This window comes from Poecilia latipinna, unplaced genomic scaffold (assembly GCF_001443285.1).
Source record: "Poecilia latipinna isolate Pla-1442-1.1 unplaced genomic scaffold, P_latipinna-1.0 Scaffold194, whole genome shotgun sequence".
NCBI classification, from domain to species: domain Eukaryota; kingdom Metazoa; phylum Chordata; class Actinopteri; order Cyprinodontiformes; family Poeciliidae; genus Poecilia; species Poecilia latipinna.
Genome location: NW_015112810.1, coordinates 129,942 through 351,526, shown reverse-complemented (window position 1 = coordinate 351,526; position 221,585 = coordinate 129,942). Strand labels below are relative to the sequence as shown.

At 39.5% G+C, this 221,585-nt stretch overlaps 5 protein-coding genes across 12 annotated transcripts in view; 2 read left to right on the top strand and 3 right to left on the bottom strand.

Annotated features, from left to right (window-relative positions):
* Positions 1-15,710: 15,710 nt before the first annotated feature.
* Positions 15,711-23,048, bottom strand: ndfip2 (Nedd4 family interacting protein 2). Of its 2 annotated transcripts, none has more exons than XM_015030873.1 (8): positions 22,818-23,048; positions 19,180-19,381; positions 18,834-18,964; positions 18,258-18,345; positions 18,028-18,152; positions 17,885-17,951; positions 17,693-17,798; positions 15,711-17,596 (listed from the first exon to the last, which is right to left on the bottom strand). In XM_015030873.1, exons 1-7 carry the CDS (start codon positions 22,842-22,844, stop codon positions 17,695-17,697), a joined length of 744 nt encoding a protein of 247 aa, XP_014886359.1. In that variant the 5' UTR covers positions 22,845-23,048; the 3' UTR covers positions 15,711-17,596; positions 17,693-17,694. The 2 variants fall into 2 exon arrangements, with proteins under 2 accessions (XP_014886359.1, XP_014886358.1); XM_015030872.1 differs by having other exon boundaries at positions 15,711-17,577; positions 22,818-23,045.
* Positions 23,049-38,017: 14,969 nt separating this feature from the next.
* On the bottom strand, positions 38,018-92,836 carry LOC106946502 (gamma-aminobutyric acid receptor subunit beta-3-like). 4 transcript variants are annotated; one of them, XM_015030864.1, is made up of 11 exons: positions 92,296-92,438; positions 75,797-75,844; positions 73,320-73,411; positions 73,158-73,225; positions 59,828-60,048; positions 56,967-57,049; positions 55,638-55,775; positions 49,991-50,143; positions 45,938-46,185; positions 45,525-45,593; positions 38,018-42,181 (listed from the first exon to the last, which is right to left on the bottom strand). In XM_015030864.1, the coding sequence occupies exons 1-11, from the start codon at positions 92,436-92,438 to the stop codon at positions 41,810-41,812; spliced, it is 1,635 nt and encodes a 544-aa protein (XP_014886350.1). In that variant the 3' UTR covers positions 38,018-41,809. The 4 variants fall into 4 exon arrangements, with proteins under 4 accessions (XP_014886350.1, XP_014886352.1, XP_014886351.1 ...); XM_015030866.1 differs by lacking the exons at positions 75,797-75,844; positions 92,296-92,438 and adding an exon at positions 73,540-74,066; XM_015030865.1 differs by lacking the exon at positions 45,525-45,593 and having other exon boundaries at positions 41,810-42,181; positions 92,296-92,836.
* LOC106946503 (gamma-aminobutyric acid receptor subunit alpha-5-like) lies at positions 75,473-99,398 on the top strand. 4 transcript variants are annotated; one of them, XM_015030868.1, is made up of 10 exons: positions 75,473-75,856; positions 78,409-78,469; positions 79,060-79,184; positions 80,026-80,093; positions 81,255-81,475; positions 85,667-85,749; positions 89,275-89,418; positions 94,288-94,440; positions 94,526-94,737; positions 94,849-99,398. In XM_015030868.1, exons 1-10 carry the CDS (start codon positions 75,766-75,768, stop codon positions 95,146-95,148), a joined length of 1,458 nt encoding a protein of 485 aa, XP_014886354.1. In that variant the 5' UTR covers positions 75,473-75,765; the 3' UTR covers positions 95,149-99,398. The 4 variants fall into 4 exon arrangements, with proteins under 4 accessions (XP_014886354.1, XP_014886357.1, XP_014886356.1 ...); XM_015030871.1 differs by lacking the exon at positions 75,473-75,856 and adding an exon at positions 77,603-77,817; XM_015030870.1 differs by lacking the exon at positions 75,473-75,856 and adding an exon at positions 77,603-77,847 and having other exon boundaries at positions 78,407-78,469.
* Positions 99,399-100,628: 1,230 nt separating this feature from the next.
* On the top strand, positions 100,629-185,413 carry LOC106946501 (gamma-aminobutyric acid receptor subunit gamma-3-like). Its single transcript, XM_015030863.1, has 10 exons — positions 100,629-101,139; positions 101,443-101,597; positions 128,768-128,835; positions 148,954-149,045; positions 149,383-149,514; positions 153,459-153,541; positions 159,721-159,858; positions 165,951-166,103; positions 177,307-177,503; positions 180,691-185,413. The coding sequence occupies exons 1-10, from the start codon at positions 100,961-100,963 to the stop codon at positions 180,970-180,972; spliced, it is 1,479 nt and encodes a 492-aa protein (XP_014886349.1). The 5' UTR covers positions 100,629-100,960; the 3' UTR covers positions 180,973-185,413.
* A 28,967-nt stretch (positions 185,414-214,380) lies between these two features.
* The window catches only part of cfap221 (cilia and flagella associated protein 221), a 35,615-nt gene continuing 28,410 nt past the window's right edge, over positions 214,381-221,585 (bottom strand). Inside the window, exon 26 of the mRNA XM_015030853.1 lies at positions 214,381-214,409. The gene's annotated coding sequence lies outside the window, so the exon portion shown is untranslated. The remainder of the gene's footprint in view (positions 214,410-221,585) is intronic.

The window sequence follows — 221,585 nt, the reverse complement described above, 5'->3', positions numbered from 1 at the left end:
TTTTTTTTTTTTTTTTTGGGGGGGGGGGGGGGGGTTGTTTTACATAATTATCAACTTTCACCCATTTTACAGAAGATGTTGGAGGAGATGGATGTGGGGGGGGAGCAGAAAAATAAATAAATAAATAACGGGCTGAATCCCATTAGAGGCAGAAAAGGCAGAGTTGATCTGGTGTTTAGTCTTCACGGCCCTCCTCTCCCTCTGCATTGTCTCAGCTGTGAATGAAGAAAGGAAGCGCGAGTGAGATGGAGGGGGCTAAGGTCGTTTGGAAGAGGGTCCGCTAAGGGTTAAAAGCGTCGCTTTGAATGACAAAGACCAAACAGTTTACCCTCGTATTCAGCCCGGCATGCATTCATCCTGTTCTCAATAGTTAGGGGGTTATTTTGGCTCCTCTCTGGTACCTGCTCCCACTTGGTATTCCCCATAGGGAGACGGTGGGGTTGTTGGGGAAAGAGGGGTGGAGGAGGGGATCACTGGATGCACAGTGTTGGTTGTTTTTTTCTGCTTAAAAAAATTATTTTTCTTCAAGTCCTTTTTTATTTTTAGCTCCACGTAGATTATCCAAGAGAATTATTCAACTGATAAACCAAAAAAAACCAAAAAAAAACTACAAACTGGTTCAGTGAAAATATTTGTTTATCCATCGAGCAGTTGCAGCAATTTGGCAGGAGGAGGAGGATGGGATATGAACTGGAAAGAGAGAAACCAGGGAGGGGGGGAGGCAGAGCCGCTCTCTTTGTTGGTTTTAGCCACCGTGGCCCCTGCGGTTCATGGTGTTGTGGGGCAAGGGCGGCCCATTCACCCTGCTCACCAAGGCAGAACGCAGCACAGGAAGACAGGAAGGAAGCGGGGCTATTCTTTATAGAAGCATTGTCTGTCCGTCTGATGGGGCCAGGCTGAAGCAATCAAACGGCCCTGTGAGAGACGGGAGGCTGAGGGGGGCTGAGGGGGTGAGGGCCCACCGTTTGCCTGGTGATGACGGAGATGTGCTCCTCTGTCAAAATATACAACAAAAAAAAATAAAAGAAAGCAAAACGCGTCTCTTTCTACTTCCTTTTGCTGGTCAAATTTGGGAGAAAATCAGAAGGTCAACCCACAGTTTGAGTTGACTTTAACCTCTAGGTTTAAAATTGTAACAGGAAAACCAAACTGCAGGAAAAACTATTTTTCTATTTTGAAAGAAAAATAAAATTATTTTCTTTGTTTTTTATGCTCTAAGGAAGGGGTGCAAAACTCATTTAACGTGTAGATAAAACCAATTAACAAAAAATGAACAAATAGCTGCAGGCGGTATTAATCAAAATTAAATAATATTTCACTTATTGTAGTTTTGCAGGATAGAAAAAAAGTGCTAGTATTTAAGCACACAGCTGTTATTTGAAAAGGCTTTATTTATATAGTTTAGATGACCAAAAACAACAACAAAAAATAAAACTTCTGGATTTGGCCCACAGCCCTCGAGTTTGACACGCACTCCATTTAATTTACACAGCAGGTTTAAATTTCTCTTTTTCTCCACCCAGGTGTTCTTCTAAGTAAATAAAAAAACTTACAAGTGCAAAATAAATTAAAAATACTCTAAAATTTGAGGCATTGTGCATTTTAATGTCAATAGAAACTATTTTTCACCTCCAACAGCAACTTGAATTTCTGTAAAAACAAAATAAAGAGGTAATTAATTCATTTTTCACACACTTTCTAAAAGCAGCTTGAAGAAATGATGGACGAAATGAGACTGGAGAACGACTGTCACTTAAAAACAAATCAGCTCTCGACTGCTTTAGCTCCATCGGTCCAAACTTTGTGCTACGAAGTCGGGTCATTAAATCCATCAGAGGTGCTTAAAACCAAAGAGGAAGGGAGGGAAAAAAAAAAAAAGATAAAACCTCACACCTATCTCGTCTCTACCAGTAAAAACGTTTTCTCAGAAGCTGAACTTTTCTTTTTCTTTTTCTTTTTTTTTTTTTGTTTTCCGATGTGGGCGGCTGAGAGATGCATGCGTGTTGAGCTCAAAGCCAGAGCGCAACCCCCTCCACCACCTGAGTGTGGTTTAACTTTCCACTGAGCTTTGTCCTCTGCTACTGTCGCACTTTTACGCTTTCAGGCCAAGTCGAGAGTCTTGGGACTGAAACTGGATGAAGTTTGCCCCACTCGCAATTAAGCTCAACGCTCCCTTTTGGTGGAGCAAAGACAATCGTTTCTGCAACGTTAGTTTCTGAGATGAAGGATGTGCTGCTTTTTAATTCGAAACCTAAACCTGTAGCAGCTCAATCAGTCTCCGTGACAGCTGAACTACTGTTATGCCTTGAGAAAGAAGATTACAGCAGCCATGAAAGCAAACAGACACCGACTAGAGAGCGCATCTGCCATAAAGGTTTGGTGGGTGTGTAGAAGACAGAGGGTGTGCAAAAGAGGACGCCATGCTAGCAGCAGGCAAATCTTTTGCTCATTGTGGAAAATGGGGAAAAAAAAAAAAAAAAACCCAGAAATGTGGCATGCGTTCGTCCTGATAAACTCGACCGCTGGCGTGTTCTTGCATCTTGCACACGTGTGCAAGTCTCCCCCTCGCACAATGAAATCTCCCACTGGAGGCCTGAGTCTAATGGCAGCACTTAACTTCAATCCACCACAGGAAGTCGGTTCATCTGCATGCCTTTACACACACAAACACACAGCGTCAGTCCGCTGCTGACAGCCAGTGGATATTTGTTGGCGACGCGGAGGCTGCAAGGCTCTTTTACAGCTTAGCGGCCAATTGTTGTTCACCCAGACACACACACACACACTAAGAGCTTAGAGCTTCAGTTGTTATCCTGAAAGGCAATCCTGATCCCCCTGCAACACAGTAGGACAGACGCACATTAAAAAGAGGAATTAGTGTGGTCTGACAGCTCACTATGACACATGGCACTTAGCTTGTGGATGTGAGCGTTTGTGGCAATTATGTGTGTTTTGGGAAGGTCCGTTCGCATGTGGATGCATGTGTGTGTGTAATCAGGAACAGACTGCGAATTATATAGTAAAGGTTTGCATACAGAGAGGAGAATAGTAGCCATTTAGCATGTGTGGCGTTAGCCGAGCAGTTTGCACACATGCAAATGGAGAAATGGGCAACTTGGAGACTAAATGGTGACTGTTGATCAATTTGAAACTTAATATGATAGTAAATGAAATTTTCAGTTTATATTTAAGCGTATCTGTTCTTACCTTTTTTTAGGCAATGCACATTTTTAAAAGAAAACTGTCACTTTATATAGTTTGAATCTATTAAAAAAAAATTTATTCTCAACTGAGGAGTTTCTAAATTAGTTCCTTGAGTTTTAAAGCAACGTTCAGGAATCGTGATGCTTAAAGTATCTGCAACCAACGATGCCTGAGAAAACTCAGAAATATATGCTTTACTTCCAACAAAAAATATGCACAGGAATCTCAGAGAGCCTTCTGCAGAGGGTTTACTATGTAAACTAAATCTTGTTTCATTCCATAAACAAGTTTGTTTTAAAAGAAAATGACAATTAAAAAACAAGTATCATTAGATATGCATCTGTTTTATATACATTTTAATTAAAGCATATTGAAAATGATTTCTACCTCTCAATAATGGAAATATCTATACTGCCAGCACAACAACTGCTTTCTATTGATATTATGGTGATTTTTTTTTTTTCTAAATGTGGTTCTGTTGAGAGGTAGTAAATTGTCAATATATTACCAACAAGTTATTACTACCAGGCATTTTCTTATTAAAATGCATCTTAAGTCCTTCTGAAAACAACACTAAACAGTCTGGATTTTAAAAAATGAAATAAAAACAAGTTAACCATTACATGATGTTGATGTTAAGACCACGTCTTTATGGCTTCAGGTGTTTGACTATTAACACCACACACTAGATTGGCTCTAGCCCACAAGTTTTTACATATCCATTTTTTTCTCCTCAATCCAATTTGCAAACCAGCTTCCTTATTCTGCAGGTGTCTCATTTGTCGCCAATGACATCATGCAAACGCCTACCTGAATAGAGCCATTGAGACCCAGGTAGAATTATTCAAATTTGAGCATAAGCAGAAGAGGGTGAGAACATTTCCAAGTCAGATCTTACTAGATAACTCAGCTAAAAAAAAAAAAAATCCAGTTATGCATTTTAATAATGCCAGGAAATAGAATCCAGAACATGGAGGCTTTGCTTCCTTTCCCCTAAAATTAGCATGTTTATTAGAGAAACGTACAGCGAGTATGAATAACCCTTTAAACTGAAAGCACTAGGTACTGAGAGATATGCCAGCAAATAAAAAGGACAATTACATGCGTTTTTGTTCCAAAGCAACACTAAAGTGTACAGAGTTTAGTTCACACTTGAGCAACGGCTGTGCTGAGATCATAAGGTATCACGACCCTTTCCTCTTGTTTTAGACAACACTTTATTTAGAAGTGTCAACCACAAAAATGTGTGTGTTTCAAAAGAAATGGAGCAATGGTTTTTCAGCAAGAACCTCAACTGGGACATGACTGAAGATGTTTGTAGGTACATGAACACCTTTTTTTTATTTAAGACGATATCTTTTTGGTTTAAAGCTGAGGCAAACCATTTTTATGTTCTCTCTCTTTCTCTCTCGCCTGGAGGAAGTGGAGATCTTGGGTCTGTCATGCAGCTATGAGAGCACTGCAAGCCACGGGATCTTGTTACCGTTCACAGGTGCGGCGCGCTGACAAGCTCACGATGACAGCAAAGCCAAGGTGCGCTCGAGTGTGCGCGCGCTCGCACATATGGAAGTGTTTTCCCAGCCTGAGGACAGAAATTTGTCAATGGCTGCAGAGATTGTCAACATGCCTGAAATTCCTCTAGACTCCAAACAACTGGTGACAAGTTTGGAGTTCTCCAAAGAAAGAGGGAGAGGCTCTCTCGCCAAAGTTTTCCACTCCGCAAGAGCAGGTGAAACTTTTCAGAAAATAAAGGGCCTACTGTTCTTCTGTACAGCCGTGATGTATGGAGAAGCTCAGCAGTACAAGTTTTAAAAGGCTTGATTGTGAGAAGTATCAAATTATCCAGAGGTACAGATGTGGTACAGAGTCTTGTGATGAGAAATGGGTCATATGACAAACTAGTTAAGAGAAACTACAAAGTGAGGATTTCAAAGTGCTAACAGTCAAATTTAGTGGCAGCACCATTTTACTGCAGAGTTATGCTCCTAGTGACATTGTTGTACTGCATAAAATCAATAGAAAACTCAAAATGAGGCACTGACTTTAACTTCCTCACCTTAAGTCGACAGCGACACAGTTTAAATTTGGGCACAGTTTGGCCAAATGTAAGAAGCTGAATTGTACCTGGTCGGGTCAATAGGATTTTTCAAAGAGAAGATGAACCTGCCCTTGTACTACACATGGTGTCGAAAAAAAGTTTCTAATCAAAATTTTCCATTATATTAATTAACCAAAACGCAGGAGTAATGGGTGGGAAAATGGCCAGATCAACTTGTCCTCAGGAACCAGACCATCTGAGCCAAAAAGGAAATACTCAGTTGGATACTGAAGTGCCTACATGCACATATGGGATGTTGTTTCAACTTTATAGGTTCAGTAAAAATGTTCATAAAATTGTCCACAAGAAGTTCGGATACTGCTTCAAATAAATGTATTTAGGTCTTAAGGCCAACACTTGTAAGGCCACTTGAAAAGTCGTTTGCGAATTTAATGTTTATGGAACTTAGTCGAAGCAATCCAGCTCCACAGACCACGATTGCCTCATTGCCGGGACTCCGAAGTAAGAAGAGAAAACAAGACACACACTTCATATGTCATTTCTTGAGGAGCAGCTCTGCAGCTGGGCTTGGGCCAAAAGCAACAGAATGCCATCAGCTCGGTATGCCTGCCCGATTAATATAGAAAACAGAGTGCTTTACTGGGCTAATTTAGTGTAGAAGTGTGGCACTTTCCTGGTCGTTATGCTGTCCGTCAAAATAACGAGAGGGTTGGACAGAGCAGGGTAGAGGGAGCACTACTAGGATTCTGCTCAATTCCTTAAACTTTCATCACCAATCCGGTTTAATGGTGTCTCTGCAGAGTTTGGCCGCTTTGCTTCACTTAAAGATATCGCCTTTCTGCGCAAGTCAAACTGTATCCATACCATCTGCTGAATGTTAAAGCCCATGATGCACTGCAGACCAATGCATACCTGCAGCAATGGTGAAATAGTTCTTCAGAGGTTCTAGGGTGTTGTGCCAAGAGTCGGTCAAGGAGTTGTCATGTTTGCCAACATTAGATCTTGTAATGTCCAACTCAGAAACTTACAGTGGATAACATGCAGGAGGCATGAGCAAAGGTAAGTGGGCATGTTACAAACCCACTAGTTAGCCTGTGCTAACTAGCTAGCTAGTTAGCACAGGCAGTCTTGTTCACTTCGTTTGTTAGCATAAACTTTGATTAGGAAACTACACACTGTACGGTACTTGACAAAGTTTTGTGAACAGGTCATAATTTTGAAATGTACTTAAAACGTTCATCGTTTGAGCTACCACAAATACACAAAATACAAATACACAAAAGTCAGGAAGCGCCATCATGGGTGGCAGGGACTAGATTTCAGAGCGAATAGAAATCTAGCCACATCGCTACAGCTACTGTTCCACTTCCTGTTTCCCTTGTCTGAAGTGGCCAGGATCGACTAAAAATAGCAAGTTTCATCCATAGAAAGCCTAACTAGCAACATCTTCTTTGGTCTAGTGTGGTTGATATAGCAATAAGCCTGACTATTGTGGGGCAAACGCAAAACGATGGAACGAAAGGCAGCTATTTTACCCATTTTTTATTTCAAAGAATTATTCAGAATAATCCAAGATCAGACTTTGCCATTTGTAGTATAAATATAAAGCAATTCACCTTAGTACTTCACTTTTAACTGATCTGTGTGTATAGGCTTTCAGCCAAAGACTTGCATAAGGATATTTTTTTAAGAAGTTGTACAAAAACTGAGAGGAAGTTACTTATTAAGTATCTCGTCTACCTGTGCCAAGATAAGCTTTGTGTCTCTGCCACTTTAACCCCACCAATATCCTGTCTGTGTGTGCTCAGGAGTGGGCACGTGTGTTTTCCATGTTTCTCGGAAGGCCGCAGAGCAACATTTCCTTTATGCTTCGACTCGCACACAGTCGAGAACACACATTCGCCCGGTCCCTCTGCCTTTTTGGAGCCTGCGCAGGGGGAGCCGCAAGCCATCGCCATAAAGTTTGCTGTTGACATCGACAAAGCAGCCTCTGTTCTTCCTTTAACGCCCCCCGTCCTTCTCTCCCTCGCTCCCTCCCTCCCCCCTCCCACCACAGCTCCCCTGTCCTCCCTGCAAGCATTTCATTGCTTCTCCCTTCGATATGCCACTCTCGCCTCACTGTTCCTCACTGCCTCTCTCCTTTCTGTCTTTATGTCAACCCCCCCGCGGCCACTCTCCCTCAGCCCTCCGCCCTCCATCCTCTCTTTGGCTCTCTTCCCTCCTCACATTTCGGATGTGGGGCAAGAGAAAAGGAAACAGCGCCAAGCTCTGTTTGACAGGGAGAGAGCAGGGGCAGGGACTGAAGCAAAAGGAGCCTTTTCAGGGGATCCATGTGAATGTTCGAGTGCTTTCCGAGTGGTGACAACGGCAGCCACACCTCTAAGTCAGGAAGACTCTGTTTACACTTCACGACTGCTATAGGTGTTCGATTGCGTAGATTTTTATGTGCTACGACATTATTGATTTTGCTACATTGGCAACGTGTTCATCGCAGAACTCTGTTCAAAGGGTGCAACAGTGAAGCACCTCTGTGCCTCGTTTCTACTGAGCGGTGCAGCACGGGTCAGCACCGTTTTATGACAAAATAGCATACCGCACCAAGCCGACCCGTTGTCGTAACTTTCAGTGGAATCGAGGCAATAAACGATCGTTGAAGCTTTTACGGCTGCAATTAAAAAGAGAAGAACAATGCATAATTGTGAGAGGCTTAGCATTAAAAATAATTTACTTCTGTTTCACAGAGAACCAAAGACAATAATTATGAACTTTTTTTTTTGCATGAGGCTCTAATGATAGGCCATCCTCAATCATCACTTCCAGATTTAACATTTTTATGAGCCAATTATTGCTCAGCAATGATTTAATAGATTGCACGTACAACTGGAAGTGCCAACAAGACTATTTCTAGAAGATGAGAGACAACCAGACGTAAACCTGGGCCAGAAATACCTGCCTATGGGGTGTATGGAGGGGAAAGGAGTCTGTTTTATGTGTTTGTAATCAATGCTGACCTTTTGTCCTACTTGAATGTCCTTCAAGTAGGACAAAAAACCCAAATATACATCCAGACTTAAAATTAAATGGAGACAACACAAATGGAATCCCTGAATCAAGAGGAAAATGTTTTTCAGGGTTCCGACATCTCTCAAATCAAGATTCAAATCTATGCTTCATAGCACATCTTTCAAAAATAAATATAAAAGTTCACACTGAATTTTCATCAATGGTCTTTAAATAGGGAACCTGCACTAGTTCCCCATTTCCCTGTAAAGGAAGAAAGAGAGTAGAAAAGGAAGTATGGGTTAAGGAACTGAACAGAATTAGGCCAGAGGGAAGAATTAATTGGTTTTACTGATTGTTAGAATTTGTTTACTTTTAGTCGAGGGAGGTAGAGAAGATTTTAGCAAGCCATTTTGATGCCAGTATTGTCAGAACGCGCATGTGATGACCTGTGGTAATCCTAGTGATGCGCTGGAAAAAGAATTTTGATTTGCAAAACAAGCTGAACTCAAAATAATACGGCTCCTCGCTCAGCCCAGAGTGAAGTCATCCGGCTGCATGGATTAATTGATTGATGTGACGGGAAGCGGGGATGAGCGAGGGGAGATTGTAGGTCAGAATGTAAAGTTGGAATTAATTAGGGCCCATCGCAGGGCAAGTGAAAGGCTCATTGTTATCGGGAACAGACTGCAAGGAGGAACAATCTGGGCTTTGTGCTACAAGTTTACCTCTCTGTCCTCTTCTTTCTCCCTCACTTTCCCTCCTCATACACCAGATAGATGGTATGGAACGCCGGTGGGATTTTTTATTTGTGTAGAAATAGTTGGCTATTTCTATGCAGAACATTCAACTTGTGTAGAATTCGCCAGACCTGTCACGATAAATTTTGTTGGACAATAAATTGTTCCAAAAGTTATTGCGATAAACAATAACATTTGTGTTTTGCATCAATAATGCAAGAGCACATTCTTGAAGATCAATACATTTTACATTCTAATGAACATTTAACACTGGAAGACATTTCAAATATCCAAAATAAATAAACAAAAACAATAAATGAATCTCTGTAAACAGTACTGACAACCTTTAAAGGAGTCTGACTCTTTATCTCTTTGCTTCATGTAGGTCTATAAATTAGAAAGGCTGAGGAACCTCTCCTCCCCACTGACATCTTGATAAGTGGAAAATTGAGCAGGAAATGGAACTGCCAAAGGTCTACCAAGTCTCCTCACCCTGCATAATTGCAGCCTCGAAGCTTGCAGTAATTAATCTTTGAGAAAACGTGTCAAATTATTAATAGGGCCCTTAAGTGATGGCCCTGAAAGGAGGCCACTGTTCTGAAACGAGCGCGAGAGAGGGAGAGCGCGCAGGCCTTTTGGAGGGGCTGTTTACTGTGAAAATACGAAGAGGTCGCTCTCCAGGAGTTCCACGACTCCACGTGTCAAGGCTCTCCACACGCGGACGACTTGAAGGGAGTGCGAGTCTCTCCGGAAACCAGGGAGAAAGTGAACTCCTCAGTAGACGCTACAAGGATGATTGATTTTTGTCAACACACCGAGTGCTGTGTGGTTTAAGGATGTTCTGCTTCACATATGACCACCCTAGCAACTGTAGTCTCCCACTCCCTACCCTACTGTGCCTCTTGATCCGCCCTCTGTTGCCACCGAACACAACGGACATTGTTCTCACTAGCCGATCAGATCTTGCCGTCCCATTCTCAATTTTCAATGCTTTAAGTCCTCAGAATGTACAGTGCCACAGTCTTCAGGGATTTCTTTTTATTATGAGTTGATGTGACTGACCAACACGCCTGGTTTTTCAGTTTCTGATTCGGATTATTCCATAGCTGGAGGAAGAAGGGACGCCTTCCTGCGAACAAGCTGGCACAATTTCCGTCGGGTAACTAACGTACAAAACTAATTTACACTTATCTAGTGTAGTAAGATAATTTCAGTAGAAATAAGATTGAGTTTTTGAAGTGCAGTCACTGCAAAACCAATCGCAAAAAAAAAAAAAAAAAAATGAGTACTAGCCTTTTGTTGGTTGGAAAAGAGATAGCGTGGATCCATTTTTAGTCACCTCTAAATTTACCGTGCCTTTGATTTGACAAACAATGCACAAAAGGTTCAGTCAATTCCAGGAAAAAATGAAAGTAAACTCCCTTTTCCTTTTGAGAAATATCACTACAGAAGAATTCACCCTCAAAGATCAGTTCCACGGTCAGATTAAACAGTCCGTCTTCAAAGACGTCTCATTGAGAAACCCTGTCTTCCAAATAGATTCCCTTATAGTCACAACACACGTCCTGTTAACCATCTCCTGCTAAGTTTCACATATTTTTGCATGTAAACAACATGTACATAGGTTGTGTGTACTTCCCATACTTCTGAAATGTCAAGACAAGCATCCTAAAAAGTTGCTCCAAACCCTTTTCTTTCTGTCTGAACCAAAGACGCCTCAAGACCCGGTTGTTTTGTTGCGACTCCTGAATGGAGGCGTGTACGTGCATGTGAACGCCGAAAGCGGAACAACAGAGCTATTCTGTTCTTCCGCAACACAGTGTTTCTTGCCCACTTGAAAGCAGCGCTGCCTTGTGCCAAAGAGATTACATATTTCCTCTCTTACTGCCACGGGGTTAAGAAGCTTTGCTCTCGTGTGGGTGACTGCTGTTACGAGTCAGCGAAGGGCTCCATGCTGCAGATCTAAGAGCTACAGTTTTCAGTCCTTGTTGCAAAATTCACCTTTTAGCTCTCTGGGTTATAAAAACAAACCGAAAATGACTAAATTACTAACTCTGCCTAATATAAAAAAACAACAATAAAAAAAACATTGCCCTGCTGTCATGGAAACATTAAAGTTGAGATATAGCAAATTGATAAGTAAACTGAAACTTGATCAGATCGCTCATTTATCACTTATAAATATGTGGTTACTTTCCAGTGGGTTATTTTGAGCTTCAACAGAAAACCATCAAACCACAAGTCTTTGATAAACATGGTCACCATTAAAGTTTTCCACCCAGTGACTTTCTATTCGAGTAGAAACAGAAAGTCAGTAGATTTATTTACGTTAAATAGGCCAACTCCTCCAGCTAGGTAAGCAAGCCTAGTCTTACATAAACCATTAAAAAAAAATAAAATAAAATAATGAACAATCATTGCAAATTTAAAAAGCGAGTAGATTGTGTATATTGCTCAGATTTAAACGTACACTATAGTTAACAAAAACCTCTCGAGGTGGAGGATGCAAGAACATTTAAGGTTTACTTGTCATATTATTATTTTGTAATTTTCTTTTTCTTTTAGCGTGGCCCTAATACTCTGTTGTAGCTGCTAAAGTTTCATGTCTAAAATAGAATCTACAGAAGAAAATTATGTCCGTCAGAAACTGTGTGGCATTTACATCACCACCTATTGGCATGGCATAGGTACTGCAGTGTTATGGTTCGTGTTTGGTCTCCCTGAGTGGATCAAGATGTACGCAGCGTCGTTTCCATTAGCCATATAATTGCACAAATTGCAATTCCGAAAATAAATTTACCAAATGGAAACACGGCAATTTACGTTTTTCTCTCTTTTTTAGGCTAGGATGACGTGGTTCTTCAGCTGTATCGACATTAGTGTATTTTTCCAAAACCACAATGGAGACATTTTTTTCCACATCACAAGAGTCGTGATCAGCTGGAAAAGACGAAGAAGATGACAGGAAGTGGTAGGAATTGATGGCGCAGCATATTTTCTTTTATGACGTTATTTTTTAAATAACATTGAATCACGTTTCTTCTCCAATGGCTCAAGCAGCCTCAAATTTGGCTTCCGCAGCACTTCTGCTAACAAGATCAATCTAAGCATATGCTTTACAATAACAAATATGGGCATGTCGCATATCTATGCATAAGCTCATGTAAATGATAAAAATATTTTCTACCTCAACAACACCCAGCTCAAACACTAAACGGCTTTATAAAAAAAAACATAATTAGACTCTAATTAGTTGCTAATTAGTGTCACACCTGGTAAACACTACAATCAGATTAAAACCCAACCTCGCCATACAATGTGCAAAACTCACTGAACTAGCAGCCAGAAAAGACAAAAAAACAAAACATAGCTTATTCCACAAAGCTAAAAACATAAATTTAGTCCTACCTGGAGATGGGACATCCGAAGCGAGGCTTCGAGGCGTGTACCGAGTAAAAAGGGGACGTGGCAGATGAAGCACCGCGGTTTTCAAAACAAAAGCGCGCTGAGCCGTGCTGGTTCATGGCTTGTTGTAGGTCATTTGGTCGCATCAGAGGAGAATATTTGTCTTCAGTGGCCAAAAATAAAAGAAACATTGACCAACATATTTGATGTGTACTTCACTCTTGTATTGTTTCAAAACGTTCACCTGGAATTTTATCAAGCAATACCTTTCCAAAAACGTCTATGCTGAATGTTTTATGAAATGAGATTTGGTAGAGTAAGTGGTCAGAACCTGTACTGTGAATTGCTAGAGGTTCTGGATTTCAACTGCATGGTTTCAATAAAAATCCACATTACGCAAAGTATTCTATTTTATTTATTTTTTCACTGTGTGCCATTTGTATTTGCTCTTACTCAGTAATACAATTGTTGATTTTTAGAGTATTCTCTGGAATTTTACCTGTTTTGATACCTGAACCAGTCAAATGCACCTTGTAGTTCCTCAGATGTATGGAATTCATTGTGGGGGTGTCATTTTCGAGAACTATCAAAAACAAAAATCTCCAAAAAAGATTTTCTGGACTTTTGTTTAGTGGATTATCAAAGTCAATATAGGAAACAGAGCTACTGAGGAACTTCTCAGAAACACTAAACAGATAGATTGTATTTTAAAACCCCCGACGAACAAGCTAGTCTTACAACATGACCAAGTTACCATGTGGTTTCTTGTATTGGTGCCACACCTAGCAATAAAATCAACACTTTATGCAAAAATGTACGAAAATAGAACAGAAAAACATCTGACAATAAAACATGACCCCTGTCTGCCTTTGACGACTAGCAGAATTCCACAAACATTGGAAAGCTCCCACATGGACAGGCTGAGCAGTGGCTACGCAGCTGAGGGCTGCAGATATGCTGCTGACAGAGACTGTCGGCGCAGTTCCCTGCATTTTTAATTTTTTTTTCTCTGCGCATGTCAGGGTTTGCTCTGGGCCCTCCTCAAAGGATCCCACCTTGTCAGAACGAAGACGAGATGAACTCAGATAGAGCGAGGGGAAAGCTTGGAAGCGTGAAGAGGAATGAGGTCAGTAGGAGGAGAGAACTTCGTTGGGGAATGTCTGCAAACTGGAAGAGTTATGTAAATGGGCCCGCCATTAAGGCCCTCAAAAAGAAAGAGGCTAGAATGGGGCCGGGGGGCAGGAGAGCTACGTGAATGGACTTTTCTGTCCTTTTTCTTCAAGGTGCAAACATTTTCTAATGCTTAACATACTTTTGTCCCTCCTAGCTTTGACGTCTGCTGTCAGGAGTATTAAAGTATTTACTTTTATTTTTTTAAAAAGTGAAAAGTGCTGACAGGTATCAAATAGAGCTTTGTAGTTCAAACCGGAAAAGAAGAGCAACATCGGCATTTTGCTGAAAATCAGTAGCTTTCATCCAGTCATTGCAGGAATGAAAGTATGATCTATTACCTCTGTTTTCCTCAAGTCCAGATGTCAACAGGGGCAAGACAAACATGTCCTGGTCAAAAGTCTTATATTCTTTGGAATGAAACACAAGTGAAAGGCTGAGGACTTCAAGTCTAGTCATCCTCTACTACCGCCATCTTGCTTCGTCATGATCTGACCCATATTCTTGATAGATTATGAAGACTACAAAATCATGCAGGTTGTTCAGCCTTAAATGACTTAACACCCTTATTCATCCTCGATTGAAATATTCCTGTTAGCAAGTCATGATAGATTTAAGATTAGTCTACAGCAGAAGTCTGTGGTCAGAGGCCTCTTCAATTTCATTGCAGCACCAACTGCTGTCAGATATCCTTCCACCCCACAGCAACTCTGTAAAGATACTTGGATACGAGTTACATTTAGTTTGGCTGTTAAAGTATGTTTGAATTTATCTGGTTATGGGAAATGAAAGTGTGTGAATATTGCCCTCTTGTGGCGAAAGGTAAATACTGCTTAAAACAGCAGCGTTAATTTTAACTTTAGTTTGTCTAAACTAAAATAGTTTTAGTTGGAATTTAGTCATCACAATTGCTTTCATTTTCATAGATTAATCATAAAATTTGTCAAATAAAAAATATCCATTTGTCTGACCTTGCTTTGAAGGTCAGAGAAATGAATAGGATTCAGCAGCATGTTGCATTTTAGCCGCTTACCGACAGATTACATTAATAGGCAGAAATGTCATACACCCACTAACATCTGCATCTAGTTTTGTCTCGTCATGTCTTAAGTCACAAGCTTAGTCAAAGAGCCATGTTATTTTTGTCATCATCTCATTGTCATGAAAGAAGCGGCGTCAACTAAATAGTCTATACTCATTAACAAAATCAACACCACAAAGCAGCCACTTGTAGAAATGCAATCAATAATCGCATTGCTGCTCAAAATGTCACTGCTATACCCGTTTCTTCACTTCGCTGACACTTAAAGCGTTCACTAAGCTTTTGTTTTATTTTAGGCTTTTACAGGGCAGGCAGCAGCGATAATAGGTGTCCTTAAATGCTGGTGCTTGAGCACACAATGACCTAACCGCAGAAGGAACCAAGGAGTGGCTCTAAATGGAGACCTTGTGCCACTTAAAGCACCATTATATCCAGTTCAGGAGTCCTGGCATCTTTCACTGGGACTCCTAAACTGTTGGGACGCACTAAAAGTTAAACAAAAAAAAAAAAAAAATTGAGAGCCAAAACTGCTCATATATATATATTGGCAATACTGTCAACCAAGTTGGTCTCTGAAGTGTTTTCAAAGACGTGCATAAAAGGCGGATGTTTGTACCAGAATAAAGCTTTCAGGAGGAACAAATTTGTCAGAAGTGAATAAGTGATCTCTGACTCCATATAGTGGTGAAGACAAGTCATTTTGCAACAATAACAATAAAGAGACAAAACACGAACTTTAAAACCATTTGATTACTGAAGGCATTCCTTATTGCTCTCTCAAAAAAAAAAAAAAAAAAAAAGGGTTTCTACAGGATGACAAGACAAGGAAACCAAACATTTCTTTATAGTTTTGTTTAGTTGAGGATAAAACAAAAGTGAGTCCTGATCCTGGGCACTTCAGTTTAACTTAGACACTATGTAGCAAATACTTGGGTTAGACACCAACTAAACTCAAGATTGGACACATTTTTTCAGGAAGAGTGGTTGGCCATTGTGGAACCATGAGTTTGACCACAAAAACATAATATACAAAGGTGCAATGATTTTCAGAAACATAACATCAGTGGCAGGCTTTTGAACTTTATTGGCATGTTTTTTTGTTTTTCTTTTTTGCAAGATCTGTCATTTTATTTCCAGTTATAATAAATGCATACCAACTGCTTGAGATGATTTTCTGAGTCTTGTCTCAGAGAAATAACACCCCTTACTTACCATATTTACAAAGACAAACATGGATTTGTAGAATAATCCTAACGTTACCCAGCCAAACTAGTTCAGGTAGGTAAATCATGCAGTACAGCTCTAATTCACTGAAAGTCCTTGATATTGCTGAAGGAGGCTGGATTAAGTTATGACCAGTCAATTTTTGAAAACAAAACAAAAAAAAAGGTTTGGCAATTCTCAAGCTGTCACAGTTCAGGTTAAAAGCAATCAAACAAGACACATAAATATTATTTTTGACAAATAAAAAGTGCAAAAGGCAGATTATCCTTTTGGGATGATTAAGAATTCCAGTTTAAAAAAAAAATCTTGGATGGCTAAGAGACAATGTTTTTTTTTTTTTTTTCTACCCCCACATCAAGTTTAGCAGATTCACAAATCTTCTTGTACATCAGACCTTCAAAGTGCAAATATTATAAAATGGCATAAGCTTGTATATATACATTTCATTTAATGAAAAGGAAAAATAAAAATCAAAACTGTATCCTCTTCTAATGAGGTTCCATTTCATCTTCTCAGGCTCCAGTCAAACATGACCGTACACCAACCCTCGACTTCATCGCCGTCACACTCGTGGATCACCTCAACACCTGCTGCTGTTCTTTTATTAAACAAAGCTGCGCCTCGTCTCCACTCAGAAAAGGTGGAGTTATTAACACCCAAACCGAGATCCGTCCGCGTCGCGCAGATCAAGTCAGCTCGGCGTTTCTTCGCGACGTTCTCGTTCTTCCAAACGGTCCTCAGCCTGCGGTGGTTAAACGACTCGACTAAATCTACTTCAGTAACGCACGACCTTACAGCCACGATAACTAAAATTCATTACAGCTAAATTGCATAAGACTCTTGCGCTCCAAAGAGCGTTTTCGAAACAAAACCAAGAGGGGGAAAAAAAGAACAAAAAAAACAAAAAAAAGTACTGTTTGTGAACATGCTTCTCCATCCACAGCACCAGAAAGCTGACCTGATGAGACCTTGTGCAGCTTAAAACACTGTTTTATCCAAAAATATACTTCATTGATTAGCTCTTTTTAACTTGCATCTTCTCAAGAACAAAAGCATGGATGACAAAAAGTGTGTCTTGAAGCGTAAGAGTCGAGATTAACTTGGCGTACGCTGTGAAATTATCAAGTCCGAAAGCTTTAGAAGCTGAATCTACTTTAAAGTGAAGAAGTCTTAAAAGGATTGAAAACTGCGGCCCTGTTTATCCAAATGGAGGTTTGTTCTCGTTGCATTCTGGTCTCTGCATCTCTGGATTGGTTTTACCGTAAAACAATGTTACATCACCGTTAAAGTAAGACTAGTTCAGTCTGTTTGACACCTACTTTTTCTGTGGACGACAGAGACATGCTTCAGAGGGCAAAAGGAACTCGTTAACACTGAATATGCAAAACTAAATTAAATTTGACAGATTAAATTCGTTTGAATAAATTCCTTCATTTTTGTGAGACTGTTTTTCCCCGTTGTGCTTCGTGAAACACGACGAGTAAGCCCGACGAAAGCAAATAAAGGCGGATTTGGAGGAGAGAATGAAAATTCATCTTTTTTTTTTGGGCTCAGTTCAGAATCGCAGACTTCCTTTAGAGTGGGTCAAATTGTTCTAGAAAAGATGGGTTAAACCGGTATCACTTTCTCCATTCCTTCCCCGCTTCTTCTCGTCACTGTCGGGCTCCTCTGTCAGGTCATGCGAGGGCGAGGGAAGGAACTGCGCTGGAAAGGAATGCTGGCAGCGTGGAAACCTGGAGGAAAAGAGCACCACTAACACATCAGTGCTGTAGTTTGTCTTTTAATCCAGCAGAGTGCGCACTTTAGTCAAACAAAAGTGGCAAGATTTGCGTTTCCTTCTAGGCTTACTTTCAGTATAGGAAGAAGAGGCGTGTTCTGTGCGACGTGGCCATGTTTTCTGACATGTTGCGTACTTTCAGGTAGTTCACAAATCCTCTGAAGAACAGCAGGAGGCCTGAGCAGAGAGAATGAGTTAGGTTTTTAATTTTTTCCACCTGGTTTTTCATCGTTACCCTCGACTGAGACGATGGAAATACTGACCTAGCAACAGGAAGATCCACCAGAGCCAGTATTGGCCGTTAAAGTAGCCGGTGAAGTAGTCTGAGAACTGAACAAACCAGGAAAAGTTCAAAACACATTCAACAATTAAAAAAAAAAAAAAAAAAAACTCATTTTGAATTTACCCTGACAATGAGGATCCACTTAATGAGCGAGAGGCCGAAGCCGCAGATGGCGCCGTAGCGACCGGCGATGGTATTGGTCAGACAGAACGACAGACAGAAGCCAATCCAGTTGAAGAGAAAAGCCACTGGAGGAATAAACACACCACTGGTGCTCTGTTGTAGCAAACAGTTTGCGTTTTTCTTTTTTTTTGTTTTTTTTGTTTGTTAGTTCGTTTCCGTGGAAAACTCACTGAAAAAGGCCAACATGAAGATCCCGTCATTCCCGACTCGGAGCTGATCAGCGTCGCTGAAGTCATCTCTCGGGGGGAAGTCATCGTCCTTTAGGACACAAACAAAATAATAAAAAAAAAAACTTCAGGGACACGGGAGAGAATATTTGACAGAAAGTGGCCCCACAAAAAAAAAAAAAGATCAATAGATGCATTAGAAAACATGTTTGCCCTTCTTCGCTCTCTGCCCCCATTTCACTCCACAAAGTCCGTCTGTCTGTCAGGGATATGGTGTTTAATTTGATATATTTTAGTTCTTAAAATAATATCCTGTATGACAAAGTGTTAGGGCCATGCTAAAATCACAAGAATAGTGTCATAAAATGACACGAATAAAGTCATAGTTGTTTGAAAGTCATAAAATTCTGAGAATAAAAAGTCATAATATTACAAAACTTAGTAAACAGTGTGGCCCTAATACTATGTCATAATCCTGAACTTGACAAAGTCTTGTTTGTAGTTCGTCTTAGTTAAAGGAATGTTTCCCTCAAAATTGAAAGCAAACAGTGACTAGAAAGTCTGGGTGTGGCTCGTTACCCGGGGCAACACCTCCACGGCGGAGGCAGCCAGGGCGGCTGCTTTAGCCTTTTCTGCTTCATCGTAGGTTGGTAGTGACGTGGCGACACTGTAGGGCGGAGGAACGGGGAAGTCACCCTGGAAGCTGGATTCTGTAAAAACAGCAGATGACGAGATGCCTCAGTTAAACAGAGAGAACCACGTGCAGAGCCTGAAACCACAATAAAGAGGTGAGGCGGTGTAAGAAATTGGCATGACTCGACGGTCTGAACGCTGCAAAAAAAAAATTAAATCCTCTGTAAGCTGAAAACACGTAACCCTGGGAAGACATTTAGAGGAGCTCTAAGGTAGAACGGAAAAGCAGTACCAGGCGCCGCAGCGGTTGCCCCCAGGTCGATGGAGGCGTAAGGAGGCGGTGGTGCGTCAGCCTCGCCCGCTGAGGGGGCCGGGGCTGCGCCGGCCTGAGCCTCCCTCTGGTCCGGACCGGACGCGTCGGCTCTGGCTGACGCAGAAGTGCAGGGCTGCTGCTCTACGCTGGAAGTCTCTGAAGAATCTTCCTCATTGTGCAACTGCAAAAGAAGACGAGGTTTTAGAGTTGTAGACGCGAGTCCATCACATGATCATCTGCGGCTGCTCCAGGGGGCGACCCTCGCTCGTCGCCGGGACGCTTGGTGGACTTAGCAACGCAGCACCAGATAGTATTTTAGCAACAACACGGGACTGTTTTTAACTCGTCAGCAGCTGCCTGGAGGCAACAATTTGGTTTTGACATTACAGAGCTGAATCAGGTTATTGTTCTGGACTTTGGTTCTTATAAACTTGTTATAGACTTGCGGCTACGGTTGGGATCGTCGCCCTGCTGAACGACCCGTTTCTGAACACTCAATACCACAAACAAAATGTTTTTACTTTCTTTTTATTATTCATTTTAAAATTATATCGTGATTACTATAACTCTGTATATCCATGAGTTCTAATAGGCTGCAACTGGCCGTGTCTGCAGTGGTTTTTTTCAGTTCTACCTGCTCAACAATAAACTATTTTTTAAAATAAAATCAGTAGATCATAACTGCCAGATCCAATACATAGAAAGTGTGTCACACTGCTCAGTTATTTAAAGATATTATTAAAAAATTTGGGGGTAATCAATTGTATTCTGTTTTGTTGGAAAACTGACTTATTCAGGGACCGAAAAAAATTATGTCAAGGGCTGCAAATGGCCCACGGGCCACACTTTGAACACCCCTGGTCTAGATATTCTGCTTTCAGCCACTTAAATTTATTTTTTCTTTTCATGGATGACATTACAGTGGAATACATTGTACTTTCTTTTAACACAATCAAGTCTAACGGTCTTTGTAACTTAAAAACTCATTTTAAAATTTGAAATAAAAGCCTTGTTTACATTTCTAACATGACTTTGGACATGGTTAGGCAACTATTTTTTTTTTCCAAAAAAAAAAAAAAAAAAAAAAAAAAAAAAAAAATCAATCAGTTACAGAAAAATGCTTCTTCACATTATCATTTGTCCAGAACAGAATGTTCGTCCCGAGAAATGCAGGTGCGACGAAAACTTAACCGCATGCAGCTAATCAGTGAATGAAGCTTGCTTGTGCATCCAAGAGTCGTCTGCTGACTTGAGTCTATTAATTTTTTTTGTCAGAGGCGAGAGCCAAACACCTTCTGAAATTACAGAGAGGCGACCGGGATGATATGGGAATCTGGAAAGTCAACAACCAGGAGGGAGATTACCAAACTACTCAAGTGGGGGGGAGGGTTTCTGCGTCCAACAGTCGGCAAACTTTTGACGAATCACCTCGTTCTGCTTTCAAACTGATCCACAAAAGAGGCTAAAGATTATCATTGCCGTTGGTCGGCTCGCATCTGGCTTTGAGGACGGCGCCGACGTCATTTGGAGCCGCAGATAATCGCAACATAAACTGCTGATATAAACCAAAGATTAACTAGAAGGGCGTTCAGGGAGCACAGTCCTGAGCCAAGGCCGGTGCCCTCTGCGCCGCCCGCCTCCTCCGCCGCCAGTGAATCACACTGACACACATCTCCACCTCTCGCCGTCGCCACGCTGGGAAAACGAAAGCGACCGAACCGGTCCGGCCTGTCAAGTCTTCTAATTCCTACGTCGAGAAAAACCTCAAGGAGTTCTGGAAACTCTTTAAGTTGTCACTGTAAGTTGCTGAAGTTTCAAACAGAATCTTGATGGTGTGACAGGAAAAACGATTAAAGAAGTGAATTCTCCAGTTTGAAGTTTTTTTTCCACAAAGTAAAGCAACGGCAAGCTTGTGGTTTACCACCTCTGCATATTGGGGAAGCACCGTTTTTATCGTTGCTGTGACTAATATCTGAGAAGCTTTTAAAAGAAAGGCTGTCATGTTGAAAACAAAAAAAAAAATCAAGAACTCGTGTTTTATCTCTTCAGTGAGTAAATACATGGAAATATTTATTTTCAGACATAGTTCCATTAATCGGCGAGTGAATGATCGGCCAACGTCTGGCTGGGAATCAAGGACAAAGCCTTATTTTGGGGGGAGGGGACTGCGGGGGGTTACATAAGATATTAAACAGCATAGCCACAAGCCTCCTCGTGTGTCTAAATCCGACTGAAACCGAACAAATACTTAACAGGAGGGACGGGATGTGGTGAGGAGAACAACTGAACCCCAACAAAACCCAATCCGACGAGCGTTTTTGTTGCGTTATTCCTGGAATATGAGAGGCTGTTGCAACCCCATGGCTTTGTTTGGTCATGAAACGTTAGAGCGCACACTCGCTACAGGGGTCACACTGGAATCTGTGAGGATTGTCAGTCCAAACACCCACATGCACGACTGCAGGTATCCGGACACGAAAACAAAACGTCTCGTTTGACATTTGAAAGTGGCTCTGAGGGATTATTTCACAGCTTTAAGAGAGTGTGGGCATTAGATCCAGCTCCAAGTGCATAATTATTATCAATACACTTCCACAGCAGAAGTGTGGAAGTGTATAGATATAGATGATATTAACTATAAATATAGTTGATAAATTGCATTTTGTGCATATTAGCTTTTGTAGCTTTGTTTCCATTCTTATTTGCAAACTCCAAAAGAGATTCAATTAAGTTGCTACATCTTATGAATATATTAAGCAACAACTTGAACTTGTTGCAATTCACTTCTACTAAAAAGCTCTTTTTAAGCATGTGAGCTTAGCTTCTGTTGGGTGAGTAACAGCTTTGTCAGCTTCAGACTTCACAGAAAAACAGAAAAAAAAAAAAAACACCCGGTCAAAACACTGATTGGTGCATTTCTATATGCATTTTGACATCTGCACCGTGAAATTTCAAAGCTAGACAATGCGGTTTACAAGGTAGACCTAATTTAAAGTGATACTAGGGCACCTAAGCAAAGGTTTTGAAATAACTTGGTTACCCCGACCTCACTTTTTATTTTTTATGAAAGTAGAAGAGCACTGAAAAATAACCCTGTACCTTATCAACTAGTTTTCTGTGGTTCACAGTAAAAAACGCGTTAACCATTTTAAGACCTTATCGCCTCTTCTCGGAAGCTTCAGAAATTACATTTTAGCTAGCATGCTAATTAATTAGCATCCTAAACCGCAAAGCCAACTTTGAGATAGCTATATGGTTCCGTGTTTTAACAATAAATAAAAATAACAAAACATCAGGTTAAATTTTTGAGAAATGTATCAGAGCTCAAAAGATTTATCCAATTAATTTTAGCTGGCTAAGTGGGTAACGTTAGCCTAGAAAATGCGGAAGTGGTTTGTTAAAGACTAGCTAAAACTGTTTTTTTCGACAGTTTGAAACAAATTATGTCAAAAGTAAAATATTTATGAGGATATATGACGTTGAGGTGCTGTTAGAAACGTTAAGAAAAGGACAACATAATGTTATCAATTTCATGCTGTATTTTCCGCAAGGCCTTGTTTGTTGTTAGGCCGATTTGTTCAAACTGTTTTGATCTGATGTCGCTGCGAACAACTCACCACTTGGTAACGGCTTGCTGGGTCCATCCCGACGTGGTACAGCTGGCGAGGAAACCAGCTCAGTAAACAAAGAGAGGAATCTGACCTGCCTTTCCTCAGGCGGTTTCTGTCACGGAGAGAGACTTGGGTCTGAACAAATGCGAGAAGAGCTGAAAGCAGTGCGAGAAATGGCTGCACCCTCGACGCACTCGCTTGGAAAAATACTCCTATCAGTAGTGCGCCAAGCTGCCAGAGGCAGTCACTATTCAATTAAACAACATCCGGTTTGATGTTTCAAAATAAAACACGGTCGCCATACAAAATATCTAAATTGCAACAGAAAGTTAACTTATTTTAACGATTCAGTTAAAAAACTATGTTTTTTTTTTAATTTAGAAATGCTGTTTCGTGTGCCTGCAGGGACATATGGTGGACATAAGACAGATCATAATTGCTTTCAATGCTTTATAAAATGTTATTGATTTTATAAAGCATAAACATTTTACTAGAAGTTAGATTTTGATGTTTTATCACTAAAATTAACAGAATTTTAGAAATAAAGTCTTTGAGTATGTTACTATGTTTGTAATAAAACAAGATGAGATTTCCTTTCTATATTTAATTACATAGCTGCAGGAACACACAACATAGCAGTTTATTATATTATGCTGTTAAAACAACATAGCAGTTTTAACAGCTTGAAGCAGGCGGTTGTTTAGTGTGGGGTTTCTCTTTTGGCAGGACCTGAGCCTGACCTGTTTTATGCATGTAGTGTAAACATTTCAAAAATACATCAATAAAATCATTGTGCGCGGATAGGCTATTAAAACAAACTAGCAGGCGTCATGCGACATGAGTGGGGGATCTATAATAATGCGCGCGACTCTTTCATGCAGTAGTTTACGGCTGTGCTCATTAATTAGCATAATGAAACCGAAAAAAAAAACCACGGATTTTTTTTTTTTTTTTTTTTTTTTTTTTTTTTACGGAACACTTTCAATTAATGATGGTAAGTGGGCTGAGGACCCTCCAGCCAAAAATAATATATTTGCGGAGTCGCCATGATGAAGCTCATTAGCTACAGGTGCGATACCAGAGGAATATGACCGGTTACTGAAAGGGCGCAGGTTTCTACTGTAGCCATGGGGACGGTTACTACAGTGCTTTATCAGCATATAAACAGCAATGGTGAGTGTGTGTGCTTTTTAATAATGTATAGACTATTTTATCAGTATTATGCGTGAGTTCTGAGATATAAGGACTTTGGGCTGGTTTCCATGGCAAATGTGTCCCCACCACCAAATGTGCTCAAAAACAATAACCTATTTATGTATGCTTTAGCCACTTGATAAAAAGTCACTGTGTCACTATTAACTATTGAATAATGGTTAATAACCCATATGCTTGTACTATTTTCCTGAGACATCTTTGAAAAATTATGTTTTCAATTAATACCAATGACAAGCTGTTCAGTTCAGGTATTATAATTTCATTGTAGAAAGAGTGCGTTTTAAATACAGCAAAAACCTTTTTGAAGGAAAAATCATTAATATTCTAGTCATTATTATTATTATTATTATTATTATTATTTTATTTTGAAGGAAATTCACCGGAGTGCTTGTTCGACTCTAGTTAACTTACCTCTTGAGGTTTTGATGACGGATTTCCGCAGAGCAATGACGTCAACGCTCGCAAAATATTTAACAAAACTGAAACCATTAGGTGGAGCCAGAGTTCTGTCTCGCCTCTCAGCTGCTGTAATCACTTTTCCATAATGCCTGCTGTAATGAAAAATATATACACAGTTTTTTTTTTCAACCACTGAATACTTATTTGCATAGAAAAATGTAGATGCATTCATACCTAATTTAAAGCATTATGATGGCTCTATTTTCTTTGCATGGTGAAAACATGCAGAAAGGCTGAAACTTTTACGATTAAGAAAGCTTTTAATCGTGACTCTGTCAGCCGGTGGGGCACATGTTTTGTATTTAAATTAATTATTTGAAAAGCTGTTCACTGAGATCAATAGTTATTTGAATTTTTCACTAAATTCAACACCCACACAGAAGGAAAAGCCGGTGCAGGACTCCTTATAATGTAAATCACTGCATTCCTGCAGAGAAAGACCAAAGATTTTAAACTGTTTGCTCAAACGCGTCTTTAAGAACAATGTGAACAGTTTAGAAAAATGCAACATGCTCATATGTTGATACCCTTAACATCCCAGGTTTGTTTCTTTACCTCATCTCAAATGTTATTCCGTCATGTGTTGCTGCTTCTGGGATAATCCTGGATCAGCATTGCAGTGGATCAGCGCATAATGGAACCTTTATAAATTGAAATGCTCGAGTTTAAAGGGTGAACACTGAAAAGCTGGAGAAACAATCTAAGGCATGTGTTTTTACCACACTGTCCGTCCTGAAAGTACTTTGAGAACATCTAAATAGCAACTGAAGGACAGGTTGGAGGAAAACACAAGTCGGTCCCACCACTAATGCATTTCTTAGATGTCGTCTTTATTATCTTTAACCTCGGTGACTCACTCACTTTGCTGCATTGCTGATAAATTCACCCTTTTAAGATCTAAAATACAGCCAGCTCTTTCCACTCCTATCTTCTGTCTATCGCATTAATGCTCTCACTCCTCCTCCTTCAGTCTGAGAAAATGCTGGCTGAAGTCGCCCTATGCACAGTGAGGTATCGATAAAAGGCTCTTCTTGAATTAAACATTAATCCCATTCACTAAGAAAGGGATTACTGTAGTACATGTTTCAGTTAAGCGGGTCACGCTGAGTCGAGAAAGAGGCAAGAAAAAAAAAATATAAAAATGAAAAAGTATCTCCCATCTTGTGGTGTTTTACCCTTTTGGGAGCAATTAGGATTCCATGATCTGGCCCGAACTGCTGGACAGCAGCAGGGAAGCACACTAGTTAAAAGAAGTTGAAGTCATTTGGCCAGCTGCTTGTAAAAGACCTCTTCTACAGCCAATAATGGCACCTCAAGACATCCATCACTGACACCACATGCACACCCTCTTCCCACGCGCACACAGCACACAATTGGGAGGCTGTTACTTGGCAACATCGTTTCAAGGTAAATAGGTGCTATAAAAAGGTGTTATATAAAGAAACAGTGGGTGTCTCTCTTGGATGGTGGAGCTTTTTAGCGAGGCAGACTCATTCTTCTACTATTAAAGCTCAACTCGGTTTGACTGGAAGGCGAGGGTTTGGCTTGAGGAGACATTCGTTTTGCAAGGTTCACTAGGTAGCAAATGTGTATTTTAGGCAAATGTACACCGTATTGTTTGGGACTATGGAGTGAAATTAAGGCAGTACAGAAGTTGGATTTTGATTTACGAATTAACAGAACTTTGACATCAAACCTGTGAGATTTCAGCATAACCAGAAAGTTTGAATATATAATCCAACATGGCAGCCACATACCTTATCTTAATCGACACTCCAGCCAATCATCACACATGTCCCACACCTGGTCTTTGTCCAATAAACACATCAGTTCTTAATTTTTATGAATTATAATGTCTAGACACCTGGTCTTTCTGTATTAATCAACACACCTAACAACACAAATGGTCCTTGTTTAATAATTAACACAGAAGTTGCTTTATCAGTCAACGCATATGTCGTGTGCGTTGACTCAACTGTGTCAGTTGTTCTTTAACAAGTGACACACCTGTTACATAACTGATCTTATTTATTACTGCACCTTTGCATCATGTTAGAAAACATCAAGGATTTCAACTCTGCTTGGGATTTGTTTGGGTTCCCATTTTATTGTTCTTTCATTACTTGGTTTTTGCATTTCAAACCTCAACTAAGGTAAGTTGAAGTGGAGAAACAGTGCTGATTAGCTGATGAGCTAATCTTAACCATTCTATGACAACAAAGCAAAAAATAAGCTGCTATCAATTTTATTTAATTTCTTAAACTCCAAAGTTTTGTGTTTGGGAATGCTATGACTAACGTAGGAGACCTTTTTGAAAAAAACAAAAAACAAACTCGCGTTAAAGTTGTTAAATCATCTGCAGAAAGCTGAAAAACAATAATGGCAGTAGCAAAGTATGTGACCTATTAAATCAGTCCAGTTTAATTGAGTGGTGCTTATTTTTCCAGCAATCAAGCAGTCATTTTCAGATTAACTGCTGTGCAGCACAATCAAATCCAGTTGATCACAAACTGGCATTTGGTTAAAATATATCCATAAGAAAACCCATACAACAGTAGTTAATCCTTAGCTCAATAAGTCAGCTTGTGAGCTGTTTTAAAGAAAGAATAGAAGATTTAGAAGATACAGCATATACCAACAACTTAGTCCTGCAAGATAAAAATCCATTAAAGTATTTAGGCGGATTTCCTGATTGCAAAATACTTCTTCCAAGAAAGCTGTTTTCTTGAAATAAAGACTCCACTTAAATTCATCTTAGGATGGGAATGCCTATAAAACCACCAAGACGACTGTTGGGCAAATAATAATAGTTGAATTTAATGTCACAAACTGATACCGAGGAAGGGAACAGGAATGTGCAATTAATACGAACCCTGGTTAAAATCATCCCATTTATGGGACAAAATGTGAACTTTCTCTGACTAAACATGTAATTATAGCAGCGACGGCTCCCTCTTTTAAATAAGCAACACCATGAGAAACTGGCAGCCGCTAATTAGCAGGAAATGTAAAAACAGACAATTAGTCACGGCACACGCCTCCCTTTGTGTCTGCAGATGATTGTGTGGGTGTGTGAATGTGGATTTGGGAAGACAGTGCAGTTTCTGCAAGCTGCAAGTGCTTGAGTTGTCCAGCAGGGAGCAGAATAGACAAAGTTATTTAATTTTTCAGGATTTTTGTCAGCTGAAAATGCATCACCAGCCTGTCTTTAATTCATTTCAGCCTAAATATGGATTACTGAGATGGTCTATATATGGTGTAAACTCCTCAAGAAATCCAACTGAAACTGTGAAGAAGTAAGGATAGCTTTTTATTCAAGGACTTGAACCATGATGGCAAAACAGAGTTGTTAACCTTTTCGCTGACATTTAAAGTAAAAATACTTTGCCGTCAGTCTCTCCTGGAACTGATCGAAGTGCTCTTGTCATTTGCAAAAGAGGGGTTGGGGGTAAAGCTCACCATTGGTTGAACTGGATTATCACCACAGTACAGAATAATGAGTTATGTGCTCTAAGATATATTTTTAAAAGACTAATACGAAATGTTCTATTTACTATAAAATCTACTCGTTCAGCATACCTTGCGATTTTCAGGCGTTTTTGTCCGTGGACTGATGGACTGAGAGGCAGTGCTGCAGCAAGGTTTAAATTATTCCACTGCATCTGGCAGAGCTGGTCATTTTTGGCAGAGCGAAAAGTTTGTGTAACAACTGAAACCGGAGTGTTAGAGTGCTCTAATCAAATACTGTTTGAGAGGACTTCAGTGAGACTTGATTCTTTGCAATAAATTAAGCAAAGTTATTAACGTCTAGTGTTTTCTTTCCTAATTATAGAGTTTTCAGACGGAGAGTTTTCTTCATATATGTAGAATATGAACAGCATTAAGTCCTTAAGAGTCTGAATTCCCACTTATTTCCTGCTACCCATTCACAAATTTCTCCAGATTTTGCTGAAAAGACAAAGATTTTGTGTTTTATATTCCACTGTGTCTGTATCTGCATCTTTGTAAACAGATACTCTTGTACGTAGAACTTAGTTGTACATACATAAACTTGTGACAATACTTTTCCCAGTTCATCATATCTGTGTTAATCTTTCCTAATAAACAGCTGCTGCAAAGCTTGCATGTGTTACTTTGCAATTCATGTTTAATTCAATTAGCTGAACAAACGCTAATGCAGCGACGCAGTCATGTTCAATTAAACCCAGCATTAATCAGGCTTATATTGCCTCCGCTAATGTGGAGCGAGACTGTTCCAAAACTTTCGCAGCATTGTGACAAAACAAAACTGCATTATAATCACCACATTGAGAACAAGTCAGTATTCTCTTTAATCTGTCTCCAAAAGAGNGGGTTGTCTATTTATTTAAAAAAAAAAACCCAAAAAAAAAACCCCGGGTTTTTTTTTTTTTTTTTTTTTTTTTACGGAACACTTTCAATTAATGATGGTAAGTGGGCTGAGGACCCTCCAGCCAAAAATAATATATTTGCGGAGTCGCCATGATGAAGCTCATTAGCTACAGGTGCGATACCAGAGGAATATGACCGGTTACTGAAAGTGCGCAGGTTTCTACTGTAGCCATGTGGACGGTTACTACAGTGCTTTATCAGCATATAAACAGCAATGGTGAGTGTGTGTGCTTTTTAATAATGTATAGACTATTTTATCAGTATTATGCGTGAGTTCTGAGATATAAGGACTTTGGGCTGGTTTCCATGGCAAATGTGTCCCCACCACCAAATGTGCTCAAAAACAATAACCTATTTATGTATGCTTTAGCCACTTGATAAAAAGTCACTGTGTCACTATTAACTATTGAATAATGGTTAATAACCCATATGCTTGTACTATTTTCCTGAGACATCTTTGAAAAATTATGTTTTCAATTAATACCAATGACAAGCTGTTCAGTTCAGGTATTATAATTTCATTGTAGAAAGAGTGCGTTTTAAATACAGCAAAAACCTTTTTGAAGGAAAAATCATTAATATTCTAGTCATTATTATTATTATTATTATTATTATTTTATTTTGAAGGAAATTCACCGGAGTGCTTGTTCGACTCTAGTTAACTTACCTCTTGAGGTTTTGATGACGGATTTCCGCAGAGCAATGACGTCAACGCTCGCAAAATATTTAACAAAACTGAAACCATTAGGTGGAGCCAGAGTTCTGTCTCGCCTCTCAGCTGCTGTAATCACTTTTCCATAATGCCTGCTGTAATGAAAAATATATACACAGTTTTTTTTTTCAACCACTGAATACTTATTTGCATAGAAAAATGTAGATGCATTCATACCTAATTTAAAGCATTATGATGGCTCTATTTTCTTTGCATGGTGAAAACATGCAGAAAGGCTGAAACTTTTACGATTAAGAAAGCTTTTAATCGTGACTCTGTCAGCCGGTGGGGCACATGTTTTGTATTTAAATTAATTATTTGAAAAGCTGTTCACTGAGATCAATAGTTATTTGAATTTTTCACTAAATTCAACACCCACACAGAAGGAAAAGCCGGTGCAGGACTCCTTATAATGTAAATCACTGCATTCCTGCAGAGAAAGACCAAAGATTTTAAACTGTTTGCTCAAACGCGTCTTTAAGAACAATGTGAACAGTTTAGAAAAATGCAACATGCTCATATGTTGATACCCTTAACATCCCAGGTTTGTTTCTTTACCTCATCTCAAATGTTATTCCGTCATGTGTTGCTGCTTCTGGGATAATCCTGGATCAGCATTGCAGTGGATCAGCGCATAATGGAACCTTTATAAATTGAAATGCTCGAGTTTAAAGGGTGAACACTGAAAAGCTGGAGAAACAATCTAAGGCATGTGTTTTTACCACACTGTCCGTCCTGAAAGTACTTTGAGAACATCTAAATAGCAACTGAAGGACAGGTTGGAGGAAAACACAAGTCGGTCCCACCACTAATGCATTTCTTAGATGTCGTCTTTATTATCTTTAACCTCGGTGACTCACTCACTTTGCTGCATTGCTGATAAATTCACCCTTTTAAGATCTAAAATACAGCCAGCTCTTTCCACTCCTATCTTCTGTCTATCGCATTAATGCTCTCACTCCTCCTCCTTCAGTCTGAGAAAATGCTGGCTGAAGTCGCCCTATGCACAGTGAGGTATCGATAAAAGGCTCTTCTTGAATTAAACATTAATCCCATTCACTAAGAAAGGGATTACTGTAGTACATGTTTCAGTTAAGCGGGTCACGCTGAGTCGAGAAAGAGGCAAGAAAAAAAAAATATAAAAATGAAAAAGTATCTCCCATCTTGTGGTGTTTTACCCTTTTGGGAGCAATTAGGATTCCATGATCTGGCCCGAACTGCTGGACAGCAGCAGGGAAGCACACTAGTTAAAAGAAGTTGAAGTCATTTGGCCAGCTGCTTGTAAAAGACCTCTTCTACAGCCAATAATGGCACCTCAAGACATCCATCACTGACACCACATGCACACCCTCTTCCCACGCGCACACAGCACACAATTGGGAGGCTGTTACTTGGCAACATCGTTTCAAGGTAAATAGGTGCTATAAAAAGGTGTTATATAAAGAAACAGTGGGTGTCTCTCTTGGATGGTGGAGCTTTTTAGCGAGGCAGACTCATTCTTCTACTATTAAAGCTCAACTCGGTTTGACTGGAAGGCGAGGGTTTGGCTTGAGGAGACATTCGTTTTGCAAGGTTCACTAGGTAGCAAATGTGTATTTTAGGCAAATGTACACCGTATTGTTTGGGACTATGGAGTGAAATTAAGGCAGTACAGAAGTTGGATTTTGATTTACGAATTAACAGAACTTTGACATCAAACCTGTGAGATTTCAGCATAACCAGAAAGTTTGAATATATAATCCAACATGGCAGCCACATACCTTATCTTAATCGACACTCCAGCCAATCATCACACATGTCCCACACCTGGTCTTTGTCCAATAAACACATCAGTTCTTAATTTTTATGAATTATAATGTCTAGACACCTGGTCTTTCTGTATTAATCAACACACCTAACAACACAAATGGTCCTTGTTTAATAATTAACACAGAAGTTGCTTTATCAGTCAACGCATATGTCGTGTGCGTTGACTCAACTGTGTCAGTTGTTCTTTAACAAGTGACACACCTGTTACATAACTGATCTTATTTATTACTGCACCTTTGCATCATGTTAGAAAACATCAAGGATTTCAACTCTGCTTGGGATTTGTTTGGGTTCCCATTTTATTGTTCTTTCATTACTTGGTTTTTGCATTTCAAACCTCAACTAAGGTAAGTTGAAGTGGAGAAACAGTGCTGATTAGCTGATGAGCTAATCTTAACCATTCTATGACAACAAAGCAAAAAATAAGCTGCTATCAATTTTATTTAATTTCTTAAACTCCAAAGTTTTGTGTTTGGGAATGCTATGACTAACGTAGGAGACCTTTTTGAAAAAAACAAAAAACAAACTCGCGTTAAAGTTGTTAAATCATCTGCAGAAAGCTGAAAAACAATAATGGCAGTAGCAAAGTATGTGACCTATTAAATCAGTCCAGTTTAATTGAGTGGTGCTTATTTTTCCAGCAATCAAGCAGTCATTTTCAGATTAACTGCTGTGCAGCACAATCAAATCCAGTTGATCACAAACTGGCATTTGGTTAAAATATATCCATAAGAAAACCCATACAACAGTAGTTAATCCTTAGCTCAATAAGTCAGCTTGTGAGCTGTTTTAAAGAAAGAATAGAAGATTTAGAAGATACAGCATATACCAACAACTTAGTCCTGCAAGATAAAAATCCATTAAAGTATTTAGGCGGATTTCCTGATTGCAAAATACTTCTTCCAAGAAAGCTGTTTTCTTGAAATAAAGACTCCACTTAAATTCATCTTAGGATGGGAATGCCTATAAAACCACCAAGACGACTGTTGGGCAAATAATAATAGTTGAATTTAATGTCACAAACTGATACCGAGGAAGGGAACAGGAATGTGCAATTAATACGAACCCTGGTTAAAATCATCCCATTTATGGGACAAAATGTGAACTTTCTCTGACTAAACATGTAATTATAGCAGCGACGGCTCCCTCTTTTAAATAAGCAACACCATGAGAAACTGGCAGCCGCTAATTAGCAGGAAATGTAAAAACAGACAATTAGTCACGGCACACGCCTCCCTTTGTGTCTGCAGATGATTGTGTGGGTGTGTGAATGTGGATTTGGGAAGACAGTGCAGTTTCTGCAAGCTGCAAGTGCTTGAGTTGTCCAGCAGGGAGCAGAATAGACAAAGTTATTTAATTTTTCAGGATTTTTGTCAGCTGAAAATGCATCACCAGCCTGTCTTTAATTCATTTCAGCCTAAATATGGATTACTGAGATGGTCTATATATGGTGTAAACTCCTCAAGAAATCCAACTGAAACTGTGAAGAAGTAAGGATAGCTTTTTATTCAAGGACTTGAACCATGATGGCAAAACAGAGTTGTTAACCTTTTCGCTGACATTTAAAGTAAAAATACTTTGCCGTCAGTCTCTCCTGGAACTGATCGAAGTGCTCTTGTCATTTGCAAAAGAGGGGTTGGGGGTAAAGCTCACCATTGGTTGAACTGGATTATCACCACAGTACAGAATAATGAGTTATGTGCTCTAAGATATATTTTTAAAAGACTAATACGAAATGTTCTATTTACTATAAAATCTACTCGTTCAGCATACCTTGCGATTTTCAGGCGTTTTTGTCCGTGGACTGATGGACTGAGAGGCAGTGCTGCAGCAAGGTTTAAATTATTCCACTGCATCTGGCAGAGCTGGTCATTTTTGGCAGAGCGAAAAGTTTGTGTAACAACTGAAACCGGAGTGTTAGAGTGCTCTAATCAAATACTGTTTGAGAGGACTTCAGTGAGACTTGATTCTTTGCAATAAATTAAGCAAAGTTATTAACGTCTAGTGTTTTCTTTCCTAATTATAGAGTTTTCAGACGGAGAGTTTTCTTCATATATGTAGAATATGAACAGCATTAAGTCCTTAAGAGTCTGAATTCCCACTTATTTCCTGCTACCCATTCACAAATTTCTCCAGATTTTGCTGAAAAGACAAAGATTTTGTGTTTTATATTCCACTGTGTCTGTATCTGCATCTTTGTAAACAGATACTCTTGTACGTAGAACTTAGTTGTACATACATAAACTTGTGACAATACTTTTCCCAGTTCATCATATCTGTGTTAATCTTTCCTAATAAACAGCTGCTGCAAAGCTTGCATGTGTTACTTTGCAATTCATGTTTAATTCAATTAGCTGAACAAACGCTAATGCAGCGACGCAGTCATGTTCAATTAAACCCAGCATTAATCAGGCTTATATTGCCTCCGCTAATGTGGAGCGAGACTGTTCCAAAACTTTCGCAGCATTGTGACAAAACAAAACTGCATTATAATCACCACATTGAGAACAAGTCAGTATTCTCTTTAATCTGTCTCCAAAAGAGCTTGTTTTTTTTTCTTCTTCTTCTTCTTAACAATTATTGCAGTAAGAAGATGCAAGTCGAGACATGAGTGAGTTGTTTCTGGGTCATATATAATAAGGTGTCTTATTCTCTGCAGAATTGAACATTCGGGGAATAGCCCTTTAAATTTTTAATGACTTGGCCCTCTTCAAAAAAAAAAAAAACTGCAGGACAGTTGATCTGTAGAAATACTGGGTTTTACAGTGTCTGCCTGGAAGTTAGTCTTACGAAGTAAAATGCAGGTTATAATGCATGCAAGAAATGAAATAATAAGCAGCAGGGTGCATTAGGATGAGTGAAATAGATAATACATTTCTGTTGCTGTTGCTGCTGTATATTGAGCTCATAAAACAGAAATGTTTAATCAAAAACTGCATGGAAGAGTCAATGTATTCCCCCTAGTCTCAGAGACAGTCTTTTGATGCTGAAACAGACTTTCTTTCTTTCTTTCTCCATTAATCCCTCTTCACTCCTACTCTCTCCTACGCTCCCTCCATCCCTCACCATGCTGCCGTCGAATTAGAAGAAAGTGTGTCAGTTTGAAGGCGGGAGGGAGAAGTGAAGTAAAGAAGACATCAGAAAGAATTCATTCAGCAAGCGAGTTTCTCAGCTAGAAACACGGGGCTGAGTCGGCACCGCCTCGTGAGTCTTCAGTGCTCTGGAGCGGTCTTTTCGGGTCAGCCCCTGTGGTTAAAAGTTACCTGGGTCTGTCCAGTTAATACACCCAGAAAAATGCACTGATTAGGGGCCTGCCACTCACTTCCGAACAACTTGCCCATGTCATCTAACCGTGTTTAGTTTTTAAACTAAATATGTGTATGATGAGATGGCCAACTCAAAGCTGCTGTTGCTATGCGACTGGCCAGAGTGCAGCACAGATACTTTAAATATTAAAATGTTGTTGTGGGAAACCAGATGACTTTGACATGCATGCTAAAAATTCATAACATCTGAACGTTGTGCTGTGGGGAAATTTCCTGAATAAATGGTGCTGTGAAAAAAGTTTTTCCAGTTATCCTGAGTTCGGCCAGACATTCTCATGGAAGAGAACAGAATTTATGGTTACATTGTTTTCAAATTTAGACAGAATTTTGTTGGTTGGTAGCAAAATATAACTCTGATTTGTTGTGGGCGTAAGTTTAGGGTCAAGGCTCAGCTTGCCTGGTAGTCTGTCAGCTGAATTACAGTGTCATGTCTTGGTAGGTTTGGAAATGTGCCATACTCTTTGCATTTCCAGACAAATAAATACATTCGGTTGTTTTAGCATACAGCGGAAATGTCACGCATGTTTCAGAGTCCAAATCTTTCCTGACCAAACAGTACCACAAAGGCCAATGTATTTAACATTTCTCTATCCTTTGTTCGGTGTTATTTGCCGCATTACCAGCTGCTGCTGTGACCTCATTTTTTTTCCTCTCTGGTGCTGAAAATTTGATAGAATCTGTCTAATTCCTGGCAAGCAATATAAAGTAACAAACCAATAACCACAGAGCTTCAGAGCACCTCGTGCGCCTGGCTTCTCTCTCCCTCAGGTCATGCCGGCTCTCCTGAAAAATCAGCAAACGTTTTGAGACTTAATCCCAAAATGAAGTCCGCCGTTTCTGTAATTTTTCAGCAACACATCCCTGTGCTTTCATAGCTTTTGAAGCAATTGTAGAACTATCAGAGGGTGTCTAATGATGTCTCAAGTGCTTCACCTCATCTGTAGAGTTTTTTTTTAAAGCATCAAGATCAATAAAATCAGAGTGAATGATGGGAGACAAAGAGCTTATAAAACAAACAATTTCTTTTGTCTGGATGACCTTTGGTTGACTTAGTTTACTGCCCCTCCCGAGTGTTTTTTTTATTAGTGCCATGGCATCTCGCTCGCCAGGGGTCATCAATCACAACATCCAAGGCAGCCTCTCCACCACCACCATGCCCTGGAGGAATAGCCTCTGTAAACTGCTTGGATGAACCGACTTCCTTCATTTATCTGTGGGCAGGTTTTCACAACCTCTTGAGGGTATCAATCCTTACCAACACAGCAAAAGCAACTGACAAAGAAGAAGAGTAGGAGTGTTTTTCCTCTCAGTGCGCCAGATGATCTGGGGACGTCATGTAGTGTACTAGAGACAATTTGATAGTATTGTAAATCTCGTTTTGGTTTATTTCCAGCAAGAACAGTTTGTACTGGAAGAAGTTTGAAAAGAGAAAAAAAAAAATATTGACTGAATTTGCTTTGATAAATCTTTCAAATCCTTCTGCAAAATCTAAAGTGGCTTACAAACGTGTCAATAGTCCTAAAACTGTTAATAATTTTGTCATTACATAGCAACAAAAAAATTGCTTTTTAGGTAGTGAAGTAGAAGGATGTAAAAAATGTAGCGTGCATTAATATCCAGTCCATGTTTTTAACCTCCCCAAATAAAATCCAGAGCAATCAATGGTGTTCAGAAGCCAGCTAATTAGTATGAATGAATGAAATTCTGTGGCAAGACTTTCATGACACTCACTGCAGCTTTAACTGCAGTGAAGGGCCGTTCCACAGTAAATTACCCTTTCTATAAATCATACTCCCATTGAATCCAACCAGACTGATTTTTCTGTCTGACCTCTTGTTCTCCTTTGAATTACTTCAATACTCTACTGGTTATTTGCCTGAACAGCAGCCACACTCGCATGCTCCCACACAACTGCTGAGCAAAGCATTTGCTCATCTTTAGTTTCATGACAAACGGTGTTGTACATCATCAGGCCGGAAACTTGAATATACATTACACACTCCTGAGATTTAGAAATCTATCAAGAAATACCTGCAGGGAACTCATGCTGTAGCAAGCCACGGTGGGGTTGAAGTGCCAGGGTCAGCATTTTCCAATATCGCTTTTTATGGTAAAAAAAAAAAAAAAAAAAAAAAAAAAAAAAAGATACATCTTCCACACTGGCTGTGGGGCTGTGGCCACAAGTCACTCCAGAGGAACACATTTACATAACCAAAGTTCAAATTTCTATCTACTTTATGCATGCTTAATATTTTAAATGGTTGTGTTTTGACTATTTAATGATTTTGTGAAATGCCATGTAAATTTCTGGAATGACTGAAGTTTTCACTTGGTTAGCTGGATTAGGGTAATGAAACACTGTCTCTTGAACACCTGTGTCTGCGCGCTGAAAGAAGATCTTAATCTGAACAAATGAGATGCACTGAGGCAAACTAAGATTTGTCAAGTCAGCAGCCAGAAATGTTCATTTAATTCTGGTTTTGCAGTTCCAGCTTGACAATATAACGGACAGTTTTGACAATTTGTTAGAAAACAGAACTGTTTTGTGAAAGTTATCTGCTATTTTTCATTTCACCTGGCCTAGCCATGTAACTAGATGCATACATATATGCCGTAAGATATTTTTGTTGTGGTTTTATTTTATAGTCTGTACATGTGTGCAGTTGTCAGTAGATAGAATCAAAAATAACTTGGTGTTAGTCCCCTTAGTGGCCCTGACCTCCTTTGAATGGCCTAATTATAACCATTAGCTTTAAAACTGAGTATTTTCTTTTGTAAACAGACCTTACTCTCTGTTGTGGCAGGATGGTGTCTGTGCTACTTCCTTCCTTCTTCACTTTGCACCAGCAAGCTTTGTTTTCTCAGCAGGTTCCCTAAAATATACTGAGTTATATATACCTTACTGAGTTACTTCCCCTTGGACAGTTTAATTATTTCTTGTTCATTGGCATGTCTGGTGCAACTCTGCATTGATTTGCCTTGTATCTATCATTTGCAGCAAGTGAAACAGAAACGTTCATATTCTAACAGTCAATAATAATCTCCATATGTTTTTTTTTTTTTACTTTTCCAGAATTTATTTCACCATGGAACTACTGTCGCCTTACACCCGGTCCCTCCGGTTTACATTCATGAACCTTTTCTTATTCACATCAAATATCTTTCAAAAGGGATTTGCCAAGTTCACCAAAGTGTCTTGAACTGTCACCGAGATGTTTTGTTACCGTTCTTTAGTTGTGTTGATTCCAGATTCTGTAAACATATATATATATATATTTTTGCAAGGATTCCTTTAACTTACACAGTCTGGTATTGTATTGTCATTTTATACAGTATAGGCAGATAGTTAATGGCGTCTCATGCATGCTCGCAATACCAAATGCACAGGTACAATGTATATCATTTATTTCATGGTATAACATGGTACTCTATTGAAAAAGGAGAAACATACAGATATACAGTATAAATCTAAGCCTACATACAGTTTGTGGCAGCACAGAACATTTCACATTCCATTATGGGACCAAGGCCATACAACAACTTGAAGTGTTTGATGGCTGTTTTTTTTGTCTTTTTCTTTTTTTTGGTCTTTTTTATTGTTTTTTTTTTTTAATTATTATTATTGTAGGCTCACGTGGCATAGTGTAATCTCTAGAATGAGCAGTTGGCAGCTGTTGTCAGCGAGATTGCTAAAAAGATCTTCTGGAAGTCGCTCCAAGTTAAGAGATGCTGCATGCATAATAAACAAGTTTCCAGAGTAGAGCTTATAAAGTCACATTTTCACTTTGTATTTTGATCAATTTAGAACTCGTACAATGACTCGTTTTTAAATCTCAACACACAACCCAAAAGCAGTATCGAAGAAGCTTTTCTGCCTGGAAGATAATTTTTTTCTACATGGACAGCAAAATTGTTTAGCTTTGTTTTTCTAGAATGAAGACTGAAATGTCTTTGGAGTCATTTATTCTAGGAATTTCACAACCTTGGACATAAAAAGGGATTGTGCAATAAAACATAGTCAAGAATCTTCTTTTGTAGTATCAAATTTAAGAGGTAGCCGGATCTCACATAAAGTCAACGGAAGTTTTTCCGATTCCCAAATAAATGGGAGTCTATTGGAACGGAATCTGGTAACTAGAGAAGCAGAAGTTTTGTGTGACTCCTTGAGATCTTAAAATGTTTTGTCTGGTCAAATTGATGCAAAAAATGAAAAACTCCTTATGACACACTTTTAACTAATTACTTCATTGATATGTGTTCTTCCTACACCCCCTCTACACAGTAGAAAATGCAACTCTTACACAGTCATTTAGGGCCCAGAAATCAAATTGCATTTGTGCTGTGACAATCCAAGTACTATACATTCAGTTGTTTGTCATATTCTAGACTGTACATGTTACAATTATTTTTCTTTGTGCCCAAACTCTCTGTTCTCAAGTATTTTTGCGTTTTTTTTTCTTTTCATGAACACGTATTCTCGTACATGCACAAAGCGAATGTATGAACAGGAATGCCATAAACGTGCACAACCAGGTTGTAGCTGATTGCTTTGCGACCCTCTGTGGAATCGTACACAGTTGGTCAGAAAGAATCAAGACAGGGGAGCCATTTTTAGCCACAAAACTATTACAAGTTGACATTTTGTCCAGAGCTCAGCAAGCAGCGCAGAAAACAAATGCCGTACAGAAACTTTTCAATCTTGACATTTCTGTGCCTATTTTTCTCATCCAACACATGCAAAACTAGTTCCTGGCCTCATTTTTACTAATCACTTGCAAAGTCAGAAGGGGTGGGTTACATTCTAATGGAGAAATGATGACCATGGCTCATTATCCTCTCCCTGAAGAATGGATCTGATACATTCAATGCTAGTATGTGCTTAAAATTACCCGACAGACTGGTTATCATGGGCGATCTTCACGTTCTGTGAAATCCATTGGTGTCACCTAGCATCAGAAATGCAAAGCTCGGTTTTCAGTACATACAGTAACCGGAGTGGAACTTCGGCATGGTCGGCTGATACAGTGGCATGCCACGCCTTCTGGTACCCACGGTAAAGATGTGTGCAATCTTTTTTTTGCAGTTTCCTAATCTTATAGTAATAACTTTACAAAAATCCAACCTTTAACTGGAGTACATTTACAGAGTGTGCAAATCCGGTCGTTTCGCCTCTGCCATTTCTTACAGACCATGTGTTGATATGTACTTGCAAAGTCGATGTCTTGTACCAGCTTGGAATAAGTAGACGGTAATGAAATGGTTTGTTTACGGGTCCTAAAAAGTAAAAAAATAGGACAGAATAGAGGTTTCAAAAAAATGGGTATGTGAGCTATGGTCCAGTTAAATCATAATTCTGCAATAAACACACAAATATGAGCCTTGTATTATGAATAACTGCGTCTTTCATTCCAAGTCAATCCGCCAAGATCACAGGAAGTGTGTGCTTTCAGAGCGTTCAGCTGGGCTGGTGGAACTAAAGAGGCGTGGCTTAATATGGCACCCGCAGCATTCATTTAAATATGTTAAGATTTTCATGGAGGTTGCTTTAATAAGTGCAACACTTACTCCATAGTGTTTGTCCATAACACAAACACTATGAAACCTTGTGGTTCCTCTGCTCCATATGCACTGACAGACAGGAAACTGGCCAAAGGTGCTTGTAGAGTGTTAAAATTAGCAATATCAAGAAGTGTAGCAGCTGATTTTGGTAAAAAGGAAAAAAAAAACTATTACGAACTCCACAGATGTATTCAAATGTACTCATTTTAAAGGCTGCATTTTTTTTTCTCCAAGTTTTACTGTGAAACAACAAAATGTGCATTTATTTTAAAGTGTTTTTAAAGATGCTTATAGAGCTTTCGGTATTTGTGAAGGATGCTCTAAGTTAGGAATGTATTCATAGTGCTCAGACATGCTCCAAAATGGATAAGATGCTTGACTTGTGACATTAATCCCCATCTCTCCCCATGAAATAATCTGACTATTGGGAGTCAGTGACAATCACAAAATTATTATTTTCATTTTTGGGTTGAACACATAGTGTATGTATAGACATATATACACACCTATGTACAAAAAAATTAAGTTATTCCACCATACTGTCACAATAAAAGAACTGTTCTTCCATAAAACAACGCAGGTCAGGAAATCAAATAAATATCTGAAGACAAGGAGTACAAAAATATCATAATATTTTATGGGTTAAACAGTAACTATTTTGCCCAAAAGGGCCATTGGCAGTTGTTTCAAATAGAAAATAAAAAGCGCTTTGCGAAGAAGTATTGAAAATCTGAGTGCAATTTTGTCATGCAGTCACATAAAGTTTTGCTGTGAAATCAGAAAAAAACGGCAGTTTTATTCATAAATTGTGCTTATTTTCTTTTTTTTTTTTTTTTGTCCCCAACAAACTCAAAAATTGAGAACCTGAGACAAAATCATCCTGAAGAAAGGACTAAAATTATTTTGCTTACCAGATCAACATATAATAAATTGTAGACAAGAGTATTATAAACACTATAAATACACATTATTCTGTTTCTGTAAGAGTTTTGCCAGTTCAACAATGCCTAAGTACATTAAAAATGCATAGCATACCACTTTTAATGGATTTATTGTAGATTTTGCCTGCACCCGATCAACTTTTAGTTAAAAAATCTTGACCTAACTGCTTCTGCATTGATTTTTTTAAATAATATTATTTTTTAAAACTTGCTGGCTTTGCATTTTGCTATTTACACGTAATCAATAAGGGTGAAGATTGGGGGAAAAAACTGTCACAAATCCAAATTACAGTACATACTCTCAAAAATAAAAAGACCTCAGCGTTCGGGATTCAAAGACTCCAAATATATATATATATATATAAAAAAAACTATTTCAATGAGAACTTGGTCCAAAACATAGTAGTCTTTGTTAGATCAGTTTTTCTCTTTTTTCTTGCTGTGTTGCAGTCTTTGACTCGACAGATTCTCCATCACGTATAAAAGCAAGAGAGAAAAAAACAAAATGAACGAATGAAATGAAAGTCAAAGTCAAACAACGACAAACACCAAAAAAGACAGATCTGATCAGACATAGTAGAGCCAGTAGATGAGGTTGAACAGCGAGAAAACGGACGGGAAGATGATGCGAGACCAGCGGTCAATGGCGTTCACGTCCGTCAGGTCGGGGATTTTAATTTTGAGCTGGGAGGACCGCCTCCGTAGTCGGCTCCGCTTCATCTGGGCAGAGCGGTCCAGAGAGTGGCGGCTGGTGGAGCGTGGCCCTACCCCACCGCTCTGCTTGCGGTATTGGATGTTTGACGACGCCGTGCTGTCCAACTGTACCATGGACTGAGAGTTTCTGATGTCCGCCACGCTGGTGGTGATCTCACCTCCTGCAACTTCGTTGTGGATCTCTAAGGTTGTCAGCAGGATGTTTCCATGACCATGTGGTTCCGCCTGAATGGATGAAGAAGAGACAAAATGTTAGAATAACGGATGGAAATACCTAAACTTTTAGAGTGTTATTGATTTGTTAAGCTGGTGGAGTCCAACAAACGCTTGAGAAGGCTTGACCTGCTGAGAATGATGACTCAGCTTTTGGTTTGGGCATACAATATTTGGTTTGCCCTTAAAAGTCACCCAGCTTTCCCATACTTCAGTAAATTCCTCAGTGGACACAGTCATAGGTCTATTCCAGATCCACAAAGCACTTATAGACCAGATAAGCATACTCTCATGACCCGTTCAGCAATTTCACGAGAGTAAAAGACCTGGCCCACTGCTCCATGGCCACATTGTTGTTTCCAATAAGACACATCTAATGTCTCAAGTCACACTTGGGTCAGTTGCAAAAACCGACACAAACTTGACTAGGATTCATGCTCTGAAGAAGTGGGACTAGAATCGAGTATTGAGTTTCACAAAAAGTTGTTCTTGTGTTCAGTGCTTTTTTTTTTCAGTGCCCCACACAGCAGCTGTTCCAGTGTGGATTTTAACAGATCAGAATCAGCCACATCCACAGTCAATAGCTGAGAAACATATTTGTCTCAAGCTTGCATCGTACAGTGAGTCAGATCCGGGTTGGAACACATTCACACAATAAGCAACTACTCTTGAGTTTATGTGGAATCGAAACCATCTTGGATTGATGTGGTTGCTCCTTTTACATTTACAGAAAAAAACGTAGCAAGAGGAACCAAACTTTATCTTAAGTGGACTGAACACCTTAGTTGTGTATACATCACAGGATGGTGAAGACTCCAGGAACACTACTACTTTATAAGTAAACCAACACATTTCAGCTTTTGGCCGTCATCTGGGTCACTGGACCACAAACAGAAATGCATTGATCTACTAACAAAGTTACTTCTTAGCACTTCAGGTGTTGCTTCACCTTATTAGATTTTTGATCCTCTCTATGCACCTTGGGAGTCGGTGAAGTTATGTCAGAAATCTTTTAGAAAACACCCTGAGACACCAGCTATGTGTTTTTAGCACAAGCAGCAATTAGTTTTGCCGTTCCTCTCAGTCATAAACATTTTGAGATAGTTCTTAAAGTTTAATGAAAGAGTCAGGGTAAAGCAAGACAGATGTGGAAATAAAGATATAAATAACTCCATTCTGGTGATTCTGGCTACATTATGCATGCATAAAGTAGGCCACATTATGGTTATAAACTGCAGGCATTTCTGCTTGACAAGAAAAAGTTAAAATACCATGTTAGAGAGGACAGGATGTTACCAATCTGGAGAAAAAAGAGGCAGAAATGATTCAGAGGTGGCCTAATTTACCAGAGTCTTAATGATACTCGCTGCGGATAACAAAATCAGTTTCCCTTTGGAGCTTGTTGCGCAGGTACGCTATGCTATTTATAGAAAACTTAAGGGAATGACAAATAACTCTTATTAGACTTGTTAGCTTACAAAACTACCCAAGTGGACATAAACTCCTATGATGCTCCAAAACCAATTACTGTTTTATAACTGTCTCAATTTGCCCAAAGCCATTAGAAAATTTCTGTATATCCACTGAATGTTTCTATGAGAATTTCTGAATATCAAGGTAAAACCAGACAGAATTAAAATTTCCATCATATTATTGAATATTTTCAGTGTTGCTGCCATAGAGTTCCCTAATTGCTTCCTGTGAATGTTTGTTCACGTCAAACCATCACCATTTAAGTTAAAACCACATCTGTTCTGTCTCCATTGGATTTGACTGTTTTGGTTTTCAGTCAAACATATTTTTTATAATTAAACAGTAACTTCACAATTAAACATTTTCCTGGCAGTTTAAAGAAATAATAATGGAGCTATTGTTACGTCTTTGTCACATTTGCATTTCCCCAGTTTTCTTGCAGCCTGCGGAGTCCCCAACACATCTCTTTCTGCAAAAAGCAAAACTCCAAGATGAATCATCAACTAAATGCTTAGATGATAACCAGTGGAAAACATTTCAAGGAAAGCAAAATTTTAATTTTGCCCTCTTTCACTGGTAAATACAGCAAAAAAAATAGCCCCTTTCTGAAAAAGTTCTGTGGTACACTTTACTGCCACCTTGTGGTAGTGCTGCAAATACATTTTGGCCAAGTTAAATGTCAATTTAATAAACTCTTCTAATTTGTTTCCTTCATGGGCCATCTTAGAAACTAAAAATCACTTTCCATCCCTTTTGATAATATTGATAAAAATAAAAGTTTCTGGCTATGATCATTTTTATGTTACCACAAACTCTGTTTGTTTCATTGCACTCCTAAAAACTGCAAGGTATCCATCTTGTGGGCTGACATCAGTAATTTCTTGATTCCTGTAATTCCAGCCTATAAATATATTCAAAGAACAAAAAAATGCAACACGATACATCATAATCCATGCCTGCGTTCCACAAAACAGATCAACAGAAATGAAAAGTGCAAATTCAGGTCTTCATGCAAATGTAGCAACTGGTGAAGTCCCACATTTCCATTAAAGTAAAAAGAAAAGAAAAGAAAAAGTTTTTTAGTTGTTTAAAGCCTACCCAACTCTGGACCAGTTTGCTAAAGTGCTTTGCAATTTATGGAACAACTACACAACTATTATTGTAATAGAAAAGTTATAAGCTGTAGGCTCTCTTTGGCATCATTGTAGTTTATTTCATTAGTCAGTGTTTTACATTTTTCATTAAAAGCTATTAGGTGTGAATTTTTTTAATTACTGTATTATTATTTGTAGTTCAAACTTTTGCTTTGATATTAAAGACCAACCAAGTCTAAAAACTTCCTTCATGTTTATACCTCCAAAGCAACATCTTCTAAAGTACTTTCTTGAGGAAAAACAAAATATAATATTAAGAAAATTAATCTGGGACTGCCACCACCCCATAAGGATGCTATGGGGTCTTCCTGTGTCTCTTATTGTGCATATAGATCATTACCAAGAAGATCATCAGTAATTTAAAGAACTGCTTGATGAGGGACCTCTGCAGTGACTACCTACTGGAAGTCAGACTGATTCACCATATCCTTACATGCGCTGTGATAGAAATGACTTTCACTGATGAGTTCGATGAGAAAGCCTATACAAACAGCATGCACTAACGGCATCGGACACACCAGCTCCCACAATGTAAGCATGAGCATCACTTCAGTGAATGTCATGGAGATGTCTGTTGTTGCTTGTTCTCTTCACATGGATATAGAGATATTTTTTGCACAGAGGCAAAAGACGGATATTAACCACATCCATGTTGGCTGATGGGCGATGGCGGAGTTGACTTGAGGATATTGAAGAGCCTCGTTTAAAGAAAATCAAGAATAACTCACCGAGCGTGAGTGGCGAAGACCTTTAACCTGATTGGACCGTTTTAGGGACGCGGTCCTACTACCTGCCTCCTGAGGAGATGAAAATATTCAGCCACATCTGGGGACAAATGCCTGGAAATTGACTTTGCATGTGTCTTCGTGTTTTTTTTATTTTTTATTTTTTTATAATGAACACCAAGGATACTCAGACATAATGAAATACAGTTTAAATAATCAGGATGTTTGTTTTTGCTGCTGATTGCTATATTTATGCATCTCTTTTCAATGTTGGTTATGGAAATTTCGAGGAACTTAAATGTCACTACCAAAATTATCCCCAGTGAGCTGTTTCTAGTGCGTAAATGCAGAACTTTTTAATGTTCACCCCCTGTGCCCAGTAACGTAAAATGTGTCACCGTTTGGACCAAACTTACCCTCGCTGCGTCGTACTTGGCCGCTCGCTCATTGTTGGCCTTCTCTGCTTTCTCCGCCAACTTCTTCTGCATCTGAGGGCCCCTCCCGAAGAAGATGTAGTTGACAAAGGCGTACTCAAGAAGGGCCAGGAAGACCATGACAAAGCAGCCCATTAGGTACATGTCGATGGCCTTGACGTACGGGATCTTGGGTAGCGTCTCCCTCAGGTGTGTGTTGATGGTGGTCATGGTCAGCACCGTGGTGATTCCTACGGTAAACAGGAAACAAATGTATTTTTCAACCCCAAAAAACAAAAATAATTGACTGAAACAACTTCAAATCTGAACATTAAATCTGTAATAATAAGGTTCCTAAAAAATCCTACTTTTCCAACCTTCACCATGAATTTATGTAAGATATTTCTACCATTGGTAGCCAGAAAAAGAAGGAATGGAAATAAGGAAGGGAGGACAGATCCAGAGAAGACACTTCACAAGGAAAGGAAAATAAAAAAGATTACAAAACAAAGAAAAAAATAGGTAATAGGCAAAGAAAGAAGAGACAAAGGAAGCATGGAAAGAAGGAAAGTGTTGCAGAAAATATATTTTTCATTCTTATCTAGACCAGAAAATGACTGAAATCAGATTCCCTACCTTTCCAAACTATATAGGAACCCTGTGAAAAGTACAAACAGCAGGCGAGACAACGCCACCTTTCTATTATTTCAACTAAAAATAATTTGCTAAGCGCTTTCATCTTTGATCTTAGGCCACTTGCAAACACACAATGGAGGTGGGTGCTTCACTTCGGCTTCATTGAAATTCAAAGGTCTCCCTCAAAAACATCCCACTGCCCCTCGGTCATCCAGCAGAAATAACTCATTAAAATAGTGCTGCCTGTATCTACCTCCCAGCTCCTGCTAACCTTACCCCGTCAGGCGACAAAATGGCTCTCCACGTATGAAGCACCGTCACACGTGGCGAGTTTGCATGATAGGAGAAGATGCCTAAAAGTACACTTGGTTGACACAAATCCGCATCAGACAATGCTCTGGAAAGGTCAAAATGCAGCAACAAGAAGCGGTTACCAAACAGAAGATTTGTAGAAATTATTTTTTCCTTCCACTTCACAATTATAAAATGCTTTGTGTTGGCCTGTCTCATAAAATCCCGATAAAACACAATGAAGTTTGTGGTTTGAACGTCAAGTTCTGTGTCTCACACAAATATCTACCCAATGAAAGTGTCTTCCCTACTGCAAATATAGGACAACCACATCTCCTCTACTTCATTTACTGATGTCGAACATAAACGGAGTCTATCAGCAGCACCTCTCTGCCCGTACAACACACACAGACATCACTTTTGGTGTTTGGGTGTCATAAAGTACAGAGAGGAGACAGGGAGCAGTCAGGGGGTTGGGAGGAATGAGCAAGATAGCTAAGGTCAATGTAGCTCTTAGTGAGATTTATTGGCACATTACAAGGTTAGCACCACACGCGCACACATATGTGTTAGCACGAGCATGAACGTACACATGCTTCATGTCTAAGGCACAATTGGACGGCGCCCGTTTTTGTGCTCAACAACAGCCTTGTTCTTTATAGGTGTTCCCAATGTTGGGCCATTACTCTCTGTCCTTCGCTCCCTCCCTCTTTTCTTCTTGTTGCTGCCTCCCTCAGTCTCCAATCAGACAATTTAATCAAGGGGCCGAGAGCCGGTGGGCCGAGCTGCTTTTCCATCACGCCGCTGCCCTGTCCGTGGAAGAATTACGACTTCACAGCTCCTCTTTTTCCATCTTTGGTCTGGCTTGTCCTTTTGTTCCCCTCATGTACCATTTTTCTCTTCTTCATTTCCCTTCGGATCTCCCCATCGCTTAGTGGTGGATGGCCTTACTCCCTCTATTTACATGTCCCCAAATCTCCTCTTCTTCTTTAACTGCTTGAACAAAGGCACTCAGCAATCAAATTTCCTCTAATCACAGACCAGTGTACCATTAGCAGCACATCCCGACACTATACAGAGGAAGTTTCATGTTGCATGCAATACAGAAAGTAAATTGAAAATACTGGTTACTCAGATACTTGAATTCATCACTTTCAGACAGAGTAGCAGGAAAAAAACAATTCTGCTCGTGCTTAATGGCAGCAGGTAATGTGTAACTTAGCATTAGCAATCCTTCGGACTTGCTCAGGAAAATGAGATCCCCCCTTCAAACAATTCAATTGTTTGCCTGCTGCCTGCTCAAATTGATTTCCCCTCCAATCATTACTCTGCTCTTACCAGGAGGTTGGCAGACTTGAAAGAAGAGTCCACACTGGACACACACACACACACACACACACATTCTTTTTCACAATCAAGGTACATACTGGAAGCTCACAATAGTCCATCTAAGGACTGAGTGGAACTCCGGATCTCTCTCAGTTGTCAGGCCTTTAATCGGATATTGCTAGTATCCATTCGCTCGCAAAATCAGACACTCCAAGGCAGACGATAATGACCGGATATTGCATGCACACTTTAACGAAGGGAAGAGAGAAACAAACACTCACTTTCAGATAACAAACAGCGCTGGAAAGATATATAGATAGGCAACGCATCAGGGTAATGGATAGCAGCATGCTTTTCACAAAGCGATATGATGTGTTAAGGGCATTATTGCTCCATTATCTATCCATACTCATATGATTGAAGATCCAAAACAGCAATCAGTTTACATGGCTGGGTTGCACTATTTATGTCCAGAGGTCAAGGTTTATTATGTGACCCCCTGCTGACCAAAAGCAAGACATGTCAAACCAACGTCATCAATCCAAGCAGTTCATCATCTAAGGTTAAACTGGTATATAGCTTCTCACAGATGCCATTAAGTGATTCTTCTTGCCTTGCATGAAGATGAGTCACTGTTTGAGGTTTGGAGGAAACTTCAGGGTAGAAATATCAAGTTCAGGCTCAGATTTCCAACTACAATGAATGACAACTTCAGTATTAATCTCTTTAAGCTTAGGAAAAACAGATGTTTGCTTGATGAACTTCTTGAAAAGAAAGACTGAGATCTTTGGAGAGTAAATCAATATCAAAGAGGACCAAAATAATTGATTCACAGCTTCAAAGGTCTTTAATGTTGACAGTGCTGTTTTTTTTCTATGGATAATTTGGCAGCTCACAAGGATGTCATCCCCCCTGGGGGGTTGTGAGTATAACCACTGTAGGAAAATACTGTGGATTGCTGACGAAGCTGTTGTCATTATCTGATGTGACTTCACCTCTGTTTTTCTGGAGGTGAAGTTTGTAATCTGGACTTGAAGAGCAGAAACAAGGAAGACTGTGGATGTTAGCTTCTGTAGTAGTGCTAAGACAGTTTTCACTGTGATTATTGATGTATGCGAAGGTACATTTGGTGCCAGAACTACTAAAAAAGGCGGTTTAAAATCGTTCTTAGTAGGTGTTAGCACATTTTAGCCATTTGTTACCAGTTGCGATCTCTAACCACAGCAAATACTGTGTATTTATAATTCAGTTCAAGATTTACATATATGTTTCTTGGTATTTGGGCCACCTGTGACAAAGAATTATGAAAAACAAAATATGTAAACTGGTCAAATTAGCCCTGAGTTATGCTACACTGATAGAGGTGGATAGTAATTAAAATGAGTGAGTGCTTAATGCACTATTCATGCAGGAATGCAGGATATGGTCATTACTCGTCTCTTGCATCATACTGAAGGGATCATGAAGATTAACAGCCAACAAACATCCACCTGCAGTCTGTTTGCTGCTATCAAGAGCACTTTTTAGAGGTAAAAACATCCTCTTTTGAGATGCTGGTGAGTGACTGTGGCGTTTTTAGTGACAACAGCAAACTACACACACAAATTGTGACCTAGTTTGCTGCTGTCACTCCACAAAAAGAAGAACCAAAATAGCATTCCTTCAAAACAGAATTACAAGTTTAACCCTGTAAGCTCATCACCAGGTAGGGCATTTTTTTATTTACTCATTTATGAAAGGATACACTCAAAAGCAAAAAGACAGAACTTTGTAGTTTGAGAAAGTAAATTAACTCCTTACCAAGAGCCACCCTGGCTGCGGATGCATCATAGTTTATCCAGAAGGATACCCAGGATAGGATGGTGATCAAGATTGATGGCATGTACGTCTGCAAAATGAAGTAGCCGATGTTCCTCTTCAGCTTGAAGCTCAAAGACAGTCGAGGATAGGCACCTGAAACAAGGGGGAAAAGAGAGAGAGAAAAAAAGTACAGCATCTGGAATATTTACAGTAAAGAAATAAAACGTATGAAATAGCCTGAAGATTCTCTGAGAATGAAGCTAATTCAGAAAGCATCACAAAAAATGACAGGCTTACCCTGAAAACATCAAACTTTGATAGTCTGAGCAGCAAGCAGGGACCACTTATGTTTTTGTTTCAGTTTCCATGGCAACACAGACAGCATGGGCTGAATTTATCACCATGGTAACAAGTATCCCTTTCAAAGCACCAACACACATCAGCTCTTCCTCACACAAGCCACACACAAAACACAAAAACACTCAATTGCAACCCTATTTCGTGATGTGTCACTATATTCATATTTCGTGGCAAATAAACACGTGACCACGTTTTGACTTTTCAAGAAATCGCCTGCAAAACCACTGAAAGAGTTTCCTACCATTGTGGTCATCCATTGAATTCAAACGTGAACAGTATCTATGCATGAAATGTCAACATAAAAGATATGCGATTCCTCAGCAATCTCGTGGCATTCCATCTCTAGATAAGCTGTACGTATGACTCGTTACTCCCACTATTCTTAGCCGTTTTTCCATTTTGGTTTCATATCGCAGGAGAAGTGGGACCCATTATGGAGTAATTTCTGCTCTCTGGGTTTTCAGCCAAAGCTACTTGTGGTGAGCGTGGGTCCACCAACTGCACACTTGTGTGTATGGCTGGAAAAAGAGAGAGCCACTAGGAAAACAGAATAAAAAAAACCCAATCCACTCGCATCTCATTACGATTCAGCGCCTGGTGTGTGCAATAAAATTACAGTGCAATAAAAATGACCTGATGTGATTTTAAAAAGAGGCCATGAATCAAATGTTAGCCACTGTAGCTTCTTGTGTCAGAGTTCAGACTTAAGACGTGACAGAGACGGATAACGTCTGGCTTTATAAGCCAGCGGGAATCATTGAAATTAGAAATCATAGAAGTCTCAGATATTTGAGTGGCTAAGGCAAATCACAGATTCAAATCTCATCCCTGAGAGGGAAGACTCAAATCTTTAAGGAGCCTAATCAAGTTGAGGCTCATATCTTTGGCCCCAAATCAAACTCAAGTCTCCAGAGTTTGATGAGCATGACGCGGCTACTTTCCAAGTGTTTGTCCCTATAAGTCTTTGAGGGACACATCTACATGTCAGACTCAACTCAAAGCTACAGCTAGCACGAACAGATTATGACTTATTAAAAGTCACAACAATTTTCCTGATCAAGCACTCTTTAACGGGAGAATATCCACACCTCTGCCAGACCTGATGTCATAAAACCTGGAATTTTTTTTGGAATATTTGCCACAGCTATGTTAAAAATATTATAGAAGTCTGACATTTTCTATAGACAGTTTCCTGTTCCTCTCCGCCTTCTTAAGCTTCCTTGTTTATTTCAGTAAAAATCCAGTAATCTGATTGACAAGAACAACACCTCATAAACTATAAATACTCAAACAATATTTATCCCCTTAGACAATCCTGTTATTTTTAGCTCCTAAATAACAGCTCTGACAGCTTGAAAAGAACTAAACACATCATTTACATATATTATAGTGTGAAAATAAAAGAAAGGACAGCCACACTTCTTCTTCTTCTTCTTTAAAAAGCTCGGTTTACCCTTCCAGTGATTCAGCTCTTCTGCACTACATCTGACTGGAAGAGAAGCCAAGGTGGCTTAAGAAAAGAGGAGGCAGAGGAACACTGGCATGTAGGTGTATTACAGTTCTGCCTGTAACGGCTACACCAAGCAACATCCGTGAGTGGGAGGTACACCATGTGTGAGGCTGAGAAAGAGAGGGATGAAGAGAAGGGAGAAAAAAAAAGTAAAGTTGAAGCTGCTGCTGATGTCTGTGGATGGATCGGTAGGCGAGAGAGCTGCAGGATCAAAGGTGCTTTTCGTCACTGAATGCAGAGGTAGTCAGTGTTACAAACTCTAAAAAAACTACACTGTATTCACCAGCAGCTTTATTTTTGGATTAAAATGTGAGGCTCACATTTAGACAACTTAATTTCCTGAATTAATTCAAATCTTTATTAAGCCATAAAATATTAAATTAACAGGAAGTGTGGGCATAAAGTTGAGTAATATTCTGTAGATACTTTTTATACATGGCAATGGCTGTGGGCAGGATCTCCTGTAGCAGTCAGTCTTATAGCATATATGAAGAACCCTCTGACTTAAGTCTTTGTGAAACTGTCACATAACCTACTTCATGTAAGCTGCAACACAGACTGCTACAGGAGATTCGCTCTGCCCGCAGCCTTCACCGTTTACAAAGACCCATTGAAGATACTTGAATAACACAAGTTAAAATGAGTTTTTTCACATCTCAGAAAATTAGAAGAGTGCAAAAGTGAGTTTATTTCAGAAAGTGAAATATATTATTTAGATTAATTAGATAGAGTGAAATATTTCAAGTTTACAGTTACATAAAACCCCTTAGCCATGATCATAAAATAAGAAAACGCTGAATTTAGTAACATCCTTTGGTTTATGTTCATGAATTTGAAGCACTACTTGAATCTTTTGTGTCATGATCGGGGTGCTCCACATCTGATGAAAAGAAAGAATTTGCAGGAATATTTCCTGCTCGCGGTCTCAAATTATGCAAAAATGATCAAAAATGGATATTAAATATTTAAAGCTCTTCTTGCTGCCTAAACAGAAACAGATTACCATCATAAATCTGATCATATCGGTGACATGCGAAGCTTAAACATGCAGTTAAATGTCACCAAGCATTGCCTGCTCACCCGTGCATTTTGCATGTGGCCACGCAGGCCACGTGTATGCATGCAGAAGTCAGTGTTTGCAGAATAATTGATGCCGCGTGCCTCATTGCACATAAATATGAGATACCCTGAATCCTGGTCTGTTATTTTGCTTGTCAGAGAGCAGGATAATTGGCATCAGAGCACACCTTTTTCAAGTTGGAGGCAAATTTGCACTGAAGGAAGCTGCAAAGAGGAGGGGGAAAAGAGGAAAGTAAAACTGAAAGTGACAGGCTGAGTTAGAGAGCAAGAGAAAAGGAAATGGAACTAAAGTCTGGCTTGTAGCAGATGTAATGGAGGAAACCTGATCATTAGCAAGGAAGGCAACAAGCTTTTGATGTGCTTCAAGCAGCAAGCGCAGCAGATCACTGGACACTAAACTTCAATGGTCTCCACCCGCAGGGGGACGGATTGCTTCTGCAAACAAGCGCACCCCTGCTCACCTGCTTAGACACATTCACATGATTCTCCCAAGACAGGCAAAGGGGCCCCTGCACTGTAAACAGCCTGGGTCGATGGTAAACGTAGAGTCGCGAACACAGAGTGGAAATGATTGACAATCTTGATCAACAAATAGATGAATAAGTTAAAAATAGCCACAAAATCTCACAAAAGGCTGATTTAGTTTTGCCGTTCTTCTCAGGGCGAGCGTGACTCTTCCTTTTGAGCTTCAATTCTGCTGAAAAATATTTCTAAATGTCAGCTTTTATGTTCCCAGCACAGCTCTGGAGAAATGGCTTCTCCGATCCACCGCTGCCTTTGCTGAACGTTGGGGAAAAAAAAAAAAAAAAAAAAAGTCCATCACAGAATAAATTTTCGCATAAAAATCTTAATAATTCAGGACTTATGGTGGCACACTTTAAAAAAAAAAAAAAGAAAGTTCAGCATATATATCGATTGAACCCCCTGAGGGAAACACTGAGGCATTAATTACAACATGAAATGTGATATAGTGACTGTTTTTCACATGCAGGAACCTGACAAATTGCCCCTTATGTGTTGCCTTCCTTTCTAATTACTGGCCCCAAGAGATGAAGCGCTGGGAAGAAAATCGCTGTTGTGATCCCATAAATAAGACTGGCGGCTGTTTTTTTGCAACAACAGCTAATGACAACAACAATGTCAAAACATTTACAGGCCCCATGTATAAGCTATTGCACAAGCTTTAAAAAAAACAACACACATAGCCTTTAAGTTTTATGTGCTTTACTCATTATATTTAACTTTTAGCAGTATTTTGAGCAATGTGGACAAGCAAAGGTAATTTCCCACTAGTTTTCTATCTGCTGCTGCATTTACTAATCAAAAGTGGGAGGGGCCTTTGTTCTTTGTTGACCAATCAGAACAGAGCGCAACTAAGATCACAATGCAGTTAGTTTTGGTTTTGCATGTGTGTGTGAACATAAACACAAACAGAATAGGCTGCAATAAAATCACCAAAGTTTTTAATAATGTACACTTTGGAAATTGTGAATATTAATGTTAACGTTTTCTGTCAATGTTGAATTACGCAAACAGAACCACCAAACTGTACAACTAGAAGTATAAAATATTAATATATATGATCTAGTAGAGCATGGAGTATATTTGTCCATAGCTGCTGCTGGATGTCTATTTGGGAGGCTGAGTATGTGCTACACAGACTGAATAATTTAAGAAAGTCAGGTCCAGAGCTCAACAGATTGAACAGGAAGTAGCTATCTTTTAACTTTTGTCTCTGACGGTTGGAGATGAATGAAATGTAAAGATCACTGCTGAGTTTAAAAATCTTGTATGTTTTGATAAATCAAATTAAGTAATGCAAATCTACTGCAATGCACAGAAGGTCTGCGATTTTACCAATTTGTGAAAGCTCTTAATATAATTTACTAAATGAAGCTATTGATTAATGCGCTAAACCTTGAGGGTGAAAACATTCCATTATCAGTAACAGGACTTTGAAACAATCGTGCAAACAACTAAATCTATCACATGAATCACATGAACTAAGCTGCTCACATCAGATCTTGATAACTCTGTCAAAGCTTCCTTCTCATTAAAAACAGCTTTTGTTTTTATAAATAAAAGCACGGATCCATTCTGCCTTTTTTAACACGTGAGGCTGGTGGCCTTAGTGACCACAACCATTACTAGCAGCTTGACCGTTTTTAGCTCACCAACATTAGTGTTTGGCTAGCTTTTCAGCTCCACCCACCAGTTCCAACTATAACAGACAATAACTCAAACTGGCAACAAACCCAATCTTATTAACATAACTAACCTCTCAAGCTACATTTGTCAACAATCAGGAGAATAACAAACCTCATCAATCCCGTCAAGGACCACCGGTTTGTAGAAGATGTTTGCTAGGTGATTTGTGTCTGTTTCAGTGAAGAGCCACTCCAGCAGGCTTGTACCAACTGCAGCTACTTCAGGGAAACTTCAAAGGCAGATCTTACCTCATTTCAACCCAATTAGAGGCGCTGACAAACACAACTGTGGCTCTGAGGAGTTAAGATCAACCCATCAAGCTTTGGCATGCACATGCCTGCTGCAGAAATTGATTAAATTACCAGCTGTAAGACCAGCAGAAGCTTAATTTGTATGATTTCATTTACAGTTGTACTAAAAGCCTTAATGTCATGTAAATAAAAGAAAAAAATGTTTCAGCTCTTCATGTATTCGAGTCCAGTGGGTTACCTGTGGAAAAGACTACATTTCTGGAAACGAGTTTGTAGTCAACAATGGAGAACTGCGGCAGCTCGATGCGCGTCACCCCGGTTACGGCCGACTCGCCTCCCTTCCAGTAGAACTCGATGTCATCTGTGGTGTAGCCATCTGCAAGAGAAGAAACACGAACACACCAAGGTGTAACCATCTGTCAAAACCATCGCAGGAGACCAAGATATGCAGCGTTGCTGATCGCCCAACTGGGCTGTCATTCGGGAGCTGGACAGAAAAAGAAAGGAAAAAAAAACATGTTTGAAGTTGGCTCAAAGAACCAGACATTCCTTTAAAAGTAAAAGGCTTAATAGATTTCTTCAAGAGAATGTAATTACCAGTTAAGGGTCTTACACTAATAACACTAATTTGGGTCAATTTTCACACATATACCTCACTTTCTACACCTAAAACCATCTAAGAGAAGAATAAAGACCATATTTCATGTAGTAGCATCATCTCAAATTGACCCTGGACTTTTAGTACATATAATAAGAGCTTCTAAATGTTTTAGAAAATAATATGATTAAAAAAAATCACTTACTGGTATCCAAGACAATAACTTTATAATAACTGCAACTGAGCTGTTGACCCTCTTCAAATTTGGAAATGAAGGAAAACATGTTTTAAAGGTAAGGCAGATGTGTTTTGATCCTCATACATTAGAAACCTGTCTATATCTAGAGTCAGACCAGTACTGGACATAAAGCAGGACTAAAAGGCCAAAAGATCCAGGAAGTCTTGATAGAGTACATCATGAACTTTTTGTAATAACATCAAAAATAATAAAAATGAGCTGGTCTATGCCAGGAGACTGAAAATAGGTCATGAAATAATGGGATCCAAAAAATGTGACCAAATCAACAAAGAAATGGTTGATTTCTTCTGACATCATCTCATAACCTATAGAAAACACACGCTAAGGCTTTTTATGCTTCTTTGCAAAAAGCTACTTGTTGTCTTTAATAAAATACTAATCATAAAGCGAATCCCGATATCCATTGTACACCAGGCCGATCTCCCACAGCTGCTACATCATAAAATTACCCAATCAAAACAGGCAAGCATCGAGGGACATGTGGGTGATTAATTCAAGTAGAAAACTAGAATTTTTTGATGAAAAAAATTTTTTTTCATCAAAAATAAAATCTGTTTGAGTGTCGGCTAATCTCTCCATTGTCGCCAAAACAACTTTCCTCATATCCAGTCCGTTACCGCTCCAGAGTCTTTATCAAAAATAAATAAATTAACCTAGTTTTAGGAGAACCCCCCCACCCCCCCCCAAAAAAAAAACGCCCATGTACTCACAGCTCTCTATCTCCAGAGTGCAGTTCTGCTCATCCAGGGGATACCTCCTGAGGTCCATCATGCAAGCAGCTGTTGTTGTTATCCTGAAACACAACAAACAGATTGAGAGAGAGATCATCTCATTTTCTTTCCACTTCAAAAATGATGATAGTTATGCTTTGTGTGTGTGTGTGTGTGTGTGTGTGTGTGCGTTAATCCATTGGATAAAAACCAAATGAACTATGTATGTGAATAAGAGTACGAAGCTACGGGACGTTCTGTGTGTTAAGCAGTCAAGAACGACCGAAGAGTTTAAGGTTTAAGCTAGCCTGAAGTATTAATCTAAAAGCACCTGCTTGTGTTAGTCATCTTTAAAGCAAACTAATTATCCTCTTGTCTTTGCATCAAATTCCTGAGCTGGTTTCACATTACAGTAGACTCCTTGCATTGTCATCTCCACAACAGATTACTGCAGCGTCCCGCAGTCAAAATGCTGACTGCGTAAGCTTGTTACATAATTAAACTATAAGTCACTGACAGACGCCAGTCCATACCAATATTTTACAATCTGTTTATCTCCCTGGCATAAAAAAAACTGGTCTCCCTCCAGCCTCTGATTAGGTGGAAAAAGGAACAAAAAAAAAAAAAAAAAAAGAAAACGCAAACACGACTGCAAATTTTGGCACAGCTCGGTGCCTGCTCATCTGAATTGGGTCGCAAGGAGTTGTTGCTTTGTTTATGTGATCGCGAGCGCTCCGACGGCTGATGATCAGACAGTTAAAGTGAGGGGCAAAGTGAAATGCAAATTCAAAATGATTTTGGCTGAGTCTGGCCTGATTAAATGCCGGCTGCTTGGCAGTTAGCCACTGGATGTCTTCATTCAGCTAAGACTCGGATGAGGCTGTGGAAAGCCATTAGCTGATGTTATTATGCTGTTAAAATTACTCCAACAAAGTGGGTTTTTCTAAAGCACAGACATATTGTCATTACTGTGGCACTCTACAGATACAGATTATATTGCATGTAGACTGTAACAAATAATTTTTAGAGATAAATGATGCATTTTGTGTATCTTTGTCTAAATGACTGTAATGAAAGGTGATCAGGTGTTCATTAAAACAGCCATTTTGTCAGAACAAAGTATATTTGTAATATATTCAGATTTAAAAGACATGAGGCTTGAAGAAGCTTTAATAAATAGACAGCAACCTTTCTCTCACTGCATGGCATTACTCCGTCAAAACTATTCCTGTTTATAGACTAAAGGAAAAACATTTAGGAGATTTTTGGGTAACTCTTTATTTGAAGGGGTGTGCATAAAACTAACATGACACTGTCATAAACATGACATAACGTCTGTCATGAACATAAAGAAGTCTTTATGAATGTTTATGACAGTTGTCATGAAGTGTCATTTGGTAAATAAAGACATTTTTAATTCAAAGTTGCTCTAAAAGTTGCATTGAAAGTCCATTAAAAATGCCAACTTTGCATTAAATTACCATAATTTACAAAATCTTGCAAAGTTGGGACTTTTAAAGGACTTTTAATGCAACCTTTTAGAGCAACTTTGCATTAAAAGTGTCATTATTTACCAAATGACACTTCATGACAACTGTCATAAACATTCATAAAGACTTCTTTATGTTCATGACAGACGTTATGTCATATTTATGACAGTGTCATGTCAGTCTTATGCACACCCCTTCAAATAAAGAGTTACTGATTTTTGTATTAATCTCAGCCAAATTTGAAGTTTACATACACTAAGGTTACAATGACAGTGGTGGCATTGCTTAAAAGCTTCTTCTTGTTTAACTTACATAACATACAGTGGCATTTTCTTAACACGAAATCAATCTGTTTACAGCTCGATACTCAACTTTACCTGACTTTAATTTACATAACAGCTCTAATCAAAAACACCCCGGCGTTTCTCCTCCGTACTTTGATCTCTTGCATGCACCGTGAGGTCTATAAGTAGCCCACGAGGCTAAATGCTCTGAACTCCACTGGCATAATCAAGCATTGCCATTTGACTTTAAAGTACTGACATATGCAAATGCGGGTACACTAGTACACAGCCAAACAAAGATGCACACACGCATGCACACACATGTACACTTCTCTCTGCCACTGACAATTCAAAGCATGCATCCATATTCATAGGTCATGCCGACTCCTCTGAATTAGCCTGACAAAAACATCAATGGAGAACACAGAGCAGGGGCTTCATAAAACAAGTATTCACCAACAACCTGGAAGCCGAGCTTTGCATTGTACAATATGACTAAACTGGTGCATTTCTTAATTGTTATTTAAAGACAATATGGGTCAGTTGCTTACACTACCAAACTGATCGTTGGTCAGCTAGGAGAGTTGGTACACAAACTTTATCCTGTTATTTATCTGTAAATGGGCAACTTAGAATTACAAAAATAAATCTGCTTAACGTATACGACAATTTAGATGAAACTCATGTTTTTTGATAAAATGTTTTTGGATGAGGTGGGTTTTTTTTTTAGTGTATTTTGCAAAACTGAAATGAAAACGCATCACGAGTGATGTCATCAACAAAAGGAGGAAAACGATAACAGGAAGTGGTAGGAGGATGATGGAATGGAGTGTATTTTAAAGGCTAATAGCATAAACAAACTCATTTATATGGGATTCTAATTGTGTTTCTTATTAAATGAAAACACAGTCATTGCAAAATTATGTTTTTCGACAGTAGCTGAATAGTGACAAAGTTTTGCTCACATTTGTGGGTTGAAAATTTGGGTGTGCTTTGACAAATGTGCAGAGATGGCCCACTTTTCTGTGTGACCTCTCTCAAAAACAAAGGTGTCCTTTGAGAAGCTGACGAGACAACAAGGCCGTACCTGAGCCCGTATAGGACAGTCCCGTCTGGGTGAAGGCGAATCATGCGATTTTTGACTGTGACTCCATGAACAAAAGACTTCTTGTCATTGAGGAAGTAGGTGTCTGGGACCCACAGCTGGTCTGCAACCCTGTTGTCCAGAGTCAAGTTCAGTGGGATTCCTATGTAGGCCAGACGCTTGTCCCTCCAGTACTGCTGGAAATACATGGTCAGCGTGTAGTCCTACGGAAGAAGAGAGATAGAAAAAGAACAATTATAAAAACTTTATCAGTTTAATTATATAGGACTAGGCACATATAAACCAGTATCCTAAATGCAGCCTGGCCCCTCCCAGTGGGAACGCTCTACTCAGTATTGTAAAGTACCACAGTGCATTGCACAAAATGGCAACATGACTCATCTACCTGCAGCTTTATTGAACACTTTTCTGAGGAAGATTTTCAAAAGTTGCTCTCCCCATTGACTGAATCTTTCTAGTACAAGAACATTGATTCACAAGGCTGAATTGTATGACACCTGAAAGCTCTTTAAACAATTTTAATTTAAATTGACTCTCACACAGTCACTTTGGACAAAAAAGACTGATTGTAATGCGTTTTTACAAAATGTCACACTGCTTTTTTTCCCTTTGCTTCACACACAGCATCAGTTAACATTTAAAAACTTGTTCTAACTTCAGCAGGAATAAATGCTGGCCATTTCAATAACAAATGAAGGCACAATGCACTGTTAAATAACGCTCTAGATTTGACTTATGACACATTTGACACTGCAGCAAACACAATTTGATTCACAGATAAGCCATGTAGCCGTGGGTTTTAAGGACGGTTTGATTTCTGCACCTTCCTTGCAAAAGAGGATTCACTCACCTCAAAATGCCCAACGCTTGAAAATGAAAGTGAAACTGACAGTTTGACCTAGTTTGATTCGGCTAATAATTATCTAAAGACCATAGAGCATCCAGAGAACACTAAAATTTATTATTACAGACAAATACTTGCTCCTTAAATATTGGGGGGGGGGGGGGAACAAAAATAAAAAATAGCATTTATAACTTTATGTTTACAAATACACCAGCATAATTGGATTTATTGAAAAAATATACATTGCAATTTCAGCAGAAATATAATATGTCTCTGCATTAATGTATTATTGTTATATCCCTTTAATTTTATGTATATCAAACCAGCATGATCTGGCACTCAAAAAGAGCAAAAAACAAACAGAAAAACAAGACAAAAGTCAGCCCTTCCATGAGAATACACATAATCCAACAGTGCGAGGGAATACTTGTGTTTTGTATTAATTGGGTAATATTTGACCAGCGCAGAAGCTGCACCAGAGGCCCCGAGCCCTCCCCCCTTCATCCCATACCACATAATCCAGTTACTCAAGCTAACTCTTCCTCTCTCTCATATCTATTTCTCTCTGTTTGCACCTCTCTTTTTTTCCCTCCCTCCCTCTCTCTCGCTCCCTCTTTCTCTAGGCAGTGCAATGATCTTCACCATACCCACTGTTGTGTTGAAATGAAACCTGCACCAAGCTGGCACTGCTAAAAGCACACATGTCCCCGTGGTGCCAAACGGAAACCAGAACGAGATTAAAAGCGTCCACTGCAATAAGCGTCGCTTTCCAAAAGACTCATGTGTGACCAAGCTGTTGCATAACTCGAGTAGTTATTTGTCTCTTTGCGCCGCCAGAAACACTGTTTCTAACGCACAACAGGTTTTGCATTTTCATGAGGAGGGGGGGGGGAGAAAATAGAATTCCACGATAAACTCATGCAAATTCATCCCGAAGTCAGAATTTTGTCTCCTCATCTATTTTTATTAACTTCATAATCAGTGAATATTTTATCCGCCATGCAGATCAACGAGAAAAGGAAGATCTTAGTCAGCACAGGACACAGATTGGACACTCAGCAGGACAAGGGAAGCTTATTGGCACCAAGCCATGGTTGTACAGTAATAGAACGGTGGCATGTTTGGTCGCCTGCAACCCCCAATCACGCTCGGATTGTAGTCTTCAGCGAGCATGTGGGAGGAAATGTCAGGAATTAATGTGGCAATTACTTTTGTGTACTGCCATTATCTTCCATTACAAATCATCCTTTTCTGCCCTTTCTTGAACAAGGCTCCCACTTTCAAGAGAAAGCTTATTAAATCCATGTAATAGAAGCAAATAGCTATTACTGTAAGGCATGAATGTCTCCAGAAATGTTGATCGGCAGCTGATGCATCAATGCTTAGCGCACGTTCAAATAATAAAAAAAAGTATATTTTCACCATTGAAAACATCTTTATATCAAAGACACCCTGCTTAAGTCATTTCTCAAATTAAACGTTAAAGTTACGTTTTTAAAGTAAAGAACTTTACTCAAGTATCAATGATTCTCTTTTGCGTATGGTTCTCTCAAAATGTCTCCACCTGAGAACACGCTGGTCAGTAAAATTAAGTGCCACGGTGCAACATATAAGTGGGAGAGATGACTCATCTACCTGCAGCGTTAGCGGATTTTTTCATGCAAAATTTTCAAAGAATTAATTCCCGAACATTTCTGGCACGGGAGCAATGATTCACAAGGCTGAACTGTGTGACACCTGAAAGCTTATTAAACCACTGACGCTTTTCATTTAAATTCAAATGGACGTTCAATGCGATTTTTATCAAAATGCCAAGCTGCTGTTATTTGTCCTCATTTAGGAACATTTTAGCTGATGGACACTTTTTTTTTAAATGCATGTTCCCCTCTCTAGCAAACATTTTGATCAAATACCTTTTATTCTTCTGAGAAAGAAGCGGAACCACACATTTTACTCAACTATTTTAAAAAGCAATGCACCACCATACAGATATACAGGTAACTGTTACCTACAGCACAAAAATATCGAAATAAATATCTTTAACAGTTTAAAATGGATGAAAATGACAAAGAAATAGAAAACTATGTTAGTCGATATTATTTTACAAGTTCTCAGTTTGGTTCAGTTCTTTCAGACAAACAAAGTCTCAGTCTCTACTGGGAAAATATATATTAAAAAACATAAATAACATTTAATTTATATTTACTACGAGCACAGTAAACTGATGCTGTTAGCACTGATGGAGCTCCACACTAAAATCACTTAAAATTTCAAACTAAACAATGTTAAATCAAGTTAGTGACGCCAGGCTACTTGACGCTGAGCTACCTGCAGCTCTGCTGAAGTCATCAATAAAAGCTTGTAGTCTAAATAAAACTTGTCATCGACATTAGCCGTCCCATGTTTCAGCCATGGGAACAATATGAACTTGTCTTCTGCAATGACTTGCAACAGAAAGACGCTCGGCTTGTAAATGGACGGCGGCAAACTAAAAACCTCTCCATCAGTAACAACAAACGCTCCGGTCCTATTGACAGCGGGAGCCTGCAGAGGGAATTTGCTGTCTGAATCCATCCCATTGCCTTTCTTCCCCTCTTCCACTGTAACTTTACCCTCCATCATCCCCTCCAAATGATTGATGCCTTTCACGCTGCCTGGCTTTGACCCTCGCTCCCCATCCGCTTTACGCCCGAGGCTGGCATCTTCCACTCGACGTGTCGGCAGGTGGGCTGCTCGGCAAACACCTCATAGGATCATAAATGATTTAAACAAACAGTGTAGCCTGTGTAAACATGCGGCCAAGAAGTCCTCATCAATGTTGCATGGAGACAATCAAAATGAATTTGAGATGAAGCAAGCACTGCTTTTGCAATACCTGCCCCTTTTTTTTTTTTTAAAGGAAGTGAGCTCTGGGTTTCTATGAACTAGAACTGAACATTATAAATTATTGACACCTCGCCCGACTCCCTCTACGCTCTGCTTCAGCGCTGTTGTTTGTGCATTAGCATATGTTTTCTGCAATAATAAAGACGGTGACCAGTGGAAGTGATTTCCAGCACGCCTTAATAATTCAATTAACCGCAGGGTATAATCATTTCCATTCAGGGTGTGCGAGAGTTCAGATAAGCAGAGTTTTGGCTGCGAACTGACCCATATTCGGTTTAATCTCTGCCTCTCCACTGCACTGCAAATGGTATGGCAACACAAGCAAAAGCGTCAAAGAAATGTCCAGTTTGTCACATTTGGGATGAAGTTTTCGATGAAGGAAAACAACAATGTATACCGACTTCGTACTCTACATGAACCCTGATTTGGTAAAGCAGTTTTAGTCACTTTAATGTAATTTGGGAGCGCTCTCTCTCCCCTGGGAATGGCCCTACAGTGGTATATCACCGCAGTGCGGGGGAATCCCTCAATGATTTCCTGCTCCCCTCCTTCCATGGATATAACATAGCAAAAATAGCAGCATCCCTTATAAAGAGCACACACTAGGATTTAATTGAAATTACTTTTTTCCATTAAATGACAGCGTCCGCCTTCAATACGTCTGATACTTTTATGATGTTTTACCACATAAATAGGAAATAGAGGAGGAAGAAATAAAGTAGAAATGTTCCCACATATGCTATTCAGACTACATATTGTTTTTTACTGCCTATTAGTAAATTATGACTGATTCAGTCTGCAATATATGACATTAAATGAAAGACGTTTAGTATTTATTACAAGTGCAACCTGATTGGTAGTTGAAGAGCAAAAGGCTTTTAGTTCCACAAGTGGGGCCAAATATCAAATTTTAGTCTAGACACAATGGCTAAACATAAAGCTTTAAACAGTTGTTGTACATTTCCTTGGTATTTGGTAGAATTACTTTTAAAACTAGAACTTGGATAAAAGACAAGCTTCCCACAATGGCTTGCTTGAATCTTACCCCAGTCTGAGTTAGGTTCATCAGAGATCAGGACCAATTTGCCGTCCTTTTGCCGCTTGTTGCTAATTTACACTAGAGGTTGCGGTCCATGTGGAAAACCCTTTAACTTCCTGGCTCATGTCCTGGGATGTTGCCTGAATACTTACATTTAAAGCCATTTTCCTCATGATGCTATCTATTTGTGTTGTGCACATTAAAGTATAGAAGTGTTGAAAAAGACAATAAGTATTCTGGAACACTTTAACTTCTGCCTGTATTCCCTATTTCAGTGTTAAAATGTATCTTTTCTCCCTCGTTCCCTGAGACCTTCCCGTTGTCCTTCCTTGTGGAGTTATTTCTTTCCGTCTCTTTTTTCATTGTATTCTAACTTCCACTCTTTCTTGTGTCTATTTTCCTCCCTCTCCCTTAGGTCCTCTCTTGCGCCCTTACTTATTTTCTTGCATCTGTCCGTCCATTCGGTTTCATTTCTGTCCTATCTCCATTCCTTTCTTTGAGTCCTTCCCTCCTTTCATTCCTTGTCAGCTTCCTTATGCCCTCATCTCCTTATTCCTTTCCTTTTTCCATACCTTGTCATTCCATCCTATTTCCTTCCTTATTTTCTTTCTTTCCTGCCAGTAGAGTGCCCTCCTTTCTGCCCTCCTTCTCTTTACCTATTCAGTATTTAAATCAGTTATTGTTAACTTTTGTATTTTTTGTATAAAATGAAGATAAAAGACTAAGAAGTCCAGAAGGTTGAATCTGAAAAAGTCTAGAATTTCCCCACATATATTCTATTGAAGCCCTGTGACCTGAATCAAAGGTTGGGTACAAGAGAACAAAATTGCTAAGAAAGCTCGTTTGGTGATTACTAAAACCGCGGCAAAGCCAAGATATCATTCACACTTGTTCCCCAATTTGCAGCTATTCAACCAAGGCCTAATAGGTTGTGAAGCAGATGGCGGACTCTTCATCCAGTCTTACAGCAACCTTTTAATAAATGCTAGAACACAGTGTTCCTGTTTTTGATAGCAGTGAAGTTTTTTACTGCTTTCATCCATTAGAGTAGGTGGAATCTTTCTGTCTGAAGACCTTTGGAATAAGCGCTCATGAATCAAATTTACTAGACCGTTTTATTTGTTACCCATCTGCTTGAGTGGCACCAATGAAGGAAGTAAGGCTGGCTCCTATGGACTGTACATCTCCCAAGCCTGCAGTCTGTCAAAGGTGTACGCAACTCTGAGTATGGCTTCGATCGCAAGGGGGTCGTATCTTTGGAAACCCCCACACCCCCTGACCTCAAATCATGTGTTTTGTCATTTGGCTGGCACTATAAGCCAAGAAGAGCTCTCTTTGCTCGCTCTAAATCTTAGTGATCATCACTTCAACCCACAGCATGCTTTCTCCTGAGGCCAATTACATTCCATCAGCCAGGAAGCCGGATGCAGGATAAAAGACACGGGGTATATTAAGCTGGAGAGAAAAAGTTATGCTCTTGCTGCATAGCTGGAAGAGCTACACGGGATAATTAGGATAACACAGTTATTGCTTTGGCAACATCTGAATCCAAGATGTACTTTCTGCGGACTCGGCCTTACATCAGGTATTGAAGACCGAACCGTAGCGCCGGCTCAAATCGCTTCCATGTCGTTCAGAAGGAATCTGAAATCGGGGAGCAGATATTTACATAAGAGACAGGTTTTTCGTGGTACTGGTGCAAGATCCGAAAAAAGTAAGCAAAGGAGCAGGAACATTTGGAGATGGAAAGATGGAGATCTTTTCACCTCTCCAAAATGACAGCCTTTTTTTTTTTCTTTCTTTCTTTTTCTTCTTCTTTTCGACACCCACACACAGCCGTGGGTGTACAGATGACTGGCTTGCTCAGCCTGTTACTGTGACTACATTTACTGTGCATGCTCTGACCGTTTCTCTCTGCGCTCTACCTTTTGTCGAGCTGAAACTTCGTTTCCCGAGGCCGAATTTCCTAAAACGACCTCCATAAAGTCTAAATATTGGCTGAAGAAAAAGGGATTTTGGACAGAGTCCCTTCAAAGATTATGACTGAACACTTCGAATGTTGTCAACACCCACAAACATGAATGTGTTCATTTGGATCTAAAGTGAAAGACCAATATGGTAAAGCAGAATTACGAGACATTATAAATTAGTTAGTGGGATATTAATTCTTACCGCAACAAAGATTCACACCTGGGAGTGAGTGTGTTGGTACTGAACACACACCTACACACAGTGCCCTTATTTTTTAACCCTCATTTCCTTAATAAAGGTGTTGGAAACCAATTAAACGGAGACATGCACTGTTATTTCATTTTTATCTTCACTTTAAGGTTAAGCTAAGGAATAAAAGCTAAAGAGGAAAGGCTTAAGTTGAAGAATAAAACTGTAATTTACTGATTGATTTGTTTTTGTTTTAGTCACAGTTGTCAGCCCGAGTTTTAATGCGGTGCCAACAACTCAAACATTTTCAAGGGACTTCCCATTTCTTACACACTGCCTTGATCTTGTCCTAGCATGCGTTTCTCATCAAGCGAAGCCCGCAGAGCACCACAAGCAAACCTCAGAGGTAATTAATAAGCCTTTCTCAGACATTTTAGCATCTGCTTGTGCAGGAGCTCACTCTCTGCCAACGCGTTGGAGCTCACTACGTCGACCTGCCCTGCCAGGTGGAGTTTTTTGTTTGTTTGTTTGTGGGCGAGCCAGATGCCATCTTTCAAGCTTTCGATCAGCTGCCTCTCTTCGCTGGGCTCTCCTCTCATGTTTTACTCACACCTTCCATCTCTCCACAAGTTTTCTGCTTTAAATAAACTCTAACTCGTTTGCCCCTTTGTCATTTTTCCCATCAGGTTTGCCAGTGTGACATATATTTGAATCTGAAAAATCAAACTGCTGCAACAAAAGACGGCTCAGTTAAATTGTGTGGACTTAGGTGAATGAGTGAAGTGTAATCCTTTGTAAGTCAAAGGATAATCAGGGACAACAAATGTAAATCAGATCTGAAGCTATTGGTAGCATCTGTGCCAATAATCCATCCCAGAAATATTTTAAAAATGTCTCAGATGCTCCTTGTTTTCCTGTTTAAACAACAAAAACGAAAAGGTCCTAACACACATCCTTGCCGTACTCCAGGAAATTAGAGGCCTTTGGACTTCTTTTAAATCACATACCGACTGTGAGACACATCAATCCAACAAACTCAGATTTTCAGGATGTCTGAAGTGAACATAGTGATAAACTGGAGTTTTGGTAACTGGTCACACTTTTTCTACCTCCTCTCATATCTTATCCTTGGAGCAAACCCAACACAAATCTCCAGCAGAGCTATTTTAATCAGGATGTAGTGAGTGGTGCAGTCTTAAAAACAATGGGAAGTTGTATCTTTTTGGATTGTTTTCCTTCAGCACTGAGGAATCTCTGCTTTCTTGTCCAACAAACACCCTAACTCCAAGCTTTATTTCAGCACAGCCAGCAGTCTGTGCAAATAAACTTTAATCTTTTTGGACCGGTTTTTCATTATGTCTGCAGATTTGCTCACTAAATTAGTGAAGATGAAATGTTTTCCGAGTTCTTGAAGACTTGTCAGAAGTCGTTTTTTTGTTGTTGTTGTTGTTTTTCCACGGGAGAAAATGCATTAATGTGCAGTTTAGCACTGATCAAAGGTTGACACAAAAGCATTGATTCTCTTGCTTCTCTTTGGAGCAAGCATCCCCATGATAGAACAACAGACAGCTCCAACACTGGATCAGTACCATCCACCAAATGTCAAACGCTGAAAACAACAAACAGCTTGTTGTGAGCTTCAACACTGGAGAACGGCCACGGATTGTCCATTTAGCTAGCACAGATGCAGAGCTGCACATGTGCGGTCCCTGTGTGAATCGGTGGCAATGAGACACGGACCTAATTAATTAGCAGTTTAAGTGTGATCTCGACTCTGATTCCCTGGTTGATCAGTGGCTTTCATCTGCTCTGCAGAGAGTAGACTGCTTGGCCCACCAGCTCCTGTTAGCAGCGCTCCCATACTGTCAAATCTCACTGCGCCCTTTTCTGATGCTTAGCTCCCCCTTATCAAAAAGAACAACCCTGTAAGAGCATAAACACAAAAATAAAAGGAAAACAGACAAACTTTTGTCTGATAGAAAAAAAGTGTTCAATTAAAATATTAATACTTTTAAAGGAAGTACAAACAAAGTAAATAAATTGGATTTGATTTGTTTATTTAAATCAATAAATAAACAAAGTTATATGTTTTTGATGAGGGAGTCAGGAAACATGAATAAATATTTCTATTTATGACACATATATGTAATTATGATCTAAATATTTTCAGGAAATCATTTATTATGCTAATTAAAATATGCAAACAAAGACAAATGACAAAAATAAATGGTCATTCTTGAGAAGAAAAACTAAACAGTATGCTTTTATTTTACAATGCAGGTGAATATCGCTGTGTGTTTTTTTTTGTTTGTTTACAGTTCCTCTCAATCAAGTTAGGTTAACTTTATATATTCTTATTTCCTACGTTCTTGAGCTCCATGCAGCTCCTTGCGTGTAAATGAACACAAATTATTAAACTCTTATTTTATCTGAGCACCTGCAGCCTGTTAAAAATATAGGAGGCAAAAAATAACCAAACCTTCCCTAAACTAACTTTTAAAAGACCTTAACTTAGAAACTTAATGATTTTTTTTTTACATTTAAAAAAAAAAAAAAGAGTTGAGTTGAACTTTTGGAGGAGCATAAAAGTCTTAAAGTTTAATACCTGCGTTCGGCCTTTGATTTTTATTTTATTTTATTTTTTATTAATTAAGGGCAACATCTCAGTGTCAGACTGTCTGCTTTGTTTTCCTTGCAGTTAGAATGTGAACACTGAAGACGTCATGCAGCGGGAAGCAGAGTCTTTTTAAGTCTTCAGCAAGACCTACATCTGCCTGATGGGTGTCAAAGAGTCACCGGGAGGTGCATTTAAAATTAAACTGAGCAGACACCACTCCTATTTTTACTCAACTGCTTAACTAGAGACTATATGACCCTGTGATAATGTTTTTTTTTAATTATTTTTTTTATTATTATTATTCTAGCTGTAATTGGATTGGGGGTTGTAAGTGAAGAAACCATGAATTCTATCTTAACGGAGAAAATCTGGCTTTCAGTTCACCTCTGAGAAGCTAAAATAAAGGTTTTCCTTGAATCTTTAGAGGTGGCCTAGCCAAAGTACTGACTTGAGATGCTGTGCTCCTAACAGTAGATGCCAGAATGGAGAAAATAATAAAGCAGGAATCTTAGTATTTCCGTTGAGTTATGGAAATAATTACTTTTATATGGAAATGTTGTTTCACTGTGTGTTATTTACCCGTAGATACAATCAAAACAAACGTGTGTGTCTACTGCTAGCTGGGGAAATGACTTGTCCCATTTTTGTTTACATCTGATGAAGAAGGAAGTTGCACATTTGTGTTTTTAAGTACGCTGCTTTAGAGATGTAAATAAATATTCATGTCAAAAGGTTTTCCTGGTTTTTACAGCCCGAAACAAGCAAAAATGATTTCATTCTCAAAATAAGACCAATTAAGTCAATCCTTTGTTGCCTTCTGCTCTCAATGGTCATGACTTGGGTTCAGTACTACTCTACAAACCCTCAAGCACATCTCCCAGCCTTCGTATTTTAGCAAACAATAGCAACTTTTCATGAATAGGGGCCAATTTTTTAAAATTATGCCAAAAAGGAAGGCACTCCATCTCAAACGCATTTGTGGAGTTTCTATGAGGAATACGTGCCCAAAAAGCCAACAAAAGCTGCACCAATCATTAGCTAAAGCCAGGAGTCACTTGGTGAACTAATCATTGAGTCATTAGTATTGATCAGAAACCTGCCCACACACAAACACACACACATCTCCTCCCTCCCAAAGGATCGCTCTCTTATTCATTACAGGGAAGCAGAAGAGCAGGACTGTCGTCCTGATACGATGTGAGCTGTTTTTGACGTCACCAGCACCAACCTATTTTGAGATTTCAAATCGTCACAGATTCAAAACTGCTGCAAAATGCAGTTCTTGTGATTTAAAGTCTCTTTAAAAGCAGATGTTTCCTGCTGTGCAGAAACAAATGTGGCAATCCCATCAACTTGTAGCATTTAGTTAGCGCACCGACTCATTTAAATTTTATACCATTTTGTGTTGCTTGCTTTGTGGTAGCTTAATGGTAGTTTTAAATATCCTGAACATTGTTTCTTTACAGTTTTACTTATATAGATTCACAGTTAGCATATTAGCTAGGCTAGTAAACAGACTTAGCTTCCCAACCGTAGCTTTAAATCTGGGTTTTGTTTTCCCCTAACTGTTTGCAACATTGGTATAACTTGATAGACTCAGCCAGTGCTTTTCCTACGATCAACTGTCTTTGACTGTGGCGCCACGTCTCTGTTGTGAGAAAAGCTCAGCAGCTCGGCGGCCATCAGCTCTAATGAAAGTCATGATGGCAGCACCTGTGCAGGCAGCGGCCCGTGAAAGCTGTCAGAGGAGAGGTGTTGATGTGGAACCGGAGACTTGTAGTAAAGAAAAAAAAAAAAAAGGGAAACGTCTTTAACTCAGCTCGGCGCCTGAGCCTTAAAAATCTCTCTTTTATTTTATTTTTGCTCCTGCAAAGAAGAGGAAGAAGCGTAGCCACTGGCAGATCATTTCCAACTGCAATTTGGGTCATCATCAGCTGATATTTTAAGATACAACAGCCTGAAGTTACTTTTCTTGCATGCGGGTGCACGTGTCGACATGGTAAGAGGAAGGAGGCAGGGGGGGTAGGGTGCAGGGTAAAGTGGGGAGCATTTAGCTCATGAATTAACTAATCCAATCTGAGCTCTATGATAGCTGTCTGCTCGGAGGGGCCTCTGGGGAGGACAGTGTTACGGTAACAGCCGAGGTTAACAAGCAGAGCTGTGAATTCTTCTGCATCAAAAAGATCTGAATGGAGAGCTCTTGGAGTGTATCGATTGTGAGAGCATTGGCTGCAGCTTTAATCTTGTCTCTAAAGTGAGCCTTCTGTCTGAGGATTGTTGGAAGCAACGCTGCTGCTGCTGCTTCTCTCTCCTGCCAACGTTCCAGATAAAGAAACACCAAAAACCCACATGACCGTATTATGTGTTGGGGGGGGGGGCAGTGGAGGAAGCAGGACTGCATGGTCAGTATAGAGAGACAAAAGTGTCACAATTTCATAAAAAAATTAAGTTAATAAATACTTATTTGTACATGACCTAAGAAATAATTCAAGTAATGATGATTTGAAATTAATTTTTTTTCCGCTGCTAAGAAATTCTGTTACGAAGTCCACTTCAGACCAATTAAATTGACTAGTGTTGACCCCCAGCCCACACATCAATTAAAAGAAATAACATGGACATATCGGCCCCAACACTGTAAGGTAACCTGACCCACCTAAACTGTCACCACTAGTGGTGCTGGTGATTTCTAACCTTTTTTTTTTTTTTTTTTTTTTTTTTACCCATTTTTATGTCTTTTCAGATTCACTAGTTCTGCACTTTACTTTTTTTTAGTACAACACGATGACTAGGGGAACTTTTCATACTTTAGCTAAAATAAAATTTCTTTACTCGTATTGTGAGAAAACATGGTTTTATAACTCTATAACATAATGCTAAAAGGAGGTACATTTGTCAGAGGTCATAAACTGTCATATATCAGCGAAGTGAACTCGCCCGAAATTAGGGATCAGAACCAAAATAAATGAAAAAGTCTAATACATTTCAAATAAAATTAATATCCACTTATTTTTGTACAAAATGCAAGTAGAAAAGATATTAAATGGGAACAAGTAGGTACAGAATGGGAGTAAAACTTGGCAAACAGGCAACAGAAATGTCAACTTTTTAATGACCATCATGTCTTCCCAACAGAACTAATATACTTGCATAAAGCAGCAGCACTTCTATGACCCAGTTGCTGGTAACACAGAGATGATGCAGCACTGGCAGAATATCCCAGAGGAGGATGAGAAATGGAATTTGTAAAAGAGATGTCAATTTTCCAAGCAGTGCCAATAAAGCCATGGCTAATACTAATAAGATGCTTGTTTAATGTTTGAAATGTGTTGCTCATCAAGCTAACTTTCTAATTTTAACTGATTGATGACAAGTTGAATTAATATTTTTTATTACTCATTATTTTTTTTTTTAATTTACACAGTTCTGGACCCCCAAACATTTTAGACACACACTAAATAAACTCACCATGTTTAACCCTGACACCATATTTAGCCTTGTACAAATTGTTAAAACAAATTAGTTTAATTAATTTCAGTTGAAATTTGAAATCTTTTTATTTTTTTAATTTTAGCAGTTCTGGACCCCCATAGTTTTAGACAAACACCATGTTTACCTCTGATACCACATTTAGCCTCATGCAAATTGTTTGAACAAATTTCAGTTGAAGTTACACATTTAAAATCTTTTGACTATTTAGTTAATGAATTATGGCACTACTGCACCTCCATAGAATGTGCTAAAAAACACATAAAAATCAACTCACCATGTTGACTTCTGACACCATGTCTATGCTGGCCACATCTATACTCATGCCGACTGCAACTGGGGGGCCTGGAAGAGGTTAAACAGTGTTGTGTACCTGACCATCTTAGTGCGAATGGCGCCAAAGCAGCGCGCCAATGATTGACCATGACGGGCCGTGTACCTCCAAAGTCCGGTCTCAGTCGGATGTCGTACCCCTTCAGTAGTTTATCCACCGTTTCCTTCACGATGGACATGTTGCCCGGTTCGTTGACGCTGAAACGACAGCGGAGGAATGAGAGGAAGCACCACCCAATGGCTGCTGTGCCAATTAACCTGAGCAATAACCTTGACTTGTTGGGCGCAGAAACAAAACAAAAAAAAAAAAAAAAAAGAGCACTCACCTTTTTGCGCAGCACACAATCGCCCCAATAACCAGCGCGGACAAGACGCGAAATTGACGAACCTTCGGCAGAGCAAACATCTTCCTTCTCCCCTCTAATTTGATTTGATTGTTACCTGCTATAATTAGTGATATTCTTTATCCCCTGATGTTTACAGACACACCTCCTACGCCGCAATCAACAGTCTTTTCGCACGCAAATCCATGGAAGACTCCCCCCTCGCACACACAAACAAACAAAAAAAAAATACACCAGCAGAAAGTCGACTGAGACGCGGAAAAAGTCTGCTGCAGACGGAGTCAGATGTGGAATGTGGGTTGACATCGCCTCCCTCGGCGGGATTGTTGGGCTTCGCCTGGGTGTTATTATTATTTTTTCCTTTTTTTTTATTTATTTGCCCATGTCTAAATGTGCGAGAGGCTCTTAAATTGAGAAGCTGGAGCGCATATTGATGAGTGATGCTGCTGCTGCTGCTGGTTGTGGCGGTGGCACTAGGCTTGTTCAAACGAGAGACGAAGCTCAACACTTAACACACTGTAAAAAATGTCCACGACCTGCAATCAAGATCAAGTCCAAGCATAAAAGATATATGTAAGCAAAATGTTCAAATCATTTTCATTAAGACATTTTAAATGGTAGCGCATAATTTCTGACGATTTGTGACAACGCACAGAGGCTGCTGTTAAACCCAAAAATGTTTTTTGAAATAAAAGGTACATATTAAATATTAATGAGACAAAAATAGTTTTAGTTTGACGAGTTCAAGCATTCTAAATTGTGTTCCCCAGTCTAAACAAAAACTTTGAAACAGCCCTTTAGCTTTGTATTAGTAAACTGGAATATGGCTATTTTAGCACCATTAACAGCTAACAACAAGCTAATAATAGTATTCCAACAGTACTTAAACATAGTTTGTAATTTGTCTATCACTACCAGCAAGACCACAGCCCCTAATCTTGGCTTTCCAAATTGGACAATCAGAAATTCTTCACTTGTCCCAACCACAAAATCCAATATGGCTGCCATGACTGTAAATGGTAGCCATGGTAGCTGTTTATTTGTATTTCAAAATGTTTGTATCTCATTAAATTAGACATATGCAAAATGCTAAAGTATAAAATCTTAGCAAATACGTTGATCCAGTGTGTAGTAGCATGTTTTGAGAAAAGTAGTTAGCCTGGTTTCTAAACACACCAGTTGGCAAACCCCACTACTTGACCAACTTGCAACTGGGATACAAGTAGAATAACAAAGATTCAACTTCAATCTGCTAAATTAAGTGAATGACGCATCATAAACAAGGCAGCCATTTTGGATTACAAAGTAGGGGCTGTTAATAGTTATGACTTTGAAGAGGTATCGTAATTAAATTTGATAAGAATGTCTACATGTAAAAACAATAATGGAGACAAACAGTTCCCATGATGCAATTGGTTAACTTTTTTTTATTTATTTATCATTTTTCAAGCTAGAATAAAAATAGAGGGGTGTAGAGAAAAGTTATGGTATTTATTTTTCATTAATATATTAATACTTTGTATAAGAAGTGAAAAATAAAAAATAGATAAAAAATAATAACAGTCATAAAAGTTTTAAAGATATAAAATCTAAATCAAGTGAAATGACAGCAAAAAAAGAAAATCATTTGGGAACGAATGTTCAGAGTGAATGTTCAGACAACGTTTGCTGAACGTCAGGTCCGAACATTCGACGTTCGACTTTCAGACGACGTTCACGGACGTACTCCGAACATTTTCTTGCTAGCAGGGTAGTTTTTCCCAATTTTGTTTTTATCATTAGATAAACGTACTTGACTCTGTTAAACATCACTCTTGTTTTAAGATTTTTACAAATATTTATTGAAAAGATATTTTCTACATTTTGTTTTTCATTTAGCTTAGATCAACTTCTCCAAATGGACATTTTTTACAGTGTGCTCCACACCAGCGCCAATTCCCCTTCTGCCGTCTTTCCAATAAAAATGGCGCGAGTGGAACATTATCCAGTGAAGGCAGGGTGTTTTTTTTTTTTTAATCAACCTTTTAATCAATATCTGATTGGTCTTCCTGTTCATCGCGAACAACGGCCTTTTATTTATGCGACCTTAAACATTAGCTCGCACAATGGGTCATTTTGCTTGATTAGAAAGGCGGTCCGAGGAAGAAGGGAACCGTGTGTAATTGGGATGGTGCGTGTGCGCCTCACTCAGGGGGTCCAAAAGCAGGGATGAGGACTGGGATCAGGGCTTCCCTCTTACCTGGTGTCATAGATGGCGAACAACTTCTTGTTTCCGTCAACAGCATTCCTGAAAGAAGAGGTGGGATGACATCATTCATCAATGAAAGAGAATTTGACCAATGAAAAACGATTCTGTGTTTGAATCAATGCCGTGGCGTATATATAATATTACTAAAGTTTCGTGGGTTTTTTTATGCTTAAATTCAGTGTTAAGCAGTGGGGTGAGTACAGGACACATAATGAAGGACATTGGGAGTCCTCAGGGAGACGCCCCTCTCTGTGCAGGAGCTGTCCGCCAGCCGTGGTGCTGGACTCGGTCTCTTATGTGGGTACACTTGTTTTTCTTTACCGTCCACAGACTGCAACTCGGGACGGATTAAATCACGCGGACGGAGGTTAAACGTTATTCACTAATTACCAAACGTGGAGCTCGGCTACCCTCTTACGGCAGACGTCAGGATGATAAGTGTGTCCCTGTGGTGTGTGGGAATTAAAGAGGTGGGAAAATTAGTTTCATTGCAGATTTTTATTTGTATTTTTTTATTTTAGCACGCTGCAGTGTTTTAGATTACAAATAAATTCTAATGTGAAACAAAGGTGATTCTGAGTAAAACATTTAAATGATTTGCTTTTTCAAAGAATGGTCTATAGTGACCTGACTTGGACTGTGAAAAAGTATTTGCACCCCATCATATCTGAGGTGAAATCAACAGACGTGACCACTCATTCCTTTTGCTTTTCTTTTAGTTTTGTCGTGCTGTTTAGAAGTGGACTTGTTGGTGTGCTTTAGGTTATCTGTACCGGCTCTATATAAGAAGCTTAAGGTCAGGACTTGCTGGCTGAACACTCTCTTCCAGGATTTGCCAGAGCAGTATTCATAGTTCACTTAGTAAATGAGTAAACTGAAATATTTCAATCATACAATGAGTTGGAACAATTTGTGATCATGGAAATTAAGCTAATTAACATCTGAACTCAGACTTCTCTATTAACATTGCTAACTGTACTGAACAACAGTTGAAATAGCAATGCTAATAGTTAGCAGCATAGCCCAGTTGCTTTACTAGACTAATCAATAAGCTGAAGTAAATAAGGTAGTTTAATTTTTATATTTTTGTATCAGGTTGCTACCAAAAAGAGATAAAATTATAAAAACAATACTAGTTAACTTTTGGGTTAAAATGTGACCTGCAGGACAAGATATTTAACATACAATAAGTGCATAACACTAACAATAATTAAATTAAATATACTTTGAGTTTGTTTTGGTTATTACATGCATTTTGTTTGCTTCTCTTTTAGTCTTATTGTTCTCATATTTCATATCTTGTAGCAGTTGGATCAGTTTCTTCCCATTAAAATCCACTTGTTTTTAAGCCATATTGACTTTTCCTGCTCTCACTTTTCACTCTGGAAGTGAATGTGTTTTCTCCGTTCAACCAGACATTTCTCCGCACTTAAACACCATTAGGTCTCAGCCAATGGACAATATCAGCAGACTTTCCAGGCTGTTTGCATTATTGTATAAGAATGTCTTTCATCCTTTCTTCCACAGTTTCATGTCGTGTAGGTGGACGATCATTTCTACGTCAATGAATCTGGGGATAATTGAAGGTCTGTGTTTTTGTGTAGTAAGGTGATTTAAAGGGGGGAAACAATATTGCTGTTTAAAGGAAATGTTCCTCCCAAGCCAACAATGAAAAACATCTAATTAAAAAAATTATTAGCTGCAGCATTGTATTTTTCTGCATCGACAGTAGGCGGTGCAAAAAAAAAGAAAAAAAAAGAAAAAAGTGAATAAAGGAGGGAAAAGACGTGGAGTGAATCCAGTCTTCTCAGAGGCTGGCCAACGAGCCAGAAGAGGCAGCCCCCTTCTTCTTCTTCTTCTTCTTCTTCTTCTTCTGCTGGTGGTGTAACACTTCTGGAGGCGATGCGGTAAAGCCTTGAAGGAGGAGAGAGAAGCAGAGAGACACCTCCTGATGGGGAGCCGCTGATTGACAGAGAGGAAAGCAGAAAGAGAGAGTGCAGAAACAGCGCATGGTGAGGAAGCCAAAGAGGAGGAGGAGGAGGTGAGACGAGTGACTAGCAACGGAGAAGAATAGGTGGTGGTACAGTCCGGCTGTAGACCCTCTGCCTCCAGGCGCTCGGTAGAGATGGATCCGCATTCAGGTTGATGCTTTTTCTCTTTATTCTCAGATATAATTCCTTTTTGTGTTCAGATAGAGAGGATGCAAATATGTGGCGATAGAGGAGAAGGGAAGAGACGGCACAGAGGATGGGGGAAGGCAGGGGGTGGGTTGCCCACATGTTTTGCAATACCCTGAATTCATTGGAATAGAACATGCTGCAGAAAACAGTTTGCTTATTTTCTGTCTCATGAGCGGATTTTATCTGTTGGTTGTGTTTTCATGTCACTCCTGGCTGTTGAAGGAGTTACAGACTGGAGCTTCAGTGAACACACATTGTCCCACTGCTTGATTTAGTGCTGCTCTGCCTCGGCATTTAGAGGAACAAAGAGTTTTTGCCTCCTAAATGGGATTCATCTTCAAAATAATCGTCAGATTTTCTTTCCGTCTTTTGCATTCAAACGGAGCGAAAGACATTTACACTCTTTGCTTTTGTATGTTGCAGCTCTCAACAACATGACTTGGCTTGTACTTTCCCTCCTGCTCCTGCTCGGATGCCAAGATAGGTAAACTGATGCCACTAAATGAAACCTCCTAAAACACTTTACTCATTCACTTGCTCTGGGACAAAAAAAAAAAAAAAAAAACTCTCAGAGATAATTGTACGTATATATTGTGATAAATTCCAGAATGTGTTGCCCTTTCCCACTTATTGATCACTTGTCTGAAATGCTAGAGTGTTAAAAAAAGTTCAAACTAAAATTTTCTGAGTTGAAACCTGCATGTTTATAGTTTTTTATGTCTCCTCCTTAAAAAGAAAGGGAGAAAACAGAGAAAAAGCTGTAAATAAACAAACAAAAAAGGGTCAGTTTCATCTCATAACGCCTTCCCTCTTGCTTTATTTATAAGGAGAGCTCGTTTGTTTGCATTTGAATCACATATCTAAGTGCTAATTATCTCTACTGGTACTTGTAAGCAGCACTTATGTTCAATAATTAATAACAAGTCTGGCCTCGATACGGCTGGCTAATTAATCACAATAACCATGTCACGTTTGACGTCCTGCAGTTTTAACCAACACCATGATCATCTCCCCCCCCCACCACTCCTCCATTTTTCTTTCCTTTTCCTCACCTCCCCACTTCCTTCCTCCCAGTCTTTGCCAGCAGTCGTCGGAAGCTCAGAAAGAGGAGGACACCAACGAGGACAGCACGGTTTTCACCAGGATCCTGGACAGCCTCCTGGACGGCTACGACAACAGGCTCCGCCCGGGACTCGGAGGTTCAGTCACATCCAATGTGTCCATTCGGGCTGAGTAATTCTTTTTGGGCAACAGATTCTGGGGTATAAGCGGCGCCAGTTGACGTAAGGGCGGCCAGTCTCCATCAATCTAGCTGTCGTCACCACAACCAGAATGCAGATCTCTGAGGTGTTTTATTCCTGCTCCTTGCCCTGGCAACAGGAGATAACCTTGAGAGCCAGCAAAATGTCATTCAAAAATGGAGATCTCCCTTTTTTTTATTTTTCCTGAGGGACTTTTGAAATGAGAGCTTTTTATTCCTTCTGTCTCTTAACAGCTTGCTGCTTATTACACTTTTACTCCTAAATTCCCCTGAGCTTTTTTGTGTTGTCCCTCTTCCGTCCCCTGTTAGTGTTCACCTTGTTGCCACGTGCAGACAGAAGTTGTCCAATAATGGAAGGAAACAAGGACATTTTCTTTTTCCGTCTTTCTCTTCACTTTTCTTTATTTATTTTTTTGCAACCGCGATGTGTCACAGCAAAAGGCAGCTCTCAGAGCCTGGTAACGGTTGCTACCCTTGACAAGAGGGCCTAAAAATACATGCCAGAAAAACACAGGCCTCCATTCGGCATTCAACAAGCTGCTCGAAAAACTGTGCAACCAACCGCATTTACAGGCCTACGACCAGATCCAAATTCACAAAAAGACAAAATGCTTCCTGACCTTTTCTCTCTGTTGCTCTTTGGCATTTTTAAACGGTCACATTGTCGCTAAATAACTTACAATTAGCATTCATTTTCAATCCTATTAAAATGTTTGCTTCTTGTACTAACTTGTCTAATTACATGCTTCTCTTGCAATTACATTCTATCCATTCCCCAGAGAATGTGACGGAAATCAAGACGAACATCTTTGTCACCAGCTTCGGTCCCGTGTCCGACACAGAGATGGTGAGTTCTTCCACAGCAAACACTGCAGATGCAAACCCTTTTCATGTTTACAAGTCTGCTAGGGTCCAAACTGTACATAAATTCAGCTAAATATTTTTCAAAGATCGTCTTATCTTCACAGGGCAATTTACTTCCACTTAATAAGACCCAACCTGTCCCTTTAAGATTACAGAAAATTGGTAAGACCGATAGGTTGCCAACCATGAAACCAAAACCTTCAAATTTGACTGAAATCTGCCCATATTGACCGGCTAAATCCCTAGACGTGTGAGAGACTGAAGGCCAGGTTTTCAAACCCAAAGATGTACCAGCTGTCAAGCATGGTGATGACAGAATCCTCAAAAGCTGAATCCAGATCATTTTAATGAACTCGACCAGTTTTGTTAGCACTAACAATCAAATATCTAGCCAGGATTATGTCAGAAGTTTGTTGATGGCCACAAAAATCATGTAACATGACAAATGTATGTAATCTCTTATCCAGACCATCACCGCCTCTTAGTGTCACCACCAACTCCTATAAATTGGTTGGTACCACATGAGGGTGGACCCCTGCTCATGTGGTCGTCCCGTTAAAAAACTTCGGTATCCTACTTACGATATCAGTTCTATAATATTTGGAAATCATGTGATTGTAACTTCTGGGAACTACTTCAGTTCTGCTGCTCCATTCCAATGTGTTCCAAATGATTCACCATTTCCATTAAACCTTTCTCCTTCGAAATACAACATCCTACCTGGACAATGAAAAGCATTAAATCTCCTTTTTCAGGAATTTTTTCCATCACCTCCCTCCCACATCCTTGCACAGTTTTGACACCAAACTCATCAAACTTGCCTTTTTTTTTGCCATAATGAACTCGAAAGAGGCATTGCCACTGTATAATGATTGATTTATAGATTATGGCAGGAGGCTTGAACGTCCCTTCAGTTGCTTAAAGCGTATAAGTCAGCCTGCTAACAGCATCATTATTCTGTCGGCTATTGCGGTCGTTTGTTTTTCAGAGCTTGAAGCGAGCACGCAACTTTTATGACAGATTTATGAAGTGCAGTGTCCAACCTCTGTGTTTCCGGAGCGCTGAAAGTGAAATAGATGCGACAAATTCTGATTCATTTATTTTGCTTGAAAAATTTCTTGACCACCGTTGCTTTTTGTCTCAGGAATACACCATAGACGTGTTCTTTCGTCAAAGCTGGAAGGACGAGCGTCTCTGCTTCAAAGGCCCCATGGAGATGCTCCCATTAAACAACCTGCTGGCCAGCAACATCTGGACTCCTGATACCTTCTTCCTCAACGGCAAGAAGTCCATCGCTCACAACATGACCACACCCAACAAGCTGCTGAGACTGAAGGACGACGGAACCTTGCTCTACACAATGAGGTAGGCCACGACAGAAACGGGTAGGTTCTTTAGGTTTGTAGCATATTTGTTGCAAAAGTCCAAGATGTGGCTACAAGAAGTTAGCCTGAGGACAAACATAAAACAAACAGGCTTTGAATCCACCAGGAATATATCTGAAAGCAAATTTTAGAAAACCAAGCTGAGTGTTTCACACAGAAGGGAAATAGCAGCACCTAGTGGTATTTGTTAGACATTTCCAAAATTCTGGAAAAATAATGAATTCTCCTCTGCTGGGTATTCAGAAAATCTCTAAATAAAGATACATTTGTTGAAATAAACCGATGTGAAAGGCCTTAATGAAGGAAAAACGACAGAGGGGAATAGCTTAGAGTAAAATATCCATTCATTTATGGGAACTAGTAGCAAGGAATAAAAAAAAGTGAATGCATTCTTTACAATAACATGTTTCTTGCAGCTTACATCAGCCACGTACAGAGCCTTGACTGAAACTGAATGGAAAACATTCCCTTAAAAAAATTAGTTCAAAGTTGTGTGCACTTATGCAACAAGATTTCACTATACTTTTCTCAGTTTTTTCCCATTCCCTGCCCTCTGAACTGTTTGTTTTCAGCAGAACTGAACAAGATGTGTGATGCATTTGGATTAAAAGTGAAAAAAAAAAAAAACATCACAAGAAAATGGGCATTTCAACACATTTTTTGAGATTCATTCTAACACAAAAAACATGGAAGACAATTTGTTACAATAAAGTGTTGACCTAAGAAGATAAAGACCAGAGGTGTGGACTTGACTCACATAACCTCGAATTGTGCCAAGCTAGTGATCAATTTAACGATGTTAGACTCAACTTGATGACTTCCTAAAATAATTTGCCCTTGACCTCGAGTTTCAGACCATTGAATTACAACCCTTTCTGTTTGATGCACCAAACAGAAAAGTTGTATCAAAGGAAAAGTGCTGGGTACAAAACTATGGAGCCTTTTCTGTGACCACAAGATTCTGCCTTCATGTGTCATCAGGTAGTTGGGCACAAAGTTGGTGCCAACAGCTGTTATATATGGGATGCCAGATCTACCCAAAATGCTTGACCACTGCGTTGAGAGTGCAAAATGTTTTATGACAGAGCAAATCTTTCTTAAAGTTGCAATAGGAGGGTTTATTTTCTTTGAAAGAAAATGATACAAAAACCCCAATAAAACAAATACAATTTGAAGTTTTCATGTCAAATAGGTGTGCCTACCACATAAAATGTTATACTGAGGTTTAATATGTCAAATGGACTACTTTCAATAGTTCAGTATTAGGTTAGATGACACAATTTTTCTAAAAAATATATCCATTTCTATTGGTTTATTTGTCTAATCACACATGGAAATTTCTATGATGCAAGTAGTTTAGATCAAACACATTTTTGGCTAAAGTAAAAAGTAACATTAGCAGAAGTTTTCAGATGGTTTTATAGTTCACTTTGGTTGTCAGAAAAATATTTTTAAATCATTTAAAATCACTAAATTAACCTGATAAAATTACATAATTGGTGAAATATAAAATTAAAAGTTTAAGACTTTGACTTGAGGACCTTCATGCCTCCACCAGAGACTTGACACAAGACGTAGGTGGAAAGAGTTGAAACCGACTCGTGGCTTGGAAAACAGCCACTTGGTCCCACTTCTCCTGAAAACAAATGTAAGCCCTGCTCTTCAGGTTTCCACATGTTAATGTTTAATGTGACCAGTGAGATGAATAATTTTGCAGGGCATTGTAAAATTCCAGATTTCTGGATTCCGCTTCTTGCTGCACTGCAACCCGACTGACTAGCACATTACAGTCAGCACGACTCGTCTCGCACAAACACACTCCTAGCATCACATCGGTGACAGCTCATGTCCTCCGTCTCCCGAATGTGCCGCTGCCTCATCTAAAAGCCATTACTCACAGGAGAAGCATTTACGGAGCAAATCTGTCTAGTTGTCCCCATCGAAAATTTATAAGTTGCCACTTCTCGCTACGCAATGCAGGCTTGATGCATACCGGTGCAACTACTAGATATCCAGCAACATGAGCAAGTTGTGAGCTTTTATCGTTTGGCAGAACAGAGTCGCTATAGTCATTCACACTTCTGCTGTTTTTTTTTCACATTATCTAACATTTGAGAAGTTCTAACAGTTCTCCTTTTAGCCTGTTCTCACACATGTAGTCTGCAGATTTAAAAATGGGTCGGTTCGTGTGAAAAGACAGATGGTGGCTAACAAAACGCGAGCTCTGGCCCTTTTTTTGTGTCGCTAACTTCTCAACGTTTGCGCGAGATCACATTTTCTTGTCAAATTTTCCTGCGGGTGCGAGAATATCTGTCCGTCTGCTGTTCTGTTACGACTATTCGTCATCTCCAGCCTTTACAGAATCAGAAGACAGAAAAGTGGAACAATTCAGCTTTTGAAGAAACAAATTAGCGCTCACTTTTGAACTCGTAATTGTCATTTCTAAATTTCTTGCAGTTTAGCAAGTTGTTGTTCCTTAAAACGTAGCCCTGTAAGAGATGTCTTTGATAAAGAAATGCAAAGGTTGATAACAATATTGTCTGTTAGGACTAAACGCATTGAGTTGAAAACATTACAAAGGAAGACACCAAAACATTAGAAAATCCAAAGAAATTTTTAAAACTCGGCCACAAAATAAATGCTAAAGTTTTCAAGATTGAATTATTCCCTCATCTTTTTATTTCTTTCTCAACAAGTATGCATTTGCATTATTTTTCTTCATATCAATCAAACCCATATTTTATTTTTCTAGACTTCGAGTGATTCTGTGCTATTTCCATTAATATTGAATTACATCATAAATGTTTCTTCTGCATCAAGGATTCTGTGATTCCCTCTTTTTTCCCTAATTGTTTTTTCCAGCCATTTTTTGATATCAGAATTTTCCTTCAATATCTTAAAATTTCATAATATTTTCTTTAACATTGAGTGATATGATTGTTATTTGTCTGAAGTGGTTCAGTCAAAATCTTGCCTCCTTGTTAAAGCCATTAGTCATTAATTTCTGTCTTATTTTTACACTAAAATAAAATAACTGACTGAATGTTCTAGATTGATTTTATTTGCCCGGGTTGTACCTTAACTTAAAGTCACTAATTTAGTCATCTGCTCTCACCACAATAATGGGACATTGCTCCATGAATAATTAGAACATTGCACGACTGCCGGCAGCCATGTTCTCATTAGTTTATCCCAGAGACCCCCTTTTTCTCTCCGCCAATCAGAACCATCGAGTTGTGTCGGCACGGTAACACAATCTGGGCCCCAAACCAAAGGTAGCTTCTTACCCCACTTTGTTCTTCTTATTGATTTAATGAGAAACCCTCCTGCAGAATATACATGCAGGAGCCATTAGAGAGTAAAAACACATCCCAAGTGGATTTTGAGTCAGAACAGGTTAAGAGAAACAAACAAACAAACAAACAAAAATGCTCTGTAACTAATGTATGCCTTGATGCTGGGGGCAGAAAACAAAACCTTTAATACAATGACTCTTTGTGTTGTGGCTAATTCTCTGTCAGCCACCCCATTAGCTTTAGTGAATCCGCGTCACTATAAACGGCGTATTATTCATCATCATGTAAAGAGCAGAAATACTCTCGGGGATTTAATTCAATCTAGGACAGATCGCTTCTGGGGAATAAAAGGGCAAGAATTACAAGGTGGTGTGCGAATGCTGGATTGAGTTAATCCTGCACCAGCACAATGATCAGATCCGGAATCACTGTGAATGTCACAGGAAGTGTTTTTTTTGTTTGTTTGTTTATTTGTTTGTTTTTAATAGAAAAGGCTCTTTAGTGGATTAAAAATAGTGAGATCTGGCACTGCATAAGATCTCTGATTTTGTCTGCTTAAAAATTGAGAAATATAAAGTTTCAAATGATAAAGCAAATTAATTATACATCTATACTTAGGAGGAAAAGAATGCAGGGATCCTTTTTGACCACTAGATGGAGGTATTACCAGTTTTACAAGGAGAAAACTGCTGCTTTTGCAAGTTCTAGTACTGAGATGTTGGAACAAAATGTTTACATTTCTAACAAAAGCAACATATCCTGGTAAAAAATAAAGGGGGACTTTTGATCAAATCATTTATAGATGAATCTGCTTCTGAGCTCAATCAAAAGATGCATCCTAATAAATAAATACATGTTTATGTATTTGGTCTCAGGTTGACCATCTCAGCAGAATGCCCCATGCAACTGGAGGACTTTCCCATGGACGCCCACGCCTGCCCGCTCAAGTTTGGCAGCTGTGAGTACAATCCCTGCTACAGGCGTCTATATCCATCCCTTTACAGTGATTGGTAATCCCAGATCAATTCCTGTTACGTAATTGCATACTGCAGTCCGGTGCAGCCATTTACATTTAACTTTAGTCCACGGTTGATGTTGATTAACGTCTGACTGTCACATTCAGAGTCGATTTTAAGGCTGGTCGCTGCAGTGCTGAATTATTAGAGTCATGAACTGGCACAAAAAGTGCAAACACTGTCGTAACAGCCAGACTTTTACCCTACCCCCTCTTCACAGAGAAGTTTATTGAGTAATTCAGGGGAAATCGATGGCATAGGCTGAAATATGAACCAAACTTTATCTGGGGTGTGCTGGAATGAAGTTACACTGTCAATACTCAATGCTCCTTTCTTTCCAACAGTCGATAAAATCAAGAGAATAGATTTCCTCAAGTATGTTTAGTGACGAAGGGGGCCATTCAGTTACGTGTCCTCCCTCTGATAGAAATGTGAGAGGCTGTCGGTGGTATTTAAAGACAGCTCGGCCCACACCTCGGGAGTCTGTTAGGCTTAAAGGATGAGGCTCTTTATCCCCAGATCTCAACGATGTGAGCTCCGCCCATCCTCACTATGTCAGATTACACTTTGGAGCTCAATCCAATTACACTGCGAGAAGGTGCTGTGCTGTCCCAGGGTCAGTATCAACCTAATTACCCCCTGGTGCAGAAATGCAGGTGAAAGGTGGAGGAGCATAATAGAAATATTGAGCGGATGGCAAGGCAGAACTATAATTTTACAACGAGAAGGGAGTGTTTCCTGTGACAATTAGTCTGCAGTCACACACCTATCTTGTGGAAGTGCATGGACCTACTGCTCAGTGGCAGAGTAGTGACTTACAGTATCTGGCAATTAAAGCAGGTTAGCTCAGGTGAAGGGCTGCTAATCCCCCTACTCTGCCCCACTTGCTTAACATAACTGCTGGGCTGCAAGGGCTCACTTTTCAGATCTACGCAGACAAGTTGGAGATATAAATGAAGAATGCAATTTCTGCAGCATATGTGCAGTGACTAAAATGCAGTCCTGGGATAGTAAATATACCCTGTCTTGTTCTGCAAGATTTAGTCAGGAAAGTGGAAGCTGCTAATTAAATTGCAAGTGATAAATTGATCATCAAGTGTCACTACTGCAAAAAAAAAAAAAGTTTTGGCAAACTTACTGGTGTGTGATAAATTGATGTCAAGAGAGAATTGCAATGATTTTAGAGAAGCAATCAATGAAGGTTGCAATGACTTGCATGATGCATGATGGTTGCTAGTTGGTTTGGAGCTAACTGGTGTATTTTAATGCAATGCCAAAGGAGAACAAAAACAGAAATTATCCTACAGATGCAATTGTCGCTCCCAATCAAGCTAGGATGGATTGTTTGTAACCAAAAGTATAGAAGGGGTACATTTGATCTCATATGTCCAACAGTCCAAGTTTTACTGAAACTGGATCATCAGCAGGACAATTTTCAAACAGCAGCAAACCTGAATGACTGGACAATAGAAGAATTTATTGGGGAAAGAGTCTATGGAGAGACTGGAAGAGTTGCAGGAAGGCATAGAAGTGGAAATCCTTAGGTCACATCCCATAAAATGACATTCATTTTGGGCGGAACAGCATTTTCTGTGTGCTAGATGACCTGCAAGGGTACCTGACCACACCACAAGACAAAGGGCGCCATCGTCTAGCTTGGGTCATTTACGCTGGACAAGAGATCAGAGTGCCTCAGTGTTGTTCACTCATGATAGTTGAGCAGAAATGATGGCCACCAAAGATGTTTGAGACATCAAGGAGACTGCTATGCATCAGCCACTGTTGTCACCAGATGAACCTTTTGTAGTAGTGTTAGTGTTACAGTGTGGGCAGGTAACTACTCAACATAAAACTGCCCTATACTTTGTCAAGCTCATAGTTCCTGAAAAACATCGTCACCCTCTATGAACAACACAGCCCTAACGTCATCTTCATAGATGACAATGATCCAGCTCAACAAAGTCACATAATTATTGAACGGATACTGGAGACTGTATGACTCTCTGAGACTTGAATCTCATAGAAAATGTGTGGGATCAACTGAGTCGCAATGTAGAGGTTTGCAATCCTGTATCCCAGAACATCATGACCCGAGGGGCCATCCGTCAAGAAGAAGTGGATGCCACACCTCAGCAGGCAGACAATATGATGACTTATGAACAGCATAAGATGTCTTTGTCAAGCTGTGATTGATGCTCAGTGCCGTATGACACATTATTTAGATGTTAACAATTGTTGTTGGGTTTTGTTTCCATACATTATTAGGGATGAGGATATTACCATTCCATGCATCGACTTAAATACCCTACTTTCCTGTTATAACTATAATGTGAATTTTTCACTCAGTTCACAAAACTTTGACTTAGTCTGGAGCTGTGCTCCTTCGTATCATTAAACATTGCCAACAGCTAAACTCGGTGCATTCACTTACTGTAGGAGGTGATGAGTTTGGCCGAGTTGTAGCTCCCTGTGCCTCATGCAGTGAGGCAGGAACAGCATCGCATTAAGTGTTGAGAAGTTGGCAAAGGTGGACTGTTGGGCCTGCCAAAGCCTTTAGGTCTTCGTTTGCATAATGAAATTCACCAATAATCCCTTTTTGCAATCTCCCCTTTCACTTAAGGTTGCGGTCTTTAGCCTGTCAGTCATTAAATTTAACCAGGCAGTCAACAGCTGCATGTAGCTGCCAAGTGAGCACCCAGGTTGGAAGCGCAAGGTTAGCATCCTATTTGCCCTCATGAGAGGCAGCGGTGTGAAAAGCTGTTCACACTAAGATTATACGACATAATCAGTTTTAGATCCTGACACAGACAAGACTACTCTGAAACCTTCACTTTGTTGTTTTAAGAGATTGCTTTTCTCAATTATGGCAAATTGTTAAGGTTCTGAATGAACAAAACAGCTCCATACATTACACTACCATCGCCATGTTTGACTTTCCAGATGTAACAGGAGCCACTGTCTGAGCCTTTCATGCCATTAGATTTGCAGTTGACAATGTCCAAAAAAGTTCTTAAAACAATCCACTCTAAAGAGAATTGCAGAATCTTTAGGAAACAGACAGCACCAGGTGATATACACCCTTTGTTTCTCTCTGACCTACCTGGTGTTTTTATTGTCGGAAACCTCAATCTTAAACTCAGCTTTTACTTAAATTAACATCTGAGATCGTACTGCTAAAAGAAAATAATAAGTTGTATTAGTTTTACATCTTTAGTTATATTTGCACAACTGATATATATACCAGTTGTGCAACGCGTCAAATCTGACGGTGTTGTCTTTGCTAACAAGGGAAACAACCTCCTGACCCAAAATTACTGGCCACACAAACACAACACGGTCACACTAGAAATCCCCAAGTTTTCCTAAGCAGAACATTTTGTTTTCAGTAAAAGCTGTGGGAAAACCTTTTCCTTGCATATTCAGTTATCTCAGCAGGTCCGTGCTTAAAGTTTGTCTCTGTCTCTCAGATGCCTATCCAGTATCAGAGGTGGTCTACACATGGACTCAAGGAGCTGCTAAGTCTGTCGTGGTGGCAGAAGACGGTTCCAGGCTCAACCAGTACCATCTTATTGGACAAACAGCTGACACAGAGGACATACGCACCAGCAGAGGTGGGCAAGGGTGTTTAAACATATGAGAATTGTGATATAGTGAGATATTAATGACTTAAGCTTTATCTCAGGTATTTCTTGATCTGCAGTTCATGGATTTACTTTTTGACAGTGCGGGGCTGGTTTAAAAAGTTTTACTCATGGCTGTTCAGAGTGAATGATGAGTGCAGACAAACAGTACCACGACTCAGTGAGTGGATGCCAGTGGAGGAGAGTAGCATATCCGTCACACAACCAGCTGTCTACAGGGCCGGACAGGCCTGTCATACAACACTTATCCCCGCATGAGCTGATGCGTGCACACATGGCCACACGAACAGACACTGAGCTGGAGAGACCTGAGACCAAGGGTTAATCCTCCCCTAACATCCCTCCAACCAGCCATCAGCCTTTGCATAAGAAGATGACATCACAAATCAGTGAGAGATTGGTTGGGTGGCTGTCACTGAGTGGATCTGCGTGAATACATTTATCTCTGTGAACACCAGATGTCCCCACAGCGATAGATAGAAACATACAAAAGAGGTCATGAACCTGGGTGTTTCTCTGGGCGGTTTAGGTTTACAGCTAGCGTCGTGGAAAAGCGTAAGGTTAGCTTTTACCGAATCATGAGTGGAGATGCATTTCACAGAGGGAAAAACATTCTCTGATCATAAGTTCTCACAAAGATGGAGCGAGGAATGTCTGTGTGTTGAACCGGGCAGACGTGTGGAGGTTGAGGGCGGCTGAAACGCAACTGTTTAATACTCTTATGTAAAGTGGAACTGTGCACTTCCCTTTGGTTTCTAGTGGAGTGTTTATTGAAAATCTGGATTTCCCCTGCATGAGTGTTTTTTTTTTATACAACATAAGTCATTTTGCTTGTTTGTTTGGTAAAGGTTACTGGAATAAATTTAGTTACTGCTCTCCATCATTTGACACTTTATTAGCATTAGCATTAGCTTAACTACATGTTTCTATTTCTTTGTAAGAACCAGAAAAATGTTGGGGGGGTTTATTTGTGTTTCTTAAATACATATTACTGAATGGACTGAATTAGTTGTTTCTATTCAAAAATAAATGAACTAGACTTACTCAACCCAACACACTGCATCTTTACATACTATAAAGTAGACGACATCACTGTGACCTATCTTGAAGATATTATTGTTGAATAAAAAGATAAAGAACAAATTTAAAAGTAAGACATTTCCTGTTAACCCTTGGTCTCTCAAGATGTCAAGAAACATCTTGAGAGAAAGTTAATTCAATTTCTGGTTCAACTGTGACTCATGAGAGAATTCATTTGCACTTGGTGCTTCCTGCTGACCTGGAGGAACTCAGTAGTGGTTCAGTTTGATTTCCTTTATCATCACAATAAAGAAAAGGGACAGATTTTTAACAGGGTACCCAAAACTTTAAACGCAAACCATATTTTCCCCAGTTAGATGGCTTTAATTGCAATAAATATAGCATCATATCAAATAGATCAAATTTGACCTATTTGAAAGAATGCATCTAGATTCAAACACTGGAAAGCTTACATTTCTGACTAGAAGTTCATCCAAAGTTATATAGGGAGCAGATTATTTAGCATTGTGTAAACTTACAATGGAGTCTTTATCAGTTGTTAAGGACCTTTTACAGGTGGATAAATACAAAATTGACAGTAGAATGACCAAATTTGCTTTTTGTTTTATTTTATTTTTTTTACTTATGCCAGAAGTTGTTGATAATATAGTGGTTTATCAACAACCATATGTTCCATCTGCAAAATATTATCAGAAAAACAGATACTTATAGGGACTAAAGGCAGAAAAATCATCATTCATGCAACCAAAGGTTCTGTCTGGAAGTCGTCCAAGTCAGTGGTGGATATTGCCGGTGGGTTTGAACTGTAGGGTCATATAGGTCCAGTCCAGTAGGTTAAGTCATTTTGGTCAGCGTTTATGAGTAACTTTTACAGTCAAATATGACATTTTAAACCTGCCAGACCTAATCTGCGCGTTTTGACCTGTCTGAGAAAGTAGTAGGTGTTCAAAGCGAACACAAAGAGCGGCGGTAAAGTTGAAATTTCCACCGAATTTCCCATCTAGAGACACCAACACTTTCCTAAGGGAGGAAGGTGTTGGTATCTCATTTCAAAGTAATCTTTTCTTGATTTCCTTTGTTCATCATGGCAACAAGCAATGAGGAAGGCTGTCACAGCAAAAGGAAATGAACACTGCCATTAAAGGTAAAGGGAGTTCAGTAAATTTGCAGAAAAGGCGTGCCATCGACAGTAGTTTACTGTTGCTGCTCCGCTCTATTTAGAGGAGCCCAGCGGCCGCCTGCTGTTTCATTTAGTTCAGATAAAAACACCAAATCACTCGTTCTAGTGAAGTTCAAAGCAGCGAACGGTTAATGATTGTTTTGACTTTCTGATGTTCTAACCTCTGACAACTTCATGGTTCAAAAACCTTCCTGGGCTCTAGCTGAAAGGTTTGGTCCAGTAACTGTTTCATTGGACCAGACTGTCACTATGTTGAAGAAGTTTTTAGAAAAATATGATATTTAATTTGCCTTCAAATCCTCTTGTAAACTTTCGCTTGAGTTTGGTAAGAAAGGATCCTCTTTCAAGTTTGTAGCTTAGTGCTTTGGATGGATGTGACGGTGTTAGACTTTAAGTAGCACATCTAATTTTAGACTATACACCTATTTGAGAGCATGAAAGAGGAGATTAGTCCATGAGTTTGTCTTTAGATAGTTGACATCTCTAAGGACACAGTGCGTTCTGCCTCAGATAGCAATATCTTTCCCTAAATAACACTACGGTAAAGATGCTGTACCTTTCTCTTGGGCTTCATTTTTAGAAGATAAGCCCTACCTTAAAGGTCTTTGTATAACAAAGGAACTTACAAGTTGACCAGCATTGCAGCGTTGTTCCCCAACATGAAAGGAAGTTCCCCTTGGACGTTGTTGAATACAAATCCTTGGGAGAGAAGGAGTAACATCCAGCAGTGGAACATGTTCCTCATCAACCCTTCCCAGTACAGATCCATGCATCAATGGTGAAGGTGCCCAGAATCTTCACGACAGGAGCAGAAGGTGATTGGGGGGTTGCAAGAGAGCCAGCCTGGGGTCATGAAGGCGTCGGAAGGCCCGGGTGGGGATGCTCGGGTTGTCCCAACTGAGGCATCGCAAAGACCAAGGTTGCTATGAGATGGAAGTGACGGACAAAAAGCAACAGACCTCCGTCATTTGACAGCTGCAACAAATGCTTCCTTTTTCCCTCGCATGGCAACCAATCCCGTCAAGAATCATTAATCCACAAAAAGCTGCCAAATTAAAACAGGGGGGTGGGGGGAAATCGGTAGGATGAAAAGGAAAAGACAGGGAAGACCCACAAAGCTAGCCCCCCTCCATCCCAGCAATGATTAGCAGCAGCAATCGTCCTTCCTCTTCCGCAGCTTAAAGTCTGTGCTGAGGTGTGTGTCAACAGTTGGAAATCATGCTTCGTGTGTATGTGTGTGTCACCGCCGTGATTGGCAGGGCACAGATTGGGCGGGGCTTCATCGAGGATCCCAGGACAGGAAACCTAACCCCCCTTCCTCCTCTTTCCGTCTCATTCCCTCTATTCCTCTCACTGATGGCAGGATGCAGATTGTAACCAGGGATTAGAGAGGTTCAAAAATCGGATTTTGCCCCAGAGAAAGCCTCGTCTATTACTCTGTGTACGGTGTGTGTGTGGGAGAGAAAGAGATGGACTGGATTTTTCATAGCTTCCCAGCGCCTGCAGTCATAAACAGCTGACGGCGAGAGGATTTTTCATTCTTTAAAGCTTCAAATTCAATATCGTGTCCCTCTCTTTCTCTTCCCCTACACTTCCTCTCTCGCCCAACTTACCTCCATCTGCCCTCACCGGCTGCCAAAGATCCAACATTAACCGCATAACAATCTGTTCCCATAGTAATTAACGCCACTTGTGCTCATTGATTCACTTTAATAGTCAATCCAAAGTGTGTTTACTTTCACCATTATGCTCTGTTGAATATGGAATGCCCTGTCTCATCCCGCTCCATAGATTTCTTTTACACTACTCTGCACATATCAGGACCTTTTTATTATGTCCATAAAGAAAATAAGGTTTCAGAATGAGAGGGTTTTGACAGTGCAACATGACATCATTTCTTAACTCAAATAAATTTATTGTCAAGATATTTCACACAAAAACTTTCAAGCAATCTAAACTGTGTTGAACAATTCATTTCTACATACAGTGCATCTCAAAAGAGTGATGTACAAATGCAAAAAATAAATTAATTAAGATGAACCATAGTGGTAGCAGTATCATGACCTGGGGTTACTTCTCCTCAGATGACACTGGTGCATCTTAAACTGGGGTTTCAGAAAATCAAAATTTGGCAACAGCCTAGTCAAAGCACATAAATAAATCTTACAAGAAATGTGTGGGGACTCTGAAAAAGAGGAATTTGGACTAGAGATTTGCTCAGTATGTGGCCGATTTGGAAAAGTTTCTTCAAAAGTCATCCTTTTGTTTAGCACCCCCACATGGTGAGATAATGTCATAGCATAGGGAATTTATATTAAGGAGCAGCAATTTAATTCTTCATTTCTCCAAAGATTAACAATATTTAGCCAAATACAGTTTATTTGATTTTACCATCAGTTTATATATAAACAGTAAGATAATTAACTATGTAAATAATGCTCACTCAAAGTTTGCTTTCCATAAAGAAGATTTATAGTATTTTACAGATGATATATTGCATCTTACCTCCAAAAGTCATTGTGTGGTTTATTTTGAGGCACTTAAATTTCATCAAAATGCTCCATCTTACTCACTAACCTTATATTCTTCCTCTCTCCGTCTCTTCTCTCTCTACTCAGGACAATACACTGTGATGATGGCACACTTCTATCTGAAGAGGAAGATCGGATATTTTGTCATCCAGACGTACATGCCATGTTTCATGACCGTAATCCTGTCCCAGGTGTCGTTTTGGCTCAACAGAGAGTCTGTTCCCGCGCGGACCGTGTTTGGTGAGTGAAACATTTCCCCCACGCTTTCTCCATCTCGCCTTTGAGTGATGCATTTAGACGTAACGCGACTTTTGTTTGCTTCCAGGGGTGACTACGGTGCTGACTATGACCACACTCAGCATCAGCGCCAGAAACTCGCTTCCGAAAGTAGCCTACGCAACAGCCATGGACTGGTTCATTGCTGTCTGCTACGCTTTCGTCTTTTCAGCTCTTATCGAGTTTGCCACAGTGAACTACTTCACCAAAAGGAGCTGGGCCTGGGATGGCAAGAAAGCTCTGGAAGCACAGCACCCTAAGGTAACATCTACCAGACCATTTTTATGCTAATTGTTTCTACCATTTCACACTAGTAGCAGAAATGCTAAGTAAAACTGTGGAAGCTAATTGTTGTAATCTGTCCCGCCACAGAAACGAGACCCAATGGTGCTCTCAAAAAAGGCCAACAACGTTTGCTCAGCAGGCGTCAACTACACCCCCAATCTCACCAAGGACGTGTCCATCTCCACCATCTCCAATACGACGTCGGTGCAGCTGCGGGGCTCAGAGAGCAAACTGGTGGACCCCAAAAAGACGTACAACAGCGTCAGCAAGATCGACAAGATGTCGCGAATAGTGTTCCCCGTCCTCTTCGGAACCTTCAACCTCGTCTACTGGGCCACGTACCTGAACAGAGAACCGATGGTGAAAGGAGTCGTCGCTTCCACATAATCGCTTTTTTTTGTTTGTTTGTTTGTTTGTTTGTTTTTGTGCGGGGTTTATTCTTTCCGAAACTGAATTTGTGTAAAAGTAGAAAGGGTTTGATCCCAATCAACCTCTGCTTTAGAAAAAGAAAATTGAAAAAGCAAATATCTGCGCTTGAAGAACAAAGAAACACCTATCTAATTCAGGCAATCTGAATAGCTGCAAGAGGTTGCCTTTCCTTTTCTTGAGGCCTAAAAAACTCTGCTTGGTAATGAAGAAACTGCTTTAAAGAAACAGGAGAGCGGCGGCTTTGCTTCCTTCTCGTCTATCCTGCTGCAGTTTGCATGACATTCTCTTTAACTGGAAACTGTGGACTCCTTTGTCTTAAATACTGATATGTCATCTCTTAAAGTGCAGAGGCTCACTTAGTTTGGATTAGAAAGCTGATTTGAAGAGTAAGCAATGCTGCGAGTATATTAGTTTAGCTTTTTTTTTTTTGCCATTCATGTGATGTTATGTTCCATTGTACTGCTTCAAAACCTTTAGGCTCAAGCCTAGAATCCCAAAAGTGAGAAAAACTCATTAGGAAACCCGAGAGTTAAATACAAGTCCTCAATATTTACATAAAATCTTAGTAAAGCTACATATAGAACAAGAGTATCTGCACATCTTTTGCCTAAAAGGTGAAAACATAGCCATGAGTGACGTGTTAGCACACTTCTGGGACTGGGTATATGTGATTTAAATTAAATTTTAAACCCTGCTAACTCAGCCGTGAAACTAATATACACAGCTGAGAAGCCAGTTACCTGAAAAGCAGCGTGTCACATACAAATCAGCGGAGTGATGTGGAGCGTTCCAAGACTGTGATTCTGTGAAGTGACCTGGATTCAAGAAGTCTTTTAAGCATCCTTGAGCAAAACACTGTGGCGCTAAAAGCTCCAGGAGGTTTTACTTTCAGTTTGACTGCAGCTAAAAATAACAGCCGACTCTTCACCGTTGTACAAGTAGATCATCAAGTAGGACAAATTTGGGTTTGACTTTTAATTAATTGTGCATTTGTAAACCCTAATCTGCCCTGACAAACCAGTGTAAAATGTTTCAAGAGTTACAGCAGGAGAGAACTGTAAACAGACAAAATAGCCTTTAAATATCTCAAGAGTTTTTAGGTCAAGCTTTATGAATGTGACCTCTTACTTTATTTTTACACATCTATCTCCCATTATAGAGTTGTCAGTCTCTGGGTTGGTTTTACAAACAACTTGCATCTAAAAAACAATTTTTTAAATATTTTTCAGTCACCTCTTAAGCAATGTAAAAATAAATTGGTTCAAATGGCCTAAAACTAAGTGGCTGTGCATCGTTTCAGAGGGAAATTAGAAAAAGCTTAAGTGCATTTCAAGGACATTGAGTCATACCAGGTGCTTTGTCTTATTCTGACTACAGTTATTCATTTTTGCCTCTGTTACAACTACTTAAATATATTGAAAGGCAATTCATCAAAATTAGCTCAACACAATCTTTAGTGTTTGTTTTGTTTCAGTGGAGTAATGAACCCAATGTGATTACTCTTCTAACGTAAAACAGGCCTCTTTACTAGCTAACTAGATATTAAGCTTCTCAGCTCAGCTGCTAAATCGTAGATAAAATCAGTTTTTAAAGACGTTCTCTGTGCCTGACGATGTACAAATCAAATATATATTTTTTATTTCTCATCCTTTAACATGTGCGAGTAAAACATAACACCGTAGCTACGTTCCTCCATTTCTGTTTTCTGTCACAGATCTCAGTCTGCTGAAAGCAAGCTCCTCAAAACTGATTGTGTTTTCTCTGTATGCTCTTCCTTTTCTAGCAACATAATGAATGTATTTAAAATTGACCATTTTTATTCAATAGGTTATATAAAAGATAGTAAAAAAAAAGGCCTTCTTACTAGCTAGCGATTTAGGAAGCTCACAGCTGCTTACAGTTTGATAAAGTCTGTTTTATAAAGGGGTTCTTTGTGCCTGACTTTCTAAATATCCTCTATTTTCTATTTTAAATGTCATCCTCTGACATAAAAGAGTAGAAGCTAAGAGCTTGTCGTTTTATATTTGTTGCCATTTTTATGTTCAGTCTGCTAAAGGAACATACATTACATTTCATTTTGAGAAAAGCAAACATTTTTTGCTACAAATTTATGCTTAAAAACCATTCATTGATGTTTTTAGGCAGTTGTTTTATTGAAACATGTACGTAGAAGTTTTAGTTTTTCAAGTTTGCATTCCTAGTCATTCACAAGAAGAAGAAAAAAACAAAAAGAAAGTCCAATGCTGGACTTTGAAATGTTTAGGCGTATGCTCGTCTTGTATCTTTTCCCTCAAGTTTTGTGTGCTTTTGCTTCACTCTGTTCTGGATGTTTGTGAAACAAAAACAAACATTTGAGCTTTTTGCGTATTTTCTCTTCTAACTGAGTCAAACCAGAGGCTGTGTGAGCAGAGGTGTGGGGTTAAGGCCGAGGACCAGGTTCTGTGTTGGGACACTCAGGAACCAAAGGAGCAACGTTTGCAGCCAACAGGATGCCTCTCAGTCTGCGCTTCTTGAACCACATCATATCGACGACTGTAGACTTTATTGGCCATTTTCTTGGTGGACTTCAGGGCAGAAATATTCTATGCGAGTCTGTAAAGGAGCAACTAGCAAACTCATGTACAAACTCATCTGATGACCATTTCTCATTCCTTTTCCTAAACAAATGGGCCCCATAAAAATTGTTGCCTGACAACATCATAACCAGTTTCCTTCCTACAAATTGCCAACTTCTATTAAATCTACATTTAATAAAGACAATTGTATGATGTTGTGACAGATAAAAGCTTAGATCCTGACAGAATGCGTACTTTCTTTTTGACAATAGCTACTTTGCCAATCAGCTCCTACAGTGTCATATTTGCTTCGTGAACCTAAAGTAAACAACATCAGACCTGCTTGTTTAAAGTGCTTAAAGTGACGTGACATGTGGCAGGACTGATGCATTCTGGTGAGCCGCCGCTTCTGGATACTCAAAGTGTTGCTGTCTTGTCAGCGGCGCTGAAGTCTCTATGCTTGTTAGGGTGAAAGGAAGTGGAATGAAATGCGGCTGAAGGTTGACACGTCCGTCTGACTGTCCGGCCCGGGTCGACATGGCAGCCGAGGGAAGATTAGTGGCGCGGACAAGCTCCCGGGGAACAACCTCTGTCTCTGTGCATCTCTTCACACGGTAGTGAGTCTTTCAGATTGCTTGCTGGGTTGATTTGTAGAGCTATAATAAGCATCTTGGGTTCAGTTTATGAAATCTGATGATAACCGTTGTGTTCCTATGGTTATTTTCCCCGACTGCCTTCTCAAAAGCAGCATTTATTCTCACTGCAGGAGCACCCATCGACCTATCCATCCATTCAACCTTCCTTCGCACTATTGTTAGCCAAGAAACACCCGCCTGCCCCTCACATCTTCCTCCAGCCTCTGTCACAGACTCATCTGCCATACATCTGCTAGAAAAGGGATTTAGTTCCGCTTAAGTTGCTTTCATTCGGTCAGGGGGGCCCCTTACAGCAAAACACTTTTCTCTGGTTTAAGCCCCGAGCGGCACCCAATCCTGATGACAACTGCTTGTTTTTCTCAGTTTGGAGTCTGGACAGATTTGTACGCGTTCTGGGGCAAACGCTGGATTGATTATGTGCACTTCATCCAATGCTAGCTCATGGGTAGTGAGGCAGGCTGAAGTTCTGGAGCTCTCATTTATGACTGCAACAGTTGTCTCTACTACAAACAGACATTCTTCTGCATGTAAAAAGAAAAAAAAAATTAATCTCTGAGGCAATTGTAAAAAAATTTTATTTGCCCGATATTTTTTGCAAAATTGCAGCAAAGGTATGGTAGCTGATTCTCTGCCACTCTTTTTTTTGTTTCTTTTGTCTTCTGTATTTGTCTTACACAAAAAAGGGGATCAATAAAGATACTGTATAATACACCTCCATGTATTAAAGCACTGCTGTAGCTCAACTGTGACTTCATTAAACCCTGATTAAAGCTGCTAATATGGGAAGCAAATCGGACATTAACACTTGTTCGCGGTATTGATCCGATTCTCTGCTGATGTACGCGGCTTGTTACATACTGTGGATCTTCCATCAGCGTCTCCAGAGCGGATTGATTTAGTTTGTTTTCTCCTGCCATTCGGAGTGGAATTTTTCTGAAGCTCCGACAATTAGCTGCAAGGCTGTATTTGATGAAGAATAAAAACTCTGTTGAATTTACTGGAACACCATGCGCTTTTTGTCGGCACAATTTGATTTCGTCGTGCTTAGTTTATGCAGTTTCATCATGGGGATGAATCCTATAGTCATTCAAAATTACTGAAATGTTATCTTGTCAAGACGCCAAGACACTAGACCACACAGATTTGAGTTTTAAGAACATCTAGAAGTTGATTTGAGGTGAAATTGATGAAACTGGAGTAGTATTGCTTTCTCTCAAAGCCTCAAACATACTCAATCTTCGTCTTATTTGATCATAAAACCTCTGTTGAAGGAAATTCATTAGTTCAAACGCCTGGAAATGTCAGTGAATATACATGTACATTTATACATATTTAAAAATATATCCAAGTGCTTAAAATAGACAAACTTTAAGAGCATGTCTCAGAAGGTAAATCCCAAACCCTGTTAGAAAATAATGTGCAATTATAGCATTTCTGGTCCAAAGCTCTCCACTCCACTTGGGAGTCTAGATATCTATATATCCAATTACAGTGCTTTGCAGAAACAAAGTTCAGTTCATGTTTTTGGGATTTACTGTGAGAAACCACAACAAAGACGTACATTATTAAGGAGGAAAAACTCACACCGTTTGTAAATTCAGCACCGGCATACTAATAAATAAAACCCATGGCAACCAGTTGTCTAGAAGTCACATATATTTAAATTGGTTTTTGTGACATAGAAGAGATATTCAAAGGAAAAAAACCTTTTGAAAACAGTTATCTTAGGCCAAAAGCGATCAGATTACTTCACAATTCAATTCTGTAACTGTAGACTACATATTATATTACTGCAGCAGTTATTTAATAAAATATTTATCTGTAAAAAAGTTGTTTTTCATATGCAGTGTGCATTTCTGTTCAAACACCTCAGCGCTCTAATAATTCATCATTCCTGCAGGTTAGAAAACCTACAGCGACAGTAACAAAAAAAAAAAATTATTGCTCGTTGTCGTTCATATTTTACCCACCAGGGGGCAACAAAGTCTCTCTACTCGCGCTGAAGTGTTGCGCTCGTTCAGACATGACTTCATGAAGTCCAACTTCAAGCAAACTGCAAACATCAGAGCAAACAAATGGCACAACTTCGGTAAAACTGCGCCTGTCTAGTTTCATTTTTTTATTTTCTCTTTTTTAAAAGAAAAAAAAAAGAGGTTCGGGGTTTAAAATTATTTTGCAAATTCGCAGGGGTGTTTACGCGCGCAGAAGGGGGGGTACATTAATCACGCTCATGACGTCTCCGGTTTTCATCTGGATAGTGACACCCAGGTAGTGCGCGCGGAGCAAATGAGTCACGCAGTCGCTGATAAAGGTCCTCCGGCGGCAGACAGCGTCACCCCTCCAACCGGTGTGTTGGCCCCCACAGGCGCTACAGCGGGTAGGGAGGAGGGAGTTGGCCCCTTCCTCCTCTTATTTCCACCTCATCCCGCCGGACTCATCACCCGTCCTGATTGATCGTCGGGTGTCTTCCCGGAGGAAGCCCTCCTGCGAGGAGCGAGGAGGACCGCGCGCGGGGGCACAGACTGCGTGGGCGAATGAGGGAGTTCGGATGCGGGATTGATGGGCACACACCTCCTGCACGCGGCAGCAGCAGCAGCAGAGGCAGCAGCAGCAGCGGCGCGCGCCGGGGTCCCCGTCCAGCAGTTCCCGCAAGCAGAGCTGCCTTCCGCCCGTGGGAAAATGACAGTCAGGCTCGCGGTCACCCTCTTCACACTTCTTCTGCTCACCCAGGATGCTCGGTGAGTCCTTTCTGCTTCCAACTGATCAACAGCTGGGGGGAAAAGTTAGCTAAATGAGGCCAATTGCGCATTTTCTGTCTCAGGGCTTCCCCCATATAAACAAACAAGAAAAAAAAAAAAAAAGGTCTGAAAAACCTTTTCACCTGGTTATACTCAATTATGCGCATCGCTGTTTGTCGTGTTTTTACGACTGCGACAAAAGTTTTTATTCCAGAAATAATAATAATAATAATAAAAAAAAACAATCTCATTTTGTTTCATTCATATATGTTATTTATTTATTTTCCCTTACCCCCATTTCAGTTCTGACTTACTGGAATATGGCGACGACGAGGAGGACCTCCACGACACCACCGTCAACCAGATGCTGGTGCCCAGGTCGCACCAGGAGGACGCCACGCTCATCCTCAACAACCTGCTGAGGGAGTACGACAAGACCCTGCGGCCGGACATTGGGGGTAAGAGCGGCATGGGAAAAGTTGGATACTGATATTTCTGGAAGGTGGAGCACACACCCACCTGCACCACCACCTACCTACCTTTAGGCTTAGCTCCTCTTCAGTGATCCTGATCCTTAGACTTCTTTGATGACCATAAGACAAACGTGGACATAATGGTCTTAAATTATTCACGATAAAGCCTCATTTGAATCATTTACTTTCAAGCCATCGATAAAACTTGTATGGAATCCCTGAAAAACAAGTAAAAATAAAATCAATGATGCATTTTATCACCACCTTGAAACCGTTTCAGCTGTTGAAACCAGTTTTGATATCCTTATTGTAAACAAAGCAATATATATATATATATATATATATATATATATATATATATATATATATATATATATATATATTATTGTGATTATTGGTCTGATCAATGGAATCTTTGTCTCAAACCAAATCTTGAATTCTTAATATTCTTTTATTTCTGAAAGAAAAAAATATCCACTAACTGCAACTTTTTTTTATTTTTTTTATTGTTGTCATATATTTGTCTGCCACAAGGGGCAGGAGTGAGCCATTTTCCCTTGAAGCTATGGGTGTATACAACATATGTATTATTCCCCCATCCATCTATTGTCTTCTGCTGATCCCACTGGTTGTTGGGGGCAACAGGTCTAAGAGGAAAATGCGGACATTCGCCTCCCACTCTCGAGTACTCATGGGGAATTCCTTGGCTGGTAGGGATATATACTCTCTCCAGGAAGTTTGGGATCTATCACAGGATCCCCTAAGTGGAACATGGGTGAAAAACGTCCAAAGGGAGATGCCCGAACCACGGCGACTAACTTCTTTAGATGTGAAGGAGTAAAGGTGTTTCTTTGAGTTACTCCTGGGTGCCTGAGCTTCAAACCTTGCCTCTAAGGTTCAGTCCAGCCAACCTGCCGTGGAATGTCAATTTAGCCACTTGCATCTGGGATCCTACTCTTCTGGACATAATCCATATCTTGGAGATTCTATCCATGAACTCAAAAAAAGGGATTCGTGATGAAGGACAGCCCTGGCAGAGCCCAACCACCTTTTCTCCAAGAATATAAAGGAATGGCTGGGTTGGACATGCATTAATCCACCTAACACGAGTAGAACGGACAACCAAACCTTCGTAGCTCTCTCAGGAACTTCGTCAGAGGAATGATTTTGATGATTGGACAGAGTTTTCTTTCCAACCACCCTCCTTGAACATCTCCACAGGGACTAGGAAGAGTGACAACTGTAAAGTTGGAGCACAGTCTCTGGTTCCCCTCAATAAAAATGATGACCAACACTCTGGTCCACCACTCCACAGCCCCTGTGATCTGGAAGAGGCATGTCTGGACAACCCCACAACATCCAGAGCCTTTAGCACCTTGGGCTATACGTAGTCCAACCCAACCCAGCTTTGTATTTACTGTAGCTATGTCTTCAATGGCTACTTTATCCTGGCCCAAAATTGTGAGTGAATTAAGGACCCAGATTCAACATCCTGAATCTGGGTCTACCGTTTCTGCATCTCCCAAACCATATCTGAGATTGCATATCAAAATGTCCGACACAAACCTTGGTGGTGGTATTTAGAAGACACTGAGGTGATGCTACCTCAGCATGCTACCAAAGTCACTCATGGGTAGTGGTTCATTTTACTGCCTCTTGTGGTAGAAAAGGGCAAATGAAAGAATAATCTCTTTACCCTTGAGAGGTCATTTCAAAAATATTGAAAAAGATATTTTTTTTTCACTTGCTGATTTGTTTTACAATTGCAATATAATGGAATTTTTTTTACAATTACCAATCAAATATGGCAACATAATCCAAAATTAGAAACTTCTAAGCTTTGAAACATGGTTCAATAACTAATAATCTTCAATTTCAAATGACAGCACAGTCATTTTTTTCTGAATTTCACCCGAAGGAATCTCCAGTCTTTGTCTTGCGTTTAGCAGAGCCTGCAGAGAACCTGAAAGACTCAAATGCAGCAGATGAGAAAGCGAATAATTCACTTCATAATCCAATGAAAGGAAATTAGAATGAGAGAACCATTTTAGCACAGGAGCATTAAAATAAGTTGAATGTTTGTAAAACAGGTTGTAAATAGAGCTGATTAGCTGTGGTGTCACTTCAAAGTTCATTTCTGTCCCACACTGATACTAACCAGTGTGGGACAATTTATCCCAAAGGGCAATTAAACATATTTTTACAAATAAAAACCCTCTTGAAAACCAGACTCCGGCGGTCTTCTCCTCCAGTCTCAGTCTGAAACTCATCAAACGGCTTTGTGCCGTTTTCGCAGGGAGAGAAGCAGAGTTGGCAACGTCCAGTTCAAATCCTCCGCTGATTGCACTCGCGTCGTTTCCACCATGTTTGCAATGCAATCACTGCTCTGAGCTTCTCTGAGGCCTTTCTAATCAAAACCGGTTACTGGTTTGATACCTGGTGTGTTCTCACTGGTGGGCCGCTGCCTGGAAAAACCGCCGGTGATGACCGTCCGTACGGAATGCTGTTACTGCTCCGTTCTCAGCAAGTAGAAATCATCGTTTGTCACATGGATTCCCGAGTGTTGAGTGCAGGTTGTGGCTGCTGGTGACTCAGCTTTAGTATGATTGCGAGATATTTATGGCCTCTAATTGCAAATGTAGGCATTGGCTCAATACTTTTCTCACATTCCAGTCGGGCTTGTTACTCGTACCACTTTTATTGTGCCTCATTATTTTATGTTTTAGTCGGAATCAATAGAATCCGATACGGAAACCATTTGGGAGCTGCCCTACATTAAAATTTAGGATTATGCACAGTTTTTGTTTCATCTTTGTTTGCTTGCGTTGCTTCCTGCAGCTTCTGGAGAAGACACCGAGCTTAAGTAAACAGCCTCTGTGTAAGAAAGGTTATATAACACATTTCAGGATTTCCTATGAGTTTTAAATGGAGGGCGGACTAATGACGGTGGCAAAACATGCATTTGTGTCACGCACATTAACGTAACCCAAGTGAATTTTTATTAAAGGGCACTGGTGTGATACAGAGAGATACTACAAACAGGCTAAAATATAACCCTAAATGCTTCAAAACATGCAGAATTGACAGTCATTTTTAGCTGATATATTTGAAGAAAAAAAAACTCTGATATTCATTCGTTTTTGTTTCCATATAGAGACTATATAAAGTATTCACTCTTTTGGATGTTTCACCCTTTTTACTGATTTTAGTAGTTTTGGTAATGAGTTACCAAAACCACCACAAAGTCAAAGCTATTATCAAGCTAGCGCTACTCAAACGACTTGATAAACTAAATTTATTTATGTTTACTATAGCTTTTCTCACAGATGCACTTCATTTATCATTATTCTACAGTGTTTGCTTTCCCAAAGGCTACTTAAATGTAACCACAGGCTTGATTAATGAGATGTGTTCGAAAAGGAGATACTGCCAACTAACAAAAAGCACTGTTTCCAAAAAAAAAAAAAGTTAGGAGACTCTGAGAAACTCAGACTGGTACAGACAACAGCAAAGATAAATGCTTAAAAAAGATGTTCCTTTATTTGGAAAAAAAAAATGCTGGCATTCATATTTGCTGACAGGGTTCTTTTTTTTCCTAATCAAAAATGCCGCTATAGCAAAACTATAAATGTTGTATTCTTTAGAAGAAAAATGCAAAACAGTACTTTTCCCCCTCTTGTTTTAGTATTTATCATTCATTGGTTTGAGTTTGGTGACTGATCTGAACTGAAGGTGGAACAGTTCAGCAACCCAAACCTTTTACTGTGAAACATTCTGTGTTTTGATGCAGAAATTAGTTTTTTTTTTTCCATCTGTTTGTACAAGTAACACATCATCTGGATGATGGCATGCGTTCTTCCAGAAACAGAATACGTTTTTCAGCGCCAACTGTTCCTTCACGAGGTGCCAGTTTCCTGCTTGGCTTTTCGACTGTGTGCAGATAACAAGCTCGGTGGTCCCTCCTCACCTTAGTCCGGCAGATGATGACATGTCCCTTGAACATTACTAAAATAAACGGACTCTGACTAAAAGAAGGCAGCTTAGTTTTCAGGAGAAAATCCTGATAGTAGTGGGCATCATCTGCTTTTCTTTTACTGTACTGAGCTAAAGTACATGTTGACTTAACCATAGAGTAATGTGTACCATTTGTATTCTTAAAGAAGAAAGGTGCAGCTTTTGACTTAATGTTTAATATTTAATAGGGGGAAAAGTCTCTTCAACATCAATTATGCTGAAGAAATTAAGACAGAATGACTGTGTACTAGACAAACTGCACTTCCAAGGTACACACTGTTCTTTTTGACAAAGTTTGAGTGGAACAGGAGCTTGTTTTATACTTAAAGACATAAAAATGTATCAAGAGTCTGCTTGACTGTTAGATGTCAAGAGAAAGATCATGTTTCTAAATGTTATCGATCTGAGATTTAATGAGGTGACGTTAAATTTGAGTTAAAAGTTGGCAGAGAGAAAAAATGAACCCTGACTCCCTCTCTCAGCTGGAACTATTTCCACTTCTACTTCTAAAAAAAATGCTATAAAAATGGATGTTTTCTGCTACTGGGTTCTGGGATAATCAGAGACTTTTCACATTGGATTTAGAACCGGGTGACGCGCTTGATGAAAGTCCCTGAAGGATGCTTAGCAAGTTGTAGGTGTTCACGAAGCCCTTCTTTGAAAACCTTTGCGATCCAAGCCAAACATTTATAACAGCTGAAAGCTGGGTCCAGTTTCTTGGCTGGACGAAGGCTTTGCTGTTCTAGGGTTTGGTCTGATGTTCAGAAAAGAAACCCGCAGTCCCATAGGAATAGAGACTTATTAGGTCTCACAACCAATGAGCTGAATCTAAGACTATGCAATTAGAAAGAGCTGGTAAGCTGAAGCAATAAGATGAAATGTCGATATTCACAAAATCATAAGATAAGAACCTAGAATCATTCTAGTTTAATGCTTTCAGTGTTTCTTTCTGCTGTTAAAGAAGAACTTACATGAACTTAATTATATTGAGCCAAAATGGTACAAAGGTGGTTTTAATTTGTTTATATTGTTATTGTAAAGTCTTAAGCTAATAAAAAGAATCTTCGAGACATAAAAAATATATTAAATATAGCATTGAAGGTAATTAAAATGACATAATACCACCCTGAAGTCCTGAGTTAATTTCCCCATTCTTAAACTGGGCTTATTTTCATATTGTTGTTTGTGTTTCTCGGAATATTTGAGATGCCCAACTTAAGCCGAATCTGAATTTTTTGTTTTTTTTGCATTTTGGTTCCCTGGCAGCTTCCTCGGTTTGGATTTTCTTGTAGTTCACCTCTCAGGAGGGGAATCTCTGCGCAGCTCTGCTTCCATAATTAAGGGTGAAATTTTGATGAGATCCAGTTGACAAACCTCAGTGTCGCCCATGAAATGTTAATACATTGGAAGGATAACGTGAGGCAATGTGTGTGTGTGTGTGTGTGTGTGTGTGTGTCCATGTTGCACAAAAGAACCCAGTTGGAGATGACGCCGAGTCAACAACAGAACTGGGACAATAAAGACGTTGGAAAAGCAACAGGGTTCAGCTGAAAGCAAATCTGAGAGAAAAACACAGGGTGACTCGCACGCTCGTGTAAACAGGCACCTACCGAAGTCTCGGCTCATCTCCCAAATAAACCTGGATTTATTCTAAATCAAAGTAGTCCTCTACCTATTCAAACATACCGAACACACAGCGAAATACACCAAATCAAACAGGCTTTTCTGTTTATCTCTTTTTTGCAAATGTGAGCAACCTTCTGGGTTTGTTTGTGAGCTGGTGGCTGTGGAAGCAGGGTGCTTCCTGTTGTTCAATATTTCTGTGTTTACTGGCCATAACTCTGTTTTATAGCCTCATGTTGCAGCAAAACACACCAGTTAGATAAATCACTTTGTTAGCTCAAATCAAACAAAGGATGCTGGGTATATCTGAACTGATGGATGCAAAAAAGAATTTAACATTTTTTTTAAAAAGTGTTGTTGCTCAATAAAACATTTTTTTTAGCTGGCAATGTAAGAATAGGGTTAGTCTAACTTATAAAAAAAACTTTTAGGAGTGACAGAAAATATTAGCTTGCTGTCATAATAACTGACTGGAACTAGCTAAAACTTAAACGGGCTTGAAGTTAAACTAGAGAAATCCAAGATACCACAACATAACAGGGCTATTATATTGTTTCCCTCCTGTCTCCTCCAGTCTTGTGAAGTCAGCTGTGAACTTAATGTTCATATAAAGTGGGTGACTGGTCCACTTGAGAGAAAAAAAAAAAAAAAAGCGACCCAAATTCCTCCCCCCAGAACAAGCAGAGCAGAACAAGTGTCGTGCCGCACCTTAGCCGATAAGAAGCGGCGCAGACTGGATGGAGATGAGATGCTTTGGTGCCCCTATTGTGTCACTTTCCTTTTGGGTTCAGAGTGTGTGATCACTGTGGGAGATCTTAGTGATCCTGCGCTTAAATGCGCGCGGCTGTGTTCGTGCGCTACCGTTTTGTGCGTGCGTCTCCCGTGGGGAATCGAAGGCGAAGTGGGCTGGAGTGAGATGCTGACTGTGCTCTTAAGACACACATCCAGCGTTTGGGAGGCAGATTTATTCAAAGAGCTTAATTAAAGACTAAAAATGTAGCAGCCCTCTAGTGCATTAAAAGATACGTTTAAGGCAGTTTTAAGTCTTTGTGCCCATGAGAACTGGAGCCATAGAGAACCATCCGAGAGAAGCTTTAAAAGTGTGTGGTCAAAAAACTATAAAAAAAAAAAAAAAAAAAACTCAGAAAGGAAAGCTAATTTACTGACACATCTATCATACTGCTTGCTTTAATTTCCACAGTTCACAAAGGCGGACAGACAAATTGCAAACTGTCTTGAGTACATTAGGAAGAGTTTTTTTCTTAATATGCTGTAGATGTAGCAAGTTAGTTGACAGTCAATGGGCAGCAAAATGACTGAATAAAAAACTGTCAAGCATCCTACGATGAACTTTAGTAAAACACACATTTTAAGGTCACTTATGAGCTTATAATATAATGTTTTTCCTAAAATAAACTGAACCACAGTCTCTGAAAGTGAAACATTCTTCCCCTTTGTCCTCTTAATCTCTCCGTTTAGATTAAAATCTCTTATAAAAATCAGAATTAAACCACTGACATAACCTTAATCTTGACATCCAAGTCAAACAGAGTCTCAGTCATTTTTAGGTGTCTTATCAAATTTCATTCTTATAAAAAAGAAGCATTTGTCTACTTTTAATAGTAAACAAACAATAACTAAATAGTATTATGTGATCTTTACCTCATTTTGCAAGCCGATTATTTAAAAAAATATTAATCCAAACCACTAGAAGAATGCCTTTGAGAAGCAATAATGCTGATTGAGTTAGGGACAGTAATCTGTGGTAGAGCAGCTGACATTTGCTACAGGGACATAAAGGGAAATCACTATAATAACTCATGAGCGAGATAATTAAATCACTTTACATTTATGCTCCAAGGATTTCTTGTAATTCTCCACATTTACAACCAGAAACACAACTCCTCTGGTGTCCACATCCATTTTGCACCCCTCTCTGAAAGTTCGGCCTCTCATTTCACACTTGGAGGATAAACACAATGCAGAATCATGCCGCATGCTAATATGCGGTTTGAACTCAGCCGCGGACCCGATCCAGATCCTCTCTGTGTGGGATCAGACGTGGCGACTGCAACCGAAGGCGCTAATTGTCTGCAACTAACAAGTTATTGATTTACACCGAAGCGGGCCAGGTCCCTCAATCATATCTGCCGTTATTGCTTTGTCAAATATGTCTGACAGTAACAATTACATCCGCCAGTGGCCAGGCGGAGAGTTCATACATTTAAATAAGACATCACTTGCCTTTCAGAAGCAGTTTTTATTTGAGCTATTATTCATATATTCTTTTGTGATCGCATTTTGTTGTTTATTGTACACATGTCCAGAGATGAGACTGAGCCTCTTGAGTGTGTGTGTGTGTCACTAAAGAGGACTTCAGAGGGATTCAGATGAAAGCCAGGTGTGAGTCAGAAATAGAAATCCGAATGTAACATATTTGTAAAAAAAAAAAAAAAAAATGCTGCAATATAATCAATGTAAATGGTTGATGAATAAAAATGTCAAGTGGGCTAATTTCTCAGAAGATAAGATACGTCTTAAGAAGGAGCAGACAGAGACTGGAAGTTTGCAGTTGCGAGTGCCTTGTATTTATAGTGGAAACAATTATGTACATATTTACATCAGTGAAATCATCCGAATGGCCATATAAAAATGCACAAAAGAGAGAGAGAGAGAGAAAAAGCATTAATCAATCCCACAGTTCTATAAGTAACAACCCACACTCTTCAGTTCTTTCACCCCAAGCTGGGCTTGGTTTGGGTCCCAAGCAAGTTACTAATAAAGTGCTTGGTTCAGTGCAGGTCCTGGGCTGACAAAAGTCATATCAGAGTGGGGACAAAATTGTTCATTGGCTGCAAGGAGCCTCCTACCAGCCTGGCAGGAGAAGCAGGAGTCTTCAGGCACCACAAGTGCAAACCTTCCTTTAGGCTCTGGGTTTGGACCTTCAGCTGGCCTGAATAAAACAGGACCATTTTCTCAATAATCAAAACATTCTAGTGTGCACACAATTTCAATAAATGGCACTCTTTGCACTATAAATAGTTCCAACAATCATTTTCAGTCAATATGCATATTCAATAAATATAAAGTTCAATTTACATCCATGAAAAATCCAATAAACATGCACCACATAAATTAGTTGACATGAAATGTAAAAACATTAATCTAAACAAGTGCTCAATAAATATTTAAGGTACCTTACTGTTCACATATGATGGCACGTTTGAACTATCACGAGATTTGATAGATAAAGGGGACAGAGAGTGGAAAGAGAGAATGGAATTTAAAATTTACACCTGGGTTACACGAATCTGCTCAGACATTGTTACTTTGCAGCTGTTTCCTGTCTCTTTCGCTCCATTTCCATCTGGTTCAACTCTCTGCATCTCATTCAGTCACCTTCTTCTTTTGGCCCATCTCTTACTCCCTCCATCATCCTGCCACTTTTCAATTTTTTTTCATCCAATAAACCTCCCTCTGCTTGCCGTCAACGTCTGTGCCTGGCCACCTAAAGTTATGTGCATATTAACGCTTGCGATTTTGCAATTTTCGAGCGAAAGTTTGACCCACTTTTTTGATCGCATATTAAAATCTCATACATCCGAGTGAGGAGTCACGGCAGATTTGATCGGTCTTTGGTGGAATGCAGTATGGTGATTTTTCGATGAGACTGCACATAATATCCCAATAAACCTTCATGATTTATATATGACTATTGGTGCGGTCAGGGGAATAACCAAGTACACTCTTTCTACTTCTGTGTGATCTAGTAGGGAAGGTTACAACCAAATACTCTTTTTATTTGATCATCATTTGAGTGACTGGCTCTGCAAAAGCAGGAGTTTTGGCAGCGTGCTTTTCTGGAAAATGTTTAACACACTGCCAAGCTGGAAAGTGTTTCTGCTGCCCATCAGTGTGGGAAGTGTTCGAAGACAGTTTCTATACAATTTGAAAGATTATTCATAAAAGAAAATGTGACAAAGTCCTAATGAATTCAGATCCAGCAAAGATAAGAGAAATTACAAAGATTTGGCTTGTTGAAGGTTAACGTTTGTTACAGGACAGTGAGAAAAAGTCTCTGAAAGGGTTGGCAAGATAACGAGATATCTTTCAAGAGAAAGGTCTTCGTTTTGCAAAGTTGCATCTTAGCTAACCAGGAGACTTTTGGTCCTTTGGTCCAACAGGTTCAACAAAAGGAAATGTAGCAAAATGTCACTTTGCACCGATTGTCGAGCGCGCAGTGTCGGACCTGCCTTTCAGTCACAGACCCCCCATCATTTCTCCGTGGAACTGAGTTTAGACCAAAAAACTTTTGACCGAGTTTAGAAGAAATACTCAGAATGTGTTTGCCATTAGAAAGTTAAAAACTTCAAATCACAAACACACAGACAGGCCTGTGGGTAATTTGATTGAGCTGCTCTCTCCTGGCCTCCGTGGGATCCGTGGCAACCTGAGTGATTCTTTATTTTCTGCTTTGTTTTCTTTTTGGAACAGCGATATGATCAACAACTTCCTCGAGGCAGATTCAATTAACAGCAAGAAGTAGCCCTGAACCTCATTAGAGATGTAAAGCAATTCATGTTCTCATTTTGAAAAACTGTATGCGGTCCTCTTTGGTAATTACCAATTTTCCGATCGAAATGCCTTTTAACCGCCTCGCATTCAAATGATTACATAGTTAATGAATTGGCTTACTATTTTCTTAACAGGGTGTCGGTCTCATCATTGTGACTACCCAGCTGGATCAGAACAAGCAAGAATATGTGGGAGGAATTAAAAAATGCACTGATAGCTGTAATAATTACATTTAAATATATCTTCTGGCTTCTGAAAAGGAGGAAGCAGCTTTAAAATCCATCTTTAAATCGTTTTAAAACAGAATCAAGTCTTAGATACTAGATACGAGAACGTACACTGGTCTGGTTTGCCTTCAGACTGCGAGAAAAGAGGTGTAAGTAAACTTCTGGTTTGAGCTGTAACACAGTCAGTAAATGTTCTTCCTGCTTTTCTTTTTAAATGAAATATTTACAGCCTATATTCAGCCTTTACCTGCGCCCGGTTGCAAGCCACTGCCTGGAAGTCGAGGGGGAAAAAAAAAACCTTCTCAGACATCCATTATTTACAAATGTCATTTCAACAAGAAAAATGAGAGCAGGTTTAAAGTCTTTTTTACCCCCCTCTTCTTATTCTAAGTGTTAATCTGTGATCTAGAGAATTTCATAGTGGTTGTCTTATTTCGCTTGCCCTTTTCTTATTTGTGTTGTTGATCCGCTGCTTGTTACCGGAGAGTTTTCAAGTTAAATGACATTGATTTATCTTACATCTTTGGTTAAGTTGGGGCTTGAAGTGACTTGTTTCTGTAAATTACGTGCCTTGTTACATCGACATTTGGGAGCAACTGAGCAAGACTGAGGAGATAACGATCCCTTTTTCTTTAGCAAGCTAAGCTTGCAGGTAAAGCAAACTGGTGACTGCATGGGCGAATGTTGCTAGTAGGAAACTGGAATTTTGAACAAAACCGGAGCTGCTTTCATGCAAAAGACAGGCTTACATTTCAAGATTTCATCACTTCAGTCATTGTATAAAATTCTATAATAGCATTAAAAAGCAGTCTTTTCAGCATTCCCAAATTATATTCATCAAAGAGATTCAAATAAAAGAAAAATTCAGTTAACATTTAAGTATCATAACGTCATATTATAATTTATGCATTTTAAGATCCTTTGATAGGATAAGAAGTTGTTTGACTTATCTAACAAAACTGCCAAGGATATTTAAAAGAAAAAAGTAAAAAAAAAAAATCAATCACAATATTATTTAACACATTTATTTCCAGTTAAATATATATTTGTTACTTTTGGGAGTGATTAATCCTGCGGTATCGGCAGCTTTTAAAGAGCCACCTAACATTTACCAGCTGCATTATGGGACAATCCCAGAAGATAACAACACCTGGACACAGTTAAATAGACGCCCTCTGCACCTCTGACTCAGATGTTTCTCTTGGCTTTTTTTTTGGTTTTTGGTGGCAACTCTTTCCTGGCTGGCCTCCTCTCCTTCATCTTCGCAGACCCGACATTTGGCACAGCGGTGTCACCACAGCAGCTTAAAGGACAAACCGCACACAAGCCTCTTCAATTTTTCAAGTCCAGTGACATTTTGTTAGATGAAAAGAAGTTTAGAGTCCTGGCAATCGCTCCTCCTCACATCTGAGGCGTCCAGGTTAGCCGAGCCGACAGTGCCCCACGGGGTGGGAGCTTCACACAAGATGCAAATTTAGGGGGGGGAAAAAACACACACGTGAAGCAGCACTTATCCTGCTAACCTTTTATGAAGCTCTTTGATGCAAGTACGACTCCGGAAGCGCACGCCCGTTCGCTGGAGGAAATTAATTCACAGAAATCCTGGAGTCTCGCTTCGCTGATTTTGCATTTCATCCCCCCTACAACATTGTCCGCAGAAGGTTGAAAGTGCAAACTAAGTTTTCCGTACTCCAAAGATAGCCGTTTGTCATCACGACCATCTTCCTACATTACCCAGAATTCAAGTTGGTTGTACATTTCTATTTTAGCCTTCCAGGCATTGTGGGGGGGCGGGGGGAAGGCAGGCAGCAGCTGGTCTGCAACAAAGCAAACACGCATTAATAATGCCAAGCATGTGTTTGGATAAGCGCCGAAGTTTGTTTTAACATACAGGCTGTAGACAATGATGTTAATGATGATGATGGAGCACAACAATTATCCAGCTCTGGATCTCAGTCTGGAACATGTTGGGATAAAGTTTGATAATTTAGATTGACAGCTACATGATGTGATAAACCTTCAATGCTTTCCTTTGTCCAATTTATAAAAATTAAAAGGACATGGTGTTTTTTTTTATATTTACACCAACAATACAATGGTCTAAAAATCTCCATTATATTGAGCCATATAAAGATCTTTCTGTGTCTGAATTTTGCCACTGTTTGGGCTCATTTCTGTGTAAGTGGTATCATGAAAACTAAGTTCACACAAGTCAAAAAGTTCATAGCTTACTATTTAGCAGTAGGACTGGACTCATTTTATACTTACTTCGTGTCTACAGGTAGCATTTCTGTTAAGAGACCAACTTTAGCCTGAATAATTGGCCAGTTATTACAACTTGTTTTAAAGAGCAGCGCAACAACAAAGGATAATATTCAGAGCAAACTACTTCTAGTTTAGTGAGTGTTAAGTCTAAAATGTCAAAGTGAAATAATAACTGCGTTACTGAAGGTTACGAGTAAGAGTAATAACAAAAGTTACTACACTTTGGACTTGTTTTGACTGAGAAACAGTGCAGCTACACTCTATCGGGGTTAAAATATCCTGAAGCAGCGAATGCATCATTTGGAAAAGTTCCAGTTTGATTAGGCTGATGAGCTCCACCTGTGGAGTTTGGGAGTGGCTGCAGAGAAGGACAGAGACCTGGAAGGAATGCTTTGGAGGGATTTAAAAGCTGCTGGATGAAAACCAGTGAAAGGACACCTTGAAGGAACACCTACAACGTAAGAAGACGCAACTGAAGACCTCGGACTGCGCTTGGTGGTCAGTGGAGTGTTGAACGAAGCCGTTTGACCAACCTGGTGTGAAGCTACTTCCTGTCAGGTTTGATTCAATGGAGGCCAGGTGAGCTAGCAGACCAGAACTGTTTTTCAGTGTGCTCGCCTTCCTTGGCAATCGTTTACTTCCAAGTTGAGAACTTTGTAAATGCTGCATGCTGCTACTTAGGAGATGCTGTGGACTGAATATTTTATTTTTAAACAAACAGGGTTGCCTAAAAAACGGCATTGTGGGTAAGAAAGTGAGATTTTTGTGCTCGGCTAGTAGTTAGCTGTGCTTTCCTGTGTTTTTGTATTGAAGTTATTAGCTGTTGTCAGAATGGTAAAGGAGTTGCTTTCTGTCTAAAAGTTGCTCTGAGTGTAGCTGTAGTGATTAATGCCTTTCTGCTGGTTTTGGTGAGCAATAAGCTTTTCTTCTTGCAAGCTTCATGTGGGCATGAAAAAGTAGACATGGATACAGTTTTAAAGTTGGAGAGTTTTGTGCAAATGTGTATTTGTATTTTGGAATGAACTGTGGAAGCTCTGAGCATTGATACTGAGGTAATTAAAGTTGACTGAGGACTGAATAATGAGGTAATTACCTCTATGGTGTACAGTTCTTCACAAGAGGTGAAATCACTGAGGGAATGCATTTTCAATTTTAGTTTGCGTCTCCATACATTGTGAATTAAACTTTGTAGTAAAAAAAAAAAATAAAGCCATGTATGTAACATTGTCAGCAGACCTTTTAAATACGCTGAACATTTAAGCACTTTAAAGATGTGTAGCTACACAGAAAACTTTCTCTGATGCAGCTCAGGAGGAAAACCGGTGAATGTTCTTGGTAAATAAAATCAATGTGTTGGTTGAGGATGTCTTTGAACAACAGCTATTTACCACACTGCGCATCCACACATTCCTGTTTGAGATAAATCAGCAGAGCCGCACAGAAGTTAAGCAAAATGTTCACCCTTTAAAATGAGAATAAGTCTTCGCACACGGTTTGTGAAGCTGTCATAAATAGCATCATTATGAGCTTTACCAGGCAAGAAAGTTTGTACTATGAAAGTCACACGGCTGTCAGCAAGAAGACTAACTAAGCACTTTCTGCTCCCGCAGTTTAATTTCAGACTTCTCCTTTTGGGAACCTAGCACCTAGAAAATGTGCAAGAGGACCAAACCTCCATGCATTAAAGCTTTTGCAGAGTGTCGAGACAGTCCTTCCCAATTTGTGTCCATCATCTCGCTTTGTACACGATTTTATGTTTAGTGGTGAGATTAAGGCGAAAATGCAGAAGAAAACAAACTGCTAGGAGTTATTAGAGGTTTGTTGCCATGCAGTAATATCTGCTACCTTGCAGACTGCTCCTGCTTTTGCTTTCTCTGTTTCGCTTCCAATCACACTGTTTAATATCGAACAGGGATAACATGGCTGAGAGCTTTTATGAGGAAAAACGAGTAATTGCTACCTAAACTTAGTAACTGGTTGTGCCACCCAAGGCGGCAACAACTACCATCAACCATTTATGACAGCTGGTAATGAGTCGCTGTGGAGGAATTCAGATTTGTTTTAATTCACCCACGTTGGAGGGTTTTGTGGGTTGTCCTACAGCATCCTATTTGGATCTAAGCCTGGGTTTCAAAACATCACTCTAACCTTTATCAGTTTTTTAAATTATTCAGGGGTAGACTTGTTGATGTTTTTCTGGCTGAGCACAATTCATAGTTCCACCTGAAGCAGCAAAGCATTAAACAACAAACGTCATGTTTGACTGCTGGTGCAATCTCTTTCTGAAATGCTATATTCAACCATTAGAGAAAGTCCTAGTCTTGTCGCGTCGGACCGTGGAATAATTTCCCGATAGTTATGGGGGATTGTAATGTGAAAGACCCTTTTTTTTTTTTTTTTTTTTTTTTTTTTTTTTTTTCAGTATTCTTCATGTTTTAACTCTTCAATTTTTCTTATCGTTGACTCATGAACTCTGACCTTGAGTAAGCCATGTTAGCCCTGCAGTTGGCTTTTGAAACTGAATTCAGTTTTCCAAAAACCATAGTTTTAATATCGTATATCTTCATTTTGTAACTTTTGATTGAGTCTAAAATCAAGTACTTGGTATATCTCTAATGTTCAGACTACAGTCATTTACAGCATCATTATATCTACCATGATACACCATATGTGAAACGTTATGTTGCCATGGTGACATCTGCAGAGGATCATAACAGAAACTGTCATAGTATGAAGCTTAACAGATAGAAATCAGCCCTGAGGCAGATATGTTTGCAAATCAAAGCTTTAAAATCTGCAGAGACCTTGACCCAGGAATTTACCTTGAACTCTTCTCCAACGAGAGCTTTTCGGGCCCGGTAAACCCCACGCCTCTCATTCCTTCAATGTATCGTGTTAATGAGAAACCACACAGGAATGGCCAGGTAATCATGTGGAGCTTTAAAGTGGTGGACTGATACCACACCGAAGTGCATTAGGGCAGTAATAAGACTAAGCTGGGCTTGGATCATGTCTGACACATTCCCCATCCCTGTGAGCTCTAACCATTAAATCGATTTCCATCTGTGAGTCCCGGGTCCGCTCCACTCCGGCGAAAGCACGGCTGGTTAGCCGGGGATTTGCAAGGTGCGGATGAACTTTGAAGATGTGAAAAGAGATAAGATGCAGTGCTTGGACCTGTGTGGTTTGGTTTTTCTCGTCGAGTCTGTTTTCTTTTTCAGCTGCATTACGGTGGAGAACAAATGAGATGAAGCACTTTGTTAAATCTGTCTCTCTTTTTTTAACTTGTTTTCCTGTGAAAATATTCCCAAAGTGTGCCTCCATTAAATATTTTCACTGCCTCACTAAATATAAACAACTTAACAACATGCTGCAAGCATGAACGACATAATCCTTGCATTGAAAAAATATCTAACAAAAACAGTTCCTCTGATTTGTTCCACAAAACAACTGAACTAAATCATGCGGAAAGTTTTTATACAACTAGACCAAATCAAATGTACAAAAATGAATATATTTTGACAACTTTAACCTAAAGACCAGAATGTCTGGTGGTGACACCAAGGTTATTTTTATAGATCTTATGATTACACATCTTTAGTTGCACTAAAGGACCATTTTTGGAGGCTTTCTTTTGCAGAAACACAATTTTTATTTTTGTTTTTATGTTGAACATGTGCCAAATCCTCACCCATAGTGAATCCAGTATCATATTAGTTTTTGGGAATGATTTGTTGGCTTCTGCTTTGAGAACTGACCACAGGTTTTGAGTTGAATAAGATGTGGAGAGTTCCCAATTTAGAGGTCCAAAATTTGAGTAAGTTTGTCTGCTAATTCGCCTTATGCTGCTGTACGCAAACAAGGTGGAACCTGTTTCCCAATAACGCCATTGAATGCATATTTACACATCCGGGAAGCACTTTGCTATCACCTAGTGGTCAGAGTTGTGTAATTTGTGTGTAGATATTTGGATAAAGATCCTCTCAGCTGCTTAGGCCCTATTGTTTTGTCCTGGCTGTGGTTCTAGGTAAAACTTGATCTTTGGCTTTCCCAGATGCCTTGAACGATCAGACTGCTGAGTTATTGGATAAATTGTCTGCTGTCCATTCTTGTACTTCCTTCAGAGTTGCAGTCTGTCCAGGAGGCTTTTCTTGGACAGAAGTCGCTTCTTTGCTGACCTTCTTGTCATAAGGTTGTCCAAAAGGCTTCTCATTGCTGTACTTTTCACTCATCTGCTTCCAATGTTGAACAAGTTTAAGAATGCAGTAGCAGATGATTTTAGATGTCCTAAATCACCTACAGAATCTGGAAGTTCTCAATGATCTAGAAAACAGTTTTTTCTATGATGTTCCACTCTTCTCCCAGACTTGTCCTTCCAAATAGCTTCACAAAAGTCTGGAAGTTGGCTATCCTGTTTGTTGTGTAGCATATTCTTTGACATGTTTTCCTTCCACCCAATTTCCCACAAATATGCTTGTGGGAAAGTACCTGACACACGACAGCGATGTAATCCTTTAAAGTCATTTTTTCCCCAACAGTTTCCGGTCGTGTTGATCAGAACCTAGACATATTATTTCTGTGTTAAAAATCCATCCTGTTGGTCTTATGTAGCCTCCTTTGATTTTTCCAATAACTGCAACTCAATCAAAACTCACATGCTGACTTGAAACATTCTGTCATGCTTGTGTGTGTATAAAACCATCTTGTATCACCAGCGAGTAATGCATGCAACATTTAGTTGCACCATGGAGCCTTACAGTTTGCAGTGCTTTTCTTAACAACCAGCAGACGATAGCACAGGCTAACTTCTCAGAAGTAAATAAATATTATGAGAAATGTTTTCCCCAAACACATCAGAAATCAATTAGCTTCTCAGTGTGCAGTTCTTTAACCCTGAGTAATGATCACAGAACATCATTGTGGATAGATAACATAGATAACATGAGCCCTGGCAGCTTTCATCACATATTTTTGTTACACTATTATTAGTTTAAGGTGAAAATATTCAGCTTAAACCAGGGAGAGAAATCTGCAAAAAGCAACCACATGTTTCTGCCTGGCATTATTAAAGATTTGAAAAGAGATCCTTTTGATGTTTCATTACTTGTATGGCTAGAAGATGGAAATAAATAGAAAATCCCACTGGAACAACCAACTTTTTTTTCAGGTTTAAAATAGTAGATGTTAGAGGTGGACTAAAAGAGAGATTGATGACACTACATTTTGAACTTTACATCCTTGCACTTTTCTGACAACATGTATAGAGTTTAAGCTTTCAGATTTGTTTAGTTACTATTCTACCTTCCACAGCATCCAACCCTGACTGGTATTCAATCAGTAACGGATATTGCAAACCCGTTGTAGGAACACTACATGCAATGCATTTCTCATCCTTGCTTCAATTAACTTTTGGAAATGTGGGCACTTTAAGGGGACTTGAGTTAATGTCATGCAGGGAGAATAACGGGGATTGTCTGTGTGTGTCTGTCTCATGCTGCGAACGCGTGTCAGCAGGTGGCAGCTCTTCTGAAAGTCTGAAAAAGCAGAAATTTTCATCCCTCGCACCGGCTTGTTTGGGATCGGGCGGTCTCCATTGTTGTGACTGCATCAGGAGAGCAAAATAATGCATAATTCATTGTTTACCTGATGGACACAAAGTCTAATTAAATCTGCACAGCGTCACCCGCTGTGACAGGAGTGTACTTTCTTTTTCTTTCCCCCCACTTTTGCTTTGTTGTGTAAAGTGACATAAATGTGTCACATTAATGCCCAACAAAGACTTAACTGCTTTTTGCAGCTGGATCTAATTCTCAGCTTCCTGTCAATAGATTGCAACACAGATCCAAGCTAAATTAAAATAACTCCAAGTAATTTTATTGGCTCGGCAGAGAGTGAGTAAACATGGGAAAAGGCAATATTATTATTTCCTTAATTCATAGAAGCAGCTTGTGCAACAAGCGTGGCCCTGCCTGCCTGGTGTTAGTTCATACGGAGCAAGATCCTCCCCTTTACATGATTCCTTATTAAACCTCTGAAGGAGCAGAAATATCCTGCCGTCTCAGAACTATTACATCGGTTCAGTGAGGTGAACGCAGTCTGCCAGAGTCGAACAGTGTGTCCTCATTCATTCCCCCACGCACTGCCATACACAAAGCGCTGTGTACAAACCTACACTGTCGATCAATATCTGTCCGTTGGGGAAGTCTTTTCAATGGGATTCAAATGACTTTTTTTTCTCTTCTTTTTTCTTATTTGTGCGTTCACAAAAGGAATATGAGTTTTTACCAGCAGCCGATGTCGCCTTTTATCTCCTCGATAAAACCAGTGAAGGTTTCTCTTGCATATTTTCTTTGCTTTCTCTGGGTCTCATAAAACACAGCCTTGAGGGTCAAGCAGTAAAGAGCTGCACCGTACAATTTAAATTACGTGTGGTTGTAGAAGTATAAAATGTGGGAATAAAACTGCTGCTACAAGTTATTCAAATGTTGACATGCAGGAGCAACTGTGAAAGTAAACCTTTTGGGCTTCTTGGCACTCAAACAATTACAATTGCTACATTGTTAGACGGAACGTTTCTTGTCTTTTGAGATATTATTGCGATTTTGATGTGTTTGTTGTATATGGTGGTGCCTTGCTTTGTGGTGTTTCCCATTTGTAAGACTCTGTTGTGTTAACTTGCTGGCTGGCTTAAAGGTCTGTGATTATCCAGAAAACTGCAGTCGGTGCACCTCTAGTCTTTATCTTGGCAATAATGCCTCAGTAATACACTGCACCTCTCCAGCTCTGTGCTTTTGTTTGCTAGAAACATAAATCTTCACAACCATCTTCTCTGAATCTACTGCCGAACCTAAAGTGTTGCCTGAATTGAGTTTGAGCATATTGGAGTGAAACCTAGCGGCCTTGCCTGCATGTGAAGGAAAATGGTATCCTAGTCGCCGGTGATTGCATGTAATGTGTCTCTGAACGGCGCAGATGGCTTGCTGGAGCTCATCCTTGTAGTGAGGTGCTTCAGAAATGTTACAGATGCGGGTCGACCAGCGTTTGGAAAGCATTTTTAGCCTCGGCTTCATCCTGCATGGCACAGACAGATGGCTGCTGTTCATCACACGCACATGCCGTTTTATTTATTTAAGCATTTCTTGGAGGCAGATAAAACCCCAATGGTTAAGTCCCAACGAGATGCAGTAAATGGATCATATCTGCCTGTAAATTAACTGAAAGATGCAGCTGTTGTTGTAAGGGGGGAAATAGGTAATCCATTCAGAAAAAAAAGTGCCTATTCAACTTTAGATCTTGGCTCATATTTGGTCTTACTTTTTCCTCCCGTATCATAGTAACCCAGATGGCTGCTGTCTGTTTCCATGGTTACAGTGTGGGGAGGTTGGCTGGAAGAGGCGGTATAATGATGCACATGTGCCAACATGTGAACGGGCTACAGCCGGAAAGTGTGTCTAAGTTTTTATCTGCTTTCCTTTTACGGTCTCACAAGTGCAAAAAGTGTTGATTGATGTTTCCAAGTGTTACCGTCGGCGATACGATCACACACTGATGCAAGCGGGCCAGCTTTTTCTTTCTTGAGGAGGGAAACTAAAACCCCCAAAAGGAGCTTGGAACCATTTCCAAAGTGCATGCCAAATCGGTTTAATTACTTCATCTCAGTCTCACTAATATTGCAGAACAGTTTAGGAAATTGACACTTTTTTGCCCATTTTACTGCCATTAGTTGGTTTTAGATACCAATTTGCCCATAACTGTGCAAATCTACTGCACGTTTTTTCTTCTTCTTAAGGACATTTGTTTCTGTAAAAGTCTGTCAGTATGTAATTCAGCGCCAGGTGAGCTGAGAATTAAAGCAGAGAAACATTGCTAGAGTGACGCAGCTGGAGTCGCAGAGAGTTAACCGAACTGCTATTTTTATCTTGAATAATGACACAAACATAAAATAATTTATTCCATCTTGTTGGTAGCATATTTCTCTAAAGACTAGAAAACAGCGATAGGCTTGGATTAATTGTGAAGTACTTCAGACAAGAATATAGTGAGACTAATCAGCAATGTCAAACTGGACTTCAGGGATCCTATAAAGGGAACTCTATGGACAAATTGTGATATAATAACCACTGAGGCACTGATGTACATCCCATTATCATTTTTCAATTGCTCCACATCGGCTATAACAAAAAACTTTTAGTCTTATATACTGATGACTGCAAGCTAAGCTACAGAAGTGTTCACACCGCCTGAACTCTTTCAACACAAACTTGAGGTTCTGCATTTAAAGCAGTAAGTAACTTTGCATATTTGGACTCTTGACCTTTGTAAAACAGCTCAATCTGAGTTTGTCCAGATTGAGCAAAGTCCAGGATGTCTGGACTTTGACTAGGTCATCAAATTACCTCAACCTTTCCCACTGTAGTTCTGGTTGTGTGTTTAAGGTCGTTTTCTGGATTAAAATATGAGGTTGTTTTTTTTTTTTTTTACAAATATTTTTCTGTTTTGTCCCAATAATAGAAAAAAAATATCAATATTGCAAATGCTGACATTATGATGATGATGATGGGGATTCGTTTCATGTCGTTTTAGCCACCTCCATGTTTCACGGTGTGGGCGGGTTAAGTATCTGATGGAAATTTAATGTGGTGTAAATATCAAAAAAAGGCAGAGGTTCAAGAAATCTTTTATTCATTCATTCATCTCTATGCAAGCAAAGCTTCTGTATCTGAGTCAATGACTGCTGGTGGGAAGCCAGCAAGGAGAAAGGCCAATATTTGGAGACGACTGGATTTCTACCAAATATTTGCTTGGACGACAAGATTTTCACTCTCTTGCTTCAGAGCTAAAATAGAACGGAATAAAATATGAACATTATCTCCTTAAATGTCCTATTTATCTTTATTTGAACATGAAACTTAAACTAAATGATGGTTGGTTTACAGTGAACTTAGTGTAATTACTTTTAGTCAAAAGGGATTTGCTTGTTTGTGAGTTTGTAGTAAATTCTGTTTGCTTCGTTGGCGTCAAGTTTTTCCAAAAAATGGCGACTGTATGGAAAGAGAAGAGGGACACATTTCAAGAGCTTCCATCTCTGGCATCTCAGAAATGCTGTTAAATCCACTAAGAAGCTCTCATATTTTGTGCGAAGTTTAACCTTTGTTTCAAACACAGTATTTTAAATTGAAAAATATTGAGTTCTTCATTGTTATATATATCGGCGAGGAAACAAATTTTATGATTTTGTTTTAAAAAACGTTTTTATAAGTTTACATTTGAATAAAAAACTGAACTTCTCTGGTTTTAGATGAATGTTTTTGATGCATGAATGGAGGCTGAAGTTAAAGATTGGTAGAAGGATCCAAACTAATTCATGTTTTGGTTAAAGTTTCCTGACATTTCTTTTGACTTCACACTTTGTTAAAGCAGTAGGTATTTTAATAGCTTTAGCTAGCGTTGTATTCGAGCAGCTTCACTTCTTTTTACCTTGTGGAGTTTTTTCCTGTTTTTTGCTTTGTTTTACACCTGGATTTGCTTTTCATTGCCACTCGTCTGCCTCGTATGAGTCACTGCATCCTAATTATCTATGCTCTTGGTTTTTTTTTCATTGTTTTCATTCTGCTTTTACTGCGTACATCCGTTCTTCATGTCAAAGTTAATTCTTCAGTCCTTGGCAATAAACTGCTTCCATTTATCGGTTCCTTTTGGTTTAATAAATAAAAATTATCCACACTCCTCAGCCAGCTGCCTCATGAGCTGAATTTGGGTTTGGCTGAGCAGATAAACACAAAACATATTTGGTAATTGTGCAATAAGCATCCAACTATTTAGGTTTGAAATTAAATGCTCTGTAGTTTTTATTTTTGTGACCCATCAACACACACTGACTTGATCTGCTTGTCAGGTAGTACTGCGCCTTTATCTTTCAGCTTGACAAACTGCAGTTTCTTTTAGTTTGGATGCCTTTTTTTCATTATTTGAAAAAAAAAATGTACTTGCATATCCTTGAAAATTAACTGCATCAAAAGACCAACACTACATCTCATCAATCTTGGCCCTATTCCGATTGGTTGCTTTGACATCAGAGCCGATTAAAAAGTGAAGTAAAATAACGCCGTCTTCGTTTTACAAGCGCAGTAACCACCAGAGCCACAAGATGGCTGCGTCCCGATGAACACCACGCCTCAGTGAGCTCAAATGTCTTTGTCAGAGCAATGTCTTCTGAAGACATCACCAGCAGCAAACAGCTTGAAGACGCTGCACTCTAGATGGCTTTTACTCAACGCAGAGCAATAAATTATTTTCCAGCACATTTGCTTCCAAACAGCCACTGAAGACACCAGGGCTTCCCCCCTCGGTGGTGAATCCGGCAGCCCCTCGTATTCCATGCACAGATCCCGGGAAACAGAGCATATGGGAGCCTGAGCGCTCAGCTGGGATATGTGCATCAGCATGCACACACGAGGCTGGCTGGGCTTGACAATGCGTAATGCATTCGTCATGCCAGCCGGGCCAAGCAGGCATGGAGGGTCTTTCTCCCTAATCGAGCCCCACAAGGTGATTTGATAATACAGATGGGAGCTGTCAGGCTTTTCTGGAAAACAAAGACGAGGAAGGAAAAGAGGAGTAGGAGGAGGAAGAGGGTGGGAACACACAGAGGATGACAAAGAAATCAAATGTGCTCCATGGATGAAAGTTTCTCCTGTATGAGTGTAAAATTGAGGTTAGTAGGAAGATGTAAAGGTGGATGTTTCATTCTCTGCACATATAGGAAAGAGGTTGATTTCTTTTGAAGAGCATTCTCACATCTCTAAGAGATGAAGGTGACAAAACGAGTCATCCGATAAAGAAAATAATTGCTATAATTACCATTATATGATGACACATGGAGCAGAGCTAAAATGCTTTATGTCCAACAAGCAGATGGTAAAAGCCCTGGACGGAGGTGTTTCCTGTCTAGAAATCTATCTATCCATAAAGCACATCATCTGGGGATAAATACTGCCATCATCTGCACTGATAAGCTATTGTGGGGTATATTTAGGTTTATCCCCTTAAGGTTGTCCCAGTTTCCATATGCGCCAATGTGCTTTTGCTATAAAAGATCAGCTTTGCACCACATGTTTCCATTTCAGTGGTCTTTCAGATGCATTCACCCCAATTTCTAAGGTGAATGGGTCTCAGAGGAGGGATGCTGGCTCTCTATAATCCCCAGGTTTTCTCCAAGATGTATTCAAAGCTGCCCAAATCGGTGAGCGCTGCTTATCTGTCTGTTTCTGGGCTGGCTGTATGTCCAGGGGTTTCCCCCGCACATGTTTAAACACGTCCGGGCTGCCCTGGAGGAACATTGCACACATGCCCGAAAATATTTCCACAATTTATACGTTGTAATTATACATTGTTCGAAATGCTGCCAGTGCCAGGGCTTTCCAAATGACTTTGAGCCTGAACTTGGGTTTGTTGCCAAACAGTGTTTGGCACTGTAGATGCTAGTTAGATACTGACCAATAAATCTAGTAGGAATATAACTGGCTCCAGTCTGTTTTTTATAAAAAGTTATGGTTGAACTGTTTAAAAAGCAGGGCTAAATTTAACCCCTGTAAGCTGTTCATTTATGAAACTTCACATCTTATAATCTCAGTAAAAGCTGTAGCAAACAGAACTTTCATTAGTGCCACTTGTGAAGATGAGGAATACATTTCCTCGTTTTGATCCTTTTTCTTGTTTTCAAAAATAAAAAAAGTATTGATCTTAATAGATTTTTTTTTACAAAGAAAGCGGATTCACATTTTACATAGACTTCAAATTATAGATGTAGTAATAAGATGGTTCTCAGAAAAACACCAGCGCTGTGCCATGGTGCATTGCCCAGTCAGTGGAGCAGAACATTCAGCTGGAATCGAACCAACACCTCCTAGCAAGCCTTCACCGACAGACCCCCAGGGTTACGGCCAGCTGATGTGCACATGCATTTCAGCTCCGCTAGCCAAGACCTCACAGCAGAGAAAAAAAAAAATTACACAACTCCATGGATGCTGGTGATCCAATGATTTAAAAAAAATCCTGAGGCTTCAATTACTGACACAGAGCTACTGAAATGACACCAATTCAGGTTATTAATACATCATGTTACTCATTCTGTGACATGCAATCTGCCATCTGGTTTGTGCTCAAGGCGCCGCTGCATGTACACTTAGATGTGCTCAAAAGACTGCAATCTTAGAAGTTGTCTACAAACAAGGGAAAAAAGGAGAAAGTTGAGCCTCAAGACTCTCATTAATAGATAAGCTCGTGTGACAGTTTTACGAATTTCTTACCCTTGGGGCCGATTCATTTGCTAAAGAAACCTCAAGGCAAAAAGTTTCTATCAAACTTTTCCTGACCCTCACAATTACTTGACAGATTCATCCTAGACGGTTTCATTCCAGATGTCTGGCTGATAAATGATTAGATTGGAAATCAATTGGTTATGACGATGATAGCCAAATGCTCACCTGTTTGCTCCAGTTATGTTCTCAAAGTGTGACTTTTGCGAGTCTGAATGACTATTTGTGATCCAGGTTGGATTTAATTTGTCTGATGGGGAATCATATTTGGTTTCAGGCTGAAAAATTCTCTTTTCGTTATGTTTTGTATTGAAAGTTACAGGAAACTTAAAGAAACGACACCATTTCCGTAGATCATTATGGAGAAATATCTTTAGATCAATGGACTTAAGTAGTGCAAATATGAAAAATCTGCAACAGACCAATTAATACAATGATATTTGACTGAAAGTATTTAGCATTTACATTTAGCACACTTGGCTTCCCCTAAAAAATTTTCCAGATAAATTCTAAACTTTTGTAAACTTTCAATTGAATAAAGTTCAACATCTGTGTTGAGGCTTTTGGTTATCAGTAGTTAGACGTTTACATTCATGCTCTTATTTTGAAAACTGTTTATGCAACAGTTCTGTTTTCTCTCTTAATACTTTCTCCCCCCCCCACCCCCAATAACTTAATTTCTAAGAAATAAACATACAGGAGCAAAATAAGACGGACGGTAAAGAACAAAATCCAAACATAGATGCAGTATCTAGGAGCAGCAGAATCATTTTACAGATTATTGCATTAAACATCTTGAGCATTGAAAGTTCAATGCTCAATACACGTGCTAAACACAACCATTAAATAGAAATTACAATATTTAAATTGTAATCCATCATCATCCAGTTTAAGTGTTTAGCATTCTTTTATCGAGCAGTTGCAATACAATCTGGTAATCACTTGCATCCATCTTGTAGCAGTGTTGCGTAGTGATGTGTAAGGTGTCAGAGTTGTGACTGTCATGCTGCAGAATCTGTTTGACTTGATACGGCCTGCCAGCTAATAGAGACGCTATAGCAGAGGGTGTGTAAAGAGGCCATGCTGGAGTGTGTTGCATCCAATGCTGGGTATCGTCATCAAGCTATTGAAATAGTTTTATCTCTCCTGCTCCATTCCTTGCAGTGTAGAACTAGAACTTCCATTAGATGTTATATGTGGAAGAAAAAAACATCTAGAATCACAACATAACGGACTTTTAATGTATGTTTAGGCACATTAGAGCAGAGCCTAAATTAGGTGATACATTAGTGAAGCAAACACTTAATTCCCAAAAGATGCAGTTTTAATAGGAACACTTTGTTTCAATAAGCAGAAGCCAGTATGTATGGGTTACACAGAAAAGCATGCATGGAGAATAATGCATGAATCATGGTGAATTTTTCATGAAAAGTTTGCTCTCCCGCCTTATACAAGCTCTCCCCTAAAGCATCTATGCATTCTGAAATGTCCGTCTGTCCTAACATGGCTCGTTTTCTGCTGTACCTTATTTCACATTCCTGCGTCAGAATAAACAAGTCAAATGCTCCTGCAGAGTAAATTTAGCCAAGATCCTTGGTGCTGACTGGAAATGCTATTACCTGCCATGGTAACTCTGGGAGTGCTTGAGGAATCAGAGCGCAGCTTCTCTGATTTTAGGAGTGTAAATCTTTCTTCTCGGGGTGGATTGATGGCTCTGCCTGCCTCCAAAAGGAAATGAACTGGCTTTATTAGCCAAGGTGACACTGAATGATGAAAAGCGTGGTTTTTAACTTGATTATTTATACTTCTGTTTTTTGGTTACATACAAGCCGCAGGATGGAAAGAATGACGGCTATATATCACAAGGTATTAACACCCCGAGAACTTTTCTAGCTCAGAAGCACCAACCTTGACGACAGTCCAACACAAAACGTTGCATAGTTTTGAATAAGAGGGAAAATGTAACATGGGATTCGATTATTTTGAAACTTGATGTAAATGGTTAGAATAAATATCATTGCTACATAATGTAGTTTATCACACAAAATATCAATATTATCCATTTAAGTTTGCTTAAAGGACACCGGATGCTCATGTTAACGCCGTTTTTTTTTTTTTTTTTTTTCCATTGCAGAGAAACCGACCGTCATCGACGTGGGAATCTACGTCAACAGTATCGGACCCGTGTCGTCCATCGACATGGTGAGTCGGGTTTTCTCCATCCTCTCGCCTGCAGGTTTTACTGCAGCCTGACTCCAGAGCCTCATCAAACATGAGCGCTGTCATTTCTCATGTTGCATTTGGAGGTCGTCTGTGCCGCCACAGATGTTTCCATCGCAGTACGAGCCAAAAAAGACAGGTGTGGGTTTTGGTTTGCTTGATCAGCTTGGATCAAGCCAGAAAAAGAAAAAAAGAAAAACAACTAGCCAGTTTGGGTTTTTCTGTAGATAGTCATGAGAAATCAAAGGAAAAAAAAAAACGGCTTTGAATATGTTTTCCAAAAAGACCAGAATGCTGGATTAGAGGCACAGACAAAAGCAAATTGCTGAAAGTAAAAGCCTGATTTGCAACAATAGGAAAATAACTGCTTCTCAAAGCATTAGGAGTTTGTTCAACAGCCTCTTGTTGATTATTATACAAAAATCTGTTCCATCACTGTCAAAACATTCAAGTAAGTTTAATTTTTCTCCAGATTACTCGTCCTCACAACATAAGTGTATGGCTTTGCAGATATTAGCTGAGCTAGATGTGATAAGGAATTAGCCAGATGTTGAGCTGCTACTATCGCTCGGCAACGTGGAAGAAAAAAAAAACCTGACGACATGAGATCCTTTAAACATGTTGTGAAGAGCTCTAAACTCATTAAAAACTAGGTATGCACCTGTTAGACTTAGCTGCTGAATGCATTCAGATTTAATTTGATAAAGTGTTGTGTGCAACACCCTTCACATTTATTAAAAGATGCACAGATATGGAAGAAGCCTTAGAATGAATTAATTTTTTATTGTTTGAGACTGGAAAAGTCCCGCCTTGGATTTGATTGCTTTTCAGCTAGGGGAAGAAAAAAAAGTTGTTTTAATGATTCAGTATTTACAATTAATTAACTCAACAAAAAACAATAGCACTACAATGGAAGACGACTTCGTGAAAGTATTACTAGCATTGCCAGTGAGTGTTGTAGCTAAATATTTAAAGGTGGTTCTTCAAATTTAAGATTTCCAGCTGGACAAAGTCGTCCCTAATAATTGGAGTGCTTTAACATGCAGCCATTGTGAGGAGGGACATTTAGACATACTCCCAAAGTGAATTCAATTTGGGATGCAAAATGGTGGACTCCAACTCACAGTTCATTAACTTGATTTTCTACCCTGCACTCTGAGGAGCCAGCAGGCTCTCTGATAGACACTAAAATCTGCAGTCAGTGTAGATCTGGGTTTCTGGAACCCTTATTACAATTACTGAACCGCTGCAGTAAACAGCCTCTGTTCGACTCTTTCTTTTCTTTTTTTTTTTTCTTGGCTGTCCCGCTTGTCAGGGTTTGTGCTTCCCGTGGTGGAAACAAGTGCAGCTGATTATTAAAGCACCCAAAAAAAAAAAATCTGAGGCAGCAGCAAACACAAGAGGAAACTTAGTCAGAAAAGTCTGCTTTGTATCCTGATACCAGAGAGAAAAATGTTGCACAGGCTTCATAACAGAAAACTCTGCACAACTGAGACATAACTGCAGCTCTGTTGCAATCAAGTCCAGGACAGGATCTCGTCTCTGCCAGCAACAAAAACCCTATATGACTCCTCATAGGAACTGTTTGTTCTTATATTGTATTTTTCCCTATAGTTTATACTCTGCAATAACCCATCCTCCCTTTGGGTTTAATAAAGTATTATACAGTTCAATAAAGCTGTGAAAAGTATTACATTACATTATTCTGACTGCATCATTAGGAAATATTTATATTTTCAGCAATTTAAATCTTCTTTGCAAGAGGGGATATTAAGTTTTATTAAGTATGAACTGGTTGCTTCAAGTTTTAAAGAAAAAAACTTTAAAAGATGGTAACCAAACACATCCACACTGCTTTAACTAACATCAGTTTAAAAGATTAAAAAATATGGGAAAAGGAAACAAAGACGGGAAAGTAAGGCGTATTGTGTAACTAATGATTAAGATCAAACAATCAGGTGTTTAGCAAAAAGTGAATTATGTCCATGTCTAGTGGATGTGAAGAAATGGCAGCATGTTAAAAAAATAATAGAAAATTTCTCCTTTTAGTTGCATTTATACATTCAACCTTGTATCAATCACAAATCTGGTCATTTTGAATCAGATCAGGTTCCCCAAGTCTTAAAGATAACGAGCAATTATGATGTTTGAATATAATTCCTGGAAGGTCTCACAAGCATCCAACTTTTTTCTAAGAGTCGTTATGACATTTTACGGATAAACTTTTCCCACTGCAGTATTTAGTCTGACACAGAGCAGCAAAGCCACCACATATTCCCACTATGATGCTGTTAGGATCAAAAGCTTCTGAGCCAACTAATTAGGGCTTAGTTTCCACCTTTTCCTTTCATTAAATGTTCATATGACAGGCGCAATGCAAGTTACATCAATCAGCGTGTCACATCGTCTTTAGCCACTTAATGTTCAAAGCACATCCATATAGGGCGTTTAAAAATGAATATGCATCCAATGGAGAAACATAACCAACACATTAATATTCTGCCCTCTTTAAATCATGTTCATTAAATGTCTTAGGTTTAAACTCCAGCAGTTTGACATCTCCAGAACTGATACCAAGGAAACCAGTTTTTTGACCTATTTACAGTAGCTTGTAAACCTTTTTATGACCCTGAACTGTTTCACATTTTGTCACGTTACACTCATAACGTGAAAAATGGGGGAGACCAACTCAAAGTAAAGTTGTAGCCTAGCTCCAATCGCAGAAGGGATTATAAATGATTCTAACCATCTTCCTGTCAGTCTTTCATAAAGACGTGATTGTGACGCACATGACGAATAAAAATAATCCCATCAACGGATTGGTCGATCTCTGCTACTCCTCCAGAGATTCAGCAGATCTTCAACACAACACAGTATGTCCCAGACTTGTTTTTAATACTGTTTGAAAACTCTGAATATCCATATTTAGTTTCTACAAAACTGGACACCGACGGTCTACACCTCATTCAAACATGAGAGCTGTAACCTAAAGCCTCCCGCTCCCTGTAGTGGGTCAGTGGTGCATGACTGCGTTGTGGAGCTCAGAGCTCCCGTCCATGAAGGAACAGAGTCCCGCTGCGACATCCCGATTATTTTCCCCCTGTGTAAGCACTGATTGGCTCCACGGTGCCAGTGTATGCCGATCAGTGAGACGTGAATCCCCAGCTGCCTCCAAATTTGACTGGAGTGGAATTAGCACCACGTCACAACTGGTTTCTCCTCCCCTTTTCCAGTTTTCTCTGCATCAGTTTTGTTTGGGAGATATTTCAGCGAGAGCGAGAACAACAAGTATCCTCTGACTGGATTGGCCTGGTTTCCCTCTTTGCTTTCTGAAGCTCAACATTTGCACTCCGCCGCGCTCCGAGTCCGATGCATCAAGAGTAGCGAGATCTCTGTTTTACATGTTCACTCGCTCCTCGGGCCCGTATGAGAGTTCCACATGAAAAACCAGGTCAGTTCCCCAAGGGTGTATTAGATTCATGATCCATATTGATACATGCACTCGCACACACTCTCAGGAAATACAATGACACAGCTCCGCAAACAACAAAACTCCAGGAAGCTTCTCATCTACCATTGTGCAAAACACATTATCTTTCTTCATTTGGTGCGGTGGTAATGGGCGCTGGCTGGGGCGATGCAACAGCAAATGAAGCCGATGGTAATTTAGGACGTACTGTGATGAATGGTGGAGTGATTAACCAGCATTAGCAGCTTTAAAACTGGGAGAAAGTGCTCAGTTTCTCTAGCTGGCGCTGGGAGAGCCTGATAACAGACAGCAAGTTAACTGACAAAGATGCACTCTGACCTCCACACCACATTGTTGACGGCCATTGATTGGTTGCTTCATACTGAGATGCTACCCAATCATTGAACTCATCATGGCTGCCTTTTTTGTCCAACAAAAAGCAGGATGTTTTACAGTTGTGTCCAAAGGTTTTGTCAATACGTCTGATTCCAAACACACAAAGATGTTGTAAGCACAGCGCCTTAAACTCAAAAGCAAAACATGAATGAAACCAAATCAACTTCCAGCGGGGACCACTGGTGATCTAACCTTTTTGTCATACGAGCCAAAATTGCCGAGTCAAAACTACTTGAGTTTACTTGAGTCTAAAAAGTACTACTTTTTTTTTTTTACCTGGTAGACTATAAACTAAACATGCAACATTTAAATTAACCGGTACAGAAAACAGTACATTTTCCGAATTATCAATCTGTAGTCTTTCAAATAAATTTCCCGACGATATGATTTTCTTAGAGTAATAACCCTCCCACTTGTTCTTTAATGTGTTTGCTTCCACTCTTCAAGAAAAAAAATCAACAGATTTGATCAGTTTACTCAAGTCTGCTAATCTGTAACCTGCTCTACAGCTAATGGCCGCCAGTCGAAGACGAACTATTCCTTTAAAACAGCTCAAAGCACTTTACCACCTAAATCTGACTTAATGTCGGAGAAAAAAATCTGTGTGGAAATGGATAGCTGCTATTATAACTCCTCTGGTAGGTAGCTGGGTCACAGCTAATCTTTAGTGCATTCAGAAGAAACAAAAACAGGAGAAATCAATCCTCAAGCAGAGATGCTGGAAATTGCTCAAGAGGCTGAACCACTGGAGGCTAAACCTGTCATGATCTTACCATGTGCTCCATCTTTATTCAGTGCTCTTCTCCAGCAGCAAATGGAGGATTTAATGATGTAAAGCTGTGCAACGACCCATCTTCTCAGAGGTGAAATGGATTGCAATTAAAGGCGATGGTTGTTGGGGAACATTAGAGCTAAAACTGTGGCGGCTGGACGCATGGAGTGCAGGTAAAACCTGTTGGCTTTATGACCCGTACGAACCGATTCACCAGTGCAGCATAAAGCTAGCAAATGACTGGAGTCAACAGTTTGTGAAGATAAAAAATTAAATAACTCAGGCTTGGATTGGATTGAGACCATCTATGAATGTATAAGTCTTGTCACAGATTCTCAACTAGATTTAGGTCTGCACTTTGACTAGACCATACCAACAAATATGGTTTCCAATCTGGAATTGTTTTACAATATTGGAACCAATGTAGATTTTAGGCACTTTATAAACTCTGGTATCTAGGAATAAGGGGATTGGATTGAGATCACACATTGATCTGCATGTCTTCATTCACTACACAACCACAGAAGAGAAATATTTAAATTAATTCACTGCAACTTTGATTTTTTTTTTTTCAGAAAAGTCTGAGTTGCTAACATATTTCACAATATTGCAGCAACGATGTGGAAATGAAGCAAGTCAAGTTAGAACTGCTTTTAGTTTTGGTCTGTTTAAATTACTTTCAGATTATGAAGACTGATTTGTCCAGTTCAGACAGCTGTGTGCATAAATGCAGATAAATGTTGACATAAATAACCTCTGAAAATCTGTCATTATTTGACAGATGTAACATTTAAAAACCACGGATATGAGTGTGTTTGCTTGGACTGAGACAAAAAGCACCACTCTGCACATGAAGATGAAGTTGTTGGAGTATGAGCCTTATGTCATTCCTTCATGCTTCAGTGTTTGAGTCTCAAGTACAAGTCGTGTGTGAACGATTCCAGACTGTATTTTTTTCGTTATCCTCTCAGCTCAGATCACATCTGCTCATCGAGATCCCTCTTCTTTCCTCCTCCTTCCATTTTGTGCTCCTAGTGGAGGCTTCAGAGCTCATCCTTCCTTTCCTTGTTGTCACAAATCCTTGCCGTTCGGGTCCGAGATCAAGGTCGCCCTTCGCCGAGATGAGCCGGCGAAATTAGCCGACTCTCCAGTCCTCGACTTTATCGACGGCAAACACATTTATCGCGCCGTGATTAAAAGAAAAAAAAAAAAACGAGAAAGACGAGGGACAGTGACTCAGATGGAGAGGACAGATTATTAGTCCCACTGGCACACCATCAGTCCAGCACAGCTCTGTCATTCTGGCACAGAAACCCTCTGTTCATCAGCCTGAGCATATCCAAGATGTTATTACTGACCCACAGCAGAAAGCGGGTCACAACAATGCAGTGCAGCCAGGTTTATAGCATGTTGTCATCAGGCGCTGACAATTCATGCTTTTATTTTGTTTTGTTTTTTTATTCGGTTTGAAGGTCGTAGCGAAGAAACGAGGAAGGTAATCAGCTGTGTAATTATTTTATAGAGGGAGTTTAGAACAGAAACTATTTGATTTTTTGTTTGACTTGATATATAATTTATTCATAATAAATAACTGTTTCCCCTAATTAACTCATTGTGTATGAAAATGATACATTAGTAAATGAAATTATGATTAGACAGAACTATTTTGATAGTTTTGTTCAATTCAACCTCAGGTAAACTAGACATCGCTTTTTGACTAGGCCTAGTCAAAGTCTGGATGTTGATGCTGATGCTATGGAGAGCTGGTTTTATAATTGAAAATGTATGTAGCAATTTACTGTTTTGATAAGATTTTTCTCTCATGATGCAGGTTTTCAGTGTTCCAGATTATTCTCATCCAATGTCAGAAGCTGATTAAGATTAGATCATTATATCCTTTCCTTCTTAAAACCCTAAAACTGGAAAAAGTGAATGCATAATATTAATATATTTTTGTAAGCATTTGTGCATTGTTAGCCAATTATCAAAAGATTCATCTCTGGGATTGGAAGAATATACACCTTAGTCGGCATCTTAAGAGCCTTTGTTAAATTTCAATTTACTGTGGCAATTAAGAACTGGTAATTTGAATTACTGATCTTCATTTCAGATTCCAAAAAACAAAGCCGATGTTTATCTTGCATTTCTGTTCCACGAGCAGACATTACCTGGATCTAATTTTAACAGACACATTGAGCTCCTTCCATTTCAGTCAGATCTGATTTGATGCTTTATACCCTGCGGCTGTACTTACACGATTGAGGCCGATAAAAAAGGTGTGTTTTTGCATAAAAGCTCGCTCAACGCAGGCAAACACTAAATCTGTCGACCAACTTGAATGTCCCCTTTGAATTATTGAGTTTGGCTGTGAATGAAAGCTGGATGCTTGACTCTCGGATTCTTATTTTTGTTCGATTCATCCGTTGAACCTTTGGTTTCCCATGAAACCTTTTTTTTCTCTCCCCTCCCGAATGGAAGAAACGGCGAATCCTCCAGCCGCAGTAAAACTTACTGAATAATTAAGTCCGTGGAGATTGAAGGACTTCCTGACCCTTGGAAAACACTGAAGGAGCTATTTTTGCAGCAAGGACACACACACAGGTTCACTTAGACTCACATTTGAATGTAGCCATCCATCTGCCTTTGATAAACACACACGTGCAGCGAACACACATCAAAGGCTCCAACACTCTTCTGAGGAGAGTCTTGGAGCTAGAAAGGAACATTGTGTTTTACTCCATCTCTGCTCATTTTTATGCACTGTTGATGTTTTCTTCACTTATTTGAGCCAACTTGCTGGTATAACAATCCGCATAACTGTTACTGTGATGGTATAGTCTGTATTGCTGTGAGTCACAAGGTTTAATAATTTATCAAAGGTTTTACCTTTTGAGAGGAAATGTACATGAAACGCACTTGGTGTTAAAAATACACTAATGTATAAATATAGATGCAGCAACTTTGCTGGAAAATGAAAATACCTGATCTCAAATCTGCCTTAGTTTGATTTACATGACAGAATAAAAATAGCAAAACTATTTTTTTGCTATTTTTATAGAGGTGCTTAAACTTAGTGATTACCGGTTAATCAAGTGTGTTTGATTACCAGCACCTGGCTGCTACTTAACTTAATTTCTCTCAAAACAGTTAAAGTAAAAGTTCTTCACATGGTAAATTAGCATTTTGAGTTGGTTTCTAAAACTAAAATCTGGAAACTGCATGAATCATTTAGGAAAAAAAGCAATGATATTCTTATATCCATTTATATTATTGATCAACTGTGTACAACAATAGAGTTAGACTTGCAAAAATCTGGCAAATCTTCATAAGCCTCAAAGAGCCAAATAAATGTTCTAAAAGCAGCTCTTTCTCTAGCCCACAGAGCATTATATTCATCACTGCGGCACCGTTATCGATAGCATTTTGCAGGAATCTCTGGTTGTGAAAATCGTGGTCTCTCTGCTACTTTTATTGGGTAAACTTTTCTGTTGCCATATCGATCAGCCACCAGGGAGAACGGAGCCGGGAGTTCGGTACAACTTCAAGCCACGACTCGTCTTGCTCTAGTGTTGGCTTATTAGTGCTTAATGCTACAGTCTACAGACAGACTGAGATGTAGTGTTGATTTTTAGACTAGATTAGCAGCCATAGTGGTATCTCACCAGCTGCCTGGGTTATTGACTTTCTGACAGACTACAGTTTGTGCACCTGTCTGATAGAGAGGTCCACAGCAGCAGCAGCACAGCGATGAGGGATGGTATTCTCATCTTTTCTCTGCCAGCATATCTTTGAGTCCTGTCTTCAGAGAAGCTCAGGTGGCTCTGCAGTTGTGGGTGTGTGCTGCTAGCAAGGCAGGACATTTAGGGCACAGAGCTGTTTGATTGCTAGCTCTGGATGCTAGTTGTGGATTTCATGAATACGAGTTAAATAAATATAAAAGATGATTTTCTGATCATCATTCAAACTTTATGGAAGTTTGTTGTTAACCATTTTTATTCTGGTGTCATTTCTTGCTAAACTACTCGAGCTTCAGTCACCACATTCTGCAAGATCCTTGGAGCGGCTGACACGACAATTGTATTTTCAATTGAACTTGGGTCATAAATATTTTACTTATATTGTGTTTATCGTTGAAAATTCAGCCCAACAGGGTCAGTTGGTCAAGTGCAGCGAAAGGGATGAGGATTTCTGCAAAAATAAATGTCTGTCACCATATTATGTTATCCCATCAAAGGGTAACAGGTGTGTTGGCTGTGAGAGTCAATTCTGGTTGTTTGGCGTCTGAGGCTCAGGTGAATAGGTGGAAGGAGTCAGAACAGTGAGTGACAGGAGACACGGTCCGATTATAAAAATAAATGGTCTTGAGGAAACAACTGTGACACTCAAACAGCTGAAAGGTCTCCAGAGGGCTCCGACACTTGAGGATAACTCTCAAATTTCCTGCACTTCAATTTTAGTCCAAGCAATAAATAACCAAACTCAACAATTTTGGAGAGCACATTTACTCGATAAAAAATGTCCATGACAGAAAAATGACTGTCAAAAATCAGCACAGCCATCTCAGTGGACTTTCTTAATGAGACTGCCTCAATATTCCTGATGCTGAATTTTAACATCAGTGAAGAGAGTCAATCAATTGTCGACAGTAATGAGTTTTCAAGACCGGCACAAGGTCCCTTTATTTATCAGATGATACTTTACACCCACAAGGACTATTATATAAGCCACTTGGATGTTTCTTAAGGGCCACTTGATTCTCTTTAGTGTTTATGAAGCTAACTTGTTATTTAGGCAAAATTGGAAAGCGAAACAAAAGGGGAAAAAAAAGTAATGCGAATGGTGTTTTCACTCAGATTTGATGAGATGCAACAGTGTGCGAGTTAACAGCAGGAGCACAGCGACGGCTCATGAATCAGAGAAAGCAGCTCGAGCAGAAGAGTCTTTGTCGTCGTGTACAACGGAGAGTTTCCCAGATGTCACACGTCACTTTAAAGTGCTCTTTAATGTAGTCCCAGTACGTGGGTGTACATGTGAAATTTTCCCTTTGCGGAGGTTTTTTTTTCTTCTTTCTCTTTTTCTGTTCCATTTTTGACCTTCAGTGATGCTTTTCATTTTGGAACAAGGAAACCGAGGCTGAAAATTCATGAGAAAAGGTTATCTAATTGCAGCAGAGAAGGTCAGGTCTTAGGTTTTCTTTTTTTTCCTAACAGGACGGACATTAAATGGTGTCAGGAAAAAGTGTGCTCAACAAGATTTTGAACTGGATGAAAAACTTCCATATTTTAGATTTATATTCAAATTAGCCTCACAAACTTGTTATTGGTGACCTTTTCAAAGAAGTGACTCGTACTTCAGGTAGAGTACTCTTTCAACTCGCTTTTCTCACAACTTTTTTGCAATTTGTGTGGTGCTTTTTTTAATGCCATTAACTTCAGTCAGCTGCAAGGTTCACTAAAAATGCTTCAAGGACAAAATACATGAACGGAGTTCTTGGTGGTTTCGGGTTAAAACCAGATTTATAAATCTCTCCACAATTATTTAGTTATTTAGTAAGAAAAAAATTAAGTTAAATGAACAGGTTTACATACTTAGGGTTGTGATAAAAGGGGTATTTTTTTAATGGCTGACCAAGCTTACAACCTCTTATTTAATTTCCTTTTCTTCTTACCGAATAACCATTAAGATGACAGTTCAATGCTCTTCTGACCATATCGATAGTCATATTTATCAATTTCTAAAAAAAATCTTACTCTTTAAGCATCTTAGTGTGATTAAATCTTCACTGGCGCAGACAAAGCACCTGCGTATTGCAGCATGAGCTGAAAACTATTGTTCATTGGCACAACATTTAAAAAGCCTTAAACTTTAAAGCAGGGAAGCATGTGTATAGTGCTAACTAAACATTTTATGATGATGGCAATATGAACTGTATATATTTCTAATACCTAAATGGGGAGAATATACAGAGTACACTTTTAATAAATGTACCTCTATGTGGACAGCACCGACTGAGAGGCATGTCTAAAATAAGAACCGCCCAGATTCTGACAGACATGCTTTGCATATTCATGCTTGTTGTGTTTGTTGCCTTTTTGAGTCGTGTCAAGTCTTTGGGACTCTGGTTTTTATCTCGACATCCAGCTGTAGAGCTGGGTAGGAGTAGCTTTCAGGATCCCCAGGAAAAAAAAAAAAGCTTTTCAAAAACTAATTACTTGGACTTGGAGTTCATTATATCACAGTTTACAGCCTGCCGTCGCTGCAGCTTAAAAGTGACCAGATTCAGATTGTGTCTCGATTAGCTGTGATTCTGCTGAGGTATTAAAAAATGACTGGCGATTATGAGAGTCAGCATGTATCGATTTGCTGACACAGGAATTATTTCAGCTTCACTAAATCATGTTTGTAGTTTCTTTCCTTTGCTTCTTTACACCTGAATCTTTAAATAATTCACAATACAATCCTTCATTATGTTTCAACACCTAATTCAGTTTAATCACCCACTGGTTCTTTTACAATTCCTCTATTTTTCACTCTTGTTTTCCACTCCCTTTTCCTTAAAAATCAATTTATACAGAAAATCAGCATTTAAAGCAAGACTCTTTACCAGCGAACAAATTGACTTAAGCTTTCACTGATTAAAGGACCATTTCTGAAGCCTTGGGAGAAAAAAAATCTTCAGGTAGATTGAAAAAGGGCTTAAAACATCAACACAGTCGCTCAGATGCAGCGATATGCATGAATATGGATTTGTGATTCCATTCCTATTTAGCTATAAGATAGCTGCTGTTAACCTTATTTAAGACAAACATGTTTGGCTAAGCAATACCCAATTAACGGAATGAGAAAAGAAATCAGGAAGTGGAAATATCCTCGACCCCAATCATAATTTTAAAAATCCAATTACATACGTAGAAGTGATCGGGTGTAGGAGGTTACAGCTCCCAAGTTTTAAAACAGCACTCTCTTTTTCAATTAGCAAAACCAGTGGTTTTATTAGAAATGACGAATTAAATCTAAATCGTCTTTATGTTTTATATTCACGAGCCGTTTCCTAGTAGTTTTTGGGTTGCTTGTGTTTAGTTTAGAGCATATTTAGACAAGGTGTCTATGCTTCTAGTATGCTTTCATGGGCAAAATCACAGAGAGAAGCAATTTGGTTGGTTTTTTTTTTGCACATTTTTGAACTTTTATATCTGTCCTGGAATTTTCTTTTTTAACAAAAACATCTGCACCTTTACTGCAGTCTGCAGTAAAGGTGCATTTAGTGCAGAAAACTGGAGATGGGTAGATTCTTGTGCTCAAAAATGAATAGTGACTTTAAAGGTATTGCTGACAAAGAATGTTTGAATAATTCATCCTATTTTCTTATTCATTTACGAATGAAAATCCAGAACATGTTGCATTCTTTAAAATTTCTACAAATTATTTAAATATATTCTGTACAGAATAGCATAACATACTCCACATTTATTCAGGAGACAAATACGCAGGCATTTAAATGGAAAAGCATTGTGAAAAATTTAAGAGGAATCGGCAGCTTGGTGCTTTTAATCAAGTCTTTTATTCACAGACTGTGATTAGTCTCGGTACATCTATTCAACCCAAAGTTTTTGCAGTTTTCTTTAGGAAACAGGTGGTGTTGGCACAATGTTGGGAAGGAAAATCGACAATAATGATCTTAGAGAAACAAATGATGCTGCCCATCAACCTGGGAAGGGTTATAATGACTCTGCTCTGTTTTTGTACATCCATAATGCAAATTTATATAATTTCCCAAGACCTGATTCTTTTTACAAGCTGAAATATAATGCTTACCTTTATGCAACTAAAGGTCAGGAATCAGGAAACATTTTAGAGCTTCTGCTATTTTAACAAAAACAAAAAAACTGTTTAATAAGAATATTACATTCTGAAACCTTTTGAAATCCATCTCACAAACTGGCTTGCTCAATCTAATTAGCAGCCTACAAGGCTGACTAAGTTTTAACAGGAGTGGTATTTTAATTAGTACATTTCATACGACAAGAGTAAATTATATACATTATGGAAAGGTCACAAAACTCTTAACCACAAGTGATCACCGGAGACACCAAAATGCCCACCGCTTATTTTTTCCCCCCAAAGTCTGAGTGTTTTGCAAGGCAACATTTTCCAGCAGCCGATTAGTTTAAAGGCCTGAGCTAAGCACTTGTGAACATCTAAGAGATGCAACATAATGGGAGAAAATGATGATTGATGTTGGGTGAGTTGGCCAGATCCTCAGGCCGTTGGATGCATTGTGATGTGAGGTAGTCAGCCTTCAGCGGTGCCAGATGCTGCTTAGCCGTAACAATCTGTTCTCAAGGAGTTTATAAAAGACATTAATGCTCATTATGCTACTTGGAAACAACATGTAAAAACTCATTTTTATTTCTTTTGTACGGGCTGCATTAAGAAATTCTGAGCCGTGAATATCTCACTTGCTGGATTCAGTGTTTTGGAGAAATGTTAGTTTGCTAGCTCTTAACAAGAGGGTCAATTAAAAAGTTCAGCAACTTAAAAACAGCTAAAACTCTAAACCTCACTACCAGATCTTATAAACAATGCACTGAAGTTATTTCCAGTAAATTACTGGTAATGAACTGGTGCTTTTGTTTGTTTTAGCTTTTGGTTCCACTGACTCTGGAGCTGCTACTGCTAAATATCAGCACAAAGTCTCATGATGGGATTTTTAGGCTTTTTCAAAATGAATCAAACAGATATTTACAATAATAATAACAAAAAAAAAACCCTTCAGCTAATATAGGTTTTAAATTCAGTATCTGCCTACATTGGTAACCAAAAACAAACATTTTATATTTATTAATAAAAGGGCAAAAATCTTTCTAGCTGCACAGCATCCAAAATCAAAGGGAGCAAACAGCAACGTCGCACCCAATGAAATTATGAACTAAAGTCTACAACAAGAATAACTTCGACATGCTGCCCCCGTTAGCAGCTCAGTACTAGAAAATGATATTTGGGTTACTTATTCATCCATAAAGTGAATTAATAAAAGGTTTTCCCGCTGCTGTGGCCACCTGTTAGCATATAAATTAGCATAACTGCTACCACTCCCCCAAAATCTGGATCCTCTCCGTTGCCGGCACTATAAACAGCTCAGACATAAATAAACCATTTATCTTAGCTGAAGAAGCGCAGGTGATGGACTCGAGGTAAAAAACAGCCGGACATAATTTTTCATTTCACTTCCTATCCCCACAAACGGACTGAACAAACAAGCCAGCTATGCAAATGGCTCTTTTGTTCTTTTCAAACGTCCTGTTTTATTTGTTTTTTTTGTTAGTTTTTTTTTTTTGTCCAAGCGAACAAGACAAAAGCGTGTTTGTGAAATTACCTCCACATCAGGACAAAAGCTGCCTTCAAAATGCCTCTTGTATCTGCAGGTGCTGCTTTCCTTTGTGCTTATTACGCGTGTGACAGGAGTTCATCGTCAGCCTTAAGCGGTAGCGGCGAGGGGTCGGCTGTTTACCTTCATCCCTGCCTGTCACCATTCATGGGGCATCACTGTGAGGCTGCAGAGGGGTATTTTCCGGGTGTTTTCCCTGTTTACTCACGCTGACGATGAGAAGAGTCCAAGAATAAACCAGAATATCGAAATACCAGGCAGGATGATGGATGATCGCAGCTGGGAGGATTTGTTCCCATTTCTCTTTACTCCTCATATTTTAAATGTAGACCAGCAACTAATTTTCCAAGTACTATTTCACTCATAGATATTTATACCAGCTGTGCAGCATTGGTTTTGCCTGGAGAAACACATTAGTCAGAGATCTGTGCTTAAGCTTGAGATTCCCTTTTCTTCACATCTCCACGTTAGAAACTGCAACACAGTGTTTCTGGATTCCACTTGATCAGCAATACAGAAGAGAGGAGACCATCATCAGTGAGACACATGTGAAGCCCCTGAACTCACATTATACTACATTTAGCAAGAAAATTATCTTTAGCCCCACAAGTTGTACTTTTATTGCAGATCACACCACACAGTACTAGAACTCAAACCTACATAAAAGCAGCAGGTTGCTCAAAATAAGACTAATCCTTTCTTTCTTTAAATAACCAAAGCCTGACATTATGACATGTGTTTGATTAATTTGGAAGTGAAGTCTAACTTTAATAAAACACATTTATTTTGGTCTGAATTTCAACTTCTGGACAAAATTACTCATCCAAATTTTACTCGACAATCATTTTGTTCTAAATCAGCCTCTTGTTTTGACGTATTCTTACCTACAGCTCTGGAAAAGAAAAATGAGATCTCTGCTCACTTGGTTTATCCACCAAAATTGATTTCTGAACTCTTCCTGAATTAAAACATTAGTATTGTTGTTTCTAAATGAATATGACCTTGTTTTGTTTTCTTTGCAGTATTTGAGGTCTGAAAGCACTGCATTTTAACCATTTGTCATTTTCTTCAAATAAATACTAAATTTTTGCTTGGAATTTCAGACACATGTCAGTAGTTCATAGAATAAAAGAACAATGTTCATTTTATTCAAATATATACCCATAAAAAATAAAATCAGATAAACTGGTCATTTTAAATGGTCTTTTCCAGAGCTGTATTTTTGTGTGTAACAACCACCAAAACACAAACTGTGCATAATTGCAAAATGGAAGGAAAATTACACTAGATCTTTTCATAAAAAAATGTGTGGTATGAACTTGTATTTAGCCCCCATTAATCTGATGTTCCTAAATAAATTCCAGAAGCCATGAACTATGCTGAGTTCCTTAGCCATTGTGAAGCTGTTGTAATATTTATCCTTAAGATTTTAAACTGGAAGCAACATATCCAAGAAAAATCCTACAGATTGGTGTTTCCTGACAAAGCAAAAAAAAAAGAAAAGAAAGGAAGAAAGCGCTGATAAACTCCACAACTCAAAAGAGCTGCATGTCCACAGAAGATACGATGTTCGCAAAATCATTTCTACGGTGAAGTGAAACCCCATCACAGCAGCAAGTGAACAAAACTCTCCAGGCGGTGGATGTATCAATATCAAAGTCTCTCATAAAGGAAAAAACAGCATGAAAGTAAATACAGGAGATCACTGCAAGGTGCAAACCATTCATAAAGCCCAAGAATACAACAGAACAGAATAATCCTGTTTTATAATGTGAGAAAAAAGGTATGCGTTGTCAAAGCATTGTACATATGAAATAGAGATAAAATGTGGTACTGAAGTTGTTACACTTGGAGGTTCTCACAAAGCAGAGCTGGTGAGTAGGCTTAAAGAGGCGGGGGATGCGTGTGCTGCAGTTCCTTGTGTTTAATGGTGCTTTTGTTTCTGGTTTGCTTCACTTCATTGCAGAAGTTGACTGAAATGAGGGGTTCATTGCAGAACGCTAGTGGTGAAGGAATGATCTCATCTGGATGTCAAACGTGATCTTATGAAGAAAAAAACATAATGTTTGCACCAGGTTCTGTGTGAAAGGAAGGTATAGAAATAGTTAGTCAGATGGTTCTGACACATAAATACAAAAACAAGGACCATTCAGGTGTGGCTAAGAATATTTAGCTGCAGGCCATTATTTTCAAAAAAGCCTCTAAAAGGAGGAATCTGAAGAAAATGTACAAAACTACATAAAAAAGTCAATGTGTGAGTCATGATCTATAATGCAATAACAAATCTCTATCAGGGCAGTATTACATCCCTAAAAATAGACAAAATGGGGAAACAAAGAAAAAGACAACATTATTAGATGGGATGAAATCAGCTTTTTTTTTCTCTTTTTTTTATTGCATTAAAAAGAAATCTTTATGGTGGAAATGGAACGATACATAATCCCAAACGCACTATTCCTGTTGGGATGCATAGTGGTGGCTGTGTTATGCAGTGGGGATGCACTGAGAACTGATTCTCAGCTGCCACAGAAATCGATCTTTAGACAAAATGTAATCTAAACATTTAACATTAGCAATTTTTACCATTACCATAGGAATGTTGATCCGATTTTTAAAAAAAATATTAAGCTAAAACTAAGGAACCAAGGTCTCCAACTATCCAATTGTTCATGTCAGTCCTGTTCAGGAGTTTTTCTCCAATCATGTCTGAAAATGGTAAAAAACCCAGGCAGAGAGACCCCATCTGGGATCTCAACAGCCACATTTTCAGCTGTGAATCAATAATATTCTTTGAGTGCAATCAACCCAAAAATAATAGGCAATTTTAAAAAACCTTCAAAATTATTACATCTCCTGAAGTTTAAGTAATACCAAACGCTCAAGTAATTTAGCATCTTTATTCCAACAAACTCCTCTCAGGTACTGAAACAACAAGTGCTCAACAATGGATGAATCATTGTAATTACTTAGAAAATTGGTAATCATGAGAATCCTGCCTCAGCCAATCTAGCTGATTTTTAAAATGCCTGCTTTGAAAGTTTAAGGCTCAGGATTTGAATCTTCACAGACATACATCCTAACAATGCCACGCCTGGCACTACGGTGATCAATGCTTGAATCTGGGCGAAAGATAAAATGTGTGTCGAGTGTGGATTGAGCAACCTGATGTGAAAATGATGAGGACAAAGTGATTTGTTGTGACGCAGGCAGAGTGTGGCTAATGAAGTCAGACGTGCCTTGTATGCATCCTTTCTCTTTCATAATGGATTTCGCCTCGTTGTGCTGACCTGCTTTTCCTTCAAGACAAATCTGTTGTTCTTTTCCACTCAGACATCACTTCAAAGATCTTAAAATGTGTTTTCCTTGAGTTCAATGTCAAACCTATGCTTCAATATCATATAAATGAAATAAGATTGAACCTGGGATCGTGTTAATGTTTTAAAGTAATGAATTTATGTTACTGCTTACATGGGGATTAATGTATTTTTGATCATGTGAGGGTTTCCTAGCACTGAAAGTACTAATGAGTTTCCTGTGTCCCATTCAGGGACACAGGAAATAATTTGCTGTGTTATGAAATATTTACGCAGTAAATAATGCCAAACACATCCGCTACAACAAGTTTTGATGCTGCTTGAATTTTTTATTCCATTTTGCCATATTACAGCATCATATTTCAATGCTTTTTATTGTTTTTGGTTTTTTGTTTTTTTGGTGTTAGAACACAGCTGTTCCTCGGTGAAGGGAAAATGCTATTCAACCCTCTTTACTCCAGTGTATCCCATTAGGAAGTCACCTTATTGCTAACTAGATTCAAGTTTTTATTTTTAATTTAAATGAAGCGAGAGCTGAACAGGTCTGAATGCCTTTGCAGGGCTCTGTGAGCTCATGAACAGGCCAGAGGTTCATTCGTTTGTTTGACCCGAAGTAACAGTCTGCTTTAGGTCTCACTTTTCTGACACGGATCCCAAGGGGAGCAATACAGCTGGTGCAGTTAAATTTAATCAGATATCTGTCAACACTGCGCTCCATCGTTGTGTGTAATGTCCATAAATAATGGACCATCTTCAGTGCCTTGTCGTGTACTTTCCAAACAGACCCAGCTAAAGCCAAGAGCCCCATGTGTTCATCTTCAAGGCGAAACAGTTGCAGCTTTCCCACTTATGTATTCAGTAAATTATAGAGGTGTCATCATCAGCGTGGTATTTTCCCGTCAATGTCCCCCCCAAATATCCCAGAGGAACAAAGGGAAATCCGCTGTTGGATAATAAGGTCTGTCTTTATAATAAATGTCAGAAAAGGCAGAAAATGATAACAATAAAAAGTTCCTGCAGTGTTTGAACTCCTGTAGACTTTCTTTGGCTTTTGGAAAAGACAAAACTGTCCTGAAGAGAAAATCCTCCTATAATTGCAAACTTTCTTGTTATCAGCCCCTCACCAGCAAGGATGGTCAAGCCTCTGTATCACTAAATCATAATGGCCCCTGAAATGACAGTTTCGTATCAGCAGAGGCTTGGGAAAGGCTTCCCCGAGCCCGACCTTACAGCTGACGTGTGCGTCCTGAGAATATCCCATCCAGCTGAGGCCCTGACCATCATGGAGACCCGGAGCTCTGCAACAGCTGAGGCCCAAAGTTTGAATCTAACATCTATTGTGTTGCTCTAGTTCCTCTATGCATTTCTTTTATAGATAAAATAAAGTCTGATTGTTTGTTGCCCCTCAAAATGATATAAAGACATTAAGCGACAATGACAACTCTACCCGGCAGATGATAAAGGACTCGGCGCCAACAGGCAGATCATTTGAAGGAGTTATGAAATGATACAAGCATAAGCAGAGGTACAGTTTATACCATGGGAGGGTTTCAGTTATTAATACACTGCCTGTAAGCTACTTGTAGGCTATGTAGAGCCCTTAATTAATCATTGAGTACCCAAGCTTGATATCAGAAACGCAATGTGACATAAAAACGTTAGCATAGTGCTACAACAACAACACCAGCCCCATTTTGCCTGTAAAACAGCTCCTGTCAAAGTAAAAAAAAAAAAAACTACAAAACTAATTCTCATGCAACTTGATTCAGTTAAAGAAGTCATTTAGATCTCAATATAAAGCCAAATTATTAATTAATTAAGCATTTTTACAATTTTTAGTTCATATTATTCATCAGTTTTGACCAATGCATAGATATCCTAAGAAGTCACTTTTCTAAATCCAAATCTTTCTTCCTATGTCTAGACTTTTATCCTAAGACAAAGTACCATCTCACGTCTTCGTGCTTCAAGTTTAAGTCTAGATTTGAGTCTCTTTGCTTCAAGTCCAGCCTATGTCTGTCATCCTAAATCAGGGTCTATGTCAGGTCGTCTGTACCGAGTCCAGATCAAGTCTCGTCCCAAATCTGAACTCTCTAAAACCATTTATAGTCTCTAGTCTTTTATCCTAAGTCTAAATGTAAAACCACATTGTCAGACAGCATAAAAAGTCCAAAAACATCACACATTTTTCTTCACTGAGGAATTTACAAAGTTATTTTTTTAATTAATAGCTCTGTTGTCCCTCAAGTTTCAAACCCGACAATCACCAAAGAAAGACGGAGCTGGATGTGAAGCACTTTGTAAAACTGAGCATTCAGAACAACACTTTCCAGGGTCTTAATTACAGCTTGTGTGAAGAAACAAACAACCACCAAAAAAAAAGAGAGAGAGAAAAAAATCCTTTTGGGAAAATAGAAGTGTAATTATTGAATATCAGCTAAATGAGAAAGTTCTGATTCAATGTTCTCACGGTTAAAACCTTGCACAATTAAAACAGGGGTCATCGCCGAGGTGAAAGAAAAATATGCTGAAGTAAATAGTTTGGGAGATGCTGTAATTAAATTTCCATATCAAAAGCATAATATGGTCTTGCAGTGAGGCCTGCGCTGCTGTAGGGTTTTCTTTGATGTGGACATTTTGCACTCAACTTCTCCAACGCGGCGTTCAGCTCACAGACCTCCTCCTGGAAATCTTTCCGCCTGTGTATCTCACTAAAAAGCCTTGTCCGATCACTATATCGACTCTTCTTTTCTCTCCCCAGGAGTACCAGATCGATATCATCTTTGCCCAGACTTGGGTGGACACCCGTCTGCGGTATAACAGCAGCAGCATGCGGATCCTGACCCTCAATAGGTACAGTGCATTTGCTACAAAAATGTAATCAGGAGATTTTTTTTAAAACGAACTTCGTAGCAGGTTGTCCTTCTGTTTCAGCACCTTTTCTTAGACGATATCTCATTTGAGAACAATATTCTCCTCTCTCTGTCCGTCTCGTACCGACCTGTAATTAATGGAACGAATTGATTTATGTGCTTTGTTTTCCCCAAGTCGCCCGGGTATTTTATTATCCTCCTAATGAGAAGGGAGGCCGACTCATGCATTTCACAGAGGTCTGGAGGAAGTCTGCTGCAGTGAAGTCTCACCTTGTTCTCTCTCTCTCTCTCTCTCTCTCCGTTTCTTGTTCAACCAGCAATATGGTCGGCCTTATCTGGCTGCCCGACACCATCTTTAGGAATTCCAAGAACGCCGACTCACACTGGATTACGACACCCAATCAGCTGCTCCGCATCTGGAACAACGGAAAGATACTTTACACACTGAGGTGAAAACCTTCACAACACACCGAGATAAATCAAATGAAACCAGGAGAGGGCAATGCAAGAAAACGAGACAGCAGAGCTGCTGGAAAAGCATTCATCTTTTTGTGTCCTTCAGTGGTAGCTGCGGGAAGTGTACTCGTCTAATCATTTCTGAAAGTGCTGCCGATAAAAAGAGAGCGCCGTAACAGTTTCAAGTGGTGACATTGGAAAGTTTTGTTGCATAATTCAAATGTCTGAGTTGGTTGCAGCAGGATTTCGTCCTGTCCATCTGCCTAAAACATCCAGAGTTCCTATGAAGCCATTTCAGAAAGGATATAATGACGAAAATGATTATTTCTACTTTGTTTCGGCCATGGACAGCTGTGGGGAAACCAAAGGAAAGAACAATTGCGAGAACTTGTATGAAGCATGACAACAACAACAAGCTATCAGAAGCAATGGTTGCCTCCCATAAATCTGTGAAAGGTTACAAAGTCATTTCCAAACAATCTGAAGGCCGTCACTCTTCAGAGGTGATTCAAAAGTAGAAAACATTTAGAACAAAGACTGGTGGCCTGGATATCTGAGCACATCTTTGAAATGCTCAGAGAAACTTCAACAAATTAGGAACAAAATGTTGACTGTAACTGTAACTATTTTCATGTTAATTAGACAAAACTCTTTTTTTTTTTTAAATGTATAGTTGATTAAACTCTGAGGTTCCTTTGCCATGTTGACTGGAGTAGTTTTGGCTCCGCCCACTGCCTTTGACTCATAAGGCTGTCAGAGATAATTGTGCTGCAGCTCACGACTGAAATAATTAAATTATGAAATAATTATGCATGCTTCCTTTTATCAATAAAAGGCTGCATTAAGTACAGATCTGAATAATTGTGTTTGAATTTCAGATTAATTACACTTAAGGAAAAACTCATTGAACTGCTGCACTTTAAAACCTCCCACTTTTTTCATTTTAAGCCACATCTAAAACTTACAAATCAACATCTGACCTAAGCATCTTAATCTCAAAGCAGTCGGGAGGAGAAAAAAAAAAAAGCATTTAAATATTCTTTCTGTAGCTGAAGGTAATGTGTTGTTGTTTTGGATGGTTGTAAACAGCAGCTGCAGCGGCAGACATTAATTTGACAGGCCGCCCACACATCCACAGCGCGCACTGCGGTAGATCTTATTCTCCGTATCAAGATTCGAATCTTTGCTTTTGTTACCAAACGGTTATTTGCCTTTAGAGCAGATATTTAAAACGTCCTCTTCCAGCTTGTCAACATGTCCTGTTTGTGGTTTGAGGAACCCCCAGCTGTCTGCAGCTACCGAGAAGGAAGAAGGAAAAAAAAAAAAGAGGACAATTTGAGAGGACGGGTTCTTTTAAAATTTTATAGCCATTTGGGTTTGTGAACTCTCAGCCTCTGACAGGCTTTTATGCCTGGAGGATCCGTTTCACCTGCATACTGAGAGATTCTGACTAAACCTTGGCAAATAGCACAAACAACCCCGGCTTTTGTTTACACGGCCCTCGGAGGAGAAGACGCAGCAGCCCTGCTGTGTCAGGACGCTTCAGGTGCCGTTGTGAATAAACTGTCCTTAAATGAGCATGATGTTCTTCAGAGACTTTAGCGTTTTATCGTTTTTGGTTTGCTGTAATTTCCAATTTTATATATCTATTTAGAAGATTGCGATGCAGCTTTTCATACAACCTTTGAATGTCAGGAGGGTAAAAGGCTCACTTAAAAAATGTCTAATTAGTGGCAGGAGCCTAACCCGTGATTGTAGGGGGATAATTTGTGCTGTTGTAGAGGTTAATACCACTGATCACGGCCTTCTGAACGGCGCTCTAAACGTGCTTCTTATCAGCAGGGGATGAATGGGCCAAAACTGAACCGCTTTGCATTGGAAAGGCAAGAATTTTAAGCTGCATTGATCTCTCTTTTTTTCTTTTTTCTGCACAAACAATAGACCCGGTCATTACGTTTGATAGGAAAGGGTTGCCCGTTGTGACAGATGGTTATCGCCCGACACAGCTGTTCCCTTCAGCTGCACAGAGACTTTGGAGTCACTTCAACTCTTTGTAACCGCTCTCTGTCGCTAACTCTCGCTAATTGACCTCATTTTTTATTTATTTTTTTGTAGCTACTGCAGATTAAATGTGAGCAACAGCTTTAGGGCTTCACAGATGAACCTGAAGTAGGCAGGACCTGCTGGTTAGAGAAGTTGACAAGAAGGAGCTCGAGAAAAGGCAAATATTAAACTTGACGATGGGAGGATGTAAAGGTTTTAGAGAGAGAAAAGTTACCCTAGGAAGGTAAAACGATGACATTGGGTTCTGTCTGAAAACTAAAACCCTGTTTATAAAGATTCAACCTGCAATGAATTAAAGGTTTTTGTTTCTGTGTGTAAATAAAAAAAGAAGCCAGAAAAATAAAACACCAAATGTTTATATTTTATGTTGGAATCCTTAGGAATGAAAGCTTCGTAATATTTCTCATACAAGAAAGTGATTCTGTATCACATCCAGAATTTAAAAGTTTAAACTTTAAAGCTACTACATAAAGTTGTGGCAAATTGGAGAGCTCCTTCAGTGACAGACTGCTGCCTCTGAGGTGCACAAAGAAGCATAATCACTGTTCCTTCCTCCAGCCACTATCAGACTGACCATCACTGCCCCAACAAACTCACCAAGTGTTTACATCCCTGCTGTTATTTGCACAGTTTTCCAATTTCAATCCAATACATTTCGTACATAAATCTTCCCACTGAATTGCACATTTTTTGGAATCTGAATGTCATTTTTAGAAATTGTGTTCAGATTTTTTCCTCTAAATTTGCCATTGCTGTAAATTCTGGTTATCTTCGTTATTGTTTTCATAATTTTATCGTTGTGTGAATCGACACACTTCAACCTGCCTGTCAATTACATAGAACCACCAAATGATGGTTTCCAGAAACTCATCTCAATTACTAGCTAACTAAAACATGCTTCCGTTTTCTTGGAAAATGACACCAGTGCATGTCCCTGTAACTTATTTAATAATGACTTTTATGTAACAGATATTGGACTATAAAACAGGCGTGTTTTGGGGCTTCATTTTTTCTGAACAGCCTCCTATCAGACGCACCTCTCTGCTTCAAAGCAGCTTCTCATTCTCATTAATTTACAGTCTCTCCCAAATCTAGATTTCCAGGCTCCTGACAAGAATGGAAGCGAGTAAGTATGCAAATTGAGATTGCACATCATGTGCAATTTGTTCACCTACAAACAAGGCAAGTGAGGCAGCCCTCCTCCTGCTTCGACTGAGACTCCTCTTTTGTGCTCCAAGTCAGGCAATTAATTAGAAATTGTATGAAGGACAAAGAGACAACAATGTGTAGCGAGCTGGGGGGAAAAAAAAAAAAGCTCCTATGTGATCTCATTTTCAGAACTCTTATTGTCTGCGAGAAAAGAATCTTTTGGTTACAAGCTCATGTATGAAGAGAAAATGAGCTAAATCTAGGCTTACAATTAGTAAGCTAGGAATAAAAACCGACATCCCAGATTCTCCTGAACATCTGGTGTATTGACTTGTCAAGTGATCAGAGCTAAGTACCTCTGATTTTAGATGCAGACATGCCTTTGAACCATGACCTGACTGCAGGGGGGGGGAGTAGAGGGAGAGATACGTTTAACTCGTATGATGAAAGACTTGTGTCATTTTGAGCGATCTTGCGCATCAACCGTGCAATCGAGTGTGATCCTGTACCATCTGGTTTCAAGCCAGTGCCTCATAATCTCCAGTGCCAAAAAAGTGCATCCTGTGATAAAAGCAGTAATGAGTCTTGTGCACTCACAATGTGCTTCACGGTCTGCTAAGCGAAGGATCCGAAGCAACTGGAGAGCCCTGAGCACCTCCATCTAATCCGGTCTTCTCTCTCTCTCTCTCTCTCTCTCTCTCTCTCTCTCTCTCTCTCTCTCCAGGATGACCATCAACGCAGAATGCCAGCTGCAGCTTCATAATTTCCCAATGGACGAACACTCCTGTCCTCTCGAGTTCTCCAGCTGTGAGTCCTGGCACCAAAGACACACATGCATGGAAACACGTTGATGCCCAGAAATGCATATACAGAACTTTATCAAACCAGATACAGTAAAAAAACGGAAGAGAAGAAAAGTCGGTGTAGGTTTGTCCCATGGGCTGCGCTGGGCTCCTATGTGAAAACGGCAAACTTTCAGGTGCTGCAGGGAGTGCTGTACGCTGTTTTAAAGGGAATCACTGATCAGGGGATTGGCAATCAGCTCTGTATAGATGGGAATATTTTATGAGGCTGTCATGTTGCTCTGTCTCAGTGAAGCTTCCCTTCATGTTCGACAGCAGAACTTTTTCCAAACAGTGGAGAGAGAATTATTTTGTCACCTTTTCTGAACTGGAAGCTGGCCATGAACTCAATAACAAAGGTTATTTAATCATGTAAGATGGGCTGGTTTACTGCCATGATTTAAGTTTCTTTATTCCTTTTCCTGTTTCATAAGTCGGCATCCTTGTCGAAACTGTCACTGAAATGCTCTCAGAACTGCAGCGTTTCCCTGTTTTCTGATTATAGATTTGAAATTTCTAGCAGAAGGTGGTGAATCAGAATCAGAAAGTTTCACTTTAATCACTCTCTTCTTAAGAGTTCCCCACTTTGAAGCATTTAAAATGTTGTAATAGTTGCTGCTTATGGTATTCATCGTCTTCAGCCAACATTTTTAAAAGAATAAAATGAAAAAGTAAAGTAAAATCACCTGCCTGCAGTGAAGAAGACCGCAGTTAAGACTTTGTAGCATCATTGTTCCACTATTTATCTGCAGTGATGCCCTACAGCTGCAACATTCAGACTAAACCTGGTTTCTCTCAGCAGAAGTATGAGGATAAAGTTCCAAGTTTTACTTCTTCTATCACCTTTATTAAATAAAAACAGCAAAGGATAAATATTTAGGAGTTAGATGATGAAGCATTGCTTCATTCTGAACTCTGAGTCGAGTCTGTAATTACAGACAAATCACTTTTATGTTCAAATTCCTTGAAATGTTTGTGGTAGATCAGTTAATTAGTTATTTTAATTAAAACGGTTTGGATTTCACTCACCGTAATAAGCAGAACCAGAAACCTGCAATTTAATTTATTATGAAAAGGATCCTTACACTCAGGAAAATTTAATTATGCAACATAAGTTAAAAAAAAAATACAGTTCTCAGTTGACAGGGACTTTTTTTTCTTTATTTAAAAAAAACACAATGGTTAAATAACTTGTCTACTTGTTCCACAAGAGGTCATGAAAGTGATTTTAAAACCAATCTTTAAATAGCTCCTAATAAACGGAGCATCAATTCTAGAAATATTATAGGAATAGAAATGCCAAAATGGTAACTGGAAGGCAGTCATGTGTATCAGGTCCAAAAGAAATATTTTTTAAAAACTTATAATCATATCACATCATTCTTGTCCAAAATATTAAGATTAAGCATTTTCCTTTTTCCAGCAAAAAGAAAAAAGTTTGTAAAATCTGGATTTTAATTCCTTGATGCATAAATTCATTAATACGATCCTTTGAGGTGATTTTTCTCTTAACATTTTATTGGTTATTTTTAAATAAATTTGTATTGGTAATCGTAACATTTAAACCTCTGAAAAGCCAAACCAGGGACTCGGGCTACAAATTAGCCTTTGGCTCGAAGGTCCGTGTGCCAGATCAACACTTTAAAAAAATAATATTTTTCAATGTTCTGTCCCCAATCAAATAAAACTTTAATAAAGCAAAATACATCTTCATCATGTTACAAACCTTATTTTGGAGCAAATCACGACAGATCAGATGTCAGTGTTTATCGCTGCTCATTATCGATGCCTTCCCACAGCAGCTCATTTAGTTTTCATTTAGTTATATTTAATTTGTTCACACTGTGATGCAGGCAGATATTACAGAACTGCTATTAGTGACTGTGGCTGGAAGTGTTTTCATCCAGACGTATAAAAATCAAACTACTTTCCTGGAACAGTTTTTAAATTATTGAAACAAAAACTATAAAGTAGAAAAAAAAATCAGTTTAATTTAGTTGCGTCTGATTTTGATGTAGCCTCTCCTCCTCTAATCAACGAGGTTCAGCGATGTCTCAAACCGAAGCAGAGTCTTCTTCACGACAACAAACATCTGTTACGTGTCTGTTTTTGCGAAGTCCACCGCGTTTTCCTTTCCAAGTGTATGAATATAATTTTTGAGACGGTGGCGCAGATGGACATGTCTGCAGCAAGTGAGTCAACTCTTGGAAAATCTCATCTGCTCTCCAGACTCTTCTCTGCAGTCTTAACCTTTACAGAGCTGTTCGTCCTGTTAGCTTTCACTGCAGAGCACCAAAACTGAGCAACAAGCGCTTCCTCCACAACGGCTCACTGCGCTTTGCGACTATTGGCGGTTGCTGTTGAAATGGCACATGTCATCCGCAGCAGATGGTTTGCAAGATGAAGATCTGCTGTGTAGGAAGAGGAGATGAGAAGACCAGTTGAGCATACTGGGATGATGGAAGAAGGCATGAAGAGCCCTCGGTTTGCTCCATGGTGTAAACATATTCACTCTGCTTTAACTCTTTTACACTTGCCAACTTCAGTTCTCTAAGATTTTACCTAATAAACAACACGGATTGTGGAATATTTGTAGACTGGAAGGAAAATAATACTTGGTTTTAACGGTGTTTTTTTTTTTTTTTTTTAAATTATAAATCTGAGAAGTGTGGAGTGCCTTTATTTTCAGCCCCGTTGAGGGAATAACTTGTATAACCACGTTTAACTGCTGCAGGTCTTTTGCGTTCTGTCTCTAAAAGAGATGGGCGGATTGATCCAAAAACATCAATAAAAAGTCAGCATCACTATCGGATTGATACTAGCATCAAAAGATTGATACCTTAGTTTCAGATTCCCTCTTGAAATTGTTTTCAAAGACTTTGTTTCAGAAAAATGCACACAAATCATGTTAATATGTAATCAATGCATTTTGTAGATACCTATAAAGTTTGTACAAAGTCTATCCATGGTGTGAACAAAAAGAAAAAACACAACACCTTAGGGTTGGCAGTATGATGATATAAAAAACTTAAAATGTATCTGTATCCTTATATTTACTTAGCATCAGATCAGTATTAATACATGCACTATTACATTTCTTTTCTTCTTTATTTATCAGGAAGTCACTTAAGCACTTTATATTTTTGTCTAAACCTTTTCCATTGTAGCTCTGGCTGTGTGTTTAGGGTTGTTCTGTTAAAAGTGGATCTGCCATCAAATCTTTTGCATATTTTGCCAACATGGGCCTTTTGGCTGTTTAATCCTCTACATGGTTTTCAAATTGATTTTAAAGTGGAGGATGGTCAGTCTGTCAAAGTCCCTATAAAAACATCGACGCTCGTGTTGATGTGACAAAGCGTTAAAGGAAAAAGATCGAGAGGTGGGAATACTTTTGCACCACTGACCTCTGTTTCTCACCCAGCAGCTGAAGCAGCTGAAGCATTTCACTGTTACTGTTTCAACATCCAGCTGAAGCCTAATGTGAGGGTTTTAAATCGCACCGTCTCTTCGTCGTTAAGCAAATCACAAGCCGACCCATAATGGCCACATTCAGTTTCATTTACTGAGAATGAACATTATGAACCTGATGGATGTGTTGATAGCCTCGCTGATCTTTTCCCATTCATTTTGAGGTGTCTTTTTTCACAGTAGATGTACCCCTGACAGTACATTATGCAAGCAGTGTGAAACACTGGAAAGATTTTTCAATTAGTGGCTCTGGGTGTGATGACAGAGAGGCTTTTAAGATAGTGGATGATTTTTTGTGTGCAGGTGATCTTACATCAAACAGGAAGGCCAAGCACTTGTAATTCATGTGACTTCTGACTGTCCCCTTGTCATGCTACATTCAGTTCACTTTTATTAAATGAAGAAAAATTCTTAAATTGAAAGAAACTGAATTTTTCCACATTTATTCTCAATATAAAACTTTAAATGTCTGCAAAGGTTGAGGGTTCGCTCAAAGACAGACATGTTCTGACTGATTTCAGAGAATACAGAACACAAAGTTTTGCTGAAGTGAGGAGTCTATAAAAGTCTTATGAGCAGAAGGACTTTGGTTAAAAGAAATGGGTTCAGAGTTGTTACAGAAACTGACCTTTAAGTGGAAGGCAGCCTCACTAATCTATTATTTCTAATGCTTGGAAAAATGTTCCACTCTGTAAAAGTACAGTCTGGAACAAGTTAGCACAAAAGAAACAACTTGAGTCACTTGGAATAAAAAGTGGTATTTTTCTCTTCTTGTCTGATAACACCATAGAGCAAGTACAGGTTTTGTTGCAGAGTCCATCTTGTAAGTAAAAGCCTGAATTAGGGGTCATGGTTGAAGACCCTGTTGGTTTGCATTGAAGCATTGCCAGGGCTAAACGTCCTTATATGTGGAGAAAAAAGTGATGTGCAAAACACTTATAACTAAAGATGGATAACTCTGCATTGCATCACAATATCATCTCTAATATTTGTTCATCTGTCTTAAATGAGAAGCTATGACAGTTTTCTACATGTCTAGTGAACAAATAAATACCACCAACTTCCTCTCCTCTTTTAGAGACACAAAACTTAGAGGAATTGTTTAAAGTCCTAACAATTGTAGTTTCATCCATGTTCTTCATTATCCTTACACACAAATAATAATCTGTCAACACAAACGAAGCAGGAGGTCCATACTGGAGTATGATCTGCCATCTGGTGACCTCTTCCTCTCAATCACCCAGACTGATCAGAGAAACGGGCGCCATGTTGGCGACTTTACATGAACTGAACTCTCAGTCTGGGATTGTGACGGGCCTGCCGTCAGAAGCTGTCACTTTTACTTCAGGCTCTTCACAACTTCTGTGTCGTATAACAAAAAGGCATCAGTGCGACTCCAATAACACCTAGCACTAAAAATAAACATACCGATCGTCTGTTGAGGTATGGATGCGGACAAAAGCTTTCAAATTGCTACACTGGGTGTAATTTCCAGACCTGGCAAATTGTTCTTTAAGGCAGTGAAATAAGTTCTGTGTTCAACTCATTTCTACTCCTGTCATCTGAATATTGCAGAGGGACGTTAGAAATAGCTGGGAATGTGTGATCATTGGGGGCTGGTTGAAAATTGTGAATAATATCATGTGTTAGTCTTGATTATATGGAAGAGATGCAGGCAAAGAATCCAAATATCACATTTAGCTGCACTTGTTTGCGGTGAAAGACAAGCGGGCGTTAGTGGAGAGCAGACAGGGAGAATATTGGAGCCAAGGCCTCAGAAGGCTGTAATTTATAGCATTGTGAAAGAACATGTTGCTTCAGGGGGCTTTTAGAGGGTATGAAACATTCTGTAGCTGTAGAGACACACTGGTAGCACGACGATAACGCCGTCTGCAGTCAAGATAATTGTGCAAGGCCAGAAGAAAAATGATGGCAATAATGTTCAACTAAATTAGTATTTAAAAAAGTTAGGAAAGAATCATTTTTTGTGTCATTGTGATTTCTCTTCTTCCCCTGATGTCTAACTCTATTGTAAACACAGTATAATTTTCTTGTTTTTCACAAGCACACACCTGACTAGTGAGAATTATTTTAAGCTGTTGGAGCTGTAAAGTATTTGTCCCTATGAAAATGATAAGTAAACAGTTTCTGACCAGTTGATCCTGAATGTTTCGAGGGATTTTAGAGGAAGTACTCAAGTGTGACAAGTTTGTCACTCATGCTTATACATTTACACTATGAAAAGCATCCAGCCAGTTTATTTTCCTTAAAATTGGACTCAAAGTTGAAGGGTTTTGCCATTAAAGCATAATGGGTTTCAGCTGGAAGCCTGTGAAGCCATTCCACTGAAATTAAATAAATGCTACATTCGATTACATGATAGAGTATTTATTCTCAATAGGTGTGCCTCAGCAGAGTCCAAGCTAACAAGTTAAGACTGATTGCTCGGTTGGTCTTCATTCCACTGAATCTCCAATGGAAACCTGCTGTATAATTTTGTATAAATCATGCAGAACTCTGGTATAAATCAAGCATACAACAACAAAAAACTGCCTAGCTGCAGAAAGCCTCTCCTGCCTTCAAGTTTTATTCCGATCCTTTTTGTTCTGTGCTTTATCCATTTATCCTCCAGAACACACTCGCGCACAACTGACTGGCTCTGTGTGTGGTTTGCAGATGGCTACCCGCGGGATGAGATCATGTACAAGTGGAAGCGAAACTCGGTGGAGACGTCGGACCAGAAATACTGGAGGCTTTACCAGTTTGACTTCATGGGGCTCCGGAACACGACGGACGTGCTTAGGACCACGGCAGGTAGGTCAAAGTTCAACAGAGGGTCAAGGAAGGCTCTCCCAGGCTGTCAGTCCCTTCACACAATGACTCAAACTGATGTTATAAATCATGCTCCACCCACAAACATGATCTCAGCTTAAAGGAGGAAACTGTAAGCTTGCCAAGACATGACTGTTCAAGGAGAATGATAATAATTAAACCTTACAGCAGTGGTGGGAACCACTGCCTTAAAACTAAAAGCACTAATTATAAACATCAGTTCTGCTAACTCTAAATCGCTACACCAAGTCGGTATTTAGCTGAAGCTAACACTAAAGCGCTAACTTCAGTTCAGATTATGGTGCGTTCACAGCAAACGCGTTATGAGCATCTAGTGTACATTTAAAGTCAATGTGGAGGCGTGTTGAGGGCTGGTTGCGGCGCGTTTTGAATGTCTAGCTCAGTGTAATTTGAAGCGTTTGGAGTGTTTTGAGCCTTTCACGTGTCAAGTGCATCCAACGCTCCACAGAGACTTAGAATGTAAACCAGACACCCCTGATACACCATTATATCTGCTCTCGAGCACCAATTTAATTTTGACATTCCATTATGGACTTGGAAACTGTATTTATGTTTATATGTTCTTTATTGTCCATGTTTTATTTTATTTGTCCGTTTCTTGTTTGAAATTGTTGTCAAAGAGGAAGCAAAACTACTGTGTATACAGTCTTTACTCTCTTTCAAAATAAGAGCACGAACATTAACATCTAGCTACTTTAGTTCTTAACATTCAATAACCTAAAGTAGACAGATGTCAGATTTTATTCAACTGGAAACACCGAAGTAAATTAGCACTTTAGAATCTATTTGTAAAAGAAAAAAAATACTTAGGAGAAGCTAAGTGTGCAAAATGTTTTCAAAGCTTAGCTCCCCTATTAGCGCATTAGTGGAAAATGTGTCCACCGCTTACAGTCAGAGTGACGATAAATTTCTTCAGACTAAAGCATATTCATTTGTTAAATAGACACATGAATATGACCAATGTGGATCTATTTATTAATTCTGAATGGGCAAAAAAAGCATCTCTGGAACAGCTGCAGATGTATGTGCAGGAAAAGTTGGCTGTGCAAAACACTGAGTAGGGGAACTGAACCCAAACACGCAGCATAACTTTAATATTTCCTTTTCCAAAAACAAACAAAAAAAGAAATACATTTGACGTTTTCTTTTTGTTTCTATTCTGCATTACAGATGCTGACATCTTCCCGTTGAACTGTTCACCCCCTCAGAGCTCCACAAGCTAACATTAGCCTTAGCTCCATGCATATAAATGCAATGATATCACTACACTTTCAAAGCTCATAAGTATTCCCCTCGGGTATAAGACCAAATAGGTTTTTTCACTGACATTAATCACTAGGATTAAAGATTAAAAAGGAAGTTTAATTATTCACTCCTCCTTCTCTCCTGCTCATCCGTATGGTTTCTATCCTAAGTACTTTGTAGCTTTGAATCTATAGACAACTGTAAAACCTCGCTGCTCCCACATGTGGACAAAGCTCTTTATGCATTTTTAATGCTTTGTACATGACCTTTGAAAATAAAAATCGATTCCGACGGCTTAAATAATTGAAAGACAGAGGACACAGACCTATCGTTAACCCCTGTTAACCTTGTTTAGAAGGTGCACATTCCTCCTGGTAGGTGCCATACGGTGTTTTGTCTTCAGAGAGACGGGCCCAGATCTGCATAATGTGACCTGATTCAGCTTTCTAACAGCTGAACCTCTGTTCATGAATATTCCAGGAACAGGATTATAGTTAGGAGATGGATAACAGGGAGTGGCATCGAATTATCGGGAAGCTCAGAGGAAATTAGCTGTATAACTCAATTTTGTTTGGCTAACTCTTACTGAATTGTAGTGGTGGTTTGTTATAAAACTTGTTTACAACAGAAGATCAGTCGACATTACACACTCACACTGATAACTGAGCATCAGTTTTAGATCTAATGTGGATCCTAAAGACTTACACAACCTATTTAAAAGACAGATTTCTGTAATGCAGACAAAAGTTCAGCTATAACTTCTTTTTCACCTATAATGTAAAGTAGATCTGAATCGTACCTTTCAGTCTCAAATTTCATCTCAGTAGGTTATGCACATTTTCACATTTTAGCTAAAGAAACAATTTGCAGACAGGATTAAAAATCTGTCTTTCAGAAAATAAAAATATTGTGGAAACGTTAAATATTTTAAGCTCCTTGTGTCACAATCCAGTCAGCTAATTAACTCAAAACATGGGAAACGTTTCCTGAGCCTCTATGATCTCAATCGGGGTCAGTCGGCTCATTGCTAAAGGAGTTGGTTGTTCATACAGTGCTGTACGCAAGCGTATTCATAGAAAGTTGAGTGGAAGGAAAAAGTGTGGTTGGAAAAAGGTTAGGTGATGATTGGAGTGTCATGTCATCGGCTGGTGTTTGTCCATTATGTTCTCTGAAGACTACAGTCAGCAGAAAATATTTTTAATTGATCTTATATTTAAATTTTCTGAGACAATTTTGGGTCTTCGTTCTGTGTACTTGAAGTTACATGAAATAAAGGCTTACAATAAAGTAAAAAACACTCAATAAATACAAAAACTTTTTATGATATTCTATTTTTTTAGATGTTTTTCCTCTTGAATGCTACAGGATATTACAAAGCAGTTTTTCATGGTTTCGTTTGTTTACATTGGAAGCGTGGCATTTTAACAGGGGTGTGTCCACTTTTTAGATTCACCATAAAGAGATTAATTCTCAAATCAGGAAACGCTTGTGATCACAATAGGAAATGGCGCCTGAGAGCTTTCATCCTGAGCCTCACTGATGGGATTACAAATTACACATTTTCTCCCTCTGCATTGTCAAAATGCCACCAAACTAATTTTCTACAGAGATCCTCAAAAATAACGGCAAACCTACACATTTACCTCATGCTGTTCAAGAAAATTGGCCATTTTCTCATTTATTACCTCGTTTTCTTTTTTCCTGTATCACTTTGCCGAGGCGCTGTTTGCACACGCATGATGATTAGCTTCCCGGCTAAAAATACCTATCATTAATTTACATCATGACAAACTTCAAAAGTGTTTCGTTTCTTTCCTTCCTGAATATCTACACTCCCAATCTACTGCTTGATTTCTCTCTTCATCTTTGATGAACACGTGCAAATTGGGGATTTTTTTAATGAGGACAGAGTGGACAATTCAGCAGATCCTTCTTTGAAAACGTCCCAGTGAGGAATATTAAAGACTTTGGTGTTTTGCTTCTTCATCCCACTGAAAATTCATTCAAAGCTGTGGGAGTTAAGTCTAAATTTGCATTCGAGAACAAGAGGTATTAATGATTTTCTTTCTTTGTTCCACATGTCCCCACTTGAGTTTTGAGTCTTGAATCTCTAATGAAAAACCTGGAACTCCCTCGCTTTCCGTCTCGTGTCTTGTAATACATCTTTTCGATTTTTCGTTCTTTGTTTCAGCATATTCCTGAGAGCTTTCCGAGTCTCAGCCGGAACCCAGAAAACCATGATTAAAGCACGAAGAGATGAGCACTCGTGCCAAAAATGCAAAAGACTCATTTGTGTGGTCACTTCAGTGCCCCCTCTGAAACACTTGAAAGAGTTAGCCATAGTTACAGCTCAGTCAATGTGTGAATACAAAAAGCAGTGTGCACACAGGACCTGTCTCACAACATGAAGTAGGCCAAAAGATCAAGAAGAAAACTCAACGCATGATGCAGTGATCTGATGAAATTTAAGAGCAGATGAAAAAATTGACATTTCTTAAGATGTAAAGAGTTCCAGCCCCATTTTGAAGGTTTTGGGATCTTGTTGAATCACGCTGAAGATTAAGCAAAGACAAATCGGAGCAGTAGTGGACCTTCCCTGGAATGGTCAGACCATATTATAGTTCTGTTTAAATTCTAGAGCTTATGCCAGAACTCATGCATCCAAAGCTGGAGTCAAGCCCAGCCCCTCCTGCTGGCCTCCCTGTTGTCCCCTCAGTGTTAAAGTGGCCACTCTGTATGGAGCTATACAATACAAGAGTTAAAGACCCTTAAAAATGGAGCAGCACTTTGCTTTGAGGGTCATTGCTCCAGGTCTGATGACCCCTTCACAGAGCAGAGGTAGGAACAATGGAGGGAAATGGACATTAGTCTTAGATGTGTGGGTCTCTAGTTCCTGAGTGGTTTTATTATAAAGTACAAAACCTTCCATCTAGAGTAATTTCTCAAATAGAGCAGTCGGTTGGTAGGGAGAGCAAAATGTTAGAGGAAATGGTCACATTTATTCTTTTCTCTCTACAAAATCTCCCCGGTTAGTAGAAGTAAATGTAGCTCATGTTTCATTCCAGTTTTTAGATTGTTGCTAAGATGAAACTTAACACTGGAGGACACCAAATGTTCACGTCAAGCGGATTAGCTCGGTTCATCGTGAGTTTTTCTTTAAAAAGTTCAAACCCGGTTTGGGTAAAAATCCTCTTCTTCACACTGTGTGTGTTCTGTCTCATGAACCGCTCAGCTGACACGTCCTTTGCTCATTAGCAAAGCAGTTTTGCTGTAAATATTCTCGGCTGCTTCCAAACAGAGCGGATCCGACCGTACGGCACGGCGGAGTCGGTAGAAGAGCGTGTTGAAAGCATCTTGGACTAATAAGTGCTCAGGAGAAGTGTGCAAACAGAGGGGCGGCTGCTGTCCAAACACTGCAAATACGGCGATTGTTAGCCAGAATGCACACTTAGAAAACAGAAGCTGCTGCCCTAAGGCTACAGATAACTTATCTGGGAGTGGAGAAATGTTCCTGCTGCTGGTGTAGTTGATAATATTCAAGAGGAACTGTGAAATTAAGAAATGTGTTGAGATGATGGAAAACAGCGGAGGGGACAGTTTCACACCATTGAACTTTCCCTCGTTTTGTGTTGCTACAGCCACAAACCTCAGTGTTTTATTCAGGTTTTGTGTGAAACAAGCATAATGTATTAGTTTTTGTAGATCCCTGCAGCTGCATGTCTTCTGGGGAATGTCTAGCAAATTTGCACATCTAGACACTGACAGCTTCGCCCATTCTTGCTAAAGTAGCTCAGTACGAGTCGATGGAGAGCAAATCTGTAAACATCTTTTCACAGACTGTCAACTGAATTTAGACCCAGACTTTAAGCAATCTGAAGACATGAACAGGCTTTGGTCTATGCAGACGTGTAGAAGATTGTGTGTTAAAACGGTTCAGTCAATAAAATTTAGATTTTTAAGGTTTGTGGTTGTGATGAGAGAAATGCGAGAAGGTGGTTTAAATTCTGACTCACTGCCTGAAGAGAACAATAAATTTAATGAAACCATTTTATCGAGTGTAACAGAATATAAAAACATGCTGATGATGTCAAACCTTTATGTTAAGATTAAAGTTTTCTTCTCTGCAGCATTGGGATGTTTAGTGGAAACCATCAACCCTTTTATTACATCATTTGTTTGTGTGTAGTTCCTGTAATCACAATGTGATCCAGCTGTCTGAATAAAAACTGATTAAAGCCGCCATTTTCTGACACACAAAGGACATAATCCCTGAATAATAATAAACTTGAACAAACCTGCAACAGGGAGGACGACGCTTTCTTATTTTCTTATGTGCACCTGCAATTTTTCAGACAAAAGGTCGTCCTCTGCTTCCTTTCATTCAGCGTTTCCATCCAGTTCTGGCATATTTGTTAAAAAGTGACCTCCACTTATGTTGTAATATGTGCTTTAATGTGTAGAACCTTTATTGGTTTCAAAGCAAAAGTTTCCATGAAATGAAGCTCAGTATCTTCTACTCACAGCCAATTAACACGTCTATGAAGACAGCAGAGTGACAGTCAGATACCGTCTCTCCCTCTGTCTCTGGACTTATCTACTTTCCATCTCCTGTCCTCGTCTTTCCCACTCTGCCCGCCTGCCATGCCTTTTGATGAAGATTATAAGGAATTATAAACAATTCCCGTCGATCAAAGACTGAGCAGATCTCTCTAACTTGAGCAGATTTACAAGCTAGGACTGATTTCTCTGCAGTTTAGCAAAAGAAGGTTCTCCAATTAACTCGGCTGATGAGGTCATGTCTGTTTCAGGTGACTATGTGCTGATGACGGTTTACTTTGACCTGAGCAGACGGATGGGCTACTTCACTATCCAGACCTACATCCCCTGTATTCTCACCGTGGTTCTCTCCTGGGTTTCATTCTGGATCAAAAGCGACGCCACGCCGGCCAGGACCACGCTAGGTAGGAAACTTCAAGAGTTGTGAAAGTGAAACATACAACATCATGTATGTGGATATGATCCAAAGAAAAACACAGATATGTATGGACCAGCCACACCTTTATCTGTGGCTTCAGTCCAGATAATGTGGCATATTTAAAAAGAAAATTAGATGAATTTTTACATTTGTTGACATTTCTAAGTTAAATATTTCCCTGGTTACTTTAATATCTGACTATTTTCAGTCTCTTTGCATCTCTTTTCTGACTGGTAGGTCTTAGAGTCATTTCCTTTGAGGCATGAAGTTAAAAATAGTCAAGCATTACAGCATACATTTAACCATTCACTCAACTGGCAGTTCTATTCTAGTAAAATATGAAAAATATATTTTAATTTCTTAGCAAAGCTGAAACATTTTCATCACATTTCTTGATCGCAGAGAACAAAGTTTGCTTTGAGGTTGAAGTTGGGTGGGGATAAAGATGGGAGGACTGGATCTATCCGCTCTGAGCTCACCCTGTGATGTACCAATCCCCTTCAAATCCTACTGGCTGACTGAGATATTTTCAGACCTTGGAAGCCTGAAACAAAGTGGAAGGGTTGTGTATTTTTAGCATTTTTGAGGTAGTCGTCACTTCAGACACTAAAATATATGCTCTCAAGTGAGGAAAGTGATGTTTCTTAAAAGTCTCCCTTAAAGACAGACCTAAAAAAAAAACATCAATACCCTGACAAGTTAAATACTGATCTGATTAATGAGCAAAATTAAACATTTATCTCATGAAACTCAACAGAAATGCAAATCTAAAAAGCTCTAGGAAATGCTAGTTCTTACTGGATGTGAATGCATTGATTTCATTTAACTTCATTTAAAAAGAAAGTCAATTAGAGTTTGAGATTTTGCGTTAATTTCACAGAATACTAATTAGGCATCAGATTATGAAAACTGACTGGTGAAATGATTACCACTGATTGTCTCCTCATCATGCCACACACCAGTGCACATTGGTCTTCATAGTTGATGTGTCAGACGGAGGAAGACTGGATCAGTGTAAGAATTTAAGAAAGGTAGATTGTGAAAGTCGTGATGGATCTCCAAAGCTGCAGCAAGTGATGCACGCTGCCAGGAATCGACATGATCAGAATCAGTACTTGGACAAAGTACAAACTCCAGTTGCATTTCCATTTACTGTATAATTGCACAGCAATTTGAAAAAGCCTCACATTTTTTGATGACGTTTTTTTGCAAAAATGCACTGGAAACACTTTTCACATCACATGATTAAAAACTGAATGTTACTGTTACTCTATTACTACTGGCAGAAAGATGGAGAAAGATTAAGAAAACTAGTAGTGGTAGGAGGACGATGGCATGTTTTCCTCTCCCCACCATTAGCACGGAAAGGCTAGCAATAGCATTGGATGCGCTGACTACTAGCATGCGTAGGCTGGTCACCCATAAGTTGTACTTCCTTTTTACGGGAAACTTTAATAAAAAAAAAAACTGGTTTGTAAGCACTATACTGTAGTCTACTGTATTCTGACATTATGCCAGGCATAAACACACTGAAGTTTTCCCATTGAGGCTTCTGATTGGGCAGAAGGCTAACGGGCCGCCGCTACATGAAGACTCTTAACTTTGGTGCTGACAGGGCGCCATACATGATCCTCACCACATCTCCATATCTGACCGATTTGATATTTGTTAATCAGCAATTAGCATACATTCTCATTTGGACTACTTTGTTAGTAATAACTCAATTTCTCGTTTAGTTTTTGGTCAAACACCTTAGCGATTAAATCCCAGAGAGCTAACTGCTTCAGTCGTACTTGCTAAATGAGTTTGGACTAACTTATTAACTTTAGCCAGTCAAGTTTTCCACTCTTGACCTCAGTGCTGAGTCTAAAGCGTCTCCTACCACCGTCATCTCGGCTGTGACCAGCTTCGAGGCCCCGCTTCTAAAGTGCTTTAATTCCTCTAAGTCCCCGCTGCCCTTCATCAGCCGGCCGGTATCACCCAGGGTCATCTGGAATGGCTCTGCAGTAATAAAAAAGCTTTATTGGACTTCTCTCCATCACTATTTGCTATCAAACCAGACAAAAAAACTTCACAGTCGAACAATCAGTTCGTCTCATGTTGTATTGAATTCAGTAGTAAGCGAGTGTTATTACTCAGGCATGCGTCAGGCCAAAGGAGCCTCTCCTCTCGTGCCGCTAATGAAAGCTGATCATAATAAGAGATTGTGTTCGGCTCAGCTTGCTTCTTACTCTCAGCCTGATAAAGGTTGACACGATGACAGCTGAACATCAAAACAGCGCGGGCCAGATTAGATCAGGAGACGCGGCATCCCACTGCTTTTTTTCAGAGTTTGTTTGTGGAAAATGAAGGAATGTCCTGAAATGTGAAGGATTTTTCTTTAATACCAAAATTGTCAGTGAAGGCCTCAGATTATTATTATTATTTTTTTGCCTACAGGACACATGGCAGTGGCAGCATCTTGCTTTAGAGATGTTTTTATTTCCAACAGGGAAAGCAAAGCTGGTCAGAGTTTATGGGAAGATGTATCGCCTTATATGCAGGACATACTACGACTACCCAACCTGAAGCACATCCTGTTAGCATGGCCTAGTCAAAGTTGAGGTGGGGAATTGTTGCAAGATTTAAGGTGATGTCACATAAAGGTACATCTGAAAAGTGTGAATCTCATTAAAAAGTTCCACATTTTGTCACTAATTTCAGCAGTAAAACTCACATTAGATTTATCACACAGAGTGAAGTAATCCATGCTTTTATTTCTTATATTTTTGATGGTTACACATAATAAAAACCAAAGTTCAGTATCTCAGAAAATTAGAATGATGCAATGGATTTCCATCATCTGTAATCCTTTATCAAGAATACACAGATTTAACACTTAAAATATTTCACTCTGCATGACAAAGCTTCTGAAATGAGTGACAAAAATATTGAACTTTTCCACGATCTGCATTTGTTAGATGTACCTGCACACTTTCCAGCCTGATTTTTATCAATATGACTTTACCATTATTCATAATTTTCCTTTAACCTTCAATGAAAGTCTTGATAAAATACATGGAAATTTTTGGTTGCCATGTCTACACCTTTGCAAATCAGCTAATTGTTCCATCGGCTGGTAACCAGCGGCCTGTGGGTGGTGAGGAAAATCCTTGTGACATTCCTCTCAACAGGTAACGCAGTGAAACAAGCACCCCCCTTGTCCTGATAAACGTCCACCTTCAGCTGAACAACAGAAAGTCATTTAGCGCCCCCCGCCCCTCTCTTTTGTCCACCGGCCCCCACTGTCAGCCTGAGACCAAGGCTGAAAAGAAACCAGACAGGTAAGAGGAAGAAAAAGAGCTAAAAACAATCAGACCTCTGGCACATGGCAGCAGGGAGAAATGTCACACTGAGGGAGGTTAAATCTGAAGGAAAACAGCTTCACCTCAACCCCAAACAAGCCAAACGCAGCGCTGCCACTCACCGGGTACTCCTACAGCGGCAGAGCGCTCGGACAACATGGAAGTTAGAGGTTTCAGCTGCGGATGACTCCTATTAGACCCCAATCTCTGCAGCTCATATGAATGCTGGCAGAGATTTGAACTCCGATGATGGGAAGTAAAAGCGCCCGGAGGCAGGTTTCAAGAATCTGGGGCTTTACAGTGTAAAATAGGCTGCAGCGCTGGAATTAATAGGAGCTGGAGGTAACATCCATCATGCTCATCCAGGGTAATCACTGTGTTGCTCAACGTCAACATGACCGCTCACCAAAAAGAGCTTCATCGCAGCATTTATAGCACAAATGGATTTATTTTTATGCTGCCAGAATTTAATAGTTCAACAAAAAGTGAAGCTTTAAACATTTTTTTAAAAACTGCTAGTTTGTGGTACTTTTTATACTTTCCATCCAGAGGGCTGTGTTCCAGGGAATCGACTATGGATGAGCATTTCCTCTGAAACCAAACAAGTCTGCAGACGCGTCTGGGCAATCAAAACAAATGTCCAGTCATGCAGCGGTCTGTAGAGAGTAGCATCCTTACCCCTCGGTGATGACATTTACATTACACACACATACACACCCCACCAAAGCCTGGAGCTCTCCCAGACATGCGAGGAATAATGGCTCCTTTAAAAAGGACTGTGCACCCACAGCCTCAGTCCCCATCCCCACGTACAGCCAGCTCAGATTCTACCACGTCACTGATGGGAACATTTTTAATGCAGAGGTCTGAGGAATCAAATTACTGTGGCAGAAAAATGCCCCCAAAGCAGTCAAACAAAGGATCTATAACAGGGCAATTTTTAGAAAGTGTGACCTTTGAAGGTTAAGGGTGTTTCCTGAGGTGGATAAGACCACATAGATTCTGCATACAAATTCACTGGCAGCTTCCACTAGAGAATAGTAGAAAGCCTCAAAATAAAGTTATCCTTTACTGCAGTAAAACACTTTAGTTTGTCCAAAGATCCAGTCTGTCATTCAAGCACATGTACAGCTTTCAGCCTAATTATTAGAAGTAGTAATTTTTTGCAGTAAAACGTCATCATTCAAGAGCCGGCATCAAGACTGAGGCAGCCATTAAAAAAGATTGGTTCTGCATCGACTTCATTTATGCTTTAGGTTGATCTTCTGCTGGCTGACCCAACGGTCAGCCTATAGATGTGAAGAAAACTCAACCCAGTTGAGGATCTTTGTGGTGTAAATCTCTGTGGTTTACAAGAAGTTCCCACTATCAAGGCATAACCAACAAAGTAGTTGAGCAGGGTCAGCGTTAGCAATGAAGTAAGAGAGGAAGAGAATCATCAAATCAAACCTTTGATTCCTTCAGCAAAGCAGGTGAACGATGCGACTTGAAGACCTAAAAATACCAAGCCTTTAACTCTACAGGCCAAGCAATGCTGAGAAATTAGAGAACACAAAGCCTCAGTGAGTAAATTAGTTTTACTACTGATCGTGTGATAAAAGATAGTCTCTATAGCAACTTTCGTTTGAGAAGCATCTCTCCCACTAAGCCTGTCTACAGGTGTTGTCAAATTCTATGTGGAAGAAAATAGTTGAGCCTTTTTGCGTCTCCAGAGGAAGCCGTGCAAAATCTGATAAAATGCCTCAAGCATCGGTTGTGACTAAAGACTGTAAGATTGGAAGGGAAAAGGGAATCTGTGGGGAGTTGGAAAGAAGTGAGCGGAGCAGAACTTTGTGGCCCTCTCATCTCAGCTTGAGGCTAGCAGCCTGAGGCTACAATAGCTGCTGCTAGCATGACACTTGTGAAAGTCTGGCTGAAGTGCCAGCAGGATTTAAACCCATCACAATGGAGGTTTCTGACAAGATGTGAGAAGGTTTGATTCTTTTTTCCCCGCTGGAGAAATTGTTATCAGGGTTTTCTTTTCTAACTGAGACTGAGAAAGCAATGGTAGATTGCTAAGAAGTCATTATGGGATGGGAGCTTGATGACAGTTTTCCAGGTTGCAAATGGTTTACTGGCAACACTTCCTTTGTGGGCACTGTGTGGCTTGTTAATTTGAAACCACTTGTTTGGACGGTACCACTGCTGTCATTACTGGCAGTCCACATAGACGTAATAAATCCAATTTATTGGATTTACCGGAACTTTGCATCAGGAATACAATGGTTGCAGTTGAAGACATACGTAAAATATTTACGTATGTTTCAGAAATACACTATGGGTCAAAACAAAAAGCAGTTTTTAGATTATTTCATCCAAACAAACCTGACTATGATGTGTTTTCCTCTACATCTAACAGTTTGCTACCAGCCTGGGTGGAAAAAATTGTCTTTTTATCCTGCTAGTTTCTGAGAATCGGTCTTCTTAGCATGTCTCAACCAGATCTAATGTGCACCTTTGACTAGACCACTCACTTTTGTAAGCCATGGACTTGCTAGTATGCTTTTGGATAATTGTTCTGCTGTATAAACCAAGTGTGCCAACTTCAGATTGTCATATTACCACCAACAAGTCCATGAAATGTTCTTTTCTGAAGAAATACTTCTAGTTTCACACCAGACATAACCAGGACTGCCATCTTTGGATCAGGGGATGATGCGTTGTTGTTTTTTTTATTTTAGCCTACTTTTTTGTTCACAAAGCTCCAATGAAAGATGTTGTGACTCAGCCTGGGTGGATTTAGTGAAATTCAGGTCAGCTTTCCAAAAACTGTGATTCATCAGTTACTTTTTCCCACATGGAGATAAAAAAAAAAAAAAATTCTCATTAAAAATGCTATTTCATATTCCAGCTTTCATTGTGGGACTAAAAAAGCAAAACGATGAAATCTGTGAGGGGGAACCTTTCCTCACAGCAGGCTAGCATTGTTGCAGTCAGACAGGTGGTGGTTAGTGTAAGGCATGGCTAAAACAAACCCTGGTTTCCAGCGTTTTGTTGGCTCATCCATCCATCACAGCCTCTACCTTCTGCACACGTTGTGCCTTTTTTCCTCTGTTGCTCCGAGTAGAGAAGAGTCATTATTCATACAAGCAGAGGATTTGTCACCACAACATGGACATTTCTCATTTTCGGATATCTCCTAAAGCAGCTGATTCTATTGTTTTTCCTTTGGCAGTCTCAATTACAGAGACTGTGGCCACTTTTCATCAAGCAGAAAAATACTTTCCAGACACAAAAACAGTAGAAAAGTAAACAATGGAAACTCTAAACAAAACTCAAGACAAAACCAAATGGTTAAAAAGCGGTTTGTCTAAGTTACCTTTAACACAAAATGCTTGTTAAGGTCTATTTGTTTCTTGGAGGTAAAGTTGAAAATGTTCATCACGAGAGCTTCAGCGGAAGAAATATTCACATCCACTTTTTTTACTTCAAATCAAAGCTAAAAGGGGAGGCATAACTGTGAAGTGGTAGGAAATGATAACTTCTTAGAATATCAGTTTTTAAGTCCTTGCCCCACACTCCCAGTTGGATTTATTTCTGAACTTTGACTAGACCTAAAGTTAAATTTTGGTCTCTTTGGCCAAGAGCTCAGGTCTAATGTGGCAAACTGAAAACAAAATGTTGTCCTGGATTTTATTTTGGGACATTGACTAGAAATGCACATCAGACTTTAAAGCTTATTTCCATTTCAATATTGTTTTCCTTCTCCTTAAATGTATCAAGATAAAATCGCAATTAAAAAAAAACAAAAAAACACTGACATTTTAGTGCATAAATTAACAAAACCTCAGAATTTATCATGCTTAAAACTGCTGTAAGGTTCTCTGTAAATTTGAGTTTAAGCAATTCAGAGGAGCACTCTGACCATCATATATTGCATGACTGAGAAAACAAATTACGCTTCAGGCAGTAAAGTGGCTCTTTGGTCAGAGGGCGCTCCTGCAGGGCCATCAGACTGATTATGTGAATGGGACATGGTTTGAAGCCACAGCCGCTAAAGTGTGTACAAAACACACTTAATCAGATCAGATTGGAGTTGCCATTGGTTGCATTTTAACCTTAATCACCAGCACGTTAATATGAAAACATCAGCATAATTACAGTAAACAAACAAGGAGCTTGTTGCAGTGTATCATGCTTGGTGCTTTTCCTGCTGTATAGATACGAGTGCATCATAACTCCAGTCCAAACATATACACTCACATTAGTGTGATCTGTCCCCAAAACTCATTTTGATAAATGATAAAACTACATAATGATAAATAGATGCTAAATTCATTCTGAGCTGAGATAATGCCTGTTGTACACCAGCTTTAAGAGTTAAAAATATATTTTCACAATGGAAACTTCATGTTTTAGCTCCAGTTCTTGTGCCAATTATCCTGTTGGTTATCTGAATGTTTGTATCCAGGAAACCTTCACATTTTTAACTGGATTTAGCAAATCAAAGTTTAATTGCACTTGAAATAACATGCCTATTAATTTCAATAACACCAACTCTTCTGGATTTTAATCCTGCTTATTATGCTGTTGCCACTGGCGACCCTAACCAATAAATATTAGATCATTAAAAATATACGAACAATGTTACACATTTTCAGATTAGTTTCTATTAATACCATTAACAATGTCTTTTGGATATAAGTAATATAAGAGCAAGTTTTATAAATTAGTCTCTATTTTTCCTCCATCCTGTATTTTCAAAGTCTGGTGTGCAAATCAAGTTTTAATACCTTTTATACTTAAATAATAAACATATTGAAACATATCCAAATTAGTAGATGAACTGTACATAAAAAAAAAAAAAACTATTTGAGGAAACTTCAATAGTGGCGAATAAAAGAAAAAAAAATCAACTGCAGTAAGAGAGCAGATGAAGCATCAAATTGTAGCTTAAACAGCATTTAAAAGATTTGAAAGTCAGACATTCTCCACGCTTTAACCCCAACACAAAGTTATTCTAAAGTAAAACATGTATTTCTATCTTCAAGCACGCGTTTGAGAAAATGTGCGGTGTTGTGACCCGCTCCTGGTCGTTAGCTGGTTCTCCTCTGCACTATTTATAGAAAGTGTGCGGTCTGGTCCCCCAGCTGTACACCTGGACACTAAACAAAGGTCAGCGTCTGGCATTCAAAACTAGTCGCATCATTTTACAACCTCCAGTCGAATTACTCCCCTACATTCACTGCAGGGTCTGTGGACTTTGGAGACATGCAGTCGTTTGATTAAAACACAGAAAACCTGTTCCTTCTTGTTGCTGGAATCAAACTGTTGTTTCTCTCTGTTTGCATGCTTGCTTTTTGCAGCCATATGCAACGCAGCTTTTCTCACTTCCATGTGTCGGCTCTTGTTTTGACTATAGATGTGAGAGTGTTTCATATCGCTTGCACAGGCAGGAATCACTCGGTTGCTATGGTATCATGTAGTGGCAGTTTCTACCGAATGAACCTAAAGTGAACAAAGAAAACTCCTGACCCTGATGTAAGGAAGCAGACAGCCGGCAGATAGTGAAGACATGTGAGGCCAAGTTTTGTTTCAGTGATGATTTTGCGGAGAACTGCAGTCGGATCTGAGATGATGAAGTATCTGAGAAGAGGGTTGTACGTTTACCAGGTTGCTTACTTAAACATAATTAGTCAGGAGAGAGAAAAAAAAAGACAAGTCTAGACGAGCACTAGACGAGAAGAGGTGGCTCGAAATAGAAAGGAGCAACTCGTCTCTATGGAAACGAAAGGCAAAAACAGTGGCACACACACCGCCATGAAAGACATGTAAGGGATGAGGGTGAAATAGAGCAAGAGGAGAGATGGGGAGAGAGAGAGAGAGAGAGAGAGAGAGAGAGGAGACGTGGCAGGAAGACAATGAAGGGAGGGAAAGATTGTGAGCTACCAAAAGTGACGAGTGTCACAGGAGTAAATATCGACGTCATTCCTGTCGCTGCTTTTATCCCTCTTTGAAACAACTAATTTCCTTTCAAGCAGACACTCTGGAGAGTCATTTCTTTAGCAATTCACTCATGTTTTAGTGACTCCCAACATGCCACTGACCAGTAATTACTGAAACACTGACTGTTTTTACTATTATTTTTTATTATTGAACATTACAAGCAATAAATACAACTGTATATCAGAACTTTAAAGGTCAAGAGTATTCGTTATAGTGACATCTAGAGGTAAGATTTCAACACTAAAATCTACAAATGTTTCTCAAAAGATGTAATTTTAGCATTTCAGTTCAAAAAGTAAAACTCTCTCATGACTAATGAAAACCACAATTCAGTTCTTCAGAAACTATGTCATATAAAACTAAAATAATTTTCAATTAATAGTTATTAGCCTACTAAAAAACATGTCCATGCACTGTACAGTATGTAAAATCTCCAGAGTCAAAGGTTTACACAATCAACAATGTTCAGGAATTATTTCAAAGCTTTCTAGATTTTTAACTTTGCTAAATATTCTAATCAACCTGATGAACTTAACACGATGATGTGAGAACAAAAAGACCAACCGAGTGTTTGGATCAAGTCTGACTGCAGCTAAAAGAGATACAAGGAATCAAATTTGGCCTTTAGGAAGCATCATCTGATCAGACAGAAGCTGCTAACAAATCCATTTGACCAAAAAGGGAAAATCCAAGAGCAGGAAAGAGGCCAAGCAAACCTGCTGCAAAGCAGAGCAGCACCAGCACAGACTGAGCAGCTTCAAAGCACTTAAATTCACCTGCTTGTATAATTGTGATTGTAAAATTGAACAAGTTCCTCTGCGTCCCCATCAGGCAGAGACAGAGAGGATCTTTTCTGTTAAAGGTGGAGAATCCTGACATCTTTTGTGACTATTAGTATATGGTTTTTGATCAAACCCAAAGAGAACAATTTTTTCCTCATCTTATTTTAATGGAGACAAATAAAATTCTGTGATGTGAGGCCATGCTGTGGTTTGACACCCTGCCACACTGATTATCCTGGTAATTGTCCAGGCGTACAGGGCCAGCATGCTCGCTAAGCGGAACCGGCACCTTTTGAGGCTCTTCAGAGAAAAATGACGAGGCTGTTTCAGGACGTGGTCTTATTGTGATGTTGCCCAGCTGACTATCCGTCTGACTTTGGTTGTTGATTTAAGCATTGTGTTGTTGATTGCAAGAAAAAAAACGATCTGAAGATGTGTCAAAATCTTACAGGTCCAAGTGGTTCACCAAGAAAAAATGGAGGAATTAAGTTTATCTTTTAAAAAAATATTTCAAAAATACTTTTCTTTGCATATTTTTTTTTCATAGCAATTGATGTTGGTAAATGTGGAGCTGATGATTTTGTTTTTCTTCAAAAAAGTAATATGTTTTTGTTTTCCTAATCTCATAATTCTCAGAGTGAGATTATAATACAGCAATAAATGTAAAAAGAATTGGAAGATGTTTCTGGATCTCGGCTGCTCCACTTAGACATGATATTCCATCTGATGAGATTAATTCAGCTGTGGAAACATCTGCCCAGAATTTACATTATTAATGGTGATTAACATCTTTCCACACGTTACTTAATCTGACATCATTTGCAGCTGGCATAATTACTCATGAACTTTTCATCATTACAACCACACACATCTTAATGTTTTTACTTTAATAAGCCATCAGAAATTAGTGCATAATGGTAGAAAAAGGAAATAATACTCTGGTTTCTAAATAAGAGAGATCAGCACTTAAGTTCCTGCTTAAGACTGGCAAAATATGAAGGCGATCGAGGTTGTCAACACTTTTACAAAGCATCATAGTTCACCTCATAGCTGCTAAGTAAAGGTTGTGTATTTGCAGGCATCACTACAGTGCTGACCATGACCACCCTGAGCACAGTGGCCAGAAACTCCCTACCCAGAGTCTCCTACGTGACGGCCATGGACCTGTTCGTCACCGTCTGCTTCCTGTTCGTCTTTGCCGCCATGATCGAGTACGCCATGCTCAATTACTACTCCTACAGTATACGCAGACCGCCTCCCAAGATGCAGCGAATGGTAAGTCTGCATTGTGCAATAATACTTTCTGATATCTGCTACACGCAGGGCTCTTTGTGCAGAGCCAAATCAGCTTTTGAAGCATGCATCAGTGCCTTTCATTTAAATATTCCTGTAATGTTTCCAAATAGTGACATTGCTAAACTAGTCCAACTGATGCTCCTATCTGCTGTTGCCTTGTCACTCACTGGACCTCAAAGGGAAACAAGATGTCCACTAAAAGACACTAAGCAGCTACAAAGGGGCAGAAAAAGGCAACAGAACAGGGGAACCAAAGGGAAACTACTACAAACGATATTAGAAACACAAAGAAACCGACCACAGAGAGATACAGAGTGCAGACATGACAACCCCGAACCATATTGTGTGCCTGCGTGGGGGGATAGGGAAGTCACTGGAATTTTAATGAAGATAATTAACATGACAAACAGTACGGACTTTAATCAAATATCTCAAAACATTGCTTTCGTGGCTGCCATAGCAACTTCAAAGGGCGATTAGGACTCTAAGTGATCATCCATAGCGTGTATGAAATGCTGCTAAACATAACAAAAGAAGGGGAGAAACTTCATCAACATGCAGTTGAAGCTGGAGCTGGATATTACATACTATAAAAAGACAATCTTTATTTTCTCCCTCCGTCTGACACTGAATCAGAAACCTTTCATGTTTTAGGTCATTTAGGGTTAGAATTGATTTTCTTTGCTAAATGCCATAAGTTTACATACATTTCCTCCTCACAAGCTTCAAGCAATGACTGCTGGATTTCCTCCTGATAGAACTGGTACAAGTTTGGCTGCCTTGTTCACAGAAACCTCTAGATACTTCAGAAGATGGACTTTGTTGTCCTTAAGCCACTTTGCAACTAATTTGTCTGCATGATTGAGATCACTGAACATTTGGAAGACTTGTTGAAGCAACATGTAAAGATATCAGACAAGAAGTAGAACCTACAACCAAAGTGACTACAAAGTGGCTTAAGGACAACAAGTTAATGTTTTGTTGTGTCAGAAATGGATCAGAACTCCAGCAAACGATTGTGAGAAGCTTGTGCAAAGAATGCCAAAAAGTTTGATCAAAGTCATACAGTTCAAAGGCAATGCTACCAAATACTGAGCATGTATGTAAACCTTTGACGTTACCAAATAAATTTGACATATCCCCTGTGTTACTATTGTGCCATTTAGCAAACAGAAATAATTTGGTAACCGACCTAAAACAGTAGAGGTTAGACTTTAAAGCATGACTGTCTGGTTTGATCTGTTCCCTTCCCATGTGATCTACTATTTGTAGCAGCACCATCCATCATCTATGAACAACCTTTTTGAGGCTGCAGAAACTGCTCCTGAGCCCTTGCTAATAATGTCTTCTGCTACACATCATTCTTTCAAAAACAGATATCGATTCCATCCGTATGATGCGCCATCTGTCTGTGCATCCAGCTCACTTCCCAGGAATCTGACAAGTCTTTATGAACACCTGTGCTCGGTTAAAAAACATTTCCTCTCCAGTCTTCGCCCCTCACGCTGTGCGTGGGCGTCCTCCAAGGCTGTACCTGCCGCGAGTGCCTTAATGTCGGCGGCACACACGCACTCGAATTGAGTCAGCTGCCGCCGCCGCCGCCGCTGCTGTCATCTCTTCCTCTCTCCAGATCTGCTCCCTATTCATTATTTCCTCCTCATGTGGAGGAGTTCTGCTCAATGTGTCTCAGGGCCAAAACCACTGTCAGCTTGGACCGAACAATTAAGTTGCCTTTTATCCAGCCACCCTCTTCTGGGTTTTGGCCGATCCTGCGTGTTCCCACCTCGTCCCCCTCGTGGGCATCTTTTCAGTGCCCACTCAATCAATTCTCCATCGCATGCCACTCGTCCCTGACCGGAGAAGGAAAGGGGTTTTAAAATACATCTCAAGTCCCACCTCATATTTCCTGTTCTAAACCTTTTGACTACAGTCAGTGCAGGTTTTATAAAGCAGCGATTTGACTTTTGATTTTCTGTTTCTAATTCAATTTGAGCTTCTAAAAAGAAAGCTTTGAATGTGAAATTGTATTTCTGTTGTGGATCAGTTTTATTGATGGTTTGTGTTGGGAATGTTTTTACCATCTGAAAAGAAATTTGTCTATTTGGTGATTGTATGAAACGACCCACGTGTGTCAAGGATTTGTTTTCATGAACTCAGTTCATTTGTCCACACAGGCTCTTCTCAAGCTAGAATACAACAAAAAGGTTAAAGTGCAGCTCAGAGAGTAAAGGTTGTACTCCAGATTCACTGCTCACAAGAATATCTCAACTGTTTATTTCAATTCATTGTGATTCTTATGGTTTGTGGCTGTGGAAACACAAAATCTACTATTACCAAGACTGATGAGAAACTATTTAATGCAGAAAGCATGTCCTTGTACCGTATAGTGTGAATTAGTTCAGGTGTTTACTTTGCAGCAGTAGCGGCATTGAGCTGAGCTCTGATGTTTCACATCTTCATCTGGTTCTCTGGGGTTCGGGTCAGGCCAGATGGCTGGTCAATCAAGCACAGTAACACCGTCAGTATTAAAGGAGGTGGATTTTTTTTGGTGTGTGTGGGCAGGTGACGAGTCCTGCTGGGAAATAGAAATCAACACCTCCATAACACTTGTCACCAGGAGAAAGCATTAAGTTCTCCAACACTTCCTGGTTGACGGCTGCTTTAACTGTGGATTTGATTAAACACAGTGGACCAGTAGGAAATTGATTTCCAGCAATTTGTCTGCAGCTCAATTAAGACGAGTTGAGAATCGTCTGTTTGGCAGCTGTGCTAAGGCTTTTACAAGGCGATACGTTTAAAGGAATTTTGGCCAAAATGATTTTTGCAATCATTGTGTCCCGTCTTGTTTTAATTAGTTGCTCATGCACAGCGGATGTAGAGCTTGTTAAAGCAGATGATTGACTGTTTTATAGTAAACTGTTCACAAAATGCAGTTGCAGAAAACCACAGACCATTTATAATCACATTTGTTGCAAAATCTATTACAGAAGGTAACAATTATAGAGGTAAATCCAGGTTAACAAATTGGACTGTTTGACCATGTTGTACTTTAAGAGGATCCTTTAATATTCAGTTAAGTCCAACTCTAACATGTTGTGAGTTACTCATCTTGTGAATGGATTCTTAGAAGTGATACTATTTGGATTTTCCCCATTCTGTGTTGCAGGCCTACTCATCCTTCAACATGGGTCGCACACCTCGAGCCATGATGCCAATGGGAAACTCTTTGTTCTGGCACGACTACGACGACAACTGCCTGTACGAGTGCCTGGACGGCAAAGACTGCAAGAGCTTTTTCTGCTGCTTTGAAGAGTGTAAAGAAGGCGGCTGGAGGAAAGGACGGATCCACCTCAACATCCAGGAGCTGGATTCCTACTCCCGGGTGTTTTTCCCCACCTCCTTCTTGCTTTTTAACATAGTCTACTGGGTCAGCTACCTCTACCTCTAGTCTGATCGGGCGGCCATCTTTGGACCCTGCTGGAGCAGCTCTCATCGTATCCCACCGAGACTGGAGACGTGAGGTCTCAACCAAGTAGTGGAGGAAATTAGCTGGATCTGCATTATGGGAAGTTTTTACAGACACACTTCTTCAAGGGTGATTATTTTGATGGCCAGGATTTTTAAAAAATGGCTTTACTTCTCTGTCAGGATGGAAAGACTGATTTTATAACTCTTTGAGGAAACCAAACTGTGACTTGAGAGAAGTTCGGGGACAGGGTTGCAAAGCTGAATCTTGGACATCGAGATAGCCAAGCACCCATAGTGCCTTCTCTGGAAAGGGTGCGGCAACAAAGTATGCGGCTTCAGAGTTCCCTCCGTTTTTCTTTTCCACCTCATCAGTCACCATTCCGCATGCTGAGCTGTCCATCTACCAACGAAACCAACCTGGATCACAGTTTTTCACAAATGGACATGTTTAAAGTTATTGCTTTTATTTTGTAGCAGCTTAGTTTTAGTTCTATGCTAGAATTAGTTATTTTCCTATGGTAACATTTCTCTTTTCTTATCAAGCTGGACATGAGTTTACAGCAACACCAATGCATCAGTCAGCTGTTTAATACGAGTCGGCAGCCTGTTGTTACTGATGTTTTACGACCACGGGATGCAGTTTACAACATTCTTACGCAACAAATGTATACCAACCAAACTAAACTTACAGCCCTGGGAATATCATGTATCTTTAAATACACAAATAAGCTTAGCTATAGGAGTGCTTTCATTCAGAGCAGATATTTAGTTACTCTATTAAATATGCTTATTTAGATTTTTCTACTGTCATTTTTAATTTCCCAGTCTCTTTGTAAATGAAAAGTTTGACATTTTGGGAGGTTTTTGTTTATCAGGAGTATGGCTAACTCTATAAAAGCTCAACTTCTATATTTCCATGTGTTTTGTTCTGGATTTAGCTCTACTCCTGAAAGTAATCTTCATTTCAACACTTACACACTCCAGAAATTCACAAATGAGATAAATTACTAGATTAGGAAAACCTTTCATCTACAAAAGACAATCAGAGAATCTGGTAATTTATTATAATATTCCTCACATAACTTTTTGTTTCTTCTGGTAATTTGATTGCCTATTTACAGTGACACATTATGAGTATCTATGGTAAAGGTATTTTTTTCTGTGCGATGGTTGTGAACTTCAATGTCTAGAACGAAGGTGAAGATAATATTTTTGCCACGTTTTATGGGAACTGTGTGCCACGTGAACTGTGATTAAACTTGAACTTTTAAAGAAAAGTATTAGGCTACTTACTACCATTTGGACCAAGGTTTAGACATTAGATTTAGTAACTATCTCTGACTGAGCCTGATTGAGCATTAGCAAACCTTTTAGCTGAACCTTAAAGACGTTTTACCGAAGCTAACCAAACAGCTAACTTCACACAAATGGTCAGAACTCTATGAAGTAAAATTGGAATAAACGTAGTAGTCTTTAGCACCAGGTGAGGGGAACTTTGAGTGAAAAGTTAAAATTAATACCCATTTGATTTACTAAACAATCTGTGCCTCGAAAAAGTGTCTGCTGCATCGTTGATTTCTTCAGTTTATGCTTTTTATACTATTTTTTTAGATCTATCTAAATAGAACCTATTTTGCAACATTAAGTTGAAAAAGCCACCAATTATTCTCCTACCTAAAGATATGAAAGAACGGAGAAGATAATTGACATTTATTCATCTGTGAAGGGTTAAAAAACTATTGAGATGACTTAAGATCTCGTGGTACAGAGGATAATGTCTAAAGCCCTGCAGGCTTTCCTTGCCTCAGGTAAAGTCAGCATCTATGATCTAACAATATTTGAGAATCTGAAGGAAATCTGAAGTAGGTCAAACTACTACTAACCCAAAAGGAAAAGACGATCCACTAAATGGTCGTTTTTTGGGGAAATTGTTCTGACTGACAAAATGTCCTAACAGCTGTGCCTCTCATTGCATAAAAAACACAACCTACCCTTAAACATGTTGGTGGCAGTGTGAAGGTCTTTGCTGCTCCAGGAACCGGGCCTCGACTGGAACCATGGACTTCGATCCCCTCCAGAACCTTCAAAGAAGAATGCAGAAACATCAACTCATAACTTCAGGCTTAAGCACATTTAGGTTTGTCAAAAAGAAAAGTAAAAACGTTTTTACATTACATTTCTTCACAGTAATGTAAGACACTCACAAATAACACTCTTCCGTTATGAAGGGGTTGAAAGACAACAGCTAGCAGCAAGAATTAGATTTTAAATCCCTAAAATAACACGTCAGATTGGGCCATGGGTTCACTGAGATAGTAGTAGATAAACGCTTTCTGATGGTGCCGTTTGCTTCCCAGCAACTTCTTCAGCCACATAAATAGCTTTGTGTAATGGTTGCGTGCACCGGATGCATTTCTCAAGTAAATAAAATTAGCAAGGAATGAAGAAACAAATTTATGACAACCAAATCTGATTCCTGGTGCTGAAAATAGAAGCTCGTAGTGAAAATCCGGACATTTAGACAATATAAAAACCCTGTTCTGTGTATGTACCAACGTATCAAGTAAGCAACATTTAACAACAGTGTACCTACTGATGCCTCCTTCCAGCAAAATCAAACAAAGCTCCGTTCTTCAAGATAAAATTAAATTACTGCACTCCTATTTCCATCAAGGACCTCATACCAAAAAATATCCATCTAATAAAAATCAACCAAAATCTCAGGAAAGTTTTCAAACTCCTTGTTGAATCTGTGCCACAAATGATTAACCAGTTCAATCCATACTAGCAGGGTGTACCTAATACAGTGGCCAGTGAGTGTAGGTGTCTAATATTGCCCATGTGTGATACAAGAGACCCCAAGAGCCCTTGGAGTCCCTCAGAGGCAGCGGTGGTTTTGACAAATGTCACTCTTAGACGCCGCAAGAATGAGAATGACTTTATGCAGCTTAACCTTTGCCACCGAAATATTACACTGGTTTTCTTCTCCAAACCTCAGCAGCAACACAGATCTCCCCGACAAAATGTCAAACTATTTATTTAAAAAGCCCGTAAGCTGCCGTTGCGCCTGCAAACGGTGGGAACTGACTTTGAAGGACGATAACAGTCGTCCATCCCAACACAAATGCAAACGCGGGAGACCCTGTGCTGCTCGAGTTCACCAATTTGAAATGATTAGCTGCCATATGTTGTGATGCTCCACGTTCACATGGTGCACAGGGCAGAGCTGGAAATGGATGATACGGGATGTTTGCTGATGGCTCTTGATGGAGTCTCTCCGTTCCCTCCTCAAACAGATAAAACCCGCCGCCATATGTTTGTGTGTGGACCCAAACGTTCAGGCAAACAAGCGGACGGTGCCAGCGTGATCTGGAATCTGTCTTTGGTTTTTGTTGACTGTTCTATGGCGTTTCTTGCGGTTTTTTGGCTTCGTAGAACAATCAACCCGTCTTTTCTGTCCTCCTTCCCGCACCGACACACTCTCCCCGGTATCCGAAGCTTTTCTGTGAGATGTATCTAATTAATGTTTCTATTTTCATACAGTTATGGAATGTATGTTAGGCCAGTAGCAAGGCTGGAGTCGGTCTGGTTACAGTTCAGTCAGTTCGTGCCGCGTAAATTAGTCTATTTTTAGTGGGGCTTGCATATTCATAAAGCCTCCATACCCATTTGTGTCCTGTCCAGAGACTTGTAATGGAAAATAAACCCGCTTTGAGTGTTGCTAGATGAACAGCAGAGGGGCTGTTACGCTGTGGGCCATTACTATTCTGCTGATTTACAGATTAACTCATGAGACAGTGGCATTTCATTAGTATTCAGCATATTCATCTCCTTAGAACTGACTGAACTAGCCAGAGCTTGGCCAACACCGCAGTAAACTCTCCTCACCTCTGGTATTTCTACTACACTTTATAAGTGTCTTAGTCTGTTGAGATACTTCAATAAAACAAAAAAGAAATCACTATTTTCTACGTCTCAATGGACATCACCTTGTCTGTATCAAGCGGCAGGAACCTGTGTTTGTAAAAGCTCTGTGGAGTCTGAGCGCTAATCCAAGATCAGCCCTGGTGAGCTTAATGAAGTCGCTGGAGCGGCCGCCTTTTCCACCAGACCTCGTCACCCCCATTAAGGTCTGCTTGTGTCAAAGCTGCAGAGTCGGTCCCATCGAGGCGGCAGAAAATCATGTATTACTGTTTTGTTTTTTTGTTTTTTTTTTCCCCCTCTCCCACAAAGCAATTTGCTCGTGATCGTCAGGGAGACGGCTGGAGGGCGGGGCAGGGAGCGAAACGCCAATGAGCCACACTGGTCTTGGATCAGCCCTCCCAGAGGAAGCTTTTATGAAAATGGGATCTTGGGTGAAATTAAGCATCTTTTCTATTGTGTAGTATCTTGCTTATATAAATAAATAATGTTTTGGTCAAGTGCGACAGTGAAGTGTTTTTGTCTAAGAATGAAACCTCGAGAGAAAAGTTTCAGTTCAGAAAGACACTTTAAATGAACATCTAATTTTACAGCTGATTGCAACTTGATGAGCATTTCCTTCTGAAAATAACTTTCATCTGCTGAATCCACATTCCTAAATATCTGGACGCACACACAACTAAGAGAATAATTTTATACGAAATCAACAGCAGCAAAAATGACATGGTTTACTTCTGTTGTCGGCAAAGAGCTTTCAGTGTTTTCCCTTCAAGATCTTTTGGACCAAGTTCTGTTTTTTGGGCAGCTTCGTGTTTTCCTGTGTATTTATCTGGCATAGAATAACTATTCTTAACAACATGTACTCCAGCCAGCAGTTTATCACAAGCAATCCAGCTAATATTTGGAAGAACGTGCTCCAGTCCAACGAGGCTTTTTATCTGACACAAGAAACATGGTCAGGGTCGCAATGTGAGAGAAACTGGTGAGTTATCACCATTCATGTGCAGCAGTGCATCGTTATGGATGCACTGGCGCCTCCTAATGGAGGCTTTCTCAACCAATGAAATCACAAACATACAACCATAAGCTACAATTTATCCTTGACGGCAAAAATACTAAATCTTAAAGTATTTTTTTTGTCCAATTTCTAGTGTGAATATCTTCGTACACTGGAAATAAGATAAAACTAACTATTTCCCAAGATACAGGAGCTTGTTTTAAGTCATTAATTCCTTAATGACCTCTGGGCCCTTGAAAGGTTATCATTGAAAGTCTGGATGTTTGCTTCTGTTGTCTAAAAGTATCACTAATCCAATGTTCTGCTGGAAAAGTTCAATTAATCCATCCACAATAAATACAGTGATTTACAACCGTCCTCTGGCTGTCTGTCTGCCTAATAACAATGACGCGACTAATATCCAGTGACAGATGCATGAGCACATCATTGCTTTCACCTCACTTTAGTGACCTAGTTTTCCCCGGCAGCGTGCAGACACAGAGAGGGAGAGAAAGGAGAGGAGTTGCGGGGTGGATGTGAAGGCAGTCGTGCTTCCTTGGCACAGGAGGAAGCTGCTGCCACCTACGCAGTAGCAGGGAAGCAGCCTATAAGGGCGTTTGATATGAAGGGGAAGCCACTGTGCCGCAGAAACCGAGGTTTTAATTCCTGCTGTAGTGAGCTGCGTCTGATAAACCTGGAGGGACTCGACTTAGGTGCTCCGATGGAAACGCGGCTGGCTTACAGCGCGTTGCTGGCGCAGTGATTCAATTTATGAATGCAGGACTTAAAGACAATGTGGTGAGTCGTCCGTTTGGAGAACAGGTTTTGGACTGGAGCAGGGGTTAGATTTATAGTGGGGAGAATAAGTGCTTTATACACTCACTGGTGATTTGTCAACTTTCACCTCGTCTAATTTCCATAAGTCATTTAGATAAATAGTTCCTCTAAGATCACCTTGTATGATTTTAAAATAATTTGCATTGCAAATCAGAATTTGATCACCTTCCAACCACACAGATGTGGTCATCTTTCAAAAGTCCTATAAACTCACTGTAAACTTTTCAAGTGTTGAGCAAAACTAGAGTAGAAACACCATCAGTGCAAAACATTTTGCATCAATTTACCGTCAGAACATTGCAGTGAGAGAGATTCTGGTTTGAATGCCTGGCGCCTTTCAGTCAGACTTTGTCTTATAGTTTGCAAACAAAACAGCTTCCCCTCCATCTCTTCTCAAGGTCTCAAGGTTAGAAACATCAGGTTTTATTATCACAGATCATCTGCACTCAGACACGTCGCCTACTCCCTTCGCTTTTTCGTCTTCCTCTTTACAGACTCTCATTTTCTCTCAGTTCAGCACCAGACAAGGCGCATAATTGCTTTGCATGCCAATTTGAAAAGTTGTTCCAAAGATACGGTAGATTTTATTGATTTTTCTGCCTCAACTAAAGATAATGTTTACTCTGAACTCTGATGGGGAAACGACACGCACATTATCCGAGCTCGACATGGAGGTTTAGAACAACCTGTGGCTTCGTTTTAGTCCGATTTCTACATGAAAACTGATAAAACACTGCAAGTTATCTAGATTAAGAGTTCCTCTGATATTCATTTCATTTCCATGTGAGCATTCGAGCGTTTTGGTTCAGACATCTCTAAAATAATCAACATGACAGCATCAGGAATGTCTTCACTCATTGGACTGACGGCTCCGTCCTGGTCTACTTCCTGTGACTCATTTTCTCCGTCTGATACTAAAATAGTCTTTGGAGAGGGAAAAAAAAACAAAACATCAAAGATAGATTGTTTGGGTGGCAAACGCCAGAGGGTTTCACCAGAATAAAGCGACTTTTAGCTGAGCAGCGAGTATTTAATCATTAATAGAGGCTAAGCGGTAAAGTTGTCACCAAGAATTAGCATTAGCTCCATCCAAAGCCCAGTTCAATACGGTCATGTAGATGGAGAGGGTGTTGTGTTTGGGTCAGCAAAGCTTATATGTAGAGACGAAGCGATCTGATATTCAGAGGTGTTTAAAAATGAAAGTGTAATGAGCCGCTTTCATTACATCTGCAAATTGGATGGAGAAAAGAAAGCTGGTGCCACAAACGGCTCGCTCTGCGGAGCAGCCGGCCCGCGGTTTTATTAATGGACACTCGAGGGAAATCTGTCCGCTGGCCAACTTTGTGTGATTTTAGGCCAACGGCAGAAATGTTTACGAGACAACAGAGGTAAAAAAGAAAAAAAAAAAAAAACCCTGGCGGTTTGTTCAGAGTCTGGATCTCACGCCACACCGCGCTGAAGACTTCATTAAAAGCGAATCCTGTCTCAGCGGCCGCAGAAACAAATGGGCCCTCAGGGGAAATCAGACTGAAATGAGCTTTTTTCTGACATATGCATATACAGAAAAGTATTTGTCCACTTGTAGGTTCTTCGTAATGCTTTTTTGTAAACATTTAAATGCTTGGAAACAAAGATTATAAAAAGTTTGTTTCATATTAATTCATTCAATGACATAAAAAGCTGGGCAAAACAATTGTCTCTTTGGTCAAAAGGTGAAATCAGAGATCAACTAAATAGATATTTGAGTGTGATCATGTTGACTTGTGCAAACAAGAAGGCAAGAAAGAGAGCAAGCAAAACAAAAAGAAACACTTTTCCTCTGAAGGAGAATCAGGAAACCAAAGTCATGTGGATTCCTAAAACTAGAGCAGCATTAGGATTCATCCGCCACCACAGCATGGAGGGGAGTCCAATATTTACTTTCCTATTATGGGGGAAATATCCGCCATCCTTCAGCTGCTGATGGCGCTGCTATGCTCACCAGCTGGTTTCTGTCGGCATCTGGCTGTTTGGTGGACATGCAGAGAGGATTTTAATGTTTTTAATGAATATGGATGCTGCTTTCAGCACCACGGCGATAAAGAGAGGGGGGGCCAAACAATTTGGCTTCTGAGGCGCGAGGAGTAGTTTAAGCCAGGGCTGTATGGAGGCATCGCCACCTCAGACACACACAGACTAATCACTGGATGATAAAACAGTTCACATCACATCTCTGGCTCTTTTTCTTCAGTCCAAATCAACCGAAAGCTCAGCTTCAAGTCAGAATGACATTAAGATCCTAAAGTTACTACAATGTAACATTCATACTTTCATATTTTGAGTATCCAAATTAATCCAGAAAGTGAACAATGAATGAGACCCTCTGACCTTTTCCTATTAAAACATGGCTAATAGATTTCCCCTTCTTCCTGACGGCTCTGAAAACGTTCCTCTGCTCCGTCTCCTGCAGCTTGTGCTCAGTTCTGTTTATCTGTCAGGATTTTGTGCTTCACTGCACCAGCAAATTATATGTAGAAAATATTCGAGGCAGCAGCCCTGACCTGACAGGATTACGGTCACTTGTGTTGGCAAATTTTATCGCTAAGGAGTGCAGTTAACCCACTAGTTTTAGATTCATAGAGTTTAATTTAAAAAAGGCTCATTTATCTCGTTTCCATCCTGTTTGTCTGATTCTATTTCATGGTGTCACATTCCAGATCCTGGTTGGGCTTTAGATTCATGGAGTTAGAGGTTAAATAATAATATTAAAAGAGAATCATTTTCAGCATCAGAGCATATTCTTTGGTATGATGCAAAGAAAAGCAACTTGAACTGGACGTCGTCTTTGAAGAACAAGAAATTACTGAGTTCACTGAATTAATTAAACCGAATATTAAACCTTCTGTCGTCTTTTCCATCTTTTCTGTCAGCAGCAACATCCGGTTGTTGATAAGAACGTGTGTGAAAAAGTGTTTCCATTGCTAAATACGCTTACTGCAGCCGAAAAACTTTATTGAAACACGTGAGGTTTTTTTCAAAATTGTAATAAATTAAGCCAGTTATCAAGAAACTTTAAAATGATTCAGTGTGATTGAGCTTGTATTCGTGTCAAATTGTTCCCGTTTCGCTTAAACAAACAGAACCAGTAACTCAACGGCTGTCAAGTTTAACTGCAGCCAATAAAGTCGGAATAAATTGTTCCCTCACTTTCCTTTGAAGTGCAGCCGGTGTTTTGCTCTTTAAAGTGTGTGTTGGCACATCCTCAGTTTGATTATTCGCAGAAAAACAGCGGCTCAGGGGGTCTCCATTGACCAGCGAAGTCATTACAGCCGAGCCATGAAAAGAAATGAGGAAGAGTCGTCCAAACATCTGCGACAGCTTTGTTAGCCTTTCTGGATCCTGCGAGGGAGAAAATGAGTGGAAGTCATCACGCGCACCAGCTGCCGCCGCCGCCATCGCCGCTCCAACACAACTGATTGTGTTGGATTGTGTTAAACTGTTCGGGATGCGAGCGACACAATTTATAGGGTAATAACGTGCTCAAGTGTTTCCCAAAAGTCAGGATTAAAAAAATGCTTCCCCGCTGGCTGTCCACGAGAAGGATTAAAAAGCATCACGTTGAAAAGGGAACTGATTAGTGCCCTACTTTAGCGAAAAGTTTGAGCCACATTTTCAGTAAAAGGTAGGGCAAACCTTGGAAAAAAAAAAAAGATCCAGTTGTAAAATGTGTGAGGTAAAAAAGAAAAGGTTTCGCTCCATGACCTCTGCCACGTATCAACCATGGTGCCTGCTACTCTCTCACAGAAAAACAGCTTTAGAAATATCGTGGACCCAGTCGGATATAATGCCAGTTTACCTTCCGGCGCCGAGGTCGCGGGTTGTTCCACCCTCAGTTCGAACAGGAAGCTGCAAGACGACAAACTCTGAAAAATACAGAGAACCAGATCGCGCTGGATTCAGGAGAGGAAGAACACGACGCAAAGACGGAGAGTCGGGGGCAGCAGAAGCTAGAAGGTGGTCTAGCCTGAAACGTCTCTGGAATATTTTATTTTTGACTTTATAAAAAGGGAAGTTTTATTCTGTTTGTCAACAGAGTTTTAAATGTGCTAACCGGGACAACTCTGACTGTGAAACGCCTTCAGAGCCGATAGCCGTCCACAAAAAGCTCATTCAGTGGAAGACGGGAACGCGGCGCACATTCTGCACTCTTATCGCATTCCCAGTTTACCAACTTGGCAAAGATTACGCTCAATAGGATAAAGACAAAAAAATCGTTGGACAGGAAACTGAAAGGTCACGCGGGACTTCCTGCTGTCGCTATCGGACGTTTAATCTCATCCCTAAACACACACACACACACACACACACACACACACACACACACACACACACACACAGTCATATCTCATGAATACACTTCTAAAAATCACACATTTTCAAAACTATTTATTTCTGACAGTTCAATAAAAAGAAATAGTTGCAAAAGTTTCTACATTTTTTGTAAGTGATAATTTTTAGAAATAAATCAGTCTCTCATTTAGCAGTTTATTTACAAACGGAATAGTGGGAATTGGACAAAATGCCCCATTTTGAAAAAAATAAAAATTATTTTGATGCGACAATGGACCATTAAAGCATCGCCGTGGCAGCAGAACATTTTATTTGTAGGTATGTATAATGTTTGGCGAGCATGCCATCCATCACAGCTTTGTTTTGCGTTGCAGTGAACTTCACCCATCTTATTTGCTCATCATTGCCTGACATTTTCCTCCATTTACAGAATGAATTGTTGCTCGTTCTAAACCGCTTTAAGGAGAACTTCTAGTTGAGTCGAGCGAAGACGAATGAGAAGCGGCGACGAAGACGAGCTGCGAGAATAAACGCCATGCAGAAAGTGAGGAAGATGAATGAGAATGCAAAAAGATCTCTCGCAGGTTCCTATGTTCTTAAAACATCTATAATTCCCCCCAAAAAATAAATTTCAACAGCATTTGAGTCCAGAAGATGAATCCCAGTCCATTACATTTCTGAACCGGTGATAAAGTATGCACTGTAAGTGAAAACTGAATTAAGAATTGGTTTTATGACAGCAGGGGTTCAGCTGACATTAACCTAAAAACCCTCCCAGCATGGACTCTGCACCGCAGCACTCTTCTTCTGCCAGCAATCTCGGCGTCGCAGCGCTCCCGCATTTAAAGCCGGGCTGAAAAAGCAATTGATCCGCTCGCTCTTTAAACGCCTCCATTTCAAGCACATGATTGCATAATTGCAGCGACAACAATAAAAGAAAAAAAAAAAAGAAATCCTATATTGGATGTGCGATGGGTGCAGCCGTGTGAAATGTAGACGACAACAAGTCGAAGTGGGTCTTTTTCTCTCTCTTTCTCTCATTTTGAGCTGGAGTCGGATAAAATATTCAGGATTCATCCCTGAGAGGAGAACACACTCCGGATGAAAATCTCCTGAATGCACACTTTGGCTTTCACACACACACACACACACACACACACACACACACACACAAACATGCACTGTTTGCTACAGATAATCTTTATGAGGCAGCGACCCCATTGAGAGTATTTATAACCCAATCAGATGGGTATTCATCCATTTCTTCTCTCCACTGTTTCTGCCCTTGCTTCACTACGAACGTCAAACCCTCTAAAAAGAAAAACCTACACCTCCCCAGGAGATCCATATCAACCTGTCACATGTTGTGTGCATCTCAGAGCAGGTGGTAATCCTCAAGACAGCCAACCCAGAACGTTCTCCAGCCTCCGCGCTCCTTTCTGGAGCCACCGACTCTGGAGCTGCACATGGCACTTCAGAGGTTGCAGTCTTTCGAGCTGCGTCTCGTTTCCCGGTGAACTCTGCCGTATTTATGCTGCCGAGTGAGCAGGTGTTTGTCTCTTACAATCACACCTTCAGCAGGCGGCACGAGTGGGAAGAAAACACGCAGGGACAACAGGGCATCGATTATCAGACTTTGCAGGAGAGCTCGCGAAAGTTGGGATGGTTTCATCTGGAGTGAGAGAGACAGAGAATGACTGGTGGATTTAAGTGCAACCAATACGCAGGTAAGATAAGGACAGGAGACAAATAATTCACACAATGAGTAAAGTATGCAAGTGAAATGCCCATCATCAACATATATTTAATATACAGTGCAAATAACACACACCATCACAAAGCAGAGAGTGAACGAGGAAGCAGGGAAAATAAACCTGGATTTAACTTTTTTTAATCTGAAAAGTGTGGCGTTAGTTTAACTCAGCCCTTTCACTACAATTATAGCTGCAAGTTTTTAGAAGTTTTTGTTTTTACTGTCTTTTTTTTTTCTTAATTGGAGTTGGGCCTGGACTTTGACTAGGCCGTCCAAACACTTGAATGTGTTTCGATTTAAATTTTGCTCTGATGATCCTATGGAAGACAAACCTCCACTTTCCAGTCTCCAGGATCATCCTGCATTTCCTCACATCAGCTCAAAAGCATGATACTGCCACCACCGTGTTTCACCATGGTGGAGTGGTTTGTTCAGGATGATGCGCACACATCTTTTTGGCACGGTGAGGTTTTCAACAATGACTTCCCGGTGTGGAAAGGTTCAACAGTCTATCGTCATCTCCAGATGGAAAAGTTGGAAATAATAGAGAAGGAGCTTTCAAATAAAACATATTTATATTGATTTTTTTTAATAAATGGCAAACATTTAAATAATGGTTTTATGAGTTTGTATTTGGATTTATGGTTCAGCTCTTTGGGAACATTTAGTCACAGCACAGCGACGCTCCGATGGTTTCACTGAAACACATTTATCAGTTAGAATGTCACCAAGAATCATCTGACATCAGAGAGACGCTTTCATCAGTCTGAGGAGCTTTTCTCTCCTCAACACCTCTGCAGCATTATTCTGAAAAGTAACTAGTCAGATTATTCCAGCAACACAGAGTAAACAAGACTCACTGTCCTCACAGGAAACTAAGCAGGAGAAAATTTGAGCCCAAATCTGTTAGATTTTCTATTTCTTGAGGTTTTTTTCTATGTTTTTTTTTTTTTTTGTGCGTCATCAGAGGTCACGGTAAGGTCAGGGTATGAAACTGAGATAAAAAAAATGAAGAGTTTATAATGCGGGGTGAGGGAGAATCTTCAATGAAATAAAAGTTGGATTGGACTCATCTGAAAAAATGTGGAAAAGGAAAAATAAAAAGCTTGTGTTGCTTAACTGAGTTTGAATTTGTTTCTACAGTTTTTAGGTTCAATGCCCCACAGCGCAAAAGTACAAGAATTTTTTAACCATCTTTCTTCTCTAAATAGCTGAAAATGTCATTATTAAACAATGAACTGGCTTTTATTTCAGAGTATTAAAGTAAAGCTTTTAGATTTTTCTTTTTAAAAAATTGTCAGGGGAAAAATTGCTTATTTTTTTCTTCTAAATCTGAATCTTGCGTCACTTTATGTTGGTCTTTCACATAAACTCTCAAAAGCAAAACAGTAAGTTTATGGTTTTATGATAAGAAAATGTTAGATTTTGTCTCATACAGCACCTGAAACATTAATTAATTAATCTTTATAGATTAAATACCAACAACTCGGCTTTAATATGCTTCCAGGAACATAATGCCCATTAGAGACACGACTCTGGACCTGCAACATGGTGCCCTCTCATTTGCGTCAGTCAACGAAGAGAGTTGTTCGGTCAAGAGGCGGCATAAACCCGATGCAGGTCAAGTGTGCACCTGCGTCTTTAGAGCCGTCCTCCTCGACTCAAGAGCTGCTCAGCACAGCTGTGAGCAGCTGTCAATTACAAATCACCAGGATAATGTGGCAGCTGATCTTCAGATCTGCCACACCCCACTTCCACATCAACCCCAGGCCGAGGTGAGTGACAAAGCAAACACGGGAGGTTTCAGGTCAATCTGCAGAGGCTTATTGCATCTCAATAGAGCCATCAGGAGTGTAAAAAAAATTAAAAAAGATTGATTAGAGATCGGGCTGCACAGTGACGCAGTTGGTAGAGCTGTTGCCTTGCAGCAAGAAGGTTCTGGGTTCCCAGTCGTTCTGCATGGAGTTTGCATGTTCTCCCTGTGCATGCGTGGATTTTCTCCGGGTACTCCGGTTTCCTCCCACAGTCCAAAAACATGACTGTCAGGTTAATTGGCCTCTCCAAATTGCCCCTAGATATGAGTGTGTGCATGGTTTGTCCTGTGTGTCTCTGTGTTGCCCTGTGACTGACTGGTGACCTGTCCGGGGTGACCCCGCCTCTCACCCGGAACATTAGCTGGAGATAGGCACCAGCAACCCTCCCGACCCCACTGAGGGACAAGGTGTAAAGAAAATGGATGGATGGATTAGAGATTGAGTTTCTACAAAATACCAAAGTAAAGCAGAAAAATCCCTCACTCCCTCCTGCTGAAGGCTGAAGAACCATCTACGCTATTTAATGACAACAAAATTCATTGTTGTTGACACACCTCGTCAACACCCCGCCGCTACCTTGACAGCATGCTCCATCAATCAAACGCTGCTGCACAGGCGCCGCTCGCATCCATCATCCACAGACGACTCCAGACTCCCTGGCGGTGCTGGAAGCGCTGGGCAGCTGCTCCCAGTTCACAGTAACGTTACTAAACCTGGAGCAGCTCATCACAGACTAAACGTTACTAAACTAAACAGACTAAACGTTTCCCCAACACAATTATTTCCATTTGTGAAACACCAAAATGAGAACATTTCAGTTCATTCGTTGCACAACTAGAGTCTAAAGAGACTAATATACTGTGTCATCAGCATAATTGTGATACTCTGTCCTGTTGTTGCGTACAATTTGAATGATCAGAAGAAAATAAAAGTAAATGGTTAAAGGACCTAAGATAGAACCTTGGGGATCGCCGTAGATTACTGCATTCAGTTTAGATTCAAAGTTGCTTATGGACACAAAAAAAGGTTCAATTTGACAGATAGGATTTGAGCCAGATGGAAATACCAAACCAATTTTAATCATAATAAATGACGTCATCAACTGTGTCAAACATTGAACTCACATCAAGTAAAAACATTTGAAGACAGCAATAAACAAAAGCACTGATGTCAAACAGTCACTTTGTCCCTAAGTGAAACCTCTGACCACGCAGGATCCGAGGGACGGAGCGCACCGCCAAATGACGCAGAGCGATACGGGGAACCGGGCCGAACCCGGCTCCACTGCACTTTACCAAGCAGCCATCCATCAAAACCTGCAGCTGTGAACATTAAGAAATAATGAAGATTAAAAGAATAATAATAATTTTTTTTAAAAAGGGAGAGAAATACATTTGTTCCTGCTTTATATTCCGAGGCTGATAAGTGATTTCTCTGCAGAGATTGTTTGAACGTTGAATATTTTAACACTCATTGCATTTCTGAAGGCGCCGCGCGCGGCGGGAGATGAAACAGATGACATATGGCAAAGGTCAGAACGTCCTGCTGGGAACAGAAGAGCTGATTTGATTCTTGGTATTACTCAAGTGTCCCGTCCATAATCCAAGAAAGAAACCTTTGGATATTTATTTATTTTATTTTACAAAAAAACATTCCTACAAGGACTCTCGTTTAGAAATACTTTCTTGTTTTTAATTTGTTTTGGAGGTAATTGTTTAAAGGATAGATTTTTCTCATGTTTTCCCTTTTTTTTAAATTACTCTAACACTTAAGAGAAACTATGTTTTCAGATCAAACCTTCGAAATGATGGAATTCAACAAGCGTTTTCACAAGCTTTTACAAAATTGCTTGAACACCTTTATAAGCTCTTCAAAGACAGATCTCCTCTCTTAAAGCTGTTACGAGGCCACAAGTCGAGACCAGCAGAAATCTGGTTATTCTCAATTTATTTTACTGCTGCCGTTTTTACGACGCAATCTGCACAGAGTTGACGGTTGCTACGGGGAGAGATCAGATGGAAAGTAATTAAAATAAAACAAAAACTCGTTTGGTGGTTTAGTTTCAGCCTGGCGACAAAATGAGCGGCTAGTATATTTCTTTAATGAGCTCAGTGGAAAAGCTAGAAGAAGAAGAGCAGCTGTCGTTTCAACTGAGTCAGAGGAGCAGAATAGTTGCTTCAGAAGCAGGTGCAGATGGATCCTCCTGTCATCCATCGTTACCTCTAAAGAAATATGTGCTGTCACTGCTGTGCTCTCAAAATTATTAATGCTAATATGATGGCGCACAAATTAACTATTTAACAAATCTTCGAAAACTTCAATATGGGGGATTTAGAAAGCTTCCTGGTGACTAAAAGTATCGGTGCTGTCTTCTGAGGATGATCAAACTAAGGATGTTTTCTAAATTTTGGATATTTTGGGTGCTGGAGTGGTAGTTTTCTTTTTTAATTAATAATCATCTTATATTCAAAATTAACTTCCTAAACCTTAAAAGACTGAAGAACATTGAATTTAATTCTTTAGAAAGTGTCTTCTCAACAAACTGCTTGCAATTTGGTGCCCAATGTTACAACAACTCTGTGCCATCACCGGAGAAAACCAAGAAATCACAACGCGAGAGTTAGCTTCCCATATTAAATGCATGTTGAAGATCTTTGACTTACAGTTTGAAAAGTATCAATACAAGAGGGAAAACTTCTACTTTGAATAGAGCTTGACCTTCCTGAAGCGTTGGCAAACAAGGAGCATGCCTCCATCAGACTCCATCCATAATAAATGGGATCCATCAGTGCAGTTTCTGTCTGCTTTAACAACACTGAGGCCAGATGGTGTTTGGTCTGCGGACCAGTTTGGTTTGAAGGGCTTTATGGTGTCAGTGTTCTGAATTAGTTCTCATAGAAATGTCAGATTTTCTGTTAAATAAAGTCAGAATGTTGTAAAAGGAGCTAACAAGCTGATCATTTACAGAAAACAAATGTTAGCTTACCTCTCTAGCTGCTTTTTCTGCTTGACTCACCAGCTCCATCTGCTCTGGTTTCAGTTCAGCTTCTTTTATTTTTTTTTTAATTCCTCCTAAAACTTTTCACTTGGGGTGCTGTGGTGGTGCAAAGGCAAAGCACAACCCATGTATTGAGGCCTTGGTCCTCGTGGCGGTGGTTGCAGGTTCGATTCCCGGCCTGGTGACATTTGCTGCAGGTCTTTCCTGTTGAACCACAGGTGGCGCTCATCAGCCAAATCCAGGCAGCACTGCTCCAGATGGAGCGTTCACTGTTTCAGGACGCTTGAGCGTCGCCTACACAACCAAACCTCGTTTTTCAATCCTAAATGTAGGAAAACTTTGTCAGTGATTATTTCTATAACAGAAGATGAAGTAATCCAGATACAGAACTAAATTTCTCTGTGTATTTTAAGGCAATCACCATTAAGGTTATTGTCTAATTACAGAAACTGCATGGGGGAAAAAAAGCTGAATTGTGCATACGTTTCTTATTTAATAAATTCCCTTTTGAACACAGACTAAATCTGAATTTTCCCTCCAGCGTGGTCAGGGTTTAACTACAGAGAGAGGAAGCAATGCGTATAAAACTGATAAAATACAAACAGAAGTAATTAGCTCTGAGTTCTGTGCAAACTACCTCCCCTGAGATGGAAAAGTAATGGCCGACATACAAATGAGAGCCGAAGAGGAGAAATCAATTTACACAGCCAAAGCAGTTCCTCTCACTGTTTCAAGAGAAGAGCTCTATGCAGATTAAAGCAGCAGATGTGCCAGAGAGAGTTTATTTTATGTCTTTTATTTTCTCTCCACTATATCAGGGCGGACATGGTGCCTTATACAAGCATTTTTATCCGTAGTTTTCAACATTTTTCACCACAAACCTCGGTGTATTTTATGGAGATTTTAAGCCAACCACAGCAGAGACACAAAAGCTGATCTTGGAAGAAAACCTTTCAGATCGAGGATGTTCATCGTAGGGTCCGCACTTATTTTGTTCAGTCACCCCAACCACAATTCAAGTATAAATAATTTAAGACAAAACTACAACTTTTTTTTAAGTAAAATCTACTTACAAATATGTTCGATGGAACACAAAGTGATTACTGTTTTCCCAGCTTTCTGGTTTCTTTACGTTGTCATGGTAACTAGTACCACATCTACTCATTGACTTGTACTCTGAAGTCCACCTTAGTGCACCCTGATGTGCTTTTAATTGCTGTGTTAAAACCTGGCTAAATGCAGCAAGTGTTTACAAACGAAGACTGACCTAGATCCGGTTTTTTATTGCTGAGAAAAGAAGAAAGATGTTTTCAGTTTTCATCAATCGAGTCCAAAATGAAAAGAGAACTGGAAGTCTTTTATTTAAGAATTAAAATGTGTAGAAAAAAAAAACATTTAAAGTTTTTGATCTATGACCTCATTTCTACTAAAACAAATATGTATTGCAAGTCCTCTTGACCCACGTCACAAAATGTTTGTAAAAATAGATGGGCTCAGTGCCACACTTTTCAGATTTCTCTTTGTAAATAAATAAATAAATGCAATCTTTTCCACAATTATGCACTATTTTGTTTTTATTTATGACACAATAAATAAAATATAATAAAGTTTGCAGATGCATTGTAAAAAAAAAAAAAAAAAGAAATACATTGCAAGGAATAGCTTGATTTAGGCACAAAACCTAAACATGGCCGTCCTTCATCAAATCCAGTTTGTAGAAATGATAAAGAATCTTATAAAAACTAAGTGGAATCAGACAAAACCTTCCCAAATTAAACAGAAAACACCGTGGATCATCATGTCCTTTTCACACAAACATTCATTACAAACAGTCTGTGGGCACATCTTCACACTTCCACTCTTTGTGTAAGAAAACTCACATGCTTTGTGCAAACGTATTGTTTCTGTGTCTGCTAGCTTGTTAAGTAGGACATAATTAGAAGCTCGCAAAACAACCTTGGAAATAAAAGGGAATATCTAGAAGCAGACATATGTCTGTGAGCAAATATCTGTCCTCAAGGCTCTGAAGCTCACAGAGGAGCAGCGATAAAAGGAGTCAGACTTCTGGCAGACAGAGTTTGTCAGCTGGCTGAGCAGCTTTAGAAAACCTTCTCTCTGCCTTGGACTTTGGTATTTAAAGTGCTGCTCAAACACAACTCTGAACATTTACCTTCATCCTGCTGTAAACACTTCAGGCACGGATTATCAGATGAAATCAAATGAAATGTAAAGGAAACCAATCTTAACAAAACTGTTTGTCCACAAAACATGTCAACGGTTTAGTAAAGAAGTGTGACGCCATGCAGCAAAACAATTTCAAAGACTTTGAGCCTTAAACTGGGACTTATTTGTTTTAAAATGATGAGTCTAAATGTTTATTAGCTCCGGTTTCTGTGGATTCAGTAGTTCTCTCTTTTTTATACTTTCATACTTTCCTATCTCTTTAAGAGCAAATAATTTTTAAAAAATCCAGCGGTTTTTATGTCTACCGGTCACAGTTTGGTTATTAAAGTCATAAAATAAAATAACGTTTTTATGTAGAAATTCAGATAATTCTTTTCTTTTTGATTTATTTTATCAAGAAGTTGGCAAGAAATGTACGGTATATTTTGTGCTGTATTATTATTATTATTATTATTATTTATTTATTTATTTTTTTTAATCTACACACTTGATACATTTCCATTGTCCGTATAATAGTATAAATTTGAACTGCAAAAATAAATTTGCGTAATGGAAACTCATTACTCAAGTTTTTTAGCTGTATCTATATTAGTATCCCATTTTCAGACCTTCCTGAATATTTCTTACAATATTTAAATAAACCTTCCCCAATTTCTTTTTGATTGGGAATATGCTTTAATTTCTTGGCATGAAGGAACTGAAATAACTGATTAAATAAAATTTTTTTACCTCCTCTATAGCATTACTGTTTTTAAAAAATACTGCTTCTGGTTCAGTTTCTATCCAGTTGAGTTACTTAGTTACTCTTTGGTCCCCACATCCCTGCTCTGCCCACACTAATGGAAAGCATGTGTAATCCTCACAAAACACAGAATAAATGATCATTTTCAGAGACGCTCGCAGACAGTTAATTCCCCATTGACTGAGTTATTCCAGCTATTTTACCAGATTTGTCTTTAAGCTCGGCTTAGCTAACCTCTGGCAGGTAATCGTTTCACTTTCTCCACACTGAATGAGTTTTACGGAGCATTTTCCCCGCCTGTCAGCTGGAAAAGAATCGAAAGCATTGGGAAATCTTAGGACCACGCAAGAAAACCTTCAGCGAAGATTGAAATGTTTTATCGATGCTATGGCTAAAGTTGTGTGTTTTTTGAACATCAAATCACAGAAAATGTTAAGAACGTTTGTCTGACACAGATAATAGGATCTTTAGAAGACGATTTGTCATCAGGGAAATATTTATTGTATCTGTGAAAGAAATAGAATTCATATTTTCCACAAAATATTGCCAAATCTATTCTCAATAATTGTCTGCGCCGTTATCCCAAAGGTGTTGCTGTTTAGCAGAGCTGCTGAGATATTACGTCAATTTAGACGGAGATTCATGGCAACAATATAAGTAACAGTAAAATCACAGCTGCTGCTCACTGGGGCCAACTTCACTTAGAACGGCTCTAAGGGGAAACGTTATTGACATTTCCTGACATTGACAAGTTTCTCCCCGACACGCAGCTCTGCACTGATAATGAGGTTTGATGAGCCGCGCACTAATCGTGGGCTCTTGGTGCGTTATCGTTTCACACCTGAGGGATTAAAAATGCTGCTTTTTATGGCGTGGCTGTTGTAATTAAAGCGAGATCAGACTGGTTTGAAAGGAACGCGTTAGTTTTACATGGCTACATTTGTTTTGTTCGTATCAGATGGATGATCGGATGAAGGGTCCGCGGAGCAATAGCTGCAATTTTTTGGGGTCTGAAATCGTCTCCTTTGAATTCAAAACGATAATCTGAAGCTGCATTTCCTGCTTTGATGGATGGAAAGCAGCACAATGTTGCGGTGATTAATTACCGATGGTGCCAAGTGATTTACATAGAAATCTGTTATTCTTATTTTAGCAAATATTGGTAAATTCCTTCGCAATCAAGTGAAATGTGGCTGGATACAACACCTCCTGCTGCGAGGGAAGTGACTGATGTGACATGAATGAGTTGCAAACTGTAACTCTGTGTGGGTGGGTGGGAGCTGCTAAAAGTGTTGGGGGTCAAATGGGAGCTTAATGGCGAGACCAGGGGTTAAAGTTCAAAAGCCAAGGAAGTGGGAGGCGAGTCGGGAGCCCGAAATAGAACGGAGGGGAGCGAGGAGCGAGGGAGGTGAGAAAAAAGACTTGGCGGGAGATAAGGGATGGGGAGAGGACAGAAGGAGAGCGATAAGGAGCAGCAGTTAGGAGAAGCAGCCCGCTGATGTGACGAATCCAGAGAAAACACGTCTTCACACAGAAACTCCCCTGATTATTGGGGGCAATCATTTCTGAAGACCTCATCTATCTTCTAGGTGAACATGCAAAGAAAACACAAATTAAACCGTTTTGTTTTTCGCCCCGAAGCGCTCCGAGGACAGGAACTGCAATAAAAACCTTTCAGGGACATTTTTTTCCCCCTCTTGCTGGGTTTTCAGACCTAGTGACCGACAGATAAAACGGGTTATCGCTCAGCTGCTGTTAATGAGCTTCATGCATCTTAATTTATCCCTTTAACCCGGTAGAACATCTTAGAAAAGTCTTGATACTAAACAGAACATTTTTAAAATTCTTCACAGCCAGTTTGGCAGGATAAATTATTCAATTAAAATGATGATGCAGTGAAATCTCCTCTATTTTATTAATCGTATTAATTGTTATTTCAGCTTTCAGGAAAAACACAATAATAATGTAGAATAATCAGTTTCTAGGAAAACTGCAATAGGGTTGAGATCAGGTTATAAAGCATCACTCTTCTTGTAACGGAGATGAAAAAGTTAAATATTTGTCTGATTTTACCTTAAAAAGCAAAGAAAAAAGTTTTAGATCATCAAGCAAGTTTTACAAAATGGCATAAATAACCTTAGTACAAAAACAAAAAGTGATTTTCAAAAAATGATTTGAATTTATAAAGAAAGAAAATTATACAAACTTGTTCCTGTCATGTTTCACGCAACAAGTGCTATCACAAGAAAATCCATGATAACATGAAAATAAACTATTAAAAACCCAGAAAGAAAGCAACATCTGAATCTGTGTAAATAGGACTTACGTTTAAAAAAAATTCAATATCTGCTTCTCGGGGATTTCGCTCCACATTTTAGCTGCAGTTAGTTGATAAAAATCAGATTAAGGACAGCGGTGGCCGTTAGGAAAAGCGCCGCTTAGACAGTTGCATTTATCATGCAGAGGTGCAGTCAGCCCCGGCTTAAAAAGTGGCATTGATACTAGAAAAGGAAAGCAGGAAGGCTTGTTGTTTGTCTGCTTCTGCGGCTGGAGGTGCCGCTGTGGAAGAGGACAGAACGTATCAGCGGTGAGCCATTACTCCCGTGCATGTGCCTGTTTACAGCATTTCTATCATTTCCCCCCCCCCCCACCAGCACCACAACACAACACATCACAAGTTTCACATTTATGTGGAGAGGGAGATTACAGCAGCAGCTGCATTAGAAGCATCAATAGAGGGTGGTATTGGAAAGTGCTTGCCAAGCCCCTGAAGGAAACAACAGCACTCTGTGTAGTGGAGCAACTCTTTGCAGTCCAATTCGTTCAATTGAAGCTGACAGGAGAGAAATTGGTACCTTTGCCGGCTCCGAGGACTGACACCAGAACCTGATGGTTTCGCTGCAGATGGTTTTAACTGTGCGGGAAATAACTTACGCAGCAAAGGAGCAAAATGCAGAAAGGGGGAAAGGGATTCGGCCAGTAAAGAGCTAGTTAGGTCGTTTAGAGCGATGCTCGGAAAGTTCTTGGACTTTGAAAAGAAACGAGAAGAAGAATGAACAAAACCAGGGCAGCAAAAGAGAACATCCTGACTTCTTACCCTGGACGGCTGATAGCTAAATCAGCTACTTCAACCTCGATAGATACTTCACTTTTTGGAAGAGACGCCTTGAAATAGAGATATGGCAAGTCTGAACGAACTCGGTGCTTTACTGAAAGAAGAGCCACTCCCCCAAGTCTGAATTTGAGTATTGTGGCTCGAACAAATGAGATTTGAAGCCCGAGGCTCATTAAGCTGGAGAATCTCTAAAGAGGCCGACAGACTCACAGATAGTGTGCAAATTGAGGTAATTCTGAATCTTTTTTTTTTTTTTTTAATGGACTCTGTGCGTAGTTGGTCAGGATAGACTGCTCCGAAAATACAAAGCATGATTGTCTGCAAGGTCAAACAAGAGGTGGGACTTTAAATAATTTTCTCTCGTTTTGGCTCAAGCTTTTGTTCAATGAAAAAAGCTGAATATGCTTTGAGTCTAAGAAGGAAGCAGAGAAAGTTGATCCTGTCCCTTTATAAAGCTAGCGTCATATATGTGCCCTGGATTCTGGATTACTTTTCTACAACGTGTTAGAAGGATTTTGTACCAAATTTCTCTAGAAAATCCTTCTAAAACAGAATAGCTTAAGAATAAAGTTACTGGAAGTTTGAATTTACTTAATTTCAACAGCAAGAGCACTTACAAAGATTAAATATTTCACTTAATACTGGTTACTCTTTGGTAATAAACACGACACTGGGTTGTAACAAGGTAATGATGATGCATTTTCTTATTTCTCTTTCTGATAACACCCCCATCATCTTAATTTATTCATGCATAAGTGAAGGGGAAACATTTCTCTTGGAAACAGTGATGATGAAGCACTGAAGCGTAGTAAATATTAAAAAAGAGGAAGGACTCCTGAGTGTTTTGAAGAGGGAATACCACCCCCCGCCGCTTCTTCTTCTCCCCCACTTAGACAGAGAAGAAAAATTAGATAAGAACTACATGATGTTCTCCTCCATGTAAACCGTTTAAATAAATCATGTCTCCCCCTGAAAGGCCTTGTGGTATTTTCCCAGCTTCGGTGAGGCACACAGAAAGGATCCTCCTCTTTCATCTCTCTTTCTCCCGCATGTATGGATGGACATCGAATCATGCCTTCGCTCTATTTCGCCATATATACGTTGACTCACAGCGGAGATGGAGGCTTGGGAAAATTCCTCCGACCTATTTCACTTCTGTTTTCATTCCACATATCTGTTTACTCTCCCAGAGGAGTGAAAAAGAGAGGTAATCTTTTCATAGGAGAAAAAAAAAAATAGAAAGCAAGTCCAAAACATCCCCCCAAAAACAAAAGTGATGGAGTGGCTGCAGCACTGGAGTTGAAGTGTACTTAATGGCAGAGGCTGTTCTGATGTTGCTTTTGAAAGTTTCATGCCCTTACATTAGGCTCCTGTGTTAAAAGATGTTGTCGAACCAACTGAAACACACCGGCTTTCAGGCCGGCGAGCCACAAAAGACTCGAAATGCTTCAAGCGTGCACCAGTGGAAGTTTTCAACAATCTGACTGTGAGAGCGTGAAGGCTGGAAGGACGCTCCGTAGAGTCGAAATGTGCAACGTGGTTTATATTTCGAGGGGTTGGCTGTTTCGCAGCGCTTTTTGCAGAAGGAGGACGTGGAAGCTAAAGATACTTGACATACTTTAGTCACTTCCTGTAAAAGCCAGCTGTGCAACTGTGGTAACGATAACTGGGAGGTAGATTCAGTTTCAGCTGTTTTTATTCTCTTCCCTTTTAGATAAGGCATAATATTCCTGCTGCTTGTGTAATTTTCCTTGCATACCTCAACAGGAGTCTGCAGCCTCACCAGTCCCTCACTTTCTCCACTAATGACAAAAAGAAGGAGCAAAGACTTTCACGTTTTTTTTTTCCTTCATTTTAAAACCAGTCAGGGGCTTGAAACTAAAAAAAAGAAAAAAAAAATTACACATTATAATGTAACATGTTCCCTGCTGCTTAGACTGAGCCATTCGGCAGCTCCGCTACAGGACAGCACGTCTGTATCTCTGGGCAGACAGGCTGCAAGAGGGAGTTACTATGGCGACAGGACACGCTGCATCTCCATCTCAGAAATGTTTCCATTTTTTTCCCCTTCTCCATTCATCCAGCTTATTTGCAATCATTAGATTTGAGATTGGTTCCAGAATAGAGTTAGCGTTGTTTTAGCGACCTGCAACCACGTCTCCCTTCATGTGCAAAAAGTCCTCTAAAGTTTCCACCAGCTTTGATTTGTCTTCCACTTTCCTTCAAAGAAATAATGGAGCTAGTAAAGCAACGACAAGCGCATGAAAGAGTCCACATCCAGACGGAGTATTGAAAATGCGACTCGGTTTCCATGGTTTCGGATTATAACGCACTCAAACCACTACAAAACAGGAAGAAACTGGACCCGACCCTCTGATGTTTGATCTTCAGATGTCTTTCTGCCATTAAGAGTGGGGCATCGGAAAATGTGCTGCTGTTCCTTTAAATGGACGAAGCCGGAGCAGCAGAAAGCCCTTCCAAGGCTGCCAGTGTTTGTGTGTGTTGGGATGTTTGGGAATAAAAGAGTTTGTTCTGCTGTGTTTTCTTTGTTGTTGGTGTATTAAACTATGTCACAACATGAGCAAAGGAGTTTAATTTTTTTTTTTTTGGTCCAGCTTCAATGGGGGAAAAAAAAAGGATTTAGGGAGGCAGGCGGCAAACGTACATAGACACGGTTGTATTTTTGGATTTAATGGCGCACTGGAAGGTTTGAAAATAATTACTGAGAGCCAGGAGGGATGAGTGAGGGGAGGAAAGCAGGTGTTAATTGCTTATTTTCTGAGGGCTGAACCACAATGAGTAATTTTTGCCAAGCGCCGCCTGTCTTCCTTGAGTCAAACATGCTTTAATTGCTCATTCGCTTTGGCAGGAGGAGACATGCAAATCAGCGTGGCATTTGAGAACCTTCTCAATATGGCACAATGACTGGGTGAGCACCGTGTTTGTCACACGCCGCTTTGGTGTGCAGGGGAAAGTAAATGCCAATTTATTTAGTCGCCACCGTAAGCCTGCTTGCTGTGCAAATCGGGCTTTTGGATTTTTTGTAACACTGACAGAATATTTTAAAACAGCCGTCATGAAGTATGGCAATCTGAGGCAGAGGCGTTTTTCAGGCGCAATGAGGACGAAGGTGAAACCGGCGCCTGGAGTCCATTTAAAAATGATTTGTTTTCATTTGTAAGAACTAACATAAAACTTGTTTGGGATGAGTTTTGACAACTAAAATGTTCTTTGCTACAACAAAACAAAATATCACTACTCTGCGTCTTACCAACCTTGAATTTTAGCTGAAAAGATTGTGACTAAAACGAAGCTCAGTGTTAGGAAATTTTGATGCCATGCATCTTCCAATTATTTCATCCAAGCCGTCCTTTGCGGTTCTGATATTGTGTACATGAATATTGCCATGACGACGGACATTTAACATATTATTCAGCTTTATTGTTTCCACATGTACCCATCTGTGAAATGATATGCGATAACTGTGTTTTCAAACCTACTGAAACGCCTCCAGATTCAACTTTAATTCAGCTGGTTTCAGTTGACTACTGACTGGAAAAAGCACGTATTTTATATTTATCCCACGTTGTCATGACTTCATTAGTCCAATACTTTATTACTTTCTTGCAAGCGTCAATAATAGTAGTCTGTGTTCAAAATTGGCAGTCTTACAGAATGAAATGAAATGTATCAAATAAAGCATTACTCACCAAAACTTTCATTTTAAAATGCAACAACTGTGACAGTATTTGGTATTTTCATTTTTTCCCTCTCGAGAGATTATTTTATAAACTGGGAGTGTTGAAATAGACTCAGTTTATCTTGAACTAATTTTGAAGATGAATAAATGTTTGAGACTTATATCTTTTACAAGTTTCTTGAAAGGATTCAACTGATTCTTTTAAACTTAATATTTATGTGACACAGATAAAAGTCTGAAAATGTTCCACCACAATTAATTAAAATTAGTCAGTTGTTTGTTATGATTTTAAGTTTTCTCTTTTAGAATAAGTAAAACACTTTATCTTCAAATTATTATTTTTTCTAAATGCAGATCTAAAAATGTGGCATTTCCAAATATAATATAATATGGTAGTGTTACACTTTTCAGTTACAACTACATAGTGAAGTATGACCGATAAAGGGGCTAAATGTTTTATTTAATGTTACAAAACAGCTTCGGTTTAGTCAGATTAACTATGAACATCAATTTTTAAGTCTTACCACAGATTCTCTATTGGATTTCGGTCTGGACTTTGACTGGACCATTCCAAAATATGCTTAGATCTAAGCCTTTCCATTGTTGCTCTTGCTAAATTGGAAAAACTTCAACTCCAGTCTCAATTCTGTTGCAGCCCCTTCTAATAATTCTTAGAATACTACAAAATAAAATAAAATAAAATAAAAAGTCTGAGCTTCCCACAGCGCCACATGCAGATCACATGTACATCTCTCCCTCCCTGACTGTGCTGTGGATCACACTGTGCCCACAGGCTCCACTGCTGAGTAAATACCAGCCAAATAAAGAGCGACTGTTGGGCCGCAGATGATGCGCTTACCCGTTTTACGCTGGGATTGCATCATAAAAACATCAGCTGTTTGGTTACACTCAGCCACCAGATCCCAGCATCGTTCCCCACGAGCCGCCGGTCTGCAGCGAGTGAGCAACACGAAGAGGCTGATCGTCCTCGTCACTCGCCGACTGAACCTCGCCTCCTGTGGGAACGACTCTGTCAGAAGCTTATTGAGAGAGATTGTTCATTTTTGCACTTCTGACAGCAAGTCAAGCCCACGAAAGCAACGTATTCAAATAGCGCTGAAAATCTGACACAGTTTGTCTTCATATAGGATCATTACATAGATCTGAATCTTTAACCAAAAAACAACAACAAAAAAACATGCTTTTCCACCCAACTGAACTCTTCAAACAGTATCGCTTTCTTGAAACTACAAGAAAGTCAACAACAGGTGACTGCACCCATTTCTGAGAGCGCACCCAGCCCAGTTAAGCTGTTGCCCCCCACCCTCCACCAGGAGCAGAAGCAGCATGTATTGTCAGCTGCTGTCAAAAATAGCTTAAGGTCTGATACATTCTGGCAAGGCGAGAGCTGAGGAGCAGGATGCCATTTCTCTGCTCATTACGGAGCAACAGTCTGCCATATTGGTGTCACAAAGCAACACCTCTGAGACCTCGCACCACAAACACTGTCCCCCGCTCCAGGTACAAACACCTTTTCTAATGGAGAACACGATACAGACCCACCTTTCCAGAGAGGCTTGGGAGCTCGTTTTATTAATTTAAGCCTCTGTTTAACCGACAAGTTAATGAGAAAAGAGAAACAACTGTACCGACTTAGACTATCTGATTTAGAAAGCAACAAGGATTGTGCTCTAGAAACAGGAAAAGTTTAAGACGAGGCGGCAAACAAAGAAAGAAAAGTTTAGAAAATGGTCAAGTAACGTCTTTCCTTAAGGTTCTACACACAGTCTGTCAAACGGTAACAAGACATGAAATGTAAATTTTTAATGTGTGTGTCACAGCAGAATCAAAGTTAAAGTTATTAAATCCAATTTAATAACTAAAGTTTATTAAAGGTTTTTACTGATTGCTGAACCTAAAGAGAAGCAGTTTGGCTCTATTTTTACTGGGTTATGTTACTTAGGTGTTTCTGCTATTCTACTCACACAGTTGTGTTGTGGCCTGAAGAAGATGACTGAAAAACCTTCCTACCCGCTGCGGCAGTGCCCTCTGCCTGCTAATGAAGAGCCGCGGTGTCACTACGTCTGCTATTTCAGTTTAGCGGGTCATAACATTTTGGTGTGACACGGAAAATGGCCAGAACAAGCCGTGCTGAAAAGCACAGATGGAAACGCACAGGGTTTCAGTAAACTCCTATTACATTCTGCCTCAGCAGAAAACTAAACCAGCTCCAGGAAAATACCAGAAAAAGCCAAGCCTTCCCCATAAACAATGCAGAAATAATAGCTTCTGCAATTGATGGTTTGCTCAGAGTAAACAAACTTACAGGATGCAAAACCTAACAAGAAGCATGCAGAAATCATAAGATCAATCATTTGGGCTGCATGGGGTTCAGAAAGCAGGAAGCCTTGTTCAGATTGCAGTGAGTCATTACTTTGCTTTGTAAACTCTAAGACTCCACTGCTAATCTAATTGTGTTTACATTAAACAAGTTAAAATGAAAAGTGAAGAACATTCGCTCTGTTCTGAAACATCAAGCATACAGTAAACTAATGCTGACCTTTGGTTTAGCAGAGATACATAGTTATAATCATTTCAATCGATGATCGGTCCGGGCAGGCCAGATCTCAGACTCTCTCGTTGAAATTGTATTAGAAAATGATGTCGTTTAACTCTGATTAAATAGATAAATAGATTTACTATCTGTAATTATGTGTAGGTTGTAAACAGTAACACCAACGAAGTGACTGAACAGATATTTGTTGATCCGAGCCTAGAAAACACAGTGTACGCTAGACTAGAGGGGAAATTACACAGAAACATGAATTTAGACTTCCTTCAGAGAATAAAGTGTTTGTTTCTGTCAACGGTTTCTGTTTTTTGGAGCATTTTGATCTTTTCTGAAGCAGGACACATAAATAAATTCAACAACTGCTGGTAGCAGACTGACGATGTGTTATTTAATGCAAACTCATGTGAAAAACACCACAGCCGTTTTTAACAGCAGTGTGATGTTGACAACGGCGTCTTGATTGTTAATCTTTAAAATTCATGTGTGTGTTTGTCCTGTGGCTGAGTAGAAAATGATTCATTTATAAGCACAAGAAGGAACTAAAGGGAAACGATGAAATCAGCTGATTTGTAAGAGTTTGTGTTTGAGCTATTAGAAATGAGACGTTATGTTTTTAGAGATAGTCCGAAGTTTCAGCTACTTGCAGGTAATCGCAGGTTCACTGTAAATCATTTTGAAAGTATTTTCACCTCTGCATCCAACATGAAACGTCTCCAAAATGCACTTAGGTTTTGATGAAATGTCAAAATATACTTTACGCCCATTAGTACTCATTACATGAAAAGCAGGCATACAAAACTAATTTGCATAATTAACAGCAAAGCATACTGTATATATAGTATTGCAAAAAGGGGCTTCAAGAAACTTTTGTGCTTATCAGTAAAGTTCAGAGGTAAATTTGTTCCCAATTTCTTACTAATAAATGTCATTTTCCCATTTTTAGAACCAGAGATCTCAACAGTCTTTGCTTATAACAGTCGTTTCCTATTTAACAACTCGAAACCCTTTATTTTCTGGTGCATCCATCAAAAACCCGGAATCAACTTCAAAAATAAAGCAAAACCTAAATGCAAATACATACAAATGTCAGTACAAGTTGAAATTCTAAGGCTGTTTGGGGCCATTAATGTGTAATGAAACATCACATGAGTCCTGTCATGGGTGCACTTTCAATTGGTCTGGTGGGTTTGATGCAGGATTACTCTGGGTGCCAGTTTGGCCTCACATGGTTTCCCATTCACAGGGTTAAATTAGGAATTATGTAGGAGGGCTATGTGCTTCCAGGGTTGCAGCTGGCGTGCCATACGTGCGTGCGGCGACTGCAAAATGTGACTGTACACAGAACAACATGATGAGTCTCTCTGGCCTGAAAGCCTATCTGACCTACTAGACACAGTTGGCGATGTGTAAAGCTGGTAACGACAATAAAGCTTGTATCGATGCAATCTGTTTTCTTCCACCATTTGATGGAAGAATGGAAAAATAACAGAAATACGTTAATAGATGTATTCCTCTAGAATGTAGGTCTTTTTAAGTTAGATGTGTTTTAGAAAATGGTTTAAAGGTGCAACAGGTAGGGTCTTCTGTGACAATTAGGTCCCTTCTGTCCATTTTCCCAAACAATACTCTAGAAAATTTCTCCCGTCGATAGAAACTTTGCTTGCTCTTTGCTGCTACTTCACACAGAGTTTATTGAGTTTGCAGCAAACATTTTTAGCTGCCACAATTTGGAAAAAAATTTGGCTTCGCTGGGTCTCTGAACTGCAAGACAATTTGTGATACTCCTTCCAGCTTGCTAAGGTAATAGCCATGGTAAACAGGTGCAGATTGGTGCAGCCTATTGTTTGCCAAGTGTGAAAGGAGCTGTGAAGGAAGGTATTTAGACAGCTCAATGAGTCATTTTCACATTTGCAAGATGCTGTGATCTGTGTTGGGGGTGAGATGTGTCACGTAAGCAGCATGTGGTGAGGAGTGTACATATATCCTGGCTGTCAGGGCTGGCTCTGTCTCAGGCATTAATGCACCTATGAGTAAGATAACATTTTCTGTCCCTGCAGGATTCACACAATGCATATAGACACAGCAGAACGGTGATGTTATGCAGATTTACTTCAGCTCATTGAGTCATCCTGAGCAGATCTTTTTCAGTCCACTGATCTGCGATAATCAAAAACACGAATGTCTTCGTGATACGTCTTGACTTAGCACACTGGCGGTGCTTTGGCTTAACAACACACTTCTCATCTCAAGAGGAATGCCATGTAAAACATTCAACTACACATAGTTGGGAAAAAAGACAGTGGACTAAGATTTTCTCACCAATGGCCGCTCTTTACCCTATTTTGGCTCCAATCTCTAAGGCACAAAAGCCAGAGCAGCAATGACCTTTAGAGTTTAGCAATGGCTAATGGGAATGACATTCATTATGTTGGTATTTCGTAAGATAAAAGGACAAATTGTGATTTGAACTGGCACTAAATAAAACGTTTTTTTTACAATTATGTTTCTTCAACTTGTGCCCTACTTTTATGGGGAATGTACATAAAGGTTCACTAGATGGTCAAAATTACAAATGCTGGACTTACATTTAGTGTGCAGTGAATAACATAGCAAATATAGTGAATGGTATTACATATTAAAAATAGAATAAACCTAAACCACACCCGTCCTTTGAACATTTGTTCAACTGTAAGGGATACATTTTCCATTTTCCGTTTGCATTATTCTTAGATGCACTGCGTATCCAAAACTATCTAAATGTGGCTAAAGGTTTGTAGGGTGAGCAAAGAGTCTTCACCTTTGGTACTTTACCTGGACCAAAACATGAGCTACCTCAAATGACATCCGAAATACTGGCACTGTTTCTTTAAGGCGCTCAACAGGGACTGCAGAGGTGCTGATCCATGACACATTCAGCCGAGCAAAGGGCTCTGGTGCACATCAGCAGTTACGGTTCACTGAAGGAGGACAGTGTCATCAGCAAAGAGCAGATACCACCATAATGTCAGCAAACTGGACCATCTCCACAACCCCAGCTGGTTCCCTGCATGTTCTGAATGCAACAGAAAAGAGGAAAGGGAGCAAAAGGTGACTGATGTCCACTGCCTCTACACCAAAAAAAGAAATGCTTGCTCCAGGCGTAAAGATACCAAATAGTTTGCAGAACCAGCACGGCTGGCGCTCTTCTCTCCCACAGGATAACCCCAGACTGCACAGACAAAGCCTATTCCAGACACAAAAGCACCTGTAGACATGTCCTAATTTCGTGAGCCCTTTGATTAATTGAGGGTGACTCTATAAACTTTAGGTAGGCACAAAAAATATATATATTGCCTCCATCTGTTTTTGTTCACTAACTGCAGTTAGTCTAAGAAATGTTCAAGTAAAATCTGATGATGTATCTCTTGCTGTTTGCTCTGGGAGAAATATGGATGAGGGGAATAAAACCAGTGATGTGTTAGAGCAGCCACTGCACACAAATCATTTCAACTGTTCTTAAGTACACAGAGGCTGTGACACAGAGGCTGAGGCTACAGTTTTATTGGGTGGGAGCACATGTGTGTGTTTCTGTGTGTGAAAGTGAAACGGTGAGGCTGCAGGAGGGAGAAATCAATATTTCATCTCATCAGGTGTTTATCTGAAGGGCCGTGCAGTAAATGTCATGATGAATGGTTAGAGGTGGGCTGGGAAAACGCACATTACGCTAACAGGTCTGGGCCTTCCTCAAACATGCTTATAAACAGGAATAAAAGGAGGCGGAGACAAGAGGAGAGCAGATTCATTCATATGCATGCACCACTGAGATGCTAGCTGCATTTTCTTCCCTTTATCAGTTGTTTAAAACTTAGTTTACTTGAAATGTAACCGTATGTGACTGCAGTCTTCATCTTCATAGTGACAGGTTCCCCAAATGTCAGTCAGTAACTTCAGGTTCCCACTGGGGTACAGAAACGAGAACACAAACAGGCCTGATATACGAACAGTGGGTAACCCTTGGTAATCCCTCGTGTCTGCCGCCTCTCCCAGGCAGCTGTGTCGCTCCGTCTTTGTGCTTTTGAGCGGCGTGTGTGTCTGTGCACGTGTGTGTGTGTGTGATTCCAGAGAGATTTGTAAGCCCCATAGCTCACAGAGAGAGGCGCTAACAGATTACCACTAGCCAGTCATTGAAACATATATACAGGCTAAAGCGAGCCGTTGAGTTCATTTCCTCTCCAGGTAGGGGGATAGTGAGGTTGCACTGGGCTAACCTGAGAGAGTTAAAAAGTCATTTCCCAATGATTTGTGGGCTATTTTGCCAATAATTTTGAAGGCTAACCCTGTTGAGTTACAAAAAAAACAAAAAAAAAAAAAAAAAATGCACTTGATGGGCTGAATCGAAGCCGACTCTAGCCAGGGAATGATAATAAACAGCCGGTGTGCATATGCATGTGTGTGTGTGTGTGTGTGTTGCAGGGGAACATGGGGAAATGTGGGTGGAAATAAAAATGCCAGAAAGCATAGAGTCGTCTTGACAAGTGCAGCATTCGCAGACAGGTTGGATGTGCTTAAGGCCTAGCTGCCAGCATGCATATAGTTTTACAACATGTAACATTAGGATGAGCATTATATACAGAGAACAGGACGGTGAAGGACAGGGAAAAGTAATTAGGATGCATGGAGAACCAGTCTGAATAAACATAAACTGCAGGGCGAAATGTTAAACTTGCAGCTCTCTAATAAATAAAGTTAGAATGCTTTGCAATTATGTGGATATACCATCTTATAGGAGCACGTCTTAAACAAATCAAAATATTTTTTTGTTGTTTTTTTGTAATTAGTTTCTTTCTTGTAACTGCTGAGATAGTTTGGACTAAAGCCCACAGAGCGCATTCAAAACTGGTCGGGCCAATCAACCACCTACACAATCCCATACTAATGACTTACTGCAGATCACACATAATTATGAGATAATGATTTCCTTAGAGATTAAGAAAAATCTTTACCACTGCTGTTCAGATACTGCCAAAGAACTGTTTTCGACTGTTGGATAAATTGTCTGGCATCCTTAAAACATCCACCGGTGTCAAAACACCAAACTCTTTTATAGCTTTAAGGAGAATATTAATCACTGTGGCTTTCTGAAGTGTTAAGATGTCAGGTAATTGTGTTAAAAGTTTCTTTCTGTTCAAGTTCAAGTTCAAGTGAAAAATATATAATGTACTAAAAATTGCTTGCATGGTGCTCATTTTGCATGATATAAACATAAATAATCTTGGCTTATAATGTCCCTTTTTTGTTGGAAACATTTCAATAAATTCCTAATAGTTTCATTCGTTTTACTTCAGAGAAACCTGACATTTTAAGATGACATTTGAGAGCCATTTTGGATGGTGTAGACCCGTGTTGACATTTGAGCCCTCATGGATGTAGCCCTATAATAACAGAATCATATTTATTATGATAACGTAGCAAAGTGAGAAAAATAAGTTGCATTCAGGCAGAAAAATTCATAGTTGAAGGTTCAGGAGTCGACTATTTGGGAAAAAGCAAACAAAAGTGTGTCAAAGGAGTATCCACTTAATTGTAGCTGCGCGTCCACTGACCAAGTAATTTTGTCAATTTTTCTATAAAATCAGTAGGCAAATTAAATTAATCGCTATTGCACTGAAAATTCCTGCTCTAGACGTTACATTTAACCTGCACATCCAGTGTTGCACAGCAAAACTACGTCAACTTACAGTAGATAGAAGAAAAATGTGTGAAGAGCTCAAAGTTTGGCTAAGCAAGCACATCATTAGCTAAGCTTCCTCCACATGCAGTGGCAGCCAACAAATCCGCCTGCAGTCTGACTACCTTTCAAACCTCCATAGGAGGCTTGGAAAAGATTTCAACTGGGAGGGAAAGGAAGTTGAAAAAGTGAACTTGTGAAAGAACTCAAGACGAAGAGTGTCAGATGGTCTGATTTACTGATTTGCTAAGTAGAGATGCCAAAACTGTTTTGTACAAAAGGAAAAAAAAAAAAAAACACCTGTTGGCAATGTCAAGATAAAAAAAAAATTGTTTTCAAATAGTGATTTTATTTAAGGCAAACTATCGGAACAAAATATTACTTCCCCCCCGTTAAATAATAAATTAACCACTTCTTTTCAAATCGAAGTTCAACATCTGATTACTGCCAGACGAGTAGAAACAGGAAGTCTATTAAGTCCTTTTCAGACTCATCTATCAGCCTGAAAAGAGTTACCAAGTCATTTCCTAGGCTGTTGGGCTCCAATGAAGGATATTATCTACAGTTGGAGAAAACATGGAAGAGCGATGAGTAGGAGAGTTTGGCCTCTGTTAAGATCAGTGTTTGTGATTTAGCAATAAGAAAGGAACTGGGCAAAAATAGCAGAAGAGTTCAAAGAAGCAAAGGGAAGACGTCCATCTCACATTTATCAAACGCCATCTTCATGAAGACAAAACGTTGGAGAAAATATTTTGTGGAAGTGGAAATTTTTTTGAAAAGTTGGTGTTCCTCCTGTTACATCTGGTGTGAAACTAACAGCATTTCAGAAAAATACTGAAGATAAATCACAATGGAGGGGATGTAATGGTTTAGAACGCAAACGACTTACAATAACTGATGTTACCTCTTTTCTATAGAGGTTGACCGACAATTAGTTTAATGATATTACGCTAAACTGCACTCAATGTTCCTGAGTTTTTGCTTCCAAAAGTGGAACTACCACTTCTTAGGTTTAGATGACCGCTCTTCACATACGGCCAACAAACGAATGAAAAGAGTTGAAAAGTTTTTTTAATAACCACTTTAAGGTTTCCTGGGTGTGTTGGTGGTTGGTGGTGCTGTAAAGCTCCCAGCTCAGACTTGTGTGAATGTGTGAAAATCCTTCCTGGAGCGACCTCCACAGCGTGTTGACATGGGCGTGCTAATAAGGCTTGAAAGAGAAGCTGAAGCTGATGATGTCTTTGCTCTTTCACTTCCACCATCTTGTCAGATCTCTGTTTCAGTCAGATTCACCGAGATGAAAAAATATCAGATGTTATACGTTGCTTTTTTTTTCCTCACAAAAAAATAAAGGAATCTTCTTCTTGCAACAGTTAAACTGAAGATACAGTTAACTTTCCTGATAAGCTAAGACAGAAAACCACGACTGAAACTGAAGTCGTACATCGACACTAAAAGAATGCACTGATCCATTTTTTTTTTCCTTGTTTCTCTTCTTGTGACACCTTCACAGATCACACCATGGTGTCCTTCCTGACCTTTTCTTCACCACCTTCTCCTGCTGCATACGTGCTGTTGCTAATATAACGTTAAGCGTGTTCCCCTGACAACACTGTGCTTCCCATCAACACCTGACTCCCCGGATTAGGTGATAGTGAAATCGAGTGCCAGGCTCAAACCTGGTTGGAGGGCGGTTCGGCTCATTTGTAGCTGCACAACGGCCGCCCAAGGCAGCGGAGACAGGATCCCTTGAGAAACGGCTGGCATCTCTTTTTATTAATCAGAGAAAAAGAAACAAACAAGGTGGAATGGGCTGAGAGCTAATAAAAGAACGAGAGCTTGAAATGTCAATGGTGGATCCGTAATAGCAGCATAATTGCGAAAGTACCTGTGCCATTTTAAGCTAAGTGCCGTTTCTGACAATTGTGCAGCTTATGCAAGACGTGAACATTGCAGAGTTGGACACTGGAACCGAAGCAGAACAGAGTTTGTGAGGATTGTTTGTATTGTTTGGAATGGGATTTTGTAGGGTAGTTATGAGCAAATACTTATTTTAACGTGTTTGTTTTAAAAATAAAATGAATCCTTAGCTATCTTAGTCTTCTAGCAACAGTTAAAAAATCTTACATTTTGTGACTAAACTGACAAGCAATGGTTAAGAACATCAGTACAAAATGGTTTGTTTACACACTGAAAGGAGGGAAAAGGGATAAAATGATGACCCGTATTTTTATGTAGTGATTTGGACAGGTGGGTTTAAACCATAATAATCCACAAACAAGTCAACAAAAGTATTGCTGGTCACAAACTTTCTTTTATCCTCTAAACATGAAAACCGTTCTATGTTTCTATCCTCGCTTCAAATATTTGGAGTATTCTGCTTGCAGAAAAAAAAAGAAAAAGAAAAATCCATTAATTTGTGCTTTATGGTGTAATTTTCTGTGCATGAGTGTAATGGTTCTCAAAAGCTTTTTTTGTTTGTTTCCAGCCATGATATATGTAACATTAATGGCTCCATTAGCCTGTGTAAGTGATAGGAGGCTGCCACCGGTAACATTAATGTTAACGTTCCACACAGATCATTTCAGATGTGCCTGTGAAAGCGAAAGACAGCCAGCGCTTCGGCGCACACTTCATATTTGCTATTCGTGTTCGACCGAACAGTAAATCAAGAGAGGTGTGTCGGTGAAATCTTCACAGACTCATAACTTCCCACAACAACATGCCATATCGCCGCGGCAAATCAGATTTGCGTGCCAACTGTGCAGTGTCTGCATAAAACGAAGCGGAGGCTTGGTGAATTGTGTTTTATATGCACGCATGAACTCTGACATCTATTATCAGCTTGACAAAACGTGATATTTTGTTTGTTTTATTTTTTTTTATTTCCAGCTATGTTGGCGTTTTTCCTTGTTTTTCTTGTGAATAAAGGCATAACAAATAATTGCTCTCGGTAGAAGCGCGGAGGATTAAAGTTTAAACACTGCTGTTATTTATTCATTCGGGATTCCTCTGAACAGCTGATAAGAAGCCAAATTAACCCACTGCTGCTGTGTGAGCCCGCCATCTAATGTGGTTCCAGCAGTTTAGAGTGCTGCCCCACTGAAACCGATACAATGACACCACTGTTTGTTGCCGTTCCTGCTAAAGAGGTGAACAAAGCCTTAAAATGAAGAAATCTTTCACTGCGGCAGAACAATCTCCATCTACTACTGAGACGTCCGTGACTTTCTGGTGGGGATAGGGGAAAGTCTCCAGTAAGGAAGGAAGAAAGGCATCAGAAAAAGTCTTTGACATGATAAACATGTTAGAATCCTCTTATTTTATCAAAAAGCAATCAACATTGAAAAAGAAACTTTGTTAGAATTTCTTTTTAATACATATTTCTTTGAACTTTCAGGCTTTTTCTCTTCTTTCTCATTCTGACCTTGAATACAATTAATTTAGAAGATGTTTTACTCTTTGTGGCTCATCGCTTTGTTCCCCACATGAATTCATTCCCTGCATAATTGCTGAAACCTTTGAGGTATTCCATTGCTTTTTTCTCACAATTTCTGTCACTCTACTAGTTCATTATCTTCCTTAATTATGAAGCATTTTAAAGCTGTCTTATCGAGAGTTTTAGATAAGGTCATTATCTATATTTTATCATGCAGGCAGGGAAAGCTTTTGTGGACTCTAGGCAGTTTAGACATATTGTGTTTGCCCTCCATGATAGGCCCAAGAGAGGGCAGGCAGTATTTAAATGTCCAGTCCAGGTCGTCTTGATGATATGTTAAGGTGATATTTCAGAGGCATAATTGCCGATGCTGCATAAAAAAAAGCATGGTGGGAGTGCAAACAGTATATTATTTGTCTGAAATGTGTGCGTTTCTGCCAGCGATCTGTAAAAACTGAATGATTTCTGTGTGAATAATTAGCTGTTGCAGGTCAGTGGAGCTGATTTGCTGCAAACAATTTTTCCAAAAGCTTAGAAACACAACAGTTATACTACAATGTAACTGTCTTATGTTGTTATAGCTTATGAAGATGCACATTGTTAAGTAATTAAAGTCCTGGCATTGTTGTTTTATAGATCTGACATATTGGCAACAGCACAATAACTACATCATTTAGTCTCTTTCTGCACTATGCAGATGCTCTGTATACACTGATAAAGGTTTATGTGCTTAATGCATGGATCAACAGATAGAAATAGGTGATGGGACTTTTCTTTAGCCTAATCTTAAAACTAATAATCCAACCACTAGGGGGCATCCCACTAATAAGGTGTGTGTAGATAACTGAAGGTTTAGCCTCAGATGGTTAGGCACCTTAAAAAAGAAGACAAAACATTGATATTGTGCTAGAAAATAAAATGTTCTCGACTTTCTGCAGCAGCGTAAAAAATTTATTCGATTAGACACATTATACATAAACACGGGTTGATGTTTCAAAGATTGTGCTTCAGTTCTTCATGCTAATTCCCATAGAAAAGGTGCCCAAACATACGTGTCGAAACAGAGCAGTTTGATTGTAAAGAATATTTAATTTAAGTTGGACTGTTCTCGATAAGACTCATTTGAGATTTCTGTTGTGTACATAATTCTCCAAATGATAGAAACTTTTACTTGCCTGTTTTATGGTATGTTGATTAACGAAACATATATACATAACAGTTTAAATGAGATTAGGATGTGTATTTTCTTTATCCTAAATCAGATTACAACCAATGTATTTGTAACTTTCCTGTCTCTTAGCAACCTGTATATGCACAATTTGAAGGTAAGCGCACTTCTCCCCAATTTCTCCTCCACACTAATCCCAGTACATATTATAATCATGACACTATATCTATTTACACAGAGGTTGTAGTTTATTTTCACCTCTGGATGTGATTACATCTCTGTCTTAGCATTAGCCAACGATAGCCACCAAGCTAAGTGAAGACTAGCTGCCACTGCTCACACCTGGCTAGTTCACACTGCAGGTAAAAACCCATGAATGCTTCAATACTGTCACAATATTGTAAAAATGTTGAAGATACTGCAAAAATATTCCAGTACCAAGCTTACAATGCTGGTTTTAAAGCTCTTTAAAACTCAAATGTTATATTCCTTTGGTCCTTCCAGTCAAATCCAGTCCTCAGTTCAAAATCCTCTTTTCTTGCCTGCAAACATTCAGGCTTCAGCTTACAACAGTAAATTATTTTTAAAAAGCAATAAGAATAAAACTTTACAGATACTAAAACGGAAGCAGCACAGCTCGAGAGCAATACGTCGCCGCAAGTTTGGAACAATAAAAGACCAATTAGTCACTTTCTCAGGGAGAACTCATATTCTTTTCATTCAGTGCTGACAGTCGTACAATTACACAGTTGGACGGTATCATAATTTATGTTCTCATTAACCCTAATTTGTGGCAGATTTGAAAGCTGGAACACTTTTCCATTGTTTCTGAAACTCACAGCAAGGAATGCTAATTGAAATGCTTTGCCAGGCTTGCTAACCGAAGAGTCAATTTCAGAAATATGAGATTTGGAGGCGGCAAAGTTCTTCTGAAGATCACAGCAAATTTCACAATACAGCAGAGAGCACAGGTCACACGTTTTCACCTGCTGTAGTTATCTTTTGAAGGAATGCAGTTTCAAAACACACACAGATCTATGATTTGCCCAGAATGGCCCAGTGCTTTGAAGGAATCATGAATCTGGCAGCAGCTTGGTTGAAAAATATCAGATGGAGAAAAGAGGCAGGAAGTGAAGAGAAAACGGAAAATCATCATTTCAGCACCAGGCATACAACCAAGATGCCTAAGCTGACAGGGATTTATTTCCATATAATTTTAAGGTTCAGTGGTTGCAGTCTTTTTTTTTTTTTTTTTTTGGAAAATGGGTTTTTTTATTTTTAAATTACCATTTTACAACATTAAAAAAATTTTGGAAG

Coding starts and splice junctions, on each gene's coding strand:
- ndfip2 (XM_015030873.1), bottom strand. CDS start 22,844: ATGGACCCAGCAAGCCGTTACCAAGTG. Junction 18,965..19,179: donor GGCAACCGCTGCGGCGCCTG/GTACTGCTTTTC, acceptor CTGTTTTTACAG/AATCCAGCTTCCAGGGTGAC. Junction 17,952..18,027: donor AGTGGATCCTCATTGTCAGG/GTAAATTCAAAA, acceptor TGGTTTGTTCAG/TTCTCAGACTACTTCACCGG.
- LOC106946503 (XM_015030868.1), top strand. CDS start 75,766: ATGAGGACTGGGATCAGGGCTTCCCTCTTACCTGGTGTCATAGATGGC. Junction 79,185..80,025: donor GCTCCGCCCGGGACTCGGAG/GTTCAGTCACAT, acceptor TCCATTCCCCAG/AGAATGTGACGGAAATCAAG. Junction 89,419..94,287: donor GGACATACGCACCAGCAGAG/GTGGGCAAGGGT, acceptor CTCTCTACTCAG/GACAATACACTGTGATGATG.
- LOC106946502 (XM_015030864.1), bottom strand. CDS start 92,438: ATGGATCTGTACTGGGAAGGGTTGATGAGGAACATGTTCCACTGCTGG. Junction 75,845..92,295: donor GCTGCAATGCTGGTCAACTT/GTAAGTTCCTTT, acceptor CTCTTCTTTCAG/GAATGCTGTTGACGGAAACA. Junction 57,050..59,827: donor ACTGTCCTATACGGGCTCAG/GTACGGCCTTGT, acceptor GTTGTGTTTCAG/GATAACAACAACAGCTGCTT.
- LOC106946501 (XM_015030863.1), top strand. CDS start 100,961: ATGGGCACACACCTCCTGCACGCGGCAGCAGCAGCAGCAGAGGCAGCA. Junction 159,859..165,950: donor CGTGCTTAGGACCACGGCAG/GTAGGTCAAAGT, acceptor TGTCTGTTTCAG/GTGACTATGTGCTGATGACG. Junction 166,104..177,306: donor GCCGGCCAGGACCACGCTAG/GTAGGAAACTTC, acceptor GTGTATTTGCAG/GCATCACTACAGTGCTGACC.